The sequence below is a fragment of the Siphateles boraxobius genome, unplaced genomic scaffold (genome assembly GCF_051911475.1).
Source record: "Siphateles boraxobius isolate OS27281-9 unplaced genomic scaffold, OSU_SipBor_1 29, whole genome shotgun sequence".
Lineage (NCBI taxonomy): Eukaryota > Metazoa > Chordata > Actinopteri > Cypriniformes > Leuciscidae > Siphateles > Siphateles boraxobius.
Window position 1 is genome coordinate 337 of NW_027508908.1, and position 225,249 is coordinate 225,585.

The window sequence follows — 225,249 nt, forward strand, 5'->3', positions numbered from 1 at the left end:
AGAGAGAGAGAGAGAGAGGTGTGTGTGTGTGTGTGTGAGAGAGAGAGAGAGAGAGAGAGAGAGAGAGAGTGTGTGTGTGTGTGTGTGTGTGAGAGAAGAGAGAGAGAGAGAGAGAGAGAGAGAGAGAGAGAGAGAGAGAGAGAGTGTGTGTGTGTGAGAGAGAGAGAGAGAGAGAGAGAGAGAGAGAGAGAGAGAGAGTGTGTGTGTGAGAGAGAGAGAGAGAGAGAGAGAGAGAGAGAGAGAGAGAGAGAGAGAGAGAGAGAGAGAGAGAGAGAGAGAGAGAGTCAGACAGATATGAAACAGAACAGATCCGTGATTTCCTCTGCCAGGCTTTGGCTGAATGAGTGAAGTGTTTGAAGCTGTTGCTGTGAGTGAATCTGACTCACTTTAAAGGGTAATTTGGGGATGGCTGGGCTTGACGAGAGACTAAAGGTCACAGCAGAGAAGTGTGTGAGTAAACGCAGGGCTGTTTGTGTTTGTGTGGACTACACCCATGACTACACCTGTGTCTGTTCCACACGCCCTATCACTGCATGACAAACACTCACTCAAACTCGCCAAACAATGATGTCACCCGGGGATTTTATACACCTTTTAAGATCTATTCTATTCTGTTCTATTCTATTTCACTATGTGTCCTCATACAGTCTGTTTGTTCAAATTCAGTCTGCCACATTCTATTCTATTCTATTTTACTATATGTTCTAATCTAGTCTGTTACATTCTATTCTGTTCTATTATGTCATACTACGATATATTATATCTTGTGCTATATATGCCACATTCTATTCTATTATATTATGTTCTTTTCTATTCTGTTTTGCTCTATTTTTTTAAATGTGACAGACTTAATTTGAACAAATAGGTTATATAGAAAATAGTCAGTTTGTTCAAATTCAGTCTGTCACAATCTATTCTACTCTGTTGTTTTTCTATTTCTTCTCATTTGTTCTAATCTAGTTTGTTACATACTCTTCTGCTCTATAAGTCATATTATGCTAGTTTTTATATATTGTAAATATTGTGTGTGTGTGTGTGTGTGTGTGTGTGTGTGTGTGTGTGTGTGTGTGTGTGTGTGTGTGTGTGTATATACAGTATATGCCATTATAGGACACATTCTATTCTATTCAATTCTATTCAATTCAATTCTATTTATTGCTAGATGTTCTAATCTAGTCTGTTACATTCTGTTCTGTTCTATTATGTCATATTGTGTTAAAAGTTTTATATCTTATGCTAATATATGCCACATTATATTATATTCTATTCTAGCTCTGTTCTGTTGTGATACTGATACTTGATACTGTTAATATGAACGTTGAAGTTATAAAATTTCTAAATAACATAGTATAAGTTAGTTATACAATGTCATGCTCCCTATTGTGTGTGAAGGTCACTAACAACAATTTTCTGAGGTAATAAAACTACAAATCCAAAAAATAATGGGTTAGTTCATGATTAATGGCTGGACTGCATTACCCATAGTTCCTGGCGAGGCGTTCTGTGACGTCAGCTCTCTCTCTCTCTCTCTCTCTCTCTCTCTCTCTCTCTCTCTCTCTCTGTCTGTGTGGAGACAGAAGCGAGTGATTCTTTACGTCTGTCAGTACACTGAGACTGCTGGGGACATTACATGATTTCATTTAGACTTTATTCCGACAAACAGAACGACTGTTGTCATTTATTTCCGACAATACCCGAGTCAGTCCAGCTGGAGTTTCTGTAGTTTGGCGCATATCTGAGAAGGCTCACTTAAAGTCTTATTAGAGGTAAGCTTACCTTTAGTGAACGGAACTTAAAGCAGTGTAATAATGGCATATGCAAACGTTTGCAAGAAGCTAGCAAAATGTTCAATTTAACTACCTCTGCAGAAATTAACTAAACTAAAATAAATCCTATGGTTTTATTAGTCTACGAAATATAAATATTAAAAGTAGGTTACTCCGTGTCTGTTTAACCTTGATATGATTCAAAAGAAGGAAAAAAAATGTTTCACAGAGTTATATGCTCCTCTTCACTTCAAGTGCCTGCTTTACCTTCTCTCTTCATATCTGTAGTAGATTAAAATTTTAATCCCATATGTATGACTATACTTTATAGGCTAGCTCAAATATCATTTATTAGTATATACATTCATGCAAAAATCCAGTTTCTTTGTTGTGCACTGCTTTGGTTGTCCCGGATTGAGCAGCAGCGTTGATTGATGGACAGCTGTCATGATATTGTATGATTGTCAGATGTTGTGAGGTTTGAATGCTGCAGGAGTTTATGAATAATTAAGCGTATCGTTTTTCTGAGTGTCTGTGTGAAGAAGAAGAAGAGGGTTAGGATCTTCATCCGGATCAAATCGTCCTTCGCTGGCGCGCGAGTCTCTCATTTCTGACCTTACAAACTCAGTTCAAACATCTCAGGCTACGATACAATTAGCATTACCGAAGTTTTGTAAACACACCCTTACCAAATCATTTTGTGATATCTTAATATTAGACATTGTCACCCAAAAATAACAGAAAAATGAAAAAAGTATCATGAAACAGATAAATAGGCATATGTAAACCACAGAAAAGTTGTTTAAATATTGTTAAATCATTTACATTGTTTATATTCATTTAGTGGATTTTTTCTCAAAACCCCCCACACAAAAAACACAAGCAATATAACAAAAACGCATCCATAAAGATTAACTTTTTTATTTTTATTGAAAGGCTGTTTCATGAAAAGAAAGTCACTCTCTCTGAATAATGAAAACAGCTTGAACATTATATTTATAGTTTTTGTTTACAGTTTTGTTCAATAGTGAAAATTTCCACACTTCCTTTCATTGAAAAAATTGTATGAACTTGTCAGCATTCTGTTAATGTGTGCAAACTCAATGCATAATAAACATTTGAACTAAATGAAGTAAACACACACACACACACACACACACACACACACACACACACACACACACACACACACACAGCATCCCTTCACTGTCTTTGTTCTCCTTATTCCTGTCTTCAGCTCTAGCTGACTCTATTTTCTGCTTCAGCTCAAACTCGGTTGACGGGTCGGTGTCGGGTTGTGTGAGTAAAGCTGAAACACTGCACTGGGTCTGAATCACTGCTGATATACAGACACGCTTCAACTCATTAATGCACTGCAATGAGTGTGTGAAAAGAGCAGGGACGAACGTGTGTGTTATGATGCTTGCTCTATTATACAACATTGATAAAATGGTGTTGTGTAACCAAGATTTCGACTGGACAAGAAAACTTGTCTTTAATGTTTGAACAAAAAAAAAATAGTCTGTGCTGATAGATCTGGAATTTCCTGAAGATTTTGTTGAAAAGGAATCAGTGGGGTTCTATTTTAGAACCTTAGGGTTCTAGACTCCATTTTAAAGAACCATTTATGCCAGAAATACTTTAAATGGTTGCTTAATACTTTAATGTTTAATGGGTTATTTCTGACAAAGCATTTTACATAATTTTACTTAATGAAATAACTTGATAGATAGACAATTTTTGTTGTTGTTTATTTATAATTATTTTATTTGTTTATTTGTTTAGATTAAACTGAGAGGAGTCATAGCACTTGCACATTGTTGTCCAACTGTTAGTTTAACTGCTTCTATATTGTTCTCATTTGTAAGTCGCTTTAGATAAAAGTGGCTACTAAATGAATAAATGTAATGTAATGTAAATGATAGATACTTAATTAATCCTTCTCAGGAAATAAGATTTGTTACAATAGCAGCAACCACATTCAATTCTCACAGACAACATCAATCTATCTTCCTTATACATTCATAAAACAAAAACTTTCACTAAAGCATTCTATAACATATAATATATTAACTAAAACATGTTACATCCTATAATGATAATACTAAAAACAAATACACAAACAAAATAAACTAAAGCATACAACCCCTATTTTAATCATTTTCATATTTTACATTTTAATAACCCCTATTTTAATTAAAACTATTTCCATAAAATGATCCCATTAAAGTTTCTATAAATGAAGCGCCTGACGGAAGACTTTACAGTTATAAAGAAGCTTTTCTTCTGTGATATTTGCATTAGATCCTTTACACAACTTTAACTTTGCATTGTACATGTAGGCCTATACGTTTGAGATAATAAGCCTTTGCGGCATTATCAAAACAGAGAGTTGCACTGCTAAAACAGTGCCGTTAAACACACACTCTTACACACACACAGTAGCCTGGATGAAGTGAATTCAGGCTGTGTAAGGCAGCGTTGAGTGTGTGTCAGCATCAGCGTGGAGGTTGTGTGTCATAAAGCCCCTCTGTTGTGTGACGGTGAAGTCAGCGTTTGACTCGTGCGTCGGGATGGGTGCGTGTATCCAGAGTGAACGAAGCTCTGTGTCGACATACACACCTTCCCTCTCACACACTGACTTACAGAGCTACAGATGTAGACCACACTCTCAGAAAGAATAACACAAAAGCTGCCACATATGTCCATTTATGTACTAATATGTACACCTCTGGTACCAGTATGTACCTTTGAAGTACTAATAAGCACTCATCCGGTACAAAGGTGTACCTTTTGAAAAGGAACCGCCTCCAGTGACAGCTTTTGTACCTTTTTTTCTGAGTGTATTGCTGATACTTTGGGTTTTTGTCAATCTCACTTTAAAATAGGCCTGTACTTAATTCTCTCTTTTTGAGCAATAATAGCTTCATTTATTAGTCAGCATGAAAGAGAATTTGTGATAGTCTTTTCTTAACTATTGTGACGTATATAATAATGAAACGGCTTCACAAACAAGAATAAATGTAGGGCGGGGCTTGATTTTGTGAGGGATTGATTGGATGGTTGTGGTTTGCTATTGGTGGATCTGATGTGAGTGACAGGTTGCCCCGCACTCGTCATCATAGAAGTTACTTTGATTAAAGATTACGATATGAATTTAAAAAAAATATATATGCACGGATTAATCATTTATAATAGATACAGCTATATTCCGTTATAAAATGAGAATTATCAATTTTGATTTCATTGTGACTTTAAGAAGTTAACTTTGCTTAACCGTGAACAGTGTGAGGAAAATAATTATGGCCGTAGGCGTAAAACGAAGGTTTAAAGTTCCCCTGTGGTGAAAATTAAGTTTTTAATGTTGTTTATATGTCTATGTGGTGTTTTTAATGTGCTACAAAGACAAACCATGTGTAAATTCATAAGTCGACACCATTGCTGAGTATTTTCTGCTTAAAACTGCAGTGAACCAAAGACAGTCTTAAAAACAGTTTGAAATCGCTGGTGTTTCTGTAACCAATCAGATCAATGTGTGATCGTCAACGAGTGGATCTCTGAGCTGCTGTGAGTAAGTGGAGGCGGGGCTCATTTGCATATTCATAGAACCCCGTATACTAAATGAGGCAAGGGTGTAGAGTTACATTCAAGATATTTTAAGGCATGCTGACATTTTTTTCAAGTAAAAAACGTTTAAATATGTAATTTCGGCGATCAAAGATGAGTTTTAAGGCATACAATGATTGAATACAGGGGGACTTTAAAATGAAGACCAAGCAGAGGTCACTGATTCGGAAATGGGCGGGGCCAACATTGCCCGCAATTTGACTTAAGCAAATCACTTTTGCCGAATGAAGACAACGTGATTAATATTCATGAGTCCATCAATTAAAGGGATAGTTCACCCAAAAATGAAAATTCTGTCAGTATTTACTCACCCTCATGTTGTTCCAACCCCGTAAGACCTTCGTTCATCTTCGGAACACGAATTAAGATATTTTTGATTAAATCTGAGCGCTGGATCACTCCTCCATACTAGTCCATAGGCTTCTTGAGGGATTGAAACTTGCCGGCCTCGAAAAGTTATTAAAGAAATCGTTAAAATAGTACAAAGTGACTACAGTGGCTCAATATAAAGTTTATCAAGCGACGAGAATACTTTTTGTGCGCAAAACAAACATAAATAACGACTTTATTTCAACTATTCATTTCCTTCTCTGTGGGCCTCTAGTCAGTTAAACTAGTGTAATTGTGTAGAGCTACGTCACATGTAGGCTCACTATTGGCCGACGTTGGTCATGTGGGTGATCCGTGTGACGTACAACAACAGAAGCGTACGCTGTTAAACCTGACTCGAGGCCCACAGAGAAGGAAATTAATAGTTGTAATGTCGTTATTTTTTTTTTTTTGCGCACAAAAAGTATTCTCGTCAATTAAGTTAAATTCAAATAATTAACCAGCCGATTGTTTCGCGCGACAGAAGCGATCTACCTGAGGGAAGAAAAGACCAAAAAGAGATGTCCTTGACTACTGTAAGTTAATGTTAAATAGATAAAAATAAACTTTTCATTCGTTGGTTTAAACTATTTTCAGTATTATTTAGGCTTTATTAGGCTATAAAAATGAATGCATCATGCTTCCTAAAAGTTCGTAAATATTCAAGTCCCATATATGAATGTCTCTATCATTACTTGTTATTGCTTTTATAAGTGATCAGAAAATTTTCACCTGGTGTGCAACAACATGACACCCTAGCAACCCCTCTTAGCAACTGCCTAGCTATCTTTATCTTTAACCCAAACGCTACACCGGACCAGAAGTCTCAGCTAAACTTGTACACGCGCAGGTGTGTGTTTAGATGCTCAGAAATGGGTCATAAATCACAGTTCCTCATTACCAAACATGCATACTTTAAAGAGCACGCGCCCAGAGAGGTGTGTGTTAGTGTGTGTCCTACATTTGTGTGTACTGTGTTGCCGTGGAAACACTGCACAGTGTTGTAATCGGCTGGCAAGAGTGCAAAGTGTCTCCTGTATTCTGAGCAAATGTCTGGCATGGATACAGGGACACTCGCGCACACACACACACACACACACACACACACACACACACACACACACACACACACACACGCACACACACACACACACACACACACACACACACACACACACACACACACACACACACACACACACACACACACACTGCCTTTTGAGCTCACTGTTTGTCCGTTAGAAACATATCTGGCTTTGTGAGTTTAGGTTAGTGTGTGTGTGTGTGTGAGAGAGAGAGAGAGAGAGTGAGGCAAGGATGAGGTGAAGAGTTTATTCACACGAAGTCGGGGTGTTTCTGTGAGTGGATGATGAAGTGCTGGATCAGAGATCAGTGTTTCTGAGTCTCTGCTCATTCATTCAGTCCTGCAGGAGAGAGAGAGAGCACGGATGAAGGAGGAGGTTCTGCACATTTACACACGTGTGTGTGTGTGTGTGTGTGTGTGTGTGTGTGTGGCTTGCTGTTAGTTATGAAGTTGCTGAAAAAATTAATCGCACAGTTGCCTTACTCCAATACTCTGTACACACAACTTTGTATCTTTCTGATGTTATGCTTGTGTTTATGTTTGTCTGTTGTTTAGTTCTTGTTTACATTTGTTTGTTTGTTGATTTGTCCTTGATTTATTTTTATGTTTTTTTTTCTTATTTATGTTTGTTGTTTTGTAGTTGTGTTTATGGTTGTTGGTTTGTTTGTTGATTTGCAATTGTGTTTCTTCGTTGATTGATGTGTATGTTTGCTGCTTTACATTTTTATGTTCATTTATTGTTTGGCTCATTTGTGCTGCGTTACATTTTTATTTATGTTTGTTTTCATTTGTTGCTTTCAATTGTTGTGCTGGTTTGTTTGTTCGATGTTTGTTGAATTTGAATAGTTTTTGTGTTTGCTGGTTATTTCGTGCTTTACATTTTTTATTGTTTTGTTTGTTGTTTAAATTTTTTGCTTTGCGCGTTGAGTTGTTGGTGTGTTTGTTGCTTCACACATTTAGTTTAGTTTTGTTTATTTGTTTGTTGCATTGCACTTGTGTATGTGTGCGTGTGTGTGTTTTGGTTTAAACATGTATGGCTGTTTTATAGTTATGTTTACCCTGGTGATTGTGGCTGTAAGAGTTGATGTTTTTGTGTCAGAAAGGTGATGTCTGTCTCCTGCTATTTTTATGTTTGTGGTTTTTATCGCGTGTCAACATGACTGACTTTCGTGACCGCTTGACCCTGACGGAGCAAAACAACACTGATGCCAGCCCGCGCTGAGAGGAAGTGAAACCATCTCAGAGATATTTGTGCTTCATATTTTGAAGACCTCTTTACTTTTACTTGTTATTGGACTCTTTGTTTATTCTCTTTCGACAATTCATAATATATTATATATTGTTGCACTATAGTCTCAGTGACGCCTCCCTACAGGTGCGAATAAGACTTGCATCGCTAACATTCAAGGCTTTAGATGTTGTGCTACTTTACAATGCGTGTATTATGAGAACGATCTGTGACCTAACACAGGCATCTGTTGCTTAGTCATGCGTTTAGGGCCACAGATTAATAACATAACCTGTGTTTTCATATGTTTGCAGATGTCTTCTGATAAGGCCGTGATGGTGGAGCTCTGAGGAAGGAAGATCAAGAAAGGCAAAAGACATTTCAGAGGAAGTGTTTGAGCAGAAGATACGAGCGATGTTGTCCCCCGAGCAGGAGCTGCTGAGCTCGTCTAAACCCGTCAAATACGGAGAGCTCGTCATCCTTGGGTAAGGTTTGCATTCATGCTTTAGCAAGTCTTACTAATGCAAGATTGTGCTCCAGCGGTTTTGTTTTCTGCAAGGCTACAACGGCTCTCTGTAATTTATTTGATCAAAGCTGAATTTTCAGCATCATTACTCCAGTCCTCAGTGTCACATGATCCTTCAGAAATCACTCTAATATGATGATTTGATGCTCAAGAAACATTTCTGATTATTTTTAATGTTGATATTTCAATTTTCATTTTTAAAGGAACCGTGATACATTTTATTTTTCAGGATTACTTGATAAGAATGTTCAAAAGAACTGCATTTATGTGTAATAGAATCTTTTGTAACATTATAAATGTCTTTACTGTAATTTTTTATCTTTTGATCAATTTAATTTATCCTTGATGAAAAAGAATGTTTATTTTTTTGTGTGACCCCAAATGTTTGAACAATAGTCAATGCGAGTGAATAAATGAATGTATCAGTGAATGAAGTGAGCAAATGAATGAATCAGTGAATGAAGTGAGTGAATGAATGAATCAGTGAATGAAGTGAGTGAATGAAGTGAGTGAATTAATGAATCAGTGAATGAAGTGAGTGAATGAATGAATCAGTGAATGAAGTGAATGAATGAATGAATCAGTGAATGAAGTGATCGAATTAATGAATCAGTGAATGAAGTGAGCGAAAGAATGAATCAGTGAATGAAATGAGCAAATCAATTAATGAATCAGTAAATGAAGTGATCGAATGAATGAATCAGTGAATGAAGTGAGCGAATGAATTAATCAGTGAATGAAGTGAGCAAATAAATGAATCAGTGAATGAAGTGAGCGAATGAATGAATCAGTGAATGAAATGAGCAAATCAATTAATGAATCAGTAAATGAAGTGATCGAATGAATGAATCAGTGAATGAAGTGAGCGAATGAATGAATCAGTGAATGAAGTGAGCAAATAAATGAATCAGTGAATGCAGTGAGCGAATGAATGAATCAGTGAATGAAGTGAGCAAATAAATGAATCAGTAAATGAAGTGAGCGAATGAATCTATCAGTGAATGAAGTGAGCAAATAAATGAATGAATCAGTGAATGAAGTGAGTGAATGAATGAATCAGTGAATGAAGTGAGTGAATGAAATAATCAGTGAATGAAGTGAGTGAATGAATGAATCAGTGAATGAAGTGAGCGAATGAATGAATCAGTGAATGAAGTGAGCGAATGAATGAATCAGTGAATGAAGTGAGCGAAGTGAGCGAATGAATGAATCAGTGAATGAAGTGAGCGAATGACTGAATCAGTGAATAAAGTGAGCGAATAAATGAATCAGTGAATGAAGTGAGCGAATAAATGAATCAGTGAATGAATCAGCGAATGAATGAATCAGTGAATAAGGTGAGTGAATAATTGAATCAGTGAATGAAGTGAGTGAATGAATGAATCAGTGAATGAAGTGAGCGAATGATTGAATCAGTGATTGAAGTGAGTGAATGACTGAATCAGTGAATAAAGTGAGCGAACAAATGAATCAGTGAATGAAGTGAGCGAATAAATGAATCAGTGAATGAATCAGCGAATGAATGAATCAGTGAATGAAGTGAGCGAATGATTGAATCAGTGAATGAAGTGAGCGAATGACTGAATCAGTGAATAAAGTGAGCGAATAAATGAATCAGTGAATGAAGTGAGCGAATAAATGAATCAGTGAATGAATCAGCGAATGAATGAATCAGTGAATAAGGTGAGTGAATAATTGAATCAGTGAATGAAGTGAGTGAATGAATGAATCAGTGAATGAATCAGCGAATGAATGAATCAGTGAATGAAGTGAGCGAATGATTGAATCAGTGAATGAAGTGAGCGAATGACTGAATCAGTGAATAAAGTGAGCGAATAAATGAATCAGTGAATGAAGTGAGCGAATAAATGAATCAGTGAATGAATCAGCGAATGAATGAATCAGTGAATAAGGTGAGTGAATAATTGAATCAGTGAATGAAGTGAGTGAATGAATGAATCAGTGAATGAAGTGAGCGAATGAATGAATCAGTGATTGAAGTGAGCGAATGACTGAATCAGTGAATAAAGTGAGCGAATAAATGAATCAGTGAATGAAGTGAGCGAATAAATGAATCAGTGAATGAATCAGCGAATGAATGAATCAGTGAATAAGGTGAGTGAATAATTGAATCAGTGAATGAAGTGAGTGAATGAATGAATCAGTGAATGAAGTGAGCGAATGATTGAATCAGTGATTGAAGTGAGCGAATGAATGAATCAGTGAATGAAGTGAGTGAATGAATGAATCAGTGAATGAAGTGAGTGAATGAATGAATCAGTGAATGAAGTGAGTGAATGAATGGATCAGCGAATGAAGTGTGCCAATGAATGAATCAGTGAATGAAGTGACCAAATTAATGAATCAGTGAATGAAGTGAGCAAATGAATGAATTAATCAGTGAATGAAGTGAGTAAATGAATGAATGAATCAGTGAATGAAGTTAACGAATGAATGAATCCGTGAATGAAGTGAGCAAATAAATGAATAAATCAGTGAATGAAATGAGTGAATGAATGAATCAGCGAATGAAGTGAGCGAATGAATGAATCAGTGAATAAAGTCAGCAAATAAATGAACCAGTGAATGAAGTGTGAATGAATGAACCAGTGAATAAAGTGAGTGAATGAATGAATCAGTGAGTGAAGTGAGTGAATGAATGAATCAGTGAGTGAAGTGAGTGAATGAATGAATCCGTGAATGAATGAATCAGAGAATGAAGTGAGCAAATTAATGAATTAATCAGTGAATGAATGAATCAGAGAATGAAGTGAGAGACTGAATGAATCAGTGAATGAAGTGAGTAAATGAATGAATCAGTCAATGAAGTGAGAAAATGAATGAATCAGATTGTGTTTACCTCACAGCTACAACGGCTCTCTGCCGAACGGAGACCGGGGCAGAAGGAGAAGCCGCTTCGCACTGTTAAAGAGACCCAAAGCCAACGGGGTCAAACCCAGCACCGTCCACAGCACATGCAGTCCGCAGACCGCCAAGGTACACCCGTTTACACGATCATCACTTTTATATGACTTTAAAAGTTGTATTGCTCATTCATATGTGTCATATTGGATCTGCACAAGCCGAGTGTTTAAATGTGAGCTTTTTTCTTTATCAACCCTCACCATCTAAGGCATGTTAACTCATGTAGCATGGAACACATTTATCGTATCCTCGCGTTTCTCTGTCATCTGTTACTCCTGCCTGCTCATGACAAGGGTTTTGGTGTTTCTACAGGCCATCAGCAACAAAGACCAGCACAGTGTCTCGTACACACTGTCCCGAGCGCAGACGGTGGTGGTGGAGTACACACACGACAGCAGCACTGACATGTTTCAGGTGCGTTTTTTGTTTGCTGGATTTGTGCCATAACCAAGCATGCAATAGCTGTCATTTCAGCTTCTTGGTTAACTATAGACCCGATATAGTCCGGCTATGAGTAACCCACTTCTAGCCAACATAACCTTGAGTTTGGTTACATGTTGTTTTTGCCAAAATAACTTGTGAGATGTATGATATTCCATCATGTAAGCTAAGTCAACAGGTATTACAAGGTGTTTGGTTTCATTTCTATGACATGTTCTGTGCGTAGCCTGTGCATCTATTCTCGGGTTATGGTTTAGACGTCTATTCAATTTTCACCGACAGCCCAAATTTTGCCTTGTTTTAGCCTAGACGTCTGTGTCTGGAAAGCTATTAGATGTCTTTTAAACGCAAAATTGCTTTCTGGGAACCTATGGAAGCTTGTTTCCGGCACCAAAAAAAAGAACATAAATTAATTGCGACTTTTTATCTGACTTTTTATCGCAATTGCGAGTTTATATCTCACAATTCGTTAGACAATTATATCTTAATCAATTATATACAATTATATCTCACAATTCACAAGTTATAAAGTCTGAATTGCAAGAGATAAACTTGCAATTCTGACTTTTTTTCCCAGAATTGCGAGATATAAACTTTATTACATCTAATTGCGAGTTTATATCTCACAATTCGGACTTTATAACTTGCTATTGCGAGTTTATATTACGCAATTCTAAATCCCAAGATAAAAAGTTGCAATTACCTTTTTCATTTTTCATCCAGTGGCGGAAACAAGCTTTCATAGTTCTTTATTTGCATCCTTTGAACAAGTGATGCACCGATTTTTTTTTTTTTTACCGAAACACCAAAAACAAAATTAACTCCTTCCCCGCCATTGACTGAACTTTCCTTCATTTGTGACACCGAGCTCTATTACACATCTTCTGAAAGAGTCCAGAATCTCTTGATCAAAACACAGGAGAAGACGCAGAAACAAGCGATAGCAAATGTAATCATATGCATGTATAAAATAGCGCGATTATCAATAATAAACGGCATATAAATCAAAACTGCCTAATGTTACTGAATGAAATGTCGACCCAGGACGACCTTAGTGGGTTTAATTTATCTTGACTGGATTTCCCTTTTTTATGTCTTTTTATTCTGTCTTTCAAACACCCACATATAAGCATTCTTTAAGCACTGAAAGTTGACCATATTGATATCAGTCTGATTTTGCTCATTTCGTCATTGCACAAACCCTATAAAAACATCCTTCTTTTGCAGATCGGCCGGTCCACTGAAAGCCCCATTGATTTTGTGGTATTGGACAATGCGCCTGGTTGTCACGGTAACAGCGACACGCTGTCGTCTCAGAGCACCATCTCGCGGTTCGCGTGTCGGATCGTGTGTGAGCGAGACCCGCCGTACACCGCGCGCATCTACGCCGCCGGCTTCGACTCGGCCAAAAGCATCTTCCTGGGGGTGGGTCAAACACACTCTCTTCCTCTCTAACAGTCTTTCACACTCATCCATCCATCCATCCATCCGTTCCACGATGCATTCATGTGTTCACTGATCCTGGAGAGCTGAAAATGAACAAGTGAGTGAGTGAACAAATGCAAGAGAATGATCGACACTACCGTTCATAAGTTTGGGTCGGAATGATTTTTTTTATGTTTTTGAAAGAAATCTTCATTATAATTTAAAATAAGTTTTCTATGTGAATATACTGTAAAATATATATTTTTTCTGTGATCAAAGCTGAATTTTCAGCATCATTTCTTCGGTGATTTGATGCTCAAGAGACATGTCTGATTATTGTTGATATTTCACTTCATATTTTTGACAAAAATAAAATAAAGGATTCTTTGATAAATGAAAAAGTTCAAAAGAAAGAAAGACATTATAAATGTTTTTACTGTCACTTTTGATCAATTTTATGCATTCTTGATGAAAAAGTATTAGTTTATATTTTTTTATTTTTTTACTGACCCCAAACTTTTGAACTGTAGTCTATGTGAGGGAATAAATGAATGAATCAGTAAATGAATTGAGCGAATGAATGAATCAGTGAATGAAGTGAGCGAATTAATGAATCAGTGAATGAAGGGAGCGAATCAATGAATCAGTGAATGAAGTGAGCGAATCAATGAATCAGTGAATGAAGTGAGCGAATCAATGAATCAGTGAATGAAGTGAGCGAATGAATGAATCGGAGAATAATGTGAGTGAATGAATGAACCACTGAATAAAGTAAGTAAATCAATGAATCAGTGACTAAAGTGAATGAATGAATCAGTGAATGAAGTGAGTGAATGAATGAATCAGTGAATGAAGTGAGCGAGTGAATGAATTGGAGAATGATGTGAGTGAATGAATGAACCACTGAATAAAGTAAGTAAATCAATGAATCAGTGAATAAAGTGAGTGAATGAATAAACCAGTGAATAAAGTGAGTGAATGAATCAGTGAATGAATGATCCACTGAATAAAGTAAGTGAATGAATGAATCAGTGAATAAATTGAGTGAATCAATAAACCAGTGAATAAAGTGAGTGAATGAATGAATCAGTGAATCAGAACGAATGCGTGAATGAGCCTGTTTTCCCTCTGTCCTCAGGAGAAAGCGGCGAAGTGGTGGTGCGCTGACGGGCAGATGGACGGTCTGACCACGAACGGCGTGCTGGTGATGCGCCCGCGACACGGCTTCACCTGCGAGTCCAAGCCGAGCGCCTGGAGGGAGATCTCGGTGTGCGGGAACGTCTTCACACTGCGAGAGACACGATCGGCTCAGAAACCCGGCAAACTGGTGAGAGTTCCTCAAAGACGAAGATTTACATGATTTCATAGACTTTCTGATTAAACTTACAACCAAAGTGAGGGCCGAGAATCACTGAGCCATAATGAAATGCTCCGAAACAAGGTCAAAACTTCACCATAGCGACATTTTGGTGATGCACAGAGAAACATTAGGGTAAGATTTCCTTGTTGTGTTTCTCAAACGTCACCATGACAACAAAATTCCCACCGTCCTTATCTGGAATCTCACACACACATACACACACACATACACACACACACCAGAAGCGTTGTTCAGTTTTCCAGTGTGAATAAGAGTTTTTTGTATTTGTGTATCTTTTCAATCAGCGAAAGCCCACAGAGAGTACATGAGCACAAAGCTTGTGTCGTGTCGTGTCCTGTGTGTGTGTGTGTGTGTGTTTGTGTGTGTGTGTGTGTGTGTTTGTGCTGTTGTGCGTGATATGACTCCCGTCCGACTGGAATGTTTGTTGTGTTGTTAAATCTGGTCTCCATGGCGTCAGAAGGCCTGTCCGTAACCTCGCCATGCAGCTTTTTTTCTGGATGCTCAGTGTGTGAGAATGAGACGTTATGAAATGACAGTCGCTGGTAAACAACAGTTCTGAACATCTCTTAGTTCCTGGATCCTGTATTTCTCAATATGTGTTCAGCAGAATTGTATAGCTCATAATGGGTCTTATTTAATCTATATTGAATCTATATAAGTTGAATCTCACAAACAAATCATTATTTCACCCAAAATCAAATAAATAAATAAATAAAAATTGTTTCACGTAAACAGCATGAAAATGAAAATTTTGGGTGTGTGTCTGTCTGAGATGTGGAGATGTGTGTGTGTGTCTATCTGAGATGTGGAGATGTGTGTGTGTGTCTGTCTGAGATGTGGAGATGTGTGTGTGTGTCTATCTGAGATGTGGAGATGTGTGTGTGTGTCTGTCTGAGATGTGGAGATGTGTGTGTGTGTCTGTCTGAGATGTGGAGATTTGTTTGTGTGTGAGTTTGTCTGAGATGTGGAGATGTGTGTGTGTGTGTGTGTGTGTGTGTGTGTGTGTGTGTGTCTGTCTGAGATGTGTGTCTGTCTGAGGTGTGGAGATGTGTGTGTGTCTGTCTGAGATGTGTGTGTGTGTGTGTGTGTGTGTGTGTGTGTGTGTGTGTGTGTGTGTGTCTGTGTGTGTGTGTGTGTCTGTCTGAGATGTGGAGATGTGTGTGTGTCTGTCTGAGATGAGTGTGTGTGTCTGTCTGAGATGTGGAGATGTGTGTGTGTCTGTCTGAGGTGTGTGTGTGTGTGTGTGTGTGTGTGTGTGTGTGTGTGTGTGTGTGTGTGTGTGTGTGTGAGATGTGGAGATATGTGTGTCTGTCTGAGATGTGGAGATGTGTGTGTGTCTGTCTGAGATGAGTGTGTGTGTCTGTCTGAGATGTGGAGATGTGTGTGTGTCTGTCTGAGATGTGTGTATGTGTGTCTGTCTGAGATGTGTGTGTGTGTGTGTGTGTGTGTGTGTGTGTGTGTGTGTGTGTGTGTGTGTGTGTGTGTGTGTGTGTGTGTGTGTGTGTGTGTGTGTGTGTGATGTGGAGATGTGTGTCTGTCTGAGATGTGAGATGCGTGTTTCTGTCTGAGGTGTGTGTGTGTGTGTGTGTGTGTGTGTCTGAGATGTGGAGATGTGTGTGTGTCTGTCTGAGATGTGGAGATGCGTGTTTCTGTCTGAGATGTGTGTGTGTGTCTCTGTCTGAGATATGTGAGACAGAAAACCCGAGGTGACGCTGGGAGGTTTCTCTGGATATCTTGTGCTCTCTAAACAGTGGATGTGGTTTGGATTTGTTCCACTATGACTCTGTATGAACTCACTGTACGTTTACTGACTCACTGTGTGATCATGTTTGAAGTGCATGCGGATTCATGAGTAAATAAGAGCGTCATCTAGTGGCCGCTTACAGTCCGTGCAGATTGACCTTTACTTAACTCCTCTGAAAGTAACCATTCTATTAGGCAGGATTATTAATCGTTTGATATCTGACAATTTTATGATTATTCTGATTAGATTATTAACAGAAGTGGCTGTTTTCCCATATGTCAGTTCCAAATGCCTTCCATGTCAAAGGACAATGAACACCTGAATATATAAAATATATGAAAACTAATGTTCAAATAACTATGTAGCTATACGTTCTAGGGGTGTAACAATATATCATGTCACAATATATCGCAATACAAAAATGCAACAATATGTATTGTAGGTAGTGACAATATTTATTGAGTATAGTTCACCCAGAATGAAAATTTGTGTGTGAGAAAAAAAAAATCAAGTTTACAGAGTTTTAGTGTCAGTACTACATGAAACTACAATATAATGTTGAACATAATGTAATGCAGTGGGGGAATATTTGTAGGTCCCGAATCCTGATAATGCCAATGTCTTATTTTACCAGTTAAAAGAGGCCTACATTATTTAAAATATATCTAGTCAGTGCAAACATATTCGTCTAAAATAATTCTGTATTTTCAGCTTCAGAATGATGAATATTTTTATTCTGGTGTCACTATTGTCCTGTGCTTTGTGTTACCAGCACCAAGTCCAAGTTTTAAGTTTATTTATAGAGCACAATATCAGAACAATATCAGGATACACAAACAAATACAGTAGAAAATGTCCTATTCATTTACAGCCACAATGTAATACCCAATTTAGCATATTAATCAACAGTGCATTTTTTGTTAACCTTTTCCCATAAGTCTTGGAGTATCACAAAAATATCGTATTGTGAGTTCAGTATCATGATATGTATCGAATCGTGACATGAGGGTATCGTTACACTCCTAACTGCCCCCTAAGTTAATAATGATCAATCAAAACTAACTTTAACTGGACAATAACTTTATTCTAGAGCTGCTGTAAAGCCAAAACAATCTCTGTTACTTTAATTTCCTGTTATCACTGTAAAGCTGCTTTGAAACAATCTATATTGTTAAAAGTGCTATATAAATGAAGGTGACTTGACTTGACCAATTCGTTCTACTTCTCTCTCTAGGTTGAAAACGAGTCTCAGGAGTTGACGGACGGCACGTTAATCGATCTGTGCGGCGCGACTCTCCTGTGGCGTTCGGCTGAAGGCCTGTCCCGCACGCCGACCCTCAAACACCTGGAGGAGCTCCGGCGCGAGCTGAACGCGGCTCGACCTCAGTGTCCCGTGGGCCTGCGAACACTCGCCTTCCCCAGCACAGATCGCTCCTTCATCGGCCCGGCCCACGACGACCAGCCCTGGGCCTACCTGCACTGCGGACACGTGCACGGGTACCACGCCTGGAGGGGGCGCCGAAGGGTCCCGAACGAGGGCTCGACCGAGGAGGAGGACGACGAGTCTGAGGCGAAAGACGAGGCGGAGCATGTGCCGCTGAGGGCGGGCGAGAGAGAGTGTCCGCTGTGCCGAACGCGAGGTTTATACGTGCCGCTCAAACTGGGCCGTGAGTCGGGCTTCTACCTGGACGGGGCGCCCCCGACGCACGCCTTAAACCCCTGCGGACACGTGTGTTCAGAGCGGACCGCGGCCTTCTGGAGCAAACTGATGCTGCCGCACGGGGCGCACGGGTTTTACCCCGCGTGTCCGTTCTGCATGAGGCCTCTCGCGCGCGAGGGCAAGGTCGCCAGACTGATCTTTCAGGGGGCGCTGGACTGAGTGCGTGTGTGTTTTTAAGACTTGTACGTGCCAAACCCTCAGATTTTCCCACAAGCCATCTGTTCTCTGCACTGCCAGCTGTCTGACCGGACGCACATCCAGTAGTTTTCTGTTAAAAGTCACTGTGCTTGAGTTGTCCTGCAAAAACTAACATTAAAGTCAGCATGAAATCAAAATCGAGACTGATTTTTCAGGTGCCGCTGGACTGTGTGTGCGTGTGTTTTTAAGACTCTTACATGCCGAACACACACATTCAGCTCTCTGGTTTTCCCACAAGCCATCTGTTCTCTGCACTGCCAGCTGTCTGACCGAATGGAGCGATAGACATTCGTCAAACATTCAGTAGTTCTGTCAAGTGTCTAGACCACTATCGTCAAATACGATTGACAATTAGCATGCAGTTTAGATTGGCGGTATGGTTCTGTTCTGGGCAAGAACAAGCGGTCTAGCATGGATAAGAGCAGGGAGAGCAGCAATATCCCCCCTTAGGATAAACAGAGCAGAACCAACATGAATGTATTGCAGATATCATTAATTCTTAATTAATAATGTGTGTGTGTGTGTGTTTAAGACTTGTACGTCCCACAAGCCATCTACTGCCAGTTGTCTGACCGGACGCACATTCAGTAGTTTTCTGTTAAAAGTCACTGTGCTTGATAGTGTTGACAAAAGTACCGACTTTGGTACCAAGTCGGTACTGAAATTTTAAAAATGTGACGCTTTGAGCGCTGTTGATTAGAGTCGTAAACACCTGTGATTGGCCATTGTTCTCACACGCTCATCGGATATGTCTTTTATTGGCTACAATGATCAGCGCTTCAAAAACATGTTGTATAGATCAATGACGCTCTTCTCCAAGCGCTTACACAGATACACACGGGAGCGTTTGAAAGCAGGACCGGTCCGCTGATTGTGCTTTCAAAAGCCCCCGCTCCTGTTTTTTAAAACGCTTTCAAACACTTCGGTGTGCTCGCAAACGCTCCCGTGCGTTGATCATTGTAGCCAATCACAGACATATCTGATGAGCGCATGAACACAATGGCCAATCAGAGGCGTTTACGAGTCCACTCAACAGCGCTCAAAGCGTCACATTTTTTAAATTTCAGTACCGACTTGGTAGCGAAGTCTGTACTTTAGACAACACTAGGGCTGCGTTCCAGTCCAAAATTTGCCATGCCGTTCACTCGCTAACTTCCCTCCGTCTCGTTCATTGCTTACGTTGCATGAGTGCCCACTACTGCCGGAAACGAATTTGATTGCTTCATATCTTCTCTGAAATTGTTAAAAAACAAAAAGTCATTAACATGTGTAAAATATTTTGATATAATTTTTGGTTCCCCTGCTACCAATTATTGTTTCTCGTTTTTTTGTAATATTGTATGCTATGTTGGATACTTGTTCTATCTGCAATAAAAAATAAAAAAAATAATAAAAAAAACTACTGCCGGAAACTTTGCCATAGGCTGAATTGGAACGTGCTCAGCCCTTGATCACTTAGAATCCACTAAGGGGTTGATTTATTTTTATTTTTATTTTTTTCCCTTACGAAATTATTTAATGCAGCATTCTATATGTATATAAGTGTGTTTGAGTTGTTTACTTTTTTCCCTTAATAATTAATATATCATAGAGTTGTTTGTGGTGGGTTAAATTAAACGCAACATACGTTGACGTCACAATCGTGTTGCATTGTGGTATATGGAGCTGCATGAAGTGTACATATGAAGTAGACTCGCTCCCTCGGTCCAAATCGAGGGAGTGAGGGTCTGTACATATAAACTTCCCTCGTCCACTTCACCAAGTGGAACGAACTTCAAAATGGAAAATTGACAAAGATTAATAAATGCTGCATAAGTGCAGTCCATTATAAATTCATGCTAATAAATGTAGTTAACTAATGAACCTTATTGTAGTGTTACCCTTATTTCTAATGGCATTTTGCAATATTTATTATAAATTATTTTTGCACATCATTATTATCTCAGAGAAGAGATGTTGCCCCTCTCTCTTCTCTTATGATGCGTTTACTGTCATGAGGGCGGGGCTACCTGTCAATCACATCAGATCCACCAATAGCAAACCACAACCCAGTCAATTCCCCACGGACAAAAGCAAGCCCCGCCCTACATTTGTTCTTGTTCCAGAAGCAGTTCCACTTGGATATATACGTCACATAAGGAAGAAAAGACTCCAACTTGTGTTTCATGCCGACTTTAATGTTCCTTATAAGAAGAGTGGTTGTGAATCTGAACGTTATGAATACACTTCAGTGGATGTGTAAACCTGTTTTCTGAAATGTTCTGCATTGCTTTCCTTTCATTTGTGCTTGCTGTTTAAAAATGTCATCACCTTGAAAAATGCCAATGATTTTCGTCAACGGCGAGTTCGAAATGAGGTTATGTTATAATGTATATATACTAAATCTGTTGTTGTTGTTGCATTTTCTCAGAAATGTTTTTGTATCATTCTTAAAGAATAAAGATAATAGCTCATATTTCAATAAAACCCTGAGCACTTTTCCACTTTCCAAAATTATAAAATGGCCAGACAAGATATAATAAAGCTGAATAAATGAACAAACACAAAGACATAATAAATAAAAATAATAATGAATGAATGACAGAAAAAACAATGAAAGAAAGAACAAAGAAATTAATTAAAATAAATCAGAACAAATTACTCTTTTTATTTTACACCAAGCAAAAAGACAATAAACAGGATATTATACGAGGGTGTCAATGCATGCAATTCTTAAATTAACTACCATTGAAGATTTTTACAAGCAGTTTTGCTCTTTAAAGAGTTCAATTATCAATATATAATGATCAATCTTTTTTTGAAAACAGAAAAAGAGGCTATTTCTTTAAAGAATGTAAAGTTTTTCAATGAATAGTTATAAATATAAACGTAACATGAAAATGTTTTTTGACTTTATCTCCAAAATCACACATCTTTGGCAAAAGTTTGGGGATAAACTCTTTTCACAGAAGTAATGAATGATTGCTGACGGAGTGAGATTCGTATAAGCGTTGACAAAACATCTTGTAAACCGGAAGGATCTGCGTTGCGCGCGCAGTGCATCATGGGCCGGTGACCGGCGGACCGCTGAGTTGTGTGATATGAGCCTCACATCTGTGAGGATGTGAACGGGATCTGATGATATTATGAACGCCAGGAGCTGCTTTATTTCATAAAACAGGTACTCGCCATCGCAGACACACACGGCAGTGTTTATGAGTGAATGAGCGGGGCTTTAATGGCGCTGAAGCGGGTGTTTATTATTATGATTAGCGCTCAGGCTAGCAGCGGATCATTACGTGTAACACACAATAACAAACTCTACTTAAAAAACTAATGTATTTACTGTCAAACCAGCAGAAATTACGCATACATGCCCTTAAAATGCTTATTTATTCGTATGTGTGTCAGTTAAAGCCATAGTTGCGCTTAAGTGATTTGTTTTGCTTCTCACATTTAATTATATCAGGTATTATTAATGATAATTATGTGTTAATAATAATTCATATTGTAAATATTCATACGTTAAAGCAGGTTGTGTCTCCACTTGACGCTAAAGCGAAGATAATGAAGGGGTGAGCTGTCAGTCAATGGTCAATACACCACTATAATTTATCATAATAATACAATAAATGTGTTTAACTTATTGACATATAGGCTGTTTAAATGTAGCTTTATTGTGAGTTAATGATTGATCTGTCTGATTTGATTTGATCAACTCCCAGATGCTGAACTCATCTGTCACGTCTTATCCATTAAAAAAACGTTTTATTCATTATATCAATATTTACTATGTGCGTGTTTGGGCAAATTCAGTGCAAGGACATTTAATTATTTGCACATGTCTGGTACATTAAAAAGTGTATATTTTATGCAGTGTTGGGTGTAATGTATTACTAAGTATTTTAATTACTTTTCCCTTGAAAAAGTAAAGCAAGGGACTACTTTTTCTGTATTAAAATGTACGGTTACTTCTGATGGAGCTGCATAGACTATAGAACAATTATATATATAAAACAATAGTGGACCTAACACTAAAACTTTCTCCCTTTACACACTTTGGTCATTTCAAGAATAATTTATTCAATTATATATTGTTCATTTGAAATAATCAAAAGTGCAGTTTCGTGTCTATCCTTGTTTTGTTCAACTGGTTGCGGTTTAAATGGGATTAAGAAAGTAATTAGTAATAAGTGATGCAATACTTTTTAGCAAGAGTAATTAGTATAGTAATCTAATTAATTACACTGTTGATGTAATTAGTAGCTAGTAATGATTTATTTTTTAGTGTAACTTACCCAACACTGATCGTATTGGATAATAAATTCCCTCTTCATTAGAAATTGAAACGTTAAAATGTGTTTTCTGTGAAGCTAGCTGATCGAAATATGTATTGTGAAATGTTCAAGATAAATAAGTCCATCAAATGTGACATTAATCAGTTAATCTTGCATATACTAGTGACATTTAACACAAAATCAAAACAAATCACTGAGACGTTGGAGCAAATTGTGCTCAGTTATCATAAAAATAAATGCAAAAACAATTTTTTTCCCTTCACATATTGTTGGCCTATAGTTTTGTATTATTTCTGAATATATAATGAATAGTATATGCATATTATTCAACTATCTAAGAAATACTGCCATTAAATGCTTTTGGTTTTCTCTTACCACTAATGAGGATTTGGAAAAAACAAGTTGCTCTAATCGTTTTTCTTTACATGAAGTGTAGTTTTGTATTAAATACAATTTTCGAAGTGGAATATGTCCGGAATAAGTTGGTGACAGGCTTCACTCGTGGGTAAAGTTGTGCTGAATGAATATCTGTTTAACGTGAGTGTTTTGAGTCTCTGATGCTGCAACTCTGGGGAGTGTGAGTGATTTGAGTCTCTGATGCTGCAGATCTGTGGAGTGTGAGTGTTTTGAGTCTCTGATGCTGCAGATCTGTGGAGTGTGAGTGTTTTGAGTCTCTGATGCTGCAGATCTGTGGAGTTTAAGTGTTTTGAGTCTCTGATGCTGCAACTCTGGGGAGTGTGAGTGTTTTGAGTCTCTGATGCTGCAGATCTGTGGAGTTTTAGTGTTTTGAGTCTCTGATGCTGCAGATCTGTGGAGTGTGAGTGTTTTGAGTCTCTGATGCTGCAGCTCTGTGTAGTTTGAGTGTGTTGAGTCTCTGATGCTGCAGCTCTGTGTAGTTTGAGTGTTTTGAGTTTCTGATGCTGCAGCTCTGTGTAGTTTAAGTGTTTTGAGTCTCTGATGCTGCAACTCTGGGGAGTGTGAGTGTTTTGAGTCTCTGATGCGGCAACTCTGGGGAGTGTGAGTGTTTTGAGTCTCTGATGCTGCAGATCTGTGGAGTGTGAGTGTTTTGAGTCTCTGATGCTGCAGATCTGTGGAGTGTGAGTGTTTTGAGTCTCTGATGCTGCAACTCTGGGGAGTGTGAGTGTTTTGAGTCTCTGATGCTGCAGATCTGTGGAGTTTTAGTGTTTTGAGTCTCTGATGCTGCAGATCTGTGGAGTGTGAGTGTTTTGAGTCTCTGATGCTGCAGCTCTGTGTAGTTTGAGTGTGTTGAGTCTCTGATGCTGCAGCTCTGTGTAGTTTGAGTGTTTTGAGTTTCTGATGCTGCAGCTCTGTGTAGTTTAAGTGTTTTGAGTCTCTGATGCTGCAACTCTGGGGAGTGTGAGTGTTTTGAGTCTCTGATGCGGCAACTCTGGGGAGTGTGAGTGTTTTGAGTCTCTGATGCTGCAGATCTGTGGAGTGTGAGTGTTTTGAGTCTCTGATGCTGCAGATCTGTGGAGTGTGAGTGTTTTGAGTCTCTGATGCTGCAGGTCTGTGGACTGTGAGTGTTTTGAGTCTCTGATGCTGCAGATCTGTGTAGTTTAAGTGTTTTGGGTCTCTGATGCTCCAGCTCTGTGTAGTTTGAGTGTGTTGAGTCTCTGATGCTGCAGCTCTGTGTAGTTTGAGTGTTTTGAGTTTCTGATGCTGCAGATCTGTGGAGTTTGAGTGTTTTGAGTTTCTGATGCTGCAGATCTGTGGAGTTTGAGTGTGTTGAGTCTCTGATGCTGCAGATCTGTGGAGTGTGAGTGTTTTGAGTCTCTGATGCTGCAGATCTTTGGAGTTTAAGTGTTTTGAGTATCTGATGCTGCAGATCTGTGGAGTGTGAGTGTGTTGAGTCTCTGATGCTGCAGATCTTTGGAGTTTAAGTGTTTTGAGTATCTGATGCTGCAGATCTGTGGAGTGTGAGTGTTTTGAGTCTCTGATGCTGCAGATCTGTGGAGTGTGAGTGTCTTTTGTGTCTCTGATGCTTCAGATCTGTGGAGTGTGAGTGTTTTGAGTCTCTGATGCTGCAGATCTGTGTAGTTTGAGTGTTTTGAGTCTCTGATGCTGCAGATCTGTGGAGTGTGAGTGTTTTGAGTCTCTTATGCTGCAACTCTGGGGAGTGTGAGTGTTTTGAGTCTCTGATGCTGCAGATCTGTGGAGTGTGAGTGTTTTGAATCTCTGATGCTGCAGATCTGTGTAGTTTGAGTGTTTTGAGTCTCTGATGCTGCAGATCTGTGGAGTTTAAGTATTTTGAGTCTCTGATGCTCCAGCCCTGTGTAGTTTGAGTGTGTTGAGTCTCTGATGCTCCAGCTCTGTGGAGTTTTAGTGTTTTGAGTCTCTGATGCTGCAGATCTGTGGAGTGTGAGTGTTTTGAGTCTCTGATGCTCCAGCTCTGTGTAGTTTGAGTGTGTTGAGTCTCTGATGCTCCAGCTCTGGGGAGTGTGAGTGTTTTGAGTCTCTGATGCTGCAGATCTGTGGAGTGTGAGTGTTTTGAATCTCTGATGCTGCAGATCTGTGTAGTTTGAGTGTTTTGAGTCTCTGATGCTCCAGCTCTGTGTAGTTTGAGTGTGTTGAGTCTCTGATGCTCCAGCTCTGGGGAGTGTGAGTGTTTTGAGTCTCTGATGCTGCAGATCTGTGGAGTGTGAGTGTTTTGAATCTCTGATGCTGCAGATCTGTGTAGTTTGAGTGTTTTGAGTCTCTGATGCTGCAGCTCTGTGGAGTTTAAGTGTTTTGAGTCTCTGATGCTCCAGCTCTGTGTAGTTTGAGTGTGTTGAGTCTCTGATGCTCCAGCTCTGTGGAGTTTGCTGTGCTGGTGTTTTTGCTCTCTGACTCCACGGCAGCTGAAGTCAAACCACAGCATGTCGGAGTGAAACCTCAGTTCTTTCGTTTCTCGTTCTGAATGACTAGAAAGCCGGCGCATGTCATGCTTCTCGTCGACCGCTCAGCTGATCTCTATCTCAGATCTCACTAGTTCACACTCAGCTTACTCTCTATCTGCTCACTCAGGTGCGAGATGCAGTCCAAACATCTGATTAAAATGATTTCACAGCCCTCACAGCTGCAAGGACGTTCTGTTTGTGTGTGTGTGTGTGTGTGTGTGTGTGTGTGTGTGTGTGTGTGTGTGTGTGTGTGTGTGTGTGTGTGTGTGTGTGTGTGTGTGTGTGTGTGTGTGTAGTCATCTTCCTCTTTCTGTTTTTCACTCTTACTCAATTGTTTTTATAACCGGTGTGTTTTTTTAGCACTAGTACATTTAAAGGGATAGTTCACCCAAAAATGAAAATTAGCCCATGTTTACTCAGGTCATCCATGATAAAAGTGCCCTGGGGGGGGTTAATAAAGGCCTTCTGAAGCAAAGCCATGCGTTTGGGTAAGAAAAATATTCATATTTAACACGTGACACAGTCAAATAACTAGCTTCCGGCCAAACTAAATATCAGCAGTTCATTGCATTACTCGCATAAGTTGCGCTTTAGACTTAAGTCAAATCGTTTGGCCGGAAGCTAGTTAATTTACTTTATAAAGTTTTAAATATGAATATTTTCTTACACAAACGCATCGCTTCACTTCAGAATGCCTTTAACCCCCCAGAGCAGTGTGGAGCACTTAAATCATAGATAGATGCACTTTTATGCACTTTAAAACAGAAACGGACATTCCCTGCCATTATAAAGCTTGGAAGAGCCACTACATTTTTTAAATAACTCCGATTGTATTCTTCTGAAAGAAGAGTCATATACACCTAGGATGACTTGAGTAAATCATGGGCTAATTTTCATTTTTGGGTGAGCTATTCCTTTAAAAGATCTTTTATAGAGTTGTATATAATATTTTAAAGAATTTATATTTATTATACTGTTTTTATATTATGTTGCCGAATGTTGAATCTTTATCTGCCTTGTTTTAGACTGTTGAGCTGAAATAGGCAATACATTTAAATACAATTATTATGTGTTTCTCAACCGTTTTGTTTAAGAGTGAGTCACCAATCAGATTAAAAGACTAAAAGACCGGTGTTTCCTGTGCTGTGACAGGATGTTGATGTTTTTCTCCTCTTTCAGTCAGCCTCATATGTGAGGGATCCGTAGTGATGTCCTCCAATCCGATACCTCAGTCCAGCGGAGGAGGAGGAAGAGGCGCCGGCCCCAGCGACGGGCTCTTCCGGAAGCCCCGGGACCCTTCGGCCCCCAGACACTATCGAACCCCACGCTCCCTCCCGGACGTCTGCCCTAAGGAGCCCACCGGTGAGATCTCAGTAGCTGGGAAACGTGCTCTTCCTCTGAAAAACGCCACGTTACATGATATGGATGGAGTGTTTTATGAAATTTGGGACGTATGTAGATGCTGACATACACTGCCTCCATTCTGACAGGAGGATTTTGGTAGTGCTTGTGTTATCTTTACTGTTATTTTCAGTACTTTATTTTCTTTTTATACTACAAGGGCTGTTGAATGCTTGATTCTAATAGGTTGACGAACGTTTTAAGGTGTGCAAGTATTTTCAGGGAAATGCACGGGTAAAGTAGTTCCAGGCAGGTCTTGATCACATTATAGTTCCATATCACTTCACCAAATGATTTTAGTTATTTCAAAGGTCCTTACAGCCGACAACAGCAGAAGGAGCAAAACCCACAACGACACTGACCCAGCAAATAAATATAGTAAACAATAGGATAAAAATGCATTTTAGCATGTATGGAAAGCACATACAGTACGGACACACTACCGATTTTATCAGTAAAATAGTTTAACAACTTAAAAGCTACATGACATTTCTCACAAGCGAGAGAGAAATGTCCGAACACTGTTGTGAGACGGCACAGACTCAGGTAATTCACACACGCTTAATTTCTTTCTTTCTCTCTCTCTCTCTCTCTCTCTCTCTCTCTCTCTCTCTCTCTCTCTCTCTCTCTCTCTCTCTCTCTCTCTCTCTCTCTCTCTCTCGCTCTCTCTCTCTCTCTCTCTCTCGCTCTCTCTCTCTCTCTTCTCTGTCTCTCTGTCTCTCTCTCTCTCTCTCTCTAGAACTGCATTAATAACTGCATTAGACGGCTATCAGTGGCTGAAGTCTCTGTTACGAGCTGTAAAATAATGTTTTGGAATTAGCAAAGGAGGCTTGGGATGAGATGTGTAAGAAATTAGTCCCACCAACAAGAGCGTTTTAAGAACAAAAAACTGACAAATGTCTTGAAATGCAACATCTAAACAATGCCTTGAGGTGTGGAAACCGTAATATAAGCAGAATAGTTAATATTATAATAATCCTTTGAATTATTTAGAAACAATTTTCACTCAGAAATTGCTTGTAAATTTCACAAAGAAATGGCAAATAACAAATTTTAAATAAGAAATAAATGTTCCAAATGTTGTTGTTGTTTTTTAAGTGATGCCATAGAAGGTTTCCAGAAGAGCCTTTCATTGAACAGTTCTAAAAAAGAACCTTTAGAACATTTTAATAATCTAAAGAATCGTTTGTGGAATGGAAAGATTCCACGGATGTGAAATGTTCTTCATGAAACCGTCAATGCCAATAAAGAAACGTTACTTTTAAGAGTGTAAGTGAACAACCGTCGTCCTCTGTGCAGGTGAAGGCCGTGGCCTCTGTGACGGGCCGTCTGTAGTGGCCGACCAGCACCGCTGGACTGTGTATAACTCTAAAGTGAACCTCCCCGCGGCCCTGAACGACCCCAGGCTGACCAAGAGAGAGTCCGACTTCTTCACTAAGACGTGGGGCCTGGACTTCACCGAGACCGACGTCATGCCTTCGTTCTACTTGCCCAACATCACCCGAGAACATTTCAGCTCCTACCTGCAGGAGACAGCTCAGGTGACACATCTCAATTATTGAGTGAGTGAGTGAGAGAGAGAGAGAGAGAGAGAGAGAGAGAAAGAGAGAGAGAGAGAGAGAGAGAGAGAAACCAAACTGTCATGTTTCCCCATCATGTGATACTGACAGCTAATGATGCTCTAATAACTGCTGTTATTGTTTAAAGTCCCTCTGTAGTCAATATTTGTATCCCTTAAAACTCATCTTTGATCACCGAAATGACATATTTAAACGTTTTTTTCCTTGAAAAAAAAATTATTCATGCCTTAAAATAGCTTGAATGTAACTCTACACCCTTGCCTCATTTAGTATATGTTCTATGAATATGCAAATGAGCCCCGCCTCCACTCACTCACACCAGCTCAGAGATCCACTCGTTGACGATCACACGTTGATCTGATTGGTTACAAGGTAGTTTGTGACGTCAGAAACACCAGCGATTTCAAACCGTGTTTTTGAGGCTGTCTTTGGTTCACTGCAGTTTTAAGGAGAAAATACTCAGCAATGGTGCCTGTTGACTTATGAATTTGTACATGGTTTTTCTTAAAGCACATTAAAAGCACCACATAGACATATAAACAACATTAAAAGCTGGATTTACACCAATGGGGGATTTTAAAATAACACCATTAAATCAGTTTTTGGAATTTAAAGTTAAGCAGAAATGGAATAAACGACTATTAAATAACACAAAATGCATAAACTTGCTGTTTAGCTCGGTGTGTGTAGACCTGCGTGTGTGTCGTTGTTAATCTCACTGTGTATTAATAGACTTTGAGGCTCTTAAAGCAGAGAAATGTTTCTTTTGTCTGGGTTCCTCGTGTTTGTCACTCACGGGCTCCAGACTTGTTTGTCTCTGTGGTTTTCAGAAGGTTAAATGACCCTCATTTTCCACCGGCTGAACGACCGGCATTTCCGTCAGAGGAACGTCTTCTGTTTTTAGGTCTCTCATGGTTTGTTTGTGTCTCTCAGAGGGAGAAGATTCACGAGCGCTGTAAGAACGTTTGCCCGAGCAAAGACGACCTGGCGGTGCCCACCATCACCAATAATCACGGTACGCTTCACTGAATCAGCACACAAACATTTCATTTAATATTCAACAATATTACTGACACCATTATAACGAGAACTGAACTGAGCTGGACGATGACTTTTTTACTTTTTTGAACTTTTTTACAACAAAAATGATTCATCACTGAATTTACTCAAGCTGGACTGTGATGCTATTTTCTTCTAGAAACAAACTTTTGTTGCATTATTTTCCTGTTATCTCGGTAAAGCTGCTTTGAAACTGAATCCGTATTCTAAAAAGCGCTGTATAAATAAACGTGACTTGACAAACACACACTGTATTACAGGGGAGGAACTCTAATGATTCTAACGTTTTGTAATGTGTGTTTGTGGCTCATGTGTGTTGCAGATAAAGCCAGGGCGGAGCTGGATCAGGTGCCCAAGGTGAGGACTGAAGACATACTGTGATCCTGAAAACACACAAATATGAAGCAGCACAACTGTTTTCAACACTGATAATAATCAGAAGTGTTTCTTGAGGATCAAATCATATTAGAATGATTCCTGAAGGATCATGTGACACTGAAGACTGGAGTAATGATACTGAAAATTAAGCTTTGATCACAGGAATAAATTACATTTTGCAATATATTCACATAGAAAACAGCTATTTTAAATTGTAATAATATTTCACTGTTATTTCAGTATTATGACATTGACGATGAGGCGAGAAATTCTTTCTCTTATGAGAATTTAAGTGCACAGGCTTTTACCTTTTTGTTTATTTTATTGTCTTAAATCCAAGTTTGAAAGGTTGTCGTTCATTTTTACTGGAAGAGTTTTTTTGAAATGCAAATGGAAAAATTGAATGAGAAATTGTTCTCAATTCGAGGCCACAGTTCGAAAAGGGCGAATGTTTCCTTGCCTGTTAATTTTGATCTCTCTCTCTCTCTCTCTCTCTCTCTCTCTCTCTCTCTCTCTCTCTCTCTCTCTCTCCTCACTCTCTCCTCTCTCTCTCTCTCTCTCTCTCTCTCTCTCTCTCTCCTCACTCTCTCCTCTCTCTCTCTTTCTCTCTCTCTCTTTCTCGCTCAGATCTTCATGAAGCCCGAGTTTGTGCTGAACGATCCGGCCACCTTTAATGCTGTGTTGCCGTGGTCTCACTTCAGCGTCGCCGGGGGCAAGAACAGCCGAGATGTTGCGTCGTCACGGTTACTGCAGGAAAAGGTGCCTGTCTGTCACCATCAGCAGAACCAATCAGCATTAGATACTATTATAGTTTTTTAAATATTTTCATTTTTTTTTTTTACATTTTAATTTGAGTAATTTTGTTGTTTTGTTGCGTCTTTTTTAATTTTTATTAGTTATTGATATTAGTTATTAAATATGTCCTTATATATTTTTTTTTTCATTTTTAGTCATTTTAGTACTTCAAATTAAATAAACAAAAAAAAGAGAGAAATTATACTTTGGCAACTAGCTGAAAATTTTTTTTTTGTTTGTTTTAAATATATTTTATTTCAGTTACTATTTATTTCAAGTAAAAATGTACTTTTTTTATGGTTTTAGTTTTAGTTAATTATAATAACCCTGCTACCGATAATTATAAATAAATTTTTCCATACCATTTTTTTTTACCACATCTAAAGCCAAAATACTAATTTACTTTATGTAAATATTTATTTAAAGTTCAATTTTACTTAATATTAACTTGGTACCAAAACCAGGATATTTTAAAAAAAAAACAATTTTAATACATCTAAAGGCAAAATGCTATTTTACATTAATTTTAAATGTAACATTTTAATATTTTTTTTTATACAAATATTAACAATTTGGGTATTGCTTAATTAAGTAAATATTCCTTCTATTTTTTCCAAGGAAACCTAAACATTTAAGACTAGTTAACATTCAAATAAGTAAATAAACAGCATGAAAAATTAGGCAAATTAAAACAATAGAGCAAATATACAAATGAATTAAGGCTCTAAAGCCAGCTTTCACAGACAGGGCTTAGATTAAGACAGGATTAGGCTGTTTAAGTAGCTTTTATAAACATGCCTTAGAAAAAAACATTACTGTTGTGCATCTTGAGACAAGCTTTAAGATTTATCAGTGCAAGTTGCTTTCAGTTAAAACATGCATTTTAGTCTGGGACTAGCTCAAGCCTTGTCTGAACCAGAGATTAATGCGCTGTCTGTGTGTCTGTAGTTGAGTCACTATCTGGACGTGGTGGAGGTGAGCATCGCTCGGCAGATCTCTCTTCGCTCCGAGGCCTTTTTCCACGCCATGTCGTCTCAGCACGAGCTCCAGGACCGGCTGCGAGAGACGGCCGACTCCGTGGCTAAGCTCCGCGCTCGTACCTCCGCCATCGACCGAGTGATGTGCCGCGGGCCGCTGCGAGCGCTGCGGGACGCTCTCACACGCAACAACTGCGCTAAACTGCACAATAAGCTGAAGCTGATGGCCGCGGTGCACCAGACGCAGCCCACGGTGCAGTTACTCCTCTCCACATCAGAGTTCGTCGGCGCGCTCGAGCTCATCGCGACCACCAAGGAAGTTCTGCAGCAGGAACTGCAGGGAATACACAGCTTCAGGTGCGCAGACACACACACACACACACACACGTTTACTAGGAAACATGCTGATAAGAAACAGAAGAGAGTGGCCTGACAGATCAGGATGTTGAGATGTTGCAATTTACAGTCAAAACTAAATGTATTCAACATTTCTCATATTATCACGGTTTATTCGCTGGAAAATGGTAATAAAATATGTCAAGAACTCAGAGTTATCAATTCAGTTGATATTTCACTGGTTTTGTCCATCCTTCTGTTAGACTGTCTCACAAATGAATTATGTTGAATATGTCATCTGTTAAATGTAACTACACAATTAGATGATACCAGTTTAGCTCAACCGATTACCAAGCAATGCTTCATCATGTTCAGTCTGTGCTGTGAAAAGATCGCATTAGCAATTAAAGAAAAAACACTTCAGCAAAACATGGTCAGCTCAAAGTGTCTGAATAATTTTTGGTCCCAAATTTGTATGAATTTTACTGCATGACAGTCCACGGCATGACATTTTTTTGGGTATAATATCTCACAGTTTACTTTATTTAGCAATCCTCACTTACAAAAATGGACTACTGTATAGTGTCCTGCATCCACTAGTAAAAAAAAAAATCTTGTGTCTGAATAATTTTTGGTTTGACTATGTCCTGTTATTTGTGTCTCTGTCTCTTTCCGCAGACATTTGGGCTCTCAGCTCTGTGAGATGGAGAGGTTGATCGATAAGATGATGGTGGCTGATTTCTCCACATACGCCCAAAGCGACCTCAATCGACCCTTTGAAGAGGACATTCAGGTCATGGAGAAGGTCAGACCTCTTTCACATTTCATGAGGAATCAAATGTTGTTTTATTTCCTGAAATAACAGTGTTCATTGTACTATTGCAACTTACCTTATCTCTCAAAACACAAAACTTCCTTTTTTAACTTCGAGTTAAAAAAAACATTATTGAAACTAAACTGCAACTTCAAACTGTTCATCTTCTGTATAAACAATTATTTAAGTAATCAGGCCGCATTAATTAGAAAAATACAGTAAAAACAGTAATATTGTGAAATATTATTACAATTTAAAATGTTTTCTGTTTGATTATATTGTGAGATATAATCATTACTCCAGTCTTCAGTGTCACATGATCCTTCAGAAATCATTCTAATAATGATTTGATGATCAAGAAACACGTATGATCATTAACAGTGTTGAAAACAGTTGTGCTGCTGCTTCGTATTTCCTGAAAAAACTCCATGATTTGGAAACTCCAGTGTTTATTTGAAATACAATCTTTTGTAAAATTATATCCTAACTGGGACTTTTGATTAATTTAATGCATTCCCGCTGAATATAAGTATTAACTAAAGTATTAATAAAGTATTTTTAACTAAAGTATTATAAAGTATTTTTTATTATATAAAAAAAAAAGTCTTACTGACCTATAACTTTTGAACAGTAGTGTAAAAAAATAAGAGGAAAAAAAAAATCAATCACTTGAAAGACTTTTCTTTTTTCATCTGAAAACCCAGGCATGTTGAGATTGGCGCACAATTGTTTCACAAATAATGTCATTTCAAATGCGAAACTGAACTCTCCAGGAAATGTCATTGCTGTGGCACCGTCAGGTTCCCACAAGCAGACCGCAACAGCAGTTTCCAGAAGTGAAATAAGTGCAGCTCAGTGAACCAGGTCACATGACAGTGCTCTGTCAATCAGGTCCTGTTTGTGTTGGATGTGGGTCAGTGTTGGGTTGAGGTTTACAGTGTGGGATTTTCTCACACAGGTCACAAAGCAGCCTGCAGCGTCAGGAAAGGTTGGTTATGTCGCTCTAAATCCCACGCCGACGAGTCAACCAAACCGCTGATTGCATTTAATTTCAATGACAGAACAAAAGCAGAGATGATGACGTCTTGTTTATCTTTAATTGGAAATTAAATCAAGAAAATCTCAACCGCATGTATTTATGGGTGGTGTTTTGATTTGCTTGTGTTGTGGTTACACATCTGAGTTTGTGTGTGTTTATTACAGGATCGTTTGCAGTCTCTGGTCTTTGGCCTGTTGAGACAGAGGAAGCTGGATTTCCTGGACATTTACAGTGACGAGATGATCCGCGCTGCCAAGAACGTTGTACGGCAGGTGAGGCACAGGGGTCATCTGACCAATCAGAGCAGAGTAGACCAATCACAACAGACTGGGTCATCTGACCAATCAGAGCAGAGTAGACCAATCACAACAGACTGGGTCATCTGACCAATCAGAGCAGAGTAGACCAATCACAACAGACTGGGTCATCTGACCAATCAGAGCAGAGTAGACCAATCACAACAGACTGGGTCATCTGACCAATCAGAGCAGAGTAGACCAATCACAACAGACTGGGTCATCTGACCAATCAGAGCAGAGTAGACCAATCACAACAGACTTTGATTGCATGTAAACCTGTATGAAACCTCAAAACCAAAATTAGGAGCCTAATGGCATAATAGAGGCACTTTACAACAAAAGAGAATGTTTCTTTGAATGATTTATCTTTCTTTCTCGACAGTGTGTTGAGAAGTCTGTGTCGCAGATCAGTGAGATTGATGCAGACACTGTCAAGTGAGTTCACATCCGCTCAGTATATCACATCACAGAACTGTTTATCACAGCTGACTGTGTGTGTGTGTGTGTGTGTGTGTGTGTGTGTGTGTGTGTGTGTGTGTGTGTGTGTGTGTGTGTGTGATGCAGATTTCATGAACAGATGCGCTTGATGACGTTTCATCAGTGGTTTGATCTGCTGCTGGATATATTTGAACACTTCATCCTGTTCCTCAAGAGGATCAAGGTAAATCAACTCAACAACTGCAGTGAAAACCCTGACAATACGTGTCATAAACCATCGTCTGGACATGGTATCGCATAAAAAACATAATAATAATAATTCATAATTTCAGCAAAATTTACTAGTTTCACTCCTCTTTTTGGCAGACGTCAACTGTGCCTTGCAGGCGGATCATTTAATGTTAACCAATAGTTTTAGTTAAAAACAACAGTGGTAATGAAACATTTTAAAGGGGTCCTATAATGCCCTTTTTACAAGATTTAAAATAGTCTCAGAGTGTGTGTGTGAAGTTTTAGCTCAAAATACCCCACTGATATTTTTTTATAGCATGTTAACATTGTCACTTTTTGAGGGTGAGCAAAAACGCACAGTTTTTGTGTCCGTCCCTTTAAATGCAAATGAGCTGCTGCTCCCGGCGCAGAGGGCGGAGCTTCAACAGCTTGTGTGTGTGTGTGTGTTAGCAGCTCTGATTACCTCACACACACTCGCTGAACATTTAAAAAACTTTTAGCCTTTTATGTTCGGACAAAAATGGAGAGACAACATGTAGAATGCAACAGTACATTTCTGAATGGTTAGTTGTAGCTTAGCATAATCTTCATGATCATCTATAAATGCATTCTCAGGGGCGGGGTTTATGTAAATTTTGGGGTTGGTGATGTTGCTAACCCGGGAGGAGTGTGTTGTAGTCCCTACCAGCTGTTTGTTGTAGTCCTTAAAAAGTGATTTCTGTAAAAGAAAATGTCTCCCTTTGCTTTGAACTTTGAGCGTCGTAACTTTGGAGATGTTGTTTATGCTCAAACAGCAACATTACACACTAGGTAAAGTTAAAAAAGTGAAATCATAATCAACATATTATTTTATACTGGAGGCCGAACTTGAACTTTAGCCTCTATTTCCAAGTCAAAACGTTGTAAGCTCAGTGATGCATTGGTCCTCTGCAATGCAAACTCACACGTGTTTGTTTCAGGCTACGCTCAGCGTCATCCGTAACGTGGTGCTGGAAGTGCTGGACAGCAGCCAGAGGAGTCGGATAGCAGACGTCACTCCCGCAACTAATCATTCCCACGAGGACGAGGAGGATTCGGGAGTTCATCACTCCGGGGAGGCGGAGCTTGCGTATCTCACTCACGAGGGGCTGTTCATCAGCGACGCGCTAAACGAAGCACAGGCGAGAGCACAGACGCGCACTGAGACCTGCGGGAGCGACTCGGCCTCCGCAACCACCGAATCCTCCTCCAGCAGGGAACACAACTACAACACTACCTCCTCCCCGCCCGGCGGGGGCGCTGCTGCTCTGTGAGTCTCTCAACTCGCTGTCTATACTGTCTAATGCTTTTCATTTACACTACGAAAAGTTGCAGGTCAATAAGATCTTTCATGCTTAGTACTTTGATTCGGCAAGGAAACATTGGCCATGTTTACACCTGGTATTAAGATGCGCTTTGGTCAATTGGATCACAAGTGGACGACACTAAATACAAGTGTAAATACAGGTGTAAACAGGGTCTAAAGCGTTTTGAGCTCGACCACTTCCAGAGGAAGTTGAAAACACATTCGACCGGATTGCTTTCGTTGTGTAAACATGTGATCGAATGTGTTCAAACAGCCACAGAAGACCGTCTTCTCTCCGTCTACTGATCTAATGCGTGAACATTATGGGAAGAGCTCTAGCCAGACGGGATTTAAACTTTTTAAACTGTCTGACCAAAACACATCTTAATACCAGGAGTAAACACGATCTTTAAAATTGATAAAAAGGGACAAATCTTTAACATTATAAACATCTTACCTATTGTAAAAAAATTCTGAAGGATCATGTGACACTGAAGACTGGAGTAATGATGCTGAAAATTCAGCTTTGATCACAGGAATAAACTACATTTTAACAATATATTCACATAGAAAGCAGCTATTTTAAATTGTAATAATATTACACGATATTACTGTTTTACTGTGTTTTTGATAGTTTTTCAAAATAATATTTTGCATACAGAAATTAAAGCCTATTTTAAGACACTCAAAATTGTATTTTTTTGTGTGAAGTTTTCATAACAATTCAGCACAAAATATCTGGCCAAATTCTCATTACTGAAATGCAAATTATTCTGGACATTTTTCTCAATGTTATACAGTAATGAAATGTTCTTGAAATTCACCCTGATTTGAATGTAAAGATAATCCTTTTGTTCATTACTGTAATGGGAATTTGGGCATAAATATGTTAATTATAAAGAAAACAATGTCACAATGCTAAAAATCTTTAAACAAAGAATACATTTTTTTCATGCATAAAAAATCTATTTAATGTTAATTTGAATTTTTGGGGTGAAATACCAACTAGACATGTTTTTGTTCCTTTATATGGCCTATTTAAGATCCTGTGTGTGAAAATGTGAATAATAAACATCTGTCAGCAGGGAAAGCATCATTAATGTGTGTGTTCTCTCTGGCAGGAGTGAGGACGTCATGCCGTCTGATCTGGAGTTGGGTCGAGTGGCCAATAACGTTCAGGAGCTGCTGCACACGGCCTCAGACGTGTGTCACGATCGCTGTGTCAAAGTGCTCATGACCCGAGCAAAGGTAAACATGCATGACACGCTTCAGTTCTGCACACACCCGGACCGGTTCGATCGGTTCATCGGCTCACTGCGTTCAAACCCCTTAAATCACTGAATTCCTTCCTAAAAATCACCCGAAGCCCTAAAATTATGCTTACTTTTGTTTTGTAATAGAAAAATAATCTTTTCAATTTTTTATGTTTTTTTTTTCTTTTTCTTTTTACCTTTAAATGACTAGATTTGATCAATATATAATAAATAAATAGTAATTTAAGCTCATTCCTCACATTCTTTTAACTTAAATTCAAAATAACTCACAATTTCATGCATAACCCTTTTAATTCAGCTCAAAATATCTTACATTGGGTGTCTCTTGTGAAAAAAAACCCATCTATAACATGATATTTCATGACTCTATTCACTAGATGGCTTTATAGCTCTAAATGGAGCAAATGAGCTGTTCCTCTGAACTAAATTTTTAGTGAAGTTTTAGCATATTTAGTTTGAATTGAGCATTTTTAGGTTTTTCAATGTGTACTGAAGCATTCCTCGCAGTCCATTCATTCCTAAGGGGGTCAAATTGACCCGCAAAGGAAGGATTTGTTACTTTTTTTAATTTCAACCACAAAACTCCTCAAATCCATCACTTTTTTCGTGTGTGTTTGTAGTTCAAGTGCGACAAAAGTCCTAGGGTCTTGAACCCCTCTGTTGAAAACTCAATTTTTTAAAATGAATTTCGTGTCAAAAAGTTGATGATCTGTTTCTGCAGGACGGCTCTCTGGAGCGCTTGAGCTCGGCGGAGTTCGTGTGTTTGAGTCAGGCGGTGGAGTCTTTCGTCCAGGACACTGAGGAGGAGTGTGTCCGGCGCAGCATGAGCCTGAGGGGGGCGTTACAGAGTCAGGCCAACCGGTTCGTGCAGCGCTTCCACGAGGAGCGCAAGACCAAACTCAGGTACAGCTGCGAAACAAACCATGCTTTAGGCCACGCCCACATCAGTCCGGATACATTTGAAAACGTCGTTTTCATTTCAGTAAAAACACTCTCCGTCCACAATAGATAGGACTTGATCTTGGATGCCTGAAAAAGCTTTGCAAATATGGCAGCCGAGTGACTTTTTGATTTGGATTCATTGTGACATCACAGATCACATGACTCTAATCCAGAGGTCTTCAGAACTGCCCTTAAAATTTGATATCCAAAGCTACATCTACATTAATCCGGATACATCTGAAGATTTGGCGTTTTCGTTTAAAAAAACGCTCTCCGTCCACACTAGCTCACTGAGATGATACAGACGGAAAAATAAATATTAAAGTTATCACTCAATTCTTCTGGCAGGATCATTTCATTTAGCAAAATATCTCCTCATTCACAACATTATATGTTTGGTCTAAAACGCGACAGCTCTCATGTTTTACCGCAGGACAGCAGATGCGAGTGAATTTTCTGTCATCTTTGCAGGACTGTGATATGAAGAGTTTGCAAAGTCACATTTTAGCAACAGTGTGAAAGTGAATAGCACTTAACAGGCACAATACCGGCATAAACATGAATATCTATTGGTACAATACGAGTCACATGACTAAACTTGTTTTTAAATACCTCCGTTTGGACAGTCCACACTACAACACGAAAACAGCGCTTTCAAATTTATCCACTTTGGAGAGTGAGGAAAAAGATGTGTTTTCAAACGTGAACGTACAAGACCTAAGAGTTTGAAGAGCTGAATGCTTTGTGTGTGTATGTGTATGTGTATGTGTGTGTGTGTGTGTGTGTGTGTGTGTGTGTGTGTGTGTGTGTGTGTGTGTGTGTGTGTGTGTGTGTGTGTGTGTGTGTGTGTGTGTGTGTGTGTGTGTGTGTGCAGTCTGCTGTTAGATAATGAGCGCTGGAAGCAGGCCGAGGTCCCGGTGGAGTTTCAGGATCTGGTGGACTCCATCGCTGACGGACGCATCAGTCTGCCTGAACGCAAACACACGGGTACGAAACTGCCTGGAACTATTGCAATACATTATTTGATTCGTTTAATAATTTTTTTTAAATTTTTTTTTTACAGTTCAAATACGGTGTCCTTTATTGCAGTTTATTATTCAAATTTCAGTTTGGTAAATGTATGTTCAGAGTTGTGATTTTTTTCCTCCATATTTGTATGGATTTCTATATTAATTATTTACAAAAACATTTTTTTAAGCAGAGGCTCTGTTCTTTCGTTTGATATATAATGCATGTCCAGATATTCACACAACAAAATATTCTGGTGCCCGTTAAATTTCTATAAAAATGATCCAAAACATTGGCAGGGAAAGAGTTAACAGTACAAAAGAGTTTGTTTTTCTTTAGATTTTCCCTTTTTTTTATTTTATTTTTTGTATTTGCTGGATCACATTCCTTCGTCCTTTATTATTGCAGTTTATTGTTTGAGTTTGAGACGTGTGTTTTGTGTCCCCTCAGTGTGTGAGGACAGGAAGCCCAGTGAGTTTCTGTGTGTCGACGGGCAGAAGTACGCTGTGGTCGGGTGAGTTGTTTTCAGCTCTTCCTTTCACCGGCGGCGAGTTTCCCTTCGTGACCTTTATAAGTGGCAAGAACACGTGCAAGAATAATAAAGAAATTTCAAACAGACTTTTAATCACTCTTCAAACTAGATCTGATCAAGGGGTCTTCACCAGATGTGCTATAGGTCATACAGGTTTGATCTTTGCTTAAAGGTGAAGACCCGACTATATGCATGTTTTGTAAGATTTCCCTCTCTGTTAAACATGTTTTATTGGACTGTCCTGGGTTTAAAGGCACACTATGCAGAAATTCAGTTTTTGTCAAACAGCGCCCCCTAGAGTCGCTGTAGAGTACTTGTATTTAACATTATTCACAGTCTCTGCTCTTTAAAATAATAAAGTATCCTACCGCGTTTGATGGCTTAACGTTTTACATGATTGCAGCTAAATTAAAAGTAAATAGCATATAGCCTAGAGCTTAGATTCTCTGCCCGAGCCCGACCCGACCTGGCCGGACCGATATTGCCCGCCAGTATGCTCGGGTCGGGTCGGGCCCGTGATCAAGCACGTCACGTGTCACGCGCAGCGTCTCCTCCACTCGCACGCTGTGCTGTATTGTGTAGCTTAAGTGCAACATGGAGCTTGAAGAAGTAAAGAAAAAAATTTAAATTAACTTTGAGCAAGTATGAAGGAAAGTCGGAGGTATGGAAATATTTTAAACTAGATCGTGGGCAGTGACAACATATGTGTTGGCATTGTTGAGTGCAAGTGCGGCGCGCTGCTAGAGAGTCTGTACGTGTTGTAGCCATTAAATAAGTGCATTTAGTTTCATATTTATTAAAATATTATAATGTTATTTTTTTCCATCTATGTTGATTATGAAAGTGAACAGAGTAGATCGGAGGATGCAGCAATATCAGGAGACATGGAGTGGTTCAGGCATGATTTTGAACACTTCATTATGTTTTGTTTTGTAGAAAGCCTTTCTTTAAAGTGAATTTCGTTTTGTATAAATTGTATCTTAATGTTAATAAATTTTTCATCAACCAATTGCCTGGATTTAATAAATAAGAAGCAAATATAGCAGGCAATAATCATGACATGGAGGCGCCGGCGAGCCGCGTTCACCGTAGCACGTGAACTGGAGCATCTCATCGTAAAATTAAATCAATTCTCGGCACGCTTGTCACCGAATTTACTAATCCACATATTGCTTGTTGCACGCACACATATGTCGAAATAACATTATTAATAATAATGAATCTTTAAGAATATTTGATTGAATGCTGAATGTTGTGCTTGTTCGATCTAATAAAATTAAAACTATCATTGTGATAATTAAAATAATTGAATATTAAATATTAAGTGGCCAATTTTTGCACATTTATTAATAGTATTTATATAACATATATATATATAAAATTGCGCAGCTCCACACTGTCAATGGTCTAGCACCCAAATTATCTGTCGTCGCCCCTGGTTATAACGGCCCACGTATTAAAATAATTCGGGTTTAAATCGGACTCGGACTCATAATCACAGTTAATGTGTCGGGCCGGGCTGGGCTCGGACACAACGTGCTCGGGTCGGGTCGGGTCGGGCTTGATTTTTTGGGAACAATCTAAGCTCTAATATAGCCTATGTATAATTTCATTTGTGTCTTTTGAGTGTAATGTAAACATTACAAAATGCCAGATGACATCAATAAAGTTACATGTACGTCGCATTATTTCATAACATTGGCCTTTATGATGTTGTTAGACATGATTAATGCAAATTGCGCTCGTTTACACTATTTACAAAGTGTAGGCTTATTTACGTCCTGTTAATTATGTGAGATAAATGACAACTGTTCTCATGATAACCGCAGGAATCAACTTTAACAGTGAAAGCCTGAGCGAGTGGGACTCTTGTTCGTTTCCTTTTCCTAGACTCTTCCGACCGCGCCGCCTTTGTTTCTTCCTTCGTCGAGTCTGCCATCACGTCTGAAATGTGTGCTAGTGTAGTGTCTTCCATAGAGGGTGCTTCATATGTTGCTGATGTATGTAACGTTGTGATTCTCGCAAGATTTGACGGGGCGCCACCTCTCAAACTTGGTGGTTTTTCAATGCCCACCCCCTCCCCCCCGCTATCGGGAAGATCCGCACTACTACCAGTTTGTTTACCATCAAAATGACTTTGAAGCTGTTATATTAAGGTACAAATCTTGCATAGTGTGCCTTTAATACAAGTAGAATGCTTGAAGTTGTGAACTTATGAAGTTATTGCACGTAATGACTTATTTAATAAGATTATGCCTGAAAAGGGTTTGGATTTTTTTTATCATATGTTAATTTAAACAAATGTGTATAATAAGGCTTGTTTGCTTGGTTTTGTTGTATTTATATGATATTTGTATTTTTGTAGTTGATTTTTTGCTATGGAAATAGCCTTAGATGCTGACATGGCATTAAATAAAATTATCCATCTATCCATTTATCCATCTATCTATCGTGTCCTTTAACCTTTGACCTTGTGTCCTCTGATAGGACGGTGCTGCTGCTGATCCGGATGATTCTGGAGTATTGCCAGTGTGTGAATGACATTCCCTCCATCACCACTGACATCCTCACGCGCCTCACCGACCTGCTCAAGGTGTGTGTGTGTGTGTGTGTGTGTGTGTGTGTGTGTGTGTGTGTGTGTGTGTGTGTGTGTGTGTGTGTGACCTTCACTTTCTTCTGATGGAGTGTGACATCACTTGACTGACAGGTTGTGTCTTGTTTCCGTGGCGACAGCACTTCAACTCCCGGAGCTGCCAGCTGGTGCTCGGGGCCGGAGCCCTGCAGGTCGTGGGCCTGAAGACCATCACCACCAGAAACCTGGGTAACATCTCATTCAGCAGCGCCCTATATGAACACACACACACACGCTACACACACTGAGCACACACTACACACTGAACACACACACTACACACTGAACACACGCACTACACACTGAACACACGCACTACACACTGAACACACATTAAACACTTAAAAAATTTATTAAAGAATAACAAGTGAAATAAAGAGCAAATCTTCAGGGTGTCCAAAAGGCCAAAATAACAAACAAAACGAATAGAAAAAGTAAAAGGGGAAATTAATAACTTACTCAAATAACAAAAGAAAATACATTTATCTTACCTAACTCCCTGCCCAAAAACAGAGATCAAACAATTTACAAAATAAACAAGGCAGGACACCCCTACGCTCCACACTGTTAAGATGGTTTAGACATTAGGAGAACGGTTCAGAGATTATCACAAAATGCACGTTCACTTGAACTAATCAAAGTTTCTAATACACAATTTGATCATCGGCCGGAGGAGGGATTCCGGAGCTCTCAACCCACGTGCGACCGAACCAAGAATGAGCTCCCAGACGAGTGCCAGCAGCGTCCTTATAAAGACCACGCCCTGACTGGACAACCAATGGCGTTCGTTCACTTCAATCATTGGGCAACCTATTAAAAATCAGGAAAAAAAAACAAACAAAAAAAAGAGAGAGAGAGAAAAGGAACAGAGCAATAAAGAAAATAATTAGCTACACAGACACAGGTCGTAACAACACCGAAGAAACTAAAAACACACTAAACACTGAACACACACTGAATTCACACACTACACACTGAACACACACACTGAGCACACACTACACACTGAACACACGCACTACACACTGAACACACACACACACTACACACTGAACACACACACTACACACACACTGAACACACACACTACACACACACTGAACACACACACACAACACACACACTGAATACACACCGAACACACTACAAACTTAACACACTAAACACACACTGAATTCACAATGAACACACTACACACTTAACACACCAAACACTGAACACACACTACACACTTAACACACTAAACACTGAACACACACTGAATTCACACTGAACACACACTACACACTGAATTCACACTGAACACACACACTACACACTGAACACACGCACTACACACTGAACACACACACTACACACTGAATTCACACTGAACACACGCACTACACACTGAACACACACACACACTACACACTGAACACACACACTACACACACACTGAATACACAATACACACTGAACACACTACACGCTTAACACACTAAACACACACTGAATTCACACTGAACACACACACACACACTACACACTGAACACACATTAAACACACACTAAATTCACACTGAACACACATTACACACTGAACACACTAAACACACAATGAATTCACTCTGATCACACACTACACACTGAACACACACACTGAATACACAATACACACTGAACACACTACACACTTAACACACACTGGATTCACACTGAACACACTACACAGTGAACACACATACTAAACACTGAACACACACACTAAACACACACTTACACACTCTCATGGCTCAGTTTTAATGAGGAGGGGATGATATTTGTATTCTGTATGGACAAACTGTAAGACCTGCAGAAATACAATTAATAAAGTCAGGTGGTTTTAAAAACTGCACATGTACCTGCTGATATCAGTGGATTTAAAGCAAAAGATTTCAAGCCATTCACACAGTTGTGTGTGTGTGTGTGTGTGTGTGTGTGTGTGTGTGTCCTCAGCTCTGGCGTCTCGCTGTCTTCAGCTGGTGGTTTCCTACATCCCTGTGATCCGAGCGCACTTCGAGACCAGACTGCAGCCCAAACAGTACAGCATACTGCGCCACTTCGACCACATCACCAAGGTACATGCACACACACACACACACACACACACACACACACACACACACACACACACACACCCTACACACTAGCGTGTGATGCTAACAGCTGCTTTCACTCTCTCTTCAGGACTATAACGACCACATCGCAGAGATCTCTGCCAAACTAGTGGCCATCATGGACAGCATGTTCGAGAAGGCTCTGTCTAAAGTGAGCGATATATACAGTGTTGTGTGTAACTCATTACAAGTAACTTGAGTTATGTAATCATATAACTATATTACATTTCACAAATATACTTTATGTATTTAATCTCACTTTATTAACCAATGTCTTTGCTTCTGACCTTCAATGATCTAATTCAGGCATGCTAATAAGCAAAAATGGCTTAAATTAGAGTTAGAAATAAAAGTGTTGAACTTCTTGTTGAAGGGCCATAACATTTGCCAAAAATATAACTTTAGTTATTGTTATTAAAAAAACAAACAAGCAAGCCCAGCCCAGGTGAGCAAAAGTAACGCAAAAGTAATGTAACGCATTACTTTTCATAAAAAGTAACTAACGCAATTAGTTACTTTTTTGGGAGTAACGCAATATTGTAATGCATTACTTTTAAAAGTAACTCTCCCCAACGCTGGATATTAGTGTGGTTTATCACAGCTAATCCGTGTTTCTCCTCTGCAGTACGAGGTGAAGGCGCCCATGCCGTCGGCGTGTTTGCGTAACGTGTGTAAACAGATGGCCAAAATGCACGAGGCCATTTATGAGCTCTTGCCGGAAGAGCAGACGCAGGTGAGACACGGCGAGTGTTTGAGCCGTCAGCATGAACACACACTCCAGACTCCGGTGTTTATCGTGTGCTTGTGTGCAGATGCTGTTCCTCAGGATAAACGCCAGGTTTAATCTGCATCTGAGGAGGCAGTTAGCTCGACTGGGGGTCATCAATGATGGCGGACCGCAGAACGGGTGAGTGTTCGTGTGTGTGTATATATATATATATATTATACTATTCTTTATTATTATATGGATTATATTTATTGTGTTTTAATAAATAAATAATTATAATAAATTATACTATTCTTTATATATATATTTAAAATAAATATAAACTATATATATATATATATATATATATATATATATATATATATATATATATATATACTAATTATACTATTCTTTATTATATGTATATATTGATTATATTTATTGTGTATTAATAAATAAATAATTATAATAAATTATACTATTCTTATATATATATATATATTTAAAATAAATATAAACTATATATATATATAATTCACATATTTTTAGAATTAATATATGTAAATAAGTTATATAGTATTAATATATTAGTAGTTATATATAATTATTATATTTGTAATTTTATATATTTTTTCTATACATTATTTACACACACACACACACACACACACAGTAGTAGTTCTGTATTTTATATCTAAATGAAAAAGTGTATATAAACATTATTTACTCGTACATGTAAAAAAATCTTATTTCCTTTTCATTTTATATATTAAAATGTGTTTGTGTGTGTATATATATATATATATATATATATATATATATATATATATATATACTAATTATTTCATTACATTTATATTTTTAAAAATGTATATTTTATGCTACAAAATAAATACACATACTTAATTTTTTCTTTATAATTGATTTTATATATAATTAATATATTTAAATAATTATTTCCTTGCAATCTTTGATTAAACAGATGAGGTTTTCTCTCTGCAGGCTGGTGATGGTGGACGTGGCGTTTTACTCGGAGAACGTTCAGGCTCTGCGCTCTCTCGAGTGTTTGGACTTAAACATGCCGGAGATCTGGGAGCAGAAAAGGTGATGACGGACATCTCGTCCTGGCCAATCAGGCCTCTCCGTCACGGTGACCTGCCCCGCCCCTGAGCAGGAAGTGAGGTCAGTGGGTGAACAGACTCAGGACTCAAGCTCAAGTTTGTTTTTTTAATACCTCCGTGACACTTGAGCAGCACCTCGTGTCCCACCACCTCCTGTTTCCCCGATGAGAACGCACTTTTTTTAAGCGCCTCGAGGATCACCTGTGATGTAGAAACGTCGATACTAACAGGACGTGCCCGGGAGGGACCGACATTTAGTTTTTTTTGTGGAGACCAAATCAGGACAAGCTTGTGTGGTTGACCAATCGCGGCTGGGGATTGTGGGTAATATGTGTTTTGTTTGTCCTCAGTGCCTCCTTCAGCACCGCCACTACAGTGCAACTATCCATTCATGTGCAATCCTGTCTGATTAGTATTGTTGTGAATATTACTGAATTATTTAATCACTGTCAGATGAATCAAAGAATGGTTATTTATTTTAATTGATTTTGTTGTTGATTTATCAATCATGTTTTCCTGTGTGTTTTTTTCCCCCCAAGTAAAGCTTTCAGGTGACAACTAGGGTTTTAAAACACATTTTTCTGACTTGGTATTGGTTTTTCCATCAATATGATTATGATTTTAGTGCCTGCTCTTGGTTTTCATGTTCAGGGTCAGTGAGTTAAAGTATTAAAACTCTGGAGGGTTAAAGATCAAGGATTCTTGTCCATTTTTATCACATTATTTAAATGACGGTGTGTCTACAGGAGAAGATCTTCAGACCCCCCAACTAATTCAGATAAAGCCTTTCTCTGTTATAATCAGTACAAAAACTAGTCAAGATATTGGTTACACTTACTCCCAGGACCAAAATACCTAATAATGCATAATTATAGAAAGTAATTTACCATGAATTATAAAACTGTCCTTGTTCTTGCAAAGATAAGAATGAATATTCATGAAGAATTCTTTCACTATAGTGCAAACTAGAGCAACTTCCCTAACATCCACAGTATTAATGTGACCCGCCTCTTCTCCACTGGTGATCTATATAAATGGAGGCCTGTGATTGGCCGGTATGAACGGAGAATGTGAACATGTTTTCCCAAATCATGTGTTGTTTTGCTGTGAGCTTTTGTCATTGACGGTGGATTTCTGTCCGAGGGGATCCATGTATTATCTTATTTAACACCTGTGCTGTCCGGTTCAAAAGTGCCTAACCTTTAATTTGGTGTCGAAGACGACTTCTGACCCAAACGGTCCATCTGTGGGGTAGAAGTGCCTGATCTGTGTGTGTTTCGGGCCCTCGCTGCTGCTGATGCTGCGAACCAGAAGAAATACACTGATGGGGAATCTATTGTGGCATGCTTGACCTTTCAAAATATGGCACTTTTTATTATTAATAAAGCCACGGTGAACATAAACACTGATTTTGCGTATTACTTACAGACTGGGTTTCCAAATCTAGCCGTCTGCCCGGTCCTAAATAACTGTTTTGGGACAACAAACGTGCTTGAATAGTCATATCATATGATCAAATATAAGTGTTAAAAATTAGCAATTTTAATCAGTTGGTACATTTTACAGAATGCACATTTTCTGTATGCATGAGAAAATGCATATACTGTATATATTTGACAAAATGTGAATTCTCTTCCTTTCAATGTGAATAATGAACTGAAAGTAATATAAAATATGACTGCTATTTTTATTCTATTTGATCATGCTGTCAAAACATATATATATTCAATCATTTTCTGTAAATATATATATATATTTCCTAGGTTATAATTATAGTTGTAGTAGAACCTCTGATTCAGGAGGAACAGTGTGTTTTTCGTCCCGGTCGTGGAGCACTTGACCGGCTCTATCCCCTCTCCAGGGTGCTGGAGGGTTCATGGGAGTTTGCCCAACCAATCCACATGTGCTTTGTGGACTTGGAGAAGGCATTCGACTGTGTCCCTCGCGGCGTCCCGTGAAGGGTGCTCTGGGAGTATGGGGTCCGGGGCCCTTTATAAGGGCTGTCCCTGCGCAGCCAGGGGCCGGAGGGTGTCCGGTTTGGGGACCACACGATTTCGTCTCTGCTTTTTGCGGATGATGATGTCCTGCTGGCCTCATCAGACCAGGACCTTCAGCATGCACTGGGACGGTTCGCAGCCGAGTGTGAAGCGGCTGGGATGAGAATCAGCACCTCCAAATCCGAGGCCATGGTTCTCAGTCGGAAAAGGGTGGCTTGCCCACTTCAGGTTGGTGGAGAGTTCCTGCCTCAAGAGTTCAAGTATCTGGGGGTCTTGTTCACGAGTGAGGGAAGGATGACAGACAGATCGGTGCAGTTTCTGCAGTAACGCGGTCGATGTACCGGTCTGTCGTGGTGGAGAAGGAGCTGAGCTGCAAGGCGAAGCTCTCGATTTACCGGTCAGTCTACGTTCATACTCTCACCTATGGTCATGAGCTGTGGGTCATGACCGAAAGGACAAGATCCCGGATACAGGCGGCTGAAATCTCTGCTTAGACTGCTGCCCCCGCGACCTGACCCCGGATAAGCGGATGAAGATGGATGGATATTTACTATGTTTTAAAATCCAAGTGTGAAACTGTGTGAAACAGTATTCGGGCCTACACACACACACACACACACACACACACACACACACACACACACACACACACACACACACACACACACACACACACACACACTCACACTCACACACACACTCACACACACACACTCACACACACACTGAATAAAATAAATTATATATATATATATATATATATATATAAATGTTTTAATATATTTATATATATTCGTTTCTAATTCATTTACTGGATACATGTACTGTATTGTTTAAAAATCCATAAATTAATAACCTGTACATTTAAAAGGATTGTATATATATATATAGTATTTTTTATTAAATATTGAATTAGTTCTATATATTCACTACTAGTTCATGTACATTTACTGATAATTTATAATAATATTTTAATAATAATAATAATATATGTAATCATCTTTATGGTCCTAAAGCAGGCTTTATATAAATTTTATATATTTATTCATTTCTGATTGATTTACTGTGTTGTTTAAAAATAAATAAATAAAATATGTACATTTACTTAATAATGATTGTTATTAATATTCAACTCAACAAAGAACAGAGAAACACATCACTACAACACACACACACACACACGCACACGCGCGCACACACACACACACACACACACACACACACACACACACACACACACACACACAAAATTCAGAAAGCGTAACTGATATTCCATTATGTCGTTCAGAAGAGACTTTTATTTTAGATATCACTCTAGAGGTTTCGTGTCTTGCGTCTTTCTGTTTCCGGTTTCCATCAGATTGTAGAAATGGCGCAAGGCAAACAGAAATTTAAAGCGCAGCGGGTCGGAGCGAAAAAGCATCAACAGAAACCGAAAGGACTCAAGAAAGGAGGTAAACATCTTGTTTTCTTGAGGAGACGCGGTTCTTCTGAACGTAAAAGCGCTCAATCGAGACTTTATTAGCAGCATGCTAAGTAAAAGCATTTGCTAATGTACAGTCGCGCATGCGCACTTTTTCTGCGTAAAATCACCATTGCTGCATTCGGAACCACATTCTTGTATATTACTACTTCTTTTACAATATCTTTCTATGACAAAAATAGTATTTGTTTCCGAAATAGCCCCATGTGAGTGTATTCAGTGCCTTGTTTGTTCCAGGAAGGATCATCGCACCTAAAAAAGCACAAGTGGTCCAACAGCAGAAGCTGAAGAAGGTAAAGACAAGATTCAGTCCTCTTTAAACCCCGTATGTGTCCTATAATAGTGATTTAATAGGTCTATTTGTATTGTGTGTACAGGGTTTGGATGTGGCCATCAGGAACAGGATTGAACATGAAGTCACACAGAAAGCCAGCTTGTCTCTTCATAAGAAACTGAGTGTGCTGAAAAACCCAGAAAGGAAAAGCGGGACACCCGGACACCCAAAATCAGCACCTGGATCATCTAAATAATAACTTTCTTCTTTTTTTTAACATCTAAATAACACGACAGATCTGATGTCAGGCTAATGATGTCATATCCGTAAAGCCGCTAGATGGCCCCATATAAAAACAACTTTCTATTGACTGAGACTGCACAACAGACCATGATCCTTGAGAAATGTGTCTGTTATTTTTATAGAATAAAATTATAAAAGATTGTGAGCTTTCATAATATTCATTTTGAACAAATTGAATTTGGCGACAGTGATTTTGTAATGGGCAAGCACTTAAATCTACTTCATTTTAGTGTATACGTTTTTTATAGCCCTCTTTCCCTTCTTTGTGTGTTTATTTAATAAACCAGAGCAAGTTTTTCCACTGTTAAGCAACCACACACACTTTATTAGTATGTGAGTGTAAAATCCCTGAAGGTTTTCCCCCCTGCTTTATTTTCTCGACCTTCAGCTTCCACTGATTGGCTCTCAGTGTGATTGACAGCATGCTCACCACTCCCATTTTGATGCAAGTTCCTTTATTATATCACCAGGTTTAAACATACAAAGGCACAGTGAGCAGTTACACAAGTTTTAACATGGCTGAAGAGTTCATGTCCTACTAAACTACGCCCCACCTGAGCGAGGCTCATGCATCTCTACAGACAGACAGCAGTTTGACTAAACGCCTGAGCCGAGGGTTTACAGGACTCTGAGGGAGCGCTGGAAGCGTGGGAACGAGTCTTTGGCCATCAGGGAGAAGATGCGATGCTGAGCCTCATCGAACGTGTCCGCCGTGGGTTCCTGCATCTGCCCCGTTAACCCCTCGCGCGTCTCGCTGTCCAGATTCACCTGAGAAACATTTTACTATCAGCTGATGGGTCAAGAACATGCCTGGGTCATAGCTCACTTATATTTATATTATATTAAATATTAGAAAAATAAATGAAGCCTATTTTTAGGACCATAAAGATGCATTGCATTGTAACGTTTTACAGTTACACATTTCTCGGCAAATTCTCTTGCAATGCAAAAATAGGTATATTATTTTAAGTAAAACTATTTGAAATAAAATACATAAAATTATTGCTGATATTATATGTAATACATAAAAATTGTTATCTGTTCATTTTAATTAGTATATTAAAACGTGAATGGTGACACTATAATAAAAATAAGGTTCATTAATGTATTTACTAAAATGAACTAACAATGAGCAATACATTTGTAACAGTATTTATTAATTTTTGTTAATGTTAGTTAATAAAAATACAGCTGTTCATTTTTCACAGTGCATTAACTAATGTTAAAAAATACAACCTTTGATTTTAATAACGTATTAGTAAATGTTCAAACTAAAAACTAAGATTAATAAATAACGAAATATTGTTCATTCTTAGTTCATGTTAACTAAGGATGTTAAGTAATGAACCTTATTGTAGAGTTACTATGTTAATGAATACACTTTTTTATTGTTGATTATATATATTTATATACACACACACACTAATATTAGTGCTGCCAAATATATAGCACACACATGTACACCGGCACACATACATGCATACACACACACACAGTAAACAAAAGAACTTTAATGTTATATGCGATTAATTGAGTTGACAGCCCTAAAATATATATTTATAAATATTTTTATTTATTTGCTTAAAATAAAACATTTAAAGGGATAGTTCACCCAAAAACGTATTTACTCACCCTCATGTTGTTCCAACCCCGTAAGACCTTCGTTCATCGTTCATAGCTTTCTAAGGGATTGAAACTTGCCGGCCCCGAAAAGTTATTAAAGAAATAGTCCAAGTGACTACAGTGGCTCAATATTAAGTTTTTCAAGCGACATGAATACTTTTGTGCGCAAAACAAACATAAATAACGACTTTATTTCAACTATTCATTTCCTTCTCTGTGGGCCTCGAGTCAGTTCCCTAGTGTAATAGTGTAAGCTTGTTGTTGTACGTCACACGCATCACCCACATGACCAGCGTCGGCCAATAGTGAGCCTACGTGTGACGTAGCTCTACGCTATTACACTAAGTTATCTGACTCGAGGCCCACAGAGAAGGAAATGAATAGTTGAAATAAAGTCGTTATTTATGTTTGTTTTTGCGCACAAAAGTATTCTCGTCGCTTGATAAACTTAATATTGAGCCACTGTAGTCACTTGGACTATTTTAACGATGTCTTTAATAACTTTTCGAGGCCGGTCAAGTTTCAATCCCTTAGAAGCCTATGGAGGAGTGATCCAGCTCTCAGATTTCATCAAAAGTGTCTTAATTCGTGTTCCGAAGATGAACGAAGGTCTTACGGGGTTGGAACAACATGAGGGAGAGTAAATACTGACAGAATTTTCATTTTTGGGTGAACTATCCCTTTAATTTAAATAATTAACTTGTTTTTTCTTCTTCTTGATTCGGGGGTTAAATTCGACCTGATTTCATCTCTCACCTCACGAGGAGCTTCAGGGCTGATGAACTGGTTGTAGATGCTCTGGGCTTTTCCCGCCAGTTTGGATCCGGATGAGTTCTTGTATTCTTCACACGCCAGCCAGAACTCCAGGTTCTCCTCGCTGAACTCCGAGCGCAGGAACCAGCGAAAGGCCTGCACGCCCACTGCGGAGAGACCTATTAAAGGTTAACAACACACTCCTGCTCATGATGAAGCCGAGTTTCAGTTTTAAAGACAGAAGTGAAAGTTGCGAGCTGAAGTTTAATGCAATAGGCTAGGGCCTACTGTTTGTCATCTCACGTTTGCTTTTGAGCAGAGACTCCAAGTCCTGAGGAAGCTTTTCCTCATTCGCTCTGAAGAAAAAAAAATGCTTTGTTGAGCTTGTTTATGTCTTAAATTAATACTCAGGGTTATGTACAAGTTAACCTCAATGGATAGTATTTTATTACCACAAAAATGACCTCGACACGCATCTCGTTTTCGTACAAAGAAAGTCATTGGTGAGGTAGGCTACTTGATGTAAATGGTTTTAAAATCAGAAACGTGGAGCATAGCCTATGTTATGTACTTTAAAAAAAAAAACCTTAAATAGTCTGTTAACCTGTAATAGCTATTTCAGCGTCAAAGTTTACTTTGTTATTTTTTTTATTTTTTTATTTCAGCGTCAAAGTCGTCATGTTTAACGGTCGGTTTTACCCGCTCTGATGATGTCGGTTAAAATTTAACGATGTTTTTCCATAATGAAATGAATTTTGGCCTACTATCGTATATTTTAGTTCGATAAGGATTTTTTTATGTAATATTTTGTATTTTTAATTGGATTTTATGGTACTAAATTATATTTATAACTATAATTTGTAGTTTATATATAAATGATAGTTATAATCCCTTCATTCAGCACAGACCTGAAAATGAAAACGAAAAATACTAGGCTACTTTCAATTTTATATGAAATATATATTTTCCAAAGTATGTTTTACAGTAAGTGCTGAGAAAGTCAAATCCAAACAAGTTGTGTTCCAAATTAGAGGTAAATTAGCTCTCAGTGAGACTTTGTTGGGGTGCAGTACCAAACATTTCCACTAGATGAAATTAGTTTCCCATTCATTTGTAATGCGGTCAACATTTTTTGACTGCGAACAGTACAAGTGTAAGCATTTTTTTTTTTCAGGACCATTTAACCTTTTCGAGTCATATCCATGACTTTGTGTGAATGTGTGTGTGTGTTCACATAGCAAGTGCCAAAACCTTTACCAAGTTTCATACCATTTCAATGAAGTAAACTCTTTACGTTAAGGTTGCTTTTTTGTAAAGAAAAGGAGTGTATGTGGACATTTTTGTGGTAATCATCAACATTATGCCACAAATGCAGTTGATTGAGCTGAACTTGTCCTGAACCCATAAAATGACTAAATGAGAGCAGTGCAGTTGTGTTACCTGTGTTTGTAAACCCACTCCTGTTTTTCGGCCAGGTGGGACAGCTTGACCCTCATGCCCTTCGCCCTGAAACATCAAGACACTTTCACACCCGTAAACAATTTCATGCTGCAGGACAACCTGTGTTTCCACAAGCACGTATACTCACTTCTCCAGGCATGAGGAGGGGATGGCGGACAACCCCTTACACATCACACGACCTGAGAACCGACCCTCGAGGACACGATCAAATGTCTCCAGCGCCGCCTGTCTCTGCGTCCTGCTCTTATATAGACACATTAATCTGATCCTGCGATTATAAAACAACACAGACAGCTGTCGGGTGAGAACACAACACAATGACTGTGCTTCATGCTGACGTTCATACAGTTAGTGTGAACAGCAGCTGACAGCGGCCCTGTTCAGAGAGTGTGTATCTGTGTGTGTGTGTGTATCACCTGTATTTGTGTCGGGAAAGGCGACTGAAGGAACAGGTGTGCAGTGGGTTATCTGTGTGCTGATCTTAGCATGAATTCATGGAATTGCTTGTTTTCAGTCACTGAGCTCTATTATTGATCGTTGCATTTAAGATGAAGTGATTGTGAATGCATTTAAAATTAACATTATTGTTCTCATGTTGCACAATTTTCTCTTTCAGACACTGCTGGAAACCCGAGAACAAACAAAATAGATAATTTCAGCAAAAAAAAAAACCTGTATGGTTTGGTAAATAAAAAAAGGGCTGTTTCTCACATAAATCAATCAAGTGACAAATTAATCTTGATATTATTCATCCCCGTTCATTTTTTTTTTTTTTTTTTTACTTTTATACAAATAGCTTCTTGTTTGTGTTCCATGGAAGAAAGACAGTCACATTAGGGTGAGTAAATATTGTCTGAATATTTGTGTAAAATATCCACCCTTTAAGCTGGTCAAACTGGTTTTTGCCATATAGCTTTTTTCTGGAGGTCTATATGTCTAACCAAACTGATCATTACGGTCTCTATACCAGATTAAAAACGGGTTTGCAGTTTAGCTCATCTAGACCGGCTTATGATCATAAACAACCAGTTTGGACCATCTAACCACACAAAAACAGCTATTTTTTTCCTATTAGATGTGTTTGTCTACTCTTAAGCCCCGTTCACACCAAGGATGATAACTAAAATGAAAACGATATTAAGATAGTTAAAAAAAAAATGTTATCAGTATTAAAGATACCACAGCTTTAACGATAACAACAGCACAGAGAATCAATATTGTTGAAATCACTTTCAGAATTATTTTATCCAGCTTATGAGCGTTAAAAACATTGACAGCCAATCAGAATCCTTCCTGATGTAAGGAGCTTAAGCATTTAAAGCACGCTCAAACTAAACAACCATACACTAATATATCGTTGTTGGTGTGAACGGGCCTTTAATTGTTTCACTTACTTTGCTTAACTGAAACATATTCTGAAACCATGCAAACCCACTTCCTCCTAAACCTTAAAGTCACACTTTTGGTTAAAATCAAGTTTTTTAATGTTGTTTATATGTCTATGTGGTGCTTTAATATGGTTTTAGACAAACAATGCGCAAATTCATAAGTCAACACCATTGCTGAGTATTTTCTTGTTAAAATTGCAGTGAACCAAAGACAGTCTGAGAAGACAAACTGAGAATTAAAGGTGCTCTAAGTGATGACGTTTTTTAGGCCAAAACATTTTTATCGCACTATTTTTTAAGCACTTATCACTAAAAATCAAACTTGAAATGAGCTGAAAGCATGACGACAGAAGGTTTAGTGAGCAATCAGCTTAAGGAAATTAAAGGTAGCCTACATCTTCAGGTCTTTGTTTACCGAGTTTGATGACTGACGATCCGAAAATAAGTTTACTATTAAAAACAGCTGCACATCAGTCCACAAATGAAAATATATTGTTTAAACTGTTACTGCCTTTAGTTATTGTTTTGGAATACATGAAAAAATGCTCAAAACTTGATGAGATTTATTTTTGGTTTTAATAAATAGAACAGGCTACAATGATGATAAATGCCAAATAGAATTGTATTTGTTTTCTTTTTTTCTATTTTTTTATGTAATGCAAAGTACTATTTTACCAGGAAAATGACAACCTAAAGTGTAACTGGGACATTAATTTATATTTGATATATACCCCATATAATATATACATATATATTTAAAACACATGATGACTTTGCCTCCTGATTTCAAAACACCTCAGCGCGCAAGTATGTCATTTATCTGCATTGGTGTCATTGGTGGTTGATTCAGAAAGAAGTCGCTGAATTTAATAATCAGTCCAGATTTAACACTGTTTCTCTATTGATACTTCAGGATATTTTGTCCACATCTGCATGTATCACCATACGCTGTTAAGAAGCCCCTCCTGAGGGTGTAATCTGAAGCTGCTGTTGTATCGGTGAGTTGCGGCCGCAGTAACTCACTGCAGTCCTCGAGACACACACACACACACACACACACACACACATGTTTTAATGCGCGTTACTTTCAGCTCGCTTTAAAACATCGCAGTGCTTATGGGATAAAAACAGGTGTATTTCGAGTGGATTTCTTAGAAGTATTGTAGCCTATCCATGGTTGTAAAAGCTTCCTGGTTCACACACACACACACACACACACACACATACACACAGCTGGTTCACACCATCTGCGAAACGCGAGGGCTTTTATTTCGCGAACAGTTCCTTTTTTGGACGCGCGCTGAACGCGAAGGTCTTCCGTCTTTTTGACCGATGGGTTTCCACGGGTGACCGTTACCGCTACCGTGCGGATATATCATCATCATGTGGACGAGGGCGCGTTGCCAGGACAGCGGCACCGATCCCGAGCGCGAGCGTCTCTGGGCCGAACTATTCGGGCAACTGGACCTGAACAAGGACGGGCGGATCGATGTGAACGAGCTGCGGATCGGGCTCGCCGCCCGCGGGGTGTCGTTGAGCTCCGTGGAGGAGGTACGGAAGAAAAGAAACCCATTACACACACAGACACAACGGAAGGGTGGCCTCTTTATAGAACTGGTTAACTCTATGAACAGACATGTTTATGATTTAATGGCAGATTTGGAGATAATAACATGCACCACTAGATAATTTGCCTAAATGCTGAAAGTGAAAATGCTGCAGTACGCGTTACATTCGCAGCCAATCAGATTATATTTGATGCTTAATATTCAATAATGGACCAATGAGATTTCACAGTGGGCGTGGCTTCGCAGCTTAAGTCTAAATATAAAGGCTGCGTCCTAAATCATGTATTGGACATTGTGTACTTGCTTCTGATGTTAAACTTAGATTAGAAAGATGTGCTGGAGCCATTAGTGAGAGACTGAGTATAACCCATTATACGGCTACTTACCAACATACGCAATCTCTTAATGCTTCATGTGGTAAAAGTAAGACTGAAAAGCAGGATTCTTGTTCCCAAGGCCAGGAACTATCGTGTCCTGCAGCACTAATGAACCAGTTTATGAGTTTAATAGTTAATAATCTCAAGCCAAGGTCAGTGGCAGGAACAGAGGAAGGGCAACATCACCCGCTGGCACTAAATCAGCATCACCAGCCATCTGAAATAATCCTTCAGACTAGAGTAAAGTGTCTACCAACATCACCAGTGCTGCATGATCATAAGAATAAGATCCTAAATAATGGGGTTTGCCACGTCAATCACTATTTTTGCTCACTCTTTGCTCTAGTGATTTCCTCAAATCACTGTTTCTTGCTATGATATAATGCCAGCAGGTCAAACCCAAGGCCTAGGAAACAAAACAATGAGACGTTATCAAAACAGACACACAAAGGCCTTAAATTAATCTAAGTTATCTAATCTCTCCATGGCATGCTGTTTATATACCAACAACAGACAGTACTCTAAACCTGTAGTTTATAGTCCAGCACAATTGATTAGGGTATGGATCTGTTTGCCTGTGGACATCTTCTGCCATTGATTTTTCTGACTTGAAGTTGAGGATTTTGTTGTGTAATATCGTGCTTGTTGAGGTTTGGATGTTAAAGTTGGCATATGTGCAATGCATGTGTTTATGTATTTGCATAATGCATGAGTATGAATGCATATTGAGACGAAAGTATTAAACTTCACACGCATGCTCACAGAAATACACACGTTGGCTGTAGAGTGTGCAAAAGGTCAGCGTCTTGGAGTCGATCCATCATGTGAGAGTAAATACCATGTGACTGCTGGATCACATAAATAACCACAACAACACACATTGTGTAGACGTCTGCCCACAGAGGAGGCAAAGTTAGTTAAATCAGGGAAATTAATATCAGATGTTCTCTTACAGGGCAGTTTACTCTATAACATACCAAAGATTGTGGAAATAATGGTCTGGTTTTGCCTTGAACACTGGAATGAGTGCCAGTGTGGATTTAAAGCGACAGTAACCTGTGCATCCTGGTTCATTTATTATTTAGTCAATGTGGGTCAGTTTGATCACAATGTCCTCACCATAAAATTGAGCTGATTTTAAAACCCAAAAGCCAGAGATCTGGTAGCGAAATGCCTCTCTAATCCTCTAAGTTTGCACAGCTCAGGCCTAACATGTTCAGACATGCTGCTCTGGGAATCGCATGTCATGGGGCGACACCCTGAAAAAAACATGCATTTGTAATCTCTTTTATATATATTTTTTTTCTATAAATTTTTCATAGCCAGATGCATGATTATTTCCACAACTCTCTAGTATAGAAATTATGGATAGAGTCACATCAGAAATATTTATGCTGCCTTCACATCCCAGACAGAAACATAGTGTCGGCCCAGATCCGGCCCACATCTGGTACATGTGGATTCAACGCTTTCCAGATGTGGGCCGGATCTGGGCCGACACTTTATTTCTGTCTAGGATGCTATTGGACTTGAAAGAGTCGTATTTACTCTTGGGAAACTCTGAGAAGTAAGGGTGAGTAAATGATGAGTTTTGGGTGAACTATCCCTTTAAGAATGATCAGGCTACTGTTTTATGCTTGGCTTTCTCTGTTGTTTCAATTTGATAACTATCTTCAGATTCAGTGATTAACCCTTAAATGCATGAATCTATGTCTAACACAGATGCATTTCTACCTCTCGCGATAATATTTAATAAAACTCCCCCGATATTAGAGTAACAGTTATGGAAGAATAAAATAAATTATATTTTGTTATGTTTTGGAGCTTTGGAAGGGTTCAGTTTGAGCAGGTGTTTTATACCATCATCACTGTATTTTATTCCCGGTACATTTAGCATCTGGCTCATATTCACAATCTCAAACATTCTTAAAATCAACATCTCCAAAATCAACATTTTAATCGCTGGGAGCTTCTTCACCAGATCCACCATCGATTGTGTTCAGTACTTGCTCTGCTGTAAATCACTGAGCAATTTCAAGTTTTGCTGATGATTCTTCCTATTCTTTTGTTTTCTGGCTGCAGTATCTATGAGTGAAACTTCACTTCATTATTGTTTCAGACAGACTTGTGGAATAAAGATGCATTGCACTTATTCTTTCATCAAATATTCATTAGGCCTTGTCTACATTAATCCGGATAGATTTGGGGCATTTTAGTTTCAAAATGCTCTCTGCACTAAAAGGTCTGAAAACGCTCTCCTTACTGTGCATGCATAAACCATCATAAAAGCTCACTGAGATGATACAGACAGAATAAGACATAACCAAGTTAACACGCAATTCCTCTGGCAGGATAATTTTATCTAGCAAAATATCTCCTCATTCACTGATGCATCAGGTCGCTCTCACTCACCATTATATGTTTGGTCTAAAACGCGACCGCTCTCATGTTTTACCGCAGGAAAGCAAATGCGAGTGAATTTTCTGTCATCTTTGCAGGACGGTGATATAAAGAGTGTGTAAAGTCACATATTTTAGCAGCAGTGTGAAAGTGAATAGGACTTAACACTAACAGGCACAATACCGGTATAAACATGAATATCAATGGGTTCAATATGCATCACATGACTAAACTTGCATCATCGTTTTCAGATACCTCCGCTTTCACAGTCCACACTACAACACGAAAACAGCGCTTTCAAATATATCCACTTTGAAGATTGTTTTCAAAAACTCAGTGTAGTGTATGCAAAAGGCCAAAACGGAGAGCGTTTTTCAAACAAAAACGTGTTAGTGTGGACAAGGCCTTATTCTTGTGCAGAAAAAAATACACTTACACTGTTACACACCTCGGGTCGTTAGCGACCCTATACAATTTTTATACAAAATGAAGGGGAAAACAGGAACTCTTTTATAATTTAAATTTTCCTTGATATGTTGTTTATAATGAATTGATTGAGAAATACTTTGAAGGTTAATGTCTAACTTTAAATAATAGAATGAGGAGGAGGTTAGTGAATGACGCCCCGCGTCATTAAAGACCCGAGGAGTGTGTTTAAGGGTTAATGTCAGAAACTGACCGTCTGAGCTCTGATTGCTGGTGGCTTTGCATAATTTTAATGTGCTTTTCTTCTTCATTTGCACCCCTCATCCCACCTCTCCTAATGATTCCTGGCATCCCTCTTTCCCCCCATCTCTCTCTCTGTCTCTCTCTCTCTCTCTCTCTCTCTCTCTCTCTCTCTCTCTCTCTCTCTCTCTCTCTCTCTCTCTCTCTGTATGCCCATATATTCAGCAGGTTGTTCGAGCTGGAGACATCAATCACGACGGTCAGCTGGATTTCGAAGAGTTCACAGAGTATCTGCGTTCACATGAGAAGCGCCTCAAACTCATGTTTCGCAGCTTGGACCGCAACAATGACGGTTGGTTTCTGTCAACTTCACATTACTGGCAAAATCTCTTTTATTTTAGCATTATTGTTATTCTATTATAATAATATTTATTCATATTTTGAATTAGCTTTTATTTTATATTTTAGATTCCATTTTTTTAATTTTTTAGTAATTTTATTGTGTGCTTTTGTCATTTTGATTACTTAAAATATATATATATAGCTTTAATTGATTTTTATTTCACTTTCAGCAATTTTAGTACTTCAACTATTTTATTTCAGTAAGTTGGCAATGCAACATTTCTTTTCTTTTTTTGGTTAAGTTTTTAAGTTTAGGGTTTTCATCTAATATTTATATTTTATTTGATTTCAGCTTTATTTTTAATAGTTTTAGTTAACTATTAACTAACTTTACTTTAAGTTCAAGTTAAAGATAAAATAATTAATATTTCCATCTATAATCTCACAATAGTCTTAAAATTTATACCATTACATCACTGTGAGCAGCTATAACCTTATATTAGCATCAGCGTCTGTGATTTTTATCTCACTGCTAGCATCTATTTCCTCATATTAGCATAAGCATCAATACTTTAGTATATATAACATCAAATTAGCATTACCAGCTATGATATTACCTTAAGCACTATTACATCACTGTTATACATAACCTCATAGTTTTATTATTAGCTAGGCTATTGCATCGTAGCATCTATACCCTACATTTACTGTTAGCATCTATACTTTTGAATCATTCTTAAGCTTTAAAACATCATATTCATATTAGCAGCTGTGATATTACTGTTAACACTTACATCACTGTTAGCATAGCCTCACAGTATCATTAGCAGCTATGCTACTGCATCGTTGTTAGCATCTATAGCCTAAATTTACCATTAGCATCTATACTTCTGAATCATTGTTAAGCTTTAAAACATATTCGTATTAGCAGCTATGATATTAATTTTAACATTTGTTAGCAATGTTAGCATAGCCTCACAGTATCATTAGCAGCTATGCTACTGCATCGTTGTTGGCATCTATACCCTCAATTTACCATTAGCATCTATATTTTTTAATCATTCTTAAGCTCTAAAACACCATTTTCGTGTTAGCAGCTGTAATGTTATGGTTAACACTTACATCCCTGTTAGCTTAGCCTCACAGTATCGTTAGCAGCTATGCTATTGCATCAATGTTAGTGTTTGTGTTTGTGTTTTGTAGGTGAAGTGGACGCTGAGGAGATCCAGCAGTCGTTACACAGTCTCGGCGTGGACGTCTCGTTGGAACTGGCTGCCAAAATACTGCAAAGGTGCGCGTGTTTGTGCTTAGCATGTATGTAAAGTGCTTTGAATGGCCTTTAAGTGATTCTGTGACATGCAATTCTTCTGAAATGTGTTCATTCAGTATGGACAAAGACCATTCCATGACTATCGACTGGATAGAGTGGCGAGATCACTTCCTGTTTAACCCTTTGCACAACATGGAGGAAATCGCTCAGTTTTGGAAACACTCTGTGGTACGAAGCAAATCGCACACAGCTGAGACTATAAAACCAGCCTTTCTTTCTTTAACTCCATTGTGTGAATGCGGTTGTGCATTTGGTGTAGATGTTGGATATCGGAGAGCATTTGACGGTCCCGGATGAGTTCTCGGAGAAGGAGAAGAAGTCAGGGTTCGTGTGGCGGCAGCTGATGGCAGGCGCTGTGGCGGGATCAGTGTCCAGGACAGGAACAGCGCCGCTCGACAGACTCAAGGTCTTTATGCAGGTGAGACAAAACATCCGGCTATTAAACAGATCTGTACAATCTTTGATGCAAATTTCATGCCAGATTTCCATTTGAAGATTCACTTTTGCTTTCGAAATGTAGCTACCGCAGTACAATCTAGTATTGCTGCACGATTATAGATAAATTGAAAAAACTAAACAAAATAACATGTAATTTGCTAGAGGTTATGACAAAATGTAAAATTGCTGCAGTCTATTTAAAAAGGTAAATGTATCTAAATTAATTATTTTTTAAAAATCGGTTTGAATGAATGATTGAATCAACGTCTCACTGGTTTCATTACTGGATGAAACAGTGTTTTTTTAACAAATCTCTTGAATGACTGATTCGGTGACAACTACATTTTCTAAGAGTCACTTGTCGCCACCTACTGGTGTAACGATGTAATTGATACAATCGTTATTTGAAGCGCCAGGCTACTTTCTAAAGGTGATTTGCTCTATTTTGTTCGCTACCGTAGACATTAGTGTTTATAAACTTTTATGAATATTTGTAACACAGAAATAATGATTCTGTGTGGTTGAAAAGACTGTTTGAAAACTGCTCTCTCTGGCTCAACAACAGCACAAACACAGATCTGAATATTCACTCTCATTTTGTCAAAGGTTTAATAGACACAGGAGAATCGTTGTCATTTTGGCATGACGTTTTTTTTTTCACGAAAAAAAAAAGTTTAAAAATGTAATTTTGTTGATCAAAGATTAGTTTTAAGGCATAAAATGATTGACTACTGGGGGACTTTAACGACAAGCTAACAAAAGCCTAGGTCTGTGTGAATATATTATATCCAGCACCACACTGACCCCTGGAGGTCATATCACTGCAACTCAACAGTTTTTCAGTTATTATGTCAGGGTGTTTTGTTTTATTGTAATCTAGTTCGACTGAAGCATTAAAAGCTAATCTGAAGGTGAATGATTGTGCAGGTGCACGGGCAGAGCTCAGATAAGGGGAACGTGTGGCGCGGGCTGCGGGCGATGGTGAAGGAAGGAGGACTCGCTGCGCTGTGGAGGGGAAACGGCATCAACGTGCTGAAGATCGCACCCGAGACGGCCATCAAGTTCCTGGCCTACGAACAGGTACAGCTCTGTCTTCTACACTCAGCTGTGTGCACGGCCAGTCAAAGCTCAGCCCGCTTGTGTGTGTGTGTGTGTGTGTGTGTGTGTGTGTGTTTCTGTAGATTAAGCGCTTGATGAGAGGCAGTCAAGAAGTAGGAACTCTGAAAGTTCAGGAGAGATTCGTCGCTGGATCACTGGCTGGAGCTACAGCTCAAACTATCATATACCCAATGGAGGTAAACACACACACTCACACACACATGTTTACTTATCTATTTAAATGGGGACATTCCCTAGACTTAATGGTTTTTATACTGTACAAACTGTATATTCTACATATATATATATACCCTTACACTAACCCAACCCCTACACCTACCCATCACACACACTCACACACACACACTAACCCATCACACACACTAACCCGACCCCTAAAACTACCGATCGCACAAAACTCACTACATTTGTACATTTTCAAAAAAACTTTAATTTCTTTATTTTTATACCATTGTTACAATTGAGGACGACAATAAAGGGAGGTTTTTGGAGATTTTGTCAGGTTTTAGTCACTTCTGGGTACAAATTTGTCCCCAAAATATAGTTAAGTAGTTACACACACACACTGCAGCTGGTCAGTGCACACAGTAGACATCAAGATCCCTCTGTATGTTGAGGTCTCACTAGTTGCATTTCCATTACAGATTTGCGAAAAACTTTTTAAACTAGAAAACTTTTTCTATTTCTATTTTCTACCATTGCGATCTTCACTGAAGCCATCAGTATATTGTTCTCGTGTCGATTCTCTCTCTGTGGTTCTGCAGGTGCTGAAGACTCGTCTCACTCTTCGTAAAACAGGGCAGTATTCGAGCACGGCGGACTGTGCCAAGCAGATCCTGCTGAAGGAGGGCGTTCTGGCCTTTTATAAAGGATACCTGCCCAATATACTGGGGATCATCCCGTATGCGGGCATAGACCTCGCCGTCTACGAGGTGTGTGTGTGTGTGTCTGTGTGTGTTCAGAATAATTCCCTCTTAAAGGCTGTTCCTCACGCTGTCCTCCTCTCTCAGACGCTGAAGAACGCTTGGCTGCAGCGTCACACCGACGGCTCGCCCGACCCGGGTGTCCTGGTGCTGGTGGGCTGTGGGACGGTGTCCAGCACCTGCGGACAGCTGGCGTCCTACCCGCTCGCCCTCATCCGAACACGCATGCAGGCCCAGGGTGAGACACGGACGCAGAGACAGACAAGTCGGGACGTTTGCGATTAAAGCACCGTTTCTTACGGAAACCCTGAACCCTAACGTAAAAAAAAAAAAATCTAAAATTACGTGAATAAAGTCGTAGCATTTTAAGAATAAAGTCGAAATATTTCCAGACTGAAGTCGAAACATTAAAAGAATAAATTTTTAATATTTTGAGAATAAAGTCAAAATTACAAGAATACAATCTTTTGTAGTAGTTCTTTTTTTTCTTTCTTTTTTTACGCACGCATTTCTTTTCCGCAAAAAAACTTTTCCGGAAGACTGTTTTTCTCGTAATTTTGACGTACTATATCAGAAATGCATTATTGATACTAGAATAAGCCTGATTCTGCAGATGTTTTGGCGTCTGAGACACTGTTTCCTCTGTTCTTCTCTCAGCGTCAATGAAAGGCGCTCCTCAGATGTCCATGCTGAGCCTGTTCAGGAGTATCGTGGCCCAGGAGGGCGTGGTGGGACTCTACCGAGGCATCGCTCCAAACTTCCTCAAGGTCATCCCGGCCGTCAGCATCTCCTACGTCGTCTACGAGCACATGAGGAAAGTACTGGGAGTGGCAACCTGAGAGAGAGAGAGTCAGGTCATCTGTGTGTGCGGAGAAACAGAAACAGACTCCAATTAAACCTTTTTTTGTTGAACGATGGACAAGAAAGGTCAAAGACAGTTTATTTATGCCTACTACAATATATAAGACAATATACACTGGACTGATGTTCACCAAAAATAAAACGGCGGATGTGAGGAAGAACGATGAACTGGTTTTAAAACACTGAAATATGCAGAATCTAAGAGGTGCTGTCCTAATTCCTGAGGTTCATGATGTGCTCTTCATGTGTGTTGTTGCTCAACAGGACCCTGATATTCAGGTTTACAGGGTACGTTCCTCTGGACGCGGTAAAATGAACGCTTGCGTGTGGGAGAGTGTGTGTGTGAGCATGTGTGTGTGTTAGGAGTGTAACGATACCCTCATGTCACGATTGGATACATATCTCGATACTGAACTCACGATACGATATTATTGCGATACTCCAAGACATATGATAAAAAGTTAACAAAAAATGTACTGTTGATTAAAATGCTAAATTTTATATTACATTGTGGGTGTAAATGAATAGGCTTAGTGCTGCAAACCCAAAGCACAGGACAATAGTGACACAAGAATAAAAATATTCATGATTCTGAAGCTTAAAATACAGAATTTTTCTAGACTAATATTGCACTCTGTATATTTAAAATAATATATGCAGTTTTTTCTGGTAACAGAAACATTTGGCATTATCAGGACCCACAAACATTCCTCCATTGCATTATTATACATTATATTCAACATTATATATAGTAGTTTAATGTAGTACTGACACTAAAACTCTGAAAAACTTGAATTTTTTTCTCATACAGTAATTTTAGTTTTGGCTGAACTAGCCATGATACATATTGTTGCCTTTTTTGTATTGCAATATATTTGACACAATATATTGTTACACCCCTAATGTGTGTGCGTGCGTGGGCGCGTGTGTGTGTGTATGTAACCCAGTGCACACACTACTGAACACCCAACGGGAATGGACAAAAAACTAACTTCCTTCTTTTCAACTCACAGTACGACTGAAAGTGCCTCTGTTTCCAGAAACAGGTGTTTTATCAGCTGTTCTCCAGTAGTTTAATGCTGAAACCCTTGTGTGTTCCAAAATCATCATCATCTCAATATAAGACGAGAGTTCTGGAATTCTCAACTGAAGATTCCGGAACTCAAGTTTAACCGATTCTAAAATTCCAAACTCTTCACCCGTCAAAACACAAGGTATCATTCATTAAACACATTTAATTGGTTAACCTATGAACATTTATTTAGACAGAAATTGATTGTGCTTGTGTTTCATGAATAAGGCATGCAAAATTGTATGCCAAATATTATAATAGTATGCATACTTCTTTCAGTAAATTTTCTTCGATGCATGAATTCATGCATGTTTTTTTCCGGCTAATATTCCCCAACCCTTTACAAGACAATTTTTGTAATGGCTCTCTTTCGACTCTTTCAGATGAAGACAAGTATCAAGGAATGCAAGGCCGAGATTGCCACAGCAGTTTTTGAACATTTTTAATTTCAACAAAAGTAATTTTAAGGTAATACATTTGGCTAGATGTTAATGCTATCAAGCAATCAGTAGATCTGTGATGTCAAAACACAATTTATGACCCAGTAATGGCATTCTGTCTGACTACATACTTTTTATGTAGGAGTACATACTTTTCCATCACCAGTGAAGTACATACTTTACATTAATTGGAGATCTGTTTAAATAGCTGTTACTCTCAATGAACGAGGTACTGTAGCCTCAAATTTGAACGCCTTATGGACTCACGGATGCGAGAGTGTGTGTGTTCATTTTTGTGATTTTTGACTCTTCAAGAAATAGAACAAAGCAAAAGACGGTTTGCTAGAGTCACTTCTTACTCAATGTGCTCTGTAGTTTATCACCACTTTCAGCAGATATACCAGTCAGATAGACTGTTTGGATGTGTTACAATACAATAAAGATTACTGGCTGGAATCTGCACCCACAGGTTTGCATCAAACACCTTTCATTCAAGTCTGAAATTGGATTTTCGTTTCTTTTAATCCATATGCTACTGTAGTCCTAACAGTTAACTACACAAACTTTCAGCAGATATACATGTTTAAATTTTACAGTCTTTCAATCCTGGGAAAACGGACCAACACTACTGATGACATCATCCTGCACTCACTGGTGTAGCCAATCAAGGTCTCTCTAGAATGAGAATGCCCCGCCCCCTAGTTCAGCAGTGAGTAAACTAGAGGCAACTGGCTAGTTTAAAATGATAATAAGCTAAAATAATTCCACTTCCAATAAAATCTAGTTTAAAATAATATTCCTCAATATTTCCCCAAAGTTAGTATGCAAACTGAAAAAAACGTTAGTTTGGGCCTTCTCATTTCCAGTAATTTTGTGTATTCAGACATGGACTACTGTTTTTATATCTATGTAAACAAAAAAAAACATTGTATGGCGAGATTGTTTTGTTTTTTACTGTCATGCTGTGTATTTTTTCTTTGAAATGAAACTAAAGTATATCTGAATGCATGCAAGAGAATGTATGTTAAATTAAATTAAACTAAATCGTACCGAGTCTTCATTTACGCTCTTTACCATTACCATTATAACATCCGCTCATCTCTGCTATACGAAAACTCCATTTCACTACACCGCATAAAAATGCCAAAGAAAATACAAGGTTATACGGTCCTAAACTGCCTATACGCTGTTCTAAACGTCCATCATTGTCAATCAACGTTTCCTTCAACCTCATTGGTCTATTTCATAAGCTCGCGGTCGCTGATTGGCTCCCTCACATCTCTGTTCGTCGTGTTTGGTCAGCTACCCATAATAACGTATTTTTTTTCGACGCCACTCATTGGTTCAGCGGTCGAATCCTGACACTACACCCGCCTCCAGCTGCTCTCTGATTGGCCGTCGCAACTGCCACTCACCACGAGCGCCTATAGGAGAGCTCTTTTAGACCTGCAGGCCTTTTGTCCCTCCCATGCGTTTGTCTCGCTTGTCTTCCCGCGTCTGCGCACCTCCGCCCGGCCTAGACCTCCCCGCCGTATCCCGCACACTTCACCCCTCCGCACGGACAGCATGTCTGAATACAGCGCGGTGCCACCGCCCGGGCCTGGAGCGGCTCTAGGAGCCGTTGTACTTAAGAAAGACGCATTCGCCGACGCGGTACAACGCGCCCGGCAGGTGAGTGATCCGCAGTGCGGGTGCGATCAGGCCGCGTTTGTGTGTCAGCAGCGCGCGCAGGGCCGCGCGCACATGAGCCGGCGTGCGCGACAATTATCTGTTAGCATGAGCTGTGGTCGCGTATAATTCTGATCTAAACTAATATATACGAGGTCTTTTTTACATATACTATCGAATAATACAATTCAGTAACGGTAGCACATGGTAATGCTAAGGTACTTTGATTAACAGCGTGGTACAGATTGTCTACCATATTCATGTAACGTTACCATCATGGTTCGTTCACGATAGTCTAAGCAACTACAATTGTAAGTGTTTAAAACATCGTGTTTACATCGTATTGTAGTCGTATTACCATATCAACTAAACGCACCATGGTTAATCCATGTTTTTGGACCCATACGTTTGTATTATTGGGTACATATCCTGTAAACCATTATAGCACCATGGTAGCATTTGCTAACAAACAAACAAGTTTTATGTAGCTACTCAAAATTTGTTTATTACTAGTATGCCTATTGTTTTAGATGCTATACTATGGTATTTTCATAAACCATTTTGCAGATTGATTGCTGTATTTATTAATCATGTTTTTTTTACGTTGGTTTCCCATGTATTTTAATTTCTTTATGTGAAAACCATTATTTATCATGTTTTTTTTTACCTTGGTTTCCTATGCATTTAAAAAAATATATGATGTTAAAACAATAGTGTATGTCCAAAATGAACAGTATTTTTTTTAAAAAACTGTACAAAAACAAGATTTATAGTACTCTTGGTTCGTGTATTAACCTAATTTGATCATGCTGATTTTGCTGTATTAATTTGGTGCCACAACTTGTTTTCCAGATCGCAGCAAAGATCGGTGGAGACGTTACGGGTCCCCCCATGAGCAATAACGGTGGATCAGAGAGTTATCCCTTCGCGTCACAAAAGCGATCGCTGGAGGACGGAGGTACGGTGGCCTTGACACACACACACACACTCTTAATCCGTCCGTCCCACTCGCATGAGTTTGTGTTTGAGCTGTTAGTGTGTTTTCCCCTCAGATCAACCTGAAAGTAAGAAGATGGCATCTGACAGGGACAACGCTGCAGCCTTGTGTATGAGCTCCTTTACTTTCTCTACACACTCTCAAAAGCAAATGCGTGTGTATTTTTAGAGCAATGATTTTATCCTCGTCTCATCCACAGCTATCGGAGCCCAGCTGGCTGCCCTTTCCCAGCAGAGGTAAGACCACCCGCTTGTGAGCTCGAAACAGAGCGATTACTAGCGTTAGCTTCGTCTGAGGCACAAAAACATCTGTGTGTTTGAGAAGGCCTGAGTAACTTCTCAGACCTGTATATTTAGGCTGCTCTCGAGTTCCACTGACTTGATTTCAGGGGCTCTTTAAAAAGTTGGACTATTTTTAGCATAGTGTCATCTTGTATACATAATGGATGGTGGGACACTCAAAGTATTTCTAGATGTGGTGCAGCGACTAAAGATGTCTGTCTGAATGCGTTTAATTTAAGCACATAAATAAATGGCGCAGCTTTTTTGAAAGGGGTTTTCCTCAGACCATAAATTAATAAGAACGCATTGCATTTGTGTTTTTCATGACTGTTGCTTTTGTTCTTTGTCTCTCTGTAGCGTGCGTCCCTCATCTCTCACAGAGGAGTACAGAGTCCCTGACGGCATGGTTGGGCTTAGTAAGTTTGTTACCCATCATGCATTGGTCAATACTGTACTTTCTTAGGTGAATCGCTGTCAGGGTCATATTAAATTATATTTTTGTGTGTGTATACACATATGTACATGTACACAGAGGGGTTGGACAATGAAACTGAAACAGCTTTTTTTCGACCACAGTAAATTATTAGTATGGTGTAGGGCCGCCTTTTGCGCCCAATACAGCATCACTTCATCTTGGGAATGACAGATACAAGTCAGAGGCCAGAGGGATTTGAGTCATTCCTCTTCCAGAACAGCCTGGCCAGGTCACGATGTGATTCTGCTGGCGGAAAAACGTTTTCTGACTCTCTCCTCCAAAACACCCCAAAGTGGCTCAGTATTCAGACTGATGACTGTGCAGGCCATTCACTTTAATGTTTTTCAAACCATTCTGTCACAAGTCTAGCTGTGTATTGGTGTATTATGACACACGGCACTCAGTGACCAGGCCAGGATACTTTCATAGGGGTGGCCAGGCAGTTTAGGGTGGCACATCATTTTTGTAGTTTACTAGTAGTCGTTCAGTTATGCCATTAGACTAATCACACATTTATATAAATTTAATTAAATGTATCCAGGTTTAAAATATTGCCAATTCCGCACTCAAACGCATGCATAAAGCTTGCCACTAAAGTAATGATTATGAATTTTAAACCGAAACCACAAGGAGGCATTTTTATTATTTATGAAAAAAATAGTGTTTTCCAAGTCAGTGTTGGCTGCGAAAAAATGAGATGCTGACTCTTGTGGACGCGCCTTTATAGAGAAATGCACCTTTATACGGATTACAAAGAAAAAGTAGTAAAGTTCAAGCTTTCTATAGATATATTTCTCATGTCTGTGAGGCAAGTATTCGCGAGTTTTGCTCGCACTGCAGTTCACAGAGAACGAGATCGATGAAAGCGCATCCTGTTTGTTTTCAGAGGCACAATGTTTTCTTGTGAGTTTACAAATGATGCATTACTCTTATCTGTATGACCAAAAATGGTGTTTCCGCAGTTGTCCGGGAAAAATGCAATAGGTTGCGCCGATGCCTGTCATGCAGTAAAGCGCGCTATACTTCAGCTTCCTCACTCCGCACGAACATATGTGCCTCAAAATAGTGTACATTTATCTAGTTTAACGTTAGAGTGAGCGGCCATGTAAAGTTGTTACTTGTTTGATAGGCCATATTTGAGGTCGGTGGATGATGGGTGATTTGTATTTCCTGCCCAACATACTGTATTAATACAAGGACCAGTCGGTAAGGATTTGTCCCAAACGACCTGCGTGACTTCTCTACTTCCTGTGGATTATTATTTTTCTTTTTCTGTGATTAACTGACTAATGCAAATTGGATTGACTAAGCCTTCTCAACTATTAGGGGGCAGTCCCAATTACTTCAACGTAAAAATAAGAGTGACTATAAAGTACTGGACAGTTTTATTGCCTGAATACAATTGATTTGTAATTATACTTGAGAAGTGAATTCGATCAATACTAAGTGAATGACTATTTTTCTATTTCTCATTGAAAAGCTCACACTGCAGCTACAACAAGGTTTAACTTGTTCTTAAACTTAGTTCTTAAAACCCCCAATAGTTTCCTCCATTATTGTATCCTTATGAATGAGACATGCAGATGAATACGTCGTGAAAAGATTTGTCAACCTTCATTGTATTTTATATATTCAATAGACTCCTCAATTCTGAAAAACTTGCAACTGAAAAAGTAAACATTTAATGTTTAACATTCTTTAGTTCTCAAAATAAATAAATTGCAGCAGTTCCGCAGCTGAAGTGAACTCCGTACAGTGTTCAAATGTTTTTGAATCCTCGTTCAAGAATGTAAATATGGCAAAGGGCAGAAGTCGGCGACGCACATATCAGGGTGTAAAATTAGTTATATTATGCATTTATTTCAATTTGTATTGTAATTTACCCTAATAATGAAATTGGTGCCTATTTGCTTGTACAAATGCACAGCACACTCATTTTTGTTTACATTAAATTACAGATATAAAGTTGCATCAATTTATGCCTTATTGTATAAAGCAGTAGGCTATATTTTTGCATATATTCGAGACTCATGTTTTTAAATGTCAAGCATATAATGAATGAATGCATGCACAGTTTTTATGCTGCTATAATCGTCTCCATAATCATGTTGTAATAACTCTTTCTGAGTCTCATACTTCTACTGTACCTTTTCCGCGCTCGTTTTTCTTGCGTCTGCCACTGAAGTTGAGGTGCGTGCCTGTAAAGTTTCCTGTTTGTTTTGGTTGTAAAGAGACTGTTCTACGTCTATAAGGCAATTCTTGTCAAGGGGAAAAAAAAGAAAAAATCAATTGTGAGCAGGATGCCAATGGTTGCCAAACCCCTTAGCTCCGCCCCTGTCCAGGGCACAATGTTTAAACCAGTATCTGCACATGGTCCTCCAGAATGGTTTGGTAGTCCTTGGCAGTGACGGCCATCAAGCACAGTAGGGAATGCCAGTTTGCAGCCAAAACCATCACTGATGCTTCACACCGTTCTTCACTCTGCAAGCAATAGTCTGGGTGTTGAGCTGCTTTGCTTCTCCGCACTGAAACGCACTGAAAAGGAACATCAGAGAACGATACATGTTTCATATTGTCCACAGCCCAAGATTTGACTGCTGGCACAGATGAAACAACACTATATTGTCCAGTGTTTCAGTTTAATTGTACAACCCCTGTATATGCATAAGTATTGTACATTATACTGTTATACAGTTGTAATAACATGAAAGTAGTTAATTATATACTATGTACGCATATTATAATTATATAAAATGTAGTATTTTATATATAATTGTACTCGCGTATATATTTTAAAATGTATATTTTCTGTATATATTAAGGGTGCTCCGATCAGGATTTTTGGGACCAATCACTGAAATAAATAATAGCCTACTATTCTTAACAACAATGTATTTTAAGAAAACAAAATGGAGATGAGAAAGTAGCGTTAATTGACAATTCCTGTTAAATAGTCTTTGTCAACAAAGTAATCAATGTTAAAACTGCACTGCTTATTTTGTCTTGTTTAATTAGCATTGAAACAGATGGCAGAAGGTAATTGGGCTGCTGTCACTTTAAGACCAAATGCACGGATCCAGTATACTGTTACTCATGCAACTTATTTTCATAACTTTCCTATCTCTTTCTTCCGTGGCTTAATGCAGTTTATTATCAAGCACGTCCTGCAGTTTAGCAACATTAGACTGTATTTTACCACAATCTCTGATCTAGCGGATTTGCGCGTTAGGTTATTGTGCTTTTCAGACACCTGGTAGAACCGGCAGAATGTAGTGAAGCATTTTTAGCTGCGCATAGAATAATTGTCGCGTGAGTTTTAAGTCACCGATCAAACTATATAAAGCTGTTATTGGCTGATAAATCAATCAGAGCACCCTTAGTATAAGGTATTTACAATTATTAGTTTTATCATATTGTGTGTTATACATTTTATAATGTAATGTGTATTTTAGGTCTGTGTTTGTTGAATTTTTTTTTTTCAGTAAGTTTTATATATATTTTTTTTTTTTACTGCGGTCAGTAAATGATGTGTGTGTCTGTTTGTAGTCATTGGTCGCGGTGGAGAGCAGATCAATAAGATCCAGCAGGATTCTGGCTGTAAAGTTCAAATTGCTCCAGGCGAGTCAAACACGGGTTCAAAGGAGTCAAGCGGACACATCTGTTCTACCTCTGTTCACTTCTTCTTTCCTTTCCTTTCTTGTTTTTCCTGATATCTGTTGTATGAATGTGAGACGTGACGGAGCCTGTTGGTTTTTTGTCTTTTAGACAGCGGTGGTCTTCCAGAGAGGAGTGTGTCTCTCACCGGAGGCCCTGAAGCCATCCAGTATGTGTGGATTAATTCACGTTTTTTTTAACCACAGTGTGAATCTGTGTGGTGCTGTTTTAACCTTTTGAACTCTATGCAGGAAGGCCAAAATGCTACTGGATGACATCGTCTCTCGGGGGCGCGGAACTCCGCCCTCTTTCCACGAGTCGACCAATGGGAGCGGCAACATGCAGGAAATGATCATTCCGGCAGGGAAAGCTGGTCTCATCATCGGCAAAGGAGGAGAGACCATTAAACAGTTGCAGGTAGAGTTTAAAACCTCTCCGTTCAGACAGACAAAGCTCAGTCTAGAGGTGTGGAGGGAGTTACTCTAATGTACAACTTTTAGTGATTTAAAGGGATAGTTAACATTTACTCAACCTCACGTCGTTTCCAAATCCATAAGATTAAAGATTAAGATATTTTAATGAAATCTGAGAGTTATATCTCCATTATATTCACCCCAAACTCTGCTTCCAAACCTTCATAAAAAGATCACAGAATAAATCCTTATAAATAAGTGGTTTAATCCAGATCTTCTGAAGAGAGGCTATCACTTTATGTGATGAATCGATTTAAGCTAGGCTTTTATTCACATATATTTCTGTAAATTTGATGCATCGCAACTCTTTTCAGCATCGATAATCAAATGTTTCTTGAGCAGCAAATCATCATATTAGCCTGATTTCTGAAGGATCATTAAACACTGAAGACTATTCACATAAAACGGTTGTAAGTTGTAGTAATATTTTAGTTCGTTTTTTGATCACACAAATTAAGCTCGATGAGCTTAAAATCATTAAATCTTACCAACCCAAACTAATGGGAGTGTGACTTATGGTAGCTATGTTTCCATCCAACTATTTTTATGTGGATTTTGGGATATCGTATAAAGCTCTAGATGGAAATGCCAAGATGTGCGTTTTCAATACAATTATGCAAGCAATATTTTTGAGCTCATGTTAAAGAGGGTCGTATCATGTGTTTGTCCATAAATTCTCCATTTACTCCCTTTAAAACCAACTGTTGTACTAGTATTGACGTGTTTGTGTTTCAGGAGCGAGCTGGTGTGAAGATGATTCTGATTCAGGACGCTTCTCAGGGGCCGAACATGGACAAACCACTGCGCATCATTGGAGATCCTTACAAAGTCCAGGTGTGACCGCTTTCTCTGCTTCTCACCTGTTTCTGTTTGATCTGGTCTTCATCGTTGTGCCTCTAACTAGCACGCTACATTTTGACGCTCAGACTTTCTCTGTCGTTTGCTTCTCTAGCAAGCGCGTGAAATGGTGCAGGAAATTCTCCGCGAGCGGGATCATCCTGGCTTCGACAGAAACGAGTACGGCTCTCGAATGGGTGGAGGAGGTGGCGGAGGAGGAATGGAGGTGCGTGTTTGATTCAGTAGTTTAAATGACTTGCATTTAGATGCCATACAAGCTGCAGTGTGACGGCTAGGGATAGATATCGTTTTAACGGTATTACTATAACCGATACTGCTTTTTTAAACTGTATTCTCGATTCTTTTTTATATATATATATTTTTATTGCAAAATTAAGAACAATTAGCATTGCGGTTTCTTTTGCTAAAGATATTTATTTTACATTTCAAAATATAAAGCAATAAAACATTTGTTATGCAGCAGTGTGCAAGCATTTTTTTGTTTTATAATATAGGACACTAAGCAAGAACAAAAACAAAGTACTAACACATGGTCAAAAAAATATGAGTATGCAATATAAAACAAATATACAAATGCAATAATCAGTGCTTTAATTTCAGGAGGGTCAACATACTGTTCAGGTAAGTAATATGTCCTACAAAAGAAATCTAATAAACAAATGTAAAATAACACTGTATAGTTTATCTTGGATAGATTAATGCTGATTAAAGCTAAAGTTATTGATTCAAGAGCTGTGATTGATTTTTCTCTGCCTGTTGTTGTTTGATTCACAATAATGATGCAACCATCAGCAGTTTTATTAGGCTGCTGTCACTTTAAGACTGAGTGCTAATCTAATAACATATTTTCTCTACTATTTATGACCATTTAAGACGCAAACTGTGTTTGTGGATCTCCAAACCGCTCATATTTACACATTTGTGTGTTTAGACGCGCACACAAAGCCCAAAGTAGCTATAATTTGCTTGTCTAGTTGCGGTCGTTTTCGTAGCGCACACAGAAAGCCACCTTGGAAACGGCGTCTCTTGCACGGATTATTGTGGTTCTATAGCTTTTTATTAGCAAACACATCCCGCAATTTAGCAAGAGTAGAAACTGCATTTTACAACAATCACGGTTTGTGCTGATTCTGATGTTAATCAGTTTGGGTTTTAGGGAGAAATGAAGGGAAGGTAGATGCGCTAGACCAGATGCGGCTAGTTTTTAATAGTTTTACCTCAAATATCTTTCTATAATCATTGAAAGTCAAAATCGAAAATAAAATTGGATTAATTTCAGTGTAACTAGACGTTTGAATGTTTAGTTCTCTCCCTTATTGTCACTAAGCAGGGGTTCCTCTCTTGCTCTCTCGCTCATTCTTTATCCCTCTCTTGCTTGCTCATTCTCTCTTCCTCGTTCTCTTCGTCTTTTCGATTGCAAATAGCAAATATGCATCACAGACAAAGTTTAATATTACAACATATAGAAATGGCTGGTAAGAGAACGCTTATCTAGCAATAGTAGTACGTGTATTTTCTTAATTCATCCAGTACCGACAGCAGAACCGATAACATCCGAGCTTAACGATACAGCGGCCTTTCATAGTTTAGCCCCGGGGCCCGTCTAACACCGGGTTTCGGTACCCATCCCTAGTGACGGCGTCTCATTCTGATTGGACAGGTGCCCGTTCCACGCCACTCTGTGGGCGTCGTGATTGGCCGAAGCGGAGAGATGATCAAGAAGATTCAGAATGATGCCGGTGTGAGGATACAGTTTAAACCAGGTATGTTTGGACACTTTTGACTCGCTCAGTATTCTGTAATGTCACATGATTAATCGTGCAACACTATTAAACACTATCGCGATGTCAAGCCTATGCGATTATATTACGCAAAAGAAGCAAAGAGGACACTGACACCGACAGTCTAGACGGAGTAGGATACTTTTGATAGGAAACCAGTTCTCAGCTCTCAGATTCTGTCTATTTTATTACAAAATTCAAACAATAGCGTTTTGCCGCTTGTAAATGACGTGACAGATTGTGGTCGTGAACCGAACATCTCTTATTATTTACTAGTTAATAGTAAATAAACACATAAGAACTCTAGGTGTTGAAAGATGCAGTACAACTTACTGAAATGTTTATGCCTCATGCATATCGATCGGTGTTTTTCAACCGCGGAAAAGGGTCAATGAAACCGCAGGAGAACAATGTCACATAACGTTACCTTTACCTCAGGAAAGCCATTTTAATGACCATAAATAGCACGTTAGTTGGCCAGAAAAATTTGCTGTAGAGGGGAGTATTTTGCTAAATATGTGCACTATATTAAATCTTTATTATATTACTTTACTAGTTGTTGTATAGTAAAACACTTATTTTGAGTTATTTTTAACCTTTAATAATAATACCAGCTGACAGGCCTCTCTGGACGTTTACCGCATTAGGTGAGGCTTTTTTTTTCTTGAGAAAGTAACATGCATCTATTGTACCAAATATTTATCCAAATGAATCGATATTGAATCAAGATCGGAATCAAATCATAAGATTTGAATTAAAATCTTAATTTGTGGCTAGCAATTATAAAAACAGTAGCCCACCTGTCATTGTACCATGTAAATATTACAAAATTCTGTTACCAAATGTTTTGACAAAGTTTGACAACTTGTTACAATCACAATTCACTTACACCAAAAATTATCCACAGACTGAGTTTAGACAAAGCATATGTTGCATCATGCTTAAATGTCCCTGCTTCTCTGGACAGAATTTTCAAAATATCTTATTTTCTTGAGCATACAAAAGTTCTTACTTATTGTTCTCTTCACTGTCCATTTAGTTGTTGTTGCTAGTTTGAGTTGAGAAATGCTCATTTCAGCATTATCACTAATCTGTGTGTGCATTTTCCTTGAACTAAGGAAGCTGACTCATGAAACCATTGGTTAATTACATCACAATCTTGACCTCAATAATCGCAATATGACATTTCCCCCAAATCGTGCAGCCCTAGTGTTTAACAGTGTTTCTGTGGTCTGTTTAGATGACGGCACTGGTCCAGATAAGATCGCTCATGTAATGGGTCCTCCGGACCGCTGCGAACACGCCGCCAGCATCATCAACGAGCTTCTGCAGAGCATCAGAGTACGAGAGGAAGGAGGAGGGGTGAGTATCAAGCGCCTTTCACATAATAAAATATCTTCAAGTCAACAAGCGTTCCATTGGCAGGGCTTTATGAAATCAGTTTTATTTTTTTTTACAAAATTGACTTTTTTTTCTCAATCCTTTTTTTTTTTTTTTTTTTAGACGGACAAGCTTTTGACTAATTTTATTCATTCAAATGGAATCCAGAAAAATGTAATTAATCGAAATGATTCAAATATGTTGAACTTTTAATAATGCCCTTTTAACATTGTTAAACTCATAAAATGTTGGTCCCTATGAACTGTTTTTAAAAAAATTCTCGATTCTATTTTAATGGTTTAATGAAAAGGATGTCTTATCAAGTGAATTCATAAATCTTGGAAAATATGGAATTATTTTTGTTTACTAAAATTGTCTGTTTTAATATTTCTGGATTTGATTTAATACAGATTTATCAAATGAAGGTATGAAGCATTATTAATCGAATTAATGTATTAAAATGATAATATAACTAACTTTAATTATTTTTGGCAAAGTGCCAAAAAGGCTTACCGATCATTAAAAAAGGACAAAAGGTGTGATTTTTCCTTAGTTTCATCATTAATACTATTTATTAATAGAGTGAAGACAAACGTTATTGTAAAGTATCTCACAGAAGTGAGTAAACCACTCACATTTTAGTATATCGTAAGGGACATTGCTATAGAAATGAAACTTGGATATATTTTAGAGTAGTCAATGTGCTGCTTGTATAGCAGAATAGATTTCCTGTTCTCTGAAAATAACTCAACATACTTTTGTTGCCAAATATTGTAACACTAATGGCTGTGCGTAAACCCTAAGTGAATAATAGCTGTACGTCATTTAACCATGCAAAGCCACATGTCCTTCATCTTCATGTTTTTGTCTGCTTGACAGGACCATACAAATTTGTGTATCTTGTATTAGAGTAGTTTAGATTTGTTCTTTGAGTACAATTCTCTCATACTGACCACTGGATGTTCAACATGGCACCTCATGGCAAATAACTCTCGACGGATTTGATAATTAGAATTGTTGCTCTCCACAAAGATGGCCTAGGCTATAAGAAGATTGTAACACCCTGAAACTGAGTTACAGTGCAGGCCAGGGTCATACGGAGGTTTTCCAAGACTGGTTCAACAGGCCTCGCGAGGGTCAATCACTGAAGTCGAGTCCTCGTGCTGTGCGTCAGGTGCAGAAGCTGGCTTCAGAAAACAGACGCATGATCGTGCCAGCATTGCTTTAGAGGTCATGGCCGTCGTCCCAGAAGGAAGCCTCTTCTCAAGCTGGCTCACAAGGAAGCCCACAAACAGTGTGCTGAAAGCAACCTGTCCAAGAGCATGAATTACAGGAACCATGTCCTGTGGTCTGATGAGACTAAGATAAACTTGTTTGGTTCAGATGGTGTCCAGTATGTGTGGTGACGCCTTGGTGAGGAGTAACAAGAACATTGTGTCTTGCCTACAGTCAGGCATGGGTGGTGGTAGCATCATGGTCTGGGGCTGCAGGAGTGCTGCTGGTACTGGAGCTGTGCTTCATTGAGGGAAACATGGATTCCAACATGTTCTGAAGCAGAACATGATGCGCTCCCTTCAGAAACTGGGCCGAACGGTATGAGAACGCCCCCATACACACCGCCAAGTAGGGATGGGCGATATGGACTTAAAAATATATCACGATATTTTCTGGCATTTATTGCGAAAACGATATCACAATATTTTCTGGCATTTATTGCGAAAACAATATCATTGACGATATAAATATAATACCATGTTCACCACTGTTTTTGGCTACAAGTGATGCTGCATGCAAAGTAAAATGTACCCTTCATCAAATGGGCTCCTATAAAATAGCAATGACCGTACATAAAATAATTTAAAAAACAGTAAAAAATCCAAACACCATGGAAAAGTTGCATATATACGTTTCTTCTGTATACGTTTCTTCTGTAAAAGTGCAGATAATGTTTAAATGGTGCAACTATACTGAAAAACATCACACAGTTCAAATCATTTACAAGTTTGAAATGTAAAAAAACTAACAACGAATAGTTATAGCTACTAATACTACTACGAATTCTGATAATAATGGTGTTCACACCGAACGCGAATAGAGCGTCATATACGCGTCTAGTTAGACGCTTGAACATTCGCTCGAGTTCAAATTTTTCAACTTGCGCTGAAGATGTTCGCGACAAACGCGTTGCCCAATTCACGTCATTCGCGACGCCCGGCGCAAATGATGCGTGTATTTGCGTCTTTGTGTTGACTTCGTATGTAATCTACTCGCACAAATAATTAAATTCACGTTCGGTTTGAACACACCGTAATATAAACCGCACTAAGGATTGATGAGCTGCTGGGTTCATGAATATTATCACGTTTGCGTTTGCCCATTAGTTTCTGCTTGCTCATAAAAGCTGAATAATTCCAAATGAACTCCATTATTTTTACAGGAAAATACAACAAATAATATAATTTACATGTAGACGTCATGTACACTTCAATTCTGCGTGGTATGTAATGGCGCTTTTCCACTGCATGGTACGGCTCAGTATGGCGCGGCTCGGTTCGCTTTAGCTCGGTTGCTTTTCCACTGCAGTTAGTACCGCTTCAAAGTGGGTGGGATTATGACCGATCGTTATAGTTTATCCACTCCTCGGCAACCAACAAGAGGAACGTCTGCGCTTCTCGTCCACTGACCACGATTCAGCCATTTCTTTTTTGGAAGTTTTTTTTCTTCAAGCAAGTAGTTTTAAAACAGGTGCTACAGCGCTGGCTGTTACTGGCTATTTAAATCCAGCAGGTTTGATGTCTCGCAAATACAATGACGCTGATAGTGACGATTCTGTCTGACCAATCAGTGATCTACAGTGCTTCCACGTCACATTTTAGTATCGGTACGGTACGCTTGGAACCTCAACAGAGGTGGTACCATTTAAAGCGAGCCGTACCGTACCATGCAGTTGAAAAGCGCCACAAGTGAGCCGTGCCGAGCCGTACCGTACCATGCAGTGGAAAAGCCCCATAAGACTCTCTCTCTCTCATTGAGCGTGAGAAACACTGAGCGCTCTCACCAAAGTGACAGCAAGTCGTGCGCCTCACACTAGTGTTTATGGCGCGTCAAATACACTGTGTATTCATTGAGATGAACTGATATAGTGGGCTTTACGGATCACTTGACGGAGAGCGAAACTCAAGCGCTCAGTCAGTGTTCGGTGAGATGGATGTGGGGGAAAATCTATCTGTGTGTACCAGTTCCAGATTGTAGAGGTAGTTACTTGTTTAGCGATACACTTCTCCTCAGCTTCACGTCCGCCTTCCGCCATGGGCGTGAGCTACGAATAGGTCCCGTCATCAACTAGGTTTTTATCGTTATCGTGGGAAGACATTCTTATCGTGAGGAAAAATTTTACCGGTATATCGCAAACGATAATATCGCCCATCCCTACCGGCAAGATGACAACTGCCTTGCTGAGGAAGCTGAAGGTGATGGAGTGGCCAAGTATGTCTCCAGACCTGAACCCTATTGAGCACCTGTGGTGATCCTCAAGCGGGAGGTGGTGAAGCACCATGTGTCTAACATCCAGCAGCTCCAAGATGTCATTATGGATGAGGGGAAGAGGGTCCCATCTACAACCTGGGCAGCTCTGGTGAATCCCATGCCTAGGAGGATTAAGGCAGTGCTAGATAACAATGGTGCTCACACAAAATATTGACACTTTGGACAGTTTTGACATGTTCACTTACGGTGTACTCACTTTTGTTGCCAGCAATTTTGACAATGTTTGTATGTTGAGTTATTTTCAGAGGACAGTAAATATATATATACTGCTATTCAAGCAGCACATTGACTACTCTAAAATGTATCCAAGTTTCATTTCTATAGTATTGTCCCTTGAGATGTACAAAAATGTTTGCTGAAATGTGAGGGGTGTACGTACTTCTGTGAGATGCTGTACTTCTCAAAACAAACTTTTTTTTTTTTTGACTGGTTGTCGGGAAGACCATTTATTTTTCCGTGTGTGTCTCTTGTGAGAATAGAAAATCCATATGATGGACTAAACTGTTGTACTCATTCACGTCTTTCTGCACTTTAATATTCATATGCTAGTCCATATCGCCATTTAATTGTGTACAGCCCTAATTTTGATTTAATCATCCAGAATTTACCATTCCACGTTCTACAGTAAATTTCATCAGTAACACTGTACAATAAGGGTTAATTAGTTAAATTTAGTATTAACTAATATGAACTAACAATGGGCAATACATTTATTACAGTATCTATTAATCTTTGTTAATGTTACTTAATGCACTGTGAACTAACAAACAATGAACGGCTGTATTTTAAGTGTTAACAAATACAACCTTTTGGTTTTAATAACGTATTAGTAAATGTTGATTTTAATAACGGAGTAGTAAATGTTGAAATGAATATTAACTAAGATTAATAAATGCTGTAAAAGTATTGTTCATTCTTAGTTCGTTAACTAATGAATCTTATTGTAAAATGTTATTTCATTTTCCCGATTCTGTCCCTGTTTTCCTCGTGAGCTCTAGTTAATCCCGGTTGTGTCCCTCAGGGTCCGCCAGGTCCTCCTGGCACCGGCATGCCCCCGGGTGGGCGAGGCAGGGGTCGTGGCCCAGGCAACTGGGGTCCGCCCGGCGGAGAGATGACCTTCTCGATCCCCGCACACAAATGCGGTCTTGTGATTGGCCGAGGCGGGGAGAACGTGAAGGCGATCAACCAGCAGACCGGCGCATTCGTAGAGATCTCACGCCAGCCGCCGCCCAACGGAGACCCAAACTTCAAACTGTTCACCATCCGCGGCTCCCCTCAGCAGATCGACCACGCCAAACAGCTGATCGAGGACAAGATCGAGGTACGATATGAACCGCCTTTAAAGGTGCTGGATGTAACTTTTCACTCTAAAGTACAAAAGCATAAAAATACAATGTATTGGTTACACTAACTAATGTATTGCTCATTGTTAGTTCATGTTAGTTAATGCATTACAATAAGGTTCATTGAACAGCTGTATTTTTAAAATAATGAATAAATACTGTAGGGATGGGACGGTATGAAAATTTCATATCACGATTATAGTGACCGAAATTATCGTGATTATCAATATTATCACGGTTTTGTTAAAACAAGATGAAACTGTTAAAAAAGAACTGATGCTCACACTGAAAACATTTCAACAAGTTTAATATTTGAGAATCAACAAACAACAAATAAAACAAGCAGCTCTATGCACTTTTTAAAGCAAGATTCTATTCTGTGGCATTTTGATTTTCTTCCTTATGATGACCGTCGTCAAAAGCAACATATTATAACAGCGCACATCCATGTATCACAACGGACGCGCGTTCTCATTTCATTCAAATACAACTTGTCATCTTGCGTCTCCGTTTTTGATTGTATTGAAAATGAAATCAGAGTTGATTTATTGTTTACAGAATTTGATAATATTGTTGTGATCATATTGTCTGGACGAGTTTTGTACGCTAAATGGATTTAACAGCTAAGAATAGAGACATTAATCTCTATTCAATAATTATGTGGTAAAAAAAAAAAATCGTACAATGAATATACATTATCTCTTAAATGTCACTCTTAATAGTCTTGTTTGAACTTATAAGTTCGACTTTGGCTCAAAGCCACATGCTGCGAACTTTTCTTAGCGAAAGCTTCAAGTTTATTTCAAGTGAGTGAGAGAAAATATGTCAACTCAAAACAACATTTTGTGCCCAATTATCTCCCAATTATTTTTAGTATTGAGATCAAAGTTAACTTGCCATGCATTCGCTACAACAGTGGATGATGGTCACACAAGACGACTCGGCAGATTTGAAGTGTTTACCTCTATCACTGCGACTTTTTTTTGTGCATGTTCTGCAGACAGAGTGACCATCCTCGATTAAGTTTCCCTCAGGATTTTTGTAAATGCCAAAATACGACCACACCTCAGATTTGGTCCTCTTAAAAGGCTGAAAAATCTCCCGAAGACGGTCACTGCCTTCCGCCATTCCTTCTCCAATAAAAAAAAAACCCAACATTGCGCGCCTGCGTCAGACTGTTGCTGGCTGGAGAGGATTTATAGTGAGTTATTAAAATCGCGATAATCAAACACGGTTTTAATGATAATTGAATTCTAAACGATATTACTAACCGTCAGTACATTTTATCGTGGTTTATAGTGAAACCGGTAATCGTCCCATCCCTGTAACTATTTAGTTAATGCACTGTGAACTAACATGAACTGTTAGCAAAAACAACCTTTGATTTTAACGATATATTTGTTAATTTGAATTGAAAATGAACAATCCTTCTACAGCATTTTATTAATCTTAGTTATTAATTTCAACATTTACGTATGGGTAGCAATTTACAATAAGGTGCATTAGTTGATATTAATTTCAACATTTACTAATGTTAACTAAGATTAGGGCTGGGACAGTTACCGCATTACCGCGGTCACGTGACTCCAACCGCGGGTCTGAGCTCGTCACCGTCATCACCGCAAAAAAAACATTGGCCTGCACATGTGCACATTGTCTAATTATATGGATTCATTGATTCTAATGACATGGATTATGTATAATGACATTGTGTCTTGCATGGATTCAAGGTTTTCTAAACAACTTATCAATAGATGGAGCAAATGTGGTGGTATTTAAAGCGGTTTACCGCTATTCCGCGGGAATTTCTTGCTTTTCAACCGCGGTTAGAAAAAAATCCATACCGCCCCAGCCCTAACTAAGATCAATAAATGCTGTAGAAGTGTTTTTCAGAGAAACGAGTATGTGAACTCACCATGTTTTCAGATATTTAGGAAACATGCCGAGTTCACATACTCATTTCTCTGAAAGACACTTCTACAGCCAGTTATTTTACTTTGAGATGTGCTTTCCGTGTTCGCAAATCTGTTTTTGTTTTGGTCCGTGTGATCTCGCCCACTGCCAGTTTACATAATAGTATTTCGACACCCTGGGATGCCAGTTGTCGGAAAACTCGGCGAATCGCGGCAAGCAAACAAACTGGCTCTAAGATCGCAGATTCTACCCAACCTAAAAAGCCTCTATCAATCTATAAATCTCAATAAACGACAGCGTATTAAAACGCTGATTAACCAACTCCTCAACTAGTGCTCGTTCCTGTTGCGTCATCTCAAACTGGTAACCCGCGTGAGCGGTGGGGGAAACGATGATCTGATTTAATTTGGACTGCAGTACCTAGTTTGACCACTAGCTGTCAATCTTACAGACTGTACCTTTATCTTGACTGTTTGCTGGTTTTCACTGGTTTGCTTCTCTTCGTAGGGTCCCCTGTGCCCTGTTGGTCCCGGACCGGGTGGCCCAGGCCCCGCTGGACCCATGGGCCCCTACAACCCAAACCCGTACCAGCCCGGACCCCCTGGTGGACCGCAACAGTCAGTACTGCCTTCATGGCACATTAGCTTCAGGGAAAGACTTAATATTTGATTTTCGCAGGGTTTGTTTGCACATTTAAAGATGGTTCTCTCTGTCTCTCCAGCGGGGGACCTCCTGGAGGCCAGTATCCTCAGGGTTGGGGAAACGCGTACCAGCAGTGGCAGCCACAAGATCCCAGTGAGTCCTTTACTGATGCTTTCAGTCTTAAAGTCTTGATAGAGGATTATAGACGTGATAAATCTACTCGAGTGCATGTCCACATCACATCCTAGATTCATGTGTTCTTGAAATCACAGGGTTTATAATTAAATTAGTGCAGTAAATAAAGCTGTTCAGCAAATACCAAAATGTATTGATTTTTTTTTTTTAACGTATACGCTGCCATTTATAAGTTTGGGGTCGGTAAGATTTTGTAAATAGTTTTGAAAGTCTCTACTCACCAAGACTGCATTTATTTTTTATAAATACACAACCCATAATATTGTGAAATATTACTATATAAGATAGCTGTTTTCTATTTGAATATATTTTAAAATGTAGTTACGGCCCCTATTGGAATTGCTCTGAAGACTAGAGTAATGATGCTGAAAAATCACAGAAATAAACAGTTTCACATAATCCTTCAGAAATCATTCTAATATGATGATTTGATTATGAAGCAGAAACGTTTTTCAACATTGATAATCAGAAATGTTTCTTGATCCTTTTTTGCGAAAATTTGTATTTTTTTCAGAATTTAATTGAAAGAATAGAAATATTTTGTAAGATACCAGGGATTATCCGGTTTAAAACAAATAATTAAAACTTAATTTCACAAATAAACAAATAATGAAACTTAAGTTTGTCAATGGTGTTTTTTTTAAAGTAACTTTTTTAAAAACCATTCTTGTTGCTAAATTGCTGAATAAGTGTTTTCTATTTAAAAGTTTTTATTTATTTTTATTAAACATTCAATATAATTGATCTATCTCTCTCTCTTAGGTAAAGCAGCAACAGATCCTAACGCAGCGTGGGCGGCTTATTACGCACAGTACTACCAGCAGCCTGGAGGGGGCGCTATGCCGGGACAGACTCCTGCGGCCCAGCCCGCCGCTCCCGCTGACCCGGGCCAAGCAGCCCCGGGTACTGCCCAGCCCGACTACACGAAGGCCTGGGAGGAGTACTACAAAAAGATGGGTACGGCCTCCGTTTGTTTAGTGAATCTCTCTAAGAAATGCATCTGATGGAAGTGACACTAAACAGGGCTTTAAGAGGCTGTGCATCATTCGGATACACCTTATTTCATGGTGTCCATGTTACAGTGCAATTATGCATTTAAGTACTGATAATATTAACTAGCTATATGAACTTACTATAGGGTTAGGGTAGGATTTGGTTGAGGGTTAGTTGTATAACTGTCAATTATGCATAAATATATGCAAGGTAGTAAAAAGGACACTAAAATAGTTACCCATCATTCTAGCTCAGTGTTTTGATCTGGTGTGTGTGTGTGTGTGTGTGTGTGTGTGTGTGTGTGTGTCCAGCCGCGGCAGGAGGAGGCGCTGCCCCCGCGGCTGCAGCAGGAGGAGGAGGAGCTCAGCCCGCAGGAGCCGCAGCGGCGGGACAGACGGACTACAGCGCCGCGTGGGCCGAGTATTACAGACAGCAGGCGGCTTACTACGGGCAGACGGGACAGGCCCCCGGACAACCCGGGGCGACACCGCAGGGCCAGCAGGTACAGCACCAAGCAGAACCGTTTCGTCCAAACAGCCATTTTTGGCTAGTAGATTTGATTTCATATTCATGTTAAAGGGATAGTTCGCCCACAAATGAAAACTACCCCATGATTTACTCGCCCTCAAGCCGTTCTAAGTGTTTGACTTTCTTCTTTCAGACGAATACAATCAGACTTATATTAAATATCCTGGCTCTTCCAGGCTTTATAATGGGAGTTAATGGTGCCTATAGTGTTTTTGAAGCATCTTAAAGCACATACATTAGGGGTGGGAGTCTCTAGGCACCTCTCGATTACGGTTCAGAGGGCTGCGATGCTAAAACGATTATCAATGCATCTTTTTTTTGTGTGTGTGTGACCTACTAATACTTATCTGTAAAAGTACCCAGTAATGACCAATATAGAATTTACTTCCAATATATTTTATAAATGAAACGAATGGAAGTGCAATGTTGGGACACATGCTGGCAAATTTAAACTTGCCAAATCAAAGAACCAACAGGAAAATAAAACTTCATTACTAGCAGCATACTTGAGTAGTCAATGAATACAAACTTCAGCATATTCTGAATCTCTAACATTTAATGATATACTTCTAACCATCATCCTCCTGTTGTGTGCAATGAGCAATATAATCCTTCAGACTAAAAAAACATTTTGCTTTAGCAAAATCACAAACGGCTTTCATACAAAAATAATGCTTGTGGACTTGTGCATATTCTGAATAATTGGTAACATACAAAGCTGCTCTTGTACACAAATGAGTCTCAAGACTTGTGACTTGAAATTGTTGCTGTATACCACAATCAAAAACGGCTTATACAAAAAAAGTAAATGAACATCTGCAGAGAGCACAGTCAAAATGTAACTTTTTGTGAGTGGCATTGCACTGATGCACACTGATTGTGGAGGGCAGTACAGTAAATCTACGTTAACAGCATATTGATGTGAAAACTAAACCATACAGAAAGCAGCTCTCATACAAAAACACCAAATAGTCCACAATGAAATTATGCCAATTTTCCACATATTAGCTTTTAACGAAGAGTGCTGTTCGGATTTCATGCACGCCACACACGGGCGCTGCACTGCCGCGCTTCAGAGCTCCGCCTTTTGCGTTTCATCAATGTAATGTTAGGGGGAAAAAAACATTACGAAAATCGATATGACGATTCAGAATCGTCCGGATTGCGATGCATCTAAGAATCGATTTTATAAATTTTTTTTTCAACCCCTAACATCCATCCATCATAAAAGTAATCAATATGGCTCCAGGGGGTTAATAAAGGTCTTCTGAAGCCAAGTGATGCGTTTCTGTAAGAAAAATATCCATATTTATAACTTTATAAACCATAATCACTGGCTTCCAGTAAGAGCCGTACACGCGCTCACTAGAGAGCCGAGCGACCTCTGACCCGATGAAGTGAAGTCTGGTTGAAGAAGTTAGGTAATGATGCAGACTAATCATTGAGTTCAGCTTTGAATAAATTGATTTAAAATTCTTCAATTTGGTATTTTTTCACTTCAAAATTAAATTTATCATTAAAACTTGCATCAAGCGTTTAGCTATATTTATTGAAACTGAAGATTGGAAGTATTATATAAAAAAGTAAAATTTCATATTTATAGACCATTAAAATGAATACTATTCGTTATTTTTATCCTTAATTTGAAACCGCTTTATATGAATAAACGACTGTAAATAACAAAAATATATATTAAATGAGCATAATTCGAAACGTCTATGAGTACAATTATGCTATATAATACAAGTAAGTATTGTGTGTGTTTAAGCTTAAAGGCATGGTTTAAGCTGTGAGTTTAGTGTGTGTGTGCAGTGTCTGACAGTGATGTTGTCTCTTCAGGCGCAGTGAAGCGACGGCTCCTGAGCTCATCCGTCCGGGTCCTTCCCTCCATCCTCTCAGTAAAGGACTTCTACTCCTCCTGCCCCCCCTCTTCCTGTGTCCAGCAGAAAAGCTGTGTGACTGTCCTCTGAAGCCAGATATCTGTGTATGACCTCGTACAGGCTTCTGCAAACTTTTTTTTTTTCCCTTTCTTCCTCCCCCCTCCTGATCTTTGCTGGAGCCACGAACGCTGTCTGATGGACTAAAATCAAACTCTGCCTTCCCTTCCTCAAACGCTTCATCCTTCCTCTTCCTCGGTCAGTGTGACTCATCGCCAGGGAAACACAAGGGAATGCTTCTTCTGCTAACTTCCTCACATGAGCGTGCACTTCCTGTTTTGCATTAATTTTTTCTTTCATTTTAAAAGTCTTTTGAGGAAACTGGTCCATTTAGAGGAAATCTTCAGGTGTTAATAACTACTGTTTCGAACTCAGAGTAACCATGTCTTTTTTTTTTTTAATGCATTTGTTTTGCTTTTAGTCCTTTTTTAATTTGATTTTGAGCTGGAACATTCCCATTGTTTAACGTGTTCACTTTTTTTCTTCTCTATATTCATTCAGTGGGGGTTTTTTATGTGATTAATTTTTTCCTGTGATATCAAATGTTTCAGTCTGTGAGTTTGTGTGAATGCGAGTGTGTTCCGGTACTGACACTCATGCCGTGTGTGTTGCTCCTCACTCTGTGAAATGAGGGTTTCTTTTTCTTTTTCCCCCCCACCCCAATTTATTGGAAGTCATGATGTTATAAATATATAAATTGTATGCTTTTTTTTTACTGCTTGTTTTTAAAAACTACAAAATAAACATTACAAAATCCTCATCTGATCACATGACCGCTGTTCAGTCTGAAAATGATTTTGACAAGTCTAGTTTTTTAAAGCAAGCACTACCATTGCGATTACTATTACAAACATATATTCTATAAACTGTATATATAATTTACATGACAATTTATCTTTGTTTAAATGGAGAACCGTTAAGACATTTCATTCAGATCTTTTTAATGAAATTAGAGATTTCTGTTCCTGGACAGCTACGCAACTACCACTTTCAAGCCCCAGAAAGGTAATAAAGACATCATTAAAGTAATCCATGCCACTTTGTTGTTTTATAAAATTGAGGTTAAACCACTGGAGAGTGCATAGTTATTTTTGCGCTAACAATGTACCAATTTATTTACAAAAACATGAACCGTTAATCCCTGACATGCGTTCACTACTTCCGCATCATCAACACGCATGTGTCGTGTTGCTCTCGTGAACGCGCGTCGGAGATTAATATTTTGTAAAGTGGTAATAAATTGCGATTTCCTTAAAGCTCTTCATTTGTGTTCCGAATATGAGCGAAAGTCTTACGGGTTTGGAACGACAGGAGGGTGAGTAAAAACGAATTGACTTTTATTTGGTGAACTATTCTTTAAACTTGTAAACCTGTCAACTCTGATCTACTGGATTGTTGTGGTGTGAACTTGCCTATTCTCAAAACGTTATCGGTATCAACGGGCCTAAACTTTTATTAAAGAACTGCACACACTTACTGGAAAAACTGACGAAGACAAGTGTTATGTAAAAGTATATTCATATGAATGATTTTCTAGAGCAACATTTAAACCTTTTTATTGAGATCACACCTGGGAATTCATGTGCACAAACGACAGAGAACGACAGACCTGTTAAAGTCAAAGACTCAATTTAGCACCTAAACACAATCTTTTGGAGATAAATGCTAACAGAATATATTGACATAAGTAATAATGAAAAAAAAAAAACGTTCAGCGTTACTAAGTGCTGAAGATTTACAAGAGGCTTGACTGGCATTAAGCAAAATAATATTAAATACAATTATTAATAAACAAGCAATGGACTTTAGCCTCATCACATTCTTACCAACATCAAAAGATTATTACTTGTTGATTAGTTTTGAGTTTTTTTTTTTGTAATTCGGAATTTTTTGTGATTTACAAAATACAGTAATTTTTTTTTACTACTGAAAAATCTGCAATTTATGACCTTGATGCTTGTTAGTCAATATTCTTTATTGAAAATGATATTTATTTTTGGCAGGAAAATGCAAAACATTTTAATGGCCTAAATGACTATTTTCTTTAAGCAAAACATTTTTTCCCTTATTTTCCTTTTTTTTTTTTTGACGTGTAATAGATTAAGATAGGGATAAAGAAAGTCCACATAAAAAACAGCTGACATGAAAGGCATCACCAGCTCTTAGTTTCGACTTAATATCTCTTTACTGAAGCAAAGAACAAAAACCGAAACAAACTAGATCACATCGATGTGAATCAGGTTTTCTTAAGTTAACAAAACGAAAAAAGAAAAACATTAAAATGGTTCGTTCTAAACCTGAAAACAATCAAAAACATCTATGGGGAAAAGTTCTCAGTTCAAGACAAATCTCAAGGAAATATATAAAATGATCCCTGTTGAAGTTGGTGAGTGAGTCTCACACTTGGCGTGGATGAACCCGTCCCCCTGTTCGTGTGGCTTTGGTTCAGTCCGTGCTGGTTTGGCAGTAGTCCTGATCCACTGGGAACGGGAGGCGTCTCTCAAACCCGTGCGCGAGGTCCAACACCTTCAGACCAAACCCAGAGATACAGGACCAGATGAGACCTGAACTGAGGCTTAGAATCCCAAAGCTTCATACAGTCAAACCAACATTTATTCTGACGACTTTACCATTTAGAAAATGGTAATGATCAGTTGATATTTCACTGGTTTTGTCCATCCTTCTGTTTGACTGTCTCACAAATTAATTATGTTGAATATCTGTCATCTGTTCAATTTAAGATAATACCAGTTTAGCTCAACCGATTACCAAGCAATGCTTCATGTTCAGTCTGTGCTTATTAGAGAAAAAAAATACTTCAGCAAAACATGGTCAGCTCAAAGTGTCTGAATAATTTTTGGTCCCAATTTTTTTCATAAATTTTACTGTATGAAGAATTTTTGTCACAGTTGACTTTATTTAGCTATCCTGACTTACATAAATGAAGTATAGTGTCCTGCACCCACTAATAAAAAATATAAAAATGATATCTGGTGTCTGAATAATTGTAGTTTTGACTGTAGTTCATATAAACACAAACCTGTATCTTCAGTTGCCCTCCCAGGCGTCTTCACGCTGCTTAGCGGCCAAACGCTTTTGCTCTGATTACAAAACAGATCAAATAAATACATCTTTTCTGGAATCTTTCAGAACTGTATTTACCAGTCTAGCAAATAAAAACAACAGCTGAGAATGATCATGTCACCTTTGGCTTGCCGTAGTTTGTTCCTCTCGGCCTCTCGGTCTTCCTTGGTCTGGTTACTCTTGACGCCCAGAGCGCCGATGACCAGCCGTCGAGCCAGAGCCGCACTCGTCTGAGGACGCTCTTTAGCCGGCAGCAGATAATCTGCAGACCAAAGCAGGGGTGAGCGTCGCACATTCAAGAAACAACTCATTCAATTGTGATTAATGCCCAAAACAGTTCAAACACAAGTTAAGTCAAACTAAAATATATTCAGACACCTTCAACATTTCTCACATTATCACAGTTTATTCGCTATAGTTTAAAAAATGGGTAATAAAATATGTCAAGAGTTATCAAATCAGTTGATATTTCACTGTTTTGTCCAAGCGGCAACATTCTAATCTGAAAAATGAAGCCTACCCGGAAGTGCGAAAACGGCAATACATCGAACATCCGCTAGGGGCAGGTCCTAAAATGGAGCAAATGTCCATAGACCCCCATGTTAAAATGTCCGTTTTCACAGCATGAATTCATGTTTTTACAGGTTGGTCCCATGGACTTTTATTGTATTTTTCGATAGGTTCCGAGTGCCTGACAACTGTGAGGGGGGTGCATTTTTTTCTAACTCGTTAGTTTAGATCGTATTTAGATATAAAATGTATGACCAATAAGGCCGTGGTTAACTTTGATTGACAGCTTGATTGACAGCTGATAACGTGCCGCGCCTAGTGGAATTCCTGAAATTTGATGTCTCGGCCATGATCTGACAACACATCATACCACCTCTGTATCCTTTCTGAAAAGATTTTCCAAGATGGCGCCGCCCATACCCCCCATAAACGGCCTCAAAACCGTTCTTCAGAAAGTCTATGGGTGACGTCACAGACGCTTTGTCCATATTTTTAACTGTCTATGGTTTTGTCCATCCTTCTGTTAGACTGTCTCACAAATGAATTATGTTGAATATCTGTCATCTGTTAAATGTAACTACACAACTAGTTAATACCAGTTTAGCTCAACCGATTACCAAGTAATGCTTCATCATGTTCAGTCTGTGCTGTGAAAAGATCACAAGAGCAATTAAAGAAAAAACACTTAAAACATGGTCAGCTCAAAGTGTCTGAATAATTTTTGGGTCACAGTTTACTTTATTTTGCTGTCCTCACAATAGAGTCCTGCACCCACTAGCAAAAAAAATATCAAAATGTATATCTGGTGTCTGAATAATTTTTGGTTTGACTGTAAATAAGAGACGAAGAGGAGTACCGGAGCAGCTGCGCGCTTTGGCTTTAGTGGCGTTTGATGATTTAGAGAGAGGCCTGACCTTCATCATGGGGTTCTTCATCCTCAGAGCATCACGAGCTACACACACACAAACACACAGAGTTAAAGGGGAAGGGTTCTCACATTGGGGGGGGGTTAAGGAATGTGTTTAATTGGTGTGTGATGTGTGATGACATTTAAGAGATTAGAGAATAAGCTGGATAAGTATTGAACACACATTAGCTAGCAGTCGATTAAAGGTGCAGTAAGAGATTTCTGAGAAACACTGCTGATATTTGAAAATCGTCGCCCAATTACACTATTTCACGTCACAGAAGTTGACTGGCAAATAAAAAAAATAAAAACGCTGGCGGGGAAAGAGTTAAAAACAAAAAGAAAAGGACTGTTTCTAAATCAAAATTCAACAATCAATTTGGTAAAGACATATAATAAAGCTCCCCTCAGATCATGATGTAAAGATTTTAAAACTGATATTTTTAATCTTCAGACTTCACTTTCACAGCACTGATACTATTTCACGTCACAGAAGTTAAAACCATCAAGCCATTTCTCCACCAGCGACTGACGGCGGAGACCTCACAAGCCTCATAAAGCCATTCACAACATCAGGGAAACGCACTGACCCGCGATGGCACTGGAGAACAAGCCAAGAACATGCGTGTCGTCAATCCACTTGATGTCAAACCCCTTCTGCCTGTAAACACACACACACACACGATAAACAACCGTTTCTGGAGCGTCAGATTCATGATCCGAGATTCACGCACTGGAAAGAGCTGAAGGATCTGATCAGGTCCTCCGTCTTGAACTCGGACGGAAATTCGTAAATCTCAACGATGTGTGACAGCTCGTCATCCCGGAGCTCCACCTCTTCATCATCCTCTGGCGACCAATTATAGTAGTCGAAACGCGGGTCCTGTGTGGACGCCTTCTTGCGGCCCTCCTTCAGAGACATCTGAAACAGGAAGAGGAGCATCTAATGCATCTTAGTGTGAATGTCATTATTAAAGGGACAGCTCCCTCACAAACGTGTTTGGATTGACAGTTGAATCATCTTTGTAGCTCTTACCTCCTCCATCAAATTGGGGTCAAGACAGTCACCATTATCATTAAACAAAGAATCCCAGTTTTCTCCTTCATCCTCCTCCTCCTCCTCCTCCTCTTCTTCTGGCATCTCTTCATGTTCTAGTGCACTACTTGTGTCTGTTACATTCATAGTTCTGGCCGTGGTGTGTATGTCATCTCTGGACTCATCTTGCTTGTTTAGGTTTTCTTTATCTCCCACTTCCGGTCCTCCTTCATCCTGTTTCACCTCTCCGTTTGGGGTCTCGGTCGCTTTGGCTTTATCCTTCTTGTTCTTGCGGGCCTTGTCGGTGTACCGAGGCCTGGGTCTGGATTTCTTGTCGTCTCCTGTCTGAGGCTTATCTTTGGGGTCTATTTTCTCAGCCTGACGTTTCTTGGGCGCGTAGATCTCCATAGTGGGCTTCTTAGTTCGGGCAGCGGGAGCCGTTTTGGACCCCTCCTCTGGCTGGGATGCTTCGGTCTCCATAGGGATCTGTGTTAGGAAAGTGTGTTTAGAATAGCCTACTAACTTACCACTCAAAATATACAGAATTTATACTAAATACAAATCATATGTATATATATAATAGCATACTATATTTGTCAAAACTTGACTCTTTATTTTTCAGTGTTACACCGTCTTGATTTTTTAACATCACTTTTATGACTTATTTATAAATCTGTCATAAAAATACATTGCGGATAAAAAATGCACAATAATTATAATTTCCAAGATAATTAATAGACAGTATTTGCAATGTTAAATAAACAGATTAAGTGTCAAGAATGAAGCACACTATTGTTTAAAATGTTTACAGTTGTATAATTCAGTGTTTTACATACTATCTTCAACAACAAAAGCAGTGACGTTATTCAGTTCATATTTATAACATAAACAGAGGTTTACTGAGCGTAACATGATTCAGAAACCAAAACAACTATGCAGTGCTAATAGTAACAGCAAAATCTTCCAGGGTAGTATGTTAAGCTTTTGTATCATTATTCGCATTATAATTTTACTTACATCTCAATATTTTTCAGCTCGCCGAAACATTGAAACCATGACCGGATGTTTGGAGACGTAAGGAGGACGTCATGACGCCACAATCGGAAATACTTTAGTGGTAGTTGTAGTTTATAAGTGTAGTTTAGGAAAGATGCACGAGTGACGAACATATCATGTACGCACGGTTTATCATTTCGTTCTTAAACTGCGAAAATCATGACCATAATCATTGTAATCATGACCTCGACCTTAGCATGTCCACGATTAAAGAGTATCATGTTATCAGTGCTTTTAACATGTAACAAAAGCTACAATTCATTTATTCTTAGTAAACACCAAAATTATAAATAAACACTACATGCAAGCATAATTATTTTTTAGAAAAATAAATTTATTTCAAGTCTGTGAATGTATTATTTGAGTAAAATAGTATTTGTTTGTTTTTGTTAGGGACGTAACACGTCTGCATGCGTTAACGCCCTCTTTTCTCTTGCGGGTTTGTGATTGGTCGAGCCTCCACAGCTTTTAAAGTACTGGACAGTGATTGGACAGTCGCTTACACAAGCGCTTGTGTAAGGCGGCTGCATTGAAGTTGTGTAAGGACCGCAAAACAGGAATCATCAAACATCATTATCCAAGCGTTTGGGTCAAGCCACTTGACTCTGGGAAACTCTGGCAGCGTAAGTATCCTTTATAATCAAGCACAATCAGCACGACAAGTGGATATGGCACATTGTTGTTTTTTAACAGGCTACGATTATTTTTTTTTGTTGTAAAGCTGAAATAACACGTCTCTCTTTTGGGGTGATGGTGATTACTTGCAAATGCATGAACAACGTCTCTTAGGTTTGCGTATAGTTTCTGTTTAAAAGTTCGTTTTCTGTTTTCTTTAATGCAAAATGACATATTTGTGCTCTGAGTTGCATCCTTTATTCTTTCTTTCTTTTAGTTTAATTTAAATAAAATTGCAAATGTATGTTTTCATTTTCTATGTAAGGAATGTCATTAAGCTTTTCACATACATATTAGATGTGATTCATATTGTATGACTACTGTAATTAAATACTGTATGAATGTTTGATTGACAGGTGGAGATGACGAGGATGTGGTGTGCGTGTCTTCTCGGTTTGGGTCTGTCTGCTCTCTCTCAAGCTCAGCCCATGTTCTCCGTCAACACGGATACAGTCCTGCCTCCGGATGCTCTTCACAACCCCACCCAGCTGAATTATGGGATGGCGGTGACAGACGTAGATGGAGATGGGGATTTGGAGGTGGTGGTGGCTGGGTAAAGAAACTCCAGCATACAATCAGTTGTAAATAAAACAGCCATATACATAGGCCTATATTTATTTAGCCCAATTTGAAAAAGGAATTATATTTTCCTCAAATGTAGTAAAGATCTTTTTTTTAAGATCATCAATGATAAGTATCTATTTATCTAATTATGTATGAATTGAAATAAGAGGAAAGGAAAAACTTTCTTCAATGTTAAAGCTTATTTTGAAGTTATTATCTTCGTCTGTACATGTTTCATGCAGTGTTGGGGAAACTTTGGAAAGTATTGTTACATTACTTTTGCGTTACTTTTTCTCACCTGGGCTTGGCTTGCTTGTTTTTTAATAACAAGAAAAAAAAAAATATATATATATATATAGTATATATATATATATATATACATTTCATATAATCTATCTATTTTTTATATCATCTATCTGTCTATCAATCTGTCACCACTGATCTGGTAGATCTCAGATTGAAAACGAGGAAGATTAAATGCTAACTTTCTTTAAATAAACAAGAAGATAATACATAGAGCAAGGGAGAAAGAACAATCACACAAACTACTCACATATAGACGTCGAGAACCGACTGAACTGAAAGAAACAGGGGGCATAAATACACAGGGAACTTATCTGTCACTCTACATATCTATCTACAAATTGAAAAGTAGAGGAACGAAAAGGAATAATGTTTTCCTCAAAGGTAGCGCTGACATCCCATTCGCTGCTTACACAAATGAATATGAAAGTATAATATATTTTTTTATGTTGTGGTGGGCTAGGATATTTGATGGTGATGTTATAACCCATAAATTTCAAACAGATTATCTCCACTGTTTCTCATGGCTTTCCTTCCCATACTAACTTTGTTTTCTAAACATTGAGTTATAACAGCCAGAGAAAAACTAACATTAAAAAGTCAAGGGCAAAGAAGAGTCCAACTAAAGCACACACTGATTACCACAATGGTGACTCCAAACTGTATTGTTTTCAATAAATCATCAATCTTTAAACCTCTGTCAATCTCAATAAGATCTTCTGTAGACGTATGACAGAAATAAAGTCAAACTGTAAGTAATCTTGTGTGATCTGTTAGTGTTTAATGTGCTGTTGGGAATTAAAGGGTTTCTGTTGTCTGTATACAAGCTTTTAATAAAATTAGTTCAGTGTACTTAAATCTTTAAGTTGACTGAAATAAGTTCTTGCCTTGTAAAATTGAGTTACCAATACTCAGGTTTTGTAAGTAACCTCTAGTTACCTCTACTAAGTGGAAGTTGGTTGTATATCAACTCACAAATGATAAGGTAATTTACTTGTAGGGCCAAGAAGAGCCCAACTAAAGCAAATACTGATCACCATAATGATGACTTTATTATTTACAAACTTTATTATTTTCAATAAATCATCAACATCACATTTTGTTTCATCTCCAGGAAATTCGTTTTTTTCAGGATGGGATGTCTGATATATAATGAAGCTTATTTTTTTAGACCGTTAATATTTTTTCTGGGCATGTTTCATGAGTGCCACCCATTAAGGCTGCTGCTCTTTGTCCATTGTCAGGTATAACGGTCCAAACCTGGTTCTGAAGTATGACCGCACCCAGAACAAACTAGTGAACACTGCGGTGGACGAGCGCAGTTCTCCTTACTACGCCCTGAGAGATCCGCAGGGAAACGCCATCGGAGTGACGGCCTGCGATGTGGACGGAGATGGCCGAGAGGAGATCTACTTCCTCAACACCAACAACGCCTTCTCAGGTACGCAGAAAAACATGTGTCCCGTACAGACGCGCGAAACGAACACTGTCTAATTTAACCGATCTGAACTCTTTAAAAGGTCGGGCGACGTACGCAGACAAACTTTTCAAATTCCGTAACGGTCGTTTCGAGGATCTGCTCGGTGATGACATCAACGTTCAGAGGGGAGTGGCCAATCGCATGGCGGGACGCTCCGTAGCTTGTGTTGACAGAAAGGTACTTAATTATTCATCTCCTTATTAATTACTGTGCAAATATTATAATTTGTTTCGCATTTTAATTATTTTATGCTGCTGTAGGCAACACACACACACTACACACTGAACACACACTACACACTTAACACTGAACACACACTACACACTGAACACATACCACACCCTGAACACACTACACACTGAACACAGACACACCACACACTGAACACACACTACACACTGAACACTACACACTGAACACACACTACACACTGAACACTACACACTGAACACAGACACACCACACACTGAACACACACTGAACACTACACACTGAACACAGACACACCACACACTGAACACAGACACACCACACACTGAACACACACTACACACTGAACACAGTCACACCACACACTGAACACACACTACACACTGAACACTACACACTGAACACAGACATACCACACACTGAATACTACACTACACACTGAACACCACACACTGAATACTACACTACACACTGAACACCACACACTGAATACACACTGAACACTACACACTGAACACACACTACACACTGAACACTACACACTGAACACTACACACTGTACACTACACACCACACACTGAACACTACACACTGTACACTACACACCACACACTGAACACTACACACTGAACACAGACACACTGAACACACACTACACACTGAACACAGACACACTACACACTGAACACCACACACTGAACACTACACACTGAACACACACTACACACTTAACACTGAACACACACTACACACTGAACACACACACACACACACCACACACACTAAACGCACACTACACACTGAACACACACACCACACACTGAACACATACTACACACTGAACACACACTACACACTGAACACTACACACTGAACACACACTTAACACTGAACACACACTACACACCTAACACTGAACACACACTACACACTGAACACACACTACACACTTAACACATACACTACACACTAAACACACACTACACACTGAACACACACACACTGAACACACACTACACACTGAACACATACATTACACACTAAACACACTAACTTAACAATTAACACTGAACACAAACACTTAGCTGCATTTTTTTAATTCATTCATGCTGCTGTAGGAAATACACACACTACACACTGAACACACTACACACTGAACACACACTACACACTGAACACACACACACTAAACACTGAACACACACACACACACACTTAGCTGCATTTTAATTAATTCATGCTACTGTAGGGAATACACACACTACACACTGAACACACACACACTAAACACTGAACACACACACACTTAGCTGCATTTTAATTAATTCATGCTGCTGTAGGGAATACACACACTACACACTGAACACACTACACACTGAACACACACTACACACTGAACACACACACACTAAACACTGAACACACACACACTTAGCTGCATTTTAATTAATTCATGCTGCTGTAGGGAATACACACACTACACACTGAACACACACTACACACTGAACACACACACACACTAAACACTGAACACACACTAGACACTTAACACTGAACAAACACACACACTGAACTGCATTTTAATTCCTTCACGTGTTGTAGGGAACAGGTCGATATTCAATCTACGTGGCGAACTACGCCAGCGGTAATGTGGGGCCGCACGCGCTCATAGAGATGGACGAGGCTGCCAGTGATTTGGAGAAAGGTGTTATCGCTCTGTCTGATGTCGCACCACAAGTCAACGTCAATAAGTACACAGGTCAGAGACGACACAGGCGACAAAAGTCATGTTCGTTTATATGATATGTGAAAGACTTTATATAAAATAGCGTTTAAAAGTTTGAAATATTATTGTTATAAATCAGAATGTTATGTTATAAGGTGGGCGTGGTGTAGTTGTCGGTCCAAAAATAATGCTAACAACATGGTCATCATGCTAACAACATGCTAAAACATGCTAGCAACATTATAAATCGCATTAACAAAATGCTAAAACATGATCATTAATGCTAACAACGTGGTAAAACATGTTAGCAACATGGTAAATCATGCTAAAACATGCTAGCAACATGTTAATTCAAACCATAGCAATGTGAAAAACATGCTAGGAACATGTTATAAATCAGAATGTTATGTTATAAGGTGGCCGTGGTGTCGTTGTCGGTCCAATCCTCAGTGACGCAAGGTCTGACATTTTCTGTGACAATGAGAATGGACCCAACTTCCTGTTCCATAACAAGGGTGATGGAACCTTCAAAGATGTGGCGGCCGACGCAGGTGAGACACCAGACTTCATACTTACAGTAATGATTGTCAGTCCGACCTCAGTCTAATGTCTTCTGTTGTGATGGCAGGAGTTGAAGACCGTTATCAGCATGGCAGAGGTGTGGCGCTGGCCGACTTTAACGGTGACGGAAAGACGGATATCGTTTACGGCAACTGGAACGGTCCACACCGCCTGTATCTGCAGAGCAGCCAGCAGAGATTCAAGGCGAGAGATATATGATAAATCATGCTAGCGACATGTTACTGTAATTCATGCTAACAACATGCTAAAAAATGCTCACGACATGCCCGCGACATGCTAACTACAGGCTAGTGACATGATAAATTATGCTTACAACATATTAAATTATGCTAGCGACATGTTAACTCAAGCTAACAACATGTTAAAACATGCTAGCAACATGTTAAATATTGCCTACAACATTTTAAAACATGCTAGAAAAATGGTAAATTATGCTAATAACATGGTAAAACATGCTTAGTCATGCTAGCAATGTGTTAAAACATACTAGCAACATGTTAATTCATTCTAGCAATGTGATAAAACATGCTAAGAACATGCTAATTCATGTTAGCAATGTGTTAAAACATGTTAGCAAAACATGCTAGTTCATGCTAGCAACCTGTTAAATAATGATCGAAAAACATGCTAATGCTAGCAATGTGTTAAAACGTTAATTCATGCTAGCAATGCCTTTCTTTCTTTCCCTTTCCACTTCACTAAATTTAAAGCATATAAAACTTTCAAACCTTTATATGACTTTTCCAAGCCAACATCAAAGTTTGTCCCAATGAGCTTCACTCTATAGTTTGTCTTATTGCACTACCAGATTTTTTTTTCATTTTCTTTAAAATATAAACCTGTTTAAAATCTGCAAGCGCAGTCTGCAATCTGCAAGTAATTATTCACAGTGTGCATCTATATAATATAAATCTGTAAAGATGAATGAGTCCGTTGTGCTGTTGTAGGACGTCGCCACACAGGCCTTCGCCACTCCGTCACCCGTTCGCACCGTCATCGCTGCGGACTTTGACAACGATCTTCAGCTTGAAGTCTTCTTTAATAACATTGCTTACCAAGGAAACGCCCCCAACAGAATCTTCAGGTACATCAACTAATTCAAAACATCAATAAACACTATAATGTAAATATGTATAATACTAAAACAACACTGCCTTGTGGTTGTTTAGGGTGTCGAGGAAGCAGAACTCTGACCCGGACGTCACAGAGCTGGATGTGGGAGACGCCTCTGAGCCTCAGGGGCGTGGCACAGGTGAGACCACCTGACCAACATCACATGACCAGAGCCACTTCCTGTGTGAATAAACAGCCTCATTTCTTTCTTAATAACGTGGTCTGTACAGGTGCCACAGTCACAGACTTTGATGGTGATGGTCTGCTGGATTTGTTGGTGGCTCACGGTGAAAGCGCCTCACAGCCCATCTCTGTGTTTAAGGTCAACCAGGTATGCCAGAAAGCATGTAAAAACCTGACAATTTGATATCAGACTTTTGGTCCTTATTGTATATGTATACATTTTTAAATTGTAAATATACATTTCTGTGCATACTAAATGGAAAATATAAACATTTTCCAACATTGTTCTCGTATCTTTTTACAGAGGACAAGTTATAGAAAAAAAATTGACTGGTATACTGAACATAAAAATGTAATATAAAAAAACCCGTTTCGTATTGAATTTTCTAATTAAATGAATCCTGGTGTGTACATAAGACATATAAAATATTAATTAAAAAAGTAAGAATCTTTTTCGCCATTTGTGTCTTATACTCCAAAAGATGTCATGATGGGGGAAAAAATGTTTAAATTTTTTTTTTTTGGGTCTCAGGAGGATGCGATATGCTCATATTTGCATATGAGATTTTAAAGGTCCCATATGCCTGTTTTGCATTTAAATGTGACCCTGGACCACAAAACCAGTCACATGGGGTAATTTTTTTTTAAATTTAGATTTATACATCATCTGAAAGCTGAATAAATAAGCTTTCCATTGATTGAATGGTTTGTTAGGATAGGACAATATTTGGCTGAGATACAACTATTTGAAAATCTGGAATCTGACGGTGCAAAAAATCGAAACATTGAGAAAATCGTCTTTAAAGTTGTCCATTTATGTTCGCGATAGTGCTGCATTCACTCACAAAAGTATATGTTTTATATATTTACGGTAGGAAGTTTAAAAAATATCTTCATGGAACATGATCTCTCCTTAATATCCTAATGATTTTTGGCATAAAAGAAAAATCGATAATTTTGACCCATACGATGTATTGTTGGCTATTGCCACAAATATACTCGTGCGACATGTGACTGGTCTTGTGATCCAGGGTCACATATACATTTATAGTCATCTCAGCTCTATTTATTGTCCTTTCCGCAGGGCTCCAGCAATAAGTGGCTGCGTGTGGTTCCTCGCACACGGTTTGGGGCGTTTGCTCGTGGAGCGAAGGTGGTGATGTTCACGAAACACAGCGGCGCACACACTCGCATCATTGACGGAGGGTCGGGGTATCTGTGCGAGATGGAGCCTGTGGCTCACTTCGGTTTAGGTACAAGCAGCTCATCAACATCTTATTTTAAAGTGAAATCCATCATTTTGTCTTCTTTTAAATAGTTTTATACCTGATATATGTCGTTTCAATGTAGAAGAAGCTTTTTTTATTCTGCACACGTTCCTGTTATTAAGTTTAGGGTCATTTGGGGTAATTCTTTTATTCAGAAAAGACATTTATAAAGTTACAAAAGATTTAAATTTAAAATAAATGCTGTTCTTTTCAACTTTCTATTCATCGAAGAATCCTGAGTTAAAAATGTATCACGGTGTCCACAAAAATATGAAGCAGCAAAACATATTTTAAACGTTTTCAACATTGATGATAATCAGAAATGTTTCAAAATTAAATCATCATATTAGAGTGATTTCTGAAGGATCATGTGACACTGAAGACTGGAGTAATGATGCTGAAAATTCAGTTTTGATCAAAGGAATAAATTATATTTTAACATATATTCAACTAGAAAATATATATTCACAATATTATGGTTTTTACTGTATTTTTGTTCAAATAAATGCAGGCTTGATGAGCATAAGAGACTCTTTCAAAAACATTAAAACCCACACAGCAACATAGTATCGGTCCAGATTCATTAAGTGTGGAATCCAGATGTGGGCCGGATCTGGGCCGACACTATGTTGCTGTCTGGGAAACCTTTGAGCGGTAGTTAATATGACTTATTTTATCGCTCTAACAGACTCATTAGCATATGGGATTCATGGTCTCCTGTCATTGGCTCTTAGGAACCGATGATGCCACCAGCATTGAAGTCTATTGGCCGGATGGTCGCTCCATCGTTCGGCCACTCGAGACTACTGATATGAACAGAGTCATCGAGATCGCATATCCTAATGTAGGGGAGGAGTCAGCTCTCACTTCTGAAGCACAGGTACGGCTGCATGCAAATGAGGAGGAGGAGTCAATGCACAGCTTACACGGGCAGAACGGCGGATCAGGAATAGTGTAGAGATTTGAGAACAAAGCACAGATGTATTCTTAGATGCTCAATGCTTGAATAAAGTGGTCTGAATACTAAAGCGAACACTAAATACTCTGTATTGATGCTTTGCAGTGTGGAGAGGGATTCACACTGAACACAAACGGGCGCTGTGCAGGTAAGAGCCACACGCTATCAGCCTATTATTATTATTATTATCCGTGAACGACATCCTCAAGGGTCCAAAATTAACATGTGCCAAATGGGAGTAAAAATGGGAGAAAATGCATTTCTCTAAATACCGTATATGGTTTAAATTATACGAATTATAACCATTGCTGATATCCCAGAGCACATCTTGTACATGTAGATTCAATGCGTACCAGATGTGGCCCGGATCTGGGCCGACACTATGTTGCGGTCTGGGATGAGAAGAGCATTTTTGTCACAAATGTGCCCAAAAAATTTAATAATCTAATGGTGATAGGACAAAAATATATATTTTTAGTACAATAGTGCAAAATACAATTCCTGACAAGTTAGAAACATTTAGGCTCAGTGCATTTTCATAATGACTAAGACATTTTGAGGGGAAAAAAAACGAATTTTGGACCCTGTATATCTTATAGCCTGAAAAATTCAGGCTTTTCAGAGGTTTCACCCTCCACTTGGTCTTTTAAATATGACTGACATTAACTGAATGACTAAATTCACCACTCTTATGGGAACATGATCATATTTAATTATCATTTAAATCTAATTAATTTTCTATATGTTTGTTGTAAATGAACATCTCAAGACACTTTAGTGGAGTGTCAAATCAGAATATGACTTTCTGTTATGAGACCTGCATCAGTTTTACTGCATGCTTCATCGGGCATTTTAGGGAGACATAATAAGTGGATAGGGAAGAAATTATATATCAACATTTCTATGGAATATGAGATATTATGAAAATGTTGTCGAGTTATTACTCTCATTATTAAACATTACTTCTTTTTTTAAAAGAAAAATACATTAAATACACCCAAAGAACACATAATGAACATATTAAGAACATAATATGCAAATTAGAGACAATGAATATACTGTATACATTGTATATAATGGGAAAGCCCATTTTTGTTGTCACACATATTGTCCAAAGTAAAATAATATATCAAATCATTCTCGAATATCCTTTAAACCATAGTTGAGAATCTTTGTGCATAGTTTGGTTCAGGTGGAAGTTTCCGGAAAACCCTGATTTACATTAAACGCCTACTAAATGCAGGCTCTAGTATGCATACTAAATGCAAAATATAAACATTTACCAACATTATTCTTATATATTTTACAGAGGACAAGTTGCATTATTATAGGACAAAGAAAATTGACTATAACAGTATAACTTAAAAAAAAAACATTTCTAATTTCATGTTCTAATTAACTGAATCCTGGTGTCCTCTTCATAGAACATATAAAATATGAATGAGAAAATTAAAAAATGTTCTCGCCATTTGTTTCTTATACTCCAAACGATGTAAAAAAAAAAAAAGAAATTCCATTTGTTTCTTTTTTATGGGTTTTGCATATTTCATTGCTCTGATTGGCTGATGATAAGGTTTAAGATGACAGACAGCTCCGATCTCTGGAGCAGATTTTCAGAAAGAGAGAAAAGATTCAGAATATAATGCAAAGGTTGAGAATATGATAGCTTCTGCGAATTATTCTTAAATATTTAATTGTTTTACAATTATTCAAGCATAATTAATTCATTTATGTTGTCTCTCTTGCCCCTCAAACAGTTTCAGGCTGAGTGTTTTCAGCTGGACATCACGGGTATCATCATCATCATCATGATCTCTGTGTCTGATGAAACTACAGACTAACAATCTTCTACTGATAACTCCATTACATTTCTAAGGGAAAAAACGATAGTCAGCGCTAACTAAATCTGAAAATGTTCATCTTGGTTTCTCAGGGTTTTTTTTTTAGAACAACTTGTTTATTTAACATGGGAATGGTGTGCAATAAAAATAAAGCGATTGTGAGCGCAGTGTGAGTGTGATTCTGTCCTCCAGCTATGGTCATATACATTTCACAAATAATTACAAATAAACATCAAGCAACACATTGAATTATATGTAATGTTTAGAATTAAAAAGACTAAAACAGTATTTTCATCATAAAACGTGCTCCAATAAACTACTTTATTTACAACACTTAAAAAAAATAAAAATCAGTGTAGTAAAATATTCGGTGCAAACTGCAAACCAAAAATATGTTCCAAGAACCTTTTGCTAACGTTACCATTAGTTTGAAAACATTATTTCTGAATGTTCCTGAAACGAGTAGCAACCGTAAAAAATGTTAGATGAAAGCCCAACTAAAACTTTTCAGAAAAAAATTAACATTTCTATACTGACATTATTAAAGACCAGATAACTTTGAAGCGTGACAGAGCGTTCCCTGTTCGCTGGAGACTTTACCTGAACCTCCACTGGCTCCTTTCACACCCGTTCCTCTTTTCTTTCCTCTTTCTTTCTCATACTTTAACTGTATCGTCAGTCCTGCATCATCATCCAGAAAGAATTTGGGTAAAAGCGTCTGCCAAATATGTAAAATGTAAATGTAATAATGCATAATGGTGTTACTGTTCTAAGAAATGCACATATCCGAGAAATTATTTGTAGTAAGAAGGACTAGATATTATGAGAAATTTTATATAAACTATTATATAAAATAATATAAAAATAAATATTAAAGATATCGTTATTCAAAATATAATTTTATTCAATATGGAAAAAGAAGAATTTAGCTATTCAGTATCATAATGCAAAACAAATATTTGGTGCAAACCAAAAATATGTTCCAAGAACATTTAAAAATGTGAGATGAATGATAAATAAATGTTTCTGTGCTAACATTATTAAAGACCAGATAACTTTGAACAGATGCTCTATTAACGGTTCTAGAAGAACGTTTGTTCATAACTTTGAGAGACTGACGTTGACAGAGCGTTCCCTGTTTGCTGGAGACTTTACCTGAACCTCCACTGGCTCCCTTCACACCCGTTTCCTCTTTTCTTTCCACCTTAGAATCACCATCTCTTTCTTCCTCATACTTTAACTGCATCATCATCCTCATCCTCTCTCTCTGTTTCTCCAGCGGTGTCTTCAGGTCCGAGAGCAGCGTCTCTTCCTCTCCTGCCTGTTCTAGTCTTCATCTTCCTGAGCTTCTCCTGGTCTCAGTGCTGAGTGTGTCCGTGTGTTACTCAAGACGACAGCGTTGAGTCTCTGTAGGCGTCGTGTTCTGCTCAGTCTCACAGGATCTGTTCCATTCTCTCGCTCAGCATGATGAAGATGAAGACAGACCGAAAAACACAGCGGTGCTGGAAAGAGTTTTTGCATGAATGTTCGTCTCTATAAGGAGAAGATGGTCAGTGAACAAAAGTCAAAGGCTCCCAGAAAGCAACTTAGTGTCGGCTCAGATCCGGCTCACATGTGGAATGTCATGTTGACTATCTTTTTATCCCAGGAGCTTACCTGTTGACCCTATAAGGGACACTCAAATCAATATAAAGACACTAAATCAATATAAATATGCATATGATCATTTCTCTTTTTTAGAAAGAGAATTTTTTTCAAAAAATGAATTTAACTGAAATGTATAGAATTCAATGGAAGTTGCTTTGGGTAAAAGCGTCTGCCAAATATGTAAGATGTAAATTTAATGATTGATGTATAATGGTGTTACTGTTCTAATAAATGCACAAATCCAAGAAATTATTTGTATTGAGAACTAGATATGAGATTTTTATTTAAACTATTATCTGAAAATAACATTAAAATAAATATTAAACATATTATTATAATAATTTTATTCAATATGAAAAAATATTTAGCTTATTTGACATTCAACATAATGTTAAATTGATACTTCGATTAAAAAAAATCACATTTTATTATAAAAAAACGAATTATTATATTGATATCTTAATACTTAATGCCAAATAAACAATACTTTTTTTTAAATAAAGTAAAAAAAATACCTAAATAAAGCAGGGAAAAAAAACATTTAAATAACGTGGATTGAAAAGAAAATGCAGAACTGGCTTGTTTGACCAACTTTTTCCCTCAATTCTTCTGAGTTTACATCTTACAATTCACATCTCACAGTTTTTTTTCTTTTTAAAAGGGAAAAACATCCAGTATGCGGCAGTCCTGTGGGCGAAAATGCCTTGTTGATGCTTGAAGTCAGAGGAGAATGGGGCGACTGATTCAAGCTGATAGAAGAGCAACTTTGACTGAAAGAACCACTCGTTACAACCGAGGTATGCAGCAAAGCATTTGTGAAGCCACAACACGCACAACCTTGATGCGGATGGGCTACAACAGCAGAAGACCCCACCGGGTACCACTCATCTCCACTACAAATAGGAAAAAGAGGCTACAATTTGCAAGAGCTCACCAAAATTGGACAGTTGAAGACGGGACAAATGTTGCCTGGTCTGATGAGTCTCGATTTCTGTTGAGACATTCAGATGGTAGAGTCAGAATTTGGCGTAAACAGAATGAGAACATGGATCCATCATGCCTTGTTATCACTGTGCAGGCTGGTGGTGGTGGTGTAATGGTGTGGGGGATGTTTTCTTGGCACACTTTAGGCCCCTTAGTGCCAATTGGGCATCGTTTAAATGCCACGGCGTACCTGAGCATTGTTTCTGACCATGTCCATCCCTCAATGGCCACCATGTACCCCTCCTCTGATGGCTACTTCCAGCAGGATAATGCACCATGTCACAAAGCTCGAATCATTTCAAATTGGTTTCTTGAACAGGACAATGAGTTCACTGTACTAAAATGGCCCCCACAGTCACCAGATCTCAACCCAATAGAGCATCTTTGGGATGTGGTGGAACAGGAGCTTCATGCCCTGGATGTGCATCCCACAAATCTCCATCAACTGCAAGATGCTATCCTATCAATATGGGCCAACATTTCTAAAGAATGCTTTCAGCACCTTTTTGAATCAATGCCACGTAGAATTAAGGCAGTTCTGAAGGTGAAAGGGGGTCAAACACAGTATTAGTATGGTGTTCCTAATAATCCTTTAGGTGAGTGTATATATAAAACGTGGATTGAAAATGAAAATGCAGAGCTGGCTTGTTTGACCATCATTGTTCATTTATTTTGCTACACAACAGAAAAAGCACTCTCTTTATCTTTATCTCTTTCTCTGCATAAACAGAGCCGAAGTTTCACAGTAAGAAATGGAAGCTCATGGTGAAGGATCATGTGAGGAAGCTCTGGCACTTGGCAGTCACGTCATCAGGACTCGTTTCTGCTCTGACGGCGCGTTATATTACAAAGCATGAACGATTAGCACACTGTGAAATAAAGCATAAATGAAGTCATAAATAGTACCCGTGGTTAAAGATGGCAGTGTCTGGGGTCAGATATCCACACTGTCCTCTCATCAACAACTACTGATCCTAGTCTAAAATATGACTTCTAGTCAATAATTCCAGTAAAAGTGCTCATCTCCAAATAATCAAATAAAAGGTTGAGAATCATGAAAATGGAAGACTGTCTTGTGCCGATCGGCAGCTACATCACATGGCGTTGTGAGTGAGATTGCATATTACAGTGACAGAAGCTTATGTGAGCTTTACCCAGAATGCTACAGCTAGTGTGGAAGCTTGTTTCTGCCATGGAATAAGAAGGTGGAAAAAGGTGATTGTGACGTTTTATCTCACCATTCTGACTTTTTTTCTTGGAATTCTGAGTTTTCATCTCGGAATCCTGACATTTTGCCTTGGAATTCTGAGTTTTCATCTCGGATTCCTGACATTTTTCCTTGGAATTCTGAGTTTCCATCTCGGAATTCTGACATTTTTTCTTGGAATTTTAAGTTTCCATCGTGGAATTCTGACGTATTGTCTTGGAATTCTGAGTTTCCATCTCGGAATTCTGACATTTTTTCTTGGAATTTTAAGTTTCCATCGTGGAATTCTGACGTATTGTCTTGGAATTCTGAGTTTCCATCTCGAAATTCTGACATTTTTTCTTGGAATTCTGAGTTTACATTTCCCAATTTTGACTTTTTTCTCAGAATTCTGACTTTTTTTCTTGGAATTCTGAGTGTACATTTTGCAATTCTAACTTTTTCTCAGAATTTGAGTTTTACCTCCCAATTCTTACATTAAATCTCGCATTTCTGGCAGTTTTTTCTCAGAATTGCAAGAGAAAAAAGTCAGAATTGTAAAATAAAAAGTCGTGATTACCTTTTTCATTTTGTGGTGGAAACAAGCTTCCACAGCTAGTGACTCGGGATGTGCAACAACTGCAGGTTTGTGAAGGTGCCGGAGGGCAACATCTATCCGGATGACTGAGGTAATGACGCGCTGCTCACAGCTGATGTGTCTTGTGGAGGCAGTTCCTGTCAGATGTGTTTCTGTTTGGCGAAGCTGAACGGTCAGCGTGTCTGTTCAGCGGGCGTCAGTATGAAGGCGTCACACGTGGGCGAGTGAGTGCGTGTGGACGGGTGAATGTTACAGTGTGTGTGTGTGTGTGTGTGTGTGTGTGTGAATCATCGTCCGCTGCTGCTAGTTGTGCTGCTTCCTGAGCTTGAGCCGCTGGAACCACGATCCTCATACACACTGATCTCAATCTAACACACACTCGGGTTAAGAGAAAAGCTCACACAGCATTAAACAACCTTAAATGCACAAACTAATAGATAAAAAAACAAACATACATTCTCATACTAGACTACCATGAATCTATCATGAATAGGATCAAAACTAGTGTCCAATCTATAATATACTAATATAGTTTTTGTTTTTAATTTTAGTAAAGGTTTTATCAATTTTGTTATGCTGTTATTAGATTTGTTGATATAGTGTTTATTAAAAAAATATTTAGTTATTTTTCAAGTAATGAAAATGTTTTTTTTAATGGTTTTAGTTGTAGTTAATATAACTGTTGTCCAATTACAATAAAGGCACAAAAATAGCTTATTTGACATTCAACATAATCTGTTACGTTTATATTTAATGTACAGTAATTTTTTTAAAATAAATTTAAATAATAAATTTAAATCTCAGTTAAGAACTTAATTTGATGAAAAATAACATTTAGTTTATTTGAAATTCAATTATTTGTTGAATTGATATTCAATTTATTAAAATAAAAATCTTAATGAATATATAAACCAAAAACATTATTTACTGTACTCCAAATTTGTTCACAATCTTGTCTTCAGGGTTGCATTAATTGAAAACCTCATACAAAATAAAAATGATATAAAAGCGTTCATGAAATATTTATTTTGAGCTCATATTGTGGACTAACAAGAGTTTCTGAAGAAGAAGCACTTTCCACTGACCATTTGTTCTCTCACACACACACACACACACACACACACACACACACACACACACACACACACACACACACACACACACACACACACACACACACACACACACACACACACACTAACCCGATCCCTAAACCTACCCATCACATACAACTTTCTGCATTTTAAAAAAAACTTTAATTACTTTATTTTTATATCAGATTTACAAATGAGGACGACCATAAAGGAAGGTTTTTGGAGATTTTGTCAGGTTTTGGTGACTTTGTCCCCAAAATATAGTTAAGTAGGTACACACACACACACACACACACATCCTGTGTAAGGATACAACCCTCATTCCTCTCTCTAAAGGGTCTGTGATGAGAAGACCTCTTGGAGCGTAGATCTTCTCATTCTGCTCCTGAATGTACCGCGAGATCTTCTTCAGCACCTGCACAAACACACATAAACCACGTTTTGACTAACAGCATCTTTTGTATTCTCCATATTCTGCAAAAAGAACATCTCTGAAACTGATAACATACCTTCTCATAGCGTGTCTCGATGCACAGGAATATGAGGTAAACCGTGAGGCAGGCCAGACAGCCCTCGAGGTACGACTGGCCTCCGATCTTCTCCGCCTCGGCATAGTAAATATTCAGAGTCTTAACCGTGTCCTCAAACAGCGTCTTCTCAATCTGACCAATCAGATGCAAGGACAAGATGAATCAGCCAATCAGAGAGCAGCATGGAAGTCATTATATGACATAAGCTAGTGGGTTTCAATCAAAAACTGACTTCGATCAGGTGATGGAAGTTATAAAAACACTCAGTTCCGTCATCATGGGAATGGCACTGAACATGTTACATGTTAAACGGTCTCTCCCTGCCATTTACTCAGCAAGTCTTTACTGGCTGTCAGTAATATGATCCTACACATTTAAACAGCTCTATTATCAGCTCTATTATCAGCTCTATTAGCAGCTGATTATGTGTGTGTTGTGTGGAGTTTGCGCACTCAGCAGTGCTTTTGCTGAAGAGCAGAGTTTCTCTGAGTGAAGAGCCTTGTTGTCTTTTTCTCATCCGCTCCCTTTTACTTGCGTTGTCTCTCTTTTGTTCTGACACACACACACACACACACACACACACACACACACACACACACACACACACACACACACACACACACACACACACCACCCTTAAACCTACCCATCACACACACACACACACACACACACACACACACACACACACACACACACACACACACACACACACACACACACACACACACACACACACACACACACACACACACACACACACCACCCTTAAACCTACCCATCACACACACACACACACACACACACACAAATACCACACTTAAACCTACCCATCACACACACACACCACCCTTAAACCTACCCATCACACACACACACACACACACACACACACACACACACACACACACACACACACACACACACACACACACACACACACTAACCTGACTTCTATACCTATCCATCACACAAATTATGTATGATTTATAAGCTTTTGTACCTAAATTTAGGTTCCCACAGTGACACGGGTCCCCATGAGTCTGTGTGCATTCAGGTTTAAGTCCCCACCGGCCATAGAACACACACACACACACACACACACACACACACACACACACACTTACCCTGCTGTCTAACTCGGAGGGGAACTTGGTCTGGAACTTGCAGACGGTGCCATCAGTGTAGTCCCTCTGAATGAAGACCTTGTTGGCTAGAGATGCGCTGTGTCTCAACTCCTGAAGGTTATGGAACTACAGCAGAGGGAGAGAGAGAGAGGGTTACAGTGCGCTACAGTCTGATCTAATCATAAATTGTATTACCTTGGGCTGCTAGATGTTAAACAATCCAAGAAAAAGGGCTTGACGAATTCAGTTTTCTGTCCTCTGTTGTAGCATTTTCTATTGAAAACAGAAGTGTTGGCATGGATATTGACCCTTCGCTAAGCCCCGCCCTCCCTAGTTACTGTTGCTACGCCTTTCAAGCTTTCGCGCCTGGCACGTCTATTACAGTGTGTATGCACTGGTATCAGACATTCCCAAAGAGATAATAATTAGTAATTTTTGGCAAACATGTGAAATATTTGAGAGCAAGACAAAAGGGACTGCAGTTTGCATTCGAGGGATATATCCACGACATACTATGCAACCGATTAGAGAATAATTTCATAAAAATTGAAGCTAAAGCCTATAGTCCTAGCGCAAGCAGCAGCCGCCGCCTCATACGCTGACCATTCAAATTGAGGAACAGCTATGTTTGTGCACAGCAGGGTAAGTGAAATGTTAAAATAATCTAATAATTATAAATCAAACAGTTTATCCATAAATCTTGTGGAATAACACTAACACCGGGAGAGCCGCGATCGGATTGGGTTAAAGTTACTCAGTCACGGGTAGTAGCCTAGGCCGTCGATTAACAAAATGCTGAAATATATTTTAAAGTATGTCAGTGAGCCTCCGTCTTGTCTTTAATCGTCTTATTTTACATTAACATATATGCATTATGAACAAAGAACCGTCATTATTTCCAAGCAAAAACGTGTTTTTATTAATCCTGTCCACATTTAGTTGTGAATGGGGTCTCCCACACTGCTGGATCCACGATTCCACGCCCATCATTTCTCACCTTGGCTTTTAGATTTTCGGGAAGGAAAAAAATTCCATCCCCCCGTCCAAACTTTTAGTATACCGGGTATCAGATTTGCACAATCCATACGCACAACGCTTTGGCATGTTTCCCTCGCTCGAAAGCTTGACAGACCTCCCTAGTTACGGTTGCTAAGACACAATTGGCCAATGGCAGTTTTCTGGCGTGGCTTAGCGAAGGGTCAATTAGCCACTAGTATTCAGTTACATCACTGCTATGAACTTACTTTCTAGTCAGTGACATTAGATGGTGGTTTTAGAACTCTTTGCAGCATAGTGGAGTGATGTCATCATTAGCACATCACTGCATAATTTAGAGCTTATTGTGACATCACTGCCTAACTTGGAAGTATAAGGATTAATGCAGTGTTGCGATTATCTCATAGAATAATGCAGTGTTGTCATTATCTCAGAGTAATGCAGTGATGTCATTCTCAAAGAGTAATGCAGTGATGTTGTCATTATCTCATCGAGTAATGCAGTGATGTTGTCATTATCTCAGAGTAATGCAGTGATGTCATTCTCAAAGAGTAATGCAGTGATGTTGTCATTATCTCATCGAGTAATGCAGTGATGTTGTCATTATATCATAGAGTAATGCAGTGATGTTGTCATTATCTCATCGAGTAATGCAGTGATGTTGTCATTATCTCATAGAGTAATGCAGTGATGTCATTCTCATAGAGTAATGCAGTGTTGTCCTTATCTCAAAGTAATGCAGTGATGTTGTCATTATCTCATAGAGTAATGCAGAGATGTCATTATCTCAGAGTAATGCAGTGATGTTGTCATTATCTCATAGAGTAATGCAGCGATGTTGTCATTATCTCATAGAGTAATGCAGTGATGTCAGTATCTCAGAGTAATGCAATGATGTTGTCATTATCTCAGAGTAATGCAGTGTTGTCATTATCTCAGAGTAATGCAGTGATGTTGTCATTATCTCAAAGTAATGCAGTGATGTCAGTATCTCAGAGTAATGCAGTGATGTTGTCATTATCTCAGAGTAATGCAGTGTTGTCATTATCTCAAAGTAATGCAGTGATGTCAGTATCTCAGAGTAATGCAGTGATGTTGTCATTATCTCAGAGTAATGCAGTGTTGTCATTATCTCAAAGTAATGCAGTGATGTCAGTATCTCAGAGTAATGCAGTGATGTTGTCATTATCTCAGAGTAATGCAGTGTTGTCATTATCTCAAAGTAATGCAGTGATGTCAGTATCTCAGAGTAATGCAGTGATGTTGTCATTATCTCAGAGTAATGCAGTGTTGTCATTATCTCAAAGTAATGCAGTGATGTCAGTATCTCAGAGTAATGCAGTGATGTTGTCATTATCTCAGAGTAATGCAGTGTTGTCATCATCTCAAAGTAATGCAGTGATGTCAGTATCTCAGAGTAATGCAGTGATGTTGTCATTATCTCAAAGAGTAATGCAATGTTGTCACAATCTCATAGAGTAATGCAGTGATGTCAGTATCTCAGAGTAATGCAGTGATGTCGTCATTATCTCAGAGTAATGCAGTGTTGTCATTATCTCAGAGTAATGCAGTGATGTTGTCATTATCTCAAAGTAATGCAGTGTTGTCAGTATCTCAGAGTAATGCAGTGATGTTGTCATTATCTCAAAGAGTAATGCAATGTTGTCACAATCTCATAGAGTAATGCAGTGATGTCATTATCTCAGAGTAATGCAGTGATGTCATTATCTCATAGAGTAATGCAGTGATGTCATTATCTCAGAGTAATGCAGTGATGTCAGTATCTCATAGAGTAATGCAGTGATGTCAGTATCTCAGAGTAATGCAGTGATGTCAGTATCTCAGAGTAATGCAGTGATGTCAGTATCTCAGAGTAATGCAGTGATGCTGTTGTTACATTATAGTAATGCAATGTTTTTATCATTAGCTCAGAGCAGTGCAGTGATGTCGTAGTTAGCCCATCAATGCATTACTTTAAGCTAATGATAAACGACACTGCATTTTGTGAGCTCATAATTGAATGGGCACTTCAGTGCCAGTGTTGCATGGACATACACAAACATCAGAAAGACTGGCCATCTGTCACTGCCAACACACACCAACATCAGCATGAGCGGGTCCTTCCATCCCCCACACTTTCCCTGCCTTTACACCTCTTTCTCTTGCAGTACCGACGTTGTTTTCACAAACCAGAATGATCAAACCAATAATGAAACATTGGAAGACTCTAATAAGAAACTACATTCCATGACAAACTGCACAGCATCAAACTACACAAACACGTTGGGTTACACTTTATTTTAAGATGTCATTGTTACAGTGTAATTATATATTTAAGTACTGAGTAATATTAGTTGACTACATGTACTTACTATAGGGTTAGGGTAGGGAGGGTTTGGTTGAGGGTTAATTGCATGTAATTATTAATAATTTACTATTGTAAAGTACATGTAACATATGTAACAAGGACACTGTAAAATAAAGTGTTACCACACTTTGAAGCTCACTGTCAGTGGGTTTTTGGTATGACATGACGTTTAAAACACAACATATAAAAGGCCATTAGTATGTTATTATTTATCTTTGGACATCTAAAGGTCAGAAAAAGATTATTCAGATAACAAGGGACGATATAATATGGCCAGTCCTGACAACCTGTTTATTTAAAATCTGGCTCTGTTTTAGTAGCAGGGCCTGCCAGTTCATGGCTCCTTCTAATATAGTAACAGGCTGAGACAGCACGCGCTGGTTCACACACACACACACACACACACACACACACACACACACACACACACACACACACACACACACACACACACACACACACACACACACACTCAGCTCTTCAATGCTGTGGACATGGTCAATCTCTGGCACTGAACATATGCACAGATCTCAAGAATTATTGCACCGCTCAGATAAGAGGCATATCTGGTGTCAAATAAATGCACAACCCCACATTTACCTGTTGGACTCCCCGAAATACACTCAGAAGGACCCAGAACTAAAATATGCTGGAAAAAAGGTCTAATGAAAGCATGGTACTTCAGTATATTCCATTACGTGGAATAATAAATATACCACTGCATGGTACTTCAAAGAATACAGTGGTCAAGAATCACATATGCATGGTACAATTGGTAAAATATTTTTTGTAATACCTTATTTTCGAACACTTCACTTTTTGAAGTATTGCAGTTTTTACGTGAATATGCTAATCATTCGTGCGTTTTACCATATGATACCACCACTGTACTATGGTACGCCGCTATGTACGGATAAACCGAGACTTATCATGACTAAACGCTCTGGGCTGATGTTACTAAATGCCTCATTAATTATGCATGCAAGCCGCTCTCGGTAACTGTCTCAGAAAGATGAGAGACATTGTTAATGACTCCCGCGAGCACAACCGATCGATCGCGAGGAGACGATCATTTAACACACACTCACCGCTGATAACAAAACCGTCAAAACACAATCTAACCAGCCGGTGTCTCCTGTACAGAATTATTGATCGTAAACGTGAGGAGTGCGTTTGTTTTCTGCACGCACGAGATTAAACAAAGAGATCTCGCGCTCGGAACACACTATCACGCGCGCTTTCAAGGTTACGCGCCGGGACAACGGACACACATTGTGACTCCTACATAAACCTAAAAAATAACTTGTGAAATCATATTAAAATCCCAAAACCACACGAAATCACCACAGGAAATAACATATCGCCGGTTTTAAACCACTTTTAAAGGGGGGAATAAAAATAAAACCCTTACAGACTCGTGACAGTACGGGAGTTTTGTTCGGTCCGACGCTGTCCGCGGTGCTGAAATCATTCCTGAACCGGTCACCGACGAGAGAAACTCACAAACACGATATCTGCCAATATATGTTCGCCAAAAGAGCTTAACGACCCGCGGACAGTCGCTTTTATCCTCTTTGATGTCCAGCTGCGCGCTCGGCCACGTCACAACACGCGCTGCTCGCGCTAATTTAAATACGGCACCGGATCCTTCCGACATTCACTGAACAGTTTACACATACACTGTGGCAGTGCCACACACACACATACTTTGCCACTTTGCCTTTGTCATCTTGAGTAATGAATGAACACAATACTTTACGATCACACTTTCTTTTATGGGTCTGATCTAAGCAACAGCATCTCAGACAATCTGAACACCCTTTGTCAAGCCAGAAACAGCTAGAGGTCCAAATATGTGAGAGGCGAGCGTTTTGTTTTACACACTTTAATAAAACATTGACCATTACAAAACCGGTATTAACACGATTTACAAAATGTCTTAGCATCAATGCTTTGATAACAGCAGCACTCGATCTGACCTGAACAGAACCTAAAGATGTCAACATTAGGCCACTAACTAATCACCTGTTACAACTTAGGAAATCTCTATGATCGCAACCTTTAAAATGGTGGTAACCCAGTATAGTCAGTCCTAATAAATAACATCTGACTTAAATAAAAACAAAAGAATAGTTATTTTAGATTACCACATGACATTATCTATCTATCTATCTATCTATCTATCTATCTATCTATCTATCTATCTATCTATCGCGCTTCACTTGTGGCTGGCCATGTCTAGCGTTTAGTTTACACGGTGTATTGTATGTTTAGTTTAATCATGTGAGCAGTAATCATAACCGATCATGGTTTTAAAAAGCGACGCGTAATAACAGAGACGGCTATTCGCGTATGCCTGTAACGTCACGTGATCTCCAACCCAGATTTTAAACCATCAAAATGACGCCGATTCAGAAGGTATCTTACAAAAACGGTATACTGAACTCAGCTGGTGCAAAAATGAGGTTATACGAGGCTGTTTCTCACCTCTGTGGCCATATTGCCATGCGAGGGCGCGATCACGATCCTGTCCCGGTGCTAAATGGGGTTGCACGGGAATAAACGGTTGCGCTCGGGGATAAAAAAAAGGGGGCGGAGCCGGAAACAATCACACAATGTGATGATGCGCGGGGGGAGGTGCAACAGACTGAGACGCCGCTCAGATTCTCCGATTAGGGTTCAGTCAGTCAAATAATGTTTATATCTAACAGCCTCTTCAGAAACCAAAAACTATTATTGTATAACCTGTCAGAGTTCAATAACAGACGATCTCGACACGAGAAGTTGCGTTCTCCTGAGGAGGTAACCATGGAAGCAGTGCCGTTAATGCCTTTAAATGTCTTTTTAAATAAATGGCGGTTAGAGACAACTGTGCAAAAGGCGGCAAACACGGTTTTAATTGCGCGAGAAGAATCTCAACAACTTTTAGGATTAGGCAAAACTTCCTCAATGAAACTCCACACAGCAAAACTTATATTCAGATTTTTTATTACTGTAACAGTAAATTCAACCAAAGAAACAGTGTAGTATGGATAACTTGCCCAGCAGATTTGAATTTATGTTTAAATAACAGTAGTAGGACATTCATAGCTCTATAACCGTTAATACTCTGGTTTTACATTCCACCATAGCTTAAAGACAATCAGACGGAAAAATAAAACAATGACACGAACATAGCTCATTCTTTCAATAACAATGTGAAGAGGAGAATTATTGAAGACAAGTTATTTGCTGATAGACTAATATGGTAGCTTTTGATTATTATAAATGGTTACTGAGGATTTCCCACAAAACAAAGATACATTTATAAATTAAAATTTATTCCAGATAAAAAATAAACCACACAAATAAATTATATAATCAACAATCACGGGTTAAAGCAGGTAAGCAGCTGGCAGAAGGTTTAGGAATCGTAACAGGAGTTAAGTCAACAGGTTTATGAGAGAAATAAAATGAATTTTCTTCATAAACCAATGATTTCAGCTCAACTAATCAGATTTGAAATTACGTGAAACAATATAAACCTTCTGAAATGCTCAGATCCAACATGACCAACATCATTTACATGGTCTTGTTTTCCTTTATACGATGATATTATATCATAAATGAACAGGGCCCTGGATATTAACCTGATGTCCCACCAGGGCTAAAGTTCTTGAAAGTGATCTTATAATAAGGGTTGATGAAACTACAGCATCTGATACCGCAGCAAGGTGAGATCCAAGTAAACCAACCAATCTTGATATATTAGAGTTGACTGGGAAAAGCAGCATATTCCAAGAAAAAGGTCACCCTTTAACGCAAAGGGAGAGGGTCACGAATTTTAAACAGAGAAAATAAAACTCTGAGGAACCGCAGGAAAAGTGTTGAAGAAACCGAAAAGGTAACATAAGCAGCAGGATGTTGGTTCTCCATGTGAAATGCTCCAGATAGAACGAAAGAAACATCAAGAATCACTGAAGCCGCCATCTTGTGGTCCACTCCTAGTTTCTTTTACAGGATTGCAATGGTGGAAGATTTTTTCAGGATGATGACCAATCCTACTTGGTGCTGAGGAAAGTATTGCACATAGAACAAACAAACACAGTCTCTCTTTGGGCTTCAGGAGCTAAAGATTCAGAGAGAGAGAAAAAGCACAGAGTGTAAAACCATCTGAAATAAAACATTCTTTGCCAAATTCACAGGTTCCACTCATACCTGTGGCTCCCATACTGGATTTGAACACTTTATACGAGCAACAGCGGGAACAACAACTGGCACCGCAGTTACTGCAGTTTCTCTAGAAAAATAAATTGGTTATCGGTGAAACAACATCACACACAGTTGAAATGTGAAAGCATGTTCAACGGAAAGAGGATCAGAAGCCATACCCTCTTCTTTAAAACAGAAAATGCTGAATTGCACTGGAAACAGTTTCCTGAGGAAGGACAAAAGATAATACGGTTATAACGAGAGACACAGTCATGTAAAGAAGAAACGACATCCTTTGGAATTCTATGGTTTTATGTATCAGGAAATAATAAAGTATCATCTGGTCCTCAGTGGGTCTTAAATTAGGTAAATACAACCTCAGATAAGCAACAACAAATTACAAATCAATGGGAGGCCATCTGTCCCGACAGCTAAAGCTTGGCTAAAACTGGGTCATGCAACAGGAAAATGATCCCAAGAACACCAGAAAATCTACAACAGGTCTGAAAAAGCAATAATCAAGGTGTTGCAATTCCAGACCTAAACCTGAGTGAAATGCTGTGGTGGGACCTTGAGAGAAGCTGTGCGTAAAAAAATGCCCGCAAACCTCAATGAACTGAAGCAACGTTCTACAAGCTATTAAATCATAGTTTGTCACACATGGCTTCTCCATTTCATCTTTATTTATTGACAGTGTAACATGTCATGTCTTGTTGTTCATCTGAGGTTGTATTTTGACCTGCTAACGTCCAGATGATTTTTTATTATATCCTGATACGTAAAACCAACTCAAAAGGGTGTACTTTCTTTTTCACATGACTGATAATAAAGAATGTTAAAAACCAAGTATAAAGAGATCCATAGTAACCGGTGGCATTGGTAGGGACCCGCTTGCGCAGTTTTTCAGTAAGTTTGGACACTTTACTGCGGATGGGCTCGTTTCTGCTCAACAACCCGTTATCAGAGATGGTGTCAAACTCAGGAACAACAGAAGACACGTCCTCGTCATCCTACCCGACATAAACACATATACACAGAGATAAATTAATCATATTCAACTTCTGTAGAGATGAGAAGAGACAGATCTGAACCCATTAGCTCTCATGTTCAGCTTGACACCAAAAGATCTTCCACTTCACCTTCACATGACAAAACCTGCACACAACCTTCCAAAATACCCCTGACACTGACATATATGGGTCAATGATGGTCATATTTAATCATTAAATGATTAAATAATCATCTGAATCCACATATTTAACAATGAGCATTCTTTAAATATATCATTTCAAATTCAATTTAAAGTCTTTAAACAGTCAGTCAAACTACACTCAGGTATAACGGTCTTAAATTGACAGTTCACCCAATAATGAAAATTGTCATTAATTACTCTCCTCTTGTCTTTCCAAACCCGTAAGACTTCCTATCGTCTTCGGAGCACAAATGAAGATATTTTTGATGAAATCTGAGAGATTTCTGTCCCTCCATTGACAGTCTACGCAACTACCAGTTTCAAGCCGCATAAAGGTAGTAAAGACATCATTAAAGTAATTATTTTATGTAGCGACATGTGTGCTTTGTGTAAAACACACAATTTTCCACTTTATTTACAAAATATTAATTTCCAAACGCGTGTGAGGTTTAACCACCGAAGTCACAGGGATTACTTTAATAATGTCTTTACTATCTTTCTGGGGCTTGAAACTGGTAGTTGCGTAGACTGTCAATTGAGGGACAGAAATCTCTCAAATCTCAGGAAAAATATCTTAATTTGTGTTCCGAAGATTAACTAAAGTCTTATGGGTTTGGAACAACAGGAGAGTGAGTAATTAATGACAGAATTAGCATTTTTAGGTGAACTATCCCTTTGAGTAAGTGATCAAAATATATTTCATCCAATTTGACCTTTTTATTATTTGCACATTAAATAGCATGACCCAAAAAAACATGGATTCATGATTCACAATATATTTAAAACATTCCTTGAAAATGGTTCGGAAAACATATGAACATGGCACATGAGTTTTACACCAGTTCATTCTTCAATGTGTCATTGACCCACATACATACATCAGTGCACTTTACTTTTGACGGCTCACTGTCCCCGTGTGAAGGTTTTCTCTCGGTGTTAGTTCTGTTCTGTATGTAGAGGGCTCTGGGTTTAGAGATCAGATTTACTCAAGTCATTACAAACAGCACAATCCCTCCGCCTGGAGCGGCACATGTGGCGACTTCTGTAAATCTGACCCCATGTTTGTTGCCGCTGAGCTACACTTCCGATGACTGGCGGGAGGTCTCAGATTTCTGTGCCCTACAGCACTTAATACCATTATAACACCACAAGCCCTCCAAATACAGGCTCTAGTGAACGTTGGGCACGTTTCAGGTCAATCATCAATTCAGATGCCAAATTCGTGAATGCATTTTGTACCTCTTAAATGGACAATAAACAGCCCAACTCCTCACTATGATTGTTAGTGGACATTCCCAAACATTTTCAGCATGAGTTTGAACCTCACAAAAGAAATAGTGTATTAATCAACCTTAATCTGAACCTGAAGAAAGTGTCACCGAGTAACCATTTCCTGTGACATCACTGTTAATAGAAACCACCGAAATGAATGAAGGCATGAGGGGTGTGTGGTTAGAAGTTAGGACACCTAGAGATCATGATTGACAGGCGTGTGTATGGGCACCTTACGGCCTCTCCATCTCCGAATCTTTGGTAGCAAATAGGGTACACGCCACACCTACATTCAAAACACGGGCCGGACACTTTTACAACAGTTATGACCCTTGTAACAAAATACATTCCATTATTATTCTTTAAAAAAGAATTAGGTCTGGATTTTCATGTTTCATCAAGTGAACACTTGACCCATTAATTCTAATTCGAACTCTTACTATTCTATTTTTATTCTATCAACTTATTTTTTACTTTCAACTTTAAAAAAACTTGCTACATGTACTGTGCTTGACTAACTGGAACGTGTCACAGCACTTACATATTGATGATTTGATGGATTTTACTGTTCTCCTCATTTGTAAGTTGCATTGGATAAAAGTGTCTGCTGAATGATTAAATGTAAATGTATTTGGACTTCATGAGTTAAATGAGATGCATGTGCATTTAAATTCATAACTGAACACATAGTCAAGACACACAGATGAATCTCATAAACACAAATCCAGGTCACATTTCACCCCATATTCAAAATTAAATAAATTATATTCTACTTAAAGAAAATGAAGAAGAAAACAAAAAACATTACAGTAAGGAGTGCATAATTATCACAAAAAGAATGTGAAATAAACTATTGGTCCTGGAAAAGCGCATAATTTTTGTTTAGCAAAATTTTAGGGTGAAGTACGACACAGACATTTCTTGACAGGTTCTGTGAGATGCATCCTACATTTGGAGACTAAAATCTAACAATCATACACTAATATCCACATCTTTAATACATAAACACGTGCACATGCATTCAGAGCATTTACATTGATGCAAAAACATGCGCACACACACAAAGACAGTTCAGTCCAGGATGTTTCTTCACTCGGTTAGAGCTACTGACGGTTTACTCAATTACGAAATGCTCTCAGTTACTGTATTACTCACCACTAAAGCCAGAGGAGTTTCCTTGGAGAGCAGAGTACAGGTCAGAGGTCAGGCATGTACACACACACAACTTAATCGAACTGGTTAATGAGAAGGCTGATATCTAAACTCATGTTCACACACACAAACACAATATTTGCACACAGACTATGTTAATGCTATAAGTCTCCACAACACTAGAGGGAGCTACTTACCGGCAACACAAGCTGAGATTCCTTAAGTAGGCAAACAGCAGAAATGGGAGAACATGTCAGAAGCAGAAAACAGACAGACAGACACACACAGATAGATAGATAGACAGACAGACAGACAGACAGATAAAGGCACAGACAGACAGACAGACAGACAGACAGACAGACACAGATAGATAGATAGACAGACAGACAGACAGATAAAGGCACAGACAGACAGACAGACAGACAGACAGACACAGATAGATAGAGACAGACAGACAGACAGACAGATAAAGGCACAGACAGACAGACAGACAGACAGACACAGATAGATAGATAGACAGACAGACAGACAGACAGATAAAGGCACATACAGACAGACAGACAGACAGACAGACACAGATAGATAGATAGACAGACAGACAGACAGATAGATAAAGGCACAGACAGACAGACAGACACAGATAGATAGATAGATAGATAGATAGATAGATAGATAGATAGATAGATAGATGTTTTCTGACCTCTATAGCGTCTTTAAACTCATCGTCAGGCTCCGCCTCCTCAGCCTCTTCTATGTTGCCTGGTGAAAGATCCTGAAGAGGAAGTACAACCCCAGAATTAGTCAATCTGGACTCTGAATGACATCTGGATTAGTAGCACAGACAGGAAATAACCCGTCATCCAGATGTTTTTTACAGTTGTAGTGTGTTTTCACCTCCACACTGGATGGAGTGGGCGTGCGTTCCAGCAGGATAGCCTGATCTGGGTCACACGGTTCGGTTTCCTCCATGGGCTCCATCCGACTCGGGTGAACAAACTCCTTCAGCTCCAGAAGAACTAGAGGGAGAGAAAGGATATTAGGTTTAAATGTCTAGCTTAATGAACCTGTATATCTTCATTTATATTTGACTATCAGTGTAACGTCTGGTCCACACTGCAGCTTCCTCTGGTCAAGAAACGCCCACTCAGACAAGAGACCACATGACCAAATGTACAGTTTTATATTGACATTCCTGAGGCTTTACTGACCTCTGCAGAAGTCTCTGTTCCACAGGAAGAGGGCGCTGTTGAGCACAGACAGACTCAAACCCACCGGGACCGCACACAGCAGGAAAAGCGCAGTCAGGAGAGAACCGTAAAACCTACACACGAACACACACACACACAACAACAACAACATTTATCATATCACAGAAGACATTCCCCAAACACGTGCTAACCAATCACAGCACATTTAAGTAAGAGGGGCTTCATCGAAAACAATCAAGCATGTAAACATATTCTAGTACGCCACCAAAACAAAATCTGGACTCTGTTCAAGGGCATAATAGCACCCTTTAAAACTCAGGGGACGCGCCGTCTGACATCCAGCTCTCTGTGCTTGTGCCCATCTTACTTTTGGGCAATTTAAATTAGTGCTGGACAATGATGATCGCATCTAAAATAAAAGTTTGTGTTTTTATATAACATATGTGTGTGAGGGCTCTGTGTATAATTATTTTGTATATACAAATACACACACATGCATGTATATATTTAAGAAATATTTGCATGTATATGCTGTATATATATTTATATAATACAGTGTATATATATATATATAAATTTTACATATAAATAAAAAAAATCTTAAATATATACATGCATGTGTGTGTATTTGTATATACAAAATAATTATACACAGAGCACTCACACACATATGTTATATAAAAACAAACTTTTATTTTGGATGCTGCACTAGTGGTAATTAATGCTAGCAACAGGCTAAAACATTCTAGAAAGATTTTTTGACTTTTTCCTGAGTAAAACCTTCAAACTTCAAGCTTTTCAAAGTTATTTGAAACTTTCCGACCTGTCTTTATCAAGCCAACATCAAAGTTTGTCATCAAACTTTACTTATTAAAAATATTCAAATAGAACTTTAAGAATATATCATATCATATTATTATCATCATTTTATTTAATGTTTTTGTGGACAGTGGTAGTTAGTTTTGACCTAGTTATCACAGTTTCACTGAAGTAACAATAAAGTACAAAAAATTTGCAATTTTGGCAGCAACTCTGATTACCATGGTACATTTTCACAAAGGAAGATCAGAACTGGTAATTATGGGTGCATCTGTGCGATACTCACATGGAGGACACGGCGTGGCTCTCCCAGTGAAACACTTTATACACAGACTCTGCACACACACACGCCTGGGTCAAAACGTCATCTATCCGTTTCAGCCTGTAACACACACACAAGCCTTCATCTCTCAGTCTCAGTGCTGACGTCATAACTCGCACGCCACAGTCCTGCTCACTCACATGCCCTTGACCTCCAGCATGGCCTCCTGTTTGCTCATGTGGACCGTCTGCAGGTCTCGCCGCTGGACCGCATGGTGTTTCTTCCTCTGAACCGCCACCTCACTGGTCGCGCCCTGGCAACGGTTGCCGAGGTAGCCCAGCAGAGCCGGAGCAGAGGCCGCCATCAGTAGCAGAGAGACCCACGCGCCTGCAGACACAGGGACATTTGTGTTGATCTTCTCTTTATTCTGCATCTCTCGTAATGACTCGATTCGGATTTGTAAATAACAAGCGCTAATCTGTATAATTGACTGTTATAGCATCTCTCTTCTAGTTTCATGTTAAACTTCTCACTCTACGCTTTTTCTTCTCACCTAATACAATAATTTAAAGGTAAATCAATATTTAATGTATGTTTGTTTATTGTTTTGGAAAGCAGACGTGTAATAAGCCTGATGAAAATGTAATCATATTGATATTAGCGCAAAAAACATTTTCAGCTTTCCGTCCTTATCGCTCTCATATATATTGTTTGTGTTTATATTAATGCACTGAAATGTTATGTAATAAATCAACTGTACATGCAGGAGAAGGTAAGCAACTAAAGATCATCTTTACCCTGGATTGCCTGACATTAAATATTTCAGAATTAGACAGAATCTAAAAAAGTTTGTTTTTAGTTGAGTATCATCTTTGACGCATCAGGCTTTTATGGCTCATATAGTGAGAATATGTAGGTGAAAAAACACCTCAGTTTTATTTAGAGGCCCAAACTGAATTTGGTGCAGTTGCTGATATTTATATTGCCAACAGTAAGACGAATGTCTGAATGCTTGTAATGTAAATCAATCTTTATAATAGTATAATAGACTACTTACATAAAATGCATATAAATATGAGTCGTCACCTTACATCTGATGATATTAATTGAAATTCTTAGTTTTATGATCAAAGCTCTATAGTTTTAAAACATATAATGCAATGCAATTCAATGATGATTGAGAGATGAACAAAAAAACCTTCCTCAAAAGCCTAATGATCATATTTGATACATTTGAACATGATTTTTTTTTACGATAGTTAAGAAACAGTTAAAAGTTCAGTTAAGAAGGCGTTCTTCTTGAAATATTGCTAGCAGTAAAAAGCTATTCTGATTATATATTTCACAGCAAAAGACACGTGAACCATGAGCTGAATTAGGGGGACGATTATACAACTTTACTAAAACCATTTACTTGCTAAAAGAATAGAAAGCATCAGTCAGACGATAGAAGGCATGTAGTAGATTGAGTGCAACAGGTTTTATCAATGAACATTTAAAGGCCTTAGAAATGTGTGTATTACGTATAATACAGTCGCCTTTACAGTGTTAACTATAATTTGTGCACATGAACGCGTAATTTCCGGCATCTCATGGAGTCTCACCTTCACTCAGCGTGAGGAAGAGGATGTTGAGCAGAACGCAGCTCGACAGGGAGAACAGCGGCATCCTCCACCTAAAACACACAGCATCAGAGCTGAATACTGGGACACACAGCAGCAAAAACAACTCACAGATGCGTTTCATAACTGGCTGGAACAAGAATAAAAGCCTTCTGATGAGAGTCACATGATACAGTCACCAGGATAGGGTTGCACCAGCCGTTCGTGAGTTCTTCAGCCCACACTAGAAACTTAGCAACTACTAGCTAGTTTGTGACTAACTCTGTACTTTATTTTGTTGCACCATTAGTTCGTAAGGCTCAATGTAGCTAGTAGGTCGTAAACTCTCAGAAAAGTAATGCGTAGCCGCATATTATGATATTTAGCCTCGATGATCCAATAGCAGCCTTCAAATACGTGAGCAGAAATTGTTTAAATGCTGGGAATTTCAGTTTATCCTTCATTCTAACTTCTTTTGCCTCATGTAACTAACAGTACAAATAAGTGTCCATTAAATACGACACTTAATCATGACATAAGTGTTTTTATATGTAAATAACATTCAGAAATTGTATTTAAAACGAATTAATAAGGATAAATAAATAAATAATGATACAAAAAAAACAGCATAAGAAATAACATTTATTGATTATGACTGATTTAACACGGACCGATGGGACAGATGCACACAGCGCCGCGGGTTCAAGTTGATGAGCCGCTAACAAACATTATCATATACCGGTATGTTTAAAGAATTGAAGTCTGTAAAAGAAAAGCTTATTGATGCAGTTTAATCTGTCTGCTATTTTAACCGTTACTCCCGATCGGAGGCTTCCCTTAATACTTCAGTTGTCAGTGTGACTTGTAAGGGCCGTGTCTCACCCGAGCAGGAACCGCAGCACCTCCAGCGTGTCTGTGACGGGCTCCAGGAAGATGGCCATCCGCTTGAAGCAGATCACCATGTTCAGCAGGTCAAAGGTCAGCGCTCTGGGGCTGCCCAGCTCAGAGGCGCTGCCTATGGAGGACGAGTCCTTGGCGGGAAGCTGGGTGAGTTTGGCCCGATCGCTGCCCATCTGCGGGAGCTCATGAGGAGAGGAGGCTGTGCACTGCATGCTGGGAGATCAGAGAACATCAACACTGTGTTTATCTCTGTACAAACATGACAGTCAAGACATCTGTGGATGAAATTAAATCTGATGCATGCCAAAAAGGGCTAATTTAAATATTAATCAGATCAGCAATGTCAAATCCAGTTGACTTATATATTATTGTGAAGCTGCTTTGAAACAATGCAATATATAAAGAATTATATAAATAAAGGTGAGGAGATTTGACTGGATCTCAACCAGAAAAAACACAGCTGATGATTTAAAACATGTGAACAGAAGTAAGAGTCATTTCAATTGATGTTAAACTGATTTTAACCCACCTGATGACCGGGTTTAAAACAATAATACGTTAACTTATATAGTATGACAATAATAAAAGGTGTATATCAATGAAGACGTCATATAAACATCAACCAGAAGAGAATACAACAATGACATACCTTTAAATCCTTCAAACAGTGTCTTATGCCCACTACAGAGTCATTAAACAGTCTTTAATGTTAAAAAGGATGGATAAATATTAGAATATTTCACTTTTAAACATATAAACGCGCTTTATTACCGCCTGTCCACCGAGTTCTGCTTCAGCAATCCGCAGGCAGAAGTGTCTTTAATGTTGATAAGGATGGATAAATATTAGAATAATTCACTTATAAACATATAAACGCGCTGTATTACCGCCTGTCCACCGAGTTCTGCTTCCGCAATCCGCAGGCAGAAGTGTAGATGTCAGAGCGCGATGATTGAGTGTCAGGAAGAGGAGAAGAGCGCCGATCACATCGATCAGATTTATTCGGTCATCCCAGAAAACCCAGTAAATAGAGGACACTTTTTTCAGCATCAACATTATATCTGTTTTTTTATTCTATTATTTCTTCTATTTGTGTGTTCTGTGACAATTTAAAGCTTAACTTATTTTCTTAGATGACTAAAGTAATGTTCACTTATGTTATTGTTGCTCGGGTTATTTTTTCCGGCTATAATCTTAATGGTTAGTTTTGACTGTTTGCTGAGATTGTGTAGCATATATCTGAGCATATTCACAATTAATGTCACTCGTTCACTCCATTTCAATTGGAAATTTACAAACATCTATAATTCTGAAGCCATTCTTCTGTTACAAGAGCAAATATCGCTGACTTTTGTCTATAAGAAACAATCTAATTAGCCTAATTTACATATAAAAATGGCATGTTTGTGCTGAAAGGAATGACTGATTCAGTGTAAATACTCCTATAGCACTGGCTGTTTCTGAAGAGATAAAGGCTAACTCTTTCTGATGTGATCATGTGATGACACAAATCTGCACCTTAATCATAACCATTTGACTTTCACACACACCAACACAAAGACAGAACAATAATAATGTGACAATGGCAAATATCCTCTTCAGATGAGCTTCAATCAAATCTCAGGAAGACTTTTGACAAAGACATTAAAAGCATCATCATTAAACTCTATTAAACATCCAGTTCTCCGAAACACAGATGAAACTCAGCTCTGAAGTTCATTACTATTAATGTAGTAATTGTGATGAGCTGCTCACTTCGAGATGACTGATAAAAATAACACAAATTCACTAATACATAAATGAGAGGAAGACTTTATTAGATCTTATACAAAAAATCCTGTACATTTATACACAGTAAATATAGTAAAGTTCATGTGGCTTCAGTGTTGATGATCATGTCTCTATAGTGGCTCCATATTCACCATCATCTAATATCTGTCAATGAAATGAAGCACAGACAGTAACACATGCTGACACATCTGTTCAGAGGATTGACTAGTTCAAATGACATTATTATATGATATGAATCAGTACTTACAATAGTGTCTCCAGGTTATAATGTGGACTATCTTTTAAAGCAGAGAGACTCTTCACACTTGCATGTCGTAGTTTGTTCTCAGACAAATCCAGTTCTCTGAGGTGTGAGTTTGATCTCAAAGCTGAAGTCAGAGCAGCACAAACTTCTCTTGTGAGATTACAATCACTCAACCTGCAGAACAACGACACACAGTTTAATCTTTCAGTTCAGCAGAAACTACACAACCACAGAAAGACTGAGATATTAACTAGGAAAGGGAAGGGTTCATTGTTTTTATTACTTCTTGCTTGATTGTGTTATCATAAATTACTATAATCCAAAAACATAAGAACAACAATGTAAAATAATTTGATTATATTCCCACTTAAGATTAATTACATTAATTTCTCCAGGCTACAGTTAGGATCCTTCAGTCCACCAGACAGCAGATTCACTCCTGAGTCTTGCAGTTTATTCCCAGACAGATTCAGTTCTCTGAGGTGTGAGTTTGATCTCAGGGCTGAAGCCAGAGCAGCACAACCTTCATCTGTGATATTACAATTATCCAACCTGCAGAACAACAACACACTCTTCACTCTCTTAGTTCAACGTACACAATGTTCAGTGCGGTGGGTCCTCAGGACCGGAGTTGAGAACCACTGATATAAAATGCATATAAATGTCCTCACTCTATATCTCCCAATAACATGTCTAATAAAGATGATATTTAAATGCTTAGTTTTATGATTAAAAGTCTGTAATTTTAAAACATAATGCAATGCAATGTTGATTGAGAAATTAATAAAATAAACATTCTTTCAAATCTAAGTCGCTTCAGTCCAGAAAACGATCATCTTGAAATACTACTAACAATATAAGTGTTATTCTAACATTTACTTAAAGACCCCCTGTGGTGAAAATCAAGTTTTGTCTATGTGGTGTTTTTAACATGCTTGCATGTGCAAATTCATAAGTCAACACCATTGCTGAGTATTTTCTCCTTAAAACTGCAGTGAAGCAAAGACAAATCTCAAAAATGCGGCTTGAAATCGCTGGTGTTTCTGACGTCACAAACTTGTAACCAATCACGTCAATGTTCGGGCATGCTTTAGCATATCATTAACTGCTGTAAAACAGAGTAGTCTCAAGTGAAGCCAGGTTATCCCGGTATATTTTTCTGTTGATATGGAAAATCAGGTACTTTTAGCAATATAGAGGGTGAATTATGTATATGATGTATATTACGATGTTATGATGAACTATATGCTTTTCTCCACTGACGTTCTTAGTGGTTCAAAGCATTTCTAAGGATACTCACTTTTAGAAGACAGCTGCCTCTGAGATGACGAATGGGAACATGGTTTGTGTAACATTAGCAAGACATTTTTAGCATTTTTGATAACATAGTCAAGCAAAAGGCTAATCATATTAATCAGCTTGATGTGTCCGACGTTGTAAAGAGCGATACCATTGTGCATTGTGCGTTTACCTCAGTAAGTTGGTCGACAATAAGTTAATTATTATTAAGGATAATTAGCATATTAATGAGTCTGCATTTATTAAATGAATAAGGGTGTAGAGTTACATTTAACCTATTTTAACCCTAAAAAGGGCAACATGTACGACAAGATACATATTCTTTAGTCTCTTGTAGGGCTGGTCCAAATACCATTTTTTGAGCTTCGAGGCTTCGGTAGTAAAATGAAGATCGAATATTCGAAGCTTCGGAATCTCTATATGTCTCAGACATCCCGAGTCTCCCAGAAGTTCCGGGAGTCTCCCGCATATTGATAGCGGCTCCCTGATGCCCGCAAATTAGTTCAAATCTCCCGGAATCTAGAGCTCGCGAGCTCCAAACCGTGTAGCGCGCGCACGACAGAGAGGGAGAGAGTGAGAGACCTTGCGTGTGTGTGCAAATGTGCTTGTGTGTGGAAATGTGCGTGTGCCTGTCTGTGCGTTTGCATTTTGATTATTTCTAGAACCGTTCATCCAAACGACTTCACAAGGGAGTGCAGTGTCGTATTTGGTGCAATATAGATAGACAGGTGAGACATGACACGTTCAGAATTAATAAACTTTTAATAAACTACAGAACAGATGAGAGCGGGAAGCGGCGCGCCTCACGCGAGCAGAGCTTATATGCTCCGAGAACGGACACTGCACTAGTGATATAAAACACACACACACAGGTCTTTTAACTTAAGCAATATTTTTAATAAGGTAATCTTATAATATTTTTCTCACTGACAACGTAGGTTAGATTTAAATAAATAAAGACGAAATTTAAATAAATAAAAATGAAATTTCTCCTATATTTTGCAGTAGATTAATTTAGATGGATAATAACGGGTAAAAAGGATAATACATTTTGTTTCTATTATTCTATTTTCCACAATGTCAAAGCAACGCAGCTTAACCCAAAATACAAGCTCAGGCATGCACTTCTGTCCATACAAAACCCGCTGTTCTGCGCTCTAGCCAGAGAATACTAACGTTGCAGGAACACTTTTAGTAGTCTAAGAAGAAGAAAATATATTTATTAAGTAGCTATAATGAAGTTATATGTTAAGTATTATATTTCACCAGATTTTATAGTGTAAAACATATTCAAGCGTGAATGAGAAGCGTTTCCAGGGGGATGCCAGGTGTGCAAAAAACAAAAACAAAAAAAAAACACAGAATATTCGAATGTGACATTTTCAAATCGAATACCAACCCACCGAACGACTATTCAAATATTCGAATATTCGGGTCCAGCCCTAGTCTTTTGTAGGAGGCACAAGAAATAATTTTTAATCCAGTACTGTTGTCAATATCATAGTTGAGTCTGTTCAATTACTGGAGTATGTGGGTCACATGACTTGGTTAAAATTTTCTGTGCACGTTTTGTCAGTTTGACCTAAAGCCAACATGTTCGTCCATAGTGCTGGACATTCTGACTTTGTATAAAGTAGGCATATATTAATCTTACTTTTTTTCTGAAAAATACTAAAAAACAATACACCTGCTAATATTAATTGAGAACATTGCCTTAAGATGTTGAAATATAAAAATTAAGTAATTTGTTGATCATGCTGTTATTTACCGCATTTTGAAAAGTATGTATCCCCAGAGATACGTTGCCAGATTAGGGTATAAAAAAACGATTATCCACAGTATTGACAATGAATGGTGTCTCAAGGTAAACTGGGCCCTCTGTACTGGTCATTGCATTATTGCGCATTCCGAGGTGATGGGTGAGTTGTCGTGGTTGGGGGGCCAGTAGAAATCTCGTTCCAGGGCCGGGGCCCTAAGAGAAGATCCTTATAGTCCCCCCTGGCCTCAGGGCCCCCTGTACACAGTCCCCTTTCTCAATCTTTTGGCGCTTTTCCACTGCATGGTACGGTACGGCACGGTTCGGTACGGCACGCTTTGGCGCTTTTCCACTGTATGGTACGGTATGGCACGGTTTGGTACGGCACGCTTTGGCGCTTTTCTACTGCATGGTACAGTACGGCTCGGCTCGGTACGGCTCACTTGTGGCGTTTTTCCACTGCATGGCGGCTCACTTCGGCTCGCTTTAAATGGTACCACCTCTGTTGAGGTTCCAAGCGTACCGTACCGATAGTAAATGTGACGTGAAAACACTGCAGATCACTGATTGGTCAGACAGAAAGAATCGTCACTACCAGCGTCATTGTATTTGCGAGACATCAAACCCGCTAGATTTAAATAGCCATTTACAGCCACCGCTGTAGCACCTGTTTTAAAACTACTTTGCTTGACTTGCTTGAAGAAAAAAACTTCCAAAAAAGAAATGGCTGAATCGTGGTCAGTGGACGAGAAGTGCAGACGTTCCTCTCGTTGGTTGACGACGAGCGGATAAACTATAACAAACAGTCATAATCCCACCCACTTTGAGCGGTACTAACTGCAGTGGAAAAACAACCGAGTTAAAGCGAACCGAGCCGTGCCGTGCCGAGCCGAGTCGTAAAGTGAAGCGAGCTGAACCGTGCCGCGCCAACCCGAACCGTACTGAGCCGTACCATGCAGTGGAAAAGCTCCATAAGTATTTTGAGTTAAAAAATTGTGCAAATTATAATATTTAATTCTTATATTGAATAAAATATAATATAAAATAATTATTGCTGGGCAATGATTAATCATGATTAATCGCATCCAAAATAAAAGTTTGTGTTTACATAATATATGTGTGTACTGTGTATAATTATTTTGTAAAACTGATGTTATTACATTTAGTTGACTACATCTTTGCATTTTGAACAAGATATTATCTTGTAGAGTTTCAGCTCATTTTATGGTAAAACAGGGGTGTCCAATCCTGCTCCTGGAGGGCTACCATCCTGCAGAGTTTAGCTCCAACCCTGATCAAACAAACCAGAAAAGTCTAACTAAAGTCTTCAGGGTTACATAGAAAATTAGAAGTTTTATCATAAATCACATTATATGATTGATTAGGGATGGAGCTAATGCCTGCATCACAGTGGACCTCAAGGGCTAGAGTTTCCCACCCCTGAGGTTGAAGGCAAAACTGTTCAGCAGTGAAAAAATATAAGAAATGTATATGCCTCAATTTTAGGACATTTAGACATGTCATACATGCAGCATATTTAGCTTTTTTTTTTTGTTGCATCAAACAAATTACAGAAACATTGATGACTTGGGCCTTTTTTATACCCTAATAGGGCATACAAATCCAAGCTATATCAAATATTTAAAAAATTCCTTTGGATATGTTTTACTTAAGTCCAGATCATATTAAAAGTGCATGAAATTATTTTTTGATGATCATTTTCCACTCTTGCCTGTTTTAGGGTGAAAAATTTAAATTAGCCCAAAATTTACTCACCCTTAAGTCCTCCGAGGTTTATATGACATTCTTATTTCAGATGAATACAATCGGAGTTATTAAAAATGTGCTGGCTCTTCCAAGCTTTATAATGGAAGTAAATAGCCGTTTACTAAAAGAGTGCATCTATCCATCATAAAAGTGCTCCACGCGACTCCGGGGGGTTAATAAAGGCCTTCTGAAGCAAAGCGATGAGTTTGTGTAAGACAAATATCCATATTTAAAACTTTATAAAGTAAAATAGCTAGCTGAACAGAAACAGCCATTCACTGCCATTATAAAGTTGAAAGAGCAAGGACATTTTTTAATTGTGTTCGTCTGAAAGAAGAATGTCATATACACCTAGGATGGCTTAAGGGTGAGTAAATCATGGGCTAATTTTCATTTTTAGGTGAACTAGGCTATCCCTTTAACCCTACAACAGGCAAGGTGGAAAATGATAATCAAAAAATAATTTCATGTCACTTTTAATATGATCAAAGGCATAAAAGAAATGAATGGTGGAAAAACCTTTAATAAAAATCAATAAAGATTACACAGCTGAAGGGGGAAGTTTTTGTATTTATACTAAAAGGCCTTTTACTTAATAAAAAATAAAAATAAACTCAACCAGAAAAGTAGGAATTAAAGAGTTAAAATAACATTATTCTTGTCTCAGTGAAGATTAATGTATGATTTACCTCAGTTTCTCCAGTTTACAGTGAGGATCCTTCAGTCCAACAGAGAGCAGTGTCAGACCTCCATCTCCTATTTTATTCCAAGACAGATCCAGTTCTCTGAGGTGTGAGTTTGATCTCAGAGCTGAAGCCAGAGCAGCACAACCTTCATCTGTGATCTCACAATATCTCAACCTGTAGAAAACAATAACACACGCTTTAATCTCTCAGTTCAGCAGTAACTACACGACCACAGAGAGACTGTGATATTAAATATTAAATCTGTGTATTTAATGTTTTTAAATTTACTTTTCGTTTACTTTTGCTTTATTGTGTTATTGTAAATCATTATGATTTGAACAACATAAGGAGAATAATCCCTTAATACATTGTTATTCTTGTCTCTGTCAAGATTAATGCATGACCTTACGTCAGTTTCTCCAGTTTACAGTGAGGATCCTTCAGTCCATCAGAGAGCAGCTTCAGACCTTTAGCTCCTATTTTATTCTCAGACAGATCCAGTTCTCTGAGGTGTGAGTTTGATCTCAGAGCTGAAGTCAGAGCAGCACAACCTTCAGTTTTGATCTCACAATTAATCAACCTGTAGAACAACAACACACACTTTAATCTCTCAGTTCAGCAGGAACTACACAACCACAGAGAGACTATGATATTAAGTGTTAACTCTGTGTGGGTTTAATGGTTTTATTACTTTTTGTTTACTTTTGCTTTATTGTGTGTTAATGTAAATCATTTGAACAACAAAAAGAGAATAATCCCTTAAAATAATTTAATTTGTGTTTCAGTGAATGGAATTTAATGTATGATCTTACGTCAGTTTCTCCAGTTTACAGAGAGGATCCTTCAGTCCATCAGAGAGCAGCCGCAGACCTCCATTTTCTATTTTATTCCATGATAGATCCAGTTCTCTTAGGTGTGAGTTTGATCTCAGAGCTGAAGCTAGAGCATCACAACAGCCAGCTGTGATCTCACAATCCCACAACCTGCAGAACAATGACACAATCTCTTTTAGTTCAGCAGGAACTACACAACCACAGAGAGACTGAGATATTAAATATTAAATCTGTGTGGGTTTAATGTTGTTTTTGTTTACTTTTGCTTTATTATGTGATCATGTTAATAAATAATAATAATGTAAAAATATAACAATTTAATTCCTTTCTCAGTTGTAATGAATGTATGATTTTACCTCAGTTTCTTCAGTTTACAGTGATGATCCTTCAGTCCATCAGAGAGCAGAATCACTCCTGAGTCTTGTAGTTTATTCCCAGTCAGATCCAGTTCTTTAAGGTGTGAGTTTGATCTCAGAGATGATGCCAGACCAGCACAACCTTCAGCTGTGATACCAGAACATCTCAACCTGCAGAACAATGACACACATTTTACTTTCGCAGTTCAGCAGGAACTACACAACCACAGAGAGACTGAGATATTAAAAACTAAATCTGTGTGGGTTTAATGTTTTTATTAATTTTTGTTTACTTTTTCTTTATTGTGTTATCATAAATCACTATAATCCACAAACATAAGAACAATAATCTCTTAAAATCCCTTAAAATAATTTAATTATTTTCCCATTTAAGATTAATGTATGATCTTACGTCAGTTTCTCCAGTTTACACTGATCCTTCAGTCCATCAGAGAGCAGCATCAGACCTTTATCTCCCATTTTATTCCCAGACAGATCCAGTTCTCTGAGGTCTGAGTTTGATCTCAGAGCTGAAGCCAGAGCAGCACAACCTTCATCTGTGACACTACAATCACTCAACCTGCAGAACAATGACACATACTTTACTTTATCAGTTCAGCAAGAAATACACATGTGGGTTTAATCTAATGTGGGAAATCTGTGTGGGTTTAATGTTTTTATGACTTTTTTGTTTACTTTTGCTTTATTGTGTGTTAAATGTAAATTACAGTCAGTACAAAAATATAAGGATAATAATCTCTTAAAATGGTTATTATTCTTGCTTAAATTAAGACCATATTCAAGACACAAAAAACAGTTTAAGAGTGAGCTTCATCAACAATCACAGAGATTGCAACATGCAACAACCACAACATTTAAATGTACATAGTGTCACAAAGCAAAAAAACACATAATTAGTATCTTTGCAAAATAATAATCGTAAATAATAATACTCCAAAGTCTAATGCAAACAGGACGGTCACTATTAGTCACATTTAAAACATGTTTTGTGATGTTAAAACTCTACATATAATGATCTTTCGTTTTATTTGTCTGTTTTCTACAGAGACTAATAGTTTGCATATTTTATACATGCAGAATAAAAGTCTCATCAATGTATAAGATCATGTAATAACCTCAAACTGGTTATTTTATTGGGAAAAGTTCATAAATTCTTTAAGCAAAATCCAAACAGCACAAACGGCAGATTTTGCAATCACACAAAAGTTTTCAGATTTGGCAAAGTTCACTATATCAGAAGATTAGAGAGAGTTTCATTGAAAGAGCAACAGATGATGCCTCACAGATATTCAAAACCTAAGCCTAAAAACTAGTGTCTTAATCTCAAATTCACAGTCAATGTGGAAATGAAGACCGTCACAAGTGTCTTTTGTTTAAAAAACGGCCCAAATTAATATTACCATAGACAACAATGAACAGAGAAGCACAGCACTACAAGACATCTGGTGATTGTCCTCAGACTTACTGAGCTGATCTTGAGCCTTCAACTACAGGCAAGAGCTTCTGAAGTAATTCATCCGTTGACATGTGGTTTTGGCCTTTTTTTCTGCTTCTGTATTTACTCAAATGAAATTCATCCAAACACTCGGAAGTTAATAAAACAAAGACAACAGCTGACCATTGTGATGAGGACAATCTGGTGCTTGAAAGACCTCCAGATCTGAGACACTCCTGGATTTCATTTACGAGAGAAAGATCACCCAGTTCATTTAAAGAGTGGAACAGATTGATGGATTTTTCTGGTGAGGGATTCATTCTTATTCTCGTTTTAATGTAATCAATCGTTTTCTCTTTACTGTACAATATTTTTCTAACATGTGTCAGAAGGCCTCTCAGAAGCTTCTGATTGGACTCCAGCGAGAGACCCAGAAGAAACCGCAGGAAAAGATCCAGATGTCCATTTCTACTCTGCAGAGCCTTGTCCACGGCTCTCTGATGCAGGTCAGATAGTGTGTGACACGTGAACTCGTGTGCATGTTTTGAGCTGAGGTTTTCATTGAGAACATCCCTCTTGTACAGCAGGAATGAAAGCAGCACATAAAGAGCTGCTAAATGCTCCTGAATGCTCAGATGAACAAAGCAGAAGACTTTCCGCTGATAAAAGCCCAACTCCTGTCTGAAGATCTGAGTGCACAATCCTGAGTAAACTGATGCTTCTGTCTCATCAATGCCACACTCTCTCAGGTCTTCCTCATAGAAGATCAGGTTGCCTTTCACAAGCTGCTGAAAGGCCAGTTTCCCCAGTTTGAGGATCATGTCTTCATCCTCCACGTTCTTCTCATAGTCCTTCTCATGTTTGATATTGGTCTGAATGATTAGGAAGTGTGTGTACATTTGAGTGAGAGTCTTGGGAATTGCTCCACTCTCTGCTTCACTCAACATCTTCTCTAAAACAGTGGCTGAGATCCAGCAAAACACTGGGATGTGGCACATGATGAAGAGGCTCCTTGATGACTTCAGGTGTGTGATGATTTTATCAGCCAGACTCTTTTTACTGATTCTCTTCCTGAAGTATTCCTCCTTCTGTGGATCATTGAATCCTCGTACCTCAGTCACTCGATGGACACACTCAGAGGGAACGAGATCAGCTGCTGCTGGTCTGGAAGTGATCCAGATGAGAGCAGAGGGAAGCAGATTCCCCGCAATGAGGTTCGTCAGCAGCTCGTCCACTGAGGTTGATTCAGATATATTACACAGTTTCACTTTAAAGTTCAGAGGCAAACGACACTCATCCAGACCATCAAAAACAAAGACAACTTTATATTCATCACTGACTGGTTTCATTTCTTTTGTCTCAGGGAAAAAGACATGAAGAAGCTCTGAAAGACTGAGTGTTTTGTCTTTCATTAGGTTGAGATCTCTGAAAGGAAGTGGAAACATGAGCTGAACATCCTGATTCTCTGTCCCTTCAGCCCAGTCCAAGATGAACTTCTGCACAGAGACTGTTTTTCCAATGCCAGCGACTCCTTTTGTTAGCACAGTTCTGATGGGTTTGTCTTGTCCAGGTAAAGGTCTAAAGATATCTGTGCATTTGATCGGTGTGTCCTCTGTTGCTGCTCTCCTGGATTGAGTCTCAATCTGTCTCACCTCATGCTCATTATTGATCTCTCCACAATCACTCTCTGTGATGAAGAGATCAGTGAAGATCTCATTCAGCAGTGTTGGGTTTCCCTGCTTTGCTGTTCCCTCATACAGACACTGAAACTTCTTCCTCAAATTTGATCTAAAGGTCTTGAGAGCTTCAGCATGTTGATGGTCATTGCTGTAAGATTGAAATAAAAAATTGTTAGATAACTTATATGCATATGCAATATTGTTGTTAGAGAACCAATATGCATGAAGTATAATAGGCATGATTTTATATTGCGATATTGTCATAATATCAGTATATGTCTTTTTCATTTACATTTAAGGTTTAACACAATATTAGAGAAAAAGAGGGGAAAAAAACACCAGAAGGTTTGTCGGAAGTGGTGGAATGTATGTCTTTAGCTCAGAAGAGCATGTCGCTAACAATGTCAATGTCTTGAGTTTAATTCCCAGGGAATGCAAGGACTCTCTGATATAGATATATATAAATACCTTGAATGCAAAGTGTCAGGTGTTACCACAGAACACAACTACAGAGCAGACATGAATGTTGGGATCCTGACACTACCTTCTACATGGAGGCATCCCAACTTGACTAACAGAACATCAACAGATCAAATGGAGAAAAATAGTATCCAACTCAAACTAGAACCAAAATAAAGTCCAAGGGGGAGCCGTTGGAACAAACCAGTGGGGTTCAGGCAGACCCAGCCAAGGTTCCCCCAAAGTATCCCCTGAAGCTGCCACAAAGGTCTCCTGCAACCACCCTTTCTTTTATGAAGATGCCTGAAATTACTGGCATAGGTGGGGGCTTGACATTAACACCCGCCAATGGAATGAAGAAATAAAGGAGTCAGGAAACTCCATGAAAACAGGAACCTGCACAAAACGTAGGGTTCAAAACAAACGGGCTGTAACCATAAGAGTTGGGAGGCAGGACTAATAGGGAAAGCGGGCGATTCACCCCCGCAAGAACTCTATCTTCTTGAGGTGGCAAACATGGTCGAACATCTTGCAGTAGGTCTATGACTTCAAGTGACCCAACTATTCATCGAGTCCAGCAAGAAAAAAAGGTCATTAATTGGAACTCACCAAAACCCATGGTCTCTGGAATGCTTCAAGGAGGGGTTGCGCATATTCATTGATTGCAAACTGCTCTGAAACATCAAGCCTATAGAATGCGCAACAGTGGTGCGTTTTCATTTTACAATGTGTAGTGCTGTTATTTAAGTAATTAGCTAAATCACAGCCATTTTAAGTTTAATAATCACATTACGCCGTGTAGAGATTTCTGGTTTTCCATCCCCTAAATTAAGATTCATATATTTAAGATTGTTATGTGCCACATGCACTAACACAGACCTATTAAAAGGCGACTCCCGGAGTTCCGTCTCCTGCTCCCGTAAACACTCCACAACGCAACAAAGTAATCAAGGAAAAGTCAATGTTTACTTTTTTACATGTAGGGGTATGAGTCCATTTGTTTGTAAAGAACAAATTGAGAGGGTTAAAACGCACACTTGTTCTACACAATATTAAATAAAATAGCAGATACGTTTCGACACGTAACAAAGATTTTCTATGATCTTTTTATTCGTCCACGTGCTCCCAAAAACATTTTACAGTTTACACATTTTGTTTATTATTTTTGTATAGTATACTCTGCTCTTTATGCATTTAGAGATTTTTAATACTTTTGAGTATGAATGCATTTTTAAAGTTAAGAATATAGCAAGACAAACTATTAATCTTAACTATTAATTATTTTCATGTTAAGTGACACTTTAAATAGGACAATCATTAAGGAATAGCAAGCTAAATAATAAACTGAATTTTTAAATACTTAGTACTTAGCAAGTCTTAAGATGCAAGTTGTAATTTGTGGCCCTTCACATTTTATGTGGTTTAAATGTGGCCCTCTCTGAACTGAAGTACCCTGGTCTAGTATCTTGACCCCTCCCCCTACTTCCCCGTTACTGATTCATTTTAATCTAGTTCTTTGCCTTTACCAGAGTCGGTCTGTTTTGGTCAGTTCTCTTGTTTAGTTGTGTACCTCTGTTTTTGTTTGTTTAATTGTTTTTTCCAGTTTTTCCATTCTTTTTGTGACCTCTCATGGGCCTTTTGTTTTTCATCACAGTTTGACTGTAGCCTGGGCTCAAAGTTAAATCCCTGGTGTTAAAATAACACAGTGTTTATATGGGAACCACCAGATGAGTGTTAAAAGTAACACTAAAGCAGTGTTAATTAGATAATTAAGTGATTAATTGAGTGATGACTGAGCATTATTGAAGACACCTGATGTTAACAAGCAGAATCACTGAAGAAAAGAGAAAACACAAGAACTTCAACTTACTTCCAGCCACAGCCTTAGATGAAATTAACTGAAGATAAAAGACATTAAGGGACACCAATTTCAACTAAAAACAGCCATAAATTTACACAACAACAGCGTTTTGGGAGATTGAAAGCGCAAACTTTTGAAAACGGCCTCTAAGTGAAAGTGCCGTTATTGTGTAGACGTGTACATGCATTGTGTAGACATCATACATGAAGACTAAAAAAAAAAAAACGGTGAAAACGGTGACATTATGTGCATACATATTAAATGTTCAGTCTATAGATGCGTAGTTTTTCTTAACATAATAAAACATTTTCTTGGCATGCATAATACAGCGTTTTTGACATGCTTCATGCTGCAGTGCATCCTGGGAGTCATGAGATTTAAACTATGGTGGCTCCCAGCATAGATTGCGGCTTCCCATATAAACACAGATGATTTAACTGTGCAAGCATTTATTACCTGATAATAACGGGAGGTCTTTGCAAGAGTGCAGAACGCTGTGAGCTCATTGGTGTGATGACAGCTCCAGTTATTGTAATGGGAGCACACTTTACTTGCTTTCTGTTTAACCCATTCAAAATTTGAATAAAATGTTTGTATTTCATGCTGCTAAGAGGACCATCGTCCACTTACACACTGTAAAGTAGAGTCCTGCACAGGTCCTGTTTGATAAACCCTTAGTACTAAACAGAACACCCACCTGTAATCTGACAGTAACACTGTGACCCGAACTGTACCCCCATAAAAATGCGTAACTATCTCTCCTGAAACTCTGCAGTGTAAACATGGCAACACAATTAATGTTGAGTACCCCTGCAGTAGACTAAAAACAAACAGAAGAGAACATGGCAATCCAACACAGAGACCATGTGCTCAACCAAAACAAAAGGAAAATGACAGCACCGGTTCCAGGATCCCAACACTGGAAAAAACAGACTAGACAGAACTGACCAGATCCTGACCCTATGCTCCAAATACAACACCCACAAAAGACAAACAGAACCAAAACCCAGAAAAATGTGAAGAATAAACAAATGATCCCGACAATACAAATAAAAACAAGACAAGAGTGTCAGGGCCCTGAAACAACATAAGTCTATCTGGATAAAAGTCTGTCAAATGCATAAACGGAAATATAAAAATGAATAAACAATAAATGTGTAGCACAGCATTTACTTGAACCCAAGTTCAGTATGTGCACTAAAGGTACGTTGAGGATTTATTGACCGGTCACTCTTCATGGACACACAGCTGGGTTCTAGAGGGTCCAGTCTGTGCATTCAGATGAACACAAAAAGTGAATGTAATACACACACTCTTATATTAATCACTTTTGTAATGATTGATTGTTTTATGTATAATATTTATTAATATGTACTGTCCTGTTAGAGACATAACAGAACGTCTAGGTTACTAACGTTATGTCAGAACTGAACTGACGAATTGAGATCTTGCCTGGGAGCTTTCCTGGGAATCCACTCCCCTTTCCGAGTATATAAGTCAGCGTGCAAACACATTACAATGGAGCCAAGCCGGTGTCCCAGCTGTTCCAGCAGAGGTACAGGAGTTGTGGTGATGGGACGTAACGTCTCCCTTCACTCCTTCAGGGAACGGGGGTTACATTAGTAACCTAGACGTTCCCTATCAGTCAGTCATGTTCAACGTTACGTCAGAACTGAACTTCCAGCGCCCAGAGTAAGCTGTCTAGTCCCCCCGCACTTGTTGGGGTGGAAGAAAGGACAGGGCTTTTGCATGAAGAATGTCAATCACTGGTGTTCCTTCTGACCCTATACAGTGAGACTTTTGGATAATACTGGGAAAGCGAGCCTAACAGACGTACCCACAGTGGGGCAGCGATGTGGAGCACAGGGGTCGAGATAGCAGAGGAGGCAGCAGAGCAATTTCTGGCAGAAAAAGGTGCCTTCCATGACTTTGTGATCTCCTCATGGCACTTCCGGGAAGATGCTGCTCTGAACACGTCGGGGGGTTCAACTCGATCCCGCAATCAAAATTTTGGCTGATCCACAACATATCGACCAATAAATCGACTAATCGACTGGGATATTACAGCCCTATGAAAAACCCGCTTAATTTGTTGGAAAAAAACCAAAAAAAACGGCAGGATTGCGAGGCCCCCTAGTGGCGCGAGGCCCTGTGCGTTGCACAGTTTGCACAGCCCTTGTGACGGCTCTGCCCATGGGAAGCACCAGCAAACGCAGCGGGAAGCTCCAATCTGCAATGGAAAAGAGGAGTGGGAGACGCCGGGAGGGCTCCCACTGTAATCCTCATATCACCCTGTGTATTAACCGATGGCTCTCTGCTGTAATCCCAATGATCCCAATTAGTCAGTTCAGTTCTGACGTAACGTTGAACGTGACTGACTGAACTATTACCTGTTATAGTCCACATATCGAAGCCGGTAATTATGATCTTTATTCTAAAATACATTGCATACAGGCATTGAAGACACTTCACAACATTACATTTGAACAATTCTTTTAAAAGAATGTTAAAACAGATGTAATAAGATAAAGATACTTTTGTTCAGTGTTTACCTAAATCCAGGATCAGTGTGTCCACCAAGCTTAAGTGGAGGATCCATTGACCGGTCACTCTTCATGGACAGACAGCTGGGTTCTGTTGGGTCCAGTCTGTGGATTGAAGTTGAACACAACAATGTTGTTCGCACACTCTTATTAGCATGGTTATGTTTGATCATTTATGTTTTGAGACTTTAATTTTAAAGTTTTTTGATATCTAGTGTATGTGAATTTCTGTTTCCTGTGTTTACTTCCTGTTTCCTTGGTTTCCATGGGTTCCATTGTGTTCTCAGTTGCTTCCATAGTTACTGATTTGGTTCTTCACCTATGTCTTCTTTAGTTCTTCACTCTAGGTATTTATACTCCTCAATTTAATCAGTTCATTGTTGTTTATTGTCTGTGTAAATGCAAAGCTGTTTAAGTTGCATTTGTGTGCCCCCTTAACTGTCAGATTATCTCGTTTATTTGAATAAATACTGCTGCAAACATCCCTGTCTCAACTTACCCTTCATTTTACCTGCACGGCACCACTAAACTCAGGGCAAGACTGGGACAAAAAAAAAATCAGCCCTGGCATTTTTAGTCCAGGCAGCCCACCACTACAATCCAGAATCAGTCCAGACGGACACCACCCGTATATTTGCAGCTTAAACAAGTGGATCCTGCAACTGCAGCTTATTGAGAGTCTTATTAAGCTTTAAACACTCAAATATGTCTATCATTATGTTGGAAAACACTCTTATGAGAATAATTTCTGTTAAGCTTGTGTATATTTTTTAGTTAAAGCTGTTAAGATTAAGCAATAGTATCATGTAGGTTTTTTTCTTTGTGTTTTATATAAAGACCATTAGGAGGTGTGCGCGCATTGTGACTGGGTTTACGCTGTTAATACCGAAGACAGAGCAACGGGCCTTGCTTGGCAAAAACAACAACAACATTGTATTGGCCCCAAAACCCAGGTGACTGAATTCATTATAATGTGATATATAATGTTGAATACATTATAACAAGAGCTTATCTTCTGAAATGCATTGAATACAGGCATTGAAAAATTATTTAATTTCAGCACAGAAGATATAATAAAACAAACGGGTTAAAGTGTTTACCTAAACACAGGATCAGTGTGTCCACTAAACTTAAGTGGAGGATCCATTGACCGATCACTCTTCATGGACACACAGCTGAATCCTGGAGGGTCCATTCTGTGGATTTAATTAAACAAAAGTGAATGTAATTCACACACTCTTAAATTTGTGACTTTTGTATTTAACTGATTCGGGTGACTGAATTATTCCACTAATATTAATTATGCTGTTGGAGATTTTAAAGCAAGTGCACATCCACATTTCGGAGCTGTTGATTGAGATATTTTAATATCTTCTGAAATGCATTTCTTACGGACACTGAACAATTCTGTCTTTGTTTCAACACAGATGTCATAAAATACATTTTTTAGTACAGTGTTTACCTAAACCCAGGATCAGTGTGTCCACTAAACTTAAGTGGAGGATCCATTGATCGATCACTCTTCATGGACACACAGCTGGATTCTGGCCGGTCTGGTCTGTGCATTGAATTTGAACACAACAAGTGAATGTAATTCACAAACTTCTATTTTCATGATTTTTGTAATTAACTGATTTGGGCGACTGAATTAACCATTAGTAAATGATCTACTGTTGAAGATATTACAACAAGTGCGACTGTTAAGGTACACACCCATATATCAGGCATTGAATAATTCTTTCTTTGATTCAACACGGAAGATGTATAAAGACAGTTAAATACAGTGTTTACCTAAACCCAGGATCAGTGTGTCCACTAAACTTAAGTGGAGGATCTATTGACCGGTCACTCTTCATGGACAGACAGCTGGATTCTGAAAACTTTGGTCTTTGCATCTGGACTGAACTGAAACAAAACATCAAGGGAAATTATAATAAGACACTGTGATAATGATTGATTGTTGATTAACTGAATAATTATGCTAAATTAAATACTTACCAACAGGAAAGCGTGCCATTTGTGCATGAAAACCACACTTTACCCACTTTTAATTATTAAGCTATAAGCACAAATTTTCCAGGACAACATAAACTATCACTTACACTGAAATGATCAGCAAATAACAAAATGTCCTTGTAATAAATACACTAAGCCCCGAACCTTTACCACCCCCACACAACGCAGAAAAGAAAAGATTTATAATAAAAAAAAATAAAAAAAAATAAAGCTAGAGGAAAACACAGATGCACAAGTTACTCTCTCATGAATAATGTCGTAGAGATTTTAAACTGAATATTAAATTAACTATGTTTTTAACATCTAACCATAAAGATATGAATTATACTAACATCTCGTGATAAGTTCTAACACTTCCTTTGGTCCTATGTCTGAAGATGACTAAAACTTCCATTCCTGATACTAACAATAAATCTAAATTGAGCTTACTTCCTTTTTCTCTAGGATGTAGCCATCAGACGATGTCTAACCTCCTTAAGTTTTGACTTAATATAACTTTGATCAAAAGGAACTATGAAATTGCACTAACCATTATATTGTGAAATGATTGATTAAAATATTAACCCCTCACAATGTTTTTGATGATACAGGATATTTTGATGATGCCACTAATGAAAGGTAATGAAAGGGGGGACTTGCTTTGACAATGTAACCAATCGTGATGATGGAGAGCGTGATATGTTATTCATGATGATTCTGTTTTGAGATGTCTGGGTTTGAGAGCATGTGATAAGTGGTGTCCGCAAAATAATATAGAATTCATAGACAACTGGAAAAGTTTTTGGGGCAAACCTGACCTGTTGAAAAGAGATGGTATTCATCCCTCTTGGGATGGTGCTGCTCTTCTCTCTAGGAATTTGGCTCATAGTCTTAGAGATTAAACATGACAATCTGGGGCTCAGGTCAGGAAGCAGCCGTCTGCTAGCGGCCTCGCGTCACCAAGGTCAGATAAATCCCATCACATAGAGCCTCTTTCACCTAGATATCATCACATAGAGACTGTGTCTGTTCACCGAATTTTGAAATCCAAAAAACGTCCAAACCGATCTAAGGTTAAAAATTTAATTGATATTCAACAAATAAAAAATAGATATAATACAGATGAGCAAACGATAAAGCTTGGGTTGCTGAATATTCGATCCCTTACTTCAAAAGCGCTCATAGTTAATGATATGATTTCAGATTATAACCTAGATGTGCTGTGTCTGACAGAAACCTGCCTAAAACCAGACGATTACATTACTTTAAATGAGTCCACCCCCCATGATTACTGTTATAAACATGAACATCGTCTGAAAGGCAAAGGGCGAGGTGTTGTTGTAATTTATAGTAATATTTTCAAAACCACTAAAAAATCTAGTTTTAAATATACTTCTTTTGAAGTGTTGGTGCTTAATGTAAAAATATATAATGTAAACGATAAATCAAGTTTGAGAATTCTGCTGGCAACTGTATACAGGCCACCATACAGATTTTATCAAAGAATTTGCTGACTTTCTATCAGAATTAGTCTTGACTGCAGATGAAGTCCTAATTGTTGGTGATTTTAATATACATGTAGATAATGGAAAAGATGCAATGGGATTGGCATTTAAAGACAACCTTAACTTTATTGGAGTTAGACAACACGTGTCAGGACCTACTCATTGTCGTAATCATACTCTAGATCTAATATTTTCACATGGAATCAATGTTGATGCTGTTGAAATTCTGCAGCAGAGCGACGACATCTCAGATCACTATCTAGTCTTGTGTAAAGACTTGTGTTTTGGCAAGGCTGCAAAGCCGACCCCGTGTTACAAATATGTTAGACCTATCACTTCTGCCACTAAAGATTGCTTTATAAATAATTTTCCTGATCAGTTTCATCATCTCAGCATCCCAGATAGCTTAGAAGAACTTGATATTGCGACAGAAACTTTTAACTCTCTCTTTTCCAGCACTTTAGACACAGTTGCTCCTTTGCGCTTAAAGAAAACAAGTTTTCTTCCAGTATTTCGCAAGAGGTATTTCGCATTTCATGGAAGGAGAGCTCGATTGCATAGAGAGAGGCCTTAAAAACTGCTAGATCTGCTTATTTTTCAACCCTATTAGAAGAAAATAAACAAAACCCTAGGTATTTATTTGAAACAGTGGCTAAACTAACAAAAAATAAAGATTCAAGCCCAGACGTTTCCAAGCAGCACAGCAGTAATGACTTTATGAACTTTTTTACTTACAAGATTGATAATATAAGGGAGAAAATTATAACTATGCAACCGTCTACTACATTATCGCATCAGACAGTGCGGTGTAGTCTCACTGATGAAAAATTCGATTCATTCATTTCTATAGGAGAGGGTGAATTTTATAAACTTGTTAAATCATCTAAAACAACATGTATGTTAGACCCTATACCAACTAAACTACTGAAAGACATGCTTCCAGAGGTCATAGATCCTCTTCTTAATATCATTAATTCATCTTTGTCATTAGGATACGTACCAAAACATTTTAAGTTGGCTATGATTAAACCACTTGTTAAAAAAACACAACTTGATCCTACAGAATTAGTCAATTACAGGCCGATCTTGAATCTACCTTTTCTGTCAAAGATACTAGAAAAGGCAGTATCTTCACAACTATGTTCCTTTTTAGAAAGAAATGGTATCTGCGAGGATTTTCAATCAGAATTTAGACCGATCATAGTACTGAGACAGCTCTCATTAGAGTCACAAATGATTTGCTCTTATTCAATCGTGGTTGTATCTCTCTATTAGTGTTACTCGATCTTAGTGCTGCATTTGACACTATTGACCACAACATTCTTTTAAATAGACTTGAAAATTATGTTGGCATTAGTGGAATTGCACTACCATGGTTTAAATCATACTTATCTGACCGTTATCAGTTTGTAACAGTAAATGAAGAGATGTCTTATCGGTCCAAAGTTCAATATGGTGTACCACAAGGCTCAGTACTAGGACTGTTGCTGTTCACTCTGTACATGCTACCCTTAGGAGATATTATTAGGAATCATGGCATTAGTTTTCACTGTTATGCTGATGATTCTCTATATTTCTTCACGCCCTGACGAAACTTACCAATCCACAAAATTAACGGAATGCATAGCTGATATAAAAAACTGGATGAATAGTAATTTCCTACTACTTAATTCTGAAAAAAAAAACAGAGTTCTAATTATTGGACAAAAAACTTCCTCACATAATAACGTGAGGAATACTAGAATACTGTCTAACACTTAATGGCTGCTCTGTCAAGTCCTCGTCGTCGGTTAGGAACCTGGGTGTGCTCTTTGATAGCAATCTTTCATTTGAAAGTCACGTGTCTAGTATCTGTAAAACCGCATTTTTTCATGTTAAAACAGCTTGTCCAAAATGCAGCCGCTAGAGTTCTTACCAGAACCAGGATGTATGACCATATTAGCCCGGTTCTGTCAACACTGAATTGGCTCCCTCTTAAAGGGGTGGTTGATTGCGATTTCACTTTTTTAATTTTAAATAGTGTGTAATGTTGCTGTTGGTGCATGAACAGTATCTGCAAAGTTGCTGAGCTGAAAGTTTAACGTAAGCAGAGATATCGTCTTTTAAAAATCAGGAAGTTTAATGCCTACAAAAACAACTCTAATGGGACTACAACGAGATACTTCCCGGGTTTTATACGTAACTAACCCATAATCAACCCTCCCTCCGGAATATGCAAAAAAAGGGCCATGGCCATATTTCTGTGGCTTTATCGAAGAGGAAGAGTTATAAGTGTGTTATTTTCTGTGTTCGGGATCCTACGGACGCTGTAGTTCGTCAACAATGGCTACAATTTATGTTTGATCATGTTCCAGAAAATTACAATCGTAATTTAGCTCTCTGTGCTGCGCATTTTACAGAATACAGCTTCCAGAATCTCCACAAATTCAATGCCGGATTCAACAACAAACTGTTACTAAAGCATGAAGCAGTTCCGACTTTAAAAACAGAGGCAGCAGTTGTTGGGCCACAACCAGTAAGTAAGACTTAATAATTTTAAATGTATTTGCATGTATAATTTTAGACGTAATATTTTAGTTTTTATCAAGGACGTAAACAAATGCCAGCACTGGCTTTAGTAGCCACTTAGTTATGCTATTTCGTGTGTCTATGACAAACGCGTTACGCGTACAAACATTTTGGACCTGAATTTGTATTTATGTACTAATTTTGTAAATGTATTTTCCATGTATACTTTATGACGTAATTTTTCAATTTGATCAAGAACGTAAACCAATGCCAATGCTGTTTTTTATACTAGCCAGTTAGTTCGATGCTATTTTGTGTGTATAAGACAAACGTGTATAAAGTTAAAAAAATTATATGTAATCGCAACAGAAAACTTCAGCTGCTGTTATCAGATGTTTTCACATTCTGTTGCCATTTTAACACAGTTGCCACATGTACACCTAAAGAAAACGATACACCGAGTAAACTGAGTTTTGTGAATAGATAAACGGTTGTTCATTATATCGATAAAACAATAACTTTAAAAAACGGTATTACTCAGTCATTTACAGAGGCGGACAGAGTACACAACTTCATTACTTGAGTAAAAGTACAGATACCCCTTGCTAAATTTTACTCAAGTACAAGTAAAAGTACTACAGTCAGATGTCTATTTAAGTTAAAGTACTGAAGTACTTGTTTTTAAAAGTACTTGAGTATCAAGAGTACAAGAGTACATTTTCTAAATATTGCATTACTACTGTCACAGTTAGGGTGGCCATACGTCCGGATTTTGGCAGGACAGTCCGGATTTTAAGCCCCCTGTCCGGCGTCCAGCACAGTCTCAAGCCAGACACTCATTTGTCCTTCTTTTTGGAGTTGCGCTGAATTGTTTAAAAAAATTGTACCTATAAAAATCCCGCATATTGATAGCGGCTCCCTAATGCCCATAAATCAGTTCAAATCTCCTGGAATTTAGAGCCGCGCATGCGAGACAGAACATAGCCTACTGTATGTGCTCCAAACCGTGTAGCGTGCGCACGGCAGAGAGGGAGAGAGCGAGATACCTTGCGTGCCCTAGCCGTGAAATGACTTCTTGCAGGTTGGGATGTCTGTGTCCTCCTTTTTGGTGTTATGGAAATGGCCACCCTAACCACAGTGCTTACATTTATGTACAGAAACGTACTACATGGAGTTATGAAAAATGTGAATGTTAATACCTTGGAGAATGTAAAAGGAAGGGTTAGGAGGTTATCTTATTACCATGTTGCTGTATGTGACATTTAAGAAAATTTCAGAAAATTCAGAAAATTGAAATAGTCTGGCAAGGTGGGGCCACGGGTTGGCACATTCCCTGCTGTGTCTTCATCAATTGTTTCGTCCATGGTTTCGTCTCTTATCTAAATCTGACCATGGAGTTGACTTTGGCGGAAAGCTGAAGGGGATTGCTGATAGGCTGTCCCAATCAGTGGCGGCTGCACAATCCAATCACGTTTGAGGGTGAAACAACAAATCGAGGGTCTCCGAGATTTTTCTTTTTTCCTTTTTTTTTTAGAAGTAGTAACGGGTACTCACGGTTATGGATAGAAATGTAGCGGAGTAAAGAGTACAATATTTGCCTCTCAAAAGTACTTGAGTAAAGTCATGAGTACTCCCCAAAAATGATACTCGAGTAAAGTACAGATCCCTCAAAATTGTACTTAAGTACTGTACTCAAGTAAATGTAGTCCGTTACTGTCCGGCTCTGGTCATTTATTCAGTTATATTAAATATTTTTATTTAGGAGAAAACCGTATCTCAAAAGCTAACAAGCAGCAGTAGCATTTTCAAGTAACAGCGTATCGAAATTCTTATATAATAATAGTAGAATATAATAATAATACAAAAATGTACCATTCAGAAACGTTTTGTAAGAGCCGTTTTTGGCGAGGTTCTGCTTGACTCTCTTCATTGCCGCTTTCTGGGTCTGATTCTGGCTCAAGCTGATACGCAGTATTGACACCATTATTTACATTTGACCGGAGCACATGCAACTTTCGCCCGTAAAGGTAATGGGCGTGAAGTTTCCGGACTATGTGCGCTACGCAGTTTAGCCAATTACAACACACCGGCCCAACTAACCAATCTGAGCCCATTGCCTGTTTCTGAGGGAGTGGTTTCATAGAATCAGGAAGTCAACCGGTCGTTCAAATGACAGGGGAGAAAACGGCTTACAATAAAGGTGAAATTTATGAAAAATAAAGACTTTAAAAAAAACTATGAAGACATATTATACTACACCCCATAAACACAATCATGCAAAGAAAAAAAGCAGTAAACCACCCCTTTAAACAAAATTTATACATTTTAAAATATTGCTGATTACTTACAAAGCACTGTATGGTTTAGCTCCCCAGTTCTTGAGCGAGCTCTTAACACATTATAGTCCTTCAAGTCTATTGCGATCTCAAAATTAGGGCCAGTTGATAATACCAAGAATATCAAAATTGACCACTGGTGGTAGATCCTTTTCCTATTTAGCACCAAAACTTTGGAACAGTCTTCCTAACATTGTCCGGGAAGCAGCCGTAGTCTGTGAGTTCAAATCTAGACTAAAAACACATATCTTTGGCTTAGCATACACATAACACATTATAGACTTCTATAATTCAATGTTAGACTGCATAGTTTAGATCAGCCGGAACCGGGAACATTTCCCATAAATCCTGATGTACTTGGTACGTCATAAGAAGGATGGCGTCTACACTAATATTAGTCTCTCTGTTTATCCCAAAGGGTTAACCGCAAACCGCCGGATCCAGGCCATATCCAGATCTGATGAAGGACCATCTCATGGACACGACAACAATGCATCCCTGAAGTGCCGGCCTCATCAACACTGTGAAGGCCTCATGGACACCTCAACAAACTCGTCTCCTATAATTGCTGCCTAAATCATAATCATACACGGTTCGTTCGTTGGCCAAAGGAGGGCTGGCCCCCTGACTGAGCCTGGGTTCTCCCAAGGTTTTTTTCTCCATTCTGTCACTGATGGAGTTTTGGTTCCTTGCCACTGTCGCCTTTTTCGCCTTTCTTCACCTTTGTCACCATTGGCTTGCTTAGTTGGGGACATTTCATTTTATATTTAACAATATTATTACAACATTATTTTCCTGTTATCTCTGTAAAGCTGCTTTGAAACAATCTGTATTGTAAAAAGTGCTATATAAATAAAGATAAATAAAGCAATGACTTGGCTTGACTGAATTATTCCATTAATATTTATTATGCTGTTGGAGATTTACAGCAAGTGCACATCAACATATGTGAGCTGTTAACCCTTTCACACGTACGATCACACCGGTGTGATCAGTCTTGGCTGGTCCCTGGAGCATACGATCACACCGGTGTGATCAGTCTTGGCTGGTCCCTGGAGCGTACGATCACACCGGTGTAATTAGAATGGTCAGTGCTTCACGTGATCAACTGCTAAATTCAAACGTGCTTTCGCGCGTTGACTGGCGCTGAGCCAGAGACAGACGCACTCAGTGCTGTCATATATCACAACTATTGAGTGTTTTCAACCACATAATGTTTATTTTAGGTTTCAGACACTTAAATACACATAATTACTAGCAAAACAATGATTTTGAGTTTGTAAAAAACACACTGATGTCTATGGAAGCGGCAATAATTCTTCTTCCTTTCCATTATAATAAGACAACACTTTTATTCATATCAGATACACATTGTGTAAGTAGCTTTACATTTTATCCTATTCTTCTCCCAGTTCACCTGCCACTTACTTTCATGTATTTCGTGAGAAGTGGAGGAATTGACGTGTTGTAAATCCAACAGATCCGATTCTCTGAACTGTGAAACAAACTAACATGGCGCCGCCCGTCGCGCATACAGCTCAACTAACGCGATCATTATAAAGGTGTTTAAACAACAAAACACTTCCAATTGCACATATTTGACAATCGGAATATCAGTGTTTCATGCTATAGCTAATACATTTGTGTATATTTTTAATTAAAAAGGAAAAATTACATAAAGCAGATCATCATTCATTCAGCGCTGTGTTGTAGTTGCGCTGTGCCACGTGACAAGCAATGACGTGTCACCATGGAAACATTAAAGTGACAAGTTCTAAATAACGGTCGCCTTGAAAAACTCACGCTGGGGGGTCAGTTAGAATATTTTAAACTTACGTGTGAAAGGGTTAAGATCTTTTAATTAATAATGTCTGAATGCATTACATACAGGCACTTTAGTCCTGACTCCAAACTATTTTCCTCCCCCCATGGGGCCCGGCCGGCTCAGCCCGAAGGAGCGACGTGGGGTTGCCCTCCCGTGGGCTCACCACCTGCAGGAGGGACTGTAAGGGGCCGGAACAAAGTGGATCGGGCGGCAGTCGAAGGCAGGGGGCCTCGGCAACCGATCCCTGGACACGGAAACTACCTTTAGGGACGTGGAACGTCACCTCGCTGTTGGGGAAGGAGCCTGAGATTGCGCGTGAGGTTGAGAGGTACCGACTAGAGATAGTCGGGAACAGCTCCACGCACGGCTTGGGCTCTGGAACCACACTCCTTGAGAAAGGATGGACTCTTTACCACTCTGAAGTTGCCCATGGTGAGAGGCGGTGGGCTAGTGTGGGTTTGCTTATAGCCCCCCCCCCCCTGCTCAGCAGCCATGTGTTAAGAGTTCACCCCAGTGAACGAGAGGGTCGTGTCCCTGCGCCTTCGGGTCAAGGATAGGTCTCTCACTGTCGTTTGTGCCTATGGGCCGAAAGGCAGTGCAGAGTACCCGGCCCTCTTGGAGTCTCTTGGAGGGGTGCTGGAAAGTGCTCCGACTGGGGACTCCGTCGTTCTACTGGGGGACTTCAACGCCCACGTGGGCAGCGACAGTGACACCTGGAGGGTGTGATTGGGAGGAGCGTCACAACCCCACCCAGTGTCCAGAGGTGTACTTACCCAGACATTTACTTGTAGTCGTACCTCGAGTAACCATGGTAAGCCAGTGAATGATTTTACTTCGTTTTTGAAAGTAAACATCTTTAAATATATATATTATGTCTTATAATATACATTATAATATATCTTATAATATATATATAACCCCACTGGGTGGGGTTGTTACACCAATTTGACGCTGGGAGAATGAAGGGACATGTTTTTAAATTGACCAAATTAGGTTTGTTGATGTAGCCTATCTTTCACACTCTATGGCAGGCAAGGTGGACATATAATTACTTGACATGTTTAACCTTAGTGATTTCTTAAGTTATTCACGACTGCCGGTGTTCTGTCAATGTAGCATACTTTGTCAGAATAGCATACCGGAAGTTGAGTTTTATAGCGGTGTCTGTCAATTTAGCCTACTTTGTCAAAACAGCATACCAGTGTTTGTGAAGGGTATGCTGTTTTGATAGGCCCTGATTTAATAAAAATACAGTTTATAAAGGGGTATGCTGTTTTGATAGGCCCTGGTTTAATAAAAATACACTTTATAAAGGGGTATGCCGTTTTGATAGCCCCAGGTTTAATAAAAATGCAGTTTATAAAGGGGTATGCTTTTTTGATAACCCCTGGGTTAATAAAAATACAGTTTATAAAGGGGTATGCTGTTTTGATAGGCCCTGGTTTAAAAAAATACAGTTTATAAAGGGGTATGCCGTTTTGATAGCCCCAGGTTTAATAAAAATACAGTTTATAAAGGGGTATGCCATTTTGATACCGGCTGTGTACGGACGTTGTTGTGTGATGCTATTGAAGTCTATGAATGCAACTTCATTAGTCTACTTTAAGCCGTAAAAATGTATTCTGCATTATGTTAAAATGTATGTAAAATAGTGTAATTAGCAAAACAAAGTGGCGCTGGAGTGGGACATGGCGTCACGTAGAAAATAAGCGATTACTGCATCTGTAACACTCACCTGTGTGTAAATGTATCTGTGGACAGGTCATGCTGATGATGTTCCATCAATAAAATCTAAATGAGGAAACTCAACACTTTGATATTAGTGTCGAGATGCCTCCGTCTTCATTAAATGCCATCACAGGTCGATGGATCTTACTTTCACTTTGATGGGACAGGAAAGGGTGGAGCCTGGTGGGGTGGGGATGAGCATTTTTCTGTTTTTTTCTTATGAGGAGCAGTTTAAACAGCATGCATCTTTTCTTCTAGGCTACATAACGTTAGAGCTGACGAAGAGAGATTTCCATCAATGGCCCAACCGTTCTATTCTCGCGCACATTTGTGGTTCAAACTACTCTGAAGATAGAAATGTCATTAATAACAAAAGACGACGAATATGGAAACAACAACCTGCGTTTGTAACTTACTGCTGTAGTTTGAAAGATTTAAAAATGCCTCAACTTCGTGATTCGTGTTGTCATCTGCAGGTCAAATCAAGAACGTGCGTTTGGACATCGCGCAAATGTAGTGGGGGAGGGGCATGAGAGTTGTAAACATTCAAAATAAGTCCACTCAATCTGCAGGCTTGCCGACTGGAGCTTTAAATATTGTATTTGTATAAAATTGTATGTATCCACTTATTTTATGATTATCCCAATCAACTAATAAGAGTTTTAACCTCATCACCAGAAAGGGGAGAATATTTGAATAATTAAATTTACCACAAAAACGTTTTACAGTCATATACAGCTGTCACAGAAATAACACACACACACACACACACACACACACACGCACACACATTGGTCTTCTCATTGGTCAGAGCGGTACAGTATGTGACATTCAATATCTCAGTAAAATACAACATAAATATGCATTATGCGACATTACTGCTGACACATCTAGTTCAATTAACATTATTATATGATATAAATCAATACTTACTGCAGTGTCTTGAGTTTATAATTATATTTTAAATCAGAGACTTTTCACACTCGCATGTCCTATATTATTCCCATCAAGATCCAGTTGTCTCACAACTACCGGTATTTCTGCTACATGACTTCTCTGATGAAAGCAATTGGCCTGTGTCTCCCTCTGTTGACGGAAATGCAGACATTTATAGCAATTTGTGTTCATCATAGCAATTTATTTATGCTTATAGCAATGTATGTTCATCTTTAATGTTTTGCTTCAGGAAGCTGATGATACGTAATGGAAAAGTACAACTTACTGATGCAGAGCCAAATACTCTGTCTTCTGTTGCTGTTGGGAAATTATGAAAACAATTTGGAATCGTGACAGACTCTAAGAAAAATCATGCTCTTAGCTTTTAATAATTTTAACAATCACCTAATTCTTAAAGCTGATGCATTTTAAAGATTTATATAGCTTAGGCCTATACATGATGTAGCCTTATTAACACCACCAGAATGAAGTAACTGAGTTTCTCTCTCTCATTTTCTCGAGACAGTTTCGTATGTTGGCTTCAGTAGCAGCAGCACTGACGTCAATGAAGGACACCTTTCTCAGTGACACACACACACACACACACACAAACACACACACACACACACGCACGCACGCACGCACGCACGCACGCACGCACGCACACACACACACACACACACACACACACACACACACACACACACACACACACACACACACACACACACACACACACACACACACAAATGAGTGTTGTAATTGGCTGGAAGAAACTTGGAGGCGGGATGAATCTTCTATTCCAGTCTTCTCATTGGCCAGAGCGGTACAGTATGTGACGCGTCACAGCGTTAAACTTTTCTGTCCGTTCCGCTCGCTTGACACAGACAGAGACACACAGTCAGGCTGTTTACTACAGCATTCTGCTGCTTTACACAGAGCAATTCCAAAGATACAACATGCAAATGACACAAAGACACTAGTTCAGAGAGAAAAGGTGAGTAGTTTTCTGCATTATTGTGTCGTTAATATTCCTTTCATTTATTTTTCCTAGAGAGCAGCAAAGCGGATCCGAATTCCCACCTAGAAATACGGTTAACGCGATTATGCGCTTTGTGATCCTTCATTTCGTCACTCATAATTGAGCGTTTATTCTTGAACTTATGCTTTGTTATTTGCTATAATATGTTTTCATTAGCGCTTTTGTTGACTGTCCTCGCGCAGCTGTCACTGCGGATGTTCTTGCGCTCGTGCGTCACTTTAATGTCGTCACGTGACTCACCGTACTGCAAACTTGCACGGGCTTTGTGGCAAATTCCAGTCACCGAAGCAAATCAACTAAACCAGTTAATCGTGCATTTAATCTTTATTTTCCCGAGACATTTTAGAAACGAATCCAGAATGTACATCCAAACAATATCTACCTATAAAATTATACATCGCTCGAGTCTTCTAAGTTCGTTTGCATTTTAGATGACTTCGGTTGACGTAACGTTAACTTCATCGTTTGTTACGCGTCAACAAAACGCGAACGAGTCCTTTTCTGCAAAGACCAAATTATCACAAGCTAACCAGACATTCATGTTTATCTTTGAGCAATAATGCATTGTGTGGTTTATGTAAATAGCATATTCATACTTTAACTATTTTTTATAAGTACGTAGCCTACTATCCAGACTACCTGCAAGTGTGCAGTGAACAACAACATGCCTGTGCAGATGTATCCCACAATGCAGTGCGTTTAAATTAACATTGCATTTCCAGTGTGATAAATTAACTGGAAGTAATATGGGCCAGACTTGTAACATTTATTTCTCAGTTTGATGGGTCTGCCAATTTTGCGCTGCATTATGCAAACTGTTTGACAATAAATTGTAACACTGTGAAGTTAACAATACACAAGTATTCTGCTCTGACCATAGACACTGTATACTATTGTTCAGACCAGGGGAGCATGGGTTTGGCTGGTTAGCCCTGCAAATTACCCGCTGCTTGTAAATGTCGCAACTCATCATGTGACCAAAACCTCTTTCTACATTAAACCTATGAAACGATCCTTGTATTCTGTGTTTGTTCGTTGGCCAGAGGAGAATGAGCCTGGTTTCTCCCAAGGTTTTTTTTCTCCATTCTGCCACTGTTTTCTTTTAGATCTGCTGTTACACTTAAATGAACTGTTTGCATCGTTGAATCATTCTCCTGTTATTACTGTAAAGCTGCTTTGGAACAATCTGTATTGTATAAAGCACTATACAAAATTAAAAAGGTTATTCGACTTGACTTCTGACTTGATGTTTAACCAATGAACAGGGTTTTTTTATGGTCCTTAAGAGTAACATAGATTTGTTTTCCCCTGCTTAGACTGCTGTAATAATGGGCAATGGTGACTCAATGGCAGATAATAGCCTTTGTCAATGGAGGTCAGTAGGCTAATGTCTGAACTTGCGGTTTAAATACTCTTTTTCCAGTGACGTACCTACTTAAGGCAAGACACCACAGATAAACAGGGTAAAAAACAAAACAAAACTAGATTTCAGCATACTTTCCAAGTTAAATAATCACAGAACATTAAGACAATTAAAAAAAAAAAGTGATGATCTAATTAAACATGCGTCGATTTGCATACATTTCCAAAACAGAAAGGTTCAAAATTGTTTAATTTTTGTTGTTTTTACAGATGGGACTTTGGATTTCTCTTTAACACATCAACAGCCATAAAAATACATTCTTACCATGTTTTTAGGAATAAAATGTTATATGAAGAAGTAAAATCCTTCAAATATAGATAGGAATATGTATGGTTTGATATGTAAGTGCTGCTGAATTGGAAAATTACCTTGAAAAATAAACATTGTATTTGAAATCTACAGACGCAAATAGATAAGTGTCATAACATAAACACTTAAATGTGTATTTTGCATTTTTTCGTTCCAATAGTCCAGAACACGTTATAAAAGATCCCCGCACATGACAGCGGACAAAAATATACATCTCAAAATCTCAAAATGAACCAATTCATGGAATAACTCATGAAATGAAACCAATTCATGAAATAATTGTTTTACCTGTATTTTCTTGCCATAAAGCTTTTTTTGTCATAAATAAATAAATATATATTTTGTCCCACGAATTAAGAATTTGTTCCCTCATTTTAGTAAATTGTGGCCATGATGTACTAATTCGTTCCGTCGTTTTAAGTAAAACATGCAAAGCAACAAATTATTACAATGTGTTAAAAATTTTCTAAAATTATGAAATAAATTCTTAATTCGTTACCACAATATATAGGCATATACAGTATGTATTAAAAACATCTTTACAGTCATATACAAAACTACAGTAGTCAACATTTGAAGTGGATCAAAACCTTTCATCAAAGTTATACATGAATTGTGAACAATACCTGTTCTTGTCTCAGGACAACTTTGATGAACTTTTTTGATCCACTTAAATGTTGACTACTGTAGTTTACACAAACGTTGCATGTGGGCTTCTCAGAAGTGCTTCATACCCCTCATGACCCTCTTGCCCCACAGATGGAGGACGTGGCCTCAGCCCCGGCTCTCGCAGGCCCGTCCCAGCCCACGTTTCCCCGCCCGTCGGCCTCCGAGCGTCGCAACCGCAAGTCCGGCACGGCCAACATCTTCCAGGGTGTGAACCTGCGGCAGCTGAAGCGGCTCTTCCAGGCGGCGGGCGACCCGGACGCGGAGCAGAGAGCCCGGATGGTGTGGGGGAACCGGAGAGCTGAGGACGGGGGGGATCGGGAGGAGGAGGCGGAGGATGGCGGGATGGCGGAGGTGGAGACGGGTCTGGCACAGGCGCTGGTGGGACTCAGAGTCCGAGCGAGGAACAGAAGCGGCCTCAGGGTGGAGTCTCATAAAGACACGACGGGAACGAGATGGGTCCGAGCGTTTGGACACCTCAGGTGAGAGACACTGAAACTGGTGCATGAGAACATAGGGTTTTTTTTGTTGAGTAATGTAAGCATTGAATTTTGGCTAAGAATTTAGTCCTCAGTCGTACCAACTCAAACTGACGTGATCTACAAAATAAAGGCTATTTTTGGTTTTGTTAACTGTCACTTTAAAGCATTGTAACGCTTGTATATCGAATTGCAATTCCTTCAAGAAGGCACATTTAGTTTCATTAGCAGATGAAATGCAACTAAAACTGTCAATTAAAGCATCTTTTTTTTTGGGTGAATCTCACAAAACCTATCAAGAACATGTTCAGGTCACATTTTACCTCAAAATCAAAAGATAAACAATAAGATGACATATTCTGCATAAAGGAACTGAAGCTTACTTTAGGATAATTTCCCCTAAAAACAATGCAAAAGTAATTCTCATTACTTCCAATGCAAAAATACTGATAGATTTTTTTAATGTAATATATTTATGTATATATGACTATATTTTAATAATATATATTATTTATTTAAAAAAACAATACTCATTCTTGTTACTTGCAATGTATTATAGTACTATAATAATAATATTTATATCAGTAAACTATTTTTTAGGTTAAAAAAAACCCCAAACAAACCTCATTCTCATTACTGGTAATGCAAAAATAATAATGCTACATTATTTATATTAGTAAAGTATTTATACATCATATTGGCATTTGTTTACTGCCTTTTGTGCTGATTGCAATAATAATAATAAAAAATCATTGTATTGCCGAATTTTAGTTTACAATGTTTTATTCCAATAAAATGCATATTTCAGAATGAGAATTAAAAAAAAAATAGTGAAAATGTGCTTAGGTGTCATAAAAAAAGTTGCAAAAACACATTTTTCATTTGTTTTTGGGGTTATATGTGGCTCGGACATGATTTTGCAGGGTCCATCCTTGTAGATTTACTTAAATGTCTATAAAGCTATATTCTGATGCACATGGCAACTACATCAGCTTTACTGCCACTGTGTGTGTGTGTGTGTGTGTGTGTGTGTGTGTGTGTGTGTGTGTGTGTGTGTGTGTGTGTGTGTGTGTGTGTGTGTGTGTGTTAATTGAAACATGCTAATCTCAACAAATGTAGGTGATGAGATCAGCCACTCAACCCTGGCATGCTGAAGACCCTGTAATCAGACTAGAAAAACCACGGGTCACACACCTGTGAACATTAGATAACGCATAAGAATACTGTAATCATTCAATTCAATTTATTTATATAGCGCTTTTCACGATACACATCGTTTTAACGCAGCTTTACAGAAAATGCATGTGTCCACATTACAATTTAGAGTGATCTGATTTAGAAGTTATGTATTTCAGAAATATACATATACAAAATCAGTTAGCTAAACATTTATTAATTTAAACAATGTAATAATTTAATGCAGAAACAATGAGCTCATTGAAGCAATGAATACTTGTTTGTTAACAAACGATTATGACATTTAGAAAAATGTAGCATTGGTATATAATATAATGATCTGCATCTAATAAGTTGATGCATTATTATTTTATCATCCATAAGGATCAACGAGTGCTCACTGGGACCGACGTCTGAAGTCACAACTGGAGAAGATAAAGACGACAATGATAACGATGATTCGTCTGCTTTGGGAGCCTGTGGAGGACAGAGCTCTTCTGAAGCTGGATCATGTGATCAAGGTGACTTCCCCGAGGAAGAGACTCAGGGACCCTCGGGTGGCCCTCGCTGGAGCTGGAACACCGTTCCAGAGAAAGATCCCGAACGCTACCTGCACCGGATCCGACACTAATGTCCACAACGGGAAGTGGAGCAGTGTGGGATTACCGAATGCATTCAATCAGATTACAGCCTGGGAGACTCTCCGTCAGCACAGATTTACTTGAAGCTGCTGCCTCAATCAAACACTAGTCTTAATCGAGCAACGATCAACACTACAGCACCTGACACTAACAATAATCCCGCAGGATAACAGACCTGCTGTACCTTAATGAACACTTTTTACGGGTTTGTGCCATTCGCGCATCCTCGGACCCGATTGCACAACAGCAGTCAACACAACACACTATTAGAGGGTTAGTTCACTCAAAAGTTGGTATTTATACTCATGCTCGCGTTGTTCCAAACCCCAGATGACAGAACACAGATATTCATGCTGCACTTTTCTACAAAACCCGCGTGAATGGTGTTGAGCTCCAGAAAATGACACAAAATCACAGCAAAACTGGTTAAAAATAGAGCTCATGCATCATGAGTCAAGTCATGTGACTTCAGGAGATTTGTAATATACTGCATGAATCATATAGACTATTTTAAACTGCCTCTTTGGTCTTTTTGTTTTTGTAGGGACGCACCGATATGGAAATTTTGGCCGATAACCGATACCTCTTTATATTTGAAAGCCGATATCCGATATATTGGCCGATAAATCTAAATCCAAAATTTTTTATAATTTTTGAGAGCCTGATTATAAAAACAAAAGTCTCACCATTAAAAGCCATGTTCAGGATAATGTTCTCATTATAATTTTATGTAGCCGATATGACAGACTTGCGCTGCACATGTTGCACTTCACTATATTTTCCTTTTTTGAAGTGATTCCAATCATATTTCAAGCAATTTAAAATCAAGACTGAAGTGTCTCAGCTGAAGGAAATAATCCATTATATATCGGCTTTAAAATATCGGCCTAATTTTCTTATCGGGCTGATAACGATAACATTAAAGATGAACATATCGGCCAAAACCGATATGGTGGCCGATATATCGTGCGTCCCTACTGTTTTGTGTCCATGCCCATTCAGTCATTGTGTTTGTGTTCATTGTAATTATATTGAACGGAAACTGTACTGGTATGGAACAACTTGGGTGAATAACTGACAAAAGTTTAATTTTTGGTGAACTCTCTCTTTAAATGCAGTGATGTAAGTCTCATTGAAGCTTCCAGAGCCCCTGACAGCTTTTATTTACCACTTATATCAATGTATGGGGCCGAAGAGTGTTGGATTTCTATTATTTAACGATATATGCTTGCATTGTTTCCTCCAAAACACTAGTTTCTCAGTAGTCCCTTTTTTCAGGGAGTGTTCTGCCTTCCAGTGGTATTTAATGTTCAATATCTTAAAATATAGAAGAATGTATTTGCATTTGCTGCGACAGTGCATTCTCTTCGAATCATTAGTCGTTTTAGCCTGTGGTAAATGTGTAAATGATGCATTAGTATAGAGGTATGCTGGACACTAATCATTAGTGCTGAATATTTAATGTCTTCTTCTGTCACTTCGACAGACTTTTCGAAGCAATACAGATGAAAATATGTAGCCAAAATCCATTTCTCTGAACACTACAACATGCACAAAAACAAGAGTTATTTTTTCTCATTGTCACTAAGCTGGAAGTTCCAATAAAATAGTTTTTGAAATGAAACTCGAGTCCGTTCTTTTATTGAGTATCGCACTGTTATAGCTTTAGCATCTTTCATTAAATACATTACATACAAATCATACAGTCCATTGTCACGTTTTAAGGTCAGTTTTTTTGACACCTGTGAATACACTTTTTAAAAAATTATAATATCTTCTGATTTTCAAACGAAATCAAACTATGAAGACAAAGAAGGATGATGTCACCGTGAGAATGGAACGTTCCAGTGTTTCTGCACATGCTCAGTCGAGCTCCGAGGAGACTCCGCCTCCAGACAGACAAGTGCACGTAAAAAATGTAGAAAAATATAATGCTAACGGGGAAAAAAACAGGGGAGAAAGTGTGTGACTTTTCAATGATTGTGAGGAAAAAACAAAACTAACAAAGGCAAGAAAAAACAGAACACGCCTATGAATGAGAGTTGAGCAGTAGTTCCAGTCGTCAAGCGTGGAGGTTTCACTACAGCGGAAAGTTTCTCCTTCACTGTCTTACTGACATGCAAGTCATTCTGCAAGTTCATACGGTGTAACAGTCCACAAAGCAATGCTCTCCTTCAGAAATATGTGTGTGGAAAAGGCTTCTCGTCGATTACTGGATCTTTTCCCACTTTCATTTGTTCCCAAATTGCAAATGAAAAACAAAAATGCAACTAAAATCAGGTTGCACACACACATACACACACAGATAAAAGCCCGGATCACCACCAGGTGAAGAAGGGTCTTCTGCTTTGGAAGCTCTGCGTGTAGGACTCGCTGTTGGCCCGCTGTGGCGCTAGTGCCGTCTCCACGATGACCGGCGGCATCTGCACCAGCTGGAGCGGCGTCTTGCCTTCCCGCAGCGCCTGGCTCAGATTCAGGATCTAGAGGAGCGCAGGACAGGGAATGAGCGGGAACATCTCAGCGGGAGAAGTGCATTGAAAGAGATGTCGAGAATGAGAGCTGCTCCCAGAGTTTAAGCTATTTTTCTTGCAATTTTAGCCTGCATAGTTTTTGAACCGTATTAGAGTTCACATGAATCATTACCCTTCTTGAAAACTTCAGGGTAAGGACCTTTTCAATGTTTAAATTATGTCTTTCCACATCAATTACTATCCAATGGCTCTGTTTACTCCTGGTATTAAGATGCGTTTTGGCCGATTGGACCACAAGTGGACGATGCTAAAGGTGTAAATGGGGTGTAAAACGCTTTGAGCTCGTCCACTTTCCACTACTTCTAGAGAAAGTTGAAAACGCATTCGACCGGATTGCTTTCGTAGTGTAAACACTCTTGTGATCGAATGTGTTCAAACAGCCACAAAAGACAGTCTTCTCTCCGTCTACTGATCTAATGCGTGAACATTATGGGAAGAGCTCTAGCCAGAGGGGATTTAAACTATCGGCTGGAGACCCACATTTGGTTTGAAGATGAAAAACGTACCAAGCACAATCTTCGTGTTTTTCTGTCGTCACCCGTCGTGTTCATATTTCGCGTAAATTGCTAGAGCTTATTTCATCCATTAGATTGAAAGATCTGAAAAAGACCCTACATTTACCCACCCGTAAACCCTCCCCTCGAAGAAATCAGGACAGAAGTGTTTGAAAGTGGACAAAAGGACAGATTAAAACACCAGGTGTGAACGGGAATGTGTCTCCCTCGTCTACTTGTGATCCGATCGACCAAAACGCGAGTAAACACGGCCAGATTTATCACAATATTCATTTCATGCCATTATTGTGGAAGGAAATGCATTGCAGATGTTTGTTAGACCTCAAGAATTAATGTAAACATAACTTGTTTGAGAAAGCTGCCTTTTAATTTAGGAACCATTAAGTCAGTTTTACTTTATTTCACTGAAAATTCTGTAATCTGTTTAATTTTTTAGTTTTTTGGATTCTGCGTTCATCATAATTATCGAAATGGTGTCTAATGAAATTTTCATAAAAGGTTACACTTTATTTTAAGGTTAACTACATGTACTTACTATAGGGTTAAGTTTAGGGTTAGTTACTTGGGTTACACTTTATTTTAAGGTGTAATTGTTCCAGTGTAAAATATTTAAGTACTGAGTAATATTAATTAACTACATGTACTTACTATAGGGTAAGGGTAGGCAGGGTTTGGTTGCATGCAATTCTGCATAATTTACTGTTATTACTATGTGAAGTACATGCAACAAGGACACTAAAATAAAGTGTTACCGTTACTTGTAATTATGCATAATTTACTGTTATAACTATAGTAAGTACATGTAATAACATGTAACTACATCACCTTAAAATAAAGTAATACCTCATAAAAAGTTAATCACCTTGTAAAATGTTATGAAAAATAAAATATAGCAATTAATTGCATTTTTATTTTTGTCAAATAAGTTCTCCTATATAAAATCATATAATAATATTAATTTTAAGGAAAATGCAGTACTTTTTACTATACAATAGTAATATATGTCTGTCATAATTTCAAGAAAAAACAAACTTTTATTTTGGCGGGATGTCATGAAGACTTTTGAGTTTCAGTGCGTATTTGACGTCAGACGCTAAATATAAAATATTACTCAAAAGTTTATTATCGATATTGTGGGTTTATATTTCTCAATGAATATCAATACTGATTTATTGCCAAGCCTTACCGGATAATATAATACTACTATAAATCAGGTTAGTGTTTTCAGTGCCTTTAAACACAACTAAAAAGATGTTAAAGACTCACCTGTCCCCTCATTACTGAGACCTGCTTCTTGAACTGTCCTCGGTCAAAGCCCGGATCTTTCTGTCAAAGTTAATGCAAGTATAAAGTCAATACTGAGCATTAATTTCATAACATATACAAACATATCGGCGAGTCCCCAGCTAAATTTAATGACTTGCCTTAAAAAGCTCATATAGATCTTCCTCAAGGTCTTTGATGAAGTTTGGGTCGGAAAATTTGGGAAGAACTAAATCTCGGATCTCTTGGGAAAACGCAACTTTAGCCTGTGGCAGCCACGCCCAGTAAAACGGATCTACAGGAAAACACACTCAATAAATACACTGAACTACAACAAATGAATGAACAAGTTGGTATTTAATACTTTTCATGAATATTACAATGTGATTGGCCAGTAGATGATCATGTGTTTGTGAGGTGGATGATGATTGGCTTACAGGCTCTCCATGAATCCGGGTGTTTGAGAGGGAAGGCCAGACCATTGTCAATGGCTGCCAGTTTAATGATGGGGTCCTTCACTAACACCCAATCACTGTCCTGAATGATAAACACAAACATGAACATGAAAACACAAGAAAGGGATGGAAAATCTCACATAAATATCTAAAATAGCAGCTGGTTACTCACCCTGTTGCTTGACGTATCCATCGGATAGTCATATTTTATGAGCCAGTTGTCATTTCCTCGGTCTACAGATCCATGCAACCACACAAACAAACAATATGTGTTAAAATAAAGACGATACATCCTCTGGTGCTCTTTGCGTGTTTTATTGAATATTTTAGTGGATTTTTTTTAATAAAATAATCTTTTGGCTGCAGTACCAAAAGTGTCCACTAGATAAAATTTGTCTGCCATTCATTTCCAATCCGGTCCGCGAGGAGCACAAGTGTGACAAGTTTATTCAGGACCATTTAACCTTTTCGAATCATGTCCATGATTATTTTTTTGCGTTCACATAGCAAGTGCCAAAACCTTTACCAATTTTCGTACTATTCCAATGAAGTAAAAATTCGGGGGAAAAAATGACCGAAGAGCAACAGAAGGTTAAAATGTGTTTTAGTCTTTTTGTTTGGCCTTTGCCTGTGGTTACCTGTGTTTCTGATTATGTAATCCAGCACCACCAGTCTCTCAAACTGTAGCTGGAGTTGGCGATTAGTGTTTTCGGGTAAAGGCTCGGCTTCGAACCGACGCAGCCAGAAATCTGCGTCTTTATACCCCTCTACGAAGAGCTGGAATGAGCCCACCTGCAAAAGCCAATAGAAACCAGTTCACAAACCTACAACAGCCAACAGAAACTAGCATCACACAATTATGTTAAAATAACACCGTATAAACCTACAAGAGCCAAAAATGTGTCATCTTCATCCAGGCAGAAAGGTGGCGCTGTTATGAAGCTTACCTTAGGTGGCAGGCCAATCCTGTGGAAGCGTTGGCCCACCTTGGGCACTTTTTCTAAAGCTAACCTCTTTCCTCTGGACTTTACTCGATCGATGGCACTGTAATTAAAGGTCTCGCTGGCTAAATACACCACCTAAGAGAAAGAGAGCACAGTAGTAGTCTCAGTATTTGAGTTTCTTGCCATATCAGCATCACAAGGTATTACATGGCAGATACATATTAAACAATTAAGAACATAATATCATAAGTACAATATGATGAAAACAAACTTAGACCAAACAACAAAACAAAAAAAGAATAAGTACATGTCCAAAATTAATATAATTCAAAGATGTACTTTTGCTAAAAATTGTAAAAAAGAAATTTTCTCGATCCATAAATAAGTCCTTAAACGTTTGTCCTGATAAAAAGTGGCGTCTCATAACATTAAAGATTGGGCAGTCAAAGAATATGTTTTACAAACAAGTTGGTACTACAGTATTGAAAGAAAGCACAGAGAACGCTTTATATAGGGATGGGTTCACACTTGTAGTTTGGTTTGCTTGGTTCGTTTGGTCCAGACCACATAAAAAAATACATTTATTCCTGGTTCGCTTAGCGTTCACATTGGCATTTTAACACAGAACCTAAAGATACTGAACCTAAAGGCATAGGGGGACACGTTCACAATCTGATTGGTCGGCTTTTACTACGGATATTTAAAACAGCAGCAGGAATCCTTCCGTCACTCACACACTCACTCACACACTCACACACTCACACACTCACACACTCACTCACTCACACACTCACACACTCACTCACTCACTCACTCACACACTCACACACTCACTCACTCACTCACACACTCACACACTCACACACTCACACACTCACTCACACACTCACTCACACACTCACTCACACACTCACACACTCACACACTCACACACTCACACACTCACACACTCACACACTCACACACTCACTCACACACTCACACACTCACACACTCACACACTCACTCACACACTCACACACTCACACACTCACACACTCACTCACACACTCACACACTCACACACTCACACACTCACACACTCACACACTCACTCACACACTCACACACTCACACACTCACACACTCACTCACACTCACACACTCACTCACTCACACACTCACTCACACACTCACTCACACACTCACACACTCACACACTCACACACTCACACACTCACACACTCACACACTCACACACTCACTCACACACTCACACACTCACACACTCACACACTCACTCACACACTCACACACTCACACACTCACACACTCACTCACACACTCACACACTCACACACTCACACACTCACGCACACGCACTGCTATGGGCAACATCACGACTATGATGAGAAAAAACTTGAGGATTCTGTTCGGTTTAGGGTCACATCATGTCCTGTTTTTGGTTGTCTTTGTTCCATGTTGTGTTCATATTTCATTCGAACTGCACCAGTTAATTTGGAAGCGGATCGAGTCTCATCTTTCCAGCGTCTCGGTCCGCTTGTTTGGTGCACCAGTGTGCAGACGAAAGCGTTCACACTTATTCAAATAAATCACACTAACAGAGCAATCACACTTTAGGGTTCACTTTAATCAACCAAAAGTGCAAAGTGTGAACATACCGTCAAACCAAAATATATCCAGACACCTTCAACATTTCTTACATTATCACAGTTTATTATAGTTTAGAAAACGGTAATAAAATATGAAATGAAATCAGAGTTATCAAATCAGTTGATATTTCACTGGTTTTGTCCATCCTTCTGTTAGACTGTCTCACAAATGAATTATGTTGAATATCTGTCATCTGTTAAATGTAACTACACAATTAGATAATACCAGTTTAGCTCAACCGATTACCAAGCAATGCTTCATCATGTTCAGTCTGTGCTGTGAAAAGATCACGTGAGCAATTACAGAAAAAACAATTCAGCAAAACATGGTCAGCTCAAAGTGTCTAAATAATTTTTGCTCCCAAATTTTTGATAAATTTTACTGGTAGTCCACTGTATGAATAATTTTTGGGTATAATATGTCAGAGTTTACTTTATTTAGCTTTCCTCACTTACATAAATGAACTATAGTGCCACTATCAAAAATGATATCTGATGTCTGAATATTTTTTGGTTTGACTGTAAACCCTAGGACATGTCTGTCTTCTCTGTCAACACTCAGCAATAGCGCTGGTGTGCGAGTGTGAGGTAACCGTTATGTTTAGCCGTGCGGTTGACTAGTTTGTTTTTATGTGTGGCAACAACAGGAAATGAAAGAGGTTGACTAACAAACACGAAACTCTCACGACTAAACATTCTCACGTCCTCGTTCACCTTGGTTTTGGTTTCAGTGAATATGCCCATATGTGGGTGTAGTTGTCATACCTTGGTGCGCGGCACGATGTTGAGCTCTAGTTTCTGGTCCACTAAACTGGCGCCGGCTTCTGACAGGTAACCCTGATTCAACACCAGACAGTCCCGGCCGAAACAGCACGGACAGCAGAGCTTCTGCAGCCATTTGGTCCATTTGGGGTTCAGCTGGCCGTACGGTTCCTCGTTCTTTGGTTTATAGACTCCGATGACCTTCTGTTGGGGAAAAAATAAGAGATTGCAGGTCAGGTTTTCTGTTGGACCTGTTTTAGCTTGTTGGTGGAAAAACATTTAAAGTCAAGAGAGAAATCCCTTCAATGCTACAGTACACTTTATATCTCACTTCCAAGGCTCTGTTTACTCCTGGTATTATAAGATGTTTTTTGGCCGATTGAACCACAAGTGGACGATGCTAAACGTGTAAAGGGGGTCTAAAGCTTTTTGAGCTCCACCACTTCTAGAGGAAGTTGAAAACGTATTCGACCGGATTGCTTTCGTAGTGTAAACACTCATGTGGTCGAATGTGTTCAAACAGCCACAAAAGACCGTCTTCTCTCCGTCTACTGATCTAATGCGTGAACATTATGGGAAGAGCTCTAGCCAGACGGGGTTTAAACTATCGGCTGGAGATTCATGTTTGGTTTGAAGATGAAAAACATATCAAGCACAATCTTCTGAATAATCTCCGATCATCTTCTGATGATCTCTGTTTTTCTGTCGCCTCCAGTCGTGTTCATATGTTAATAGCGGGAGCTTATTTCATCCATTAGATCGAAAGACCTGAAAACACACACATTTACCCGCCCATAGACCCTCCCCTCGATGAAATCAGGACAGAAGTGTTTGAAAGTGGACAAAAGAGACGGATTAAAACACCAGGTGTGAACGGGAATGTGTCTCCCTCGTCTACTTGTGATCCGATCGACCAAAACACATCTTAATACCAAAAGTAAACAGGGTCTGAGACCAGAATAACATTTACAACTTCATGCTAAACCAAGTGCGCTACGTTTTCAGTAATACCAGATGCTTTCCAGAAATGTGTAATTATTTTGAGTTTAAAACACTGCAACTGCAAAGCAACAGTTTGCACACTGTCGTTCAAAAGTTTGCCATAAGTACGTTTTTTTTAAAGTAATTAAAACTTTTATTCAGCAAGAATGATCAACTGTGACAGTAAAGACATTTATAATGTTACAAAAGATTCTATTTCAAATAAATGCTGTTCTTTTGTCATATTAGAGTGATTTCTGAAGGATCATGTGACACTGAAGACTGGAGTAATGATGCTGAAAATTCAGCTTTGATCACAGGAATAAATTACAGTTTAACATATATTCGCAAAAACAGTTTTTTTATATTGTAATAATATTTCACAATATTTCTGTTATTACTGTATTTTTCATCAAATAAATTGGGATTGGTGAGCAGAAAAGACTCTTTCAAAAACATTAAAAATCTTACAGCCATGCAAGCTTATACGCCCCACATAGTTAACTCAACAGTTACTCATTCTTCCTTGTTTTCAGACACATTATTGATTTCCACATCTAAAAGTGACATTTAACAAAGACTTCATCTGGTCTCCGTGACTCATCTCTGATTTGATTTGAAGTGAATGAGAAACTGGCCCGGCGCACCACCTGACGTGCATGTGGTCATGTGCTCAGACACTCACTAGTGAGCAGATGAAGCTCGCAGGCAACAGTGTTCACTGCAGACAGGTCGAACACCAGCCCTTCACATCAGATCAACTCACTTCTGACCCCTACAGTCTGACTAACTAAACACATCATGACTAATAATCATGTGCTAACTGATTAAGGCAAGTCAACCTTTCCTAACTTACTTCAGAAATAAAAAATGAGTTTGTTTGCAGCTTGTATGTGTGTGTGTGTGTGTGTCACTTCTGACTGAAAGCTCACAACCTTTTCCACTTGTATTTTCAGGTTAAACATTCAACTCTTTAAACTACACTAAAATTAAACCAGAACCGAATAACACGATGGGCCCGAGAACTACCACAGAAAACGTAGTAAATCTCAATTCCTCTTCATCTTGACGAAGTGAAACTGTTTGTTCAACTCCATCTTTTCTACAAGGATTAACATTCACTCAGTTCTGAAAAGGCACAATAAAACAATCAGTCGGTTTGTGATAAATATAATCAATAGAACTCATTTTAAACTTTGAACACTCGTCGAATGAAGCGAATCAAAGTGCAAACCGGGTCCAAAGAGTTTTGAGGCTTTGTGATTCTGTGGCTGAATGAAAGAAAGCCTCATACACGTCTAACACACAAGTCATATGGCAGAAATTAGGCGGTTTAACGCATGTGACAAGTCTTAAACCAGGTCTTAAACTATGACTCTCTCATGGTTATTCCAGGGTTTCATTTAAAGAAGTGAGGAACTGTCTATTTACTGATGAAATACCCATCATTACTAAATAACCCTTCACAGTTCTGTATTTTTAAAATACTTTTGAAAATAAACCCGTCACACTTCTCTCTGCTGTATACTAGATGTCAGGGTTGTTATTGTTAATGTAAAACTACTAAACATAATTGTTGATCCAATAAGTGTCATTGAATCATTGTATTAAATAAGTTTAGTCCATTTTAAATAGCTACTAAAATTAATAAAAAAAGCTAAATAGAAACATTGTGACAAAAGCACATATAATTTAAAAAAAAAAATTTAAGTTAGAAAAAATTCTAAATACCATAAGTTATAATAAAGTTAAAATAATACTAAAATAACAATGCACACAGGAGAAATCTGTCATTATTTCTAAACACTCTTTGCATTTAGAAAGTTACAGCCCGACTGACAACAATGACCAATACAAATATTTAACTTGATTTTACTTCAGCTGAAGACTTACTTATGTCTTATGTACACTTATGTCTTCTCTGTAAGCAAATAAACATGGAAACTTTACAATAAGGACCCACTAATTAATGCATTTACTAACATGAGCATGAGCAATACATTAATCTTTTTTTTTAGAAAAGATATTTTTTTTCTATGTTGAAAAGAAACAACATAGAATTGTTAATTGTTAATTTGTGTTAGATCAGGTCAATTTAATAATGTTAATAGATACAACTTTTTGATTTTAATACTGTATTAGTAAAACGTTACAGAATAAAATACAGAATAAGGTTATTCTCTTTTTAAAGACGACACTTCGCAGATTATTGCTGAAGTGAAAGCGAAATTAAAAAATGAAAGTTTACTGTAAGGCAAATGTACTGTACTAAAAGAAAATATTTTATTCAAAATATATTTTACAAAAATAAATTTCTATAAAATCAAAGCCATATGTCTAACCAAGTTGTTTTCCAAATTTGAAGTTGATATCACAAAAATTAAAGTTCCCATGAGATTTTGTTCCAGGCGTAATACCAAAAATAGCCAACGGGGGAAACCCACAATCCATTGAATGTTTTTTGATGCGTTCTCCTTTAACAAATTAATACATTTCTGTCACAATATCATAAAACAGTCACTTTATATGGAACCTTGAGACTCGGACCTTTCCAACGATATGTGATTTGTCAAGATTAGAAAAACCTGGGGGGGAAAATAGAAAAATTGACTCCGCCCACTAGGGGAGGAGCCGCTAAAAGGATTTAAAGTGCCGTTTCCATGGTAACTCAATGCCAAATTTCAAAACGTTTTTATTAAATTTTGAGTGTTTGAAGCTTTCAAGTGATAGCTAATTTATGATGATCGCTCAAATTTGTGACATAACAGTACCAAGGGGTCAACAAATGCCTTTATTATTAGTTCATTTTTAACTAATGTAGTTAATGTTAATAAATGGAATATTATAGTATCTTCCTGATCAAGCCGATCTGTGTCTTTTATGAGCGCTGTTAACCGAACATACAGGTTTCATATAATAGTAGTGCGTATCTGCTGGGTAATTGACAGCATGATAATAAAGCACTGCTCTGTCATTTCACTGAAGAGAGAGAGAGAGAGAGAGAGAGAGAGAGAAAGTGCTGGTAAGCCTTTATTTTATTGACCTAAGACCTAGTGAGCTGCCAACCGAGGCATCATGCCCAAAACAGTCTAATGTTGGCACAGATGTTGAACTACAGCCCTGATAAAGCTGCAGTCCGACCCTTACCTCCATTTTACCTGTTTTTACCTCCACACATCACATGTCTCATTCATCATTTTTATAATTAAGGATTGCACATCTAGGTCTGAAACAATGATAGAGGTGTGAAAAGTTTCAGATTTTCAATACCACATTAATTGGATAAAAATATATAAAGTCCCTGCAGTTGAAGAAACGTCCTGTAAAAGCTCAAACTTCAGATGTGTGTTTTTTGCATCACTCGAGGCCTGACCTGATGACACAGCTGTTACTGTGATCTCATCAATACAGTTACACACACACAACACGCTCAGCTCGTGAATAATGCGCATGAAACTGATTATATGTAACGATTACAGATATGATGAACTCTCACCCCTGTTGAATCTTTGACGAAGTAGCTGCCACTGGAGCCCTGATAGATGCGCTCCGGGTAAATGCCCTCCTCGATGGCCCGTTCTGCCTTCCGGATAATCTCTCTAAACTCCGGGTCCTCCGGGAACTCGTTCCTGTGCGGGTCCCGCGGCGACGCACCTCGATCGCGGTCCAGAAGCGGCTGTCGCTCGCGGCTCCGTCCGGGACTCCCAGCCGGCAGACGCACCACTGAACCCGGCGTGCCTCCAAAGCCACCCCGGGGACTCGTCGGCTCGGTGGGACCGTAGCTGAAATCGTTAGAATCGCGAAGCGGAGAGACTAGTGGGCTCGTTTCGTCCATCACGGAGAAGGGGGAATGGGGGACTTACACGGGACAAGCGTTTGTTTGTTTGTTGCTGTAATGAAATGATGCGGCTTCGTACAGCAAATCGCCAACAAACAAGTCACATGACATGACAGCCCGCTTCCGGATAGAGGCGGGGACGCTGCGTCATCTCAATGGCACTAGCCAATCGGCGCTCGAGAACGCACTTGTTTTTACATATGCACACTGTGATTGGTTAGAATTGCACCACCCACATCGAGCATGTGACAAAAAGCACAACATCACTCGAGTTAACATTAGAATTTTAAACGTTGAGAAGATATGAATATGAGTAGGGGTGGATGTGTATGTATAGATTGTGTACATATGGGAATGTTATTGTTTTATATTTTTTAGGTATATTGTTATGTTGTGTTATGTTATGTTATGGTGTCCTTCCTTGTGTGTGTGTGTTGTAAAGTGAAGCCAAAGACAAATTTCCACTTGTGGACAATAAAGGAACTAAACTAAACTTAATTATATCGGCAGAAAATATGTTTTGAAATTAATGTTTTACATATTAAATTATGACCACAGAAACATGAAAAAAATAAAAAAAAACATGGAAATGAGAATCTGTTAATTCTATATAAATAATGGAGAAGTTTAAGCCAGCCTGCACTGATGCTGCATCAACGTATGTTGCTAACGAATATCTGAATGTGCTTCCTGGAAGACTTACATAAAAGATTATTTTAAACCGGAGACTGTTTTAAAAAGTCTGTGGACTATAGACTCGTATTCCGTGCTAAACCCAGATTATTATTATTATTTTATCGAGCGCAATAGAATGATCTGAACACAGAGGCTGTGTTCTTCTAATCTATATAATGGAAGTGGATGGGGAATACTGTTAAATAGTCTGTTTTTATGGTAGTCCATCAATTCAGTCCACGAAAGAAGATGCCTTACAGGATTAATTGACGGAATTTAATTTCTTTGGGGGGAATTGTTCCTTTAAGAACGGTCTTCCGTTCCACTAATGAAATCGGTAAATCACCACGTACATGTACAACCTTCTTTGGCAATCATCTACATGACTCTCTTTAGGGAAGTGTTCGCTGTGTGTTCCTGTGCTGGAGGATGATTACTGAGGTGGTGATGATGATGATGATGACAGAGCGGCATCACGCGCGGGGACGCGACGCGACGCGGTTTGCGTCATATGAGCTTGTTGTAGCAACACGGGTAGGAGAGAGGAGGAGACATGATGAGGCTTTTACTTCATGATGCACAGTTGATATTTGACTTGGCATTTCAGTGAGTCTGCCGGTTTAACATTTGAGCAGATGTTTTGAGACTTTGATTTATTATTTTATATTTTTAAGCATTTGAATTTGGGGTAAAAACATAGTTTCGCTGCAGCTCTGATCAGACCGATGGAGTCAGTGAGGGGCCCGACAGCAGAAGACTGTTCCCCGGTCAGCGAGCTCTCCTTCGGCCTGCAGAACCTCCAGTGTCAGGACGGGTGAGAGGACCAAACTTTATAATCTTTACAAGCCGTTCAACTGCACTTGCTTCTAACTGAGGCAATATAAGGGATCATTTATTCAGCAGCATTTATACATTTTAATTTTTACGTTTTCTAAATTATTTCATTTTTTGAAAAATAATAATTATTGATATATTTTGTTGACATTTACTTCATCATTTTGTTTATATTAATACATTATTGCCCAATGATAATAATAATAATAATTAATATAATATGTATTAACATAAATGTATGATTATTAATAATACTATAAAATCCATAAAATGAAACCTTAAGGAAATGTAAAACATTTTGTCATTCAGATGCAACTGAACGGGTGAGAGACCTGCAACCTCTGCTCTTTATTCAAACACTGCACTTGCTCTTAACTGAGGATGTTTGGCAGCATTAGGGATCATTTATTCAGCATTTATACATTTTTATTTTTACGTTTTCTAAGGGATTTGGATAATGAAAATATTATTGATATGTTTTGTGAACATTACATCATATTGTTTATATTAATGTCCAATGATAATAATAATAATTATTAATATAACGTAATTAACATAAAAGTAATACTTTATTAATATAATTAATTAATATAACAACAATAATAATAATATAAAATCCATAAAAGGAAACCTAAAGTAAAACATTTTGTAGTTCAGATGCAACTGCCATATTTGGTGCATTTAATGTTTAATCTAAATAATATTTGAAGCAGTTAATCATTGCTTTGTCTCAAAATAGTGGTCAAGTTATTTTTTTTTACCTCAAACTCCCCCTTTCCACCACAATAAAGTGATATTTGTTACTTTATTTTAATTTTGACTGTATATTTTTAACTATATTTCACACCAGTTGCAATTGTGACCCGCGATAAAATACTAATGCCTCCATTCATTTAAAAAAAAAAAAAAAGATAAAATGCAATTTTGTTTTATATTCGGGGGGCTCGGGGCTGTTAGTTGTATGTTAAAACTTATATTTGATGCCCATTTTCTTGTAAGTCTGAGTCCAAAGTGCTCGGCCCCCTGGAGAAAGCTTGTTTTGACGCCTGAATGCACCAGTCCGCCGCGCAACACTCTCTCCAGGGACAGAGAGACGCCGACAGGTCTGAACAAGAGCCACACACACACACACACACACACACACACACACACTGCTTAATGAACTCTCCTCTGAGGACACTTTAAACTCAAGTTCTTCCAGCTCCTTGTTTTTGCATAACTGACAGATATAATAGTTTTATCTAGTCTGTTTGATCAAGAGTATTTCCTTGTACATCCTAGTCACGTCTCTTCAAATGTTTCTGCTTAAGGTTTGAAGGTGTTGAAAAGCATGGAGGTATAAGGAAATTTGATAATTTTTGAAAAGTCTTGGAAATTTAAAATTGACTGAAAACACACACTGCATGCACACATTCTTTATGTAAATATTCATTTCAAGAATTACTAGATCAAAGTTCTGAATTTCAGTTTAATTTACTGTACATTTTCTCTCAGTCTCTGCAGTGAGAAGACGACGAGCAAGGTAAAATAAGCATGACCTCATATTAAAAATGCAGTTGATGAATAATCTGTGATGATCTGTGATGTTTGTCTTAGCAGAAGCCTGTCACCCGAGTCCTCTTCACACACGGTAGGACACGTACAGCAATCAAACACAGTAAATGGAAAGGAATTAATTATTGTTATTTTGACATTATCTTGATCTCATGATTCAGCCCATGTGTCAGTGGAGGGACGGCAGGGACCGTCATGATTCTCCTGCCGATAAAGAGACTGAGCGAGCCTTTGTCAGTAACGCTTCTATCATTCACATTAGCCCACATATTATATATGCAACCAAAATGTCCTTTGAATTATGCATGTAAACTAATGCATAATTATGCATGCTCCTAATTATTCACCTTATTTGTAACTTATATGTGCGAGGCTACAGATGTAAAAACATTGCAAACTGGTATTTGTCATCAGATTATTTTAATTTATTTTCGTAATCAAAACTCATAATTGGAAATGAATGGTATGGTAATTATGAAATACAAAGTCGAAATTATTACATTCTAAATCAAAATGATGACATACTATGTCTAAATCATGAGCAAAAAAGTCCAAAATAATGACATACCACAATAACATAAAAATATATATATATATTATGACATACTAAATAGTAATTGTGTAATTCAATTATGACATAAAGTGAAAATGATGAACATTGAAATCGAAATGATGACATAAAAGTCAAAATTACAACATTCAAAGTCATTATTACAAGTCATAATTGACATTCAAAGTTAAAACTATGATATAATAATGACAAAATTATGACAAACTTTTTTTTAATCTACAACTACCTACAATAGGCCTTTGCCACAATTTCGACTTTTTAATCTCATGATTTCGACTTTTTAAATCTAATAATTGGTTGTAGTTTTTTTGTCATTGGTATGCAATTATTTCGACTTTTTTATGTCACGAATTTAGCTTCCATACGTTGTTTTGTTGCGCAAATATTTTGACCGTTTCCTGCACTTTTTTTTCTAGTTTTTCCCTATAGCGGCTAATGAATCCAAAGTCTAGCACATGATTCACAGAAAACTTACTTCCACGTTGCAAAATAATGTGTGTATCTTGGCAGGTGTGATGTTGACATGGTACTTTGCACTGTATTGTTGTGGTAAACTGGGTCACACACATACTGTATATAGGGCGTGTTTTATGGCACTGAAAGTGAAGGCGTGAACATGTGTCCATCAGAAGCGTCTGCGAGTGCGTCTGTCCGGCAGATTCTCCTCCAGTGAAGAGGCAGCCGGCAGAAGCCGGAGACAGTGCCGCAGTGACCCAGAAGAGGACGCAAGTATCCCGCGACAGACGCACACGCTCGACCCAGCGGTGAGCGAGCACGAGCAGAACATGCACGTCAGAAACACTCTCTGCCTGTCAATCATTTTGGCTGGCATGCTAGATGATATTATATTCTGCTTATCATCTGCTATATGTGACCCTGGACCACAAAACCCGTCACAAGGGTAAATTTTTTGAAACTGAGATTTATACATCATATGAAAGCTGAATACATGAGCTTTCCATTGATGTATGGTTTGTTAGGATAAGACAATATTGATCCGAGATACAACGATTTGAAAATCTGAAACATTAAGAAAATCTCCTTTAAAGTTGTCCATTTATGTTCGCGATTTTGCTGCATATTTACGGTAGGAAATTTACAAAATATCTTCATGGAACATGATTTGTATTTAATATCCTGTGATATTGAATATGATTTTTTGCATAAAAGAAAAATGAATAATTTAGACCCATACAATGTATTGTTGGCTTTTGCCACAAATATACACATGCGAAATATGACTGGTTTTGTGGTCCAGGGTCATATATATATATATATATAGTATATGTATACTTATATAATATACGACAGACGGATGCTCTGAACCCAACGGTGAGTGAGGAGAACCTTTTACAGTCTAAAAGGAGAACATGCTCAAGCAGAAATACTCTCTGCTTGTCAATCATTTTGGCTGCCATGCTATATGATATTATATTCTGCTATATATCCCTGTTCATCTGCAGGCCGTTGAGAGGTTCAGTCAGCTGAGGTCACGGCGGGAAGCCACGCCCACACCCGTCACTCAGGATGATGTCGCTGACCTCACACTCATTGGGGACTTCAGTAAGGTCGGTTCTGCGAAACCAAAATGATATTTCAAAGTGATGACGAGTGGGGTCAGTAAGATTGTTTTTAAGAAATTAATTATTTTCTTCAGCAAGAGCACATTAAAGTGGTTAAAAGTTGCAATTATAATGTTACAAAAATTTCTGTATTAAATAAATCCTGATTTTTTTTAGCAGTTTCCAAACAAAAAATATAGTGGATAATAATCAGAAATGGTTTTTGAGCAGCAAATCATCATATTAGAGTGATTTCTGAAGGATCATGTGAGACTGAAGACTGGAGTAATGATGCTGAAAATTCAGCTTTGATCACAGGAATAAATTACATTTTAAAATATATTCACATAGAAAACAGTTCTTTTAATTTGAAATAATATTTCACAACATTACTGTTTTTACTGTATTTTTGATCATATAAATGCAGCCTTGGTGAACAAAAGAGACATAAACATTAAAAATCTTAGATACCTCAAACTTTTAAACACCAGTAAGTTATTGATTACTAATTTCCATGCCTTCAAAGGGTGAATATTTACATTTTTTAGAGTAACTCATTCCCAGTCAGTCGTGTCTTGTGTCTTGATGCAATTATTTCCATAGCAACACCTGCTTCCTGTTGAGAGAGCCGGCCATCGGGAGCTTCGCTGTGTCAGCGCACAAACCGTAAGAAATCATGACTGTTCACTCAGATAGGGTGGATAAAAAAGCTGGTAAAATATTCCCATTTTAATGCAGTTTCATATCAATTATTTTTCTTAATCACAAAGTAACTTTGAGAGTCTGAAATATAAGTTCCTTACCCAATTATTTTATGGGTTTATATTTGAATGATGTACGAGATGTAAAGGTGAAAGTATTGTCTGCTCCTGACCTGTAGGTGGCGTCTCTGATCAGAGGTCAGTTTGGTCCTGCCGTGGAGGACTTCCTCATCGTCGACTGTCGTTACCCCTACGAGTACCAAGGAGGACACATTAAGGTATCTTAAAATATTGAGTGTTTTGTCAAACCAATGTTTGTGCAGACAGATCTTCCTATCGTGACCTTTAGGCCGTGTGTCCACCAAAGCGTTTTAACCTGCTGTAAACGCCTAGCGTTTTTTCAGTTGAGACACTTGCTTTGATACGGACTATAAAAGTGTTATAGTATCTCCTTTCACAGATAGTTTGTTTCTGTATTGTTTCTATATAAAAATATCGATTTCGCTATATATCCTCTACGCTGTAGGTTACACGTTGGTTTTCATTTATACTTCTGCATCATTGTCCGCGTTGACGCGCAATTACACATGCGGAGGGAGCATGTGAAACCCGAGGGAGGGGTACTAGCAGACCAATCACAGCGCTTGCGGTCCGCGTAGAATTGACGCGTTGTTACATTTTTGGAGAGGTGCACGTCAGGGTTACACACTCGAGTTACACACAGCCTATGACGTAGCTATGCCGTGAGTTTGACGCAGAAGTATAAATTGGGCTTTAGACTGTACTGCACTCATACAGGGCGCAGTGAACCTGTACACAGAGTCTCAGATCCAGCAAGCGGTTCATCAGGATCATCCATCCGACTCACTCCCAGAGGACGAGGGGTCATCGCCACGGAAACTGATAGTGTTCCACTGCGAGTTCTCATCGGAACGAGGGCCATATCTGTGAGAAATACACACACACACACACACACACACACACACTCACACTCACACTCACACTCACACTCACACTCACACTCACACTCACACACACACAAACACAAACACAAACACACACACACACACACACACACACACACACACACTCACTGAGTGTGTTCATGATTACTCGAGCTTCTGACCCGTTCAACAGGTGTCAGTATCTGAGGAGGCTGGACAGGTGTGTCAATGCTCAGGTGTATCCAAACCTGCACTATCCTGAGCTCTACCTGCTGCTGGGGGGTTACAAACACTTCCATGCCTCCTATCCGGTACAGTACAACAACACAATGTATCACTGTCTTAAGGTGCACTCACATTATAATATAATATAATATAAGGTGCTTGGGGGTTCGTGGAAAGGTTTAGAGATAGACAGTGTAAAAATAAAAAAAATAAAAAAATATTGAAAAATCTGACCAATCTGAGCAGAGTAGACCAATCACAGCAGACTGGACTATCTGACCAATCAGAGCAGAGTAGACCAATCACAGCAGACTGGACTATCTGACCAATCAGAGCAGAGTAGACCAATCACAGCAGACTGGACTATCTGACCAATCAGAGCAGAGTAGACCAATCACAGCAGACTGAGCATTCTGACCAATCAGAGCAGAGTAGACCAATCACAGCAGACTGAGCATTCTGACCAATCAGAGCAGAGTAGGCCAATCACAACAGACTGGGGCATCTGACCAATCAGAGCAGAGTAGACCAATCACAACAGACTGGGCCATCTGACCAATCAGAGCAGAGTAGACCAATCACAACAGACTGAGCCATCTGACCAATCAGAGCAGAGTTGGCCAATCACAACAGACTGGGCCATCTGACCAATCAGAGCAGAGTAGACCAATCACAACAGACTGGGCCATCTGACCAATCAGAGCAGAGTAGACCAATCACAACAGACTGGGCCATCTGACCAATCAGAGCAGAGTAGACCAATCACAACAGACTGAGCCATCTGACCAACCAGAGCAGAGTAGACCAATCACAACAGACTGGGCCATCTGACCAATCAGAGCAGAGTAGACCAATCACAACAGACTGGGCCATCTGACCAACCAGAGCAGAGTAGACCAATCACAACAGACTGGGCCATCTGACCAATCAGAGCAGAGTAGACCAATCACAACAGACTGAGCCATCTGACCAATCAGAGCAGAGTAGGCCAATCACAACAGACTGGGCCATCTGACCAATCAGAGCAGAGTAGACCAATCACAACAGACTGGGCCATCTGACCAATCAGAGCAGAGTAGACCAGTCACAACAGACTGGGCCATCTGACCAATCAGAGCAGAGTAGACCAATCACAACAGACTGGGCCATCTGACCAATCAGAGCAGAGTAGACCAATCACAACAGACTGAGCCATCAGAAAGGAGGGGTTAAGAGAGACTGAATCTTTGAACAAACTATTTTAGACCCTTTGAGAAATGAGGTGATGCTTGTAATGTATTATATAATGAGAAAAGTTAAGTGTTTTGACCTTGGATGCATGTAAACCTACTGTAGGAGACACCACAGTATGTGCAGCATGACAGTCCCGGTGTCTCTCTGTCTCAGGATCTGTGTGACCCCTGCGGTTACGTGCCCATGCGTCAGCGCGAGTACCGGGAGCAGCTTCACGGATTCCGCAGGAAAAGACCCACACGGCAGCGAAGACGACGGCCAATCAGAATACATCAAAGAATGACACGTTAAATGTTATATGTGTATATTTATTTGTATGATCTTTCATGTACATCTGTTAAGTCAGCTATACTGTAGGCCACTTAATAAAATATTTCAAACACTGACTGCTGTATATTGATGGGGTTTTTTTAAGCGATGAAACAAAAAAAGAGGAAAAGGATGTATCACTTATCTTTTCAGGATCATATTCAATAATATAGCAAATTTTCTTTAGATTTTGTTTGCTAATACAATAAAACTAAAGGAAGTGCTAAATCTGTGGAAAAATTTAGAGAAAGACAATGTAAAAATAAATAAATAATACAAATATGATTAAACCAAAAAGATAAATCAATTAAATAATAAATAGTTGATTTAAAGTTGTAGTCTACAGCACTGTAATAGTTAGTTAAAAATGTGATAATTAAACATACCTAATTGAAATTTTCCAAATCATATTTTACACATAATGTTTATTTTTCATAGTATAAATTAGGTTTATACATTAAACTATAGGCTTTTTAATTAAGGATGTGAGTCACTCACACGAGGATAATTATATTTGGGGGTCCATCTAAAAAATGAAAATCCCTGCACTACAGCATAATATATATATATATATATATATATATATATATATATATATATATATAAAGTGAAAGTACATTTAATTTGATGTATAGAGCTTCCACGATCATATCAATAATAATTTAAAATGATTATTTATGTATAAAAACGTATCCCATTTTAAATGTTATATTATTTCACTTCCACATAGTCGTAAAACTATTTTTACTTTTACAAAGATGTGTATTATATTCAATACAGAATAATGAGGATGACCATAATCACACTCAAGGTCGCGAAGTGACGTGCGTGCACGCGCAGGCTCTTCCCCCTCATTGGTCGCGCGCATCAGGAAGCGTTTCGTTCTCACTTTCACAAGCGACGACCTCCAAAAGCATTATTACCGCTCACCGTGCCAGCATCTCTCATCCGTGTCCCGGGGCCGTGTCTCCGATACTTGCGAACATTCCCGCCGCGTTTGAGAGCGTTTGCCTGCAGACCGCGCGATATGGCCGCGTACAAGCTGGTGCTGATCCGCCACGGCGAGAGTTGCTGGAACCAGGAGAACCGGTTCTGCGGCTGGTTCGATGCCGATCTGAGCGAAACCGGAGAGGAGGAGGCCAGGAGGGGCGGACAGGCCCTGAAAGGTGATCTGGTGTCCGTGTATTAAACTGATCTTCTTCTGTTTATCTGCACTGCATTCGTGCAGGGACCTGCAGAGATCACAGGCCCGCAGAGATACACCTCCTCTCTCATGATGTATTATTATTGTTAAAATAATGCATGATCAGTTAAGCTTCTGCTGCTCTTCCTCCTTTCGTCTTTGACAACTGTAGTTTATTTGTAGCATGAATCTTTTGTTTTTGTCAAAGCGTTGCTTTGTGGTTGCTAGGATGTTGTAGTGCTTGCTTATTGGCCCAATTCAAAAGATTTCACCCAAACGATTTTTTCATGATTATAGTTAACCCAAAAAAGAAAATTCTCTCATTAATTAGGCTACTCACCCTCATGTTGTTCCAAACCCTCAATACTTTTGTTCATCTTCAGAACACAAATTAAGATATTTTTAATGAAAGCTGAGGTTTCTGTCCCTCCATTGACAGCTACGCAACTACCACTTTGACACTTCAAAAAGTTCATAAAGAGATCGTAAAACTAATCCATATGAATCGAGCTATGACCCTCATTGGTTCTGGCGGAAGCTCAAACGTGCTGCGTAACACACAAAAATTAACCTCATTAGCTCTCACACATTTTCTAATATTAACTAAATTATCAATATGGAGATTAAATTTCGAAATAATACTTTTTTTAATGCCATTATTTCCTCATCAGTATCTGATACACAACCTGAATAACATAAACGTCATCTTCCAGACGCGGGTTATGAGTTTGACGTCTGCTACACTTCCGTGCTGAAGCGAGCGATCCGCACGCTGTGGCTGGTGCTGGACGGCATCGATCAGATGTGGCTGCCGGTGAACCGCACCTGGCGTCTGAACGAGCGCCACTACGGCGGCCTCACGGGCCTCAACAAGGCCGAGACGGCGGCGAAACACGGCGAGGCGCAGGTGAAGATCTGGAGGCGCTCCTTCGACATCCCACCGCCAACCATGGACCCCGACCACGACTTCTACACTGCCATCAGCAAGGTGAGAAATCACCTTGAGTACATGTACAGTACCGTCAGCAAGGTTAAAAGAAATGAAAACTTTTATTGGATGGATGGCAAGAATGGCAATAAAGACATTTAAAATGTTGCGAAATATTTATTTTTCAAATAAATGCTCATTATGTTCATTAAAAAAATCCTGCGTTTTCCACAAAAATATAAACTGTTTTCAACATTGCTAAATGTTTCTTGAGCATCATATTAGAGTGATTTCTGAAGGATCATGTGACACTGAAGACTGATGCTGAAAATTCAGCTTTGATCACAGGAATAAATTACATTTTAACATTTATTTACATTGAAAGTTATTTCACAATATTACTGTTTCTACTGTATTTTTGATCACGTAAACGCAATTTTGGTGCGAGTATAACAGCGCTGAATGTCATGTCTCTGCAGGACCGGCGCTACGGGGACCTGACGGAGGACCAGCTGCCCTCGTGCGAGAGCCTGAAGGACACTATTGCTCGAGCTCTGCCCTTCTGGAACGAGGAAATCGTTCCTCAAATCAAGGAGGGCAAGAGGGTTCTCATCGCTGCCCACGGAAACAGCCTGCGAGGCATCGTCAAACACCTGGAGGGTGAGTAACAGTCTCAGACACCCTGATATTTCACCACACAGTATGTATACACCCTAAAAACACCCTGAACAAGCCCAAGAGGAGTCTGATGGGGGCTCATGCATATGGCTCTTTAAAATCTCTTTTTTCTAAAAATAATGTTTTATTTTCCCCCGAGTTTCCGTTGAGCAACAGACAGCAGTGTTTCGTTGCTGAATTAACGAATCAATTAAAAGAATATTCAATGACTCCCTCATTAAGACAGTCAAATGCCTTGTTCCTGAATGAATCAGCCATTTGAATGAATTGGTTGAAACTCATTAACAATGACCTCCTACTGAACCTCCTACATTTAAAGTATCTTTTTTTTATAATTTAAAATATCATTATTCAAAGTTTTATGTTTAAAACATTATTTATGCATTTGTAAGTGCAGGTTAAATGCATTCATGTCACCTCTGAACCGTCGATGTAAAGGCATCTAAATGTCACTTCAGATGCAGCTTCGGTTTCCTCTGCATTTGCAAAGATTCATTTTGTTGATACGGATTTCCTTTGATTGGTAACAGCCCTATTGTGCCTTATTATTATAACTGAATTTATTGATTAAATGTTAGAATTTGACAAAAGATGATGCATGCATTTAATTAGGTTAAAAAAATTCCTTTATACAGGTAAAAATCTCTCAGCAAAATATCTAATTATCGTTATCAAGAAAATCCCAGAAAATCTCGAGATATAATTATGTCAATATCGCACACCCTTATGTTTCTTCAGTTGAACAATCTTCAACTCTCTGCAACTAGTAAAAAACGTCCAGTGCCTCGTCACACTGCTGGCATTTTAAAAACGTGTCGCGCTCCCATCGAAAACAATTGAAAATACGTTAGCTTTGGGGAAACGGGCTTTGTTGGACACAGCATACAAGAGTAGCATTTTTTTTTAAACACCGGCGTTTTATATCTACATCCGTTTGCTTCTGCTGTGTTTGTTTCAGGAATGTCAGAGGAGGCGATTATGGAGCTGAACCTTCCCACAGGAATCCCCATCCTTTATGAGCTGGACAAGAACCTGAAGCCCGTGAAGCCCATGCAGTTTCTGGGAGATGAAGAGACCGTTCGCAAAGCCATGGAGGCCGTCGCCGCTCAGGGCAAAGCCAAGAAGTAGGCCGAGACGTCCCGTATTCGGTCTCTTATTTCCCACAATTAGTGTTTTACCATGAGCCTAGAACCAAACCAGTGACCAATCATTTATTTCCTAATGCTCTCAATCGGGACCATGCTAATAAAGTTCAACCCTTACCATCACTGAACTGAAAATCCGCAACCGCACATTTCAGAAGATGGCACATGTGTTTTTCTGCGATGGCATCGCTTCGACAACTGTTGCCAGGCGACAGCATATATTAATGGTTGGGTGGGCTGCAGAAGTGGTGCGTTTTCCCATCTTCCTGTGATTCATGCATTGTCCCGCTGCTCTAGATCTCTGCTCGCCCACAGACACTCCTGAAATATCCAACACGAGAAGATCTCTGTGACACGGTTCGTTTTTAGGATTCTCCTACATCTAGAGTCAATTTTTTTTTGTTTGATGATTCACAGCAGATTATATTCCTGTGGGCTTTTTTGGGGATTTTATGGTCATTTTGTTTCTCACTGTTTATGTGGTAAATGTCACTGTATGTTGAAATCCTGCTGATGTGTGATGCCCATGTCAAATATAATGCATTTTGACCCTGCAAACATTCACCATGACGTAAATATTGAACATTGCGCCCCAGAAAATAAATGCTCATGTTGTCTGTTCCTTTACCTTTCACTTGTACAACAAATGTTGAAATTATTTTGCTTGACTGAAAGACAGAGTTCTATGTACACTAGTGAGTTGATGTGCAATCCCTAATAAAAGTTGGCTTACTGAACCGGAAATAATGCTGTTACATTTTTTTTTGTAATCTAATCCCTTGTGTAAATTGTATCGATGTGGAGAATATTTTAAAATAAGTGGAAATCGTTTTTTATTACAATAAGTACATTTTTAATTACTGTTCTGGTTTGAGGGAAATATACATTTTTTGACATGACGTTGAATTATCAGGAAATATACTTTCTCAATATACAATGAATTTTAGATTTGAAAAGTTAAAGAGTTGTATTAACTATAAACCTAAGTAGGTAACGTGCTTTTACAGCCACAACAAATATGGCGGTTTACTTGAACCGCACATGATGAGGTGGCCAATCAGAGCACGAGTTGCCCGCTGACCAATAGCCAATCAAAATCCGACTCTCGCTTCTTGAAAACATGTCGCCCATGAAGCTGTGTGTTCCAGGTGGGTCGCAGTTATTATAATGTTATTTGCGCTTTCTTTTGGTTTTATCGACATAATCACTGCAAGGCTTGGCTCTAGGCTTGTACACATAATGACATTTTGTGATGTGGTTGGTAAAAGTTAAGGGCAGTTAATCTCTCACGTGCATTACGGTCAGCGTGCGTTTATGTAGGGCTGAATCATCCGCAGGCGCAGCACTATGATGACGTTATAAACGCATAGGTATGTTCAGCTTCAGTCAACTTATGTCAAAAACAGCTGATGTTGGTTTAACTGTATTTCGACCATACTGTATAGTTGACGTGATTTAAATAAGCGTGTCTCTGGAGGTGTTTGCAGGGTTTAAAGACTCGTTTGGCGAGCCCTGCCCACCCCCGCCCAGGGCGCGAGCGCTGCTGTCATACACACCTGCTCAGAAACACACACACATATGTGTCTCTACACGAACTCGCGGATAATGAACGACGCGGGTTGCTTAAATCATTGGATTCCCTGAAATGCTTCAAGTCTAAGAGATCCAGTTTTAAAGTTCCCCTGTAGTCAAAAATTTTATCTCTTAAAACGCATCGTTGATCACTTAAATGACATATTTAAATGTTTTTTTTCTTGAATTTTTATTCTTAATCCCTTAAAATATCTGGAATGTAACTACACCTTTGCCTCATTTATGCAAGTTAGCACCGCCTCCACTCACTCACATTAGTTGACGATCACACGTCGATCTGATTGGTTACAAGGTAGTGTGTGACGTCAGAAACACCAGCGATTTCAAACAGTGTTTTTGAGACTGTCTTTGGTTCACTGCAGTTTTAAAGAGAAAATACTCAGCAATGGTGTTGACTTATGAATTTCCACATGGTTTGTCTTAAAGCTTATTATAAAAACGAAGTAGACATAATATAAACGACATTATAAGCTTGATTTTCACCACTGGGGGACTTTAAATAAATGTTTTATGGATTGCATCTGTGACAGAAAATAAATTAGGCTACTCCTTCAGTTTGTAAAAAAGTTGCGTGCATTCACTTACAATAGAAGTAAAATGACCTAGTGTAAGGAAGCGTTTTAAAGTAGAAAAGTTCTTTGTTAATGCACTTGTATATTTCTGTACAAAACTTTGTTTTATTTGACTTAGCAGTGGAACTACTTTTCTTAGCGGACGAACTTCTCGTTTAACGACGTAATTCCAGTAGTGCAGTTTGAAAACATAGTAGTAATAATTAAAAATATTATATCACAATATATAAAAACATTACAGTATGTAAAAGTTAATTTCTGGCATCCTTGCTCATATTGTGTGAAATTACGCTGTATGATCATGATGACGGGGTGAAATATTGGATTACGTTTACACAGATAAGGAAACAAATTCTATCATACTAGACCCATTTTTACATGTAAAATGTTGAAGTCGGAATAAAACTGAGGTTGATCGGCTTTTCTTCCCTATGTCGTATATCTGAGTGAAACGGCTTCTCGAACAAGAACGAATGTAGGGCGGGACTTAATTTTGTCCATTGGGAATTGATTGGATGGTTGTGGTTTGCTATTGGTCGATCTCATGTGAGTGACCGGTTGCCCCGCCCTTACGCCAATAAACACATCATCAGTGAACAGATTCTGCAAGAGGAAGTTATTTGGATTGAAGAATATGAGGGCGCATGAATTTTAGAACTAATGTTGTGCACAGTTTTTTAATGTTTATCCTTGCCACATAGAGTTCAATTGTAAGTGCATTCCTGTTGATGATGTGAAGTTTGATGTCTGGATGTGCTCTTCACGCAGGTGAAAGGCTCTGCAGCACAGAGGACTGTATTCCTGGTACCGGCACGGATCTGCGGCATGGATACATCTTCGCTACGCTCGCGGGATACGTGCTGAGAAAGAACGAGGGCGAGGAGGTCAGTTCACTTTCATTATATTTTGGTTTGAATTTGAACTCAACAATTTTACTCATTTGTAAAACTTAAAGCAACACTATGTAGTTTTTTACCTTCATAATATATTTCCAAGACATGAGAGATGGTACATCGACTTACAATTGGTTGAATGACACGTCTGCCATAGCCTGACAGTGTCTGTATCACTTTTACTGGCACTACGTAACTTCGGGGTTCAGGTAGTAACCCGAGCACAAAAAAAACCTACAAAATTCGACTACTTTACGGCATACCTCACTTCCCCCACCACTTCCTCAAATTCTGACGTGAGAGCCGAACTAGCGTTTGTTTGCCGTCTGTATGTTGTTGTCATGGCCGAAGCAGCAACTAAAAAGAAGAAGGGAAAGGTTTTGTCGGAGGAGACTAGAAAGAGAAAAAAGAAGAGTGACAAAATAAAAGGCCGGACGAGGATCAATATTGGTCCAGCCAGTGGCGGCTGGTAAAAAATATCTGAGATGGGGCTGTGTCATATTCTGTCGGTTTCAATAGTATGGTAACATGGGAGTCTTTTAGTGTAGTGGCTTCGAAGTTGGGAAACGCTCTTGCTCAAGACATCCGTCCAACATCCACCCTTCTCTCCTTCAAAAACAGATATTTTATCTGATTTTGTATACAGGTCCTTCTAAAAAAATTAGCATATTGTGATAAAGTTCATTATTTTCCATAATGTAATGATAAAAATTAAACTTTCATATATTTTAGATTCATTGCACACCAACTGAAATATTTCAGGTCTTTTATTGTTTTAATACTGATAATTTTGGCATACAGCTCATGAAAACCCCAAATTCCTCTCTCAAAAAATTAGCATCATGAAAAGGGTCTCTAAACGAGCTATTAACCTAATCATCTGAATCAACTAATTAACTCTAAACACCTGCAAAAGATTCCTGATGCTTTTAAAAACTCCCAGCCTGTTTCATTACTCAAAACCGCAATCATGGGTAAGACTGCCGACCTGACTGCTGTCCAGAAGGCCATCATTGACACCCTCAAGCAAGAGGGTAAGACAGAAAGAAATTTCTGAACAAATAGGCTGTTCCCAGAGAGCTGTATCAAGGCACCTCAGTGGGAAGTCTGTGGGAAGGAAAAAGTGTGGCAAAAAACGCTGCACAACGAGAAGAGGTGACCGGACCCTGAGGAAGATTGTGGAGAAGGACCGATTCCAGACCTTCGGGGACCTGCGGAAGCAGTGGACTGAGTCTGGAGTAGAAACATCCAGAGCCACCGTGCACAGGCGTGTGCAGGAAATGGGCTACAGGTTCCGCATTCCCCAGATCAAGCCACTTTTGAACCAGAAACAGCGGCAGAAGCGCCTGACCTGGGCTACAGAGAAGCAGCACTGGACTGTTGCTCAGTGGTCCAAAGTACTTTTTTCGGATGAAAGCAAATTTTGCATGTCATTCGGAAATCAAGGTGCCAGAGTCTGGAGGAAGACTGGGGAGAAGGAAATGCCAAAATGCCTGAAGTCCAGTGTCAAGTACCTACAGTCAGTGATGGTCTGGGGTGCCATGTCAGCTGCTGGTGTTGGTCCACTGTGTTTTATCAAGGGCAGGGTCAATGCAGCTAGCTATCAGGAGATTTTGGAGCACTTCATGCTTCCATCTGCTGAAAAACTTTATGGAGATGAAGATTTCATTTTTCAGCACGACCTGGCACCTGCTCACAGTGCCAAAACCACTGGTAAATGGTTTACTGACCATGGTATTACTGTGCTCAATTGGCCTGCCAACTCTCCTGACCTTAACTCCGTACAGAATCTGTGGGATATTGTGAAGAGAAAGTTGAGAGACGCAAGACCCAACACTCTGGATGAGCTTAAGGCCGCTATCGAAGCATCCTGGGCCTCCATAACACCTCAGCAGTGCCACAGGCTGATTGCCTCCATGCCACGCCGCATTGAAGCAGTCATTTCTGCAAAAGGATTCCCGACCAAGTATTGAGTGCATAACCGAACATAATTATTTGAAGTTTGACTTTTTATTGAATTAAAAACACTTCTTTATGGGTCGGATAAAATATGCTAATTTTTTGAGACAGGAATTTTGGGTTTTCATGAGCTGTATGCCAAAATCATCAGTATTAAAACAATAAAAGACCTGAAATATTTCAGTTGGTGTGCAATGAATCTAAATTATATGAAAGTTTAATTTTTATCATTACATTATGGAAAATAATGAACTTTATCACAATATGCTAATTTTTTGAGAAGGACCCGTATTAGCCTACTCTTTAGCTCACAGTCTGTAGATTAAACATTGCTATTTATATGCTATTTTTTTGAATTCCTCTTTGTTTGTATCTTTAACTTAACTTTGTAAGTGACCTCTGTATATTAGGCCTACTTTCTGCCCTTGGTATGTGTGTTGTGCTTTGATGTTGATTGTTCTATTCCTTAACCCAGTCCCAGTGGTTCTCAATCTTTTTAGAGTTGTACCCCATGAGGCTTTTAACATCTTACTTCCTACCCCCACTCTTCAGTCACACCTTACAATATTTGCCCCCTTAAATCGATTTAAATAAAAAAATCAATAGAGAATGCGCAATGATGGTAAAAACAAAGTGATGCTTTTAAATGTTAAATTAAAACTACCAATAGGTGGTGAGTCATCGAGTCATTCATTCAGTAACGAAGGAAGTGGATGTATTTATGAATTAATAATTGATTCATAGACTCTAATGATTCGTTCAAAGCCGCAGATTTGCTCACAAACACTGCTGTGTGCTGCAGTTCTGCTGTGGCTTTCGTTGGAGCTATTATTTTGTTGTGAACAATTGTGTTGTAGCCTAAATGAACATCACTTATTAATATTTCGTTTGTTGAACTGTTGTATAAAATCAATGTCACATTTGCAATCGTGTGAACCTTCATATAATGTGATCAACATTAAACACAGGAACTCACACAGGGAATGTGTCTGTATCGAAGAGAGTTTGAATCTTATATTGATTTCCATGCACAGCCTGTGTCTATATTTGTTCTGCATGCTAGTAAGTGCTAAATCTCTTATTTTACAAAGGTACATTGTCTAGAACGGTAGTATAGTGCGATTTGCCAAGGCAGCAATCTCCACGAGAATGTCATGTATTTACAGAATTTTACCTGATAGAAAAACATGCTTTTTAAATCTTATTTTAATGTGAGGTCGACTTAAATGAACGGCAAAATTCAGCATTTTGTTCCCGTACCCCCTTCTGTCACCTCACGTACGTAACGTTACGTACAACAGTTTGAGAACCACTGCCTTTACATATCTTTGTAAAGCGAACTTGTGTGTTGGAAAGACACTATATAAATACAAATAATAATAATTATTATTAATAACCACCCAAACACATTTTAACACAAACTACATGATACCAGTGCTTTGTGATAAAGTCAGCAATTAGTTAATGCCATATTACAAGGCTGAGGCATTCTTACACAAAAACAAACAAATTGCACAAACTTTCCATTTGCATTTGAAATATAACTCAAACTGTTTACTTTCTCAGACAGGTGCTGCTTCCCTCACTCCGGTAACTGTCCATGCTGGATCTGTCACTGTTGTTTTAAAAAGTAATCACCAAAATAAGGCATTAGCATGACCACATCCAGCTAGCCAGGCCTTTCTAGTGTACTGCTCCGATAGTCTTGCTGTCTGATAGAGATGCAGATGCGCGCAGTTTGGGGCGCTAAAAGAATCGCCCATAGCTGACCTGATTGGAGCTCGCTGATTGGCTACAGATTATGTCAAACATTTATATTTTAAATCCGCAATTGGCGAAACTGCTCCAGAGACCTGCCTTTCTGGGGCGATTTCTCCAGCGCCCCAGAGCTGATCACGTGCACAGAGCTGGAGGGGACGTGTAGAAAAAAACAGATAAATGAATTTCTATCATGTTTTTCACATATACTGGGTGCATTTAATATCTCAAACACACAAATATTGACAATTTGTATATATTATTTATTTATGTATATTTACATGTATTTATTTGTGGCTCAAACTGTGGTCTGGCTCATGGGGGGGCGGCGCCCTAGCGCCCTCCATTGGCCCCTGGGTCCAGCGTTCGCTCGCTGGCGTGAGCTAAAGGAGGAGGAGGGGTGCCCGACCGATGATGACCTGGCCGTAGTGCTGTTGGACTAGGGAATATATTGCTTGCATATAGGGCTGCAACTAACGATTATTTTGATAATCGATTAATCGGACGATTATTTTTTCGATTGATCGATTAATCGGATAGAAATTAAATTAGATTTTTTTTTTATTATAACTAAATAAAACCGTAAATCAGGGTATTTATGTGTAAAAGTGTACTTTAAAAAGTGCAAAAGCCACACATTGAGTTTTACTAATATCAATATTTGCATTGTTTTTAATGATAATTGCTGATGGCAAGTTGACAAACATGATTATTGTTAAAAAAATGATATCCAACATATTATGTTTTAACACAATTTTTGTTAAAACAAATTTACACAGACATGTTGTTCAGATGTGAATATCTGAACTAAAAACAAACTAAAAACATCTAAAATATATAATTCATTTAATTTTTATTTAAAATTAATTATATATAAGGAATATAAGGATAAAGAATATAATATATATTATATATAATATATAAAAGAATAATATAAGGATAAATTGATTAAATAAATATAGAAAGACTGAAAACAATTGTGTGAACGTAGAGCCGCAGTAGATCGCGTTTGAAAAACAATTAAAACTTAGTAGACAAATGCTATAAAAAGAGAACGGAACGGAGGTAACGTTACCCAGCAAGCTAACAGGCTTGAGTAAAGGACTGGAGAAATTATGCATTAGTGCACAAGCATTCGCTGAAAACCACTGAGTAAAGTGACTAAAAAACAATATTTTACTGCTGCTGTTATTAACTGCCTTTATATTTAGTGCTTCGCTTTGTAAAGACCGTTTTAATTTAACCTATTTCTGCGGTAGCGCTATTTTAATCCATCACTTACGTTGCGAGCGAACTGATTGCACAACCTGATGCTCGAGACAAAATACCGACATCCCAAGATCCCGGAAGTCCCGGGAGTCTCCCGCATATTGATTGCGGCTCCCTGATGCCCGCGAATTAGTTCAAACTCCCGAAATCTAGAGCGCGCAAGCAAGAGCGCGCATGCGAGACAGAAGAGACTGCTCCAAACCGTGTAGCGCGCGCTCGGCAGAGCGCCTGAGGGAGAGAGACCTTGCGTGTGTGTGCGTACCAGTAAACGCTCCCCGTGACGTAAGCAGACCAACTAATCGATAATGACATTCGTTGACAACGATTTTCATAATCGATTATAATCGATTTTATCGATTAGTTGTTGCAGCCCTACTTGCATACTATCTCTATTTTTTCGAATTTGTTGTCTGCCTGGCCATGTTACGGAATCTATCTGGTCCTATTTATCTTCATGATAGTCATGTTTGTTTATTTATTTTTCTGGTGAAAGTGTCTTGCCTCAGGCTATAATGCAAATCGATTTTTCAAATTTGCAGATTCATCTATGGTAGCTTGATATTATAATATTGACGATATATGGATATTATCTACCACACAAAGATTGAATTGAATTAGCATATCCATAATGTAAAACAGTAGCAAATAGGCTACTATGATGACGCTGGCTTGTAAACGTGAGATACGCGATATTTTGGCGTTAAAAAACCAACAAAAAAAACCCATGAAGTTATATTCATATGACATGCTGAAATATATGACAATGTACCTGGGATGAAGACATTTCACACACAACACTGGCAATCTGCCCAAGAGATGAGAACTCGCGAGAACTCATGTCGATATCGGCTTGTCAACAAATGCACGTATATCCCCTGGTGTAACATGACCGATTTTACGGCCGTAGTAGAAGACAATACTGTTTCCCAACTGTAGGGGGAACCCCGAGAGCAAAAACTACATAGTGCTGCTTTAAATCTTCCTGCTTCTTCATAATGTAACCATGACATTTTCTTCTTTTATAGCTCCCGGTGATTTCAGTGGTCAGGGAGACAGAAGCACAACTCTTGCCTGACGTCGGTGCCATCGTCACCTGTAAGGTGAGTGTCCTGTACAAAACATGACATCATTGGTGCTTATAAAATGAAAATGCTATGATTAATTTACTTCTCACGTCGTTCCAAACCGGTATGACTTTTTCTAATGCTGAAAATATTTTTATTAATTTTTCTTTGAATGTATTCTGCTTGATTTTATCGTGGGTGTGTTTAAAAATGAAAATTCCTGTTTATTTTTGAGATTTAATAAAGGTAAAAAAAAAAATAGAAAAAAACCACGGTCAAATTCTTTCTTTCTTTGTCATTTACTCCATGATGTATTATGTTAAATTAACATCGGACGTGTGATTGTCACTCTTTGCAGGTGACGAGTATCAACCCACGATTTGCCAAAGTCCACATCTTGTATGTGGGGTCAACGCCGCTTAAAGACCGGTTCAGAGGCACTATCAGGTATGAACATTTCATTCTTCAATCAAGACTTAATTATTACATTTATATCAATTAATAGTTTTAAATGTCATTTATTTTATTACCAATAATAGTATAAAAAACAAAAATTCGATTCTTTTTTTGATTTCACCAGAAGAGAAGACGTGAGAGCGACAGAGAAAGATAAGGTGAGTTTGTGGTAAATTATTGTTTTCAATAAAATGTCATGTATATTTGCTGAATTGCGGCTCTTATTTCAGGTGGAGACATACAAAAGCTTCAGGCCAGGCGACATTGTCCTTGCAAAAGTGGTATCCTTTATGCTATATGAAAAATGAAACTCTAGTACCCTGAATGTTGCTCGTGACCCTTGACCTTGGCGCTCAGATCTCTTTGGGCGACGTGCAGTCGAACTACCTGCTGACCACGGCGGAGAACGAGCTGGGCGTCGTGGTGGCCCACAGCGAGGCGGGTGAGGGAGCGTTCCAACAGTAGTGCGCTTTAAAGGGATAGTTCACCCAAAACTGAAAATTAGCCCATGATTTACTCACCTCAAGTCATCCTAGGTGTATATGACATTCTTCTTTTCAGACGAATACAATCGGAGTTATATTAAAAAAATGCATTCATTCAAATTGCTGTTTTTTTGTTTTGAAGTCCATAAAAGTGCATCTATCCATCATAAACAAACTTCATACGGCTCTGGGGGTGGGGTTAATAAAGGCCTTCTGAAGCGAAGCCATGTGTTTGTGTAAGAAAAATAACCATATTTAACACGTTACAAAGTCAAATTCTAGCTTCTGGCCATACGCACTGTACTTGCGCCTAAAGCGCAACTTCTGACGTCAGAAGTAGCGTAGTGCGTCATGGCGTAGCGTAAATATCAGCAGTACGTCGCATTCCTCGCATAAGTTGCGCTTTAGACTTAAGTGGAATCTGTACGTTGTTTGGTCGGAAGCTAGTTATTTTACTTTATAAAGTAAATATGAAAATTTCTTATGAATAAATATTTTCTTACACGAATGCTTCGCTTCAGAAGGACTCTATTAACCCCCCGGAGCAGTGTGGAGCACTTTAATCATGGATAGATGCACTTTTATCATGGAAAGATGCACTTTTATGATGGAAAGATGCACTTTTATGATGGATAGATGCACTTTTATGGAAGAGCCAGGACATTTTTTTAAGATAACTCCAATTGTATTCGAAAGTTTTGAGTCATAAACACCTAGGATGACTTGAGCATGGGCTAATAAAAATTTTTGGGTGAACTATCCCTTTAATGAAGTGCTGCCCTCGCTCGTGTCACTCATGCCGTGTGAAATCTCTTCCCGCAGGGGCTCAGATGGTGCCCATCAGCTGGTGTGAGATGCAGTGTCCTCGCACACACGCCAAAGAGTTTCGCAAGGTCGCGCGGGTACAGCCGGAGTACCTGCAGGCCTAAGCCACGCTCACCGGAACCCTAGACCACACCCACTGGAACACACAGCTTCAAAGACACGCCCCCTTCTCTCACGGAACTCTCGTGTATGTTCGGAATTCTTGATGTGAATCTTGATGGTTTAAATCTCCTGTCACATTCCACACTGCCGTCAATGCAAAGAACCCGTCGACAGCCGATCACATGACCATAATCTGAGTGTACTTGCATTATTAAGCAGTATTCTGGCATTCATGATGGTCTAGGCGCGCTGACATACTTGGATTGTGATATCACATATTCAGATGTCTTGCAGTGCTTTTGGAAGCTCTGAAACATGAGCGGGAATGTCATATTATTCAGCTTCTTTAAACATTGAACAAATTATGAGTGAATCTGAAGTAAACAGAATGTTGCTGGGTCACATTTTAAGTGCAAAATCGAAAAGAAGAAATTTATTTTTTTGTTTAAGGTAAACCAACAGAGGCCTGTTTTTAGGGCAGTTGATATTTTTTTGCGTTGCAATTTGTTGTATTTTCTTGACAATAAAGCATGTTTAGCTACAATTTCTCATTACTGTAATGCATCTGAAAGTTTTGCTTTATTTTTGTAATTCATTTTATTTTCAAAAATAATTCTCATTACTGCAATGAAAGTATTTTTTACATCAGCATTGATTGAAGATAGTACAACATATTACATGATGTAAACATACCGGGGATATATATAGAGAGAGAGAGAGAGAGACATGAATGAGAGATTTTATGGTACTGAGAATTGTTGTAAAATGTGCATCAAGAAAATCTCGCAATGCAGAAACCTTAATGCATATAACATTTTTTCCTTTTTAATTGTGGGCGAAATATGACCGTGACGTTCTTGAAAGGTTTTTGTGAGATCCACTCATAGCTCTGTGTTTATATTAAACCAAATTGCCTAGGATTAAAGGTTAGTGTTGAGTTTGTCATTGGCCAAATCTGTTACATGCTGGTGTGAATGTTGACAGTTTAAGAACATAAACTATGTTCTGTCTCATCCAGGCCATTTGATTAAAATTTTGATGAACTGGAACTGTGCTATTGTCACAAACACAGTCTCTGCAACAGATTTTTCAGTCTTTCACAACGGGATTTGAAGTTTATAGAGCAATAACATTTGGCGACACTGTTTTCTAACTCTTAAAAGCACATGAACCACCAAGATAGTCACCCAGAGATGATTTACTTTTACCTCTTGCTGCCTTTATTCAGAATATCTGGAAATGTCTTATCTGATGCCTTTTCCTTACTCTGTCCTTTTGTCTGTAACTGTTTTTAGAGGTCATGTGTTTAAAAAGGAGAAGAAAAATAAAGTTTAACAACACAAGCTCAGCTCAATTTTGCCTGAGTGTTTCATTGTGGTTTGCTATAAAGACTCAACACAGACACTGGAGGATTTACTTGTAACTCAAATGGGGGCTTGAATCCCAGGATTGCAAGCACTGATAGAAATACACTAATATTCAAAAGTTTGGGGTCAGTAAGATTACATTTTTCTAAAGAAATTAATACTTGTATTCAGCAAGGATGATTTAACTGGATCAAAAGTGACACTTAAGACATTTATAATGTTCTATTTCAAATAAATACTGTTCTTTTGAACTTTCTTTTCATCAAAGAATCCTGTAAAAAAAAAACCCATCAGTTTCAACTTACTATGAGGCAGCACAACTGTTGTCAACATTGATAATAATATTGATCATGTTTCTTGAGCAACAAATCATCATATTAGAATTATATCTGAAGGATCATGTGACACTGAAGACTGGAGTAATGATGCTGAAAATTCAGCTTTGATCACAGGAATAAATTACATTTAAACACATTCTCATAGATAACAGTTTTTCAATTTGCAGTAATATTTCACAATATTACTGTTTTTACTGATCAAATAAATGCAGCCTTGGTGAGCATAAAATCTTAAAGACCCCAAACTTTAAGATCTTGCATAAATACCTTGAATGCAATGCAAGTCAAAAGTCTTGGCAAAATGAAAAAAGCAGCATAACAAACACTGCTTATAATGCAATGCCAATAATGAGAACATCACATAACCACCATGACAGCTCTAATCCAGTGTCTTTATTCAGCCTTTCCTGCTGTCCTTCTCTTTTAGAATCATTTTCATGGGAAAATCCCATGATGAACTCAAATCCATCTCCTGATATTTCACCTGAGTACAACATATTTAAGGACCAAAAAAAAAGTATTTTATAAACCCATGTTGATTCATACATTAAAGGAAGCAGTTTGCCTAGAAATGAACATTGTCATCATTTACTCAACATAGTGTAATTTCAATGGAAGTTTGTTTCCGCCACAGAATTTCGTAATTCTGACTTTTTTTCTCAGAACTGCGTGATATAAAGTTGCAATGGCAAGTTATAAAGTCAGACTTGTGGGATATAAACGTGCAATTCTGTCTTTCTTCTCAGAATTGTGAGTTTATATCTCGCAATTCTGCAAATTTTTTTGCACTTGCGAGATTTAGTCAGAATTGTGAGAAATAAACTCACAATTCTGAGAAAAAATATAAATTTTTAGTGCAATTCTGAAAAAAAAAAAAAGTATTGCTCAGAATTGTTAGTTTATATCTCACAATTATAATTAAATCTTGCAATTCTGAGAGAAAAAGTAAGAATTGCGAGATGTAAACTTGCATTTGCGTAAAAATAGTCGGAATTGTGAAATAAAATGTCCTAATTACCTTTTTTATCTTCTATTCCATGGCGGAAACAAGCTTCCATAGATTTCAAACATATATCTTGTGGACTTATGGACATATCTCCTTTTTTGTAGCTTGGCAGATGTGCCTTATATGATTCCTGACACATGGGTCTGAGTAAATGATGACAGAGCGTTCACTGTCAGAACTCTCCCTCAGTCGTCGAATCGCACGGAGTTCCGCGCGTTAGCATCGATCGTAAACTTCTTATTGGACGGTGCTGCGAACCCCAATCCTGCTCCTTTCATTTTGAAGTCCATATGGTGGCTCTGAGCACGCTCAAACTCTCCCAGAAGGCCTTGCTGCAAAGTCTGTTGGCCTTCTTTCCCTAGCGCCATATTGGCCGAGCCGGGGGATCCCGCGACTGGCTGGCTGCTCTTCTTAAAGCCGCCCATCAAGCGCAGGAACTTGGTTTGTCTGTCGGGGCTGTCGAACTGTGCCGTGCCCCACTGGCCCAGAGTCTACAAACAGATCAAAACAATTCACATTCACATTAGTACTGATTGCAAAGCTGCCTTAGGACTGAAATATATACTTAATGCATGTGAAAACTGACCGGCTTCGGCTGCGACTCCTTGTCGATGTCCATCTGTAGGGCGAGACGGCGCGCCTGGAGAATAATACAGTGTTTTAATCACATCTCAACATGAGGTATATCATGTGTAAAACAGAATTGGTGATCTGGTGCTTTACCTGATCTATTGAAACTTCGTCCTGATTTCCAGGCTTTGCCGACAGGAACACGATATCACTCTGAGTGTAGATGGAGAAATAAGTGTGTGATGCACTTTTAATGTCAAATCAAACTACTAGCCAGTATTTTAAACGCAGTACACTTTGTACAATCTGATCTGCTGTGGATTTGCTTGCTTCGTGGAGCGTTTCTTTGTTCAGTGTACAGAAAAACACACCAGAAGTAGGTGCAACACATGACTGGATGAATTTAACAAAGCCACAAAATGTCCAGATTATGCGTCACAAAGCAAGATATGACATTATACTTTGCATAAATAAAATAGCTTATTTATAGGACAGTGTGATTTTTTAACAATAGAAAAATTATATAAAATAAATAAATATTAATTTGATTGATTGCCAAAGAGGAAATATCACAGTGTAAATAAATCCTGTTATTCTTTTGATGTTAATCTATTGACCCTAATATGAAGCAGTGATTTTATTGTTAACTAAAACTATTAAAAATATATTTTTAAAAACTATTAAAATTAAGTACAAAATTAAAGATAAATATTAATATTTACAAACAACAAATAAAAACGATTAAAGCAGGGCAAAAATACTTAACAAAATTACTAGAAAAAATAAAATTAAAAATATAAAAATAAAAGCTAATTCAAAATTAAAATTTAAAATATAAAAATAAAAGCTAATTCAAATAATTCCATACAGTAGACAACATTTGAAGTGGATCAAAAAAGTAAATCAAAGTTGTCCTAAGACAAGAACGGGTGTTGTTCAAAATTCATGCATAACTTTGATGAAAGGTTTGGATCCACTTCAAACGTTGACTACTGTGCTATATTAGTATATAAATAATACTAAAATAACATTGATATGAAACAGGGTTACTATAGTTAACTAAAATTAAAACTAAAACTTTTTTGTTACTTAAAAAATAGAATAAATGGTACCTGAAAAAGATTTTAAAATTAAAATGAAAACTGAAAATATAAAAATAAAACATATATAGGCGTAGTATTTAATCATATTTTTAAATAAGTATACAAATAATAACACTGATATGAATGAAAGTACCACAAAAAGTTAAATATCCACACTAAAAGTAAACGTAATTATCATAACAGTGATGTCACATTGTCAACAGCCAATCACACGCCTCAGTTTTTCCGCAGCAGAATAAAACTCAACGAGACTCACCGTTTTCCTCGCCCTCAGCGCTTCACGACGCTCTTCTTTAATGTCCTTCTTTTTAACTTTTTCCGGCGTCTTGTTCTGCACTTCTTTCCTCTCCTCCTTTCCCACCGGCTCCTCCTCCATCTTCTCGATGACATCATCAGCCTTCACCTTCACAGTCTTTTTCGTCTTTTTATCCGGCGAGCTGACGGGTCCTCCGTTCGCGTGAGGAAGACTCTCACCTTCATCCGCGCATTTTAAATTATTCTTCTGCTTCTTGCTCTTCTTCTCCGGCTTTTTCTTTGAGCTGACGACGTCATCCGGCTTTTCTTTTGCAGAGGGTTTCTTCTTCTTATTATTCTTTTTCACCTTTTGCACTTCCTCTATGCATTTATCAGCTTGCTTCTTTTTCCTTTTCTTCTTTGTTTCTTCATCCTCCAAACCTGTGTTTGGTTTTCTTTTTTTCTTCTTCTTTTTCACCATCTCTACAATGTGTCCTAAATCAAAACCTAAATCATCTTCTTCTTCTTTGACCTCCACCTCCTTTTTCATCTTTTTATTTTTAATACCTTCCACCTGATCTTCATATCCTTTTTTCTTGCCTTTCTTTTTCTTGGAAACTGAATGCTCTCCATCCTCTTCCTCCCGCAGCGGTTCTGGCTCCTCCTCCTTCATCTTCCTCTTTTTCTTCTTGATGGTCTTTTCAGGAGCATCGCTGATATTGATTTCTGAGCATTCAGCTTTGGCGGTAGTCTGGACGGACACTTCGTGACACACCGTCACGGGGCTATTTGCTTCCACCTCCTCCTTCACTTTCTTTTTCTTCTTCTTCTTCTTCTTCTCCTCATCTCTGGCGTTTACGATCAGCGGTTCTTTTTTCACAACAGTCTGAACGGACACATCATGACACTGCATCACATTTGTGTTTCCCGCATCCTGAACGACGACTTCTTCCTTCACCTTTATTTTCTTCTTTTTCTTCTTCTCTTTGGTCGCCCCATCAACAGCCATGTTCTCCTGAGTTGAATGAAATCGTCAGCGGATTTCTCAAAAACGTCTTCTTGCTTTTTGCATCCTTGAGTTGCTTTTCATTGGTTCTGTTTGTTGAATTTCTCAGATTTCAGATTCTGGATCAACCTTCACCATCTGCAAACGCAGGAAAACAACATTATTTGGGATAGATAAATGACATTCATATTTATAAGTAACATTCAAATGTATATTCATAACTTAATAAATAAACTATTTATAGGTCACTCTTGCACCGGAACTAGCCAGTAATTATGATATGAAGTTATAAATATGGATATTCTTCTCACAAAAACGCATCACTTTGCTTCATAAGGCTTTAATTAACCACCCTGGAGCCATATGGATATACTTTATGGTGGATGGATATGCTTTTTGGGCTTCAAAATCTAAGGGACCATTCACTCCCATTATAGAGATGGGAAGAGCCAGGATATATATATATTTTTAAATATAACTCCGATTGACTATGTTTGGCTGAAAGAAGAAACTCATATACACCTAGGTTGGCTTGAGGGGGGGTGTATTATGGTACAATTTATGGTATAACTAACCCTTTAATTATTTAGCGTGAATGTATTTTTCATTCACGTTATTCAGTTCTAGGCTGTTTGTGTCGAGAAGGAAAAACATAAAAATGACATTAGGTTGATGTGTGTAGCCTATGCCATGACAGCTGGGTTACTTTTTTAAAAATATCTTTTAATTTGTAAAATACAGAAGCATCATATTATAACAACATTATTCAAACAACTTGTATCGTTAAAAAGCAGTTAAATGACTTGCATAAGTATGCAGAGAGCGAGCGCTTCGCTAACAACAGGTTAGAATTGTTAACGTTACTCGTTTAACACACTGTATTATTTTAGTTACATCTATGTTTTATTACTTACACATTCGCCACACGTGGGAAAGCTTTCCTTTTGACTCTTAATCCGGAAGAAATCGCTCGGCCACTTCCTTGGTAACAGCAACTGAACGCGTCCGCTAGAAAATGCATCATGGTTTTGCCTGTTTTGCCAACCGCCATTTTTAAACAACAGAAGAACGCGTGTGCGCATGCGCACAACGCAGTTTGCAAACAGTGACAGGAGGCGATTTGAAAACACGGTAGGAATGTTTATTATAATTTATTTCAAATATAGAGACATCAAATATAGGGAAAAATACAACCATTCTGTGCGATTGATCCGAACACCACGAGCATAATAAAGAGCGAATTCAGGCTTTTCCACCGACCCTGTTGAAAAGTGTCTCATTCTGTGAGACTGCAGCATTCATACACATTCATTCATTCCTCTAAAGAACACAGTATTGCCTTACAAGATCAAACACGGCGTAAAATGTATAGATGTATAGCATCAACTGCATCATAAAGACTGGCAATCAAGCGTGCAAAGTTTGGGGAAAAACACCAAACGCTGATGAGATATCAAAACAAACATAAAGATACAATTTTTTAAAAAGGTTTAACAATTGGACAATTTATACAAAACTGTTTAAGTAAATTAAATACATTTTAATACATTTCAAAGTTATAGATTTTGATTATTTACAGTGGAATGCAGGCAGAACATTTGCTAAGGCTAGAAATTAATGAGATAATCAATTTTTCATTCTCTCTGACACAATCTTTCTGTAAAGTCAACATGAAATCACATGAAAACCCTAGGCTATTTACTTCCTTAATACACATTTTTGGATACATTTTGAATATTTCAGTTGTGCATGTTATTCTTTGTAAACGGGACTCTGAAATAATGTGCCTTTTTGACTGACATCACAAATCCCCACCCAGCTAACAGGGAACGTTCTCAGAACATTTTGGCAAGGTTCTCTCAAAGTTATGAACAAATGTTATTCCAGTAACGGTAATTGAGTGCAACAGCGCCCGCCAGTTCCGGAAGTATTTTTTCCATTTATTTCTCACATTGGGATTTTAAAAAAGTATTTGTTAAAGCGTTATAAACCATTAAGCCAGTCAGCTAAGGTGAATCACAACACTAAAAACTTTGATCTGAAGCAAAAAAGGTTTAAAACTGGACAAAAAGACAAAGGTACAAGACTGTGTTGCCTACTAAACAGCTTTGGTGAGGTAAAGAACTTCAATCCCATGAAGTATAATTTAATTAAGAACTATGGAGAATTTACAACTTCTCATTTACAAATGTTGATTGTATATATAAAAATAATATATTTTAAGTTTTTTTGCTAAATATGCATATATCTACACAAATATAAAAGCACATTTGCAGCACTTCATGGCAGTGGGCGGAGCTAAAGAGCTATTTTAGCACCTGTTGCTTGTTTCAACTGATTGGTGGCATTTTTTGAACAGCATCATGGGTAATGTAGTTTTTCACCAGGAATTCCAATGTTATACACGATTATTTTAAAAATAACCTGGAATAATGTGGGCTGACATCTCCAGCAGAAACAAACACCATTGATTAACAACCTCACAGTAAGGATGTCTTTGAACATTTATACGTTATCGTTAAAAATCAATTTCCCTATGGAGAAAATGAATGAAGTTTTAACTTCCAGAACCCTGCCTTTGCTCGCTATAAAATATTTGTTCAGTGTTATCTGGTCTTTAATAATTTTCTCAAAACGTTAGTACAAAAATAATGTTTTTTTTTAAAATGCTACTACTTGTTTCAGAATGTTCAGAGAATATTCAAAAGTAATATTCCCAAGAAAAAGTTTTTTTTAAACATTTAAAACCTGGACACTTTGAACGTTCAGCTAACATTCAGATTTTTTTTTTTTCATAACTTAAGGAGAACATTAGCAAAACATGCTTAGAACATTTTCCAATCACTTGCCATATACTAACACTTTTAAACAGCCAATCACTTCACAATGATTAAAATCATTAATTCATATAAACAATTATTCTCTTACGCTCAGAAATGTCGCATTATGTAATTAAAATGGGCTTGTGAATGGCGTTTCGTATGGACTTTAACACTCCCTCTCCTTTCTCATTCACACATCTTTTTATGTAAATTCTGACCAATCCTCATCAGCTCATGATTTGTCTGATTAATTTAATCTAAACAGACAGTGTAATATCTGTGTAATCAGTGTAATATGAAATATGTAACGCTTCCTGTATTTTGTATTAAGCACTTTAAAGAGATCATGTGCAAAATTAGCCTGCTCCCATGCTGAAAATGCCCGTTCAATTAAATCAGCTTTACTTTAGGTCATTTTATTAGTGTAGCATTCCCAAATTATTAACATGGAACCTTAATAAAGTGCCTTTTGACCCCTTTGAAACCAGCCCAAGTAGAAGAGGACAGAAGAGGACATTATTGCCATGGTGGCCACTCTCACCACAGATGCCTCCCTGTGAAGTTTGGAGGGGCTGTTGGGATCTGAAACACAGAGCAGGAGGTGAATCGTGTGTGTGAGACTGAGACTCATTCAGTATCTAAACGTACGTATAGTATTGTATCTCACCTGTCCTGCATTCATGAGCAGTGTCATCTCAGTGGGCTGGTAAACGTGACTCCTGAAGGGCATTGCGGGCCGGATCAATCCGTTATGATAACCTCCAGCCTGCAGAACTGTGAAAACCACAACAATATATATTAAATTTGTATATTATTATATCTAAAAAAAAATGTTTTATTGGAAATCTGTGTAATAACACTAATCTGTCCATATAGCATAAAGCTAAAAAAAATGTGAATTATTTAAACATATGGGCTATTAAATGAGCTTTAAAAGTTTTGCATGTTTCTCCCCTGAAAACACAAACATTCCCCTAACATTCCCTTATGGTTGCCAAACTTGCCATTTGGTTATTTTTTTGAGAACTAAATAATAACGTTCTAGAAACATTCTCTGTTGCTTATTTTTTGTAAAACCTAACCTTCCCAGAGCGTTGCAGTAAGGTTTTTGTAACAACCTAAAGAGAACTTATATTCAGAACGTTGCCTAATCTCAGACAGCAACATAGTGTCGGCCCAGATCCGGCCCACATCTGGTACGCCAGATCTGGGCCGACACTATGTTGCTGTCTGGGATGGTCGTTTAAATTTTTTTTTATAACCAAAACCTAACCTAACCTCCCCTCCCCAAATTATTGCACATGTTTTTGTTTAACGACCCACCTGCGCTGTGCTCCTCTACAGTGTACGCCTGACTCTCTGTGAACGGAGCTCTGGGATTGGCTGGCCGCTCGTCGTCATGGTAACTTTGCGCCACCGGGGGCTGAGGGGTGTCGTAGTAGTTCTGCCCGGAGTCTGTATTCCTCTGACCGGACGGACGCAAACACAGGTGCGTTTCTGGGATAGCGTGAAATAACAACAGTATCCAACCCTCGGTTACCAAGGCAACCGCCAATGCCGGCTCATCCCAATCCTTCGCCGCGGTCATGATGCCAGCGTTGCCGTAGAGATAGAGACCGAGCCAGGCGACCCAAAGGAGAAGCGAAGAGAGACATGAGAGGAAAAGCCAGACGGCGTTACACCTCCACTTCATCCTCTTTCTGCTCGACTCCTCTCGGTTGCTCCCGCAACACAACACGACGGCTAATGACAACACAGTGGCGGCTAGCAACAACACTAGAGCGTAGCTGCAAACCAACACGAAGTCTAAAGGCAGGTAATCGCAGGCGGCGTGTCCCTCGCGGACCACCGTAAGCAGCAGCCACTCTCCAGCGATGATGCCTTGAACCACGGTGAGTGCGACAGCCAATCCTGCTAGAGAACTCCCCGCTTGGCTCCGCCTCCCTCCGGCTAGCTTCTTCAGTCGCACTCCCTGCACTAGCAAACACGAGAAACACATGGCGAACAGCGCCCCCCACAGGCCACGCCGCACCATGCAGAGTACCTCGCCACGCCCCACCAAGAACACCAGCGATAGGCTGAAGAGACCAATCGTTCCGGCCAATAGGAGGAGGAGGGGACCAACGCCACATCGTTTCTCCGGTTCCGTTACCGTTTTCAGCTTGGCTAACAGAATCATGACCAGAATGAAAGCGGATACGGTCCCACCGCACGCTACGGCCTCCAGCACCACGCCCCACACAGACTCCAGGTCGCACAGAACTCTGTAGGGCGGGTCCACTGTAGAGCCACACCCATGAGGAGGGGGCAGGTCCTGAAGAGAGGGCGGGTCCTCCAGAGCGCAGCAGCCAATCAGAGCGAGAGTGAAGATGAGGGTGGGGCTTAGAGCCATGGCTGGAAGAGAAAGAGCACAGCTGTATTTTTTCCATTAGTTTACAGGATTTAAAAAAAAAATTCTGTTAAAAGTAGGGGTGTAACAATATATCGTGTCACAATATATCGCAATACAAAACTGCAAAAATATGTATTGTGTATATAAAATTTCTGTGGGGAAAAAATTCAAGTTTTCAGAGTTTTAGTGTCAGTACTACTTTAAACTACTTTATATAACGTTGAATATAATGTATAATAATGCAATGGGGGAATATTTGTGGCTCCTAATAATACCAAATGTCTTATGTTACCTGTTAAAAGTGGCCTACATTATTTTAAATATATCTAGTCAGTGACAGAGTGCAATATTCGTCTAAAATAAGTCTGTTTTTTCAATTTCAGAATCGTGAATATTTTTATTCTGGTGTCACTATTGTCCTGTGCTTTGGGTTTCCAGCACCAGGCCCAAGCCTTTTCATTTACACCCACAATGTTACACCAAATTTAGCATTTTAATCAACTGTACATTTTTTGTTAACCTTTTACCATATGTCTTGGTGTATCGCAATAATATCGTATCGTGATATGTGCCAAATCGTGACATGAGGGTATCGTTACACCCCTAGTTAAAAGACATGAACTGAAACAACCAGCTCTGAGATGGATCACAACATTAAAGCAACTATAAAATCAAAAATCACAATTCTTGCAATATTTATCTGTGCCCATTTTTTCTTAATTTTTCATATGCCCACGTAAGCTTTAATTAAAATATCTTCCAGTCCCTCTTGCAGCGACATCTCTTCTCCGCTCTGGCCCTGTTTACAGCTGTAATTTAGATGTGTTTTGGCCGATCGGATTCGGTAGACGAGCAGACGAGGGAGACACATTCCCGCTCACACCTGGTGTTTTAATCTGTCTCTTTTGTCCACTTTCAACCACTTCGGTCCTGATTTCTTCGAGGGAAGGGTCTATGGGCGGGTAAATGTATAATGTACCATAATGTTCACGCATTAGATCAGTAGACGGAGAGAAGACAGTCTTTTATGGCAGTTTGAACACATTCGATCACATGAGAGTTTACACTATGGAAGCAAAACGAACACGCTCTGTAATATACTAACACACAATGTATTTAGTGTCGTCCACTTGTGATCCGATTGACCGAAACGCATCTTAATACCAGCTGTAAATAGGGCCTGTGATGATGATGTGTTTAATGGCATGAGGGCGGAGCGACCTGTCACTCACATCAGATCCACCAATAGCAAACCACAACAATCCAATCAATTCCCCACGGACAAAATCAAGCTCCGTCCTACATTTGTTCTTGTTCGAGAAGCAATTTCTGTTCAATGGCAAGTTTAAAAAATGGCGAGTCAAAGACAAAACTACACTTGTTTGTCGCAATGAACTATTGCATAAAGCATTGCGAATTACGCATTAAAAAAAACGACAGTATAGAGCATAAAACAGCCGAGTCACTGAATATAAATATAAATCGTTGAAAATGATTACATTATTTAAGTCTGCAGAGGAAGACAGACTCCATTGGTTATTGGATTGGATAATAATCTTAGTAAAAGAATGTGATTGGAGTTTTCACACATTGCACTTTATGTGCTAAAGAAACTCACAATGGTTATTCATAAATCCATTTTTAAATCCATTAATAACATTTTTATCTAATTTATTTTCCCATCTACTATTTCACCTAGTGATGGTTTGCTTTGCACAGGAATACAACATTCAAATCTAGTTGTGTATGACAATGGTTCCCAACCTTTTTTTGCCTGAGCCCCCCTTTTTCCCAAGATAATATTTTAGGGCCCCCCTTCACATTTAATGATATTGTCGCTCTTGTAAGCTTGCAGCAAAGATGACAAAATGTTTTGTTTTTAAACAAACACTACTACACTATTACTACAGATATGTTTATGCACAAATAATAGCGTATAATATTGAAACAAAAACAATTTAATTTAAAAACGTAAGCCTAGGAGTAGCCTATTAATTGGCCCTATTTGAAATGCAATACCAAAAATATCAGTATTCACTATGGTGTGAAGGGGAAAAACAATTAATTATAGGCTATTACAAAATGACTGGTGTCTGGGACCTCGTTGAAAACCCATTTTTGGTCAGCCAGGGGATCGTGAATAAAATTAGCTAATGTAATATGATCGTTTGGCGCTCTAGTGATTAATAAACATGCGTTTATTAACAGAATAATGCGTCTTGCGGAAGAACATTGTAGCCGGGGCTACTTCTCTCTGTTTATGTCTATGAAGAGTCACACACGCACTGGGTTACACCAGCGGTGCGACCCGAACCAGTGTTAAATAGTCCCAATATAAACACTTATTATAGGTGTAGGCTACCATAGTGACTCAGGATAAGACAAAAACACGGTTTGGAAAATGGATTCATGATGTACTCACTAAATTATATAAATTTAGTAAATTTTGAACACAAAAAAAGTTACGGACTGCTGCTTTAATGCTCACTGTTCAACACTTTTCAAATTATGACGCGACCCCCCTGTTGGGAACCGATGGTGTATGACACTCTGTAAAGGACTACTTTGGAGTTTAATGTATGTTGTTAATTAAATGAAGTATGGGTTGGGTTAGTGGTAAAAATATTTGTGTAATTGTTTGTACCTTATTCAAGTATATTTATCTTTGTATGTATTTTAATGTTATTCGTATGTGATTGACCAGAAAGTTGATGGAGTGAAAGTTGAGCGTCATGCTGGTTTGACGAACTAAATAAAGGACACCTTATGCATCAGTCGAGACTCTCTCTGTTTCTTTGGACCCAAGGGCTGCTACACACTCAAAATGACTCTGCATCCTGTTTTCTTTAGGCTTTTGGTTATTTCCATTTGTGTTTGTCTGCTGCAAGGCCACTCTTGTCCCTATTCGTTATTTTACCTGGTTAAACAATGGTTGCGTCTACTAAATTTTGCAGATGCATTTGCTCATCCTCTGCTGCTGAGTTGTAAAAGCCGAGTGTAAAGACGAGCTTCCACTTTGTCTCGCTTCCTCTACCCCTTTTAAACCCCCGACAGTTGCTATGGAAACCAGAGGCGCGCGTGGGCTGGCCTAGATGGAGCAGCACGCAATTTACATAGCCAGAAAAACACAAGCGCGCACACACACACGCACACAAACACACATTCATGTTCAAACATAAACAACTTTAGGATCAAATGAATAGGAGTTACTTAAGCACAGCAAAATGACGAGGAACTAAGATTAGATCTCCAGACAAAACAGTTATATAATCCACTGACAGATACGATAGGTGTTACTCACCTGATCAGTTCAGATTGTGTTTTAGATGTAGCCTTGATGTGTATTAATTAGTGCTGGAGAGTTTCCTCAACTCACATTTCCACCGTCCAAATCTCTTATCGCGTCGTGGGAATAATCCTGAAAAACACACACTTGTGCGCTGACATTGCAACCGAGCGCCGCTCTTGTTCTTCGTGCTCAGTGACAGTTTCACACCTACACACTACATCTGTAAGAGAGCATCCTTCTCTCTTTATATCTCTTCTTATTCTACTATATCCTTCTTCTTCTTTCTCTCAGCCTGTTTTTGTCAGTGTTGTGGTGGAGAGCAGTTGCAGATCAGCAGAGACTGAGATCCACTTCTGAGTGGATATAAAGCGCACTGGACCTAGTCCACCCTCACTGTCACATCTCTCTCTCTCTCTCTCTCTCTCTCTCTCTCTCTCTCTCTCTCTCTCTCTCTCTCTCTCTCTCTCTCTGAAGGGCTTCAATCGCAACATTGTGTCTAATGCAGAGCAGAGCCTATAAATAAACACTCTCGTGATGATCCAGGCACTCAAACTTCTGGCCTGAAGATCTCTGATTATTAGACCTCTTTCTGTCATTGACCGCTGACTGTCCACTTGTGTGTGTGTGTGTGTGTGCCAGGTGTGTGTCCACGTGCACTGACTTGAGGGAGTCTTATGTAATAAAGATCCCAGCGCTTCAGGTCAGTACGTGTGTGTGTGTGTGTGTGTGTGTGTGTGTGATTGTGTCTCTTTAAGTAGCCTTCAGATAATCCTGTGCACTGGTGCAGTGAGCCATCAGAGCATTAGAAACGTCTCCTCTCCTTTCATTATGTGTAGATGCGGTTGTATTTCACCAGTAATTAGTACAGTGAATATTAAGTGGGATCTGAGAGGAGACATTTGACCATATTCCTAATGCCTAGGAAACATTATTTGGCTTGAGGCCACACACACACACACACACACACACACACACACACACACACACACACACACACACACACACACACACACACACACACACACACACACACACACACACACACACACACACACACACACACACACACACACACACACACTCTCTCTCTCACACACACACACACACACACACACACACACACACACACACACACACACACACACACACACACACACACACACACACTCTCTCTCTCACAGACACACACACACACACACACACACACACTCTCTCTCTCACAGACACACACACACACACACACACACACACACACACACACACACACACACACACACTCTCTCTTTCTCTCAGGCACACACAAACACACACACACACACACACACACACACACACACACACACACACACACACACACACTCACACACACTCACACACACACACTCTCTCTCTCTCACAGACACACACATACACATACACACACACACACACACACACACACTCTCTTTCTCTCAGACACACACACACACACACACACACACACACACAGATATGCGTCAGCACACCGTAACAGATTATCTCTTGATGACGACTAGGTTAAGCTGCATTCAGATGACTTGCTAAAATCCTCTCGTGCAGGAGAACTTGAGAGCTGAATGTTTTAAACAGGGTTGTCATAGTGATCGCAGCTTGTTTTGTATTGCCTATGCGTGCTTGACTAACAGGCATCGGTCTCAGAACTGTGGCTAACGTTCGGGCAAGTTCACAATTCTGAAGCAAAAACCCAAAAGTTCTTTCAGTAACGTTTCTCAAATACGTTTATACATCTTTCATGTTTTTTTTAAATGTTCAGAGAACATTCTAAAGTAAAGTTCCCTGAAAATGTTTTTTAAAACTGCACGTTTTGAACAAAAGTTCTTGAACATTTTTTTGTTAGCTGCATGGGAAACACTGAATGTGACATTCATGTGAGTAAGTAAATGCAGTATTTTAACAGAAATGTGGTATATATCACCGTCAAGAACATGTTCAACACGTGTAACACCTCAGTGAGGCATGAATGCAGCGCTGAAGATGCTGAGCTGGTAACTTTACTGTAATGACTTAACTTTACAGACAGATTATCCTCACTGCTGTCCTTCATACTGAAGGGTCATTAGGACACTGAGGACACAGCATATATATATATATATATATATATATATATATATATATATATATATATATAGGATTCCACTGATAAAAATCAACCTGTGGTGAAGTAAATGCTACAGAAATCAAATTTCTACTTGAAAAAGTAAGTTCAGGCAAGAATTCGAAAAATAAAGTAAATCCTAGTACTCAATTCAAGCATGTAGAAATTAAAACGTAAATATCAACACTATAAAATTAAATAAAACCTACTACATTTTTCTAATACTGGTGTTCCCATCATGCACTGGGGCTTGAATAAATTAATAAGGTTAATTTACCTTAAGTTTTCCAGTTGTATTTACACCGTTTTATCATTGCAAAAGGTTTGTTAACTTGCCATTTTGTGACATCTGGATTCATTTTCTACTCAAAAGGACACATTCATACTCAAAAATGATCTATCGAATACCGTCACTTGTGTACCAACCAAGTATTGAGGTCTTTGTGTTCAAGTGCTGTTGAATTGATACATAGATAGAGTTTGTACACTAAACAATAACTAGATGTTGTTCAGTAAAGAAAATACTTTAAAAGTGTGCGTCAATCGAGTTGAGTAAATGTTGATTTTGTTAAATTGACTTAGTTAAGTAGATGTTACCTAATTCTGTATGAAAAATATATAAAGTAAATATAATTAACTAATATTTAGTTAATTACTTCAATTATATGGTAAGTGTCAATTAAATGTCAAATGAATGTTAAGTTCAATAGTAAGTAGATTTTACTTGATAATAACAGGTAAGTTATACAGAGCAGTTGCAGTAAAATGTACTTAAAATGTGTTAGTGCAAATTGTTATAATTGTAAATGTTTATATGGTTTTGTAGCCTACTCTCTCTCAGTAGTTCAAAGGAAACTCTCATGTCAGGCCAAGTCAAGCTTGTGTCGTGATTTTTTTTTTTTTTTAACCTTTATTTAACCAGGAAAATCCCGTTGAGATTACTAATCTCTTTTTCAAGGGAGTCCTGGCCAAGACAGCGGTACAGATCACAACAATTCAGTACATTACAGACAATTTCATAACAATTTCATAAGACTATTTAAAAACATTTACAAACCATAGATTTAATTTCCAAACTTTTGAGCAAAAGTTTAAACTGGCCTATTGAAACCAGTTCCTTTAATTTCCAGAATTTTTGTAAATTGTTCCATGTTGTGGGGGCAGAATAGTGAAATGCCACCTTACCCGCTTCAGTGCGGACACATGGTACAGACATTAGCAGTAAGTCTTGTGAACGTAAAGAATATAGACCAGCTCCTTTTGGTTGAATATATTCACACAGATATGAGGGGAGCAGACGCAGAATACCCTTATAAATAAACATATACCAATGACTGAGTCTACGATTCTCCAGTGCTGTCCAGCCCACACGTGTGTAAAGTTCACAGTGGTGTGTGTGAGGCTTACAGTTTGTGATAAACCTCAATGCGGCATGGTAAACAGAGTCCAGTAGTTTCAATACTTGGGTCGGGGCATTCATATAAATGAGGTCACCATAATCCAAAATGGGTGTAAATGTTGCAGCTACAAGTTTCTTTTTTGCATTGAAAGAAAAACAGTCTATTTCTAAAATAAAAACCAATTTTCAGTCTCAGTTTCCTAACCAAATGTTCAACATGTTCTTTAAAACTAAGACTGTCATCAACTAAAATACCTAGATATTTAAAAGATTTAACTCTTTCAATTTCTGCCCCTTGAAGAGTGACAATTGGAGGACTTATGTGCAGATTGCTCTTTGCATTTGTGAATAACATCAACTTGCTCTTATTTGCATTTAAAGCAAGATCCAGTTGTAGAAACATATTCTGAACTTTGTTAAAAGCGTTTTGTAATGTAGGGACACAGGCACTAAGTTTTTGCAAAGCTGTAGATAACCATATCATCAGCATAAAAATGGTAATTGGTGTCCACAAGATCCTGGCCAACATTGTTCACATAGATAGTAAATAAAAGTGGCCCCAAAACAGAGCCTTGGGGCACTCCTTTAGTTAAAGAAAGAATATTAGAACAGTTATTATCTGATTTAACACATTGGGACCTGTCAGTGAGATAATTACGGATCCATCCAACTGCCTTTTTAGATAATCCAATATTGATCAGTCTCTCTTTGAGTAAACTGTGGTTTACAGAGTCAAAGGCTTTTGACAAATCAATAAAAAGCGCTGCATAATGTTGCTTATTGTCAAGAGCTGTTGAGATATCGTTAATCACCTTCAATGTTGCTGTTATGGTACTATGACCTTTCCTAAAGCCTGACTGGAATTTACATAAAAGTTGTTGGAATACAAAAATTCTTTCAACTGTTCATTTATTAAAGATTCCAAAATTTTTGATAAGATGCAAAGTTTTGAAATTGGCCTATATTTATTAACAATTTTTCGATCACCACCTTTGAATAATGGTGTGACAAAAGCTGATTTCCAAATTTTAGGAATGTGCATAGTTGTCAAACTTAAGTTCAAAATATCAGTCAAAGGTTTTGCTATAAAATCAGCAGCAATTTTTAAAAAATACGGATCAATTAAGTCAGGTCCTTGTGGTTTACGTGCATCCAATGTGTTGCATGCAGCAAGGATGAAGCGGAGAGTGAATCCAATCGCAAGCACTTTAATACTCCAACAAACAGAATATCCAGGGTAAACTCAGAATAAGGCACACGGAACAAGGAACTGGGCACAACTCACATCAAACAACGACCGACAAAAACCAACTGAAACACAGAGATCTAAATAGACAGGCAAACAAGCTAAACAAGATAACAAGGGGGCGTGGCTAATCAGAAACACATGGGAACAATGATCAGACAATTAACAAGACACATGGCAAACAGGGAATCACATGACAGACAAGAACAAGGAACAAGACACAAAACCCACACCGTGACACAATGATTGTAGTGCTTTGCGGACTTGACACAAAGTAAAAGGTTGAAAACTAAATGCTGATGCATCAGAGGGTTGTTCCAGAACAGTCCCAGTGTTGCCTAAATTTATGGAGGGTGTAGATAAAATAAAATGTTGGTTGAAACAATTTACCATTTCAACTTTGTCATAAATATTTAATAGAGTTATAGACAATGTAATTTGGCAAGACCTGTGAGTTATTTTCTACAGTGAGAGATTTTATTGTTTTCCAAAATCTTTTAGGGTCATTAAGACTATCAGTTGTAGTTGACAAGTAGAATTTAGACTTGGCATTTTTAATTTGGGAGGAACTTTTATTTCTTAATTTTCTGAAATTATCCCAATCGCATTTTAAACCAGTTTTTCTTGCTTTCGTCCACGCTAAGTTCCTCTCATGTAAAGCATTTGCCAAATCTGGAGTAAACCAAGGATTATCTCTACCTTTAACTCTAAATTTCTTAAAAGGAGCGTGTCTATTAACAATAGCCATGAAACACTCATAGAAAAATGACCAGGCTGTTTCTACATCTGGAATGAGATCAATTCTATTCCATTGGCACTTAGAAAGGTCATGGTAAAATGCCTGTTCATTAAAAAATTTTAAATCTCTTTTTATGATGACGCGTGGTTTTCTTTTATCCATTTTGGTATTTCTAACAGTGGCTACAATACAGTGGTCACTCAGATCATTACAAAACACCCCAGTTGAACAATATTTATGTGGGGCATTTGTTAAGATCAGATCAATCAATGTTGACTTTGAGAGACACTTATTATTTGGACGAGTAGGGGATGCAATTAATTGTGTTAGATTTAATTGATCACATACAATTTTAAAATCATCAGAAATTGGACTAAGCCAGTCCCAGTTCAAATCTCCAATTAGTATAGTTTCATCTGAATCGAGCTTAAATAGAAAATCCTGTAACAATTGGAGTGAGTTAGAGGTGGCAGAAGGAGGCCTATAACATCCCACAACATTTACATGTAAACCCTTGGCAATTTCAACCTTTAACATTAAAAGTTCAAATTGTTTACAGAGAGATTCAGCTTGTAACAAATCTACATGAAGAGATGTGTTTACATAAATGGCAATTCCCCCACCTTTAGCTAGTCGATCAACACGACAGATTTGAAAGCCATCTATGCAAACATCATTGTCAAATATAGACCTGTTTAGCCATGTTTCAGAAATAACAACTATATCTGCCCCTGTTGACCCTACCCAGATTCGAACTTGGTCAATTTTAGGTAGAAGACTGCGAACATTAAATGAATTATTTTAAGGCCAGATAAGAACTTAAAGTCAGATGGGGTTTGAACCTCTGGGCCAGGGTTTGGTTGTATATTTCCAGATAGTAAGAGTAACAGAATAATTAGTCGTCTTTGGTATCCAGAACATTTGGGAATTGTGTTTGAAAGTAACATAATAGAGGTTTCATTAAGTAAAAAATAATCATACAAAACTAGAAAACTAAGGAGTTGTTTTATGACCCAAGGTTGTAAAACACACAAATTTTCTAGTTTTGATATTGGCATTTTATACGTAGGAGCAGTTGATTTGTTATGATCGTAGTTCACATTAACTCGGATATGTTCATAAGTATGGGCACCCAGAGTCTTTCCAAAATTACATGCAGAAATTGATCATGACTTTTGTAAGAATTGTGAAAAATGAGCAGAAGGCACAACAATACACTTGGATATTTAAATTGGATATGCATAATTAAATTGAAAGTCATACCAGGTAGGATCAGCAATTTTGATTTTGGAATTGCAGTCAAGAGCCAGCAGCTAGGCAGTGCAGGTCCAAGGTGGAAAAACAGCTAAAAGCCAGGTAGAGCAGGCCCAGGGTAGAGAAACAACTAGAAGCCAGGCAAAGCAATTTTGATTTTGGAATTGCAGTCAAAAGCCAACAGCTAGGCAGTGCAGGTCAAAGGTGGAAAAACAGCTAAAAGCCAGGCAGAGCAGGCCCAGTGTGGAGAAACAGCTAAAAGCCAGGCAAAGCAGGCCCAGGGTAGAGAAACAGCTAAAAGCCAGGCGGTGCAGGCCCAGGGTGGAGAGACAGCCTGCAGCCAGTTGGTAAAGGCCAAGGGTGGAAAAAGCAGCTAGCAGCCAGGCAGTACAGGCCCAGGATGGAGAACAGCTAGCAGCCAGGCAGTACAGGCCCAGGATGGAGAACAGCTAGCAGCCAGGCGATGCAGGCCCAGATTGAAGAAACACAGCTAGCAGCCAGTCAGTGCAGGCCCAGGATGGATAAACAGCTAGCAGCCAGGCAAAGCAGGCCCAGGGTAGAGAAACAGCTAAAAGCCAGGCGGTGCAGGCCCAGGGTGGAGAGACAGCTAGCAGCCAGTTGGTAAAGGCCCAGGGTGGAAATAGCAGCTAGCAGCCAGGCAGTACAGGCCCAGGATGGAGAACAGCTAGCAGCCAGGCAGTACAGGCCCAGGATGGAGAACAGCTAGCAGCCAGGGGATGCAGGCCCAGATTGAAGAAACACAGCTAGCAGCCAGTCAGTGCAGGCCCAGGATGGATAAACAGCTAGCAGCCAGGCAATACAGGCCCAGCGTAGAGGAGCAGCTAGCAGCCAGGCTGTGCAGGTCCAGGATGGAGAAACAGCTAGCAGCCAGGGTAGAGAAACAGCTAAGAGGTGCAGGCCCAGGGTGGAGAACAACTAGAAAGCCAGGCAGTGCAGGCCTAGCAGGCCTAATGCAGCCATATAGTACAGGCCCAGGGTGTAGAATCTGCTAACAGCCAGGTGGTGCAGGCCCAAGGTGGAAAACAGCTTGCAGGCTAGTCACACATGTGCAGAGTCCAATTTAAAGTCCAAAATGTAATATAAACTGTAATAAAAAAAGCTCAAGAAAGGCTCGGACTTTAAAGCTAAAATTACTCTATTTTCAGACTAAAATTTCACATTACAACACATGAAACATTAAACACATTAACACATGCTTCTCAGAGCAACACAGCACTCTGTTGATCTGCCGCCATCTTGGATGATAGTTTAGCAATACATTTGATTCTCCTGTGGAAAATGTAGTGATGAGGAATCACAGTAAGAGGACGAAGCCCTGCGGCTCCGACTGAACACTGTTGAATCACTGTGCTCTTCTGAACTCATGCACAAACACACACCTACCAGTTATTTGTGATAAATAATGATGAAGTAAATCTGAAGGTAATTTTTTTTACTAGTTTTCCATTTTATATGCTATTTCCACACGATCATCTTTTCGATGAATGCATTGCAAGCAGAGGTGGAAAGTCAAGGGTCAGAAAGTAAAAGTCCTGCCATATGTTTATTCCACCCATGAAATCAGCCAGCTGATCTCACTAATTAGGTCTGTCTCCTGGCTGAAAAACTGCTAATTAGAAAATCCAGGTGATTGGAACAAAATACTGAGGAGGACTTTTACTTTCTGAACCTCGACTATTCACCAATGGAGACCAATTTATGAATTGAAGTCACACAAAATCTTTCTTTAAAATTATCTTTGGTCCACCCAGTACTGAATATTTAGATAAAAGTATAGATACATAAATGGCCTTTATTTAAAGGTAGGGTAGGTATTTGTTTAGAGGCTAG

The 225,249-nt window shown here is 38.6% G+C and overlaps 18 protein-coding genes and 2 long non-coding RNA genes across 74 annotated transcripts; 12 read left to right on the forward strand and 8 right to left on the reverse strand.

Moving 5' to 3' along the window:
* The first annotated feature begins 431 nt into the window (after positions 1 to 431).
* Positions 432 to 20,900, forward strand: peli1a (pellino E3 ubiquitin protein ligase 1a). 9 transcript variants are annotated; one of them, XR_013207735.1, is made up of 8 exons: positions 1,538 to 1,766; positions 8,389 to 8,559; positions 11,468 to 11,597; positions 11,838 to 11,939; positions 13,194 to 13,391; positions 14,530 to 14,718; positions 17,751 to 19,155; positions 19,398 to 20,900. XR_013207735.1 is itself a non-coding variant. In XM_077245771.1 (7 exons), exons 2-7 carry the CDS (start codon positions 8,489 to 8,491, stop codon positions 18,393 to 18,395), a joined length of 1,335 nt encoding a protein of 444 aa, XP_077101886.1. In that variant the 5' UTR covers positions 432 to 450; positions 8,389 to 8,488; the 3' UTR covers positions 18,396 to 20,900. The 9 variants fall into 9 exon arrangements, 6 of the variants coding, with proteins under 6 accessions (XP_077101886.1, XP_077101881.1, XP_077101885.1 ...); XR_013207736.1 differs by having other exon boundaries at positions 1,562 to 1,766; positions 17,751 to 19,038; positions 19,480 to 20,900; XR_013207737.1 differs by lacking the exon at positions 1,538 to 1,766 and adding an exon at positions 7,005 to 7,222 and having other exon boundaries at positions 17,751 to 19,038; positions 19,480 to 20,900.
* On the forward strand, positions 15,822 to 16,428 carry LOC143753454 (uncharacterized). Its single transcript, XR_013207738.1, has 3 exons — positions 15,822 to 15,934; positions 16,171 to 16,217; positions 16,383 to 16,428. It is a non-coding gene; the product is annotated as an uncharacterized LOC143753454 (long non-coding RNA).
* A 565-nt stretch (positions 20,901 to 21,465) lies between the features above and the next one.
* On the forward strand, positions 21,466 to 48,038 carry vps54 (VPS54 subunit of GARP complex). The gene is made up of 23 exons (XM_077245793.1): positions 21,466 to 21,594; positions 26,788 to 26,970; positions 28,309 to 28,550; positions 29,523 to 29,604; positions 29,971 to 30,005; positions 30,654 to 30,785; positions 31,770 to 32,155; positions 32,813 to 32,939; positions 34,152 to 34,259; positions 34,669 to 34,721; positions 34,851 to 34,947; positions 35,915 to 36,243; positions 37,401 to 37,527; positions 38,275 to 38,456; positions 39,370 to 39,482; positions 39,954 to 40,017; positions 42,523 to 42,628; positions 42,769 to 42,856; positions 44,645 to 44,766; positions 44,876 to 44,956; positions 45,431 to 45,538; positions 45,618 to 45,712; positions 46,517 to 48,038. The coding sequence occupies exons 2-23, from the start codon at positions 26,817 to 26,819 to the stop codon at positions 46,620 to 46,622; spliced, it is 2,937 nt and encodes a 978-aa protein (XP_077101908.1). The 5' UTR covers positions 21,466 to 21,594; positions 26,788 to 26,816; the 3' UTR covers positions 46,623 to 48,038.
* A 1,908-nt stretch (positions 48,039 to 49,946) lies between these two features.
* Positions 49,947 to 50,832, forward strand: cunh19orf53 (chromosome unknown C19orf53 homolog). Its single transcript, XM_077245803.1, has 3 exons — positions 49,947 to 50,086; positions 50,353 to 50,408; positions 50,493 to 50,832. The coding sequence occupies exons 1-3, from the start codon at positions 50,002 to 50,004 to the stop codon at positions 50,643 to 50,645; spliced, it is 294 nt and encodes a 97-aa protein (XP_077101918.1). The 5' UTR covers positions 49,947 to 50,001; the 3' UTR covers positions 50,646 to 50,832.
* A 298-nt stretch (positions 50,833 to 51,130) lies between these two features.
* LOC143753468 (regulator of G-protein signaling 5) lies at positions 51,131 to 54,905 on the reverse strand. Of its 2 annotated transcripts, none has more exons than XM_077245801.1 (5): positions 54,657 to 54,905; positions 54,509 to 54,574; positions 53,372 to 53,424; positions 53,072 to 53,247; positions 51,131 to 51,460 (listed from the first exon to the last, which is right to left on the reverse strand). In XM_077245801.1, exons 1-5 carry the CDS (start codon positions 54,785 to 54,787, stop codon positions 51,311 to 51,313), a joined length of 576 nt encoding a protein of 191 aa, XP_077101916.1. In that variant the 5' UTR covers positions 54,788 to 54,905; the 3' UTR covers positions 51,131 to 51,310. The 2 variants fall into 2 exon arrangements, with proteins under 2 accessions (XP_077101916.1, XP_077101917.1); XM_077245802.1 differs by having other exon boundaries at positions 53,072 to 53,235; positions 54,657 to 54,797.
* Positions 54,906 to 56,897: 1,992 nt separating this feature from the next.
* Positions 56,898 to 68,498, forward strand: slc25a23a (solute carrier family 25 member 23a). 9 transcript variants are annotated; one of them, XR_013207739.1, is made up of 13 exons: positions 56,898 to 57,468; positions 61,157 to 61,280; positions 62,474 to 62,561; positions 62,657 to 62,768; positions 62,860 to 63,018; positions 63,966 to 64,118; positions 64,220 to 64,333; positions 64,922 to 65,089; positions 65,168 to 65,318; positions 65,738 to 65,898; positions 66,206 to 66,229; positions 66,955 to 67,155; positions 67,397 to 68,498. XR_013207739.1 is itself a non-coding variant. In XM_077245796.1 (12 exons), the coding sequence occupies exons 1-12, from the start codon at positions 57,301 to 57,303 to the stop codon at positions 67,457 to 67,459; spliced, it is 1,485 nt and encodes a 494-aa protein (XP_077101911.1). In that variant the 5' UTR covers positions 56,898 to 57,300; the 3' UTR covers positions 67,460 to 68,498. The 9 variants fall into 9 exon arrangements, 6 of the variants coding, with proteins under 6 accessions (XP_077101911.1, XP_077101915.1, XP_077101914.1 ...); XR_013207741.1 differs by lacking the exon at positions 66,206 to 66,229; XM_077245796.1 differs by lacking the exon at positions 66,955 to 67,155.
* A 386-nt stretch (positions 68,499 to 68,884) lies between these two features.
* On the forward strand, positions 68,885 to 90,888 carry khsrp (KH-type splicing regulatory protein). 3 transcript variants are annotated; one of them, XM_077245829.1, is made up of 19 exons: positions 68,885 to 69,124; positions 69,974 to 70,079; positions 70,174 to 70,227; positions 70,318 to 70,354; positions 70,757 to 70,815; positions 74,421 to 74,492; positions 74,640 to 74,697; positions 74,780 to 74,945; positions 75,737 to 75,835; positions 75,954 to 76,064; positions 76,460 to 76,480; positions 77,520 to 77,622; positions 78,881 to 79,002; positions 83,588 to 83,887; positions 86,331 to 86,440; positions 86,545 to 86,618; positions 87,423 to 87,617; positions 87,965 to 88,155; positions 90,021 to 90,888. In XM_077245829.1, the coding sequence occupies exons 1-19, from the start codon at positions 69,020 to 69,022 to the stop codon at positions 90,027 to 90,029; spliced, it is 1,992 nt and encodes a 663-aa protein (XP_077101944.1). In that variant the 5' UTR covers positions 68,885 to 69,019; the 3' UTR covers positions 90,030 to 90,888. The 3 variants fall into 3 exon arrangements, with proteins under 3 accessions (XP_077101944.1, XP_077101943.1, XP_077101942.1); XM_077245827.1 differs by having other exon boundaries at positions 68,925 to 69,124; positions 74,421 to 74,496; positions 74,644 to 74,697; XM_077245828.1 differs by lacking the exon at positions 76,460 to 76,480 and having other exon boundaries at positions 68,918 to 69,124.
* A 770-nt stretch (positions 90,889 to 91,658) lies between these two features.
* Positions 91,659 to 96,768, reverse strand: r3hcc1l (R3H domain and coiled-coil containing 1-like). Of its 2 annotated transcripts, none has more exons than XM_077245860.1 (8): positions 96,673 to 96,768; positions 95,656 to 96,141; positions 95,354 to 95,541; positions 95,210 to 95,280; positions 94,569 to 94,664; positions 93,324 to 93,464; positions 93,159 to 93,219; positions 91,659 to 92,644 (listed from the first exon to the last, which is right to left on the reverse strand). In XM_077245860.1, the coding sequence occupies exons 2-7, from the start codon at positions 96,133 to 96,135 to the stop codon at positions 93,167 to 93,169; spliced, it is 1,029 nt and encodes a 342-aa protein (XP_077101975.1). In that variant the 5' UTR covers positions 96,136 to 96,141; positions 96,673 to 96,768; the 3' UTR covers positions 91,659 to 92,644; positions 93,159 to 93,166. The 2 variants fall into 2 exon arrangements, with proteins under 2 accessions (XP_077101975.1, XP_077101976.1); XM_077245861.1 differs by lacking the exon at positions 91,659 to 92,644 and adding an exon at positions 92,747 to 92,845 and having other exon boundaries at positions 96,673 to 96,757.
* Positions 96,769 to 97,207: 439 nt separating this feature from the next.
* Positions 97,208 to 110,899, forward strand: crtac1a (cartilage acidic protein 1a). 3 transcript variants are annotated; one of them, XR_013207744.1, is made up of 15 exons: positions 97,209 to 97,334; positions 97,743 to 97,939; positions 99,498 to 99,694; positions 99,774 to 99,910; positions 101,546 to 101,702; positions 102,086 to 102,220; positions 102,298 to 102,434; positions 103,199 to 103,335; positions 103,421 to 103,503; positions 103,595 to 103,695; positions 104,632 to 104,800; positions 105,550 to 105,695; positions 105,879 to 105,921; positions 108,894 to 109,163; positions 109,923 to 110,899. XR_013207744.1 is itself a non-coding variant. In XM_077245831.1 (14 exons), exons 2-14 carry the CDS (start codon positions 97,749 to 97,751, stop codon positions 107,539 to 107,541), a joined length of 1,644 nt encoding a protein of 547 aa, XP_077101946.1. In that variant the 5' UTR covers positions 97,208 to 97,334; positions 97,743 to 97,748; the 3' UTR covers positions 107,542 to 107,781. The 3 variants fall into 3 exon arrangements, 2 of the variants coding, with proteins under 2 accessions (XP_077101946.1, XP_077101945.1); XM_077245831.1 differs by lacking the exons at positions 108,894 to 109,163; positions 109,923 to 110,899 and adding an exon at positions 107,531 to 107,781 and having other exon boundaries at positions 97,208 to 97,334; XM_077245830.1 differs by lacking the exon at positions 109,923 to 110,899 and having other exon boundaries at positions 108,894 to 109,510.
* On the reverse strand, positions 110,891 to 120,724 carry golga7ba (golgin A7 family, member Ba). Of its 2 annotated transcripts, XM_077245874.1 has the most exons (6): positions 119,556 to 119,725; positions 114,781 to 114,906; positions 113,633 to 113,785; positions 113,437 to 113,538; positions 112,296 to 112,397; positions 112,149 to 112,257 (listed from the first exon to the last, which is right to left on the reverse strand). In XM_077245874.1, the coding sequence occupies exons 1-5, from the start codon at positions 119,613 to 119,615 to the stop codon at positions 112,317 to 112,319; spliced, it is 522 nt and encodes a 173-aa protein (XP_077101989.1). In that variant the 5' UTR covers positions 119,616 to 119,725; the 3' UTR covers positions 112,149 to 112,257; positions 112,296 to 112,316. The 2 variants fall into 2 exon arrangements, with proteins under 2 accessions (XP_077101990.1, XP_077101989.1); XM_077245875.1 differs by lacking the exon at positions 119,556 to 119,725 and adding an exon at positions 120,632 to 120,724 and having other exon boundaries at positions 110,891 to 112,397.
* Positions 120,725 to 121,115: 391 nt separating this feature from the next.
* On the reverse strand, positions 121,116 to 131,702 carry zfyve27 (zinc finger, FYVE domain containing 27). 16 transcript variants are annotated; one of them, XM_077245844.1, is made up of 15 exons: positions 131,513 to 131,655; positions 131,391 to 131,422; positions 130,724 to 130,954; positions 129,845 to 129,915; positions 128,441 to 128,627; positions 128,265 to 128,360; positions 127,160 to 127,272; positions 126,846 to 126,967; positions 126,652 to 126,723; positions 125,955 to 125,975; positions 125,032 to 125,085; positions 123,204 to 123,345; positions 122,515 to 122,561; positions 122,342 to 122,423; positions 121,116 to 122,252 (listed from the first exon to the last, which is right to left on the reverse strand). In XM_077245844.1, exons 3-15 carry the CDS (start codon positions 130,951 to 130,953, stop codon positions 122,185 to 122,187), a joined length of 1,305 nt encoding a protein of 434 aa, XP_077101959.1. In that variant the 5' UTR covers position 130,954; positions 131,391 to 131,422; positions 131,513 to 131,655; the 3' UTR covers positions 121,116 to 122,184. The 16 variants fall into 16 exon arrangements, with proteins under 16 accessions (XP_077101959.1, XP_077101958.1, XP_077101967.1 ...); XM_077245843.1 differs by lacking the exons at positions 125,955 to 125,975; positions 131,391 to 131,422 and adding an exon at positions 126,149 to 126,169 and having other exon boundaries at positions 131,629 to 131,692; XM_077245852.1 differs by lacking the exons at positions 125,032 to 125,085; positions 125,955 to 125,975 and adding an exon at positions 126,149 to 126,169 and having other exon boundaries at positions 131,513 to 131,688.
* Positions 131,703 to 132,537: 835 nt separating this feature from the next.
* Positions 132,538 to 160,454, reverse strand: LOC143753473 (NACHT, LRR and PYD domains-containing protein 12-like). Of its 9 annotated transcripts, none has more exons than XM_077245812.1 (15): positions 160,302 to 160,383; positions 149,263 to 149,376; positions 148,934 to 149,029; positions 148,572 to 148,667; positions 147,481 to 147,576; positions 146,102 to 146,197; positions 140,960 to 142,756; positions 139,886 to 140,053; positions 139,474 to 139,644; positions 139,097 to 139,267; positions 138,694 to 138,864; positions 138,288 to 138,458; positions 133,158 to 133,328; positions 132,780 to 132,950; positions 132,538 to 132,676 (listed from the first exon to the last, which is right to left on the reverse strand). In XM_077245812.1, exons 2-15 carry the CDS (start codon positions 149,364 to 149,366, stop codon positions 132,670 to 132,672), a joined length of 3,486 nt encoding a protein of 1,161 aa, XP_077101927.1. In that variant the 5' UTR covers positions 149,367 to 149,376; positions 160,302 to 160,383; the 3' UTR covers positions 132,538 to 132,669. The 9 variants fall into 9 exon arrangements, with proteins under 9 accessions (XP_077101927.1, XP_077101925.1, XP_077101926.1 ...); XM_077245810.1 differs by lacking the exon at positions 160,302 to 160,383 and adding an exon at positions 159,376 to 159,533; XM_077245811.1 differs by lacking the exon at positions 160,302 to 160,383 and adding an exon at positions 159,358 to 159,533 and having other exon boundaries at positions 149,263 to 149,439.
* Positions 160,455 to 161,132: 678 nt separating this feature from the next.
* Positions 161,133 to 167,664, forward strand: avpi1 (arginine vasopressin induced 1). Of its 3 annotated transcripts, none has more exons than XM_077245866.1 (4): positions 161,133 to 161,301; positions 162,663 to 162,721; positions 163,838 to 164,226; positions 165,784 to 167,664. In XM_077245866.1, exons 2-4 carry the CDS (start codon positions 162,716 to 162,718, stop codon positions 166,028 to 166,030), a joined length of 642 nt encoding a protein of 213 aa, XP_077101981.1. In that variant the 5' UTR covers positions 161,133 to 161,301; positions 162,663 to 162,715; the 3' UTR covers positions 166,031 to 167,664. The 3 variants fall into 3 exon arrangements, with proteins under 3 accessions (XP_077101981.1, XP_077101984.1, XP_077101983.1); XM_077245869.1 differs by having other exon boundaries at positions 161,188 to 161,301; positions 162,663 to 162,809; XM_077245868.1 differs by having other exon boundaries at positions 161,196 to 161,301; positions 163,844 to 164,226.
* Position 167,665: 1 nt separating this feature from the next.
* On the reverse strand, positions 167,666 to 179,116 carry pi4k2a (phosphatidylinositol 4-kinase type 2 alpha). Of its 2 annotated transcripts, none has more exons than XM_077245836.1 (9): positions 178,640 to 179,116; positions 174,166 to 174,366; positions 171,752 to 171,883; positions 171,443 to 171,596; positions 170,977 to 171,038; positions 170,787 to 170,886; positions 170,511 to 170,644; positions 170,353 to 170,412; positions 167,666 to 168,520 (listed from the first exon to the last, which is right to left on the reverse strand). In XM_077245836.1, the coding sequence occupies exons 1-9, from the start codon at positions 178,976 to 178,978 to the stop codon at positions 168,359 to 168,361; spliced, it is 1,344 nt and encodes a 447-aa protein (XP_077101951.1). In that variant the 5' UTR covers positions 178,979 to 179,116; the 3' UTR covers positions 167,666 to 168,358. The 2 variants fall into 2 exon arrangements, with proteins under 2 accessions (XP_077101951.1, XP_077101952.1); XM_077245837.1 differs by having other exon boundaries at positions 170,353 to 170,408; positions 170,507 to 170,644; positions 178,640 to 179,077.
* Positions 179,117 to 180,050: 934 nt separating this feature from the next.
* Positions 180,051 to 187,666, forward strand: cdc25d (cell division cycle 25 homolog d). 2 transcript variants are annotated; one of them, XM_077245859.1, is made up of 13 exons: positions 180,051 to 180,262; positions 180,368 to 180,470; positions 181,490 to 181,593; positions 181,985 to 182,012; positions 182,090 to 182,120; positions 182,206 to 182,277; positions 183,245 to 183,379; positions 184,079 to 184,183; positions 184,781 to 184,843; positions 185,058 to 185,156; positions 185,677 to 185,825; positions 186,016 to 186,133; positions 187,434 to 187,666. In XM_077245859.1, exons 2-13 carry the CDS (start codon positions 180,382 to 180,384, stop codon positions 187,569 to 187,571), a joined length of 1,131 nt encoding a protein of 376 aa, XP_077101974.1. In that variant the 5' UTR covers positions 180,051 to 180,262; positions 180,368 to 180,381; the 3' UTR covers positions 187,572 to 187,666. The 2 variants fall into 2 exon arrangements, with proteins under 2 accessions (XP_077101974.1, XP_077101973.1); XM_077245858.1 differs by having other exon boundaries at positions 180,078 to 180,470.
* A 725-nt stretch (positions 187,667 to 188,391) lies between these two features.
* On the forward strand, positions 188,392 to 192,267 carry pgam1b (phosphoglycerate mutase 1b). Its single transcript, XM_077245865.1, has 4 exons — positions 188,392 to 188,755; positions 189,486 to 189,760; positions 190,180 to 190,360; positions 191,337 to 192,267. The coding sequence occupies exons 1-4, from the start codon at positions 188,617 to 188,619 to the stop codon at positions 191,504 to 191,506; spliced, it is 765 nt and encodes a 254-aa protein (XP_077101980.1). The 5' UTR covers positions 188,392 to 188,616; the 3' UTR covers positions 191,507 to 192,267.
* A 324-nt stretch (positions 192,268 to 192,591) lies between these two features.
* Positions 192,592 to 203,847, forward strand: exosc1 (exosome component 1). The gene is made up of 8 exons (XM_077245870.1): positions 192,592 to 192,671; positions 194,457 to 194,572; positions 200,593 to 200,667; positions 200,990 to 201,078; positions 201,212 to 201,245; positions 201,318 to 201,368; positions 201,445 to 201,529; positions 202,395 to 203,847. The coding sequence occupies exons 1-8, from the start codon at positions 192,644 to 192,646 to the stop codon at positions 202,499 to 202,501; spliced, it is 585 nt and encodes a 194-aa protein (XP_077101985.1). The 5' UTR covers positions 192,592 to 192,643; the 3' UTR covers positions 202,502 to 203,847.
* On the reverse strand, positions 203,078 to 209,199 carry knop1 (lysine-rich nucleolar protein 1). Of its 4 annotated transcripts, XR_013207747.1 has the most exons (7): positions 209,038 to 209,199; positions 207,140 to 208,261; positions 205,934 to 205,993; positions 205,797 to 205,850; positions 205,090 to 205,701; positions 204,233 to 204,945; positions 203,078 to 203,971 (listed from the first exon to the last, which is right to left on the reverse strand). XR_013207747.1 is itself a non-coding variant. In XM_077245835.1 (5 exons), the coding sequence occupies exons 2-5, from the start codon at positions 208,124 to 208,126 to the stop codon at positions 205,396 to 205,398; spliced, it is 1,407 nt and encodes a 468-aa protein (XP_077101950.1). In that variant the 5' UTR covers positions 208,127 to 208,261; positions 209,038 to 209,199; the 3' UTR covers positions 203,078 to 205,395. The 4 variants fall into 4 exon arrangements, 1 of the variants encoding a protein (XP_077101950.1); XR_013207746.1 differs by having other exon boundaries at positions 203,078 to 204,945; XR_013207745.1 differs by having other exon boundaries at positions 204,233 to 205,701.
* LOC143753503 (uncharacterized) lies at positions 209,187 to 216,111 on the forward strand. Its single transcript, XR_013207754.1, has 3 exons — positions 209,187 to 209,254; positions 211,434 to 211,546; positions 212,290 to 216,111. It is a non-coding gene; the product is annotated as an uncharacterized LOC143753503 (long non-coding RNA).
* On the reverse strand, positions 209,243 to 217,055 carry gprc5bb (G protein-coupled receptor, class C, group 5, member Bb). Of its 2 annotated transcripts, none has more exons than XM_077245856.1 (4): positions 216,639 to 217,055; positions 212,269 to 213,339; positions 211,613 to 211,719; positions 209,243 to 211,527 (listed from the first exon to the last, which is right to left on the reverse strand). In XM_077245856.1, the coding sequence occupies exons 2-4, from the start codon at positions 213,335 to 213,337 to the stop codon at positions 211,483 to 211,485; spliced, it is 1,221 nt and encodes a 406-aa protein (XP_077101971.1). In that variant the 5' UTR covers positions 213,338 to 213,339; positions 216,639 to 217,055; the 3' UTR covers positions 209,243 to 211,482. The 2 variants fall into 2 exon arrangements, with proteins under 2 accessions (XP_077101971.1, XP_077101972.1); XM_077245857.1 differs by having other exon boundaries at positions 216,714 to 216,839.
* Positions 217,056 to 225,249: the final 8,194 nt, after the last annotated feature.

Excerpts from the sequence above, each read along its gene's own strand:
- golga7ba (XM_077245874.1), bottom strand. The coding sequence starts at position 119,615 with ATGATTTCAGCACCGCGGACAGCGTCGGACCGAACAAAACTCCCGTAC. Across the intron at positions 114,907-119,555 it reads TCCCGTACTGTCACGAGTCT|TTCCATAACCTTCAGGAGTT; the intron begins GTAAGGGTTTTA and ends CCTCTGCTGTAG. Across the intron at positions 112,398-113,436 it reads TAGAGAGAGGAATGAGGGTT|ATTGAGATCAGTGTGTATGA; the intron begins GTATCCTTACAC and ends AGTGTGTGTTAG.
- slc25a23a (XM_077245795.1), top strand. The coding sequence starts at position 57,301 with ATGTGGACGAGGGCGCGTTGCCAGGACAGCGGCACCGATCCCGAGCGC. Across the intron at positions 65,319-65,737 it reads AACACGCATGCAGGCCCAGG|CGTCAATGAAAGGCGCTCCT; the intron begins GTGAGACACGGA and ends TTCTTCTCTCAG. Across the intron at positions 65,899-66,205 it reads TCTACGAGCACATGAGGAAA|GACCCTGATATTCAGGTTTA; the intron begins GTACTGGGAGTG and ends GTTGCTCAACAG.
- r3hcc1l (XM_077245860.1), bottom strand. The coding sequence starts at position 96,135 with ATGGAGACCGAAGCATCCCAGCCAGAGGAGGGGTCCAAAACGGCTCCC. Across the intron at positions 95,542-95,655 it reads ACCCCAATTTGATGGAGGAG|ATGTCTCTGAAGGAGGGCCG; the intron begins GTAAGAGCTACA and ends TTCCTGTTTCAG. Across the intron at positions 93,220-93,323 it reads CAAACTACGGCAAGCCAAAG|AGCAAAAGCGTTTGGCCGCT; the intron begins GTGACATGATCA and ends TTTTGTAATCAG.
- knop1 (XM_077245835.1), bottom strand. The coding sequence starts at position 208,126 with ATGGCTGTTGATGGGGCGACCAAAGAGAAGAAGAAAAAGAAGAAAATA. Across the intron at positions 205,994-207,139 it reads CGCTGAGGGCGAGGAAAACG|AGTGATATCGTGTTCCTGTC; the intron begins GTGAGTCTCGTT and ends ATCTACACTCAG. Across the intron at positions 205,702-205,796 it reads AGGAGTCGCAGCCGAAGCCG|ACTCTGGGCCAGTGGGGCAC; the intron begins GTCAGTTTTCAC and ends ATCTGTTTGTAG.
- gprc5bb (XM_077245856.1), bottom strand. The coding sequence starts at position 213,337 with ATGGCTCTAAGCCCCACCCTCATCTTCACTCTCGCTCTGATTGGCTGC. Across the intron at positions 211,720-212,268 it reads TGTAGAGGAGCACAGCGCAG|TTCTGCAGGCTGGAGGTTAT; the intron begins GTGGGTCGTTAA and ends TGGTTTTCACAG. Across the intron at positions 211,528-211,612 it reads TGCTCATGAATGCAGGACAG|ATCCCAACAGCCCCTCCAAA; the intron begins GTGAGATACAAT and ends TCTGTGTTTCAG.
- peli1a (XM_077245771.1), top strand. The coding sequence starts at position 8,489 with ATGTTGTCCCCCGAGCAGGAGCTGCTGAGCTCGTCTAAACCCGTCAAA. Across the intron at positions 11,598-11,837 it reads GCAGTCCGCAGACCGCCAAG|GCCATCAGCAACAAAGACCA; the intron begins GTACACCCGTTT and ends GTGTTTCTACAG. Across the intron at positions 11,940-13,193 it reads GCAGCACTGACATGTTTCAG|ATCGGCCGGTCCACTGAAAG; the intron begins GTGCGTTTTTTG and ends CTTCTTTTGCAG.
- LOC143753468 (XM_077245801.1), bottom strand. The coding sequence starts at position 54,787 with ATGTGTCTATATAAGAGCAGGACGCAGAGACAGGCGGCGCTGGAGACA. Across the intron at positions 54,575-54,656 it reads CCCTCCTCATGCCTGGAGAA|GGCGAAGGGCATGAGGGTCA; the intron begins GTGAGTATACGT and ends TTGATGTTTCAG. Across the intron at positions 51,461-53,071 it reads GCCCTGAAGCTCCTCGTGAG|GTGAATCTGGACAGCGAGAC; the intron begins GTGAGAGATGAA and ends AATGTTTCTCAG.
- crtac1a (XM_077245830.1), top strand. The coding sequence starts at position 97,749 with ATGACGAGGATGTGGTGTGCGTGTCTTCTCGGTTTGGGTCTGTCTGCT. Across the intron at positions 102,221-102,297 it reads AGATGTGGCGGCCGACGCAG|GAGTTGAAGACCGTTATCAG; the intron begins GTGAGACACCAG and ends TTGTGATGGCAG. Across the intron at positions 104,801-105,549 it reads TGTGGCTCACTTCGGTTTAG|GAACCGATGATGCCACCAGC; the intron begins GTACAAGCAGCT and ends ATTGGCTCTTAG.
- khsrp (XM_077245829.1), top strand. The coding sequence starts at position 69,020 with ATGTCTGAATACAGCGCGGTGCCACCGCCCGGGCCTGGAGCGGCTCTA. Across the intron at positions 70,816-74,420 it reads TGACGGCATGGTTGGGCTTA|TCATTGGTCGCGGTGGAGAG; the intron begins GTAAGTTTGTTA and ends GTCTGTTTGTAG. Across the intron at positions 79,003-83,587 it reads TACGAGAGGAAGGAGGAGGG|GGTCCGCCAGGTCCTCCTGG; the intron begins GTGAGTATCAAG and ends TGTGTCCCTCAG.
- pgam1b (XM_077245865.1), top strand. The coding sequence starts at position 188,617 with ATGGCCGCGTACAAGCTGGTGCTGATCCGCCACGGCGAGAGTTGCTGG. Across the intron at positions 189,761-190,179 it reads TCTACACTGCCATCAGCAAG|GACCGGCGCTACGGGGACCT; the intron begins GTGAGAAATCAC and ends ATGTCTCTGCAG. Across the intron at positions 190,361-191,336 it reads CATCGTCAAACACCTGGAGG|GAATGTCAGAGGAGGCGATT; the intron begins GTGAGTAACAGT and ends TGTTTGTTTCAG.
- zfyve27 (XM_077245843.1), bottom strand. The coding sequence starts at position 130,953 with ATGCAGTGCACAGCCTCCTCTCCTCATGAGCTCCCGCAGATGGGCAGC. Across the intron at positions 126,968-127,159 it reads GAACAGAGACTTCTGCAGAG|TTCTTCTGGAGCTGAAGGAG; the intron begins GTCAGTAAAGCC and ends CTCTCCCTCTAG. Across the intron at positions 122,253-122,341 it reads ATCCAGTATGGGAGCCACAG|CTCCTGAAGCCCAAAGAGAG; the intron begins GTATGAGTGGAA and ends CTGAATCTTTAG.
- LOC143753473 (XM_077245810.1), bottom strand. The coding sequence starts at position 159,422 with ATGGAACATCATCAGCATGACCTGTCCACAGATACATTTACACACAG. Across the intron at positions 139,645-139,885 it reads TGTAAACTGGAGAAACTGAC|GTTGAGATGTTCTGGTATCA; the intron begins GTAAGATCATAC and ends ATTGTTCTGCAG. Across the intron at positions 138,865-139,096 it reads TGTAAACTGGAGAAACTGAC|GTTGATTAATTGTGAGATCA; the intron begins GTAAGATCATAC and ends GTTGTTCTACAG.
- pi4k2a (XM_077245836.1), bottom strand. The coding sequence starts at position 178,978 with ATGGACGAAACGAGCCCACTAGTCTCTCCGCTTCGCGATTCTAACGAT. Across the intron at positions 174,367-178,639 it reads TCGTCAAAGATTCAACAGGG|AAGGTCATCGGAGTCTATAA; the intron begins GTGAGAGTTCAT and ends TTTCCCCAACAG. Across the intron at positions 170,887-170,976 it reads TGGATACGTCAAGCAACAGG|GACAGTGATTGGGTGTTAGT; the intron begins GTGAGTAACCAG and ends TTTATCATTCAG.
- avpi1 (XM_077245866.1), top strand. Across the intron at positions 164,227-165,783 it reads CGAGCGTTTGGACACCTCAG|GATCAACGAGTGCTCACTGG; the intron begins GTGAGAGACACT and ends ATCATCCATAAG.
- cunh19orf53 (XM_077245803.1), top strand. The coding sequence starts at position 50,002 with ATGGCGCAAGGCAAACAGAAATTTAAAGCGCAGCGGGTCGGAGCGAAA. Across the intron at positions 50,087-50,352 it reads GAAAGGACTCAAGAAAGGAG|GAAGGATCATCGCACCTAAA; the intron begins GTAAACATCTTG and ends TGTTTGTTCCAG. Across the intron at positions 50,409-50,492 it reads AACAGCAGAAGCTGAAGAAG|GGTTTGGATGTGGCCATCAG; the intron begins GTAAAGACAAGA and ends TTGTGTGTACAG.
- cdc25d (XM_077245859.1), top strand. The coding sequence starts at position 180,382 with ATGGAGTCAGTGAGGGGCCCGACAGCAGAAGACTGTTCCCCGGTCAGC. Across the intron at positions 182,278-183,244 it reads AAGAGACTGAGCGAGCCTTT|AAGCGTCTGCGAGTGCGTCT; the intron begins GTCAGTAACGCT and ends TGTGTCCATCAG. Across the intron at positions 186,134-187,433 it reads ACTTCCATGCCTCCTATCCG|GATCTGTGTGACCCCTGCGG; the intron begins GTACAGTACAAC and ends TCTCTGTCTCAG.
- vps54 (XM_077245793.1), top strand. The coding sequence starts at position 26,817 with ATGTCCTCCAATCCGATACCTCAGTCCAGCGGAGGAGGAGGAAGAGGC. Across the intron at positions 36,244-37,400 it reads GGCGGGGGCGCTGCTGCTCT|GAGTGAGGACGTCATGCCGT; the intron begins GTGAGTCTCTCA and ends TCTCTCTGGCAG. Across the intron at positions 45,539-45,617 it reads TGCCGGAAGAGCAGACGCAG|ATGCTGTTCCTCAGGATAAA; the intron begins GTGAGACACGGC and ends GCTTGTGTGCAG.
- exosc1 (XM_077245870.1), top strand. The coding sequence starts at position 192,644 with ATGTCGCCCATGAAGCTGTGTGTTCCAG. Across the intron at positions 201,246-201,317 it reads GAGCGACAGAGAAAGATAAG|GTGGAGACATACAAAAGCTT; the intron begins GTGAGTTTGTGG and ends CTCTTATTTCAG. Across the intron at positions 201,369-201,444 it reads ACATTGTCCTTGCAAAAGTG|ATCTCTTTGGGCGACGTGCA; the intron begins GTATCCTTTATG and ends CTTGGCGCTCAG.